Raw genomic sequence first — 271,821 nt, forward strand, 5'->3', positions numbered from 1 at the left:
AAGTCATCACAAACAATAGAATTAGGCTACATATGTCAGAACTCAAATTTTAACCGCTGAAAACACACTGTCACGAACGCGAGAGATATACAAATACTTTGTTCTGTTTCTCTGTTGTAAACATTCATTTCTAGGACTGGTGTTTTTTTTTTTTTTTTTTTTTTTTTGGGGGGGGGGGGTCAAATATGTGTTTTTAGGTAGATAAATGGCTAAAGGTCGTCTTTTAGGAAGACCTTGACTTTTGAAAGTAGACTCTTGAAGCTTGTCATAAAATATGTTAAATCATGAAACTTCTTTGTTTCCATGGCAATGTGTCTTTTCAGGAGGGAGGGGAGATTATGCCGCGAAACTTAAAACTGAGCTCGCCATCTAGAGTTGCAATGCTTAGTCTGTCAGTAACAAAGAAAGTATACAAAAACACTGGGTGATAAATGATATACCGGAAAACACCTGTCGGTTCTCGCTTGATGCGCTCTGTGACGTTTAACACGCACGCGCACAACAGAATCCATGTTTACTTAAAAACACACATGAGGTGAACTATACACTGCTCTCTTAAAACAAAGAGAAGATAAAATTCGTTGATTGTAAACTATATTGTGCTCTGCTGATTAATTTATTAATTTATTACCAGTTTTATGATACCGCCGAACGTGAAGCGACCATCTTGTCGGCTGAAATATGTCAAGTTACGTTGGTGAAGTCGATATTACATTTTATTCAGTGAAATGTCGCCTGATATTCACTTTTCAACTTTGTGAAAGGGTGTTTGTAGAATGAGGGATAGTTTTGGCGCGTAGACTTCCGACTGTTTTTGGAGAGACGAAATTCGAGATGACCGTGGGAAATATCATATAGTGTACCATCATACTTGATTGAATCGTCAATTTCCAGGGATATTAGTTAACAGAATTCATAAACGTACAATTAAATGACCCCATATTCCCTAGGGGGAAAACAAAAATTGTCAGACACATCTCACCCCTCAGATTCCAGCGAATACAAATGCGCATGCGTGCAGGTAGCTTTTGGCCATGTTGACAAGACAAGTGTGTGTTGTTGCAAGTGAAGTGCAGTGTGGTCATAATGCGGTCCAAAGGAAAAGCACGAAAACTCGCTCAAAGTAAGTTTGATTTTCTCTTTTAAACGTCCGTGTACTCGTTTGTGTGTGATTTGGTAGCTCCAAGTGTGCTGATGGTTTATTTGACTGGCATCGGACGATCTATGGATTCTCAGTTTGAAGATCGTCTTTGAGTCGCAGTGTTAGTGGTGAGCTCCACACATTATCATTTTTAGAGAAATCATTATTCATGTCACTGTGGTCGAACATGAAATTTTTCTGGCCTGACGTATCGTATTATACACTTCCTGCTCCACATCAGCCGCTGTTTATCAAACTACCAAGTACATTCACTCATCAAAATTCAACAGGCGAGGGCACACAATACTTTTTTAATCGACTTTCGGAAGTTCTTCCACGAGGTCAACTTGGGGATCTCCTGTAAAAAACGACACCGGTGACTTTGTTCTATGTAGTTTCACCTTCCACCGTCATTACCATCTGAAAAGACGTTACGCCGGTCATCCGAAGGGGCGTCTATACTCAATTAAATGAGTGTTTTTGAAAAAAGGGGTTCCCTTTGTGGCACAAGTTTCCTGGATGCCGTTATTTCAGTGATGTTTGATGAGTTTTTTTTTTTAAACCAGAGAGCGCTGTTCAGGTTTCGACAGTGATATGAGTGAAATGACCGTTTTCGTTTTCAGAGGTGGGCTTTCAGACCAGTCGGCTTTCGAAACACGATACTTTTTGGTGAAGCGTCTTTTCAAAATGTGGCATTCCTTTATTTGTGTGTATTTTGATCTCAACCAAAACTATAATGTGATATTTAGCTGAATGTCTCGGCTGAATGAAGGTCGGTAAAGGCGGCGGATCTAATAAAATAGGAGAAGATACTAACACCGCTGTGTTGTATAAATGTATCCAAACAACACCTTTATAATGTGTGATGGTTCATTTTCTCTGCACGTCTTTTGTATGCCGCTTCGTATCCTTTTACTACGAGCTAAATCAACAATGCTTCCTGTTTAAAACTCTGCGTTATTGGCAGTATAAACTAACGCACTGTTTTGACTTCGTGAGCTTATTTTGGGAGAATATTTTGACAAAAATATTACCATAAACACTACGGAAGTTGAGCGAGTGAAGCGTCTTCGTCCGAGTCTCACTCCGCAGCTGGATGAGCTCAAAGTCCATGCTATAGTGGCATCATTCACCGTCGATCATAACAGTAGACGGGCCGGGCAGACACATTTACAAGGCAAACTATACAAAGAGCCCTCGTACATTTCGTTGTGAATTAAAGGTACATCGGTTCTTTTGTGCTACGGATCCTCCCTTACGACTATCAGACCGCAAGTTTTCAATGTGGGAAGTTGTACCCCATGATTACCATAAAAAAGGGTGGTTTGTGTGCGTACTTTTCGTAGAGAAACTTCTTCACGCGCCAGTGAATTCACTGCAGGACTCGGACGGCCTGTCGAGTACCTCTCTGACACTTGTAAACTGTATTCCTACCGTCGGTATTATGAAGGTGTAATTCTAGATGGTGGATGTTGAGTTTGTTCCATTTCTTTTGGTATGAATGTAAAGTCAAAATAATACTAATGCTTAAGACTGACACAGACAGTGATAACACTCAACAAATAGTCCACAAAGGTTGATTGAAAACTAAAATTCTTAATTGATCAGTCAGTGGTTGAAAGAGATAACAGATCCACAATTAAAATCCAAGGAATGCCATCAAATTCACCTTATCAGTAAAATTGTCATGAAATTATCTGAATGTTACCAAAACAGTTGTGGATACAATGTTGTGGCAAGTGGCTAAACAGTAGATGTTGTCATGGTAACAAAAAGCATGCTGATAGAAGTGATGGGTGCAATATTTTTGTTGCATCCTCTGATAAAGATGGTTCTAATTACAGTGGTTGTGTGGTATGAGTATCTGTCTGCTGACCTTGTATGTGGCCTTATCAGGACAAACCACACTGTGTATATTGTAATCTCTCTCTACAGGCCTAGATTTCAGCCCAAAGCAGATCTTTTGCTATTTTAGAAAGTTATCTTGGGAGCATTCCATTGTCTAGTTTATAGACACAGTCCCGTCTATTAATGAAAGTAGAGATTACATGGCCTCAGTACAAGGCTCCCCCACCATCTGGTGTATAAACACTTCATCAATGTGCCAGGATTGTATCCTCAGGCCAGCCATACAGTAAGTTTTCAATTCACTGTGGCTGAGGTAACGTACATTTGTTTAATTTCTTAACCGTCAAAAACACATCTAATGCCATTTACATTGTACATATGTTTCTGTGGCAGGCATTTAGTTTCTCTTTCTAGTGAGTGCTAAAAAGTATTTGTTTATATAAATTCCAATATCTCAAATTTGTTTGTATATATGTATACATCTAATTGGAGGACCACTTCCTACACATTGTTATGGCCAATAGTATTGAACACATTGTTATGGCCAATAGTATTAGAACACGTCTGTTTTTTTGTAAGCATTTTTATTTGAAATCATTTTTCAGATGTTAAGACATTTTAACATGACTTCCCACGATTTCTGTGTTAGTTTGAATTTGAATGTGGTGTGTCTGTCTGTCTGTCTGTCTGTGTCTGTCTGTCTGTCTGTCTGTCTGTCTGTATGTATGTATGTATGTATGTATGTATGTGTGTGTGTGTGTGTGTGTATGTATGTATGTATGTATGTATGTATGTATGTATGTATGTATGTATGTGTGTATGTGTGTGTGTGTGTGTGTCTGTGTCTGTGTCTTTTCCTCTGTTGAGCTTAGATGTGGGTGAGAGCCTGTAAGGAGCTCAAAAGAGAGTTAATAACTAACTTCCTGTCTGAAGTGGAAATTCAACTGATCAAGTTTTTTAGCACTGCAATTTCAACAAGTTGTAATTATTAGAAAATATTGAATAATAGTAAAGAACATCAATCAAAAAAGATTTTTTTTTGTTTACTCAATCAGCAAAGTTTATATAGTGCCAAAATCCAAAAACATTGTTTTGCTCTATGACGCTCAATGGCTAAACCACACTGTATGCTTTGGAGAATAAGTGCGTTTTCAGTTTTCTTTTGAAAGTTTCCAAGTTTGGAGATTCTCTGATGTCGAGTGGTAGTATGTTCCATAGTTTAGGGGCAGCATATGAAAATGCACGGCCACCATATGTGATGGTTTTGTAGGTTGTAGATGTTAAAAGTTTCTTGGTGGATGAACGGAGTGTACGAGTTGGAATATAGGACTGGAGCAGATCACTGATGTACGCAGGAGTCTGGTTGTGAATAGCCTTGAAAGTTAACAGCAAAATTTTGTAGTCAATCCTGAGACGAACTGGTAACCAATGGAGATGGGTGAGAACTTTTGTGATCGGTGCAAATTTCCTGGTGCGTGTGTTTTGTTACCAGGTAGTCAAACTTTCCTAAGTTCTGCACTCATTATGTTGATCTCCATCAACTTTATAAAATAAAAGTTTTTCAGATTTTCCTCTCTTTCCTCTACTTAAAATAATTCTTTGGTTCTGAAAACTAAACAAGGCAATGTTGTTAGGTATTTGTTTGGAAAGGAATATGATCTAAGATAGACAAAGGAACAGGAATAATATTTCATTTTTGGAAATAAAAAAACCCCATGTCATTGAAGTTTATTGCTTGGAATATCAACAGGTAATGGTGTAATGACACATTTTTAGAAGCATTACAAAATTGAAGTCATGAGACTGCAAGGAGTGAGTATGAGTACACATATAAGACACACACACACACACACACATATATATACATATATAGACAGGATTATAAAATATATGATCCACATAAGATATATATAGATGGGATGGGATGTCCATAAGTTTTGTACAGTCAGCCAGGATTTAAGGTGGAAGTGTTGATATTTTTATGGATGGGCTTTTGTGAGAAAATGGTTGATTCCAACAAACTTAATGGCAAACAATTAAGCTGAAAAAGATCTTGTGTGAGGTAGACGCACATGAACATCATGTAATTCCAGTCAGTTAGATTTTTGGCAGAATGAAATGAGGAAGGAAGGAATGAGAAGTAGGATGTATGTAGTGGGGTAATAAGTTTAGACTTGGGAGGGGAAATGGTAGGCTTTGAAATTATCACAGGATTGGTAGATTTTGAAATTATTGCAGAAATGGTAGATTTTGAAATTATTACAGAAATGGTAGATTTTGAAATTATTGCAGAAATGGTAGATTTTGAAATTATTACAGAAATGGTAGATTTTGAAATTATTACAGAAATGGTAGATTTTGAAATTATTACAGAAATGGTAGATTTTGAAATTATTACAAAATGGTAGATTTTGAAATTATTACAGAAATGGTAGATTTTGAAATTATTACAGAAATGGTAGAGTTTGAAATTATTACAGAAATGGTAGAGTTTGAAATTATTACAGAAATGGTAGATTTTGAAATTATTACAGAAATGATGGATTTTGAAATTATCACAGGATTGGTAGGTTTTGAAATTATTACAGAAATTTTGAAATTATCACAGGATTGATAGATTTTGAAATTATTGCTGAAATTAATGGATTTTGAAATTATCACAAATTATGGATTTTGAAATTGTCAGATGTTATGAATTTTGAAATTGTCACAAAAATTATGGATTTTGAAATTACAGAAATAGATTTTGAAGAAAGGGAGATATTGGTGATCTAGAAATTTTTGCAGAAATTAAATGGTGGATTGAAGCTGCATCAAAATGAGTTAACTTTGAAACTATGTGCAGAGATGGTGGATATGGAATTTTATGAAGAATTTCATTTGAATTGCAGAAATTGTAGATTTTTGAAAAAATATAAAAATGTACATTTTGAGTTTTTGAATTCAATAATTTTTTCGTCAATATTGTCCTGTCTTGTGGGATTTGACAAAGTTCAGACAAGACCTACAATATATATCATTTGTGGTGACTAACCAGGTTGGAAAAGATGTTGTATGACAATATAGTTAAATACCACAAGTTGCTGTACTCTTGTATCCAAATTGCACTTTGTATATAATATCCCATGGTCTGATAATACTGATAGATGATTTAGTATGGTATACAAGAGAGAGAGCTTATTTACTATAAAATATGATGGGGTCCCCTAGGCAAATGGCTGTATGTCATTGTGGTAGGGCGAATTATCGTAATTAAATATCAGAGTGAGGTTGGCTGATATTCAAATGCCTGTCATAAATGATTCATCAACTACATATCTTTCTTCACTTTAATGATTAGTGAAAAATGAAGGAGCGAAAGCCCCTCTAGCTCAAAATGTCTTTGTTTGCAGAGAGATTGGTTCTAAATTGTCCGACACAAAAGACGCCACATTTGAGATCAACCATATTTCCATCAATCAATCTCCAACAGACAAGAGTCTCTTACTGCTAAAACCTACCATCTCTCGGCGGTAATTCATAGACAAAAGATCGTCCAAGACTTTATGTAGAGCCATGCTTGATTCACAGCCGTCATGCTTTGTTCATGAGATGTCTGTTGAGATTTTGTGGTGAATGCCTCAGTAAATGCAACATCAAATTAATCTCAGTAGTATCTCTCCCGAGACGCTACCTTATTTTTCAATGGACTTTGTTCTAAACTTAGAAAGAGTGTAAATGAAATGTAAGCATTGCTAGGTGGATCCACTTAAACAAAAAATGTATATGGCTTTAACAAATCTTCTGAAAAAAGTGACGTGTCAGCCATTGAATGAGTTTCATCTTTAAATAACAACCAGTGTTCTTACTTGGTGGCTAAGGTATGCACAAACATAGGGCTGTCATTCATCAAGAAAAAGTGACTTCTCTATTTCCAAAGACCTCAAGGTAGACAAAACTAAAAAAACCAAGGTGAATGTAACTGAATATGTCGTATGTCAATAATCGTCAACGATGCTTCATTAACAGAGAACTGTTAATGTTTGCGTGTCAGCCACCACAATGAGCAGACGATTGTATTTCCGTCATTGTCGTTTTTCAAAACTGCATGCAAATTACCAGGTAAATAGGTGTATTCACACAAAAACAAAGACTTTTACTAATCAGTAATCGTTTAGGGACATTTAGTAGTTCTTTATTTTGATAGAGTTCTTTTAACATTTACTTAATGACTTTATCTTTCTGAGTGGTCCCCCCCCCCCCCCCTATTGATTATACAGGTACAGTAATCAGTCTGTGAACCCCTCATAACACAGCGTAGTAGTGTCATGCCATGTTGTACTAGGTGATAGTGAGTGAATAGACTGTTTTAGTTCTGACCTATTGATTCATTTTAGTATTATTATCTCAGTGCCAGTTGTGGTCTCTGCATCTATGTTCAGTGTGGTTTCTGTCCTGTCATGTTCTCATTTTTCACATCCTATCTATTTTAGCCTGTTTCTATTTGTTTGCAAATTATTCTTCAACTTGGTTTCTTTCCTGAGATGTTTTATTTTTTTAAAAGTTCCTTTCTATTCTAGTTTATTTGTTTACAATTGATTTGGTTTCAATCATTTGATACTTTTATTTTCCAGCCATCTCTTACATTTTGTACATGTATTTTGGACCGTTTTGTTATTATTTGCTACATGTCCTGGGATGTTTTCACTTATTTTTAACTCTATTCCTTTTCTAGTTATTGTTCAACTTGGTTTCTGTTCTAGGATATTGTCATTTTAACTAGCTATTATTTTAATATGATTTGCTTTTATTTTTCTCATATTTATTATCCCGGCCAGCTAATACTTTCACTGTGTATTGTTTAACTTGGTTTCTTTTGAGGGATGCTGGTGGTTTTATTTTCAGTCTGTTAATTTCTGTTTTCACATTTTTCACATTTAAATATATTCTTGGATTTGTTTTTCATAGTTACAGTCCTCATTTCATCCTCACTTCCTTCTTCTTCTGGAATATTTTTAAATTTTTTGTCAATATTCACATTTTGGACTACTTTCATTTCATACCCATTCACTTATAATCTGTTGTTATTTTCACTCTCTTTCTATTAACCACTTCTGTTTTTTGTCTTTTATTTTATTCAAGATATTTTTCATTTCTAATCTCCTTGTAGTTAAAATTGTGGCCATTAGCATCCCCCCAATCCCTTTGTCTGTGTGATATTACCTGTTATATTTATTGTCTGTGTGATATTACCTGTTATATTTGTCTGTGTGATATTACCTGTTATATTTGTCTGTGTGATATTACCTGTTATATTTATTGTCTGTGTGATATTACCTGTTATATTTATTGTCTGTGTGATATTACCTGTTATATTTGTCTGTGTGATATTACCTGTTATATTTGTCTGTGTGATATTACCTGTTATATTTATTGTCTGTGTGATATTACCTGTTATATTTATTGTCTGTGTGATATTACCTGTTATATTTGTCTGTGTGATATTACCTGTTATATTTGTCTGTGTGATATTACCTGTTATATTTGTGCAAGAAAGTTTGAGTCAGTACATTATCTTGTATTTACAATCCCATTTAAATTGAAATATAGGCCGTTTCATTCCTTTCTGAACTTTTTCCCCCATGCAATTTGTTTTGTCACAAAAAAGTTGAAGCCAGTATAGATCTGAGTCAATTTCTGGATTACTTTAATCTGTGGAGGACATTAGTCCTACAAAGTACAAGAGATAGTTGTGCAACTCATTCAGGTCTAAAGAGTACAAGAGATAGTTGTCTAACTCATTCGGTTCTGAAAAAATGAAAAGCTGTTGTGTAGTGATAGAGATGATAGTGTTTGGTTGAAGACAAAGAATAGCTTTGTTAGGCTAATTCAGCTGTATAAATATGCCAAAACCAACCACACTGGGATGGGATTGGATTGTTAGGTGAATCATGTGAAAGGTCTTTGTTTAGAGAAGAGATTATAGTGACCCTCCTAGTTATCTAGTGTCTAAGTGTTTACCTAAGCGATCATCATTATACAAAGTTTGAGAATGTCCTTTAATTCTGCTAAAAAAACGACAAGGCAATGTGATAAAACCAAAGAGGATAATATCATGGTGATGGCGAGATTGTCTACATGAAGTCTGGTGAGCCGTGAGGATGTGCTGCGACTCCTAATGAAAAAATATCTGTGTTTGACAAGAGCATTGCGAAGATTAAAAATTCTGTCTCTATCTCAAAGCAAACTGACTATTATGTATATAATTGATTAAATTACTTCATCGCATATGTCTTGGTCAGCTTTTATTAAAATAAATGCTGTGATGATATTAGGGTAATCATGGCTTTCATCGTGGGACTATTGGGTCCACTCATATTTAGTTGTGACCTGTTATAGGAACTCAGAACACTATCAATCATAACATAAAGACTTCTGCTGATTTCATTTAAGTGCTTGTTCCATCAATAAAGCGACCAGCTAAGTCTTGATCAGTCGACAGGGGGATCCTTTTAGAGTATTATCTCCTATAAAAGCGTCACTTCAGTGAAAAAAGGACATTTCTATTTAGACCACTTTCAGTGGCTTTGTTCATTTCCCGTTGCCATGGATACGGTAAATTTTGATACTAAGTGAAGGATCGCGCCTAGCCAGCAATGAAATGGTAGCGAATTAAGAATTGAATACACAGGAAAACAGACCATGCGAGTCAGAAGATGCTATTTCTATGTATATTAGGATAGTGTTACGATGTTGCATTTAAAGTCGTTATCTGACGTTTAATGTAGAATTGTTACTTTGACCATGTGATGGTTTTGTTGATGTGAAGGTTAGCAGACTGAAACCAGTGTCATCCATAGAGTAGATAAGTAATACAATAAGAACGGAAACACATACCACAGATAAAATGTAGAGATACTAATAGCCTGGATGTGCATTTTAGTGCTGCTTGAGCAGGAAGGGGAAAAAACAGAGCTTGTTCAATGATTCGTGGACAATTGCAACTAGGTGAAAATCAACCCACTTTGCCCTGCCCGTCATCTGTGTAAACCAGAGTCTCTGTAGAAACCCCACACCACAAAGGAACTCATTCATAGTATAGATTGGAGAAATCACATCACCAATGTCATCTAACTTTATTTTAAGTGGTCTTCAGCAATGGAATTTTCATGTCAAATAAAAAATACCTGTTAGTGTTATTGCAAGGCATAATGTTTCTTGTATAATCCGTGGTTTTGAAAAGTACACAGTTGTGAATGTCATCAAGTGACAGAGACTCAGGAATCTCTTTTTTTTTTGACAGTGGCAAGAGGATTTAGTGTGAAGTAAAAAAAATTGAGATATCAAATGTTGGCATAGTTGAAAGGATTTCTGGTACATTGCAATGTAAACCTTAAAGTGCCACTGTCTGTAACTGAGGATTCATTCTCATCTAAAGTCAGTCTACAAAAAGCAAATACATGATATATATGTATTTTAAGAGAAAATCTAGGGGTTTAAGTTTAAGTAGATAGGTATGCATAAAAAGACTTGAAAACTTAAATTATGATGTTCCCCATGGCATTGATACCGCAAAGTTTATCTTGATACCACAAAGTTTATCTATAATAGACAAATGTCTGGTTAGAGTGCTGTTGGTTGTCTGTTAGTGGTTGAAATGACATGTTTCAATATCAAACAGAAGTAACCACCCACCCACCATGAATTTATTTATTTATTTATTTATTTATTTATTCAGCTTTGACATATAAAGTCAGGATGAGTCACACAGGTGACTAACACCTATAGAAATGACCTTCCTCAAAGTTCAGTGTTAATGCAGGAGGAAACCGGAGTACCCGGGGAAAACCTGCGTTGTTCGGTAGAGTCAAACTGAACGACACTCTTCTTACTTACAGCATGGTAAATTTAATCGAACCCTGAATGGGGTTCCAACCCTGACCGCAGTGGTAAGAGGCAAGTGGTTTAACCACTTGGCCACCAACAACCCCTTGACAGACTACGCACCTTTAATGTTAACAAACTTTCACTAAACTTGATTTGCCCCCCCCCCCCCCCCCACAATAAATTCATAGACTAGGCACCTTTAATGTTAACAAACTTTTACTAAACTAGTCTATTCAAATCAATTATCATGAAGGTCCTTTAAAAGTTGCCACTACGATTGAACGATCGGCTCTGATCACGCACCCACTTTGTTAACTTTCGTTGACAAAATGACATGGCGTTACCTACGTAGTGGCGTGCAGTGTTGTTTATATTTGGGTACGATGAATCTCCTCATGTCTAAACAGCTAACCCGTCTAGAATTTGGAATTAGGTAATCCTAAAATGTAAAGCTATGTCGGAACCGGACGTTTTAAAAACCGAGAGTTGCAGGTACAAGTATTAAATGCGGTAATGTCTACATACATGGCTTCCTTGGGCTGTGCGCTTATCATCCGTGTATAGTCGCAAGAAATTGGTTGACGTGTGTTCGTCACGTATCATCATTTATACTAGTTGTGATATGACCCAACAAACGGAAAAAAAGTCTCTTGAATTAAGGAACTTCTGTTTAGGTGTTGGTGAATAATAAAACCATGTTTTCGCAGCATTCAAGAGGTTGTTTTTGTGATTCATACATCACTCCCTGACTAGGTGGGTTACTTCAATACTTGGCCATACTGTTATATGGCATATATGTGCATATTCATTGTTGTCATGATACGATCCAATATGGCCACCTAGCAGCCATTTTGTTTGCGAATTTTCCATGTCCAAAGCCATAACTCAGACATGCTTGAACAGATCTCATTCAATGTTGGTATTAGGACAGTGTTCTATGACATACATGTGCATATTCATTGTTGTTGTGATACGATCCAATATGGCCACCTAGCAGCCATTTTGTTTGCGAATTTTCCATGTCCAAAGCCATAACTCAGACATGCTTGAACAGATCTCATTCAAAGTTGGTATTAGGACAGTGTTCTATGACATACATGTGCATATCCATTTTCGTCGTGATACTATCCCCCAAACCCGACCCATCCTTTATTGTTGTAGGCATGTTCCATGTCCAACAAGCAGACACAACATATCTAAGTCTGTTTGATTTAGGTTCACAAATGTTGTTGCGTGATCAGAGTAGTGATAATTCCTTAAAACCCAATCATAGCGGGGACTATGTCATTCTCAATGACTTGTTTCTCTGTCTTTTCTTGCCCGTTGTCTCTCACTGGCTTCCTTAGGAAGTCCTTCTTTCGAACTTTTGGTGAATCCAAACTTCAACAAACTTTTGATAATTCAACAGTGTAGGATCAACTCAGGTCACAGCAAGACATCGTTTAGATGGCTTTGCTGAATCACTTGAAGGCGTATTGATGTGCAAATTTGTCTGTTCGTTCTATCAATGTACACTTCCATATACAAAAAGTTGCACTGAGGTGAACGGGTCATCACATAACTAGCTACTCAATGAGGAAGTAAAGAGATCAGTGCGTTAGCATCTTTGATCGTGGTTACTTTTGAGTTAATGGGAAATAGTGAGTGTAGATTTTTTTATTTATCAAAGGATAATGATAATTGAGTATTTTAAGCTAGGTTATCAAAATGTTTCAGAAAAAAGTAGCTGCCCAACTGGGTCGATTGCAACAAAGTTCATCTGCCCAACAGCAACTTTAACTGGCCCTGGGCCACTAGGCTGGTGTTAATTTGTAGGCTTGATCTGGAGATGTGTAGATGAAACTGTATTCATAATACGATGACATCATCAGTGATATGCAAATTAGGTCTAAAAATCTCAAATTGTCAAAAACGTATATCTTGAAACTGCATGGTGAATGGAGTTGAAACATGGTGGGAATGTTTTTGGAGGTATTCTGCAGTTAATGTTGAAAACATTTTGACACAATTGGCCCTAGCAAACATGACCATTCCCTTAGCAACAGTGAAATGACGATACATGTTACAAAGATAACAGCAGGAAATGGTAGGTAAGTGCATAAAGATTTTAAAAAATGTATGCAAATATGCCCAGCAACAAGACCCATGCCCATAGCAACAGCTAAATGATGGTTTGTATTGCAATGATGAAAAGTGGGAACGGTAGGCAAGTTAATAAAGATTCCAAAACCGTGCAAATATCTCTAACAACAAGACCATGCCCATAGCAACAGCCTAGTGATCACATATATTGCAAAGATAACCATTCAGCAAATGAACACCAATTGTTAGCATAGATCATGATGTGAATAAACATTTTTTAAAACTGTACAGTTGTGTTACAAAGCTATTGGCGCTATTTTTAATAAACTACAGTTGTGTTACAAAGCTATTGGCGCTATTTTTAATAAACTACAGTTGTGTTACAAAGCTATTGGCGCTATTTTTAATAAACTACAGTTGTGTTACAAAGCTATTGGCGCTATTTTTAATAAACTACAGTTGTGCTACAAAGCCATTGGCACTAATTTTTTAGTAAACTGCAGTTGTGCTACAAAGCTATTGGCGCTATTTTTAATAAACTACAGTTGTGTTACAAAGCTATTGGCGCTATTTTTAATAAACTACAGTTGTGTTACAAAGCTATTGGCGCTATTTTTAATAAACTACAGTTGTGTTACAAAGCTATTGGCACTATTTTTAATAAACTACAGTTGTGCTACAAAGCCATTGGCACTAATTTTTTAGTAAACTACAGTTGTGCTACAAAGCTATTGGCGCTATTTTTAATAAACTACAGTTGTGTTACAAAGCTATTGGCACTATTTTTAATAAACTACAGTTGTGTTACAAAGCTATTGGCGCTATTTTTAATAAACTACAGTTGTGTTACAAAGCTATTGGCGCTATTTTTAATAAACTACAGTTGTGCTACAAAGCCATTGGCACTAATTTTTTAGTAAACTACAGTTGTGCTACAAAGCCATTGACACTATTTTTTAAATAAACTGTACAGTTGTGCTACAATGCCATTGGTGCTATTTTCATAAATTTTGACAAGAAAGTGTTCAGTTTATTTGTCAAGTTTGCGTGTAAACTTTTTCTGTCTGTGCAAAATCTCATTTTCCGTCCAAAATTGTAGAAGAAATTTTTTATTTTATGATAAATTTTGATCTTTGATATATTTGGCTGAAAAAAATAGTTTACGTTTTCATTTGTTAAGCTTATGTGTGAACTTTGGTTTTTTCCTGACAAGAGCACCAAGTTCTTGGTTTTTTAGTAAACTTTTGAACAACATTGACTTTAATTTTCATATGGCAAGGTTTGTATATATATAACTTCTAAAAAAAATGGACAAAAATAATGAATTTTGACCAAGATAGACTTTAGTTTTTATTTGTCGTGTTCATGTACTTACAAAAAAAGGACAAAAATCATGAAGCTAATCCAGATATCGAAATGTTTGAGTATGAAAAGGAGAGAAGTACTTATATCTATCTATCTATCTATCTATCAGATATCACTATCAAAATACTCATGATAATCCTATAACCATATGAGTGGACAGATGTTTTCTTTACATGGTGGTACTTTGTTTGGTAGTATTTAAGAGTCAAATGATAAGATGATCTGTGCATTCTCAAACACAGGACAATAACAGTGGGCAGATGCTTGCTAGCAGAACACAATATTCTATTTTCTATCTGATGATGTGATTACTATTTGTATTTCTGATCAAACTTTCTGGTATCACATGTCATTTCTATGAATGTTGTTATGCACAGTACCCTTATTTTTTCATCCCCTCGTCTATCAATCAGTCATTTGATCTATTTATACTATTGTGGTCTATATTTTCTGACCAATGGACTTTGAGATGGTGCAGTTGTCATGCATTGAATCTGAAATTGTTATGATTAGTTGATATGGATGTTATTACTCTTTGAGTTAGGTCATTATATATGTAGTCAGGTTACTGAGTTAGAATGCATGTCATGTGATACAGTTATCAGGCAATATACATGTAGGTATTATTACTCTTTGAGTTCTAGGTCACATAATCATTGAGTCAGATCATGTCATTATAATACATGTAATATTGAGATATTATTACCTAGCTAGTCATGTGATACATAAATGAATCTCCAAGGAGATATAGGTATTATTGCCCTTTGAATCAGGTGTACCATGTGCAAGGTGATATCGTTAATTTTCTTTTGTTCAGTAATATTGTTAGTGCAAGAGTGAGGTCAATAGTAGCTACTGTATCATGTTTGATATATCCATTATTGTCCTGTGTACATACTTAATGCATACACATGTGTGTATGTGTGTGTGTGTGTGTGTGTGTGTGTGTGTGTGTGTGTGTGTGTGTGTGTGTGTGTGAGTATGGCTACAGGTGTGTACACTTGTAAATATGTACATATTGTGTCTTCAAAACTGAAAACTTTTATGAAAATGTATAAATTCTCAAAACCATTTGGTTATATAATATTTATTATTATTTGGTTATACAATATATATTTGATGATATATATATATATATCATCAAATATATATATATATATCATCAAATATATATTATATAACCATATATATATATATATATATATATATATATATATATATATATATATATATATATATATATATATATATATATATATATATATATGACATCAAACTTCAAAGCAAGATAAAAACATTCATTTTTGATTAATTTTGTGAAATTATTGTTATAACATTAGAGGCAATCATACATGTAGAAAACCTGCGTGTATGTGACATATATTTGGTTGTTGTCATTTCCATGTCATGGTATGATTATGAAGTCAGTCAAGTGCTATATTGCCAATGAATTATGACTGGCAGGTAAACAGTGGACTGACCCCGCAAATTGATTATCCCTCCCCATGTCAACAACCCCTCTAATTTGATTAGAGTAACTTGACCCACATACAGTTGTTTACTTTCCCTGTTTGTAACAGGTTCCGTTTGTGCATGGTCTGATGTCAGAAGTTGTAGACCTATGGTGTGAAAAGTAGGGGGTGGTAGAGAGGATTAGAATCCAAATTTTCTGTGTATCACAGTGCCATCTTTATATCTGTATGTTTGTCAAAACACTTGTTATTTGTTTAGTGAATTGTCTGCTCTTTATATCTGTCTGAATATTATGAGATAGTGCAGATGTCACTACTTTGTTCCATAGTAAGTACACAAGGTGAATGACACATTGCAGTATATTGTCCTAAATATCTGTGAATATTGGTGATAGTTAACATTATAAAGTAGATACCAGTTTAAAGTAGTCTTGCTTTTTTAATCTTTCATTTTGAGTTTATTACATATTTTTTATTATTACAGAATTTGAATGATAACAAATGATAATAAATAAATAATGTTTGTATCATTCCCAGATTACGTAAGGTGATCTCAGATTTCTGTACTCAAACATTTTTGTGCATGTTGTTTATAAATATTAAAACCAGAAGAAAAAGTTGGTGGTAAAAGTGTAGCTGTGATGCTATAGTTAAGTAATATACATGTAGTATCAAATGTTTATAAGAATAAAAAATTTGAAGTGAATATTAGTGGCAAACTGAAAGATTACAGCAAATTTATTGTTTATTTGTTGGAAAAGTGTAGTTGTGTATATACAGTTTAGTAATTCAGAATTCTCAGTTTTGCAAATATCAAAATTGTAAGTAAAAGACGGTATTAAAATGAAAAAAAGTGATAGCAAACATTGTGGCTGGAAAAATATTTGTATGAAAAGTGTCATTTAGAACCTATGAGTCTTAAATTTAAAAAATGGACAAAAATATTGAGGAAAACCAAAACTATCGTTAAATGCTGTGGTGTGAAAATTTTGACATTGAAAATTTGATCAGAAAATAATGCAGAAAATGAAATATAGGAATGAATGAGATGTGAGTTCAGTGTAATTAAGTAGATGAAAACATTACCTTTGTCGGCCTATTGAAACAAAATCTAAATTTAATTCATAAATTGTGTAAAGAACAGGTATAGGATGATTGACAGACAATAATATCTCCTATCGTTTAGATAGCGTGTTACCGGATATTTTAAATCTACCATTTATATGAAGTTTCATTTTTTGTATCATATTTCTGTTGTATTTGTTATCTTGATGGATAGTTAACTATACTTGGTATATCTTATAACAGAAAAGAGTCATGAGTTGCTGTGAGATTCGTAATTGCACAATAATTGAATCAAGGAATTTATGCATAAAGTGTCACTTGTGTCTCTTGAGGAATTGGGCTCTGAGGATGGGCTGTTAGTGCCAAGTGTAGTTGTTATGTAAGAGATGGTATATGTGTATTTGTTCACATGTTTTTATGTGTTCTCTATGTGTGTGTTGTAGAGATAGCTGTCATGATACTGAACAAGTGGTAGTCACATTTATAAATATTGATAAAGAATTATATTTCAAATTGAAAGCATATTGAGATGACATGTTACTATTGTTAGGCCTATCATGGACATTACATCACTTTTATCGTTCTCTAAAATCATCTGGTTAAATTTGTATGTCGTTTTTTATTTCCTTGCCAAAATTTGGGACAAACAAAAACTGAAGAAAACAGATTTAATACAATGGAGTAAAAAGTCTGCAACTTATTTGTCTAAATTCTATATTTTCCTGCCAATAGTTTGAGACTAATTCTAAATTATTGGAGCCTGTCAAATATTTTGACATGAGTATGAAAATGGCTACCATCATATACCAGGAATTCTTTTTAAAATGAAATGGCTACTATCATTTGCCAGGAATTCCATTTAAATGAAAATGGCTACTATCATCTGCCAGGAATTCTTTTTAAATGAAAATGGCTGCTATCATTTGCCAGGAATTCTTTTTAAATGAAAATGGCTACTATCATTTGCCAGGAATTCTTTTTAAATGAAAATGGCTACTATCATTTGCCAGGAATTCTTTTTAAATGAAAATGGCTACTATCATCCACCAAGAATTTTTTTAAAATGAAAATGGCTACTATCATTTGCCAGGAATTCTTTTTAAATGAAAATGGCTACTATCATTTGCCAGGAATTCTTTTTAAATGAAAATGGCTACTATCATTTGCCAGGAATTCTTTTTAAATGAAAATGGCTACTATCATCCACCAAGAATTCTTTTTAAATGAAAATGGCTACTATCATTTGCCAGGAATTCTTTTTTAAAACAAATGACAGACTAGAATAAAAAATACTTCAAGAATGTTTTGATAAAAATATAAACATTCCATATGTAACAATTAATATGTGACATTTTCAGTAAAAAATACCCCAAATTTTGCTTGATAATTTACTGAAATACCTCTCTAGTAATTGTTGGTGGCACTATGTACATGTATACAGCCTTGTTGTCCATATGTAAACAATGTATTGACTTATCAATTACATGTATAACATGTTGGTGGTTAATTTGTAAATTTGGGGAAACCCCAGACTACCAATGTTTGGTAATCATGTTAAAATATAGTATCTTGGGTGCAGAGAAATTAAAATAGATATATTGTTTTGTGAATAACCCTTCTATCACAGCGACCACAGATTTTTTACCATTTTCTCTAAAAATTTGAGCTCTTGGTTATCGTACTGAATTGATAGCAATGTAATGAATTCAAAATATGAAACACAAATTATGAAAATATGAAACACAAGTTATGAATATATGAAACACAAATTATGAAACTATGAAAAACAAATTATGAAAATTTTTTTATGATACCAGTTACAGCTTCTTGGTCTTTTAGGAAGCAAGTAATATTTGTATGTGGAACTATGGTTGCATGTAGTAATATCATGGTATGTTTAGCTAGAACTCAGCATAGGATATCTGTTGTAATACTTTACAGTATGTCTGGGAATCGAGACATCAGTTGATAAAATTAATGAATTTGATGGATTAGTAAAATTGATAAAAGGATTAAGATGTGTACTTAGACATTGCTAATGGATAGGATTAAATGAAATTGTCATCGCTATGAGATGTCATTGTCTGTTTATTTCTGTTGAAAAATCATCCAGAATTTTGAAATTTTTGTAACAATATACATATTATGGAGGGTTGATTATTTCATTAAATTAAATTTGGAAAAAGGCAAAATGTGCAAACAAATTAGGTCAAAAATTATATGTGCTTTTAAATGAAAATACACATGTAGTGGTCTGTAGTTAGTCCCCGCCGGACGAAGTCCGGGACAGGGACTTATGGATTGGGTTCCGTCTGTCCGTGCGTCCGTCCGTCCGTCCGTCCGCAGCCGTTTCTTGGAGATGCCTGGACCGATTTTTTTCAAACTTGGTACAGGGGCAACATACAATGGCATACATATGCACGTCAATTTGTTTCTTGATACGATCCAATATGGCTGTCTGGCAGCCATTTTGTTTGCAAATTTTCCCTGTCTAAAGCCATAACTCAGACATGCTTGAACCGATCTCATTCAAAGTTGGTATCAGGACATTGTTCTATGACATACATGTGCATATTCATTTTAATTGTGATACGATCCAATATGGTTGCCTGGCAGCCATTTTGTTTGCGAATTTTCCATGTCCAAAGCCATAACTCAGACATGCTTGAACAGATCTCATTCAAAGTTGGTATTAGGACAGTGTTCTATAACATACATGTGCATATTCATTGTTGTTGTGATACGATCCAATATGGCCGCCTGGCAGCCATTTTGTTTGTGATTTTTCTATGTCCAAAGCCATAACTCAGACATGCTTGAACAGATCACATTCAAAGTTGGTATTAGGACAGTGTTCTATGACATACATGTGCATATTCATTTTAATTGTGATACGATCCAATATGGTTGCCTGGCAGCCATTTTGTTTGCGAATTTTCCATGTCCAAAGCCATAACTCAGACATGCTTGAACAGATCTCATTCAAAGTTGGTATTAGGACAGTGTTCTATAACATACATGTGCATATTCATTGTTGTTGTGATACGATCCAATATGGCCGCCTGGCAGCCATTTTGTTTGTGATTTTTCTATGTCCAAAGCCATAACTCAGACATGCTTGAACAGATCACATTCAAAGTTGGTATTAGGACAGTGTTCTATGACATAAATGTGCATATCCATTTTTATCGTGATATGATCCCCCATACCCGACCAATCCTTTATTGTTGTAGGCATGTTCCATGTCCAACAAGCAGACACAACATATCTAAGTCTGTTTGATTTAGGTTTACAAGTGTTGTTGCGTGATCAGAGTAGTGATAATTCCGTAAAAAACTATCATAGCGGGGACTATGTCATTCTCAATGACTTGTTAACTAGAAATATTAAAATACACATTTAGTGGTCTGTAGTTAACTAGAAATATTAAAATACACATTTAGTGGTCTGTAGTTAACTAGAAATATTAAAATACACATGTAGTGGTCTGTAGTTAACTAGAAATATTAAAATACACATGTAGTGGTCTGTAGTTAACTAGAAATATTAAAATACACATGTAGTGGTCTGTAGTTAACTAGAAATATTAAAATACACATGTAGTGGTCTGTAGTTAACTAGAAATATTAAAATACACATGTAGTGGTCTGTAGTTAACTAGAAATATTAAAATACACATGTAGTGGTCTGTAGTTAACTAGAAATATTAAAATACACATGTAGTGGTCTGTAGTTAACTAGAAATATTAAAATACACATGTAGTGGTCACAGTTAACTAGAAATATTAAAATACACATGTAGTGGTCTGTAGTTAACTAGAAATATTAAAATACACATGTAGTGGTCTGTAGTTAACTAGAAATATTAAAATACACATGTAGTGGTCTGTAGTTAACTAGAAATATTAAAATACACATGTAGTGGTCACAGTTAACTAGAAATATTGAGGTACATCCTTTCCTCCAAAATCCCTAAAAAAATTGTTTGTAATTTTTTAGGGAGAATTTAAGCATATTTTTGGAGGGAAAATTTGTCAAAAAGAATTAGTAGCAGGTTGTTGAGAGCAATGAATATTAAGAAGGCAACATAATCATTGACAGGTTGATATAAAGTAATGACATGCAGTAACAATACATTTTACAATTGTTGCCAATTTCATAATTCGACACACCTTACCATGCAATGTAATTTTGCGGTGGTTGGCAGCAGAGCTGTCAAATCATGTAGGCATTACGATGGTAATCTGACATCTTGGCGTTGGAGCTGATGAAATTGAAATGATGTCAGCGCAGTGTTTGTTTAATTGTCCATATTTTAAAGAAATATAATTAGGCTTTGTAATAACGGTACGCCATGGTCTCCATTGCCGAAATTAGAGGTTGCTTCTCGTTTCAAATTAGTAAGTATATTAGAACTGACAGCCCATCTATGAAACCAAATAACCTGCATTAGTTAAGACACCAAGGACTTCCATCTATGAAACCAAATAACCTGCATTAGTTAAGACACCAAGGACTTAACGTTGAGTCTTCGAATAGATGACTTCATTCAGACTACATTTTCCAAACAATTATTACCTACATATAAGTATTGTTTTTCTATTACTTTTCAGTACATCACAGTGGTATTTTGAGATCATAATGATAGAAAACCCTCATATTTGCCAAAATTGTTATACAAAATGATATTTATGAAACAAAAAAAGTTTTAAATAGTGAAATGAATGATTTTCAGAATTATTTTGGAAAAAAAGTGAATTATGACTTTTATATTTTATAGAGTAAATTTGATGTGTTTCCCAAGGATGAAAATGTCTGAATTTATTCTAGTATTTTAACTGCAATGGTAAAATAGAATAAACCTGAAAAAAATTGAAATTTCCATGTCTATTTTAGGAAGTTTTTCACTGATAGCTGATCATCACAGGAGATACAAAATGTAGAAAAGTAGTGGAAGATTCATAAGGGTATTTACATTAAGTCTGAAATGGACAGTTTGTATTGAAAATGAAATTGTAAATTACATGTATGTACATACGTAAAATATTCTGGTGTGTATCAGAACATACTTAAGTACACATAATGAAAAAAAGCAAATGAAACATTTTTTGTGAATGCAACAAATTAGGCATACTAATACTATGCCAGTGAAATATTTGCCTGAATTCTAGTGAACATGACAAAGGTGATAAATATTGTCAAGTTGACACACATTCATTCAGGATAGTGGAAAAAATTAGATATATAGGTGAAAATAGACTCAGATATATAGGTGAAAATAGACTCAGATACATACAAGGTGAAAATAGACTATCAGATATATAGATGAAAATAGACTAGCAGCTATATAGAAGATGAAAATAGACTATCAGATATATAGGTGAGAATAGACTATCAGATATATACAAGGTGAAAATAGACTCAGATATACAGAAGGTGAAAATAGACTCAGATATATATACAAGGTGAAAATAGACTCAGATATATACAAGGTGAAAATAGACTCAGATATATACAAGGTGAAAATAGACTCAGATATATACAAGGTGAAAATAGACTCAGATATATACAAGGTGAAAATAGACTCAGATATATATACAAGGTGAAAATAGACTCAGATATATATACAAGGTGAAAATAGACTCAGATATATATACAAGGTGAAAATAGACTATCAGATATATACAAGGTGAAAATAGACTCAGATATATATACAAGGTGAAAATAGACTCAGATATATATACAAGGTGAAAATAGACTCAGATATATATACAAGGTGAAAATAGACTCAGATATATACAGGGTGAAAATAGACTCAGATATATAGGTGAAAATAGACTCATATATAGGTGAAAATAGACTATCAGCTATATAGATGAAAATAGACTCAGCTATATAGAAGATGAAAATAGACTCAGATATATATAGAGATTGATTTAATATTGGATATTGTGCCTTAAGAAAGGTAATTTCCTGGCATTTATGAGAAAAAAGCCGATATTGTCTGTTGACAATGATGATTTTATACCTGCTGGCCATTATTACCAAGTGACATTTTAACATCAGTCTACCAGTTTCAGAACATTTGCCCCGAAGTCAAACTTGTACAACAAATGAAGCTTAAAATGTGGTTTTGGGAACAAAATGATGGCTGTTGGTAGTAGGAGTAGACGATGAGAACATCTTGAAAGAAGAGTTCTGGAGTGTCAGTATTGTAACCTCAGCATTGAGGTGGAAAATTTAAAGTGTACGAATCAGAGATTGCATTTTTTTTTCGTTATTTGTGTGCACATCGCGAGATGAGGCAAGGTATGACCTTAAGAAAAGTTTGTGAGATGGTGGAAATGTGGTCAACCTAGGGCTACGATTATATAGCGTCCTGATATGTAATTATCTCTATATTGTTACTTGGGGCCATGCCATTTTGTTTTCATGTTATGACATGCTGATGAAATAGAGTCAGGGAAAATTGTAAATTGGTGCTGTGAGGGGAGGATTGGATCACCTGCTCTGGTTGTCAATAAAATTATTGTGAATGCAGAGTGTGGCAGTAGAAAATGATTAGAGATTTGAAAGTAGTTTGTCATGCTGATGGGTTTCATCAATAGATAGTATGTAGAAATGGCTAGATTTGAATGTAAGTATTGAAATGTTAGATCATTGAATTGTTAGATCATTGCTAGAAATGGCTAGATTTGAATGTAAGTATTGAAATGTTAGATCATTGAATTGTTAGATCATTGCTAGAAATGGAGAGATTTGAATGTAAGTATTGAATTGTTAGATCATTGCTAGAAATGGCTAGATTTGAATGTAAGTATTGAAATGTTAGATCATTGAATTGTTAGATCATTGCTAGAAATGGCTAGATTTGAATGTAAGTATTGAAATGTTAGATCATTGAATTGTTAGATCATTGCTAGAAATGGCTAGATTTGAATGTAAGTATTGAATTGTTAGATCATTGCTAGAAATGGAGAGATTTGAATGTAAGTATTGAATTGTTAGATCATTGAATTGTTAGATCATTGCTAGAAATGGAGAGATTTGAATGTAAGTATTGAAATGTTAGATCATTGAATTGTTAGATCATTGCTAGAAATGGAGAGATTTGAATGTAAGTATTGAAATGTTAGATCATTGTATTGTTAGATCATTGCTAGAAATGGAGAGATTTGAATGTAAGTATTGAAATGTTAGATCATTGAATTGTTAGATCATTGCTAGAAATGGAGAGATTTGAATGTAAGTATTGAAATGTTACATGTAGATCATTGAATTGTTAGATCATTGCTAGAAATGGCTAGATTTGAATGTAAGTATTGAAATGTTAGATCATTGAATTGTTAGATCATTGCTAGAAATGGAGAGATTTGAATGTAAGTATTGAAATGTTAGATCATTGAATTGTTAGATCATTGCTAGAAATGGCTAGATTTGAATGTAAGTATTGAAATGTTAGATCATTGAATTGTTAGATCATTGCTAGAAATGGCTAGATTTGAATGTAAGTATTGAAATGTTAGATCATTGAATTGTTAGATCATTGCTAGAAATGGAGAGATTTGAATGTAAGTATTGAAATGTTAGATCATTGAATTGTTAGATCATTGCTAGAAATGGCTAGATTTGAATGTAAGTATTGAAATGTTAGATCATTGAATTGTTAGATCATTGCTAGAAATGGAGAGATTTGAATGTAAGTATTGAAATGTTAGATCATTGAATTGTTAGATCATTGCTAGAAATGGAGAGATTTGAATGTAAGTATTGAAATGTTAGATCATTGAATTGTTAGATCATTGCTAGAAATGGAGAGATTTGAATGTAAGTATTGAATTGTTAGATCATTGCTAGAAATGGCTAGATTTGAATGTAAGTATTGAAATGTTAGATCATTGAAATGTTAGATCATTGCTAGAAATGGAGAGATTTGAATGTAAGTATTGAATTGTTAGATCATTGCTAGAAATGGCTAGATTTGAATGTAAGTATTGAATTGTTAGATCATTGAATTGTTAGATCATTGCTAGAAATGGAGAGATTTGAATGTAAGTATTGAAATGTTAGATCATTGAATTGTTAGATCATTGCTAGAAATGGAGAGATTTGAATGTAAGTATTGAAATGTTAGATCATTGAAATGTTAGATCATTGCTAGAAATGGAGAGATTTGAATGTAAGTATTGAAATGTTAGATCATTGAATTGTTAGATCATTGAATTGTTAGATCATTGCTAGAAATGGAGAGATTTGAATGTAAGTATTGAAATGTTAGATCATTGAATTGTTAGATCATTGAATTGTTAGATCATTGCTAGAAATGGCGAGATTCGAATGTAAGTATTGAAATGTTATTTGATAGATCCATATGGGTAGGATCAGAATTGGACTGTTAAAGGCCCATAATTCAATCCCTAGTTCTTGTATGAAGCTATCGTATCTCATAGATCCATATGGGTGGGATCAGAATTTGACTGTTAAAGGCCCATAATTCAATCCCTAGTTCTTGTATGAAGCTATCGTATCTCATAGATCCATATGGGTGGGATCAGAATTGGACTGTTAAAGGCCCATAATTCAATCCCTGGTTCTCACATTAGTTCTGTCTTTTCAATAGATCCAGTCAGTAGACTACTTTTTTGTTCAGGACTAACTTTTTTCTCCAGCTTTGTCAGACACATGGTTTCATTTTATCTATATTGAAATACTAATCTAATATGGCCATTAAGTTGTATGCACTTATAATATAAAATAACAATGGATTTATAATAATGTATGACAAAATAGAAAGTATGCACAACAATAAAATAGACAGATATGAAGAGAATGTATCAAGTTGTATTCCACACAGAAGGAAATGAAAGACAAACCAGAAATAATGTAATGTCAGTGACAAAGACAAAGATTACCAGCTATGGTTGTGATAATGAAACAGCTGAATAAAGATCTCACATGTATTCCCGTCTATGTATCATCTTTCCAGATATATCTCTGACATAGATTTAGGGAATGAAAAAAAATATCCGGAAGAGGAAACAGTTGCACGAGATTGTGATTAAATGGATCTATTTACAGAAAAGAAGACAAACATGGTACCATCTGTAATGGATCCGATTTGACTATTCCATTTACCATGTCTTCATTCTTCCCTATTTATCTTTCTTTCTGCTGTTGGAATGTTACTCTTCAGGGATTCAATCCGATGAGTATTTCCGGCTGTTTAAAATTATAAGTCCCAGACAGTTGTAGGGGCTGGGAAATAACTGATTGCTTGAGAGGGAAGTATATGCTGTAAAGTTTTAAGTCAAGAATTGACTCAGTAATGCAAGACCCCTTTGTATGAAGACATACCTATACATTTAAAGGCCCATGGAACCATGCATTTATGTTATTGTTTTTTATTAACTTTTTCTATAGTTCTGTCAGCTATTTGTTTCTCATACCTAGATTTTAATTTAGTCCAAACCTGGCCTTAAAACATTTTAAAGAAAGTTGCCTTGCCAGTTTGAAATATCTGGTAAATTTATTTGCTGATAATATTTGCATAATGGGTAAGAAAACAAAAAACCATCATAATTGTACCACCTCCCCTCCACATGAAGTATCCCATCCCCTCCCCTCCCACATGAAGTATGTTGGTATTTCCCTCAGACATACCAGTTAAGAGACTGGAGATGACCATTGATATTTGATCTATACTAAGTATCTTGTCAATTAAGCAAATGTGGTGCTAGTTAAGACAGTAGGGAAACATCTTGTGTTTATCATCTAAAGCTTAGCTGACAGATCTGTCATTTGAGGACACCAACCTCCCCCCCACCCACCACAAACTTTATCAAATTCAAATAAATTTTCACCAGAGGACTAGATCAATGGGATTCAAGAGTTAACATTGTCATCTAACTTGAGGAATCTTATAACATTATGTAAAAAGTATACTTTTTTTTTTTTTGCTAAAATAGTGAAATTTTTTTAATGTAATTTTTTTTGGCGGGAAATGAGTTCTCAAGGGTAATGAGACTTAAACTTTGTGAGATACTGTTATCTGTTGGTGGAATTCCTGCCCCAACCTCTGTCACCTTTGCCTGAGGATTTTTGACTGCACAGAAGATAGGAAATTTGATATTCTGGGAAGAAAGCTTACAGTGAGGCAAAGTAGACACAAGGTCAGCAGAAGTTGAAGCGTATAAACAAAAAGCTTATTTAGTACGCATTTATTAGAAGGTGATTATCTTGATCTCAGCACTTTTCATCTCTTGGAACTTGCAGTCGACAGGCTTCCTTGGCTGTGGAGTTTGGTGAGTGAAGGAACTCCACCAAAACTAAGGGTTTGAGGGAGTGGTAGACAAGAGGAGGGAGTGTAGATTTTGAGGGATGGTGCCATAGGGTGGGGATGGGTGGTTGTGAGGTAGGGAGAACTTTTTATTTAATTAAATAGTAAGTGTCAATGTGAAAAGAAACTTTTAGGATATGTACACCTCTATTGATATCTGATGATATAACTTCAAATTTTGTGAACATTTTCATACTTTTGATCAATTGAATTGTAAATTTTTTCTTTCATTTATTAATAATTTATTAATAAGGATTATTTATGTGATTCTAAACTAACATTGAAACTTGACAAAGTTACAGAAAAACAAGAAGTTTTGTCAAATAATTTTGGCGAAAAAGTAACCCAAATTTAGTATTAATTCACTAACACAAATTTAGTATTAATTCACTAACACAAATTTAGTATTAATTCACTAACACAAATTTAGTATTAATTCACTAACACAAATTTAGTATTGATTTACTAAATAATTATTATTTGTAGTCTAAACTAGTTTACATGCATCAAATATGATAGAGAACAATAGAAAATTTATACATCTAGTTTTGGTAAGAAAAGTGATTGCTTTCAAAGAAGTTTAGATAATGGTGGATTTGACAGATAATTCTTTGTTTTGATAAGTAATCAGAGAAGTACTATGACTTTAGAGTCAAATAGTTTTGTGTTCATTCATAAAGTCAGTATTGAATGTGTGTCATATCCTGGTGGTATGACATGCTGGGCAAGTAAAGTTAACATTACATAGGTTCGACAGGTCAGCAAAGGTCATGGGTAGAAAGCATATAATTGCTGGTCCCATGAGAGGAACTTTATGATCATTGTGGCTTTGTTGAAGACACACGAACTGATGAATGACAAGTTACAGGTGGGCCGAGTAAATAATGGTTTCAAAAGTCTTTGTAAAGAGAAATGCTGGCCTTTGTGACCAATTTGGCATTTATGGTCATTTATAACATGGTGTCCAAAGCAGCTTTTACAATTGTTGTCACAAAGGAGTGAAGGCAAACTAATTAGGGCTTTTGTGCTATGATTATACAGAGACATGCATGGGCGTTACATACCATCTGATCCACTCTTGTGTTCACATAAGTTTCTGCCAATTATTGGTGATAATGCAGACATTTAGAAAAAATGATTGCAGTGAACTGATGTGGTCAAAAAAAAGCACATTGCATTATTTTGAACTACTCTAAGATTTTGCCTCTAGGTACAGTAAACATATGTAGTTTGGCTTATTTACCTGAAACAAGGTTTGTGCCAAAATAGATTCACTTGAAAATGGAATAATTCCTACCTGAAATTATGAATAAACATACTATAGGAAATAGATTACATGTTACATTTTTTAGCACAATTGAACTGATAAGGTTGAACTGGTGTGTTGTCTTTCCATCTGTCCGTCTGTCAGCCTGCCTCTGTGTGTGTGTGTGTGTGTGTGTGTGTGTGTGTGTGTGTGTGTGTGTGTGTGTGTGTGTGTGTGTGTGTGTGTGTGTGTGTGTGTGTGTGTGTGTGTGTGTGTGTGTGTGTGTGTGTGTGTGGTGTGTGTGGATGACTTAAACTCAAAAAACCACCAGACCAATTGCCTTGGTATTTGGTGGGGACATTACTTTTGGTATTTAGATAGGAAATTGTTCAAAGAAAAATGCATCACAGGTGCAAAAAACAAGGTAAAAGTACTTGGTCAATGCCAGTATATTTTGCTAAAATAACATAATCATCTTGTAGGCAAGTGAGTAAACATTCAAAAGTGTATACATGTTAATATCCATAGCATCCATGACCATGCCCATAGCAACATCCAAATGATGGTGAATTTCACAAAGATAACAGGGATTCCTCTAGACAAGTGAACAAATATTTAACCAGATTTAAACTGAATGCCTTCTGTAAGGGTAGTCTTGCAATTTCATGATTTATGCAAGAAATTTAGCTCTATGTCTGGGAGTTTTTCAAGTCTCAGTGAAAATAAGTTGTCAAAAACGTTGCTCAAATGCCAGGAAAGCTTGCCATCCTCAACTGCACTCGGCTTTCGTGATCCCCTGCATACCTGGGATATGTACACCCGTTTCCACGGCAAATAATAAATGAAATTGAAACGTGCGTAACATTGCTATTACGCATCAGAAAGTTTACATACTTCATGGTACGCATCGTAACAGTTGAACAACTTTAATACAGTGAAGTGTAAGGTATTATTGCCCTACTTCGTCCCTGGGTAAAGTGTATACATTCTTGTTTCGCTCGAGATTGACAGACTCACCATCTGCTCCAAATCGTATACATGCGTGAAAGGTGTGAAGTGAACAGACGATCGTGACTGTATATTTTTGCAATAAAGCTTACAGCTGATGTGTATTTTCAGTGCTCACCTCCTTGCTTTGATGTAATAATTTTCAGATTCAATGAAAATATCAAAACAAACACTTGAAACCCCTGAAAACAGTCTTTCTCAGTGTAAAACAACAGCTTGTATCCATTCCGTAGCTTCCTGGTTTACCTTACATAGACATTGGTGGTGCACTTTCGGAACAAAGTGCTTGTGCGACCAGATGATCGATGGATTAATTATGCAATTTGCCCATTTATATTTGTGGGATTTTTACCAAAACTTAATCAGTTCGTGCCATTACTCAGTGGAATTATTGTGCCAAATTTCGTTTGAATTGAGCCAGCCGATTTGAAGAAAACGATGACACACACTCACACACATGCACACACACCAGTCAAATTGACAGCTTTCCTCATTTGTCCAATCAAATTTCAGATCTGATTTTAAAGTGTAATTTAAATCATCATGAGTAACCAGTCAAATTGACAGCTTTCCTCATTTGTCCAATCAAATTTCAGATCTGATTTTTAAGTGTAATTTAAATCATCATGAGTAACCAGTCAAATTGACAGCTTTCCTCTTTCGTTAGATTTCAGAGCAGATTTTAAAGTGCAAAATATACTTCGGAAATAAGCCAAATTTAAACAAAAAAATCTACAAACAGAAATTATAATACAAAATTACTGGAAAGTTGACATAATTATAATAATAATAATGATAATACTTTATTTTTCTATAGTGACAAAACAATAACAAACCACTTCACAATAAAATATATAACAAATGATTTAAAAATACAATGATAAAAGTAAGACCAGCTTGAATACAATGATAAAAGTAAGACTAGTTCAAATACAATGATAAAAGTAAGACCAGCTCAAATACAATGATAAAAGTAAGACCAACTCAAATACAATGATAAAAGTAAGACCAGCTTGAATACAATGATAAAAGTAAGACTAGTTCAAATACAATGATAAAAGTAAGACCAGCTCAAATACAATGATAAAAGTAAGACCAACTCAAATACAATGATAAAAGTAAGACCAACTCAAATACTATGATAAAAGTAAGACCAGCTTGAATACAATGATAAAAGTAAGACCAGCTTGAATACAATGATAAAAGTAAGACCAGTTCGAATACAATGATAAAAGTAAGACCAGTTCAAATACAATGATAAAAGTAAGACCAACTCAAATACAATGATAAAAGTAAGACCAACTCAAATACTATGATAAAAGTAAGACCAGCTCAAATACAATGATAAAAGTAAGACCAGCTTGAATACAATGATAAAAGTAAGACCAACTCAAATACAATGATAAAAGTAAGACCAGTTCGAATACAATGATAAAAGTAAGACCGACTCAAATACAATGATAAAAGTAAGACCAGTTCAAATACAATGATAAAAGTAAGACCAACTCGAATACAATGATAAAAGTAAGACCAGCTTGAATACAATGATAAAAGTAAGACCAACTCAAATACAATGATAAAAGTAAGACCAACTCAAATACAATGATAAAAGTAAGACCAACTCGAATACAATGATAAAAGTAAGACCAGTTCAAATACAATGATAAAAGTAAGACCAACTCAAATACAATGATAAAAGTAAGACTAGTTCAAATACAATGATAAAAGTAAGACCAACTCAAATACAATGATAAAAGTAAGACCAGTTCAAATACAATGATAAAAGTAAGACCAACTCAAATACAATGATAAAAGTAAGACCAGTTCGAATACAATGATAAAAGTAAGACCAGCTTGAATACAATGATAAAAGTAAGACCAGCTTGAATACAATGATAAAAGTAAGACCAGTTCGAATACAATGATAAAAGTAAGACCAACTCAAATACAATGATAAAAGTAAGACCAGTTCGAATACAATGATAAAAGTAAGACCAGCTTGAATACAATGATAAAAGTAAGACCAGCTTGAATACAATGATAAAAGTAAGACCAGCTTGAATACAATGATAAAAGTAAGACCAGTTCGAATACAATGATAAAAGTAAGACCAGCTCGAATACAATGATAAAAGTAAGACCAACTCAAATACAATGATAAAAGTAAGACCAACTCAAATACAATGATAAAAGTAAGACCAGTTCGAATACAATGATAAAAGTAAGACCAGTTGGAATACAATGATAAAAGTAAGACCAGCTCGAATACAATGATAAAAGTAAGACCAGTTCAAATACAATGATAAAAGTAAGACCAGTTCGAATACAATGATAAAAGTAAGACCAACTCAAATACAATGATAAAAGTAAGACCAGTTCGAATACAATGATAAAAGTAAGACCAACTCAAATACAACGATAAAAGTATGACCAACTCAAATACAATGATAAAAGTAAGACCAACTCAAATACAATGATAAAAGTAAGACCAACTCAAATACAATGATAAAAGTAAGACCAACTCAAATACAATGATAAAAGTAAGACCAACTCAAATACAATGATAAAAGTAAGACCAGTTCGAATACAATGATAAAAGTAAGACCAGTTCAAATACAATGATTAAAGTAAGACCAGCTTGAATACAATGATAAAAGTAAGACCAGCTGGAATACATGTAGGGTTGAAATATGTTCTTAAAAAGTTAAATGGCATCATTATATACATGTAGTAAAGGTCAGCACATCTAATGATAGTATAATTGGTAGAGGAGATTTGGAGTTTAAAGCAATTTTAGACTTGGCCAAAATTTCACATCTTTAAAAGACAATATCATCTCAAATTAGAATTGGGTGAAAATATTTAAGAAAAGTTTAATACCATTATGACAGTAAAAAGGTTGTTGGTGCATCTGATTGTTGGTTGAATGTATGAGTGACCTCAGGGGGTGAGGGAGTCCTTGGAGTTTTCCCCATGGCAGATCTGCAGTTTTTTGCAATGTGTAGGTTATGCATAGCCTCCTACTGCCAGTTTCAAAAACAGGGTGACCCCCTCCCCACAAATCCCCCCCCCCCCCCCCCCCCGGCTGAAGAAACTGACCGATCCCTTAGCATGGATCAGCATGTGAATAAACAATTTTGAAAACTGTACAGTTGAGCTACAATGCCATTGGCGCTATTTTTATTATTTTGTATTTTAATTTATAATGTGTAAAGTAGTGAGATAAGACATAAACTAGTTCTTTCTCTATTGATAACACAAATAAAACACAAGAATGGAAATAGAACAGCAAGAATTGGAAAGGGAACTTTCTCTTCAGAAAAATAATATTGGTTATTTTGATAAAAATATTCAAAAATATATTATCTATTACATCTGTTTTTGTTTTGTCATCAGTTTTATGCTGGTACCTTGACAATTTTTGTTGCTATCCCCCATATCAGTAAAATTAGAACTTGATGATGGTTTGCTTATCTACAGTATCTTAAAGAGTCTTCAATAACTATAAAAATCATCAAGCTAAAGGGCATTACTAGTTTTGTAATAAGGAGTTTGGAAAAGTTGCTGAAAGGTAATCATTCCTACATTATGCAAATGATCTTTCTCAAGGTCCAAATATGGAAATTTACAAATGATAAACAATAACATGCAAATTTTAGTCTGTTATATAGTGACTGTGTAATCATTCTAAAGTTGAAGTTGACGATTTTTAGGACAACTAAACTGATTAGGTTCAGTAGTGCTATAGGCATGGCAAAGTGTCTGTCTGCAAAATAAAATAAACTATATTTTTAGCAGTGTTGAGTCTATAAAACAGGTATAATGGCAAGGCAGTTTTGTAAACATATGTTTCTTCAACAGGAAACAAAGTAACATCGCAAACATTGGATATATGAATTTGGTAGTTTCTTCAGTAAGAAACTTAAAATAACTTCACGTTGTCTGCCCCAAGTAAATAGTCCTGGGAGATGGTCATATGACACTCAATGTGAAATTTGAAAAACAGAAGATTTTTACTGAGAGACTGTTGTTTTCATGTGTCATGACCCCCAGATACCTTTGGGTAACAGCATTAGATTCTATTATATCATTGTTTTAGGCACTGTAGTTAAGGCGTCTAAAATGGTTGAAATGTCAGCTAGTGTAGTCAATCCCAAGTTCATCAAATGATTGATCTAAACCAGTTGTGTGTTGACATTTTTCAGCTTTTGTCTTGTTTCTTGTGTCATCATTTGTTTCATCTCACTTGCTTTTCTTGCCCATAATAATTTCATTCTAGACTTAACAAAGTAGCAAGTTCATTAATTTATTCATAGCCAAACTTGAGATTTGATTTTATTTGGCAAAAAATATTCACGAAACAAAAAAACAAAAACGGAAATAACACTACATCTTTCACAAACAAACAAATACAGCATGGAATACCTTTGCCGAGGATAACACAAAAAAGTTTTAACAACTTATTTCCATTGTGGTCCTCCAACATGAAACATTACATAGCATAAACAACGACGAAAAAAACCCAGTACATAGCAGACAGAATATACTAAAAAAACTGACTGACCCGGCTACTACATATGGAGCGATGCCAGCCTACAGTAAATAAACGAACTCACTTTCTTCCAATTCATACAATTTCTCGTACATAAAAGCTTTAACACTTTTCTTAAAAAGTTGCAAAGAGCTGACATTACGAATACACGAAGGTAGACTGTTCCAGATTTTTGCGCCAGATAAACGGAATGAATGTTGACTGAGTATTGAAGGTTGGAATATAAATAGAGGAAGAACTAGATCTGGTGTTGTATGAATGCCTACTACTGGTTAGACTGAAATGATCGGAAAGATAACTGGGTGCATTACCGTTCAGCACTTTATAAACATGATTTAGTTTTAGCTGTTCAACTCGTTGTTCAATAGGAAGCCATCCTAGTTGTTTGAAGTGTGTGTAGGATATATGAGTTCTTGGATGCAAGTTTAACACAAATCTGATCAGTTTGTTTTGAGAGATTTGTAGTTTAGATTTTGTACGTCGGGTTAGGCTTTTGTACCAGTAGGAGCATGCATAGTCATAATGGCATTGAATTAGGGCTGAAGCCAACAATTTCCTAATGTTAAAATCCAAAAATTTAGATTTTCGATATAGAAATTTCAGTCTGGCATAAACCTTTTTGAGAACCTTTTCAGCCATGCCCTCACCACCAAGCGATTGGTCTAATTCTGCTCCCAGGTAATTGACTGATGTTTTGTGAGTGATTTGGGTATTGTTACATACAACATTAAGTTTAGTGTTGGAATTAAGTTTACGTTTTGAGCCAAACAGAATTGATTCGGTTTTTCCTAGATGTAATGATAATTTGTTGTCAACTAACCATTCACTAACTGACATGAGTTCCTTACCTAAAAGCTTCTCGATCTCTACAAGCTTATTACCAGAAATTAACAAGGCGGAGTCATCAGCATACAGGAAAAGTTTACAGCTGACAGCAATTTCCATATCATTAACATAAATCAAAAACAACAGTGGCCCCAAAATGGAACCTTGTGGAACACCACAACAAATATTTTCAACATCAGACGAAACACCTGACACATCTACAAGTTGCTTTCTATCGGTCAAGTAAGATGAAAACCAATCTACAGCTGAGTCATCCATACCTATGGCTTGTAATTTACCTAACAAAATCTCATGGTTCACCGTGTCAAAAGCTTTCTGTAAGTCCAACATGACCATTCCTACAAATTTCCCCTTATCCATTTCCATACGTATGTGATCTGTTAAGACCATTAAACACGTATCGGTAGAATAAGACGAACGAAACCCAGATTGATACATATACAGAAGGTTCGAATCTTCAACATACTTAGACACCTGATCATGTACGACTTTTTCAAAGACTTTAGAAATTATGCTTAAAATAGACACGGGACGGTAATTACTGACATCAGTTTTATTGCCCTTTTTATGCAAAGGGACTACTCGTGCATTCTTCAAATCATTGGGCACTTTCCCCGACTTAAGTGACAAGTTAATTATATGTTGTAGATGAGGGGCAATAATTTCGGCTGCATCTTTTACGAATCTGGCCGGTATGCCATCTAGCCCAGTGGCTTTTGCAGATTTAATATTTTGGAGAACTTTGCAAACGATGTCCTCACTAACAAGAGATAAACTAAACGAGTTTGGAAGAACACCCCTTTTAGCATAGAATCATTCCACACTCGGTATGTTAAATCGACCTGTGCCAGTAGGGAGTTTCTGCACCAAACTTGTAGCCACAGTAGTGAAAAAATAGTTGAACTTTTGGGCAACCTTTGATTTATCAAATATGATTGACCCATTGTCTGAAAGGCCAAAGGATTTAGCTGACGTTTTAGATTTTAAAGAGGAGCCAAGCTCCTTTAACGTTTTCCAGATCTTCTTTGGACAATTTTTTCCCTCCTCAAGTTGAGCACTGAAATACATCCTTTTTGCATCGTCAATCAGCCTTTGAGTATTATTTCTTTCTTTTTTATATTCATTGTAGATATCAGTGTTATTAGACCTTTTAAATGTAGAGAAAAGTGTATCACGTTTTCTTATACTGTTTAAGATACTATCATCAAACCATGGTTCTGATTTTTGTTTCAGACGGATCTCCTTTAAAGGAGCTATTTGATCTAAAGTATTAATGAATAACGATTTAAAAGTATTCCAAGCAGAATCGACATCCTCACATTCAATAACGCTAATCCAGTCTGCTTCTCGCAGTTTTTCATGAAAACCCTCCTTGGAGTAAGATTTCAATGACCTTAGTTTTACATTGTTATGCTGATTAATTTTTTGACGAGTAATCTTTCTAGTACAGTAGACCATGCAGTGGTCACTTATCCCAATATCGATCACACCACTATAGGAAATTTTATCAGGATCTGAGGTTAAGATCAGATCGATCATAGACTTACTTCTATCTGTAACTCGAGTAAAGTCCTTTATTAACTGAGAAAGGTTCATCGCGTTACAAAAGTCCTTTAGAACTCTCACCAGTCCGGTTTGTTTATTCTTCCAATTGGTGACATCAGTGTTAAAGTCGCCAATCAAGATCACTTCTGAATCCGCGCAACGATCATTCGTGATACAACATTGCTCTAATTTATCATAGAAGTTGGTTTGATTTGGTGGACGATAGCATGTTCCGATGAGAATAGACTTTGTTTTTGGCAAAAGAATTTCAACCCAGATTGTTTCCAATTCGGCACTTGCAAGATCTTTCTTTTCATTAAACGCTATATCACTTCGAATGTACATGCAAACTCCCCCTCCTTCACGATTCCTATCCTTCCTTATTACTAGATAGTTTGGAATCTTGATTTCAGGGTCGACTACCGATTCATCGAGCCAGGTCTCAGTTATGCCAATCACTGCAGCTTTTGTTTCCAACGCAAGCATTCGGACCTCATCAATTTTACTCAATAGACTCCGAACATTCAGGTGCACGATATGCATACCTTTCCTTTTGAACACTCCGTACTGAGAGTCTTTCTCTGGTTCAGAATAATTGGAATCATTGTTATGTAGATTAGTGACAGCGATCTGATCATCATCCAATGACATGGTTGGGATAAAAAGTTGTAAATTCATTATAAAAATTGAAAATTATTTCAAAATATTGCATGTATATTTATTCGTATATTGGAAGGAAGGGGTTATGGAATATTGGGTAGAAGTTTACTAGTATTGTGATTCTATAGATTAACACTGTTCTGCTTTCTGTTCATGTAACAATCTAATTTAGTTCCTACACAATGCGAATTATGATTAACATCTACTCTCTTGTATAGTCAATATTGTTACTCTAGCACAGAAATCTGTGCTATACCCGACAGCGTTCATATAACGTGATGACATTATCGCATCCAGATGGGATTTAGTTTCAGACTGGAGGTAGATTTTGATTACATGTTAAATTCCCCCTCCCCCCCCTCCCCCCAGTCAAAACAGCTGTACTAATTGAACATTATTATTAATGAGCAAATGTCTGAAGGAAGTAACCAATTACAACTGTCTCAATTTGTTATGGATTACTACTAACATGCACCCTTTACCCTTTGCCCAGCATGGGGTTTAGCCAGATAATGGTACATTTTATAGCACAACTGAACTGAGGTTCAGTAGTGTTATAGGGCTGGTGTTAAATTCGAGTCCTGTGTAGTTGATTTCGCTTTGAACACACACACACACACACACACACACACACACACACTCACTCATACACACAGACAGACAGACAGATTTTGTTTCGATTCCTACATGTGTCACTTTTCTTTCCTCATTTATAACAGATTTTGTTGTTGATTTTAGATGTGTATTTAAGATTATAAGTGACACAACTATCACTGAATAAGAGTGAGTGTGTAGACTGTATTGATTTCTAGATAGGGATAGAATTTAAATACTATTTGATCATGTTCATCAGGATTCAACACATTGTCAGGTTAACCAGCTCAGTCTGGGTTTATTTATATGGCACACCTCCTGGCAGTTCACCACTTTTCAACCAGGTCATCATTTATAGATATTTTGAAATCAGAAAAGAACAAACAGGACACTGATAAAGGGTCTTTCTACATTCCTTGCTTTTTCAAGCAAAGAAAATCCGTTACGACCCTTGACCTTTAATTTTCTGAAAGTCAGGTATCCTATGTCTGTCATTTACCAACTTGTAAACTTACTGTCCATCACAGCAGTTCCCAGGGCCATTTTATTTTCAATTAACTGTCTTGCCACCATTATTCAGAAGTGTTTCTCCTCTTCAGGCTTAGGCTTAAAATGTAAACAAATTTTCTTTTTTAACATTTCTGAATATTTCAGTGTACATTTAGGTGAGGTTTATTGAAATGATGTAAGTTTTATAAGGTTCAGATGTGTGGATGACTTTGTTGGGACATTACTTTTGTTGTCTAGTTGGAAAATTGTTCAAATCAAAATGATAGCATCACAGGTACATGATTTGGGTAAAAAATGTCATTTTTAGTAAAAAAAACTCAAAAACTACCTAGTAGATTGGTCTAAAAATGGGTGGGAAAGTTCTTAGGGGTGTGTAAATTAAGATTTGTTTATGACATGATTCCATCAGTAATATGCAAATTAGGGCTACATGTATAAATGTGTCATTTTGTTCAAAAATCTTTAATTCAAAACTATTGAGCAGATACTCATTCAGAACTGTAAAGACATAGCGTTTGTCTATCGTTGTGCTAGTTTGTTTTATCCATAGATGGTACTACTACTAAGCCTGTATAAAACTGAACATGTCGCACAGTGTATTTTCATGAGTTTTATCGTACAGAGTAAACCATATGCCAATTTATAATTCTCCATGTGTCGTTACTATCATTAATTTGTCAATAACAATATTATATTGGTATTAATTGAGTCTAGTAATAACAATATTCTGTAATTTCAAACTAATTCTTTTCTTTCTGACCATATTTTATGAAATTCTAAAATTTCAATTGCTTATTTTTAGGGGGTATTTTTGCAACTTTTAATTTTGTTTCTTTTTCATTGCAAGCTGTTTGTCGTACGCTTCAATCTGGTTCTTTTGTTCAGGGGAATGAATAGAAATTCCTTCTTCTACAACAGTAAAGAGGAATTGTTTATTTATAATTTTGAAAAGATATGTCACAAAAACTTGTACATTCATTCATTCACCATATTTCATCAAAACTAGGATTGCAAGACAGTTATTTTACATCAAACTTATAAGCCACCAATCTTTGTTTGGTTTAATACTTTAAAACAAAACTTAAATTTTTACTTTATTAGCATATACTGATTTCCTTGACCAATCAGCAAAATAATATGCAAAAAAAAATTGTAAAAAATGTAAATTTGCTACAAGTTTTTTCTCTGAAGTATTTTATTTGTAAATTTGTGATATTGCTACTACTACACAAACATTGTTGTGCCATTTGATTTCTAAAATTGTGTGTATGCCATTTTGCCCCTAAAATTTTAGCACCAAAATATAAGTATGCATATTTCATACATTTTTTCCAATTCATATTTGAAACTTTCCTACAGAAAACATGAGTTTACATTCATTTATCTTATTTAGTAATGTTTTCGGAATGGGTGAACATTTTCATTGAACAGTACTAGTGAAGTATTTGATACTGACAGCCAAATTAAATATTAGAATTAACAAATATCCAGCACATATGATATGTGTCTGTACAATGTCGTTTGTAGAAATGACAAGAAAAAGTTAAATGGAGTGGAAGTAAAATGTCAAAAAATTGTCACTTAGAAAATTGAAGTAAAGTACATAGTCATTTTTGGGTTTATAGTTGACTGGTACAAAATCATGATGGCCATTCTCAGTTGCCATGACGATGGTAAATGATATTACTCCAAGCACAAAAATTAAAAAAAAGGCAATACAATTATATTGACTTTCATTAGGAAGTAATATCTCATCAATGAATATTTGTTTTTGTTTAGTAATCATTTGCATATGAAATTACATTGACCTATGTTGAGGCCTATCAATCCATAACATCAAAGTATTGTGTGTGTGGGATGAGATAAGGGTTATGTGATGGTGGTGTGGGATGGGATAAGGGGTATGTGATGGTGGTGTGGGATGGGAAAAAGGGTATGTGATGGTGGGATGGGATAAGGGGTATGTGATGGTGGTGTGGGATGGGATAAGGGGTATGTGATGGTGGTGTGGGATGGGATAAGGGGTATGTGATGGTGATGTGGAATGAGATAAGGGGTATGTGATGGTGGTGTTGGATGGGATAAGGGGTACATGTATGTGATGGTGGTGTGGGATGGGATAAGGGGTATGTGATGGTGGTATGGGATGGGATAAGGGGTATGTGATGGGGGAAAGGGCTGTTTGACTTTAGTTTTTGAAGAATTTGACCGTCATGATGATTTAATTTATGTGTAAAGAAATGAAATGTCAGGTGTAGATGGATATTTATAACCATGGTAACCTTGTAGACCAACCAGAAACTATGACAATTAAGTAAGGGATGACATCAAAATCAAACACATCGTAATTCCGCGTCGTAACGAGTAAAGACGAGTAGCTACGAGTAGTCACTATGTACTACGTGAAACAGGAGATAATGAGGTGTTCAAGTTCATGAATAACTGACAATAGATAATCAGTTCACTTTTCTTTGTTTCCCGTAAAGACGTCGTCTTTGAGCGTAGATACGCGTAATTTTTTATCGCCAACACACAATAGATAGTGATTCTCACCTTCCGTGTTTCCAATGATGACGGTCATCTTCCATCGTAGTTGATCGTAGTTTGTCATAATTTTCGATTGTCAAAGAAAACCATGTACTCCAGCCAGTAATGTGCTGATGAAACTAGTACTGTACATGTTTTTATGAGTGCAAGTTCATGGGCGATATTCATAAAAAAACAATAAGATACGCACAAAATCAAAGTTTCAATATTCAGAAAATCTTTTCACTAACATGACGGTATGTATTCGAAATTTATTGTGATGGACTCATGAACGTAATATTGTAACAGTCCTGGGTTAACAGTAAATCTTTGAGGAAGATTATCATACAATTGTGTGACTCTCAAAGCATCAATCGCGGTTACACTTTCTTTTTGTTTTTTGCACGGTCGACAAACTAACACTAACAGTACAACTTACAAGCTCATGCTTGGCGGCCATGGTAGGGCCAAGAAATGCTGTTGAATTTCCGGGTTGCGGAAGTGCAGTTTAGACTTTTATATCATCGAATAATAAGATTTGTTTTATATATTCTAAAACAACAACAAATTTTTTATGTTTCTCAGTACAGTAACATTCCTAAATGATGGGGTTGAGTTGAGAAATTGCAATGTTTGGCAACATGTGGCGTGATGTTGGTAGATAAACATAGAGATGCAAGTGATGAACGTATTCAGTTATTCGTAACCCGAAATTTTGTTATATAAATGACATTTTTCCTCAAAATTTTGAAGAAACAAAACGTTTTTCGGTGACTTCTAAATCAATCAAATCAAACGATATATTAATGCGAGACAAGCTTTAGTTTTTAGCTCCGCTGTCAGCGAAAGCTGAAAGCGTAGCTTTAGGTATAGGTTGTATTAAGGTATATGTATAGGTGGAATCAATGGTGTCCGTCAAACTTTTATATTTTCATCATCTTCTCCGAAAGTGACAGTCATAATTCTTCGATATTTGGTGTACATGTACCCTGGGGGGGGGGGGGGGGAGGCTATTCAGATTTGTTCATGCCAAGTTGATCTGTGCCATTTTCAATTTTTTATGATTTTTTTTCAAAAAATGACACTTTCATCATCTCCTCGATTACTACTTATCAGATTGCTTTGATATTTGGTGTGTTGATGCACAGAGGGTAGCTTACTTAGATTTGTTAATTTCAAGTCAGCACGTTTTCATTTTTACTTTTTATGATTTTTTTTTGTAATTTGAAAAAAAATGAATATGTTAATGAGCATTATGACCGCCGCCATATTGGAAATCAGTCGACGAGACTTTAAGTAAACTGCCACTTTTCAAAAGACACTATTGACGTCAAACAAGCAATGTAATATGTCCGCAACAAACCACATTTGCATACTACATGTATCTATCCTCATAATATGCTCCAGATAGCAACACTGTGAATGGCTGCTCACGGGCTTTATTAGTCCCCGCGGACGAAGTCCGGAACGGGGACTTATGGATTGGGTTCCGTCTGTCCGTCCGTCCGTCCGTCCGTCTGTCCGTAGCTGTTTCTTGGAGATGCCTGGACCGATTTTTTTCAAACTTGGTACAGGGGCAACATGCTATGGCATACATATGCACGTCAATTTGTTTTATGATACGATCCAATATGGCCGCCTAGCAACCATTTTGTTTGTGAATTTTCCCTGTCTAAAGCCATAACTCAGACATGCTTTAACAGATCTCATTCAGAGTTGGTATTAGGACAGTGTTCTATGACATACATGTGCATATTAATTGTTGTCATGATACGATCCAATATGGCCGCCTAGCAGCCATTTTGTTTGTGAATTTTCATGTCCAAAGCCATAACTCAGACATGCTTGAACAGATCTCATTCAAAGTTGGTATTAGGACAGTGTTCTATGACATGCATGTGCATATCCATTTTCATTGTGATATGATCCAATATGGCTGCCTGGTAGCCATTTTGTTTGTGAATTTTCATGTCCAAAGCCATAACTCAGACATGCTTGAACAGATCTCATTCAAAGTTGGTATTAGGACAGCGTTCTATGACATACATGTGCATATCCATTTTCGTCGTGATACGATCCAATATGGCTGCATGGCAGCCATTTTGTTTGTGAATTTTCCATGTCCAAAGCCATAACTCAGACTCCATTTTCATCATGATATGATCCCCTATACCCAACCAATCCTTTATTGTTGGAGGCATATTCCATGTCCAACAAGCACACACAACATATCTAAGTCTGTTTGTTTTAGGTTCACAAATGTTGTTGCGTGATCAGAGTAGTGATAATTCCTTAAAACCCAATTATAGCTGGGTCTATGTCATTATCAATGACTTGTTTTTTGGTATTTTCAACTCGCCACAACTTTCACTAGAGTTCCCCATTTTAGATACTGAAGATGCCTAAACCTCAACTGATATATCTTCTTTCGTGCCAGCAAAATAAATTTTGGCATTACATTTAGGAATACCGATTTTCCGACGAATTCGGGACGCATACTTGAGGCCCTGAAATTTCGACCCAGTTTTTCGCTCATAGCATGGAAGTATAACCCTCCATACTCAGTTTCCTCAATACGAACCGGAAAGTTTACAAATTTCACAAAAAGGTGGATTTTTATGTGTTTTAAATAAGCATGGCAAGTAAATTTAGTAGGATCCTTGTGTAACGGTCCTGACCGTTCAAGAATTTTAGGTAGAAAATGACTGATTTGACGCGGAAGCTGAAGATGACCTCGTTTGATGTCCGGGCGATTTTCCACAGCAAAAACACGAGAGTTCTTGGTACTCACTAAAATCACACTTCAGACCCACTATAAAAGTTTGATGTTTTCAGATAAACTGTATCTTGTGATTAACTCTATATTGTCGTGCAATTTGGAGTGACAGTGAACCAGAATGAAGACAACTCGCATAAGGAAGGCATGCCTAGGCATGTGGTTGAAGTTATGCAAGAGCAGTCTCACTGCCGACTGTGAATCGACCAAACTTTGTTTATTGGCAGACAGTTTACATGTAAAGTTAAACGACATGAACGTGTCTTGCCATTTCCAAAATGCAAATATTTGGCAGGTAAAAATAATTAAAATAATTACAACTTTAATTTGGCTTCAGACTTTGCATTATGTTTTTCGTATCTTTCCCCGTTTTACATGTAAATCTGAAAAGGTTCTCTCTGGTCATGCCAGTGGTTAGCCCTGCTTACATACGACAGGCGGTGCACAAGTCTATGTTGCTGACTAGTAGGGACAATTGTCAGAATCGAGTCCCGGATTACTCCGTATGCAAGCACGACTCGTCAGTGATAATACTGGGACTGCTTTGAGTACGAGCGAGGTGAGGCATGTTGAGGTAATTTGTTGAGAATTATAAATATTGCAAAATGTCAAGTACAAGGTTTAAATACAATGGAATGATGAAAAAAAATTGGCCGAGTCTGCTGACAGGCGCCGGTCACAAGGAACTCCGTAAATTAAAATATCAGACGATGTTATGTCTACTACAACTAGTACAAGTTGAATGTTGTTGACTTGGTAAATTTGTTAGAAAATTGAAATTCGAATTGCCTCAAAATTATTTTAGATCCCTAGTTTATTTCATTCATCATTAAAATTTTCCAGGGTTAAAGCTGTAAGACACTGGAATTATTTATAGCCAACCTCAAAATCCTCTTTTTTTTCTTTTTTCTTTGTGCATTTCCCAGTCATTATTTTTCTGAGATTTTGTGTAATTTTTCATAACAGTAGATTTTTTAAATAAAATGGTGACTATGGTATAAAAGTACAATACATTACCAACTTTCTGTGTAAAATGTGTTTTATAGTGAGACATCATATGAAACCACTAACCACTTTATTACATCGCTAAAACAAAACTGCATAGTGAAGAGCTGAAGAACTGAACCACTTCTACATGTTACCAAAATAAAAAATTAAATTAAAAACAACAGCGGAGCTATTCTGACCGATAGGTCGCTTGTTAATTTGTTTTTGTGGACAATGTTCGAATTCGACTGACGAATCTTGCGACTCAAATCTAACACGATCAATGCACCATTCACCAGCCAGATGAAAAAGGTCGACATGTTTGTTGACTAGAAGTGCATAAGGAACTTGTGAGGCAGTCCGAATAAATAGATGTAAAATCCGATGTTTCGAAAATGATCATAGTTTGGGCTCATGAATAACGGACAATAGGTGTTTACTTTTTATTGTCTACAACCTAAAGTACATGAATATGCGTTGAGACTTATATGAATATTCACCGTAGTACATCGTAACTACTAGTAGCTACTCGTCGTAACGAGTAAAGACGCGTAATTACGATGTTTTTGATTTTGATGTCGCCCCTAATTGGAAATGATGGGGTATGGAAGATACATTGTTATGTATGTCTCCAGGTTGTTGGCTAATTTAATATTAAAAATTTTATCAAAATATTAAAAGGTTTGTCAAACACCCATTGTCACTCAATAATTCCCCCATATCACACCACCCAACTGCTATTCCATCCACCACTTCCCACCCCCTCAACATTACCCAACACCTTCCCACCCCTTGTTTCCATATGCGCTGAATCCCCCTGCCCCCTTGTAATAACCCAAACCCCTTCTACCTTGCCCTACTAGATTAAAGTTTATTGTGTGAACTGACTTTCCATTACATTTAGTGACCTTTTCAAAGAACAGGTTACCTGTGATACATTGTAGATACATTTGATATAACTTGTAGCAAAAAAAAAAAAGAATTATATCACAGTCAAATATGGCTACATTTGATATACTTTGTAGCCAGTAAATATCATATAAGGACATCCATTGTTAATGTTGATCCTCATTCCTTGTATAGTGCTAGTGATATAGCTAGCTATAACTTTGTCACTGTGCATTTTCGAAGTATGACATAATTTTCCGGAAACCTGATAGTTCGGAGGTGTGTGTATTAAATGAAAATAGCAATATTGTATTAAGTTCTTTTAGTGAGAGAGTCCTTAGCTGGTAAGGGCATGCAGGTCCATCACTTCCTGTCCTGAAAAGCAACCATTAATGATAGATATCAGGTAAATAATTCCAAGGCTAGATATTGTACTTGAAGGGGTTGCTGTATATAGTGATTGTGTAAAGATGTCGGTGTTTGATTGTAACAACGTAAGTATTTAATGTCTATGACTGTCTAGATGTCGATTACTGTCCAACCGCTTTGTGCTTGTAAATCGCGGTGGGACCACGGCAACAGTGCAAGTGTAAATATCGGTTTATGAGACAATTGTATGAAATGATTATACTCTTAATAAATTTAGGTTGCCAATGATTGGTCTTGTCTGTCGTATATTCTATGATGTTAGCCGACACTTCTGTAAACTGTCTTACAGTTTGACCTCTACCTGTGTTTAGTGCTGACATTTCATCTATGATTTAAAGTTTTAGGGTCGACTTCATTTCATTGAGTATGTTTGAACATATGTTAGATCCATGTGTCAACAATGTCATTTACACCTTATCTGAGTAATTATGATAGAAACTTTGTGAAAGTCAAACAGGTGATTTTAATCTACAGCTGTCTAATTTGATGATCAAAGTGTCTGAAGTGACCATTCTTCAATCTTATAGAGTAGTTTAGATATTTGACAGGATTATTCTCCTAGCATTCCACATATAATTTATGCCAGCTTACTTAATGTTGTGTTTTTAGCACAACTGAACTGATAGGTGTTTTTGGACACATTGTAGGATTATTTTTATAATAGGAATGATATAAATCAAATATTTTATAATAGAATTTTACAAAGGAATTGAGTAATCCAAAGATTTCCAAGTTGTGACAAAAATCTAATTATTTGACACATTTTGTAAATGATGATTGCGGATTGGAACAATAGAAAAAATTGGAAGGAATTGTTTAAGGACAATAAAAGTCCAACAAATTTGAAAAAAAAAGGTTCCCAAATGTACAATTTATTATTTCAACCTGTAGTTTGGAGCATTGCGATTGGTCAGACTGTACCTGTGATATAATTATGGCAGCATATTTGCATAGCATGTAGAACAAACAGTTTGGAGCATTGCAATTGGTCACACTGTGCCTGTGATACCTAAATAGGGCATCATATTTGCATAGCATGTAGAACAAACAGTTTGGAGCATTGCGATTGGTCACACTGGGCCTGTGAAACCTAAATAGGGCATCATATTTGCATAGCATGTAGAACAAACAGTTTGGAGCATTGCGATTGGTCACACTGTGCCTGTGATACCTAAATAGGGCATCATATTTGCATAGCATGTAGAACAAACAGTTTGGAGCATTGCGATTGGTCACACTGTGCCTGTGATACCTAAATAGGGCAGCATATTTGGATCTCAAAGTGTCTTATCTCATCTCTTCTTATCTCAAACATGTTTGTAAGTTGAATTCAATTAGCTGATTGGCTTTGTTGTAACAATTAATTGTATGGGAAGAGGCTGCCACTTGATGTTGGTAGTTACTCCTTAGCTATGGTACCCATCCAACTGTGGTGATGTCTGCTAGCTGTGTCTGTGTTCTGTGTGCCAGAAATAAGGGTGACATTTTGTAAAATTAATTAAGTTTTGTTTAATTTTATTGTAAGTTTGAAAGAGATAGTAATCTCAGGTCAAATCCTCTTTGTTGCCTTTTACAAACTTTCTTCTTACTTAGTATTCAATTTGAACTTTTGTTCCAAACACAACTAGAAAATTTACCTGAAATTTTCAACTGTACACTTCAGTCTTTGTCAACAGATTGACCCACTATTTCTTCTTACTTCTTATTTTTTGTCAATTTTTTTTCTAAGCCAATTTTTGTGAATTTGGTGAACTGTTGTGTTGTTAAATATTTCTAAACCTTCAAATCAGGTCTTTACTGTCAATAGATGCATCAAATTTGATTAAACTGATCAGATATTAGTAGGTATGGTTGGAAACTGTTGTATAAGCTGTATTTATTAAAATGACTATGTAATCAAACACATTATCTGAAAGCATGTCATTGCAGTTTGCACTTGTAGATAAATTGTCCTCAAACTGCATTTTATTTAGAAATATAAAAAACCCCAACTTTTGTCCTTTGATTGGATTGATAGGTATGTAAGGGCTTTTGAAAGGGCTTCTGTTTAAAGTACATCATACCTACAGCAAAGTTTGTATGTAGTCAAAATCAATTTGGAAAAAAAAGTCAGTTGCCTTACAAAGATAGTGGCCTATGTGCAAAACTTTGCTGTGGTTATCATTTTTCTTTGAATGCACACCTTGAAAGTGACTTTGATGACATTGTATGGATGGCCTTCTTTTAAATCATTGAATTTGAATAGAACCTTTACTGTTCAGTGTTGTGTTAATAGCAGGAATGATGTGCACTTATTTTCATAAATTCCACTTCTATTAGAGAGTACATGAAACCCATGTAAATGTAACTAACAACACATGTTATGAAAACCATCCACATACCTCTACTATATACTGGCATTCTTATTTGTGCAGCAGATGAAGTAGAAGACGTTATCGGAGAGGAAGAGATGTATGAACATAGTGGGACCCCACTGCACATGGACCATGCCATGGCTAACGACACACAACCACACCATCAAGATCAACATGTAGAACAATCGCCTGTTTACATCCCAGAGGACGTTGTGCTTCCAGAACAGTTTGAACTCAGAGAATCTAGAATCCAAGGTGCAGGATTGGGAATTTTCACAAAAGTGAAGTTACAAGTCGGTGAAAAATTTGGTCCATTTCTTGGTGTGAACAATAACATGGTGAAAGACATGCAGTATGCATGGGAGGTAAGATGCTCTCTAATCTCATTTTAGTTTTAAATTGTGCTCACAAAGGCATTTTTTCTTCCAAAATTTTTGTGTTAATTTTGGAAAGAAAGGATCTGTGTATTTGCTTCTTCTGTAGCAGTTGAAAGTTGGTCACATTCAGAGATTTGAATTTTGGAAAGAAAGTGATCTCCATGTTTGTGTACTCAAGAAATTGCAGATGATGAAAGATTAATATTTAAAAAACTGATCTTTGTGTTTGTCAAGTCAGCAGATATTATGGAATTTAAATTGTTACTTTCAAAGGTCTGAATTTTCAAAAGAAAAAGGTCTTTATACACTCGCCAACTCAAAAAATGGCGGGATATTATGGGACTAACATAGGTTGCTTTCAAAGAATTTAATTTTTGAATGAAAATTACCTTTGTATTTGTCTACTTGTGAACTACCAGATGTTTTATGAGAATTGGTCATAAATTTTTGAAAGACAATGTGATCTTTGTGTTGATGAGAATTGGTTATAAATGTTTGAAAGACTGATCTTTGTGTTTGCCGATCCATGAACCAACAGATGCTATGAGATAAAGATTGGTTACTGTCTGAAACTGTGAGGAAGTAAGCAATGTCTGTGTACTTGTACAGTTTAAACTGAACAATTGTTAATTGTCTATAGTTAATTGGCTCCAATGAATAACTATGCTGTTTGTCTTTTGAATTCAATTTGCCTCTATTTATGTCTCTTGTGTTATTGTGCAGTGATAGCTTATTATCATCATCATCATCATCACCATCATCATCATCATCATCATCTTCTTCTTCTTCTCAATATTGTCTACTAATTGACTCTTTAAAAAGTAATTAACATACTCCTGAAAAGAAAGTCACCCTTTGTATCCCAATTTTCATTTTAATTAGTAGTGAAAACTTCTACTAGTGTTGACCACATCCCTAATTTGTAGAAATAATAAACACCAGCTGAGATGTGTCAAATACAAAGCAATGGACCTAATGTTTTCAGGTGACAATGTTAGTTGGCAGCTATGTAGTGATCATGCAACTATCATATAGCCATGTAGTGATCATGCAACTATCATATAGCTATGTAGTGATCATGCAACTATCATATAGCCATGTAGTGATCATGCAACTATCATATAGCCATGTAGTGATCATGCAACTATCATACAGCTATGTAGTGATCATGCAACTATCATATAGCTATGTAGTGATCATGCAACTATCATATAGCCATGTAGTGATCATGCAACTATCATATAGCCATGTAGTGATCATGCAACTATCATACAGCTATGTAGTGATCATGCAACTATCATATAGCTATGTAGTGATCATGCAACTATCATATAGCCATGTAGTGATCATGCAACTATCATACAGCTATGTAGTGATCATGCAACTATCATATAGCTATGTAGTGATCATGCAACTATCATATATCCATGTAGTGATCATGCAACTATCATATAGCCATGTAGTGATCATGCAACTATCATATAGCCATGTAGTGATCATGCAACTATCATATAGCTATGTAGTGATCATGCAACTATCATATAGCTATGTAGTGATCATGCAACTATCATATAGCCATGTAGTGATCATGCAACTATCATATAGCTATGTAGTGATCATGCAACTATCATATAGCCATGTAGTGATCATGCAACTATCATATAGCTATGTAGTGATCATGCAACTATCATATAGCTATGTAGTGATCATGCAACTATCATATAGCTATGTAGTGATCATGCAACTATCATATAGCTATGTAGTGATCATGCAACTATCATATAGCCATGTAGTGATCATGCAACTATCATATAGCTATGTAGTGATCATGCAACTATCATATAGCTATGTAGTGATCATGCAACTATCATATAGCTATGTAGTGATCATGCAACTATCATATATCCATGTAGTGATCATGCAACTATCATATAGCCATGTAGTGATCATGCAACTATCATATAGCCATGTAGTGATCATGCAACTATCATATAGCTATGTAGTGATCATGCAACTATCATATAGCTATGTAGTGATCATGCAACTATCATATAGCTATGTAGTGATCATGCAACTATCATATAGCCATGTAGTGATCATGCAACTATCATATAGCCATGTAGTGATCATGCAACTATCATATAGCTATGTAGTGATCATGCAACTATCATATAGCTATGTAGTGATCATGCAACTATCATATAGCTATGTAGTGATCATGCAACTATCATATATCCATGTAGTGATCATGCAACTATCATATAGCTATGTAGTGATCATGCAACTATCATATATCCATGTAGTGATCATGCAACTATCATATAGCTATGTAGTGATCATGCAACTATCATATAGCCATGTAGTGATCATGCAACTATCATATAGCTATGTAGTGATCATGCAACTATCATATAGCTATGTAGTGATCATGCAACTATCATATAGCTATGTAGTGATCATGCAACTATCATATAGCCATGTAGTGATCATGCAACTATCATATAGCTATGTAGTGATCATGCAACTATCATATAGCTATGTAGTGATCATGCATCTATCATATAGCCATGTAGTGATCATGCAACTATCATATAGCCATGTAGTGATCATGCAACTATCATATAGCCATGTAGTGATCATGCAACTATCATATAGCCATGTAGTGATCATGCAACTATCATATAGCTATGTAGTGATCATGCAACTATCATATAGCCATGTAGTGATCATGCAACTATCATATAGCTATGTAGTGATCATGCAACTATCATATAGCCATCAGGCTTATTTCATTGTAATGAAGTCAATCTCTTAAATCACTAGTGTTGACGGTAATGTTACAAGTTTGATAAAATTATTCTCTTGATATGCTTACTTGGTGAAACTTAGTTATCTGATATAGCTTTTTATTTAGAGAAAGGTAGCTGTTACTATCTGACAAAGGTATCCTTCTGTAGTAGTTGTTTAGAGGAAGTAACTTTTACAATATATATATAGCTTAATCCTCTTTCTCTGTAACTTGTACTTGTGTACAAACAAATACCCCTTGGGGAGAAAATGATTAAGAAAGATGTGATGAATTGATTGATCTAATGTAGGAAGGAATATTACCATGTAAATTCCTATTTTAGCATCTACATTAAAAATACACACAGTAAACTGGCAAAATTTAGTTTAGCATGATAGAGTCAAGATTAATGGAATAAGTAATTTAATAATACTAATAATAATAATTTTGTGTCTTGTAAACTTTTTTGGGGTAAATATTTGATCATAACTGTAGGGCCATTAAAATTCCTAAATGGCCCATTGAAATTCAAAACAGCCCATATATTTTTGCTGGAATGGGGCTATTTTCACATTGGTATGTTTTGACTTCCCAATCACTGCACACACACACACACACACACACACACACACACACACACACACACACACACACACACACACACACACACACACACACATACATACACACATACATACATACATACACACATACATACAAACATACAGAAAATTCTGATAAGGGGAGAACCATTTGATTTCTGGGGGGGGGGGGGGGGGGGTATGGAGGAAGTAGGTATGGGAGCAATTTTTTTTTCCAGTGAGAGTGACAGCAATTTATTTCTACTGTCAGTCCAGCATCAATTGTTATTTTTCAAAAGGAGTAGCAGTGCAAATTTTTTTTTAATTAGTCATTAAGTTTGTAATGTGTTGTTCATACCTATACACCTATACCATGTCACAATGGTTCACAACTGTACCTCTAAATAACTTGTTCTGTGCAAGTAGAAGAATTAGCAGTTAGTATGAAAGACGTCTGTCTACCAACCATACTTCTGATGACTGGTAAAATATCCCTGAGGAGCTGACTGATCTGGGGAGTGCCGTACTCCTGACCCCTGTGAATTGCTTTCCTTTAAGCCATCATAGTAGTACCAGGAACCAGAAGAAAATATCTTGCATGTGTAATGTGACCCATTCCAATATGTTGCAGCATGTAGAACAAACCTGTGTATTCAAAAACACTAGTTTATTGACTCCTGTCTTGTCGGCACGCTGCCAAAGAATACATGAGAATAAGGTTTCCAAATTTACTCATTTCTGGTGCATTGTGACAAATTTTTTTTTCACTTCGGTCCTGTTATGACAATTTTTTTTTTCTCAAGCCATTACAGGATCAAAATTTTTTTTTTCTGGTTCACCTGGAAACAATTTTTTTTCTCAAAATCCTTCATACAACACCACCCCCAGAAATCAAATGGTTCTCCCCTAAATCCGTTGATTTGTTGACCTTTCGATTTTCAAGTTCATTTTCAATGTGTAAATAATTAATTTCATTAATCCTCCATAAAACTGATTCTATTAAAAATAAAGTAATGATTTATTGTTTATTGTCCCTACAATGAAACTACAGTTGATCAAATGCTCAATTGAAAGTAACAAAAAACAATTGCTCATGTATCATGTAATTTGAGGAGAGTGAGTTTAGAATTGGGGTACATAACAAATTTAGTTAAAATTTAACCCCAAAAATGACTGTGCTGTGAAAGATAACAAAAATGAGAGCACGTCCTGAATGGTCATACTCTATTAATAGTAAAAGCGTAGGAAGATGTTGTTCTGTGGTGTTTTAGACAGTGTTTGTACAGGAAGGAATTGATAACAAGAGAGTATGGTGCCATAACAAGATAGTTTCTTATCTATGTCGTCTCTACTCTGATGACCTATAAGTTGGCCTAGTCAGGACAGCCGGTCTCAAAATACATGAAATGTAACCAACTCACTGATAGGGCAAAATTGCTGCTAGAAATATGAAACTAGTTCTAACAGTTTTTTGGCAAGGTGACAGCAAATGATGGCAGAGTTGGTTGTCTGCACCCCATCTGACTGAAAGTGAAATTGTCATTAGTTTGTATGAATCATTGCAAAGGATGTTTTACCCAATCATTGCCAGGGACTCCATAACATTGGCAGTTTACCGGATGTATGAGAGTGGCACAGCTTCTATAATAATTTGAAGTTGTTTGTGGTCTTTGATGGAATTGTAATGGGAGCTCTACAAGTCAACCACAGAAAGGTAAATGTTAGTCAGAGATCAATGCTATCTTAAAGGGCCACTGCAATTCTATTTCTTTCTTTACACTAATATGTTCATACTGCCCCCTAATGAAAGTAATGTATGATTAAATGTTGATTTACTGCATGAGTCATATAGAAATGGGAGGGAGAAAATCTGTACCTCCCAGCCTGCTTCCTTCGACTTTTTTCGTGTTTCCGGAATATGCCGAGCACTCACGTGTTAGCAAAGCCAAAGGTGTTGTTTACATTTGTAATATTACATCATCCTTGAGGCCAACCTGGTCTTGGTGTTGTTAGCCTAGTGGTTCACTATGGCAGTACCGTTAGTCGACAATGGTTCGATGTTATGTTTTTGGAGGCTGCAGTAACACAAAGAGTGATTCGATCACCTTACATTTGGCACACATAATGGATATAAACTGAAATTTTAGTCTTCAAAATTTTGTGTTGTTTCGAGCAATATGAACTGGGACTACATCAATTACTATAGACACTTCATATTCTAGGACTACATCCATTACTATAGACACATCATATTCTGGGACTACATCCATTACTATAGACACATCATATTCTGGGACAACATCCATTACTATAGACACTTCATATTCTGGGACTACATCCATTACTATAGACACATCATATTCTGGGACTACATCCATTACTATAGACACAATTACTATAGACACATCATATTCTGGGACTACATCCATTACTAGACACTTCATATTCTAGGACTACATCCATTACTATAGACACAATTACTATAGACACATCATATTCTGGGACTACATCCATTACTATAGACACAATTACTATAGACACTTCATATTCTGGGACTACATCCATTACTATAGACACTTCATATTCTGGGACTACATCCATTACTATAGACACTTCATATTCTGGGACTACATCCATTACTATAGACACAATTACTATAGACACTTCATATTCTGGGACTACATCCATTACTATAGACACTTCATATTCTGGGACTACATCCATTACTATAGACACTTCATATTCTGGGACTACATCCATTACTATAGACACAATTACTATAGACACATCATATTCTGGGACTACATCCATTACTAGACACTTCATATTCTAGGACTACATCCATTACTATAGACACAATTACTATAGACACTTCATATTCTGGGACTACATCCATTACTATAGACACTTCATATTCTGGGACTACATCCATTACTATAGACACAATTACTATAGACACTTCATATTCTGGGACTACACCCATTACTATAGACACAATTACTATAGACACTTCATATTCTGGGACTACATCCATTACTATAGACACTTCATATTCTGGGACTACACCCATTACTATAGACACAATTACTATAGACACTTCATATTCTGGGACTACATCCATTACTATAGACACATCATATTCTGGGACTACATCCATTACTATAGACACAATTACTATAGACACTTCATATTCTGGGACTACATCAATTACTATAGACACTTCATATTCTGGGACTACATCCATTACTATAGACACATCATATTCTGGGACTACATCCATTACTATAGACACAATTACTATAGACACTTCATATTCTGGGACTACATCCATTACTATAGACACAATTACTATAGACACATCATATTCTGGGACTACATCCATTACTATAGACACATCATATTCTGGGACTACATCCATTACTAGACACTTCATAGGAATGGGTAGCCACCATCGTTCTTTGAAAAAAAAGAAATTTGAAAAATGCTACAGAAATTAATGGTTTAATGGACAATGTATCTTTGTTTGCTCAGAAAGTTAGCAAGGTTTGGTTTGATTGAATTTAAAGCAGACAGATGTGATCGACATTTCTGTTGAGAATTGTAGACCTCAAATTACAAGTAACATTGATTGTACCATTTAGTAAAGTGAAGATGAATACCGTTTTTTTGTGTTAATGCTACTATAACTGAATTTATATGTATTATAGTGGTTACAAAAAAAAATGTAATTTGTGGATCCAATACAAAGCAGACTCTAATTGATAGAATGCAGCAAAGTGATTGGCCACTCACATGTAGACAAAGTGATCAGATTGTAATGCAAACACTTTGGAAGTCTAAATTGAATATTATTTACCTTGGGAGTGAGTTTTTTACTTTTACTCAAATATACCCTAGAAATATGAACCCAAGTACGGGTCACCCAAATATGACCTGTTCATTAATACAAAAATGTTGAGCAGTTATAAGTTTACAGGTGATTCCACACTGTTGCTAGAGATAAAATATGCATTCACATGAACAGACAGTAATTGATAGATTTTGGAATGCTGAATTGGTTATCTCATTAATTTGCATTTACATTTTCGGGATGTTAAACCACTTGATGGGAAAGTTTTCAGACATTTCCTCTATTTGAGTGAAGTTTGACAAGACTACTGGTGTACTTGAAACCACTGTGTTGTGGTAATAGGTGTAATTTGATACCAGAAGTACTGCTGGATGGATTGTCAGCCGCTTGGTTATTGCAAGGTTGGGATTGGGCTCCCTGTGTGTGCTCGGTTCATTTCACTTTATAATTTATATTTAGTGGTTCTTTGGATACATAAGCAGCCCCACATCAATCATAATAAAAACATACTGAAGTCAGTGTTTGAAACATTGTGTTGACTCACTGGCAGAGCTGATCAGCTTTCAGACTACACTCTCCAGTAGGAACCACTTTCCAACTATAATCACTTGGCAAAAATTCTTGTATTTCTATAGATTTTTGACATTCATTTGTGAATGAACGATAAAATTATTTAACTTTTCCACCAGAAACATTTGACAAAAATTCTTGTTTTTCTGTATTTTTTTTGACATGTCTCAACTTTATTTATTTATTTTAAATTAAAATCATACAAATAATACTTATTTGTGAACTGATAATAAAATTGTGTTACTTTATCACCAAAATTATTTGACAATAGTTACAGTTTTCCTATGACACCTTTTACACATTGCAACCTTATTGTGGATTGAAGTCGTGCAAATGATTCTTTTGAATAAACAGTTTTGGTTTTACATGACTACTGATTGGGATAGTTGATGGTTGTAGGTCTGTACTAACAGTACAATATAGCATTTATTGTCCATATTGAAATAAATTTGTCCATACTTCTCAAAATGTTCAATGACAGTTTCTTATCATTATCACCTTATCACCTAAATTCCCCAAAATCAACATTGGAATTTTTAGTCCCTGCTGGACAAAGTCCGGGACGGGGACTTATGGATTGGGTTCCGTTCGTCTGTCTGTTCGTCCGGAGCCATTTCTTGGAGATGCCTGGACTGAATTTTTTAGTTCCACTGTCAGCGAAAGCTGAAAGTGTAAGCTTTAGGTATATAGGTGGGTATAGGTATAGAGGTATTAGTGATCATGGTGTGTCCGTCAACTTTTTTTATTTTCATCATCTTCTCCGAAAGTGAGTCAGAATACTTTGATATTTGGTGTGCATGTTCCTTGGGGTAGGCTATTCAGATTTGTTCATGCCAAGTTGATGTGTCATTTTCAAATTTTTACAATTTCTTTTTCAAAAATGATATTTTCATCATCTCCTCAAATACTACTTATCAGATTGCTTTGATATATGGTGTGTCAATGCGCAGAGGGTAGCTTACTCAGATTTGTTAATTTCAAGTCAGCACATCTTCTTTTCTTTTTTTGATTTTTTTGTAATTAGTCCCCACCGGACGAAGTCTAGCAGCCATTTTGTTTGCAAATTTTCCCTGTCCAAAGCCATAACTCAGACATGCTTGAACAGATCTCATTCAAAGTTGGTATTAAGACTGTGTTCTATGACATACATGTGCATATTCATTGTTGTTGTGATACGATCCAATATGGCTGCCTGGTAGCCATTTTGTTTGCGAATGTCAACATAAACTGCCAGTTCCTTAAAACCAAATCATAGCGGGGACTATGTCATTCTCATTCTCAATGACTTGTTTTTTAGATTTTGGAGACAGACTGGTCAAAACTTTAGCAACTTTAGACAGAAATGAACTTCTGCATTACATTTGAACATTGAACAGGGACAGGTTGTTGTTGTTGGAATTTGAATTCCTATTGCAAGGTGATCTGTACAATCAGGATACATATAACACTTTCATTGTCATCATGGTGGAATGTTACCTCAAGATACCAATCACCTACATAGGACAATAAGGCTATTTTCTTGTATTAACTACACCATTATTTTCTGACCAGTAAATTCTTTACATAGATTGGAGATCCTATTTCAAGGTCTACCAAGTCATAAATGGATAATAACATACTCTCCATGATTCTCACTATAAAAGAGTCCTCAATAGTCTTTTATTTTCCCCGAAAAGTTGATCCTCTTGTCTCTGATAATGGGTCATGGGTCGTTTCCATAACTACAACAAGATACCTGTGCAGGCTGTTCTTGTTAACATTTCACATTATTTACTATGTAAGAATTCCCACTGTGCTACGTTGAAATGTTTTTGGTCTAAACAGCCATCATATTCTTTCCCAAAAGTTGAATCAGATACTCTTGTCTCTGATAATGGGTCATGGGTTGTTTCTATAACAACAAGATATCTGTGCTAACTGTTCTTGTTAGCGTTTCACACCATTTACTACCTGAGAACCTCCTGTTGTGCTACTTTGAAACTTTGTTGGTCCAAACATCCATTATAGTCAAAATGGTATCACATATGGTAATGGCATGTGGTAATTTTAGCTTTGATGTTATGATACCGCTTTCTATCCATGTATGCTCATTGTTATCTTGCCAGCAAAGATGATAAAAGTACCCTGTATGTCATCCATACATATAGAACGCTGCTGATAGTCTTACTGGAAAACTGTACCTATTACCATAGTACCATGTGTGGTTTACTTTTAGCCTTAAAAGATGACAATATAGATAATGTAGCAATATGGTGTAAGTACTTTACCACAGGTGAATTTACAAAAAAATTGTGGTTCTTTACTGTCAGTTTTAGTCTAGCATATAGATATGTAAAGAGAAGTGGTGACTAATAGGAATGGTTACCATAGGAATGGTTACCATAGGAATGGTTACCATAGGAATGGTTACCAATAGGAATGGTTACCAATAGGAATGGTTACCATAGGAATGGTTACTAATAGGAATGGTTACCAATATGAATGGTTACCAATAGGAATGGTTACCATAGGAATGGTTACTAATAGGAATGGTTACCAATAGGAATGGTTACCATAGGAATGGTTACCATAGGAATGGTTACCAATAGGAATGGTTACCAATAGGAATGGTTACCATAGGAATGGTTACCATAGGAATGGTTACCATAGGAATGGTTACCATAGGAATGGTTACCAATAGGAATGGTTACCATAGGAATGGTTACCATAGGAATGGTTACCATATGAATGGTTACCAATAGGTGGTAAAAAAATAGAACAAAGTAACAAAAGTATGTTTAACTTAATAATTTGTTTGTACTTAGTTTGAATTTTGTAGGATTTTAGTAACAGAGAAAATCTTTAAAAAAAATACACATTTATCTATATACCTTGTGCCTGCTTTTAGTACAAGAGCAACCAGAAGTAAATGTACAAACCATTGTTACCACTGACAGCAACTACCAGAAGTGGCTTTAACTTTCACTTAATTAAACCACTATCACAATCCCTACCACAAACTGACAAACATAAACCTAACGTCAATACTAACAAGCAAAAGGATCCTGTTACCCCTTACTGGATTTCTATTTTGGATTGTTCCAAATGCTTCCTAAGGAATAGAAGAATAGGTATGGTAGGCTTACTGTACATGGTAATCAGAATGTTTATACACTGTGTAACAGTCCAACAAACTCTCAAAACACTAGTCACACACATTTACATCCACATGCATACACCCATAGACATAAACATGCACATATACATATAATGACTCATACACATTGATATATATGCACACACACACACACACACATGCACACATACATGTACATACACACACATATACACACACATGCACACATACATTCACACACGTACATATAAACACACATTAATACACGCCCACCTATTTATATTTCCCCTACACATGATGCACGTACACATTATGTACAGTCATGTACATACATGCACCCTCATGCACACTATCATGTGCAAAACACAGATCATACATTCTGAGACACACCCTTGTTCCTTTATAGTCTTGAAACTGTATAATATAATCTATGTAGTTGAATTGCTATGCTGCCCATAGGCTTCATTCTATGCTGCCCATAGGCTTCATTCTTCTCATTTAACTTATAAAGTTGTCATTGTCACTTTATCAATAATACTTGTCTCTATTTTTACTCTTTTAGTTAGCTAAGGTCTTCAGGAATGTACAGCATCTGTCGCTGCTTTCTTTGTTTAGTCTCTCACTTTCTCTTTTATCAGTACTTGTCTGTTGACTTGACTGGCCTACAATAAAGTTGGCACCAACACATAGTCATCTATCTCTACATAGATAATTGGTTATGGAAATAGTCCCCATGGTTGATGGCATTGGAGTGTAAGCTTGTGATTAGAAATATTCATGTTTGAAAATGGAAGACAGTATAATGTACATTTTTAAAATGCCTGGTTTAGATAAGGGAAATAGGTGATTGAGAGTGATAACGATGTGGGGGTCGATGGGGTAGGGGTAATGTAGAGGATGATAATGATGTGGAGGTTGATGGGGTATGGGAAAGTAAAGGGTGATAGCGAAGTGGAGGTTGATGGGGTATGGGAAAGTAAAGGGTGATAGCGAAGTGGAGGTTGATGGGGTATGGGAAAGTAAAGGGTGATAGTGAAGTGGAGATTGATGGGGTATGGGAAAGTAAAGGGTGATAGCGAAGTGGAGGTTGACGGGGTACGGGAAAGTAAAGGGTGATAGCGAAGTGGAGGTTGATGGGGTATGGGAAAGTAAAGGGTGATAGCGAAGTGGAGGTTGATGGGGTATGGGAAAGTAAAGGGTGATAGCGAAGTGGAGGTTGATGGGGTACGGGAAAGTAAAGGGTGATAGCGAAGTGGAGGTTGATGGGGTATGGGAAAGTAAAGGGTGATAGCGAAGTGGAGGTTGACGGGGTATGGGAAAGTAAAGGGTGATAGCGAAGTGGAGATTGATGGGGTACGGGAAAGTAAAGGGTGATAGCGAAGTGGAGGTTGATGGGGTACAGGAAAGTAAAGGGTGATAGCGAAGTGGAGGTTGATGGGGTATGGGAAAGTAAAGGGTGATAGCGAAGTGGAGGTTGATGGGGTACGGGAAAGTAAAGGGTGATAGCGAAGTGGAGATTGATGGGGTACGGGAAAGTAAAGGGTGATAGCGAAGTGGAGGTTGATGGGGTACGGGAAAGTAAAGGGTGATAGCGAAGTGGAGGTTGATGGGGTACGGGAAAGTAAAGGGTGATAGCGAAGTGGAGGTTGATGGGGTATGGGAAAGTAAAGGGTGATAGCGAAGTGGAGGTTGATGGGGTACGGTTTGTCAGGCCTTTAAGTTAGCTGAAAAACTTTGTTATTTGGATCAACATGCTGTCTTTTCTAATAGCAATGGTCTCAAACCTAGAGTTCAGTGGGTGGCTGGTTGGCTGGCTGGTTTAAAATAAAATTTCAGTCAGAATGGATAGACATTATTTTATGACTGATATGTTCCTAAATGCATTTAGTGTATTACACTGCATTTTATAGACTTCAGCTGAAATTTGGGATTTCTGTTACAGTGTCAATTTATTAAAAATTCAACATTACAATTAGAATTGAAGGGCTATACATATGATGTAATATTGAATACTTTGCAGCTGTCATAATACAATATGAATAAACATAAAATCAAGTTTAAACTGATATGCGTTTGATTCTGTTTGAGTCACTGTTTATTGTAAATATATTTGCCTCAGTGAGTGAGTAGTTTTTGCTGCAAATGCTAAATGTCCTGAGAGATGTTTACTTTCAATGTGTGCTGTGTGAAATTGTACAAATTGTGAGAATGTGTTAAACAGAATAATACAGGCCAAAAGGACTTGTTTTGACACATTTTCTGTTAGGCAAACTTTTTTTTGTTTAAGAGGATTTTATGTGAGAGACATGTGTCACCTTTACTGGTAGTGTCAATAACGATATACAATATCTTAGTTGATAAATGAAAAGGGCTAGATTTATAGCAAGTATAAAAGTGAAATAAAATGTTAGCTTTATTAAGAGATGTATTGCATGTCTGAGCTTGTTTATAACTGGTGTTGTTTATCCATCATGTGAGTAAGTAGGCATAATTGCATCATGGTAAAAAATGATTTATTGTGAGATTTTGGAAACAGAAATTTATCTTTGTAGATTAGATAGTGGAAGTTGAATTTAAATTGAAAAGAGAAGTTATAAAAGTGTTATTCTTTTTGAAATATTTTGTATAAATCTGATAACAATGTAGAAAGTATAACTGGGGGATATAAAATATATGATGTTGCCATGGATACAGAGTTAACCCACTTTGAATTGACTCTCAGAATGACCACATTCAATTATCTTTTTTTCTTATTTAAAAAAAATTTCAGTGATCTTTCAAAATTACTTTTCAGAAAATATTGAAAACTTACGTTTTTGTGAAATATTGTGAAATGTACACTAGTTAATAGCATAAACTCTAGACATGTCTGTGATTTGGGTTATTGCCCACAACTCCTAGTCCAAATCAACTCTAGGCTATTTTATGTAAGTTTTACTAGATTTATCCCATATGGGTGGGTGGCATTTCTGTCTATAGTCATTTTGAAAATTAAATAACAGAAAAACTGTGTGAAAGTTATTAATTGGCATACAAGATATGCAAATGTATGCAAGTTTTTTTTACTAAGGCTGTCAAAATCTGGACAAAAACTGTCACCATTTCATTGAAAGTTTTGATGATTTAAACTATTATGAAAATCTAAACAAGTTTTATCTGTTACTAAGATGTCCTCAAATCTGAACAAAAAATGACACCATTAGTGTAAAACATCACTTCAACTCGATAACTGGTAAAATGTGAACATTTTGAAATTTTTGTTGAACTTTGTAAAAAAAATGGATAAGAATGAATGAGTGAGGGTGAAATGTCCATTTATATATTCAGCTGGTGGCAAGGTAATCAAATTGTCACTGTGTAAGAGGGATAAGAACCTCATTGGTAGACTTGGCATCTAATAACAAAGTGAATAAATACCAACAGTATAAAGATGACAGTTCTTCAAGGTAACTCCAATTAAAATGACAACTATTTAACTAACACCTCTCTTTCAATTTAGTTTTGTGAGTGATATATGAACGGAGAATGTGTCCTGTGTTCTCAGCAAATACTGAAGCAGAGACAGCTGAAAAAACAATGTGAAAGAACAGGTTGATTTCTTTCATTTGTTTTATACAAAAGACTAACTAAATACAGTGTTCAGAGCTGTCTGTGTCCCAAACCACACACACTGCAATGCACACGCACATGCTGACATATTTATTTAGGTTGTGTTTTAGCTGCAGGCCGTCTTGAGGACATCCCTCTTCTGTCTTCCATGGATTGTTGCCATATTGGATGGTTTAGCATTTAACCTCAGACGTGTGTGAAATGTCTACTTTATGTTTATGAAATTTGGTTAAAACACTTTTTAACCAAAATTTTGACACCAATGTATTCATAGTCATCATTTCTCAGGTTTCTGTCCAAAATGAACAGTTTGTTTGTTATCATTTTGGGAGCAGCTCACACCAAGTTCATGGTTATGTAATGTTTGTCACTGTTATGTCCAGTTTTGAATAAAAATTTTGACATCAATTTATACATCTGGATGCTTTCTCTGATTTTTGTACAAAATGAAGTTGAAAATCAATGAAAATTTATAGAGGACAAATTGTTTGTCTACTTTTACAGTTGTACAATACTGAAGATGTTGACAAGGTTTATTCATATGTAGAATTCTAAAATAAGATAAGATTAAGTAGTGCTAAAAAAGTCATACAGACATATAAAATATTATTGAAATAAGTTAAAGCTTTCTGTCTAACATTTTAGTGAATAGTTGTGAAGAAGTTACAAGGCGTCTTATCTCGCATGTGTTTTTTGTCTCCCGTTCATGTGAGCTGATGACAGATTGTGTAAAAGGCTCTCCCTCTTTTTGTATTCAAACCACACAAAGGATTGCAATGAAGATTGGAAGAATGGTCATCCTAGACTAGTAATACTCAATGCCCTGTCAGCGTTATGTATACCCTCAATGTTGTGTTTACCTACTAACTTAGACATACGATTCACCTGCAACGTATCTGATTCTAACACTAGGGGTGGTAGCTGTTTAGATTTCAAGCGGAAAATAAACAAAAATCAAATTCTTGCACAAATTTAAACTCTTAGTGTAAAACTACTCAAATGGGTGATAAGTATTTATTTCAGTTCATTTAAATATGAAGACAGGATCTTTTTGTGTGGTCGTTGAATATGAACACCCCTATTATGAATGGAATGTGCCAGAAACTAGCTGTGTGAAATATGGATTGAATACCATCGTTGTCTATTGTAAACCATCACTGGAGAGATTAAATTACAAATTCTCAAAGAATAAGATGTCTCAACTGTTTGCAAGTTGACAAAAGACTATACCCCCCCTCTAGGAAGCATTTCATCTTCCAGGTGTTAGTCTTCCACAGCCTTAGACTGAGACTGAGACTGAGACCAGTCCAACGGAACAAACAAAAGTAATTTGTATCAGTTGGCAGACAGTCCAGACATGTAATAAAAATATGAAAGAAATGCACTTATCTTGCTCCTCCATGCATGGAAGGAATTTCTTTTAATTATATATCCCACAACTTTAGGGCATGATACAGTTTGACTTCCCACGTCACCTGGTCCACATAACTGAGACATTTTTCATTGAGTGTACAGGACAGTCTGGTGTTACTGTTAATGGAAGAGGGATGCACTCATGTGAGAAAGTGTAAACAGTTTCAACTTAATCCACCATTTTATGGTAAACTTGAAAATCAGGGTCATCTTGCTATGGCCTTGCTAATCATATCTTAGAAAATGACAAAAGAAACTTGTTGCCTCAGTAACAGAGTGAAATATCTGGTCAAATGTACAAAGTTTTCCATATATTCAATTATAATTTAAGTCAGATAGATTGGTACTCTGTCACTGTTCGGTAAATATGGGCAAGTTTTCCATACTTTCAACTGTAATTTTAGTTGGATATCTGAACCAGAGATGAACTGAAAATGCTCCCGTATGAGGGGAAATGTTGTTAATGTGCTTGCTGTACTGTTGGCACCTTTGTGTAATCAATATTTGTATCAAGTTCACTAAGTTACAGTCCTGACTATATATCCCTTATTGCAAAAGTTCACCAAATATGCAAATTGGCAAGTTTCATCAAATGTGGCAGTCTTTCTTGGTATAGGCCGTAACTGTCAAAGTTTGTTAAGTATGCAAATGAGCAATTAATTGACACCATTAATTATGCAAATTAGCCCTAATTAACGACATAAGTTAATGACTTTGTGCTTTTATATCTTTGTATGATCTGTTGATGTAGCTAGTTTCATTGAATTTGATGCAGCTATTCTGCATATATAGCCCCATTTATAAAATCATTAATTATGCAAATTATCATTAATTATGCAAGCCGCTCCCACCAAAAACTAATCATCGCTAAGTTACAGGCTGACATAGTCTTGCTGCTAGATCGAAGTGAGGGCATTTCAGTGATGCGCCTAGTCTTGCTGCTAGACGTTCGGGCTTTCTTTCGATGCTATAACTATAAGCGAACGAAGTTCGCATGTGAGGGCCTGCCCGAACAGTCTAGCGAATGTCATTTTCAGAATGGACATTCCATTGAGATTACATTGAGCGGTGGGTTGGGCCATCTATGCATATATATACTTTAATATATTAAATAACCTATGACCTCGGGAATCTCTGCATGCAAGTGTTGACAAACACATTTACGTCATTACTATGGCTTATCGGTTTATGGTAATTGTGAGTTTGATGGGTGTGTAGACGTTGTCATTCACACATTTCAGTTAACGCATTGGTGGTTATTTATACAAGCCCCTCCTTAAGATGAATATGCATGAAAATTTAGCTATTGTCCTCTGTTTGTGCTTGTCGCTAATACGGTTCTCTGATTGGCAGTTATTTATATCCTGATGACATTCGCTAGACCTCGGATGTTCCATCCTCGATAGCGTTGTTCGGCTGTGTGTCGTATTTTATCGGAAGAACATCCGAGGGCTAGCTGATAGACTAAGGCTGACAGTGCCACATAGTAAATTGCAGAACATTTGTTTCACTGCTTTTTGAGATATCAATGGAACAAAATTTCTACACAGACACACACACACAGACAGACATCCAGACATCGCCACGACATCAGCTCCCATACGTGAGCTTATAATTGGTGAGGGAATTTGGGAAAAAGTGTGGTGGGGGATCTATGAATGTTGTTTTTAGTCCCCATCAGACGAAGTCCGGGACGGGGATGCCTGGATCGATATTTTTCAAACTTGGTACATGGGCAACATACTATGGCATACATATGCATGTCAATTTGTTTCATGATACGATCCAATATGGCTGCCTGGTAGCCATTTTGTTTGTGAATTTTCCATGTCCAAAGCCATAACTCAGACATGCTTAAACAGATCTCATTCAAAGTTGGTATTAGGACAGTGTTCTATGACACACATGTGCATATCTATTTTCGTTGTGATACAATCCGATATGGCTGCCTGGCAGCGATTTTGTTGGCACAGCACGAATTTTCCATGTCCAAAGCCATAACTCAGACATGCTTGTACAGGTCTTTCTATTCAGAGACCAAACCTCAAATAGCTAATCAACAAGTAGGTAACATTTGTGTTACGATTTCTGGAGAGGGAATGATTATGGCCATGGTTTATCTACTTTTTGTCCAAAATATTGTTTGATGAAGAACCTTGCAAAATGGATTGTATCGGTGAAAGTTGAACTGTAACAACAAGTTTGTTGTTGGGAATAATGTCTTGTGAAAGTGACAGTGACATCAAAACAAATAAGTAGTCAATCTTTGTCAAATGGTAAAAGATACCCAAATCAAGTGAAAAATAATAAACAAATTGAATAGGCATGGCAGACAAAGAGAAAGAAAAAAGAAACTGTGGACAAACAAGACCTTGGGAGGATAAAATGGACAGCTCCTTGAAGATAAAGTGACTGTGTTTTCTTAAGACATCAGTAATGGTGTTATTTTCTGAGAGTAATGGATACTAACTGAGTGATGGAACACTATATACACTTTTGGTGAAAACAAGTGAAGAGTTGAGCAGTTTACAGAGAGAGAGATGTACATACAGAAACTAAAATACAAATCATGGAGAGAGATGTACATACAGAAACTAAAATACAAATCTCAGAGAGAGATGTGTACATACAGAAACTAAAATACAAATCTCAGAGAGAGATGTGTACATACAGAAACTAAAATACAAATCATGGAGAGATGTGTACATACAGAAACTAAAATACAAATCATGGAGAGAGATGTACATACAGAAACTAAAATACAAATCTCAGAGAGAGATGTGTACATACAGAAACTAAAATACAAATCTCAGAGAGAGATGTGTACATACAGAAACTAAAATACAAATCATGGAGAGATGTGTACATACAGAAACTAAAATACAAATCATGGAGAGATGTGTACATACAGAAACTAAAATACAAATCATGGAGAGATGTGTACATACAGAAACTAAAATACAAATCATGGAGAGAGATGTACATACAGAAACTAAAATACAAATCACTGAGAGAGATGTGTACATACAGAAAATAAAATACAAATCATGGCGAGAGATGTACATACAGAAACTAAAATACAAATCATGGAGAGATGTGTACATACAGAAACTAAAATACAAATCTCGGAGAGAGATGTACATACAGAAACTAAAATACAAATCATGGAGAGATGTGTACATACAGAAACTAAAATACAAATCTCGGAGAGAGATGTGTACATACAGAAAATAAAATACAAATCATGGAGAGAGATGTGTACATACAGAAACTAAAATACAAATCACGGAGAGATGTGTACATACAGAAACTAAAATACAAATCTCGGAGAGAGATGTGTACATACAGAAACTAAAATACAAATCACTGAGAGAGATGTGTACATACAGAAACTAAAATACAAATCATGGAGAGAGATGTGTACATACAGAAACTAAAATACAAATCATGGAGAGTGATGTACATACAGAAACTAAAATACAAATCATGGAGAGAGATGTGTACATACAGAAACTAAAATACAAATCACGGAGAGATGTGTACATACAGAAACTAAAATACAAATCATGGAGAGAGATGTGTACATACAGAAACTAAAATACAAATCACTGAGAGAGATGTGTACATACAGAAACTAAAATACAAATCATGGAGAGTGATGTACATACAGAAACTAAAATACAAATCATGGAGAGAGATGTGTACATACAGAAACTAAAATACAAATCACGGAGAGATGTGTACATACAGAAACTAAAATACAAATCATGGAGAGAGATGTGTACATACAGAAACTAAAATACAAATCATGGAGAGATGTGTACATACAGAAACTAAAATACAAATCATGGAGAGATGTGTACATACAGAAACTAAAATACAAATCATGGAGAGATGTGTACATACAGAAACTAAAATACAAATCTCGGAGAGAGATGTGTACATACAGAAACTAAAATACAAATCATGGAGAGAGATGTGTACATACAGAAACTAAAATACAAATCTCGGAGAGAGATGTGTACATACAGAAACTAAAATACAAATCATGGAGAGAGATGTGTACATACAGAAACTAAAATACAAATCATGGAGAGAGATGTGTACATACAGAAACTAAAATACAAATCATGGAGAGAGATGTGTACATACAGAAACTAAAATACAAATCATGGAGAGAGATGTACATACAGAAACTAAAATACAAATCATGGCATCAATTCTTAGGGGAAAGATTTCATATTTTGGTACTTTTTTTTATCACAGATTCAACCTTGAATGTGTTTTTAGTCCCCGCGGACGAAGTCCGGAACGGGGACTTATGGATTGGGTTCCGTCTGTCCGTCCGTCCGTCCGTCCGTCCGCAGCCGTTTCTTGGAGATGCCTGGACCGATTTTTTTCAAACTTGGTACAGGGGCAACATACTATGGCATACATATGCACGTCAATTTGTTTTATGATACGATCCAATATGGCCACCTAGCAGCCATTTTGTTTGCGAATTTTCCCTGTCTAAAGCCATAACTCAGACATGCTTGAACAGATCTCATTCAAAGTTGGTATTAGGACAGTGTTCTATGACATACATGTGCATATCCATTTTCATTGTGATACGATCCAATATGGCTGCCTGGCAGCCATTTTGTTTGCGAATTTTCCATGTCCAAAGCCATAACTCAGACATGCTTGAACAGATCTCATTCAAAGTTGGTATTAGGACAGTGTTCTATGACATACATGTGCATATCCATTTTCGTCGTGATACGATCCCCCATACCCAACCCATCCTTTATTGTTGTAGGCAAGTCTCTTTGATTTAGGTTCACAAGTGTTGTTGCGTGATCAGAGTAGTGATAATTCCTTAAAACCCAATCATAGCGGGGACTATGTCATTCTCAATGACTTGTTTATGTATGAAGTTGCTATGTTACTATGCATCACGTAAAGTAACACGACTGCACTAATTGTATCATTTGATGTGATTTTGAGGACTTTTTGTATGTTTTTGTAATTTTTTCATTCCAAACGCTGTAATTCCCACGTAAATGCAAAAAGACGGAAGCCATTCAGATCTGAACTGCGAAGTTGGGTGGATTTTCCTGGTAAATTAAGCCTTGACTGCCAAAACTTCAGACATTTCCTAACTCCAACATTAATTACGGAGCCTTCAAGACACAAAAAGTGTTCAGAGGTACCTAAATGTCCGTCAAAATCGGCAACTGTAGCAACACATGCAACTGGCAGTTCACTGACATCTAACTCACATTTTCAGTGTGATCTCATCTATTTGGGTTAACATTACAGACTTTGTGATGTTTGCTTTCTGTTAAACAACAGTATGAAAAAAGCACAAAAACAGAAGAAAAAGCTCTCAAAATCACTGCAAATGCTACAATCAGCTAGGGCTAGAGATACATGTATGTACCAACCGGAGGTTGACAGCCTGTAAGCCATCTCACCCAAACGTGTCCTTGTATTCATACATGGGTACTTTTAGTTGTATCAGGATACGAAACACGTTTGTTGATATGGAATACAACAGTGAAATGATGACTGTGAATGAAATGAAATTATTTTAGGAACTGACTGTTATTACTCCAAGAATAAGGACGACCATATCGACATATGATCAAAGACGCAAGACCAATCAAGTGGCGAAGAAAAAAAAAACTAACCGACTACAAGCAATGATAATATTGTTGAAGTGTAGTTTATTCTAATCCCTGGCCTATAATAGTATCCATTTTTCAAAAGAACTTTCTGGAAAGAGTAGCATATGTACAACGGTATATAGCAATGGATGGTTCGATAATTCACATTCTGACTTACCCGAGGAAAAAGACCTATAAGCTCTCAATATTTGAATTCCAGTGTCAAAACCCTTCTAAAAATCACTTATTATATATTCATAGATAAAGGTTGCTAGGAACAAGCAACTTAAACAGAGCATAACTCATCTGAAACTGCAGTGATTTTGATTGCGACTGCGTAACGGTCTTCATTTCCGGTTATAGACTACCTAGTAACCTTTGACCTTTTCCGAGAGAAACTCTGAGTCATTTGCTAAAAACTGTACAGACCCGAAGTATCATTTTGTACAACGTTCAACAGTCTTCAGAGAGAGAGAGAGAGAGAGTTGAAAACAAAAGACATGCTTGAAGGGTGACAGTGACAGTAGGAAGAGGGATTAAGATCCCATTCACATCTAATACAATAGGTGTTTCTAGTCTGTCTTTTTAGTGGTCTGAGAGTAAACCAAGATGCTTGAAGTATAGACCACTTTTAATGCAGTGTTGTAATAGATGTATGGCAAAAATAACTAATTGTCATTTTCTGTAGCTTTTAAGAAATTTAGCTAGTGATGTACATTGTTGTATGGTTGCTTTGTTGAACTTCACCTTAGAATTGCCTTGACAACATTGAGTAAGCCCTTAGAATTGCCTTGACAACATTGAGTAAGCCCTTAGAATTGCCTTGACAACATTGAGTAAGCCCTGGGGTTTGTACTATAAAGCCAAGTACAAGAATTACTAGTGATTAATTAATTGTGTAAGAGTTCTATTAGTGTTGCTTGTGATTGTACACAATAGGGCTGTGTACGGAGTTGGTAAGAGGTTGTATATTTTCTCATGAATAGTATTGTATTTATGGTATGGTCTAAATGGACTGGGAGCCAAAGAAAAAAGGTTTGTACATTATTGTCTTTGTGGTTGAATAATTCATTAAATGCATTTAACCCAAATGATAAATTATATTTTCAGTGAGGTTTCTAATTTTGTGTAGGTAACAACTTTCAATTCAACCCTGAAGAGTTGGTGTTGTTGGTGTCACTCTCTGGTCACCGTGGTTACTGTCTGTCTGACAGTTGTTAATACCGGTTGAAATACTTTGAGAAGAGATGTTTGAAGCAAACAAATGCTAGACAAGGTTCGGGAGATGACTACCAGCTGGTGTTTTGTAGCAGTCTTGTCAATGCTTTCTTTTCACCACTTTGTATTTTACATCTTCTAAAACTCTACTGATGTGTTGAAGTCCTCTGGGAACATCTATGTCAAAAGGAGGATTTCAGTGCAAAGTGAAATCAAACTGTAGCCCTTGGGCAAGTTTTAAATATGTGAACATTTCAAACTGTAGCCCTTGGCCAAGTTTTAAATATGTGAACATTTCAAACTGTAGCCCTTGGCCAAGTTTAGGTGAACATTTCAAAGTGTAGCCCTTGGCCAAGTTTTAAATAGGTGAACATTTCACACTGTAGCCCTTGGCCAAGTTTTAAATAGGTGAACATTTCACACTGTAGCCCATGGCCAAGTTTAGGTGAACATTTCACACTGTAGCCCATGGCCAAGTTTAGGTGAACATTTCACACTGTAGCCCTTGGCCAAGTTTTAAATAGGTGAACATTTCAAACTGTAGCCCTTGGCCAAGTTTTAAATAGGTGAACATTTCAAACTGTAGCCCTTGGCCAAGTTTAGGTGAACATTTCAAGTGTAGCCCTTGGCCAAGTTTTAAATAGGTGAAAATTTCACACTGTAGCCCTTGGCCAAGTTTTAAATAGGTGAACATTTCACACTGTAGCCCATGGCCAAGTTTAGGTGAACATTTCAAAGTGTAGCCCTTGGCCAAGTTTTAAATATGTGAACATTTCAAACTGTAGCCCTTGGCCAAGTTTTAAATAGGTGAACATTTCAAACTGTAGCCCATGGCCAAGTTTTAAATAGGTGAACATTTCAAACTGTAGCCCTTGGCCAAGTTTAGGTGAACATTTCAAACTGTAGCCCATGGCCAAGTTTTAAATATGTGAACATTTCAAACTGTAGCCCTTGGCCAAGTTTAGGTGAACATTTCAAACTGTAGCCCATGGCCAAGTTTTAAATAGGTGAACATTTCAAACTGTTGCCCTTGGCCAAGTTTAGGTGAACATTTCAAACTGTAGCCCTTGGCCAAGTTTTAAATAGGTGAACATTTCAAAGTGTAGCCCATGGCCAAGTTTAGGTGAACATTTCAAACTGTAGCCCATGGCCAAGTTTAGGTGAACATTTCAAACTGTAGCCCTTGGCCAAGTTTTAAATAGGTGAACATTTCAAAGTGTAGCCCTTGGCCAAGTTTTAAATAGGTGAACATTTCACACTGTAGCCCTTGGCCAAGTTTTAAATAGGTGAACATTTCACACTGTAGCCCTTGGCCAAGTTTTAAATAGGTGAACATTTCACACTGTAGCCCATGGCCAAGTTTTAAATAGGTGAACATTTCAAACTGTAGCCCTTGGCCAAGTTTTAAATAGGTGAACATTTCAAAGTGTAGCCCTTGGCCAAGTTTAGGTGAACATTTCAAAGTGTAGCCCTTGGCCAAGTTTTAAATAGGTGAAAATTTCAAAGTGTTGCCCATGGCCAAGTTTAGGTGAACATTTCAAACTGTAGCCCTTGGCCAAGTTTAGGTGAACATTTCAAACTGTAGCCCTTGGCCAAGTTTTAAATAGGTGAACATTTCAAAGTGTAGCCCTTGGCCAAGTTTTAAATAGGTGAACATTTCAAAGTGTAGCCCTTGGCCAAGTTTAGGTGAACATTTCAAAGTGTAGCCCTTGGCCAAGTTTTAAATAGGTGAAAATTTCAAAGTGTTGCCCATGGCCAAGTTTAGGTGAACATTTCAAAGTGTAGCCCTTAATTTGCCAAGTTTTACATAGGTGAACATTTCCAAGATTAATATATCATAAATGTTTTTTATATTTAGCAAAATTCACAGAAAATATTTCATTTTCATAGGAAATTTGTATGAGTTTGAAACAGAATTACAAGAAAATACATAAAATACACTTATAACATAATAATAACATAATAATAATAATAATAATAATAATAATAATGTTGGTTTCTTATATAGCACTTTCCCACTCTGTGCTCAAAGCGCTTTACAATTATTACCCCTGGCTCGGATCAGAACAGCACAACGGCCCTTTAGTCTTCCTCAACTCCCCGGGGAGCATACAATCCATTGCAGCCATTTAAGCGCATAGGATTAAAGCCTTCACATTGCAACCTACATCCTACCAGGTCCCCAGTTATACAGCTGGGTTGACTGAGGCACAGTCGTGGTTCAAATCTTGCCCAAGGACTTTAGCCACTCAGAAACAAACAGCAGGCAGCGAAGGGGCTCGAACCTGCAACCTGTAGATTCCAAGCCGGTCACGCTAACCATTCACCCATCATGACTCCAACATATGTATGTCTGAGCTGTAAAATGTCATTACACTTATAATGTATGTATGTATGTATGTATGTATGTATGTATGTATGTATGTATGTATGTATGTATGTATGTATGTATGTATGTATGTATGTATGTATGTATGTATGTATGTATGTATGTATGTATGTATGTATGTATGTATGTATGAGCTGTAAAAAGTCACTACACTTATAATGTATGTATGTCTGAGCTGTAAAAAGTCATTACACTTAATAGTGTATGTGTGTCTGAGCTGTAAAAAGTCACTACACTTATAGTGTATGTATGTCTGAGCTGTAAAAAGTCACTACACTTATAGTGTATGTATGTCTGAGCTGTAAAAAGTCACTACACTTATAGTGTATGTATGTCTGAGCTGTAAAAAGTCACTACACTTATAATATATGTATGTCTGAGCTGTAAAAAGTCACTACACTTATAATGTATGTGTGTCTGAGCTGTAAAAAGTCACTACACTTAATAGTGTATGTATGTCTGAGCTGTAAAAAGTCACTACACTTATAGTGTATGTATGTCTGAGCTGTAAAAAGTCACTACACTTATAGTGTATGTATGTCTGAGCTGTAAAAAGTCACTACACTTATAATATATGTATGTCTGAGCTGTAAAAAGTCACTACACTTATAATGTATGTATGTCTGAGCTGTAAAAAGTCACTACACTTATAGTGTATGTATGTCTGAGCTGTAAAAAGTCACTACCCTTACACTTATAATGTATGTATGTCTGAGCTGTAAAAAGTCACTACACTTATAATATATGTATGTCTGAGCTGTAAAAAGTCACTACACTTATAATGTATGTATGTCTGAGCTGTAAAAAGTCATTACACTTATAGTGTATGTATGTCTGAGCTGTAAAAAGTCACTACACTTAATAGTGTATGTATGTCTGAGCTGTAAAAAGTCACTACACTTATAGTGTATGTATGTCTGAGCTGTAAAAAGTCACTACCCTTACACTTATAATGTATGTATGTCTGAGCTGTAAAAAGTCACTACACTTATAGTGTATGTATGTCTGAGCTGTAAAAAGTCACTACCCTTACACTTATAATGTATGTATGTCTGAGCTGTAAAAAGTCACTACACTTATAGTGTATGTATGTCTGAGCTGTAAAAAGTCATTACACTTATAGTGTATGTATGTCTGAGCTGTAAAAAGTCACTACACTTAATAGTGTATGTATGTCTGAGCTGTAAAAAGTCACTACACTTATAATGTATGTGTGTCTGAGCTGTAAAAAGTCACTACACTTATAATGTATGCGTGTCTGAGCTGTAAAAAGTCACTACACTTATAGTGTATGTATGTCTGAGCTGTAAAAAGTCACTACCCTTATAGTGTATGTATGTCTGAGCTGTAAAAAGTCACTACACTTATAATGTATGTGTGTCTGAGCTGTAAAAAGTCACTACACTTATAATGTATGTATGTCTGAGCTGTAAAAAGTCACTACACTTAATAGTGTATGTATGTCTGAGCTGTAAAAAGTCACTACACTTATAGTGTATGTATGTCTGAGCTGTAAAAAGTCACTACACTTATAGTGTATGTATGTCTGAGCTGTAAAAAGTCACTACACTTATAGTGTATGTATGTCTGAGCTGTAAAAAGTCACTACACTTATAATGTATGTATGTCTGAGCTGTAAAAAGTCACTACACTTATAGTGTATGTATGTCTGAGCTGTAAAAAGTCACTACACTTATAGTGTATGTATGTCTGAGCTGTAAAAAGTCACTACACTTAATAGTGTATGTATGTCTGAGCTGTAAAAAGTCACTACACTTATAATGTATGTATGTCTGAGCTGTAAAAAGTCACTACACTTATAATATATGTATGTCTGAGCTGTAAAAAGTCACTACACTTATAATGTATGCGTGTCTGAGCTGTAAAAAGTCACTACCCTTATAGTGTATGTATGTCTGAGCTGTAAAAAGTCACTACACTTAATAATGTATGTATGTCTGAGCTGTAAAAAGTCACTACACTTATAATATATGTATGTCTGAGCTGTAAAAAGTCACTACACTTAATAGTGTATGTATGTCTGAGCTGTAAAAAGTCACTACCCTTACACTTATAATGTATGTATGTCTGAGCTGTAAAAAGTCATTACACTTATAGTGTATGTATGTCTGAGCTGTAAAAAGTCACTACACTTATAATGTATGTATGTCTGAGCTGTAAAAAGTCACTACACTTATAATATATGTATGTCTGAGCTGTAAAAAGTCATTACACTTATAGTGTATGTATGTCTGAGCTGTAAAAAGTCACTACACTTAATAATGTATGTATGTCTGAGCTGTAAAAAGTCACTACACTTATAGTGTATGTATGTCTGAGCTGTAAAAAGTCACTACACTTATAATATATGCGTGTCTGAGCTGTAAAAAGTCACTACACTTAATAGTGTATGTATGTCTGAGCTGTAAAAAGTCACTACACTTATAGTGTATGTATGTCTGAGCTGTAAAAAGTCACTACACTTATAGTGTATGTATGTCTGAGCTGTAAAAAGTCACTACACTTATAGTGTATGTATGTCTGAGCTGTAAAAAGTCACTACACTTAATAATGTATGTATGTCTGAGCTGTAAAAAGTCACTACACTTATAATATATGTATGTCTGAGCTGTAAAAAGTCACTACACTTATAGTGTATGTATGTCTGAGCTGTAAAAAGTCACTACACTTAATAATGTATGTATGTCTGAGCTGTAAAAAGTCACTACACTTATAATATATGTATGTCTGAGCTGTAAAAAGTCACTACACTTAATAGTGTATGTATGTCTGAGCTGTAAAAAGTCACTACCCTTATAATATATGTATGTCTGAGCTGTAAAAAGTCACTACACTTAATAATGTATGTATGTCTGAGCTGTAAAAAGTCACTACACTTATAGTGTATGTATGTCTGAGCTGTAAAAAGTCACTACACTTTATAGTGTATGTATGTCTGAGCTGTAAAAAGTCACTACACTTAATAGTGTATGTGTGTCTGAGCTGTAAAAAGTCACTACACTTATAGTGTATGTATGTCTGAGCTGTAAAAAGTCACTACACTTAATAATGTATGTATGTCTGAGCTGTAAAAAGTCACTACACTTATAATGTATGCGTGTCTGAGCTGTAAAAAGTCACTACACTTATAATATATGTATGTCTGAGCTGTAAAAAGTCACTACACTTATAATGTATGCGTGTCTGAGCTGTAAAAAGTCACTACACTTATAGTGTATGTATGTCTGAGCTGTAAAAAGTCATTACACTTATAATGTATGTATGTCTGAGCTGTAAAAAGGTCACTTTATTGGACAGTCCTATATTACTGTATTTCAAACCACAACCTCAATTTTGAAAGTTTCAAACAGAATTTTGTATTGGAATGTAATATGATTATGTAAAAATTATAAAAGTGACCCCAAAATAAAATGTCATGTTCTTGGCCTGCAACAAAAAATCCACAAACCCAAAAAGTTAAATGTATTAATCAACCCCCTCACACTCTAAAACTCTATGAAAGTGAAGCTGTTAATGTCAGCCCCCCCCCCCCCCACACACACACACATTGTAAAAACTCTATAAAAATGAAGCTATTTTAATGTCAGCCAACCCTCCCCCACACACATTCTAAAAACTCTATAAAAATGAATCTGTTAATGTCAGCCACCCCCCCCCCCCCTAACACACACATTCTAGAAGCTCTATAAAAATGAAGTTGTTAATGTGAATGTCTCGTATAGTAGTATGATATATTTAAATTCTAAATGTGAGAACTGCTCAGTGTTTTGATGATGTGAAACTTACTTTTGTTCTGATTACATTAAGTTTGTATTAAGAAATAATCTACTTTTTACTGTTTATTCAGCCAAAAGAAGAAATAAGTGTCCAATTTCTCTGGGCAGACTAATTTACTTTCTTGTTTAATTACATAACCAGTATTGGGGTAGATTTGATGGATGCGTCCTGGAGCTGTAGCCCTGCCTGATTGCCAGGCAGTCTGTTTTTATGTTGTCATAAAGTCAAACAAGCTTTTGTGAGATAATTGAAAGATATGGCAGTCGTTAGTTTGTTAAAGAACAGGAAGAGAATGTATGATAGTGAAGTTTTTTATTAGGCATCTTGAAAGTATTTCCGATGTCAGTGTATTGTGGATTACTTTGGTAATAAAGGCAGAATTGTCTCGTTTATTTTCAATTGGTGAAATTCCTACATAAATTGTTCAATTAGTAAAGTCGTAAAAGATGATCTGTTATCTCAAGCATAAGGATTGTCTGGAGTAACATCACAAGACAGCTAGGTTTATGGTTGCTGCTACTAGCAAAATGTCTGCAGATTTGATCAATGATCTTAAATTTTACTTATCAATTCTATCTTTCTTGAGATTTCTGTACAGTAACTTTTCTACTAATACACTTAATATTTTTATTGGCAAGTTTTGCATGTAAAGTGATTTTTGTAGAATTTTTTTTTTCTTTTCACTTGAATTTGAGCTAATTTTGTACTGTATGCTTATCATACCATGACAAACATTTTTTATTTTCATATAAGAGCATCATTTTCCATTCAAAAACATTAACAGAAATTATCAATTGATTTTTCCCCACCAAAAGTAGAAAGTAGTCAGGATTTTCATTTTTGTTACCATACTAAAATGTTTGAAAGTATAAAGAATCCACCTTTTCATTTTCTTTTGATAATTCCATGAAAGATTGAACATACCATAAGACTATTTTCTGAAGATGAAATTTTAACAAAAATTGAAGTTACTCCAGAACAATAAAAAATTGTAGAAAGAGAACATAAAATGATCATCATCTATATACTGAAGGGGAAAAAGCCACTTACCAAAATGAAAACACTGAAACAGAATATCACATTGAAATGATTTAATATGGAAGTAATTAAATCTGTATAAAGAATTTGTCAGATGCTTTTTTGGAATGAGACTCTGGGACAGCGCAATGGGTGTCTATAAACAGACAAATATAATGTTTCTTAATGGAGTAAATGTCTTGCCCTGTGGTGAATTTGATTCTCTACAGCCATCCACCCTACACAATGAAATAGCTTATAGCAAAGTTTAACCCTGACACTACCAAATCCATTCCTTCCAAAAGCAACAGACAAAAATTGTCGTATCTTATTAATTTTGTTATAAAAATTCATTTAATTTGGAAAGAAATTATGTTAAATGTTTTTAAAGTCAAGGAAATGTGTCAAAATTTAGTAATTCAGAGTGATAACTTGAATGGAAATTTGATTTTTATGTTTCAAGAGATAATGTCTGTTTTTGTTTGGGTTAAGAAATGCACATGCAGGCTTGATAATTACAACTTAAATGTAGAATAGTTTCTGTAGGAGATTTGGAGTTGAATAGGGGTTTCAAGGATTCACCCAGAGGGGTGAGAGCAGTTCTTTTTAATGAAAAGGTAGGGAGTATTTAATGTGTAAGGCAGCTGGCTGGCTGTCTAGTTTGCCTTTTTTTATAGCGTGTCCTCCCTCTTTCAACAGAAGACAAAATGCTGTGTGTCTGGTGTTGTGTAGACACTAAGTACAGACAAAGAGATAGCTCACTGGTGTAAATTTCTTATCCTGACATTAGGGAGGGAAGATATTTTGTCCGTTCAAACTCTGTGTAGTCTATTTGGTTTGAATGGGTTGTGATGAGACTTGACTTCATTTATAACCAAAGTTAAACAAAACAGCTGCTTGGCAGTGATGGCAGAAATCCAACATGTGTGTCTTTGATTTGTTTGATTTGTAGTGTCATTTTTGTGATAGTAGCTGTTAAAATGTGACAAAGACACCATTATTATCTTGACAATTTCACTGCCATTATCAGTTCAAATAACATACACTTTTCACAATGATTTGTCTTTATAATACATATTAGAGTAGATTAAGATCTAAAATGAAGAAGAATGTGATGTCATTTTTTTAATGAGAATAAATGTGGCAAAATGAAGTTAGAAAAAGTGAAAGGGATGAAAATAATTTGTTTTAAAATGTGTGCAGACAGATTTATAGGTAAAGGAAAAGGTCGACCTAAAATAAATAAATTCCTAATCTCAGAAAAAACTATGAAAATTAAACAAAATCAAAGATATATAGATATATATTATACAGATAGATTTATTGGTGTTTTCAGTTAGAAATAGAAATTTTGGAATTTAATAAAAAGTATCAGATTAACCGAACTATAATTCTACTTATGTACGGTAGACAAGAAGATTGTGGATATTTTCCATTATGGTAATATAAGACATTTTTTATTTGAACAAAGTGAACTAGCAAGTTGTGAAAAATGTATTTGTACATGAGAAAGGAGATTTATTTGTCCTGTTGGGTATGCAAAAGTTTGAAATTTTGGTAAACCATCAAAAATATTTTTTTCAAAACTCTGTCAATGATGAATTCAAATACATTGACTTTTGGATATTTTAAAATAGTTTTGAGGGTATAGAAAAGATGTAAATTTTGGTTTTAAAAAGTTTTGTAGTGTATATGAAAAGACAGCTGACAGACTGAAATGCAGTGAAGTGTAAAGAAGTTAAACATTCCAGATGTGCAGTAGAGATAGCGGGTATAGGGTTTGGGAAGTGAAGCCATTGGCACCATGTGGTTGGTCAATTGCTGGAGGAATGTCATGTCCTTGTAAGGTCAGCATACAAACAGAAGACAGTCACTAATTTGGTGCAGTGATGGGAGCTTACATTGATGTTTTGCATAATGTTGCATAAGATATCACATTTCATAACATTGAGACAGGAAGTTGTCCTTAGAGTAAAGCCAAAGAGAACCAGAAATGCTATAACAACTTGTTAGATGTACTCCAGACAGAATTCACTTGTCTACTGTATGCACTTTCCCCATCACAAACTCTTTATGCGTAGGCATAAAAAAAAAAATCAGTAGTCGGCACTTACCCTTCCAAAGTAGTTCTTCCAAAAAAACCTAAAAAAGTAAAAATAAAACAGTAAAAACAAAAAACAACAACAAACAAACAAAATAGACTTAGTTAGGTAAATTAATAAAATTGAAAAAAAATGTATAGACAGTCAGATATCAGAGATCAAAGAGGAAGATCTCTTCCAAAACTGAATTCTAAACAAACAATCTAGTAGAACATTAAAGAAAGCTAGAAGCAAAAAAAAGAAAATTGAAGTTGTATTGGAAAAAGTCAAGGAAAACCAGAAGCCATTTGTTCAAGCTGTATAGATGGTTAAATTTCTAAACATTACAGTGTTTAACCTAAGGCTCTCCATTACAACATGTAAATGTTTCCCCCAAAATGTAGAGTTACGTACAGAAATGTAGAGTTTACATACAGAAATGTAGAGTTTACATACAGAAATGTAGAGTTTACATACAGAAATGTAGAGTTACGTACAGAAATGTAGAGTTACGTACAGAAATGTAGAGTTACGTACAGAAATGTAGAGTTTACAAACAGAAATGTAGAGTTACGTACAGAAAAGTAGAGTTACGTACAGAAATGTAGAGTTACGTACAGAAATGTAGAGTTACGTACAGAAATGTAGAGGTACATACAGAAATGTAGATGTAGTAGGAAAGAAAACTAGCCTTTGTTTCAACTGTGTTTATCTTTTGTTGAAATCACTTGTCATGGCCACTATTAAGGAATACTTTTAAAACAATGTGTTCTTGGACAGTGACCACCACTATCAAATCTCTGAAAAGTTCCACATATACTTGTAGCTATAAAAAATCATATTTCATTATTGGTTGTCAAATTGTGAAAATGAACTGTTATTAGTTTCCGATATTGATGAAATGGGAAGAATCACTCAGAACTGTATCTATAGAATGAGGAAAACATGGCACCATTTAATATGAATGGGAGGTATCACCCTCTATTTAGACCAAGGAAAACATGGCACCATTTAATATGAATGGGAGGTATCACCCTCTATTTAGACCAAGGAAAACATGGCACCATTTAATATGAATGGGAGGTATCACCCTCTATTTAGACCAAGGAAAACATGGCACCATTTAATATGAAGCTTTCAGTTTCAACAAAGAAAAAAAGACAACCTGGTACAAATGCACAACTTTGTACCTGCCTAATAGTGACATAAATCAATTACAAGTCAATGAAATCAGTAAAAAAATAAAAACACAGCAAATAATCAACATTGAACATCAGCAACAAGCAAGCTTCATCTCACAGTGGAAAAACAGCTTAAATAACAGAGAGGAAAATGGAAATAATAACTGCAAACTCAGAACATACAAACTCATTAAATTAGATTTTAAGCTAGAACCTTATCTAGAAAAATTAAATAACCCAGAATTGCGATCAATAATCTGTAAATTCAGACTAAGTGACCACAAACTTGAAATTGAAAAGGGTCGTCATCACAAAATACCAGCTAAAAGCAGATTATGTAAAATATGCAACTCAACCCTTGTAGAAGATGAAAAACACTTTATATTACAGTGTCCCCTGTATAATTTACTCAGGCATGACCTCTTTAGTGAAGCTGCTAAACATATTAATAATTACAGAAACTTGACAGAAGAACAAAAATTTAAAGAAATAATGAGCAACAAAACTCTAATTATCGCACTTGGAAAATATATCAAACTTAGTAATATAAAAAAGGAGCACCACCTACAAAATACTCACAATATATAATTTGAAATGTCTAATTACCCTTCATTATTATTTTTTCATTAATATTATGTTTCAACTCGTTGAATAGTTATTGTTGTTGTTTTGTTTTGTTTTGTAGTCTTTATTATGATGTGTAATGTTACTTTTGAAAAGCCTATAAGTGCTATTATTATGATTTTTTTTCCCCCAATTTTATTTTATTTGTACCTTTAACAAATCCCCAGGGTTTTGTTACGTGTAATCAATAAATAAATAAATAAAAATATGAATGGGAGGTATCACCCTCTATTTAGAATGAGGAAAACATGGCACCATTTAATATGAATGGGAGGTATCACCCTCTATTTAGACCAAGGAAAACATGGCACCATTTAATATGAATGGGAGGTATCACCCTCTATTTAGACCAAGGAAAACATGGCACCATTTAATATGAATGGGAGATATCACCCTCTATTTAGAATGAGGAAAACATGGCACCATTTAATATGAATGGGAGGTATCACCCTCTATTTAGACCAAGGAAAACATGGCACCATTTAATATGAATGGGAGGTATCACCCTCTATTTAGAATGAGGAAAACATGGCACCATTTAATATGAATGGGAGGTATCACCCTCTATTTAGACCAAGGAAAACATGGCACCATTTAATATGAATGGGAGGTATCACTCTCTATTTAGACCAAGGAAAACATGGCACCATTTAATATGAATGGGAGGTATCACCCTCTATTTAGACCAAGGAAAACATGGCGCCATTTAATATGAATGGGAGGTATCACCCTCTATTTAGACCAAGGAAAACATGGCGCCATTTAATATGAATGGGAGGTATCACCCTCTATTTAGACCAAGGAAAACATGGCACCATTTAATATGAAAATAAAGATGTGAAAAATAATCTCGGTCGTTTATCCATCATTGCGTTTGTTCAGATTTTAGACAATGGAGACATGATACCCAGTGAAAGCAAAAGCCTAGATGCATGAGAATTTGATCTGGAATAGTGTGCCCTCTAACTTCTAAGCCAGTTTAATGCCCCACTAACAGTCACAGATTTATTGTGACAATGTCCCTTATCCGACAATGTGTGATGAGTCATAGAAATACTCAGTTTATATTTAGTTTTCACAAACTGGTATCAAAATGATATATGATAGACTATTTTTTTTTATCAATAACATAAAAAAATGGACAGTCTTGGCTATCAAGTCTCTGTGTGCATATTTTGTCACCACTGCACTATTACACTGTGTTGATGCTGATTTACTTCTCAATAAATTTTTAGTATGTATTACTTGTATGTATTTTGTAAATCAACATTAGCTGATAATAGCATGCTTTCTTTATAGTGGGCAAAACACTATACAGTGTTTCACCTGTTTTCTGTGTATCGGTAGAAAGAGACAACAAATCTAACTTTATATTAAATCTAAAAATCTTGTCCTAATTATGATAATGATGATGACTGATATATTAATTTTATATGTACATTCATAACCAGTAATAATATAAAGTTATGATATTACTAAATGAGACAAAATTGATAAAAAAAATCATAAGATGTGAATTGAATTGAGTCCAATTAGTAATAATAAGTGAATGATAGGGTTAGCCTTAGATAAGAGATACAAATGTGAGATTACTAATCAATATAGATGATGCAATGCATTGTGGGATTAGAGGCTAACTGAGATTGAAGTGACTGGATTTACTGTGCTCTATAAAACTTACTGAATGACATTAATGCTATGAAAAGATCATTCCTAGTATAATCCAATCTGATAGCAGTGTTCCTCATTTCAGTTGTATTCTGGTAATAAATATGGAATATATTTGATAATGATAATATTAATATTAATGATAACTGTGTGATAGATATGGACTTTCAAGTCAAGTAAAAATGTTATACCAGTATAAGTTTATTGTGTAGGAGATTCCACTAGTGTTATTGTGTAGGGGACTGCACTAGTGTTATTGTGTAGGAGATTCCACTAGTGTTATTGTGTAGGAGATTCCACTAGTGTTATTGTGTAGGAGATTCCACTAGTGTTATTGTGTAGGAGATTCCAGTAGTGTTATTGTGTAGGGGACTCCACTAGTGTTATTGTGTAGGGGACTGCACTAGTGTTATTGTGTAGGGGACTGCACTAGTGTTATTGTGTAGGGGACTCCACTAGTGTTATTGTGTAGGAGACTGCACTAGTGTTATTGTGTAGGGAACTGCACTAGTGTTATTAGTCCGGGACGGGGACTTATGGATTGGGTTCCGTCCGTCCGTCCATCAGTCCGTCCAGAGCCGTTTCTTGGAGATGCCTGGACCAATTTTTTTCAAACTTGGTACAGGGGCAACATACATAGGCATACATATGCACGTCAATTTGTTTCATGATACGATCCAATATGACCGCCTAATTTTGCTGCAAATTTTCATTCAAAGTTGGTATTAGGACAGTGTTTTATGACATACATGTGCATATTCATTGTTGTTGTGATACGATCCAATATGGCCGCCTGGCAGCCATTTTGTTTGCAATTTTTCTATGTCCAAAACCATAACTCAGACATGCTTGAACAGATCTCATTCAAAGTTGGTATTTGGACAGTGTTCTATGACATACATGTGCATATCCATTTTCATCATGATACGATCCAATATGGCCGCCTGGCAGCCATTTTGTTTGCAAATTTTCCATATCCAAAGCCATAACTCAGACATGCTTGAACAGATCTCATTCAAAGTTGGTATTAGGACAGTGTTTTATGACATACATGTGCATATTCATTGTTGTTGTGATACGATCCAATATGGCCGCCTGGCAGCCATTTTGTTTGCAATTTTTCTATGTCCAAAGCCATAACTCAGACATGCTTGAACAGATCTCATTCACAGTTGGTATTAGGACAGTGTTCTATGACATACATGTGCATATCCATTTTCATCGTGATACGATCCAATATGGCTGCCTGGCAGCCATTTTGTTTGCCAATTTTCCATGTCCAAAGCCATAACTCAGACATGCTTGAACAGATCTCTTTCAAAGTTGGTATTAGGACAGTGTTCTATGACATACATGTGCATATCCATTTTCATCGTGATGCAATCCAATATGGCTGCCTGGCAGCCATTTTGTTTGTGAATTTTCCATGTCCAAAGCCATAACTCAGACATGCTTGAACAGATCTCATTCAAAGTTGGTATTAGGACAGTGTTCTATGACATACATGTGCATATCCATTTTCTTCGTGATACCATACATTTTCTTCGTGATACGATCCCCCATACCCGACCCATCCTTTATTGTTGTAGGCATGTTCCATGTCCAACAAGCAGACACAACATATCTAAGTTTGTTTGAATTAGGTTCACAAGTGTTGTTGCGTGATCAGAGTAGTGATAATTCCTTAAAACCCAATCATAGCGAGGACTATGTCATTCTCAATGACTTGTTTAAACATGAAGTTCAATCATATGCTACAAAGAGTCTTTTTTTGGGTTAAAAAGTGTGATTTTAAGTAAAGTAAACTTAATCTCAAAAATGAGTGGGCATATCGGTCTGAAATTTGGTGGGAACATTTTCAGGCGTATTTAGATTAAGAAATTTACCAGCCTTGATAATCCCATCAGTGATATGCAAATTAGGTGTAAAAATGTGAATTTTTGGTCAAAAACTTATATATCAAAAAGCACTCGGGTCAATGAGACTGAAACTTAATGAGATGTTTCGGAAAGTGTTATTCTGCAGATTTTCTTCAAAACAGTTTGTCAAAATTGCCCTAGCAACCATGTTCGCCCCCCCCCCCCCCCCCTCCTAGCAAAACTGAACAACAGTATATTTTGCTCATATAACATCATCATCTGGTAGGCAAGTGAGTAAACTTTCAAAAATTGTATGCAAATACCCTAGCAACAAGACCATGCCCATAGCAACAGCCAAATGATCACCTATATTGCAAAGATAAGTGGAGATTAATAGACAAATGAATACATATTCAAAAAATCAACAAGACCACCCCGATAGCAACTGCTAAATGATTACGTATATTGCAAAGATAACAAAAAATGTATGCAAATATGTTTAGCAACAATACCATTTTCATAGCAAAAGTGTATATTACAAAGATAATGACAGGGGTTGGATAGTCAAGTGGATAGTCATTCAGCAAATGAACACCTATAAAGTGTTCGCAAGCATTTAAAAAAACCAAACAGTTGTGCCTTACAAAAGTGGAAAATTATAGTATCACCCAAAACTTGTAAATTTTGAAGAATTTTGTATATGTCACAAAAGTATGTAAATGTGGGAGAATTTTATGTTATGTGACAAAAGCTTGCAAATTTGGGAGAATTTTGCATAGTATCACAAAAAAATATTTTTGAAGAACTTTGTACTCTGTCAATAAAAGTGACACATCTAACAAAATTTGCGGCACACTTTGTCAGTGACAGGCAGACTACGGATGATGGATGTCACTATTGCCTGTCTTAGCCATCTGAGACGGTGTTAAACGGATACTACATCCTTACATGATTCCCTGCATTTAAAGTGGATATGGACATCTTCAGCGCATCATCAATTTTGTTTAAACTTGGTTTATCACGTCGTATGTCATGCTTAGGATGGGCTTATCAAGGAGTCTGTAATTGAATACAGAGAATATCCGGTGAAAGGACATCCTACTTGTGAATTGTGTAAAGCCACAAAATAGACTCACTGTCTGTTATCTTTAAGGCTACATGTCAAAGTAAAGACAGAAAATGACAGACGACGTACACTGTGATTGAAGCTGTGTTTCTATCCTGACGAACGTCATGTTATTCTCTCCTACATGAATTACTTATAACACTTCAACTTGACCTATAGTTCTTTATCATTTTTTCTTCCATAAAGAAGAGATGTATTAGTGGGTATATGTCTGTGTGTGTGTGTGTGTGTGTGTGTGTGTGTCTGTCTGTCTCTCTGTCTGTCTGTCTGTCTGTCTGTCTGTCTGTCTGTCTGTCTGTCTGTCTGTCTGTCTGTCTGTCTGTCTGTCTGTCTGTCTGTGTCATCGTTTTCACCAAGACGGCTGGCTCAATTCAAAGGAAATTTTGAAGATGTATTCCGTAGTGACAAGAACTGATTAGGTTTTGGTGAACATTCCATGAATACTAATGAGCAATTTGTGTAATTAGTGGTTTTCGGTAATAAGGCTATATATCAAGAATGCAAGCTTCAAATTCAATATAATTTGGTACATACATTTGCAATACCTAAGCACATCTGTCCTGAAAATATTACTGAAAATATTAGCTTTTAGTTTTAATAAGTTATTGGCATATTTTGGTAATTAGACTCAGTGGCCACAAAAAAGAAAAGCATTGTATCTGGTCAGGATATGTTGTCTAAATGTGAATTAATTTTTTTTTCAATTGTTCATGATTAGTCCTGCAGTTGTCTTTACTGAAGTAGCAATTAATGTACATAGAGTTATTTTGTGTTTTCCCGTGGATCTGCAGACTGCATTGGCTGGAAAAACACAGGGAAAAAAAGATCGAAGTGAGGGCATTTCAGTGATGCGCCGTGACCAGTAACAATTCCTTCTCATTTGTTGGCCTTTATTAAAACTCCTACTACGGTGAGAGCTATGCTACAACGTTCTATAAAAGCTTCACATTACATGTTGTAGTTGGCCATAAGATCGCATCTGCAGGCAATCATACAATCTCTTCACTATTTCAAAATTTAAAACCTTGTTTTTACTTCATTCGATAGTCACACATGTTCCTGTTTCTGAAAGCATTCATCGGGAGATCGTCGGTCAAACCAGGTCAGCTTCAACTTCCGGGTGAGCCTATAATGGCAATACATATAATAAACTGACTGTATGAATTTGTAGTCAGAAAGTTTAGCAATACTTCCTAAATGAAGTATTTACAACACTTCAACTTGACCTTTCTTATCACACACCGTTTCTAGTTTTAATATTCCTGTTATTACTTTTGCAACACAGAAGGGTAGAAATGTCTAATTTGTAATTGTGCATATCTAGCACCATAATTTTGTCAGTTACAGGTTATAGCAATTCAATTGAAAATATAGTCCTTTAACCCTACCATAATAAAATGAAATAATGTAGATGTTATAGCCAGTTGGCAAAGTGGAATGAAAGAGATGAAGATGTGCATCATTACAGAACAGAACTACATTGTATTATCATTTTATTTTGGTAGTAGTTGAAAGAGAACAGAAAATGCACCTCTGACTAGAAGGTGATAGATAATTGAGGAAGTTGACTACATGTATACCATAGTCTCATTGTTAAAAATAGGATAAACTCCTACCACAGGTTCCTATATTAGTAGACCACCTAGCTTAATCTTTATGTGTAAACTTTCTAAACACTATAACCTCAAACACTCTTATTTTGGGCACTACTTTCCATTACAAATGTGCAATGTAGAATCGTTTAAAGTTTAAAGGTGAAAAGTGAATCTAAAAATAAATTGAAAGTTTCTGTGAAATGTTGATGTGTTTAGACATGCTTGTATGAAACAGTGATTGGCAGACCACCATCAAAGTATTTCGGTCATCAGTGATCAAGAAAATCTGTCTGTCAGGTTGTTATGGAAACCAACGTGCCTGGTCATGGATTAAATCACTTTGGGAAATCTGAAACTGTTAATTATGGTGTGTGAATTACTTTGGTTTTTGCTTTGTGAAAATAGATTTTGTGGAAGAAATGCATCCCACTTGACATCCCAGCTAGATACACATTAAGCAATAGGAGCCCCAATTCACAAAAATGGAAAAGTACTTCTCAGCCTACTTGGTGTCTGCTCTGTATTTTGCTGCCAAAATATTACTGCATAAATTTTCAATATTTCTTTCAAAAGTACATTTTTATGGGTCATAAATTGAACAAATCAATTTCTTTATACAAAGCACAAAAATGGAAACCACTTCTTGTACCTACTCACTGTCTGATCCATTTTCTCCTGCCTAAATATTACCGCAGAAGTTTTTTAGCTCCGCTGTCAGCATCAGCTGAAAGCGTAGCTTTAGGCATAGGTGGGTATTGAGGTATAGAGGTATAAGTGATCATTGGTGTCCGTCAATCTTTTTTATTTTCATCATCTTCTCCGAAAGAGACAGTCAAAATACTTTGGTGTGCATGTTCCCTGGGGGGGAGGCTATTCAGATTTGTTCATGCTAAGTTGATCTGTGCCATTTTCAATTTTTTATGATTTTTTTTTTCAAAAATGATATTTTCATCATCTCCTCAAATACTTCTTGTCAGATTGCTTTGATATCTGGTGTGTTGATGTGCAGAGGGTAGCTTACTCAGATTTGTTAATTTCAAGTCAGCACATCTTCTTTTTTATTTTTGATGATTTTTTTTTTTGTAATTTAAAAAAAAAATTAATATGTTAATGAGCATTGTGACCGACACCATATTGGAAATCAGTCCATGAGACTTTAAGTAAACAGCCACTTTTCAAAAGACACTATTGACGTCAAACAAGCAATGTAATATGTGCTATAGTCATAATTCTACGCATTGTGCACCCAAATGACAAGTGTTTGTTCGAAACAGGGTTGTAAACTTCAAATCCAAATTCTGCACCCCTTCTACATAATCAGCCAGTCCGCAACACCCTCATTTGCATACAATCTATCCTTCAGATCGTGACCGTTACACTTTGAATGGCTGCTCAGGGGCCTTATTTTTGGGGTATTTTCAACTCGCTGTAACTTTAACTAGTGTCCACTATTTTATATACTGTGAACGCCTAAACCTAAACTGACATCTCGTCTTTCGTGCTTGCAAAATAAATGTAAGAATTACATTTAGGAATACCGATTTTCCAATGAATTCGGGACGCATACTTGAGGCCCTGAAATTTCAACGCAGTTTTTTGCTCATAGTTTCCTTAATACAAATTTCACAAAAAAATGGATTTTTATTTATTTTAAATAACCATGGCAAGAAAATTTAGTAGGATCGTTGTGTAACTGTCCGTTCAAGAATTTTCGGTAGAAAGCGACTTATTTGACCCGGAAGTTGAAGCTGACCTTGTTTGACTGGGCGATTTTCAACAGCAAGCAGCAACGCAGGAGTTCTTGGTACTCACTGAAATCACACTTCAGACCCACTTATAAAAGTTTGATGTTTTCAGATAACATGTAACTTGTGTTTAATTGTGATATTGTCGTGCAATTTGGAGTGATATTGAACCAGAATGAAGAAAACTCATGCAAGCAAGGCATGCGGTTGAAGTTATGCATGAGCAGTCTCCAAGACTCTCTGTACACTGCGTACTATGAATCAACCAAACTTTGTTTATTGGCCGACAGTTTAAACGACATGTCTTGCCATTTCCAAAATGCAAATATTTGGCAACTAAAAATAATTACAATTTTAATTTGGCTTCAGACTTTGCATTATGTTTTGTGTATCTTTCCCCATTTCACATGTAAATCCGAAAAAGGTTCTCTCTGATCATATCAGTGATCGTACCGGGATTGCTTTGAGTGCGAGCGAAGTAAGGCATGTTGAGGTATTTTGTTGAGAATTATAAATATTGCAAAATGTCAAGTACAAGGTTTAAATACTAAATGGGCCCTGTAAGCACAGTGCTTGAATTGGGTCAAACTTTCCCCAATTTTCTGACGTTGATTGGCTTCGTTGCAGCCATATTGGATCGTATCACGACAACAATGAATATGCACATGTATGTCATTTAACACTGTCCTAATAGCAACTTTGAATGAGATCTGTTCAAGCATGTCTGAGTTATGGCTTTGGACATGAAAATTCACAAACAAAATGGCTGCTAGGCGGCCATATTGGATCGTATCATGACAACAATGAATATGCACATGTATGTCATAGAACACTGTCCTAATACCAACTTTGAATGAGATCTGTTCAAGCATGTCTGAGTTATGGCTTTGGACAGGGAAAATTCGCAAACAAAATGGCTGCTAGGCGGGCATATTGGATCGTATCATGAAACAAATTGACGTGCATATGTATGGCATAGTATGTTGCCCCTGTACCAAGTTCGGCGGGGACTAAAAAGAACAGCGGAGGTATTCTGACCGATAGGTCGCTTGTTGATTTTTTTCTATCAAAGGTACATCTTTTGGTCATAAAATGAAAAATAATTTTTAGCACAACTGAAATTCTTAGATTCAGTAGTGCTATAGGCATGGAAAAGTGTGTATCTGTCTGTCTGTCTGTCTGTCTGTCTGTCTGTCTGTCTGTCTGTCTGTCTCTGTGGATGTATTTGTGTATGTAAACAACTTAAAGTCAAAAACAGGTGGACCAATTGCTATGATATTTGGTGGATGTATTACCTTGTGTGTCTAGTTGGGAAATTGTTCAAATGAAAATGATCTTACCACCGGTGTGTAATTTGGGTAAAAAAATGTGATTTTTGGTCCAAAAACTTAAACTCAAAAACTACTGGGCAGATCAGTCTGAAATTTGGTGGAAATGTTCTCAGATGTGTTTAGATTAAGAATTGTTAATGACATGATGATCCCATCAGTGATATGTAAATTAGGTCTAAAATGTGTCTTTTTGGTGAAAAATCTATAATTCCAAAAGTACCAAACAGATTGGACTGAAATTTAATGAATGTATCTGGGGATGTGTAGGTGAAGCTGTGTTCACAATGTGATGATACCACTGAGGATATGCAAATTGGGTCTAAAAATGGCAATATTGGTCAAATACTTGTACCTTGAAACTACATGGTGAATGTTGAAACTTGGTGGGGATGTTTCTGGAGGTTTTATTGTGCAGTTATTATTGAAAATATTTTGACACAATTGGCCCTAGCAACTATGACCATGCCCTTAGCAACACTGAAATGACGAAGAATATAATAGGCATGGGTAGGTAGGTAAAGTGAATACAGATTCAAAAAAATATGTGCAAATATGCCTAGAAATAGAACCACATCCATAGCAACAGCTAAATGATGGTTTATATTGCAAAAGATGAAAAGTGGGAAGGGTAGGCAAGTTAGTAAAGATTTCTAAAATGTATGCAAATATGCCTAGCAACAAGACCACACCCTCAGCAACAGCCAAATACAGTTGTGCTACAATGCCATTGGTGCTATTTTTTTGTTTCATAGTGATTACTTTTTGTGACAAATATCAACGCTTTCTGAAATACCTATCTTCTTTAAACATATGATTTTGACTGAAATTGTACATTTCTTTTCTTTAAAAATTTCACCTAAAAGTTGATGGACCATTGAAAAGTAAACTTTGTATAACTTGCGTAACATTTTGATGAAAATTATAGGAGTATAGTAAGAAGAAAGATAATTTGACAGTACAAAATATTTATTGTATTACAGTTCAATTTTATTACAAGTTATCATGAATCTGCCGACCTGACCAAGAAATAAGTAATATGCTGACTGTGATATGTTTATGATCAATGGACAATGTGTCAAAATGATGTGTAGTATTGCTTGAATATTTAAACAAAATGATGCAATTTTTAGCAGATGACGCCAGACACCACAGGCAGGACCTGAAAGACATAGATGTGTGGACATTTGAATTCAGAATAGATTACAAGTCTGTGTTTTGCCTCCAACTCTTTTTTTCAGTGATGGAATCGTAACAAGAATTGTCAGGTGTGTTAATAATGGCTTCTGTCGAATGTCAGCAGAGAATGCATTCAATCCCAGATCTGAGGGTAGGAGTGAAAAGTGTCAAATCTAATTACGCCAACTGCAACTTAATAAAACTAAAGCTCCTGGTCAAATTCACAGAGAGAATCACTTGTATTAGATGCAAATCAGATTCTGTACTGAGGTAGTTGGTGGATTTATACAATGTAGCCCTAAGCATTCATGACGCCAGCGTTGGCATGAAGGTAGAGTTTTTTTTCACTAGGAGAGGTGGGAAAGGTGATCAGCTGAAGTAAATCTTGACTTGGTTGATGTTGATTGGTTTGATAAGCTAAGGGAAATAGAATTCCAACATAGTAATCAATGTTTTGGGAAAGTCAAAAAGTAAGCAATGAGTCATCACAACGGTACAGAAATGTCAGACTTCTTTGTGAAATTCACGAGTGACTTCTTCATTTGAGTCTATACTTACGATAATGTTGAGAAAATGGCCATATTAAGAAACATTGCAACAGGATAGAAATTTCACGTCATTGCAACTACAGAAATGTCAGACTTCTTTGTGTAATTCATGAGTGACATCTTCATTTGAATGTACACTTACAATGACGTTGATGTAACAAATATGGGATAGAAAAACTTTATGCCATCGTAACTACAGAAATATTGTTTTTCTGTGTTTCTTTGATGAGTGACATCTTCATTTGGGTGTATGTACTTGCAAAGACAAAAAATAGCTATACAATATAGAGAAACATAATAACAAGATACATACTTGTGCACCCCAATTTGATAAAGGAGTTATTTTGTAATATTGATATTTGTGATAATTGTGATGAATCACTATCTGACTTGAAAACAGGGTAGGGTGTTAAACAAAGATGACAAAAGTGTAATATTTGAATAGAAGCTAAATTTTTGTAGTGATTCTATCGAACATGTTAACTTAGGAGTGGAACTATAGGCAAAGTTTTGTAGATTCTATCGAAATTGTAAACTTAGGAGTGGAACTATAGGCAAAGTTTTGTAGATTCTATCGAAATTGTAAACTTAGGAGGGGAACTATAGGCAAAGTTTTGTAGTGATTCTATTGAAATTGTTAACTTAGGAGTGGAACTATAGGCAAAGTTTTGTAGTGATTCTATCGAATTTGTTAACTTAGGAGGGGAACTATAGGCAAAGTTTTGTAGATTCTATCGAATTTGTTAACTTAGGAGGGGAACTATAGGCAAAGTTTTGTAGTGATTCTATCGAATTTGTTAACTTAGGAGGGGAACTATAGGCAAAGTTTTGTAGTGATTCTATCGAAAATGTTAACTTAGGAGTGGAACTATAGGCAAAGTTTTGTAGTGATTCTATCGAAAATGTTAACTTAGGAGGGGAACTATAGGCAAAAATTCAAGTTACATTTACATTTATGCTCCTTTACTAAAGTAAGATACAGTCTTTCTAATTCCTATATTGACTCACTTTTTGGTAATAAATAATTTAATCAAAAGAAGGTATCACAATTTATGCTATTTATGTGATTTTTTATCAGTGAATTGTTTAGTGTGTCTTTTTAAAACTTGTAAGAAATACTGTGAATTTTATGGAAAATGGAGGATAATTGAAAACTGTGAAGTCAGTTCTGAGTTGTTAATTTTTGATGACAATTCAGAAAAAGGGTTAAGTTTTGACTGATTTCATAATTTCAACACCATTGAAGAGTATACTGCAAATACCATGATTCCTAATGATGTTAACCCTTTCATTTTGAGTTCAACTAGTTTACCTTTAGATATCTGATGGTTTCAATGTGTCGACACGATAATGGTTATATCATATCCACCCAATATGTGTAACAGTTTTGTCATCATTTTTGTGTTGTCATAGAAAATGAATAATAATGATAAATTTAATGAATTTATTTTGAGATGATTACACAAACAAGGAATATTCCTATGATTTCAGAGATGATTTAAATTGAAAATTGATGAGAAAATGAAAAATTTTTCCAATAATTTTTGGCAGGAATAGGAGCATTTGTTCTAATATTTTTTGATGGAAAAATGGAGAATTTGTTCTGATAAAAGTTTTGTTGTGAAAATGACAAATTGCTCTCAATGATTTTAAACCAAGAATAAGTTTTGGTATTTTTGGTTGGGAAACTTAGAATTTGTGATAATTTTTCACAGGGGAAAACAATAATTTGGTATATTTGGTTGGGAAAACAAGGATTGTTCCCACAAATTTTTTCAGGAAACCAAGAATTTGTTCAATAATTTTGGAGGGAAGTTGTTACTGACGAGATTGGTAGTCAACTAGCCACTGGTTTAATACAATCAACACATCTATTCTCTTTCATTATAAGCCTATAAAATATCAAAAACATGCTGTTATTACACGTTGACGTACAACATATTGATGGAGAAACCATAAATTTAAACACATTGCCTTCAATATGAGACATGTATCCACCCTTTCCAACTTTCCTCTATGCACATATAAAGAAATCAAAATTGATTACACCACAAAATTGACAAAAAACAAAGAAAGAAATTGAGAGAATCTTAAGTTTCTGTTACCAATTTTACTTCTTTACAAAGAAAATGAATCCATATGATCATTGTTAGCAGGAAAGAAATTCTAAACAAAATGGAGAAGTCAAAAAATAATAAAAATTAGAATAAACGCTTTCCCTGTTGTTTGCATACTTTGTTTATTTAAGAAAAAGAAAAGTGATTAAAAAATTGGATAGGCTTGTATGGACATGTCAAATATGGACATACATGTTCAGTCTTTTAGTTTGACTCATATTACAAAAAAACCCAATTTTTGCTTCTACATTTTAAAAGTGTGAGTTAGGAAATTTAAGTCATTGATAATCACAGTGAGTAAAGTAATGCTATGAATATTGCTAAAGGCTGCCTCTGTTTTTGAATGCTTTTCTATGTATTGATTCTTAATTCTTTTAGTTATGGATCTTTGGAATACAGATTTGAAAGAAAAGTTATATTCTATGACAGTCCTTTAGGTGAAAAAAACCTTAGTGTTTTGTGTGTGTGTGTGTGTGTGTGTGTGTGTGTGTGTGTGTGTGTGTGTGTGTGTGAGTGAGTGAGTGAGTATACTATTGAAAATAAAGGTAAAGATTGATGTTGCATTCTTAAAGGTATTTGTATCTACTGTCATTTAATAATGTATTAATTTGTCAATGTTATTGAGTAGTTACCTCATTATGGTCATAGCTTTTGATCCATACATGGTGTAACAAGTTGTGAAATCCCTAGACGATGGGGCCCAACAACATGCCAATACAACGGTTGTATCTAATACTTGGTATGAGACAATGCTCATTGGTTTGGTCAATTCTTGTGCGATACACAGCCAAGCATATCAAATGTTAAACAACAACAACTTTGATTTGGTTTAGAAGTCTTGTAGCCAAAATATTAGAGGCTATGAAGGGAACAAATATAGAAGCTGTAATAACAAAGATTTGTTGAGATTTCGAGAAAGAGAGAGAGAGAGAGAGAGATTTTGAGATTGTGAGATGGTGAGATTTTAGAGAGATTTTGAGAGAGATTGTGAGAGATTTTGAGAGAGAGAGAGAGAGAGTGTGTGTGTGTGTGTGTGTGTGTGTGTGTGTGTGTGTGTGTGTGTGTGTGAAAGAGAGAAAGAGAGAGAAGCAGACAGACAGACAAAGATAGAAGAGGTTTTTTTTGAGGGATAACCTTTACAACACTTACATATATGTAATATATCTATATATTACTTTTGATATCTCAAATAAATTGTATGCATTGCTGTATCAGTTGAATTGTACGAGGAGAATAGTTCAACTTTTTTAAGATTTCTGTATTCTAGAAATTTGTAGTATAATTGAAATTGTTATCGATAAATAGCTGAGATGATTGTAATGGAGAGAGCTAGATTGGGAAATACTGAAATTGTATCTATTACATTATTGTAAAGTTAATGTAGAAATGGGAAAGTATGCTGAGTTGAAATATACACAAATCATTGAGTACATTTACTTGAAGGATTGTAGAGTTTATGATTAACTAGATTCAAACACTTAACAAGATGTAAGTTAAAATCCAATGGGACTGCTTCTAGTTCAAGGTTTCAGAGATATTTGTATACTTTCCCCTGTCACTTGTACTTGATCATTGAGATGGAATTGCTGATAATGATGGCTGTAGGCAAAGAGAGGAAAAAACAAATTCTACATCATTTCGTCAATGACTTCTCCTACAACCAATGATTGATGACCAGAGTGGGAAATCGATTTCACATACATCTTATTCAATGATAGCATAGTTGTGGTCAAGCAAGTCTTGGGCAAATGTAATATACTTCATGATTGGCAAATGAAGAGGAACTTGGGATTCATCAGCTAATCAACACAGATCTTTTATTTGTAGTGAATCCTTTTGGGTAAATATTAACCTCTTGGTGATTGGCTGATGAAAGAATATTTCATTCTCTGCAACCAATCACATTCAGTGTTACATTTATGTACGATATTGGGATAGGAGTGGGATGATGAATTTAATTGGGTGAAATCAAAGGGAAGGAGGTTTCAATGGTAAATAATTTTAGCAGAAATCAATTAAAATGAAATGATAACTTAGAGGAAAAAGCTGTTGGAATTCTACAAAACTGTCATCAATAATGTAATTTTGGTCTGAATTCAATTGCTCAGTAGCCTTATTCACTTCTTCAGCAAGGTTGATTTAGGTGTGGTATTGCTATAAGTATTATTATACTAAATGAATAGTGGCACACAGAGAGACAGACACAGACAGACACACATACACAGACGCAGACAGACACAGACAGACACACATACATACACAGACACAGAGACACAGACGCAGAGACACTTTGACCTGAAATCAAATGTAAGAAATGTAATAGTTTTGATAAACACTATGTATGTTAAAAGACCGTAATGATAGTACATGTAAGTGACTGGTATTAAATGATTGTGGTGCTCTGTTTCAAAGCAAACAGACAACCATCCACAGAAAGACGAGGATTGTGAAAGCTCAAATATTAATTGTGTGTGATCAGTTGTGTAGCATTTAGATCAATGGTTCCAGCAGTGTTTTTAAATATTTGTTAGTGGTTTATCGGTTTCCATTAAATGATCTGAGTCAATTTTACGTTCACTTTTCCATTTTAATTGATTTTTATCCATTTCTGAAAGTTATCACATGTTGATGAAGATACAAGCTAAGTATTATACTGTGAAAGCATTTTTTCTGGAATTTCTAACAGACAATAAGCAAGTATATTTGAAAAAACATTTTTTTTCCATATTTGAAAGTTGAATTTGTAATATGTGATTAGGAAATGCCTTTTTCCTAAAAAGAACATTTTATTTTTATGTCAGAGAATTATCACCCATACATATGATTCACTACACTGAGTCTCGTAAATGTGAATTGGCGAAAATATTTTCGAAATCTTTCACCACGGTCGTCGATAAATGGGTGTTTGTTTTACATGTTCTAAAAGAATAAACTACTTTTTTATGTTTGTCAGTACAGTACAGTAACATTCCTAAATGGTCAAAATGAGTTGAGAAATTGTGATGTTCCGCACACGTGGCGTCCGTACATAAACATTGAAACGCAAGAGATGAACATATTCAGTTTTTTATAGCGCAAAATCTTGTTACGTAAATGACATTTTTCTTCAAAATTTTGAAGAAAAAAAATTATTTTAGGTGACTTCTAAATCTAGTCACATCAAACCGTACAATAACGAGGACAAACTCATGTTTTTAATTTGTTTTTCTGGATATGTCTGAATTAGACTGACAAATGCTGTGACTCAAATCTTACACGATCAATGCACCAGCTTGACGGAACAATTACTTAGGGGTACCCCTACAGTGAGTCTCGTAACAGAGGTTTCTCCATTAATCTTAGCATGCAAACGTGGTTTTGAAACCAATGTCTTGAATAGTGTCGATTGTCTTTAAAATGTTTTATGACATATTAGGAGAACCCTTGTTAATTTCTTCTCGTCCACATCAGACAATTAGATGTCATTCAAAAATATACTTTGGTGGTCAACACCCCTGGAAAATGGCCAAAATCAATATGAATACCCCTGGAAAACTGACGAAAAACTCCTGGAAAGTCCTGGAATTTTGTTTTGCTTTAATTGTATGAACCTTGAAGAAAAGAAAATTTGTTAAGTTGACTAACTGTTGAAGTTAATTTGTAGGAAAGACTGTGTGTGTGTTTTATAAAGAACTCTTTGTATACTGTGAATGTAAAGAACTTTGATGCAGGTCACTCACTAAGATAATATTGAAGAGTGGATATGAGCAACGTAGGTATTATTGTTTAAATATTGAAGGTTTGGTACTGATCAATTTTACCCACTCCTTGTCTCACTTTTGTTTGAAATGTATTCAATAAACTTTATTAAAGCGAGCTCCCTAGAAAAACAGTGCTTGTGTGTGTTTCCGGCGACTAGTACAAAGAGAAGCGCATATGTATCTTTTGTGTTTTCTTTGCTATCCTCTAGTCAAAATTGATCTCTTTCTGCGTGTGCTTTGACGAGCTGAGATGATCGATACCATCACTGCATTAAAATTTCATCCAAATAAACCCCTCATCCCACCCCCTTCGCGGCTCTCCCTTTATCTTATCAAAAATCAATGGCAGCCAACAGAAAGTGAATTATCCTTTTGTTGTGTATATTCTATTGAAAGACTATTTCTTTTTGTGGAGGCTTTCTTAAAAGATTGTAAACAGTGGTAAATACAGGAGGACTGTTTTTATAGTCATCACCTATGAGTGTTGTCCTTGGTAATTATACTTTATCGTTAATGTAAGATACTATGTTGGATTTAAGGGAGTAACAACTTCAAAGCGCTCCATCAATAGTCATTTGTGTTATATAAACAACTAGCAAGCATCATGTGACCAGTACCCTCCTGTGTATTGATTTTATAGGGCACATATCTTTTGAGAGGTAGAGTGGGTTTTCATTGTGCAGGAAATGAATATCATCTTGTTGTGAGAGAAATAGAATAAAAAACAGAACTAATCACATTTCAATATATGATATTTTATTAGGGTTCATGCATGTTGAATTGCTGTGGGAAAAGCTTGACGTTTGTAACAATAATGTTAAAGTGCTCCTGTTTCTGGCCTTTCATTTTGATTTCATTTAGCTGCTTTGGTTGTAAATCAGTCCATCTGAGTAGGGTTTTCTAATTAATGCTCTGTTACCAGTCATATGCCATTAATAAAGACAGATCTGCCCAAAATTTATTTTGATTTGTATGTCGCCATGGAATATTAGCATGGGAGACATGTTAGAAAAGAAGCTTTGCTGACAGTGAACGGTAATTGGACGAGCTGTGATTAGATTTGTGCGTCTACGAGTCCAAATTACATTAAGATATGACACCTTTATGATGACATTGTACAAAGTATTGTTAATTTCATTTTGGGCTGTCATGTTGGATTTTCCTCAATTTTAGACCTTAGATGCAATAGATACGCAACAATTGACTCTTGTTTGCATGCCACTAAAGCCATCCAAAATATGCAATTTGGTTTTTCAGAAACCGCAACAACATCGTTACCGTCACTCTTAACAGAGATCAGAACGTCTGGATTTTCTTGTTCCAATTTGCAGGCTGTAAATTGACACACGTCAACCATCACCTGCTGCAAACATTTTATTAATACCAGTTTATCCACATAATACACCGTCTGTGGATACAAATTTATCTACAATCTATTTGTGTGATACACATCATCTGAGGAACCGATCCCATGAATCTAAGTTAGTGAATTATTATCGGTCACTTTAATGTGAAAGTCAGTCTTCTTACTCAGTATTGAGAAACAAATGGTGAACATTAACTTATCTTAATGTGATATCAATCACTTAGATACCACTTCAATTTTGATCTCACCAAATATTGATATTAATATTTCCAATAAATACTCAAGACAACAGGATATTATTTATTTTTTGTCAAAATCAGACTGATGCATGTTAATTTTAATTTCTGATTTTTTGTAGGTGTTTGTCTGTATTTTTCAAATGTAAAATTTGGATTCCATCTTTGTTCATTTTAAATCAAAACTTTTACTTTCAGTGATGACGATTTTCAATATTGTCACAAAAAGTTTTGGACAAAAGAAGGAAACAAATAAAGCAATCAAGATTCATAAAAGAAAACCATAAATACACAACCCCCCCCCCCCACCAAACCATAAATACACAACACCCCCCCCCCCACCAAACCATAAATACACAACCCCCCCCCCACCAAACCATAAATACACAACCCCCCCCCCCCCACCAAACCATAAATACACAACCCCCCCCCACCAAACCATAAATACACAAACCCCCCCACCAAACCATAAATACACCCCCCCCCCCCACGCCAAACCATAAATACACAACCCCCCCCCCCCACCAAACCATAAATACACAAACCCCCCCCCACACCAAACCATAAATACACACCCCCCCCCACGCCAAACCATAAATACACAACCCCCCCCCCCCACCAAACCATAAATACACACCCCCCCCCACCAAACCATAAATACACAACCCCCCCCCCCCACCAAACCATAAATACACAACCCCCCCCCCACCAAACCATAAATACACAACCCCCCCCCCCCACCAAACCATAAATACACAACCCCCCCCCCCCACCAAACCATAAATACACACCCCCCCCCCCCACCAAACCATAAATACACACCCCCCCCCCCACCAAACCATAAATACACAACCCCCCCCCCCCACCAAACCATAAATACACAACCCCCCCCCCCCCACCAAACCATAAATACACACCCCCCCCCACACCAAACCATAAATACACAACCCCCCCCCCCCACCAAACCATAAATACACAAACCCCCCCCCACCAAACCATAAATACACAAACCCCCCCCCCACCAAACCATAAATACACAACACCCCCCCCCCCTCCCCCCACCAAACCATAAATACACAACACCCCCCCCCCCCCACCAAACCATAAATGCATACAACTCCCCCTTCTCACCAAACCATAAATGCACACAACCATAGCAACAGCCAAATGATCACATATGTTGCAAAGATAACAAGAGGATTAATAGACAAATGAAAAAAAAAAACATTTAAAAAATGTATGCAAATGTGCCTAGCAACAAGACCACACCCATAGCAACAGCCAAATGATCACCTATATTGCAATGATTATATCAGGAATTCATACACAAGTGAACTAAAACATTCAAAAATGTATGCAAATATGTCTAGCAATATGACCATGCCCATAGCAACAGCCAAATGATCGCGTATATCGCAAAGATAGCAACATGGTTTGATAGGCAACTGGATTCAGCAAATGAACAGCTCTTGTTAGCATGGACTAGCATATGGATAAACATTTTCAACTACTGTACAGTTGTGCTACAACGCCCTTGGCAGTATTCTTTTATTTCTTAATCAAAATTGACAGTGTAATGTTTTTGTTTTTGTTTTGTCTGGTATAGAGTGGTTGATCCATCACCTTAGCAATGGATAATGCATGCTTGTTGGATAACAAAATTTGAAGATCTTATTAGTGCAATGTGTTTAGTGAGAGAGGTAGTGTTGAAAGGACAATGGAATGTTTTAAAAGGTGTCACGACACTAGCTATATCATATGACATCTACTATTCATTTGTCATCCCTCAAATGTGTGTCTCTACCTCTTATAATAATAGTATTATTTCCACCGTATAAAGTGTTTTCATATCGTTGTATTGTGAGCGGAATTGTCTTTCATTCTGATTTCGAAAACTCAGCTTTAGTTGAACACACAGAGGAATAGTGAAACACATTTGCCTTGTTGCCTGCAGACACGACAGGCAATAAAGTGGCCATTGAATCACTTTGAACATTTGTAGCAAAAAGTATTTCAAGCGTAGATAAAGATTAATACAAAGAGATAGCTCGTGTGCTAATGTAGTTACTGATACAATCAAACGAGCAAAACCCCATTCCCAACAGACCTACTACTTCATTCCTACAGTGTCGTGGCTCTTAGGATTTTGGCTGCTGAATTTGTGAGCTGTCCCCCGAGACGAGATCTTACACAACAGGCGAAAGTGTTCGGCTTGTGATGAATTAAATGTGTATCTATACTGACAAATAAAGAAGCAAACTGGCATAGTCAGGAAACGGTGTAATTCAGTCGGATCGGCAACTTAAACCAAACTTAAGAATTCATCGATAGCAGTCTAGGTTGTGATCCTATCACCGATGAGGAAGCTTTTGGGGCAGTAGTTGAGTATGACTTAAATAGGATAGAAACAGTTGGTGTACAAAGCTAGCCGACATAAGGCTGAATTGTAGAGATCTGTACCATGATAGATAACTGAATGGTACATAGTTAACAAGCCACCAGGGGAGCTGCTGAAATGCGATAACAGATTTAGAAGGCAGACATTGGAAAGTGATAATATCATATGCTTCATTATCATCAGTGTACTGATAAAGAGTACTTGCTGTGAAAATTGATCAAATAAACTGAAGGTAGCATTTTAGATTTCTCTTTGATATTCAACATTTACTGGCTCAGCTTTAATATTTACAATGTATCAATGCTTTTTGATTTTGATTACTTCTCATAGTTTTCATGATATTATAGTGATAGCAGTTTTAGATTTCATGCTGATATTATAGTGATAGCAGTTTTAGATTTCATGCTGATATTATAGTGATAGCAGTTTTAGATTTCGTGCTGATATTCAAAATATATTGGCCATCATATTTGTGCTATATCTTTTAGTTTTGATTATTTCATAGTTTATTTCAACTTGAATATCTTTCACCAAAATTGATCAAATTTTCCACAAAATGAGTAAAAATATGAGTTGCATTAACGGTACTAATCTGAGATAAATTTGTATGTAATCAAAATCGTAACATTTTGCAAAATATGTTGTATGTTGTTGTAGATTTTGATAATGCAAGCAATGTTAGTAAATTTTAAAAAAAAATTTCTGGAAATGTTCTTATTTTGCTCAATGTCAGTATGAAAGATTGTTTTGTATATTTCTATGTTGTTATGCTACCTGTGATTGAGGTTAGAATTAGAAACCTTCAAGATAAGAAATGGAACCCCAAAAATAAATTAGATATGAAGTTTCTAAATTTAGTAACAGGTGTGTGGGATTCCAAGTTTGACAAGAACTATGTGTAAATAGTGGTTGAAAGCTTTATGAAAACAAGATGGATGAGGGGTAATCTTGAGATAGTGTTTATCATAGGAGTTATTGATCTACAAAATAAAAGTTCTTTTGGAGTGTCAAACATGTCGTCTAGGGAATGTGTAAAGTTTACATAGCCAGGGTATGGTTGTCAGCTGATGCAATGAGTAGACACATTTTAGAAGATCATGTGACTCTGTGGAGGAGGTGATGTTTCAAAAAAGTGATATGTGTGGTATTGCGTCCTCCATATGGTTCAACTTGCCTTGTGACACAAATTGTAGTCTGCCAAATATGTGATGATCTGAACATTTTGAGGCAGAACAAATTAGGATGAGATATAATTTCACTTCTATGTAGAATTTTTACATAATTTGGCCAAAAATGAGTAAATTGTCCTTTTTGGGATTTCGACCCTTGTAGATGAAAAATGACATAAATTATGAGAGTAAAATGACATGCAGACAGTAGTATGATGAGGTGGCCTTGAAATGACAATGATTAACTATCGTGTTTGCAAAGCTGCTACAAGAACTGTCTCACTGATTTTCACTGGTAGTCATCCCACAAAAAGAAAAAAACACTGAAGTAGATGGGAATGGGAGCATCCATCATTTGGTCCACTTGACTCCCAAGTAGGTGTACAACACTGTCAACTTTCCTAATATGAAAATTGATTTAGCCATCGTCAGATGAATTATGTGTTTTGTGAATGTGACATGAATGTGGACAGTCTGTCCTTGTTGTGAAGAATCTCAAAACAGTGTCATAAAAAAATAGTGAATTTATGGGAGAGTTGATGGAAGAGCAGTAACAGTGGTGTGTGCAAAACAAACATACACAGTTGAGAAACGTGGTTTGCAGACACCCTAGTTGTAAGGGCATGAATCATCTCAACAACCAGGTGATAAAAAAATACCAGTCTTCCTGCAAAAACAAACAAAATTATAACGAAGTTCTATTGTCTAGTTGAGATAGGAGACGAAGGTAGTTATACAGTATGTTATATTTAGTAGTATACCCACCTTAGTTTGACCTTGTAAAACACATTGACATACAAGACAATTTGGCCAGGTTTTCAAGTGCTTCTAGTCTGTCTGTGATGAATATCTGTGAAACATTAATCAAATTTGTCACCAAGAATCTGACCATTTGGCAAAGTCAAAGTTTTAACATATTTGAAATTCCCCAGGTCTAAAAAAAAATGGTGGCAGTAGACACCAAATGCTAAAGAACATTTTTTTTTAATGATAGTTGTATCATATAGTTGTCCAAAGGATGTGAATTTATGATGATTATCCAGTATTGTATACTTTAGTGTCATAGACTGCTTGGTGTGTGTCAACAAAGTAGACACCAACATGGACACTACCTGGTTTAATATTAACCACCCTGTTTTGCCAAACTATGCAAAGGAACCAAATTTCACTTGTGTTTTGCCTATCATGAGAAGGGAAATTTATGTCAGTGACTGTATCATCTACATGTTCCGGTTGTGTCAATATTCTTAAGTTGACATATATCAAACAATCTAGTGGTCGCAAGGTCATACTACCATACTACAATACAACACAACACAACACAACGCAACACAACACAACACATTAAAACATAGCATACAACAACAGTATACAACACAACACTATACAATACAACACAACACAACACAACACAACACAATAGCATGTATCATACCACAACACAACACAACACAACACAATACAACGCAACACAAGACAACACAATAGCATACAACACAACACAACACAACACAATAGCATACAACAACACAACACAACACAACACAACACAACATTATAGATAACAATCTATACATAACATGGCCTGAAATAAAAAGAGATTTTCAGCGGTTAAAACCAGATAAACAAAGGAGATATTTATCTAGACTTAATTGATGTCGGAATGGCAAATAAGAATGTTGTATGCCTGCAGGTACAAATACTTGATAGAATACTTCATTTCAAGTATTGCCAAATGATTCTATTCATTATAATCTTGTAATCTTGTCTCTGCTTAGTTCATTGTTTTTGTAAAGGTTAACTTAAGGTCAAGTTAAGTATAGTTTAACGACTCTCTTACTGTCTTATGAAGGGTTTAGACGCAGAGAAAATGTAAATTTATGTAAAAACAAAACTTCAACAAAAGAAGGAAAAACGAGAAAAAGTATGAAAATGAAGATATATGGTAGTCATGGCAATTTTACAAATTTATTTTTGAAAGTTTTAGTTATGGGAAATGTAAAAGTATGTAAAAAACAAAATGTCAAAAAAAAAAGTAAAAGGAACTGCAGTTTATCAAATTGAAGTAAAACGTGAGTTATGAAAATGAATTGTGTCCCAAACAGTTGTTATGACAATGAATATCCTTGTAAATGAAGTGTTTTTTGAAAGAAAAAGAAAAGTGCTATATCAACCTGTCTCCTTGTGAAAATTAAATTTTGTCAATAATAAAAACATGTGGATGATATACCATATAGTTATATATTTTGAACTATTCAAACCTATTTTTTTCTTTGAAACAGCGTCTTTTGATATATTGCCCATATGTATAAATTTACATTTGTTGTGGTCATGTATTCATCTCCATATGACTATACAGTGAATGATGCTAATCAGGTTTTGTACAGAGATGAAAAAAGAACACAGGTTTTGTCCTCTTTTATAAAAATGAAAGCAAGAGAAAAGGGATAATAACAGCTTCCACATGTCAAACAGGTTTTGTGTTCTTTTTAATCAAAAAGCGTGAGTGAGAGGACTGAGAGAAAACTATTTTGGAGCATACAGGCAGCACATGTGCAATATGCCATTGATCTAATTATACACAATATAGAATTTTGACCCATGTCAGACTTTGTATACACATACAGACTTCATTACTTAAAACACCATATTCTTGTATTAAAACCAACTTTCAGGAAACTGCTGGGTGTAATTAATACACAAATAACGCTGTATTCTATAGATGTTTAAAAGACCATAGTTCAAAGTAAAACTGAACATTTTGAAAAAAAAGTTGTGTTATTTAGGGTTTATGAGTTATTGGTGGCAGTACACAAAATCAAGGAATAGCAAAGTATCATATTATGTGTACAATTTGGTTATGTGTACAATTTGGTTATCTGTACATGATGTTTCAATATTTATACATTCCATTAGTTTCAGTTAGTGATTACCTGCAATTTAGTTATCTGAACAATGTCCTCAAAATATTTGGAAATGATGACATTTTCAATAGTTTAGGTGATTTGGTATCTGTATCATTTGGTTATCTGAAACAAAGGATTAGGTTTGGGCATTTAACCATGGTAACAGTCAATAATCATCCACATCGGAATTACGATTGTAATGTCCATCCCTTTAATTTAGTGTGACCAAAATGTTTGATAATCTGAAGACCATCCAGTGATCTTTACCCTCTGGATGTTTGCTTACCTGGATTAGAATTATATCTTTCAGTGAGTTTGGTTTATAATCAAATTGTTGTGTATCTATATTAGAAACTAATTACTTATAGCATAGTGATATGTATTACTGTTCAAATGTTGTATATTCTGGTATAGTGTATATTGTATATTCTGGTATAGTGTATGTTGTATATTCTGGTATAGTGTATGTTGTATATTCTGGTATAGTGTATGTTGTATATTCTGGTATAGTGTATGTTGTATATTCTGGTATAGTGTATGTTGTATATTCTGGTATAGTGTATATTGTATATTCTGGTATAGTGTATATTGTATATTCTGGTATAGTGTATGTTGTATATTCTGGTATAGTGTATGTTGTATATTCTGGTATAGTGTATGTTGTATATTCTGGTATAGTGTATGTTGTATATTCTGGTATAGTGTATGTTGTATATTCTGGTATAGTGTATATTGTATATTTAGTCCCCGCGGACGAAGTCCGGAACGGGGACTTATGGATTGGGTTCCGTCTGTCCGTCCGTCCGTCCGTCCGTGCGTCCGTGCATCCGTGCGTCCGTCCGTCCGCAGCCGTTTCTTGGAGATGCCTGTACCGATTTTTTTCAAACTTGGTACAGGGGCAACATGCTATGGCATACATATGCACGTCAATTTGTTTTATGATACGATCCAATATGGCCGCCTAGCAGCCATTTTGTTTGCGAATTTTCCCTGTCTAAAGCCATAACTCAGACATGCTCACACAGATCTCATTCAGAGTTGGTATTAGGACAGTGTTCTATGGCATATATGTGCATATTCATTGTTGTCATGATACGATCCAATATGGCCACCTGGCAGCCATTTTGTTTGTGAATTTTCATGTCCAAAGCCATAACTTAGACATGCTTGAACAGATCTCATTCAAAGTTGGTATTAGGACAGTGTTCTATGACATACATGTGCATATCCATTTTCATTGTGATACGATCCAATATGGCTGCCTGGCAGCCATTTTGTTTGCAAATTTTCCATGTCCAAAGCCATAACTCAGACATGCTTGAACAGATCTCATTCAAAGTTGGTATTAGGACAGTGTTCTATGACATACATGTGCATATCCATTTTCATTGTGATACGATCCAATATGGCTGCCTGGCAGCCATTTTGTTTGCAAATTTTCCATGTCCAAAGCCATAACTCAGACATGCTTGAACAGATCTCATTCGAAGTTGGTATTAGGACAGTGTTCTATGACATACATGTGCATATCCATTTTCGTCATGATACGATCCAATATGGCTGCCTGGCAGCCATTTTGTTTGTGAATTTTCCATGTCCAAAGCCATAACTCAGACATGCTTGAACAGATCTCATTCAGAGTTGGTATTAGGACAGTGTTCTATGACATACATTTGCATATCCATTTTCATATTGATATGATCCCCCATACCCGACCAATCCTTTATTGTTGTAGGCATGTTCCATGTCCGACAAGCAGACACAACATATCTAAGTCTGTTTGATTTAGGTTCACAAGTGTTGTTGCGTGATCAGAGTAGTGCTAATTCCTTAAAACCCAATCATAGCGGGGACTATGTCATTCTCAATGGCTTGTCTGGTATAGTGTATGTTGTATATTCTGGTATAGTGTATGTTGTATATTCTGGTATAGTGTATATTGTATATTCTGGTATAGTGTATGTTGTATATTCTGGTATAGTGTATGTTGTATATTCTGGTATAGTGTATGTTGTATATTCTGGTATAGTGTATGTTGTATATTCTGGTATAGTGTATGTTGTATATTCTGGTATAGTGTATGTTGTATATTCTGGTATAGTGTATGTTGTATATTCTGGTATAGTGTATGTTGTATATTCTGGTATAGTGTATGTTGTATATTCTGGTATAGTGTATGTTGTATATTCTGGTATAGTGTATGTTGTATATTCTGGTATAGTGTATGTTGTATATTCTGGTATAGTGTATGTTGTATATTCTGGTATAGTGTATGTTGTATATTCTGGTATAGTGTATGTTGTATATTCTGGTATAGTGTATGTTGTATATTCTGGTATAGTGTATGTTGTATATTCTGGTATAGTGTATGTTGTATATTCTGGTATAGTGTATGTTGTATATTCTGGTATAGTGTATGTTGTATATTCTGGTATAGTGTATGTTGTATATTCTGGTATAGTGTATGTTGTATATTCTGGTATAGTGTATGTTGTATATTCTGGTATAGTGTATGTTGTATATTCTGGTATAGTGTATGTTGTATATTCTGGTATAGTGTATGTTGTATATTCTGGTATAGTGTATGTTGTATATTCTGGTATAGTGTATGTTGTATATTCTGGTATAGTGTATGTTGTATATTCTGGTATAGTGTATGTTGTATATTCTGGTATAGTGTATGTTGTATATTCTGGTATAGTGTATATTGTATATTCTGGTATAGTGTATGTTGTATATTCTGGTATAGTGTATATTGTATATTCTGGTATAGTGTTTATTGTCTGTCCGGTATATACAGGTATATGTCGTAAATAATCACACTTTGCCCAAAAACTCTTGAAGATTAACAGATAGAGACCTCATTCAAGTGTCTTCACCCATGTTATCGATCATGAGCTTTTTAATGGCATGTTGACTTTTGACCTTGACCTCAATCTTCAAGGTCAAATAGCCATATTATTGTGAAAGTGTGCATGTATATCTCTTATAAGCATGGACTGATTTCAACCAAACCTTGTACAAATGTCGGATGCTATAGTCTGCATATACACAAACCTTACAATAATAGCAAAATGGCGGCCATATTTGTCATAAATATTCACATTTTGGCCAATAACTCTTGACGCTTCTATTCAAGTGCCTTCATCGTGGTTATCAATGATGAGCTTTTTAATGACACACTGACTTTTGACCTTGACCTTCATCTTCAGGGTCAAATAGCTATGTCTTCCTATGTTTAAATCATTAAGATAATATAAATATTAATGCTAATGTGCCTGAAATTGTCAAGGATCTACACATCTACACATAATAGATAAGAAATGAACAACCCTTTCAGGTGTTGTCAGTGTATCTTTTTGTTTGCCTTAAAGGCCATACCATAGTTGTTGTCCTTTTTGAACTGAAAGCCTGCGACATAATGTACAAACTAAAGAACTTGTTGTAGTCACTACAAGAAATACTTTTTTTGGGTCTATGTCTTCCACAAAGACTTGTTTCTTTGGCCTTGGGAAAGGGAATACAGTAGATTTATTGTGATGTGATGTGGGTAGAGGGATGGTGGGGGTCATCCTGTTTTGAAATTGAGAGTGAGGGTGGAGTTGTACTGTTTCTGAAATTGGAGGTGTTCATATTGTTTTCAAAGTGTTCAATGAGGGTGGGGGGGGGGGTGTGATTGCGTTTTTGGAGTATGATAAAAGAACATTTCACTTCTACAAATTAATGAAATCCCAGCACAAAAATGAATTTTGATGTAATTTCCCAAGTTTTAAAACATTTGGTATTAGTAGAATGGTGGCCAAGGTTTCCATGGAAATGAACCTCTCAAGTATTTTGAAATGAAAAATAGACCCAGACATACCCTAATCTTTTTCCCCTTCCCCTTTTCCTCCTGTTGATATATCAGTTGTGAGAATAGTATTGTTGACACAAACTAAAGTTGACATAGCCTAAAGCTAATGTAATTTGTAAATAAGTAGTCTGATTTCTACATAACTATACAATTCTATAAGTTCTATCAAATCAAATCAAATCAAATTATGTGATTTATTCCAAGATAAATATAATTAATAACCCCGATTTCTATATCTGGTGAAAACTTTCTATATCTGGTGAAAACTGTTTCTATATCTGGTGAAAACTCTATTCCTGGTGAAAACTGTTTCTATATCTGGTGAAAACTGTCTCTATATCTGGTGAAAACTCTATTCCTGGTGAAAACTGTTTCTATATCTGGTGAAAACTATTCCTGGTGAAAACTTTCTATATCTGGTGAAAACTATTCCTGGTGAAAACTGTTTCTATATCTGGTGAAAACTGTCTCTATATCTGGTGAAAACTCTATTCCTGGTGAAAACTGTCTCTACTCCTGGTGATAACCATTTCTATTCCTGGTGAAAGCTTCTCTATTCCTGGTGAAAACTGTCTCTACTCCTGGTGAAAACTGTTTGATGTTGACAATAAATAAATGTTATTTCTCTACAAGGTAAGCAGGGTCAATTTTGACCGAAAACGTTAGAATTACAGTCATAAATCTTGTGACAAACACTAGGCATTGAATGGGGTATTATGACCATCAAGTAGTGTAGCCCAAGGCAGTGAGGAACAGTAGTGCAGATAAGATAAATTAGTGTTGGTTTAGATCATTATAAAATAGCTCTTCCTAGAGTGGAGAGAGATCATCTGTCAATTGAACTCTGAGAGACAAATACATCATCCTTTGCTCAGCCGCTGGCGACAATTTAATAGATTGTGGCAATATTCGTAAAATGGCGCAGATTCAGCTCTTCTGTTGCAAGTGATATGTAAGTACCTATAAACGATTTGGTTGGCCATATTAAATGAAGTCTTTGTTTCACAGATCTGTGTGCACAAATTGTAGTGGACAATGTTTTACATTGTTGAAAGGTAATACCTGATTGGCTGATGGTACAAGGTCGAGGGTCACTGGTGACCATGGTTACAAAATGGTAACTCACATTTTAGTTTTGTTTCATCACTGTAATTCATCTTTATTTCAAAGTTTTTATGTAAAATTCAAAGACAAATTCAGTTGAAGCTAGTTTTGCATAGAATCATACAAGGTACCATCGTAGACTTGTAATGAACTGAACACAATACCAGTGTAAATAAACTCAAAAGACGTTAATTTTTGTCTGTGTTCTTTATAAAGTCTGTGTAGGATAGGATGTTATTTGATAGATTCTGATGTTATCTTGGTACAATGTGTATAAATGGTACAAATCTGTACTAGAAAAAGGGAAGATAAAAAATGACAATTACTTGGATGACATTTGCTTCAAAAATTTATGATGGAAGATACCTGAATTTCAAAAGAAATAATACTAAAAATCTTTGATTGATAGAATAATGAAAGAAAATTCTGAAAAATATAGCTGTGAAATATTTGCAGGAAAATGGAGGTTTTAGTATTATGTTCTTGTCTTTGTAAGCAAAGTGATATTAACCCTGTCCCCCACCTAAATTCTGAACCTGTTTCGATTTGAATCGAATTCAGTTCTCCTGTCCCCATATGCCCTTAAATCGGTTGTAAATTGATTTTAGTTGAACCGGTCCGAAACTACCTCGGGGATGGTTTTCGATTAGGTTTGAAGTAAATCGGTTCGGAACAGGTTTAACTTGTCGTAGTTAGGACAGGAAAAACCGACTTAGAACTGATTTAACTTGAATCGGTTCAATGTCCATTACCCACAGCTGCACACTTGAATCTTAACCTCCAGGTTAAATTTTGCAAGTTACATGTTTTATACGCCGACACCTTCACTTTGGAACACAACTGGATCTGAAGTATGTAAAGTATTATCCAGCACAAGATGGCATCGCCTGAGCATGGAATGTTCAACAGTAAATGAGTGACAAAAACAACCACTCGATTGCTATAAAAACCTTATTTTATTATGGATTCATGAACACCTAAAAAAAGAAGTCTTTTTGCTGATCACAAAATTTCTCAAATTGATATAGACTTCTTTCCCATTTGGCGGTAGTTGTCACAACCAGAAATGATCGTGTAGTATTTGACATCGATTAAGTTTAACCCCCATGGCCCGGGCACAACTTTCTACTTGTTACATTACTAAAATTACTTACATGTACATACAATGTCTCGGGTTTATAACATCAGATACAGTTTTTAGGATCATTTGATTCAAAAGTCAAGACTGGTTCATTCTTGGGACACATCAAACAGAGAAATAAACAACACTGTGTATATGACATGTCATGTGACTCTTATTAACGAAAGTTAATGGGAAGAGCCAATCGTTCGATCGTACTGGCCGCATTTTATATGGTCATCACCCTAATTGATTTTAACAGAATTTATGTGGAAAAGATGTTGTCAAAAAGGTTCAAAGCTAGGCCGCGCTGCATGTCACGTTGGGTCAATGCTCATCGCCGTCATTGTGCATGTCACGTTGGGAAAGGCTCTACATCGAGAAACTTTCACGAACGACAATCTGGAAATTACCAATGCAATGTCACGCATTTGAAGTCAACTCTCAAAGACAGCCTGGTTCAGCATGATTAGATCCGTTTATTGAGGTGAAAGCAAAAAGACCGATTGTCAAAAATAATTATTGAGCAATGGTTTTAGTTATTTTGGAGAGATTTGTACATTTTTTCATGTAATTCTTGAAACACGTGAAAGCCGTCAAGGTCAATGCTCATCGCTGTCATTGTGCAGTGCCTATTTTAAACTGAGTGTCGATATGCGGGAACGGGCGAATAAAACCACAAAAACAGCCTGAATTTTCTATAAAAAGCACAAGGACTGGTAAATTACAATTTCCCGTTGAAAGAATGTTTTGCAGAGATAATAAAATGTTTTAAACTTTGAATGAATTTTGCTAGTTTAGTTTGCATACCGATAAAGATGTAAATGGGTGCATGAAATAGTAAGCGTTGCAATAGGACAAATCGTTCATGTTCCCGTTTCCTATTACGAACTAAAACAAATGAATTACGTTTCTTGTGGGCAGTAAGAGGTGGTGAAGGTGTTGGCAAAGGTGTACAAGTATCGATCAAAGTCCATATACACTTGTCAGCTATTCTCAATCATCCTAAACTTCAATCATATTTACAGGTAAATAGGGGCACTATTACGTCGCTTGGTCCAAATCGATCATGGCATTGGTTCACCCATAATATAGCAGTCAACATCCAAATGTCCGTTCGTCAAGTGACAAATAAATGTTGAGCTCTGTTTTATCCGTAAAACCCTCGCTTTTACGGATAACTTTGACAACGAATCGATGAGGTTACTAGTATTTCCCGTGAAATCCTCCATGTTGATTGCGTGTCGTCATAGTAATGCAGCTATCAGCTAGCCCTCGGATGTTCTTCCGATAAAATACGACACACAGCCGAACAACGCTATCGAGGATGGAACATCCGAGGTCTAGCGAATGTCATCAGGATATAAATAACTGCCAATCAGAGAACCGTATTAGCGACAAGCACAAACAGAGGACAATAGCTAAATTTTCATGCATATTCATCTTAAGGAGGGGCTTGTAAAAATAACCACCAATGCGTTAATTAAAATGTATGAATGACAACATCTACACACTCATCAAACACAATTACCATAAACTGATAAGACATAGTAATGACATAAATGTGTTTGTCAACACCTGCATGCAGAGATTGAATATATTAAAGTATATATATGCATATATGGCCCAACCCACCGCTTATCGTAATCTCAATGGAATGTCCGGTCTGAAAATGACATTCGCTAGACTGTTCGGGCAAGCCCTCACATGCGAACTTCGTTCGCTTATTGTTATAGCATCGAAAGAAAGCCCGAACGTCTAGCAGCAAGACGAAGTAATGCACTGCGGCTACATCATCGAATCAAGTAAACGGAATCAAATTTTATGTGTTGGGACTGTACACCAAACTGAATCGATTCAAATCCATTTCTAACATTTCGTGTTCGGACATAAGCTGAATTCAAACCGGTTTAACTGAATCAATTCAATTTGATTCGGTTCGAAATCGATTCATCTGGGGACAGGGCTAATGGTCTAGACAAATGAATTAAAAGATGTTTGAAAATTTTGGTAATGTTAATTCTTGACAGGAAATACAATTTGGAATGACACATTGTCTTATCGTTTGAAGTGAAATCAATATCTTTGATGTATGGCAAAAATGATTGAACCGTTATGGTTTTCTGGAGAAAATGTGTAGATACAGGTTTTCTGGAGAAAATGTGTAGATACAGGTTTTCTGGAGAAAATGTGTAGATACAGGTTGTCTGGAGAAAATGTGTAGATACAGGTTGTCGTCAAAAATGATTGAACCATTATGGTTTTCTGGAGAAAATGTGTAGATACAGGTTTTCTGGAGAAAATGTGTAGATACAGGTTGTCGTCAGGAAATGTGTAGATACAGGTTGTCTGGAGAAAATGTGTAGATACAGGTTGTCGTCAAAAATGATTGAACCGTTATGGTTTTCTGGAAAAAATGTGTAGATACAGGTTGTCGTCAGAAAATGTGTAGATACAGGTTGTCGTCCTCAGTTTTGGGTGATAACATATCCAAATCATTGATTTGTGGCAAAAATGATAGAAAATGTTTAGAATGAAATGAAAGCAAACAAGTACAGGTTGTCATACCCAGATTTGCATGATACGTATTCAGATTTGTAATTTATGGTAAAAATAAAAGAAAAATGTATGTTTAAAGTCCAATCTGGTTAGAAGGTTGTCGTGTGCAGCTTGGAGTGATACACATTCATTTTAGTAAATGTGTCGTACACTACAATAAAAGATATGTTTTTTTTACACTGGTAAGCTGACAGTTCTATCCTTTGACTACATTTCATCAATTTTATGCACCACTTGTTTTCAAATCAACTTTGTATTTGGCTCAGAAAAGTAAAGGAAACGATGGGGAATAGAATTTACATAAGAGGAAAGCTTTATTTGCAGGACTAAGTAAGCAGTGCTGTTAAAATTACTGTATGTAGTTTGTAGTGGTTAGTACCACAAACGGTCAAATCAGAAAGCAACAACAGAAATGAAAAAAATTGTGACTTTGTTTTGATTGAAAACACATTTCAAAGTTTTAACAGAAATTATGAATAAATTTGTGTAAGTAAATACCACAAAAGAATGAAATAGAAAGTATGTATAAATAGATGACCTTAAAGTTTTGTTGAAAAATTGATTTAAAATTTTGATTTTAATAGTTGGTAGTTGTTGGTACCAAAAATTGATGTAACAAAAACACTGTCATAAAAAACAACATGCCCTGAAGTTTGTGATTGAAATAAACATCTCAAAATTTTGGCAGGAAAGTATTTCTTTTGACGGATATTCTGTCTTCAAAGTTTTGGCAAAAAAATGCATCTTGTCATATAATTTCTTTCTATTAGGAAATTAGTGCAACCATTAGTTCTGCATATGGTGCATCTTTGTTAGAAATTTTGGACAATTTCAGTTAAAATTTTGATTTGTTGATATAATGGAAATGAATTGTGTATGGAAAATATATTGTTGTAAAAAAATGGCTGCTATGAATAAATGTATGTTTTGTTCATGATAGAGTAATTTCTCAGGAAGTTGTTTGATGTATTTACTTTAGTGTAGATGTAAATAATTTAAAGCAGTCTTTGAAGATGATGCAGAAAAGGTGTCCAAGGAGGTGTGAACAAATCATTTTGTGAACTGGTGGTCCATGGACCAGTGCCTTAAAAAATCCAGTGGTCCTGCTGAAAGAATTAAATCTTACCTATGAATCTGTATATTCAGACGACTTTTTAACATAGTTATTAACAGTAAGGTACAGGTCCGACGGACCAGACAAGGTAAAGTTTGTGTGGTCCGCCCAAAAAAATCGCTAGTCATGGACCCAGGACCAGTGGATTTCTTTACCCCTGCCTAAAGTAGTACTTGAAGTTGTAAGATAAAAATAAGAGTACTTACAACAAACCATTTACCATCCTAATCTCTCTGTGTTCAACAACAAAACAGGGATTTATGAGCTGGAGTTACAAAGTAGTTACTATGGTGCCAAGTGATGGGTTGCCATAGCAACTGCTATATCATCCTCATCCTTCATCTCGTTTATAGTCATGTATCATGGCTTTAATCTGGCAGTAGGTAATGAAAGGTCAAGATAAATAAAATCAGATTTATCCGAGAGAAAGTGGAATTGTATAGAGAGAGAGACGTCGTCCCACCAGGGAATTCACAACTAAACTAACTTAATTATTTTTTATTATCTATTGTTATCATTAAGGGGTAGTAAGAAAATGATTGTGTTAAGTTTTATTAGTTTGAAGGGCTTGGGTGAATGATTGGCTCAATCAATAAATATATCAAGATAGGGACATTTTGTCTGCTGCCTTTCATAGACCACTTTATTTTGTATCTCTCCTGGGATCATGCAGAGCGCTTGATGATGAGTTAGTGCCGCAGTCGGAAATCTCTCATGAATTCTTGTAGGATGTTGAATGGAATGATGGTACTAAACACTGGGATTAAATCTCAGCTTAACAAAATAACAAAATTTAGTGAAATCTCTGTACGAAATTAAGATGAATTTCAGAAATGAATTGAAACAAAAATATAGATTTTTTAAAATGAAATTATGAAATATTAGGAGTAACAAAATATTTTTAGTAGTGTACTTGTTTTTCAAAGTGAGAAAGGGCAATCACTTGAAATGTACTTCAAAATGTACTTTTCTTTGAAATACCCAAAATGTGAGTTTATAGAAATGATAGAATATATAAATGAAAAAAGCAATAGTTTTCCAAATATAGCTACCAGGAAGTTGTCGATTTTCGATTCCCCATGAAGAATATAACCTATACAATCTAGTTTGTTTTAAAACTTTCTCACAAAACGGTATCAAAATTCTTACTTAATTAAAGTATTCACAAATTTTTGCCAATCTGCACACATATCCACAAATTTCAAGTCTTATCATAACCATAGACATTAAGATTATTTTCATTGTGACATTTTAATCTAAAAGTCACCATTTTGAATTTTTTTTTTGCTTTTTTGCTTAAACCATTTTCACAAATTTGACTCAACATTTCATTTAAATAACTTTTGAAGTTCTTTTAAAGATGGAACACTTTTACCACAAAGGGCCATGATTTGAACTTGTGTTAGTGTTGTTGTAAGGATTGTATGTGGAATCATGATGGGTGAATGGTTAGAGTGGCCAAATTTGAATCTGCAGTTTGCAGGTTGAGTCCTGCTGCTGCCATCTGTTTCTGAATGGCTAAAGTCTTTGGGCAAGATATGAACTATGATTGTGCCTTCACCCCCAGCTGTATAATTGGGGACCTGGTAGGATAGAGGTTGCATTGTGAATGCTTTAATCCTATGCACTTATAAAGGCTGCAATGGATTGTATGCTCCACAGGGAATTGAGGAAGTACAAAGGGCTGTTGTGCCCCTATAGATCTGAGTAAGTGGTAATAATTGTAAAGGGCTTTGAGCACAGAATGGGAAAGAACTATATAAAAGCTAACATTTTTTCTATCATTATTATTATTATTACATAGAATTATTCTTTTGTACAGAACCACCTTTCTCTATATCTGTAACTTACATTGAAATTCAAATCCTAAGCTAAACTGTATGTATGACAGTGTTTAATAATCTGTATGTATGACAGTGTTTAATAATCTCTATTTCTTTCTTGTCTTTTGGGCAATGCAATAAGAAAACTGTCATTTCAGGTTATTGAATCATATCATACATGTTGTCACCATTATGACTGACTCTTGTAATAGGCTTGGTATGGCTGAACACTTGAACTTCTCTTAATACCATCAATTGATCGCTTCCTTCAACACTAATTTTCATTCAATTTTATCTTGTCACTTTGTGTCATTTTTCAAATGAAGAAATTTTAATAAACTTCCATTCTCTAAGTATCACATTGACTTCTTAATTCCCTGATGTGGAAAACTATGACGAAATGAGTAAATCTCAAAGGTTTGCCCCCAAGTCATATAGATAACAAAGTCAGCTTCACTCTAGCATTTTCCTGGATTTAGGATAACATAATGTGAAAACATGAACAATGGGTTTGCAAACACTAATTTAAATTGTCACTAAGCAAATTGGCTAGGAATTACGGAAATGAATATGTTCGTTGAACACAGATAGTGGTTTATCTTAGATGTGAAACACTCCAAGTCAGTAGCTATTTCATTTTGTCTATAAGAGTCATCCATAGTTTAGCTTATATGAGATAGATGTAAAACACTCCAGTCAGCTCAATGGTCTTGTTTGTAAGAGTTGTTCGTTTGCAGTCGGAGCCATGCGACAAAGCCCTGCAGCCATAGTTATATAGCCTATGTTCATTTTTACTCCTGATAGACTCACAAGTATGTTCTTTTGTAAGTACCTGTAAATTGGTACTTTGAATGCTCACTGCTCTATTGTTTCCTCATACAAAATGTTCAGTTCACTCATACAGAACATACAGTTTTGTAGCCATGTTTGTAGACATATGTTTTATGTGTTAGTTATACGAGGTAAGTATAGTCTTAAAATAATCAACACAGATGCTATGTGTACCACGTCAAGATGGCTGCCATACTGTGCAATAAAACAAGTCTTCAGATTGCTGCCACCATTTACTAATCACAATTGACATTCATGCGTGAAAGTGTGTTGTCCTGCCAATTGGAAATGTAACATACAATCGTAGCTTTGTTTCTATCATGGTTTTGTTACCTAGCAACAAGTCTGTACATGGACAAGTTTGTTAAACAAGTTAATTTGTACTATTTGCTAACTTAAAGGTAATATTAAAGTTAAATATCTCTACCACCTGTTTAGTACTCAATGTAAATTAATGATATTGGTCAAAAATGACACCACCATACCATATCAATGTTGTACGATGTAGTTTGAAATAGTTAATAGTTTTTTATAGTGTTTTTGTACAGGGTGGTATAAAGTTGGTAAAATCTACCTGAGTTCCCCAGTCATTTTACCAGGGTTCTGGTAAGTTGGTAAAATCTACCTGAGTTCTCCTGTCATTTTACCAGGGTTCCCTACCAGTGTTTTTAGTCTACGTACGGCGGGGACTTATGGATTGGGTTCCGTCTGTCCGTGCGTACGTCTGTCCGTCTGTCTGCCCATCTGCCCGTCCATCCAGAGCCGTTTCTTAGAGATGCCTTGACCGATTTTTTTCAAACTTGGTACAGGGGCAACATACTATGGCAAACATATGCACGTCAATTTGTTTTATGATACGATCCAATATGGCCGCCTAGCAGCCATTTTGTTTGCAAATTTTCCCTGTCCAAAGCCATAACTCAGACATGCTTGAACAGATCTCATTCAAAGTTGGTATTAGGACAGTGTTCTATGACATACATGTGCATATCCATTTTCATCATGATACGATCCAATATGGCTGCCTGGCAGCCATTTTGTTTGTGAATTTTCCATGTCTAAAGCCATAACTCAGACATGCTTGAACAGATCTCATTCAAAGTTGGTATTAGGACAGTGTTCTATGACATACATGTGCATATTCATTGTTGTTGTGATATGATCCAATATGGCTGCCTGGCAGCCATTTTGTCTGCAGTTTTTCTATGTCCAAAGCCATAACTCAGACATGCTTGAACAGATCTCATTCAAAGTTGGTATTAGGACAGTGTTCTATGACATACATGTGCATATCCATTTTTGTCATGATACGATCCCCTATACCCGACCCATCCTTTATTGTTGTAGGCATGTTCCGTGTCCAACAAGCAGACACAACATATCTAAGTCTGTTTGATTTAGGTTCACAAGTGTTGTTGCGTGATCAGAGTAGTGATAATTCCTTAAAACCCAATCATAGTGGGGACTATGTCATTCTCAATGACTTGTTTGTTAAGGGTGGTTAGTAGGTAAACTTTACTATGTACCTGAATTAACACTAATGTGAGAACCTGAGATTGAAGCCCTGGCCTTTAACTGATACAGATAACACTAATAGAGAACCTGAGATTGAAACCCTGGCCTTTAACTGATAAGATAACACTAATGTGACAACCTGGGATTGTAACCATGGTAATGCAATATCACGTAACTATCATCAAATTGTGAGTAGAATTTGTCAACAAAATTTGACAGGTTGCATTTGGGATAAACTTTATGAAGTAAAACAGTGAATGTCATCAAATCATAGCCAGAATCAATTCCTCTCCCCCTCCCCCTTAAAATGATAAGTTTATGATAAACTTTAAGTAAATTTCTCCCCCTTAAAATGATAAGTTTATGATAAATTTTAAGTAAATCACTGTCAGTTATGAGGACTACAATGGGATCAAAAATAAGTGAAGTCTAGTAACAACAAACACATTGAAATCTGGTAACAGCAGACACATACAGCAGACACATTGAAATCTGGTAACAGCAGACGCATACAGCAGACACATTGAAATCTGGTAACAAGAGACACATTGAAATCTGGTAACAGCAGACACATTGAAATCTGGTAACAACAGACACATACAGCAGACACATTGAAATCTGGTAACAGCAGACACATACAGCAGACACATTGAAATCTGGTAACAGCAGACACATACAGCAGACACATTGAAATCTGGTAACAGCAGACACATATATACAGCAGACACATTGAAATCTGGTAACAGCAGACACATTGAAATCTGGTAACAGCAGACACATACAGCAGACACATTGAAATCTGGTAACAAGAGACACATTGAAATCTGGTAACAGCAGACACATTGAAATCTGGTAACAACAGACACATACAGCAGACACATTGAAATCTGGTAACAAGAGACACATACAGCAGACACATTGAAATCTGGTAACAGCAGACACATACAGCAGACACATTGAAATCTGGTAACAGCAGACACATACAGCAGACACATTGAAATCTGGTAACAGCAGACACATACAGCAGACACATTGAAATCTGGTAACAGCAGACACATACAGCAGACACATTGAAATCTGGTAACAGCAGACACATACAGCAGACACATTGAAATCTGGTAACAGCTAGCAGACACATTGGAATCTGGTAACAACAGACACATTGAAATCTGGTAACAGCAGACACATTGAAATCTGGTAACAGCAGACACATTGAAATCTGGTAACAGCAGACACATACAGCAGACACATTGAAATCTGGTAACAGCTAGCAGACACATTGAAATCTGGTAACAGCAGACACATACAGCAGACACATTGAAATCTGGTAACAAGAGACACATTGAAATCTGGTAACAGCAGACACATACAGCAGACACATTGAAATCTGGTAACAGCTAGCAGACACATTGAAATCTGGTAACAGCAGACACATTGAAATCTGGTAACAGCAGACACATTGAAATCTGGTAACAGCAGACACATTGAAATCTGGTAACAAGAGACACATTGAAATCTGGTAACAGCAGACACATACAGCAGACACATTGAAATCTGGTAACAGCAGACACATACAGCAGACACATTGAAATCTGGTAACAGCAGACACATACAGCAGACACATTGAAATCTGGTAACAGCAGACACATACAGCAGACACATTGAAATCTGGTAACAGCAGACACATTGAAATCTGGTAACAGCAGACACATTGAAATCTGGTAACAGCAGACACATTGAAATCTGGTAACAGCAGACACATACAGCAGACACATTGAAATCTGGTAACAGCAGACACATTGAAATCTGGTAACAGCAGACACATACAGCAGACACATTGAAATCTGGTAACAACAGACACATTGAAATCTGGTAACAGCAGACACATACAGCAGACACATTGAAATCTGGTAACAGCAGACACATACAGCAGACACATTGAAATCTGGTAACAGCAGACACATACAGCAGACACATTGAAATCTGGTAACAGCAGACACATACAGCAGACACATTGAAATCTGGTAACAGCAGACACATTGAAATCTGGTAACAGCAGACACATTGAAATCTGGTAACAGCAGACACATTGAAATCTGGTAACAGCAGACACATACAGCAGACACATTGAAATCTGGTAACAGCAGACACATACAGCAGACACATTGAAATCTGGTAACAGCAGACACATACAGCAGACACATTGAAATCTGGTAACAACAGACACATACAGCAGACACATTGAAATCTGGTAACAGCAGACACATACAGCAGACACATTGAAATCTGGTAACAGCAGACACATACAGCAGACACATTGAAATCTGGTAACAGCAGACACATACAGCAGACACATTGAAATCTGGTAACAACAGACACATACAGCAGACACATTGGAATCTGGTAACAGCAGACACATACAGCAGACACATTGAAATCTGGCAACAGCAGACACATTGAAATAACAGGAAGATACATAATGTGACATCATTTTTCACGGCATTATCCTCAGTTGAAACATTTACTGAGTAAAATAGCTCATTTAATTTGTAATAAGAACTGCATCACTTTTATCAACATATTTCATTCTGATGATTCTCTATTATTTCCTATTATTTGTGGTCTAGTATAGAAAGTCCAAGCCTCAAATGCCCCATTAGAGAATTTTTTAGGAGTAAAAGTTTTCACACATCACTACCCTTGTAAAAGAATACGTAGGTGTGGAGATAAGAGATGGGCCAATTAAATTAGGCATTGACAATAAAGATTGAACCCTCTAAGTTACTGAAAAGAATGCCCTGATGTGGAATCTCACATTTGTCACGGAGCGTTGATGGAATAGGAAAGTTTAACTGCAGTGTTTTCAGACATAACAAAGGAATTATTCAAGGTGTAATGGGAAAATGTGAGAATACCTATAAGTCTATTCTAAACGATGCAAATATGATCAAAAAAGTAATTTGAGAAAAGATTCTATTCTGTGTAAGAAGTTAAATCTGTGTATTTGTTTGTTCGGCATCCGTCTAAATTAAAGCATGCTTTTCTGCTTGAATGCTACATTGATCAAATCCATGATTTGAAGTGGGCTATTGGGATGAGACCAAACTTTATGTGTCAGTGATGAAATTAGTTAAATACCTTGGTCCCTTATCTGCTTTGAATCACCTTAGGGCCTCACCACCGCATTGCAGGGGAGGTAATTTGTCAGCTGGAGGGGGTGATGTTTGTTGCTATGACAACTGACCTCAAGAGGGCAGATTTTGGTAGCTCCTTAATGTTGCTTCAAGCGTAAACAACATCAGAATGGTATAGCCTTTGGATGATATTACAGATAGCTTTGCACATTCAAATAGCCCATCAATTAGTTGTCCCCTCTGGAACTAATGGAATATCCTAAAGTGTAAATTTTGAGGTAAAAAGTCTTAGAGAAGGTAATCCTTGTAATTACGGCGTTCCTTTGAAGTAATTTCAGAAGTTGTTTTGGCATAGATGATCTTTTCAGTCAGAGTAGAGTTTAGCTGGTGCCGAGGCATGGCCTTTACTGGCCACATTAGGATACCCATTATGCCTTGATTACACAGTGTCATAATGATTCAAATCATCAATGTTGTTGTGTCACCTGGAGGGACGTTTTCAGCCGAATTAATCTTCGGTGGACAACTTAAGCTGACAATAAGTTTGAGGATAGTATTAGGGCTGCTGGCATGGTTAATTGACAACGTATTCAATGAGTGTGTTTGATGAGTTGCAAATAGTCACTCGTTTTGAATGAGAATGATAATAGTATGAGTGGCTTTGTCATGGGGCAGATGTTACGTTAACAGACCCACACTCAGGTCACAGACACAGACACAGTCAGCTTTCCCCTTCCCACTCTCTGCATCCTCTCTTCACAACAGATGTCTGAGTTTTCTCCATGGTTACCATTTTCTGTCTAATGTACGACTGCTGAGCTTTCTAGCATCAGTTCTTCCACCATTCAGGTATGAAATTTGAAATGTTTTATTTCTATTTTGTAAGTTTGATACCAGCATTTCCTTGTTCTTTTCTGTTTGTTTTTCATTTTATACATTGCTTGTACAGATTTGTGAAATATTGGTAGTAGCATACCCCATTGCTCACTTAATAAGCAAGCCATGCTGTTTCAATCAAAGCTCTTTTTACTTGTTCTTGTTCAAAAACTTTTTGGGGGTTTGTAAAAAAATGTGCATGACATGAATAGTGTCAGCCTTGGTACGACACTTTTGATGGGTATTAACTATCAAACCGATGTGCATCGGTGATTGTAGAAATTTGCGGTAGGTGACAGAACTGTGGTGAGGTTTTGTGGTAGTTGAATGTGAATTTAAATCAAATGCATTTGGGAAACTGAGTCGTAATAGCAGAGCAATCCATGTACATCATTCAACCAATTCTCTGAGTGCTCAGCTCGTCCCTTTGTAACTAGTGTTAGCTAACAATACACGTCTCTCAGCCCAAATTATCTTTTTCAGTAACTTGTCACCATTTCAAATAACTTCACTTCAGTGGGCATTGTTCTAATAGTTTCTTGTGAAAAATGCAGCTTTGTTTGCCAATTACAGTAGTCACCGCATAAAACACATTTCGTCTAAAAGAAGATTTTAGGACAAATACATATGGCAAGACAGCTCAGCTTGGTGTATTAATTTACCATTGATAAAGGTATTAAGGAATTCACAAAGAAAATCTCACCAAATGTTGATCTGGCGAATATTGATTGAAAAAAGAACGATTAGGGGTTGTTTTGGGTATATAATAAGTCAAGTCAAAGCGTCTACAACTGGTTGGCTGCCTTCTAATGGTCTTGTATATAGAAATGATCATGGTCTGTGTTCATTCATAATAGTGTACTGTACACGGTCTTCTCTAAGTGTAACTGACGTGATGTGCACATTTTTTAAACACCTTTTATTTCTACTGTGAAATTTCAATTTTTCACTGTGACTCAAATTGTTGTCCACAGCTAATAATTTTTTTCTGTAGTTTTAATTTAATAGGTAACGTTTTTAAAAAAAATTTACTGGATAATTTTAACATTTATCTTTTCTTTCTGCCATCAACTTTCAATTTTAAATTTTTCTTCTTTTTATGAAAAACTAGTGATTTAATATATCACCTTTTTGTGTAAATCTCAAATATTCAAATATTGATGATTTGACCATTTTTGCAATGAATTTGATTCAGTATCTCATTTTTCTTCCATACTTTTAAAGTTAATAGTTTTGAAAACATGTTATGATACTGAACTAAAAACTATCACTGATTTGATGAAATGTAGGTGATATTCTTCATCAAATAACACTACTGGGATCTTTCTGATCTTAATTTGTCATTCTGTTGTTCAAATATTATATATGTGTTGCTAGGTATAAAGTAGGAGGTATGTAAACTAATGTAAACACAATATTTGTACCAGATTAGACTTGCTGTATTCTTAAAATTCAAGTTCTTTGGTTAGGACACCATACCTGTACTGATATGTATGTTTACTATAAACTTACAACTATTTTCACCATTTTAATAACTAGCTCTGATCCAAAACTTTAATGTTGCTGTATTTAATTTTTTCATCAGTTGAAGAACATCACTTATAGAAATATTCCACAAATACTAATTTGTTGTTGACTAAATTTTGATGATAAGCACTATGTGTTTATAAATTTGTCTATCATTTATCCAATTAGGTATTCTAGATCAGCTGACTGTTTTAATGTTGTCAAAGTAAAACTAGATTTCAGTGAAATGTCAAAATATTTAAGATAAATGACATTTCCAAGTTTAAGTTGAAAAAACCCCACTCTGTTGTAAAATGAAATATAAAGTATTATGATATTTGAGTTAAGTTACAGTTTTAAGTTCTAGTAAAAAAACACCTCTTTATTAAAATAAAGTATGATATGTGATAATGGTAAAATTTAAGTTTAAGTAAAAAAACAACAACAGAATAAAACACGCTGTTTTAAGATGAAGTGTGAATTATTAAAATATTTCAGCTACATGTATGGTTTAAGTGTCTACTGTAATAACAGCTATCTATTTAATGTGAACTGTAAAGACAGGATTGTCAATGTTAGATTTACATTGTCTATTAAAGGTTAAGACTTTAATCAGTAAATTTATGGCAGGATAATAGAATTAATGTTAATGATTAAAACTAATTCAAGGACTGTGTTTCAGTCAAACTTTGCCTTCTGCTATAACAGTATGGTGATTTCCTGTCATAAGTTAATTTGTCTAATACACAGTGATATTCTAGTCTAAAAATATTTCAAATTTTTCACAAATTGTGTCTGTGATTCATAAAAAATACCAATCATTAATTTTTAGAAATACAAATGAATAATGAGTTGACTTGTGGAAGGTAACCAGTTTGTAAATGTGTAGTAAAGTGTTTGAATAGAAATATAGAGAAAGGGGTATGGTATGAATGTGGAGGAAGGAGAGAGAGGGGTGAATTTCCTCTTTTCTCTTTCTTTCTTTGCATGAAATATTTGCTTGTGAATTGTTGACATTTTCAATAGGAACCATTAGATTGTCAACTGAAAAGAAAAATGTATTTTGTGTTTGTTCAGTTGTGTCAGAGGTGTCCATATCATGGTAAATATGGTTGTATGATTAATAGTAATAGGTGTCTGTACCCTAAGAAATGATGTGTTTGTTTAAATCAAGGGCGTGTATTAAGCACTGCAGTAAAAACTTGTGACTTCCTCTGCTATACTGATAGTATGCAACCAATGACAGAGGAATGGTATAGACATACTGAAACTGACTTCAAGCTAGAGAAGTGACTGCAAGCGACAGAAGTGATTACAAATAACAGAAAAGACTTCAAACAATATAAGTGAGTTTTGACAACAAGAGTGACTTTTTAATGCTAGAACTACTTGAAAGACAGGTAAGATTAACATAGTGTATGTGGTATGTGTCTTATCTATACTTGTCAACTGTTCTGTTTTGACAACTTCTACACCGATGTAAGATATTATGGTACAGCTATTACTGCAGAAATACAATATTTTCTAACCTGTGTTTGAATTTTGTATCCAGCCAAGTTTGTACCTGGTGAAAAGGTATATATTGTCAGGTTTGCCACATTTAAAAATTTGTCTATAGAGATACGATGTTTTGTAACTTTGATAGATTTGTGTGTGAATTAATTCTCTACCCAGCTGAGTTTAATGTAAGGTGAAACAAATACACACACTTTTCAAATTGAAAGATACGGTGGTTGCTAACTTGTCTAGATTGTAACTATTGTGTATCAACCTGAGTTTATCTCAGGATATACACAGATTATGGCTTCATGTCGTCACTGTGAAGTGATGTCTCTTTATGTGTCAGAGTTTTATTTGTTTTGGGGTGAATCAGTGAATATAATAAACTCTATTTGTATACTGTCTTGTGATACTGAAATAAGTCATTGTCACAGTATATCATACCTGTGCCAACTTAGACACCAACATCTGATTTTGTTCATGAAAATTGTAATGTTCAATTAGGAGTTTCTAACAAATTCTTTGCATTCTTGGTATCATACTAGTAAAATAAGAGCTAGGAGGTAAACATATAACCTGGAATATTTAATAGTTACTAGTTTCAAAGCTTTGTGTTTTTAGTGTTGTGGTATATTTGATGCGGTATTCTGTCATGTAGAAAATATATTCTAAACTGTTACATTTAGTAATATTTGGTGACGGAGTTTCCAACAATTCTTAGTGTTCTTAGTGTTGTCGATGTTTTTGGTGTACTGAAACAGGAGATAGGCTTCAAAAGGGAGATGGGCCATGACTAAGGCAGTCATGCAGAAAATATTTATCATAGAGACATCATCTTCATTCAGCTAGCCACAGGTATTACTATCTATTTGATCAGTGTGGATAAACTGGTTTTGTCTTGTTTGTATAGTTACAGACAATCACTTGATTTATCTATTATGTCTAGTGTCACTGTTTGTTGTGTTTTTTTTGGGGGGACAGTCAGTGAAGGTTTCACTCTGGGCTCAAAGGTCAGGTGGTATTATTTAGTTCAACATTTGTGAGTGTGTACCCTATATGTGTGACTTGAATAATATTCAAAATCAATCAATACAAATAGAAGTTGCCATTTTTATGATGACTTTGTACTAGGGTGTTAACTTCAAGGGAATGGAAATGAAAAGGGAGAGGAACAAAACAACCTGACTAAGACTAAAACTGTGTTTCAAACGTCTAATTTTGATATAGATTAAATACTTTGACAAACAATCTAAGTATCAAAATATATTTTAGTAAGGAACAGAACAGAATTAAATTTGGGTAATTAATAACATTTGATTCATAAATTACATTTATTACATTGCCATTTTACTTGTCTTTTAAGTTTTGGTTGATTGAAATGTTTGTGTATGTTAGTGTCATATGTATGCAATCATGCATGCATGCATGTGTCTGTCTGTCTGTCTGCCGGCCTGCCTGTCTGTCTGTCTGTCTGTCTGTCTGTCTGTCTGTCTGTCTGTCTGTCTGTCTTCTGTTTGTATGACTGTAGGTTTGTAGGTAGGATGGTTAGTAGGCAGGTAGTAGTTGTATGCATATGCATACTATGTGTACTTAGTAAGTGTTGATAGGCTGGTAGGTAGTAGTTGTATGCATACTATATCTACTTTATAGTAAGTTTTGACTTAAAACTAATCCTGATTTAGCTAGATTATAATTAAGATATGTGTGTGTATACTTAAATTGTTTAAATTGATCAAACCACAAATTTTTATGGTATGTGTTATTTTGAAATATAGTATACTTGTATAACTATAGATTAACAAATCTAGAAATATGACAGCCATAAATATGACAGCCATAAATGTTGATATATACAAAACATATTTTACTGAAATTTATGAAACACATGTTTTCTTCTTTGTATATTATGAAGTGTACAACAGTCTACTCTGATAGACGTAGAATATATAAATCTGTCTACAGTGATAGACAGAATATATAAATCTGTCTACAGTGATAGATGTAGAATATATAAATCTGTCTACAGTGGTAGACGTAGAATATATAAATCTGTCTACTCTGATAGACATAGAATATATAAATCTGTCTACAGTGATAGACAGAATATATAAATCTGTCTACAGTGATAGATGTAGAATATATAAATCTGTCTACAGTGATAGACGTAGAATATATACATGTCTACAGTGATAGACATAAAATATATAAATCTGTCTACAGTGATAGAATATATAAATCTGTCTACAGTGATAGACGTAGAATATATACATGTCTACAGTGATAGACATAGAATATATAAATCTGTCTACAGTGATAGACATATAATATATAAATCTGTCTACAGTGATAGACAGAATATATAAATCTGTCTACAGTGATAGATGTAGAATATATAAATCTGTCTACAGTGGTAGACGTAGAATATATACATCTGTCTACAGTGATAGACGTAGAATATATAAATCTGTCTACAGTGATAGACAGAATATATAAATCTGTCTACAGTGATAGATGTAGAATATATAAATCTGTCTACTCTGATAGACAGAATATATAAATCTGTCTACAGTGATAGACGTAGAATATATAAATCTGTCTACAGTGATAGACAGAATATATAAATCTGTCTACAGTGGTAGACGTAGAATATATAAATCTGTCTACTCTGATAGACATATAATATATAAATCTGTACAGTGATAGACATAAAATATATAAATCTGTCTACTCTGATAGATGTAGAATATATAAATGTCTACAGTGATAGATGTAGAATATATACATCTGTCTACAGTGATAGACATAAAATATATAAATCTGTCTACAGTGATAGACATAGAATATATACATCTGTCTACTCTGATAGATGTAGAATATATAAATCTGTCTACTCTGATAGACGTAGAATATATAAATCTGTCTACAGTGATAGACGTAGAATATATAAATCTGTCTACAGTGATAGACATAGAATATATAAATGTCTACAGTGATAGACGTAGAATATATAAATCTGTCTACTCTGATAGACATAATATATAAATCTGTACAGTGATAGACATAAAATATATAAATCTGTCTACTCTGATAGATGTAGAATATATAAATCTGTCTACAGTGATAGACGTAGAATATATACATGTCTACAGTGATAGACAAAATATATAAATCTGTCTACAGTGATAGAATATATAAATCTGTCTACAGTGGTAGATGTAGAATATATAAATCTGTCTACTCTGATAGACATAATATATAAATCTGTCTACTCTGATAGATGTAGAATATAAAATCTGTCTACAGTGATAGACGTAGAATATATACATGTCTACAGTGATAGACATAAAATATATAAATCTGTCTACAGTGATAGAATATATAAATCTGTCTACAGTGATAGACGTAGAATATATAAATCTGTCTACAGTGATAGACATAAAATATATAAATCTGTCTACTCTGATAGATTTAGAATATATAAATGTCTACAGTGATAGATGTAGAATATATACATCTGTCTACAGTGATAGACAGAATATATAAATCTGTCTACTCTGATAGACGTAGAATATATACATCTGTCTACAGTTTCTTATCACAAAAATTTAGTTGACCAAACTGATCACCAAACTGATCACCAAACCCAATCACCAAACCGATCACCAAACCGATCAACATCAACAAACTGATCACCAAACCAATCACCAAACTGATCACCAAACCGATCACCAAACCAATCACCAAACCGATCAACATCACCAAACTGATCACCAAACTGATCACCATCACAAAACCGAGCACCAAACTGAACACCAAACCAATCACCAAACCAATCACCAAAACTGATCACCAAACCAATCACCATCACCAAACCGATCACCAAACCAATCTCCAAACTGATCACCATCACAAAACCGAGCACCAAACTGAACACCATCACCAAACCGATCACAAACTGATCACCAAACTGATCACCAAACCGATCACCAAACCGATCACCAAACTGATCACCAAACCGATCACCAAACCGATCACCAAACTGATCACCATCACCAAACCGATCACCAAACTGATCACCAAACTGATCACCAACCTGATCATCAAACCGATCACCAAACTGATCACCATCATCAAACCGATCACCAAACTGAACACCAAGCCGATTACCAAACTGATCACCAAACTGATCACCAACCTGAACACCAAACCAATCACCAAACTGATCATCAAACTGATCACCATCACCAAACTGATCACCAAACCGATCACCAAACCAATCACCAAACCGATCACCAAACCAATCACCAAACCGATCACCAAACTGATCACCAAACCGATCACCATCACCAAACCGATCACCAAACTGATCTCCAAACCGATCATCAAACTGATCACCATCACCAAACCGATCACCAAACCAATCACCAAACCAATCACCAAACCGATCACCAAACCAATCACCAAACCAATCACCAAACCGATCACCAAACCGATCACCATCACCAAACTGATCACCAAACCAATCACCAAACGATCACCAAACTGATCACCAAATTGATCACCATCACCAAACTGATCACCAAACCAATCACCAAACCGATCAACATCACCAAACCAATCACCTAACAAACCGATCACCAAACTGATCACCAAACCAATCACCAAACTGATCACCAAACTGATCACCATACCGATCACCATCACCAAACCAATCACCAAACCAATCACCTAACAAACCAATCACCAAACTGATCACCAAACTGATCACCATCACAAAACCGGTCACCAAACTGATCACCAAACCAATCACCAAACTGATCAACATCACCAAACCAATCACCAAACCAGTCACCAAACTTATCAACATCACCAAACTGATCACCAAACCAATCACCAAACTGATCACCATCACAAAACCAATCACCAAACTGATCAACATCACCAAACTGATCACCAAACTGATCACCAAACTGATCACCAAACCGATCACCTAACAAACCGATCACCAAACTAATCACCAAGCCGATCACCAAACCAATCACCAAACTGATCACCATCACAAAACCGATCACCAAACTGAACACCATCACCAAACCGATCACCATCACCAAACCGATCACCTAACAAACCGATCACCAAACTAATCACCAAGCCGATCACCAAACCAATCACCAAACTGATCACCATCACAAAACCGATCACCAAACTGAACACCATCACCAAACCGATCCCCATCACCAAACCGATCACCAAACTGATCACCAAACTGATCATCAAACTGATCACCATCACCAAACTGATCACCAAACTGATCTCCAAACCGATCATCAAACTGATCACCATCACCAAACCGATCACCAAGCCGATCACCAAACTGATCACCAAACCAATCACCAAACCAATCACCAAACTGATCACCAAACCAATCACCAAACCGATCACCAAACTGATCAACAAACCGATCACCATCACCAAACCGATCACCAAACCAATCACCAAACTGATCACCAAACCAATCACCAAACCGATCACCAAACCAATCACCATCACCAAACTGATCACCATCACAAAACTGATCACCAAACCAATCACCAAACCAATCACCAAACTGATCACCAAACCAATCACCAAACCGATCACCAAACTGATCAACAAACCGATCACCATCACCAAACCGATCACCAAACCAATCACCAAACTGATCACCAAACCAATCACCAAACCGATCACCAAACCAATCACCATCACCAAACTGATCACCATCACAAAACTGATCACCAAACCAATCACCAAACCAATCACCAAACCAATCACCAAACCAATCACCATCACCAAACCGATCACCAAACCAATCACCAAACCAATCACCAAACCGATCACCAAACCAATCACCAAACTGATCACAGTGACTGTGAATAGAATTGGTGTGAAAACAAAATTTCAAGTTTGAGTCTATTTAACGACATTGGAAGGTATTCATTGGTTATGTGGCGAAAATGAAAGATTATGTGTCACTTGAGAGCCATCATTGCTTAGTGTACTCTGTACAAGAATACACAATTAACGACATTGAATTATACCTAGGAGACATTCCAAAGACGTCATTTGGCCATACAAAATTTGTGTCCAAGTATTAGTAGGGGAGATCTCCACTAAATGGTTAGGATATTTAAATCTTCCTAGAAAAGAGGACATTTAATGTTTAAGTGATTGCCCTATCAGATATAAATAGACTGTTCTTTTAAAGTGGTCTTCTACTTTATATTTCAAAGTACAATTCAAGAACTGCAGATTTTAAATAATGTTAATCTTATCTCCATATTTCAGTCAATTCTAATCTCATTTCAAAATTTTGTTTTAGTTATGTGAGAATTGAAATATGTAAAATTAAGGTTGAGATGCAGGTTTGACAGCTCATTTTTCCTCCGGATTTTTATTTTGTCTCTCATTGTCTTGTTATAATCATCCAAAGTTGTATTTTTGTGTTTTTTGCATAAATTACCGCTTTTCACACTTCTCAATGCAATATCTCTTGATTCCCTCAAAAACTAAACAATCCGGAGGAATGTATTTTCGACACACTGTCTCCGAGTATTGTCTCCAAATTTGACACAGCTGGGACGTTCTGACGCAAAGTTAAATAGCTTTGAACTTCACACACTATACAAAATAAAGAACACAGAAAAATGCTAATTTACACAATTGGACTCCTTCCAGTCGTCAAACGCTTTCAAAAGCTTTCAAATTCGACAGACATTGCAACAGCTTTTTTCTGTGACTTGCAAATATGTTACTCAATCCTTGCCATTTGGTTGTGTACGTTGCTTTGCTACAGACATGAAGAAAATCGGGTATTTTAGGAGGGTCATGAAATGCTACAGATAGAAACGTGTTTGTTTCCCGCGATAAAGGTGTCATGTCATCTATTATTCATCTACGAGTGGAGACTTTGGTTTAATCTTTTAATACGGTACGTATTATCTCGACATTACATAGTATACTTTCTGGTTTGGATTCGAAGCCCTTGCTCTACGCAGTTGGTGTTCGTGTTTTGACTCGAATATGGGCTACGTTCTGATTTGAAGCCATATTCCTGCTCATGTATTAGGCATTGCTACGCAATTGTTGTTGGTGTTTCGTTGAAGACACACAATAAAAAAAAGTTAACCTTTTCCCTGAAATTAAATTTCCACACCACGACACCGTACGACATCGGAATTTATACAAATTGCGAGTGACGTTTTATGATACTCGGAGTCGTAGTAGACATTACCTCATTTATTTAAACAACTTGTACCTTCAAAATTCCGTTTTATAACTTTACTTTTGTAATAGCCTTGAGGATCGCTCGGTGCCAAATTCTTGACGGGTTTCCGTTTACGTTTAGATAGCGTCATCGTACACACAAATAAACAACGCTACGCACGTATACTACTACAGTACATGTGACTCAGTGTCTCGAAAGTTCACGAAGGATCGAGCCCTGATAAGGCGATCGCTAGAGTGTGGTTGCCACAATTTATAGGACCTTAACCCTAATTAGTCCCCGCCGGACGAAGTCCGGGACGGGGACTTATGGATTGGGTTCCGTCTGTCCGTGCGTGCGTCCATCCGTCCAGACAGTGTTCTATGACATACATGTGTATATTCATTGTTGTCATGATACGATCCAATATGGCCGCCTCGCAGCCATTTTGTTTGTGAATTTTCCATGTCCAAAGCCATAACTCAGACATGCTTGAACAGATCTCATTCAAAGTTGGTATTAGGACAGTGTTCTATGACATACATGTGCATATCCATTTTCATCGTGATACGATCCAATATGGCTGCCTGGCAGCCATTTTGTTTGCGAATTTTCCATGTCCAAAGCCATAACTCAGACATGCTTGAACAGATCTCATTCAAAGTTGGTATTAGGACAGTGTTCTATGACATACATGTGCATATCCATTTGTTGTCATGATACGATCCAATATGGCCGCCTAGCAGCCATTTTGTTTGCAAATTTTCCATGTCCAAAGCCATAACTCAGACATGCTTGAACAGATCTCATTCAAAGTTGGTATTAGGAGTGTTTGGGGGGATATTGTAGATATACAAGGCAATATGGTGGATGAAGGGGGACATTGTAGATATACAAGGCAATATGGTGGTTAAAGGGGGATATTGTAGTTATACAAGGCAATATTGTGGATAAAGGGGGATATTGTAGGTATACAAGGCAATATGGTGGTTAAAGGGGGATATTGTAGTTATACAAGGCAATATTGTGGATAAAGGGGGTATTGTAGATATACAAGGCAATATTGTGGTTAAAGGGGGATATTGTAGGTATACAAGGCAATATGGTGGATAAAGGGGGATATTGTAGATATACAAGGCAATATGGTGGATAAAGAGGATATTGTAGATATACAAGGCAATATGGTGGATGAAGGGGGACATTGTAGATATACAAGGCAATATGGTGGTTAAAGGGGGATATTGTAGTTATACAAGGCAATATTGTGGATAAAGGGGGATATTGTAGGTATACAAGGCAATATGGTGGATAAAGGGGGATATTGTAGATATACAAGGCAATATTGTGGTTAAAGGGGGATATTGTAGGTATACAAGGCAATATGGTGGATAAAGGGGGATATTGTACATATACAAGGCAATATGGTGGATAAAGAGGATATTGTAGATATACAAGGCAATATGGTGGATAAAGGGGGATATTGTAGATATACAAGGCAATATGGTGGATAAAGAGGATATTGTAGATATACAAGGCAATATTAAGTTGACTAAACTGCTTTAGTTCCTAATTTTGATATCATTTCTAACTAAAGTTATCCAAATATCTCCAGGAAATTGTCAAAATTCTACCAGATTTGTACTTTATTGTTACTATAGCGACATCAAATCTTGGTAAATTTCAGTTCAACCAACTCTTATCATTATCATAAACTTGAATATTGTTTCTTTTCAAATTTGTCCAAATATGTTTTCAAAATTATCTAACTTTGACCAGATTTTGACGTTATCATTTAACTTTGACCAGATTTTAACGTTATCATTTAACTTTGACCAGATTTTGACGTTTCTGTTACTGAGGACTTAAACCATAGTAAAATTCTGACCATGTATATTTACTGAAATGTGATAGATATTATGTTACCAAGACAATCATATTTGACCAAGTTTTGAAACCTCAGTACAGGCAAATTAAGTCCTTGGTAATTTTTTGGGGAAAAGAAAATCGATCATTTGCATTTTTATTACAGTTGATCAGAAAACTTTGCCCCATTGAAATATTTTGATGAAATTAAAGAGGCATGATGAAATTCTATATTTATGGTGTGTTATAAATATTATCAATAATTGAAAAATGTAATAAAATTATTAGAAATAAAGTAGCATGAAATGTTGATTGACGTTACCAAGATATGAGATCACTTTTTATAAAAATCATAGTATTTCTTTCTATCATAATACAGCTATATTTGTATCTCCAAAAAAGAGGGAAAATGTTTTCGTAATTTTACATGCTGACAAAAGTGTCAGCATGTTTTTTATGAAAGTGGGTGGGGAGGGAGGGAGAGAAGGAGGGGGTTGTTCTAGTGAAATTTGCATAGATTTTGATATCTTAACCAGCATGGTGTTTATTAGATACTGATAGGGAACATAAAATAGCCAAGAAAATCAGGTAGATTTGACCAATATAACCATGCATTGGTTTAAAACATAAAATAGCCAAGAAAATCAGGTAGATTTGACCAATATAACCATGCATTGGTTTATAACATAAAATAGCCAAGAAAATCAGGTAGATTTGACCAATATAACCATGCATTGGTTTATAACATAAAATAGCCAAGAAAATCAGGTAGATTTGACCAATATAACCATGCATTGGTTTAAAAGTAATTTTAATGGATGCATTAGAAATTGGAAATTGTACACACAGTCTTTTATGGTGAAAACATAAATTTTGGTGTAAATATAATTATTATGTCAGATGGGCAAGTCAAATTTACTTTTATATGTTCATGCAAAATGGCAGTGATAATGTAGGTAGGGTTAGATAACTGGCAGTGATAATGTAGGTAGAGTTAGATAACTGGCAGTGATAATGTAGGTAGGGTTAGATAACTGGCAGTGATAATGTAGGTAGGGTTAGATAACTGGCAGTGATAATGTAGGTAGGGTTAGATAACTGGCAGTGATAATGTAGGTAGGGTTAGATAACTGGCAGTGATAATGTAAGTAGGGTTAGATAACTGGAACTATTCCATTTGTTAGCAATTACGATAATAATGAAAGTGTGCTTACAAAAAGGTGATGTATGAATATAAAATCTCACGACAGTTTTCTCAACCTTACTAAAAAACTGCATAGAACTTTGTAATTTTAATGACATTACTTATTTTGTTATCATGAAGAGTCAAATTGTTACAAACACTAGTATGATATGGCAGAGATCAACTTTAGTCAATTCAATATACTACATGTCATCAAAACTGGGGGATATATACAGATATACTACATGTCATCAAAACTGGGGGATATATACAGATATACTACATGTCATCAAAACTGGGGGATATAACTTTGTAATTTTAATGACATTACTTATTTTGTTATCATGAAGAGTCAAATTGTTACAAACACTAGTATGATATGGCAGAGATCAACTTTAGTCAATTCAATATACTACATGTCATCAAAACTGGGGGATATATACAGATATACTACATGTCATCAAAACTGGGGGATATATACATGTCTCATGAGATTGATGTAAACACTCTTTGAGTAGAGGGTTGTGCCAAGGTCAAGGTTAAAGATAATTAAAAGTGAGATGCATTATATACCAGTGAAAGACCAGTCTTTCAATTATTAGTAGTGTGGCATTGTATTCACTGAAAATAATTGTACTTAGGTAGGTTTTCTCATGAATTCTAAATCAGTGTCTGGCCAACAATACAGTTTATACTAAAATTGTAGAATTTATCAAAACGTTTCTCCAAGTTCATTTAATAATCGTGGCATTTTGGTGAAATCTTAAATTCTAAATCAGTCAAAAACAGTATGTTTGAGAATTTGAATCGACAGAAAACTGTTAGTTTCTATGAAACCAGTCCAAATAGCAAGACATTGCAACTAGTTTGTTAGAATACACACCTGGTTCATGGTACTGATCACAAAATTTGGAATTTGCTTCCAAATGATTTCTTTTGGCTTTTTGAGTTCAAATTTTCTTTTGCAAATATCACAAAGTACAATTATAAGAATTGTGGATTTTTGTAAAAAATTGAATCAACTGTAAAGTTTTTCAATCAAAACTGTCTATAGTAAAGAGCTGAAATGCAAACAGTACAAGTTTGTGTTATAATACAATGGAATCAGATTGAAACTTTTCTTCAGGAGAACAGTCAATGCAAACATGGCAAGTTTGGTGATTGTAATCTATGGCAGTGGAGGCGTCAGTGATCTTAGTGATATTTAATTCTATTTCACCTTGATATACTCATTGTTTTAGCTGCTTAGACTTGTTGTAGAGAAATGACCAATCTTGTAATTTCAAGATTTTAATACTCTAGAGAGACTACTCTCATTTCCTTGACTCCATCTTATCCAGTAATCTGTTGAAATTAGTGAGGTCTTGATTTTTATCAGAGACTTTAAACTGCCGCCAACTAGTTAACAGATTTATAGTGTGATATATTGATCTTATCAGTCAACAGTTTTACATCAAAATAAACACTAATTGTGGACTTTGCTATCAATTTATGGAAAGTATTTAATTTTTATGTATGCATATATCCCAGTGTGTGTCATTACTGTGTGATACTGTAGCTGAGATTGCCTTGGAAAATAATAGGGTTCACTTGATCGTTGTGTGCAGGTCATCTTTTTGTGTAACATGCCAAGGTTGAGCTGAAGGTAGAAAAACACATTATGAAAAATTGTTGGCGAAAGTCATAATGTTCTGTAAACATGTAAAAACTAAAACTAAGATGTGAGAGTCAACCCAAAGGCAAAAAACAACAAAACAATGAATTTTATGAACAGCTGTCTGTACAAATAAAAGATCTATTTTTGAGAAAGTAACAACAGTGGTGATTTGAAGTCAACTATAACACCCTCCCATAAAATATAAAAACCAACAGTATGAGAATTTTCATAAAAATGTATTTGAAGTCATACAAACTACTGTAAGATTGTTTTTAGAAAGAAAAAAATGAAAATTGATAACAATACAAGTAAATTGGAGCTGAAATGGAAGTAAAATAGGCCCCTTCCTTTTTTTTACCAGCATCTTAAAACCGTTATAGGATATTAATATTACATTGAGTCCCGAGTCTTGACTCATGCTTCATAGACAGTTGGAAAACTGAGACAGTGAGATTTCACATGAAGTTAAGGAGCTCTGCATTACGGAGACAGACAGAATTCACTCATGTCACAAAGACCAGTTTACTTCGCATATTGTACATCAGTGTCCACTTTAAAAGCTAAAATATGATATTATTATCAATAAAAGCCCTCAATATTTAATGAAGTCAGCGTATCTGTATTGTCCAGCAGTTAAGACCTCATAAAGACAAGTCTAAATGAGTAAGTAAAAGGGATGGGGAGTGTATTAACTTTGAAAGCAAGATAACAGGAAAGTCAAAGAAATCCAACAACGGATACAGCTGTCCACAACTCTACTTTTTGTCTCTTTTTTTTGGACCCAAATGGAAATTTGGAGAAGTAGGGGAGGCAGAGAGACAGGAAATAATTGTGGTTGAAATAAAAGCTTATAAAAGTCAAAGTAAAAACAGATGAGACAACATGAAGACCTGTTTGTGATCAACTCTGACAGGTTAGTTTTTGTGTTGTTATGGCAACCATGTCTATCGACTATTTAGCATAGCCCTGTGTGCTATATGCCTGAATAAAATTCTTTAGAAAGTGACTGTTTTCTGACTATGGCTTCTCTTTGGTACACTTGATTCATTAGATTTTTTATGCATACCTTATACACCAACTTTTAAGTATACAGTTTAGTTAATTTTATGAGTTTTCACAGAGTAGCGTACAGAAAGTTATCAGTTTATTATTATAACACATTACCCCCTCCTGTATAGATACACTCCAGGGTGACAAATAACCCCCTCCTGCATAGATACACTCCGGGGTGACAAATAACTCCCTCCTGTATAGATATAGTCTGGGTGACAAATAACCCCCTCCTGTATAGATACAGTACATTGTAGGGTGACAAATAACCCCTCCTGTATAGATACACTCTAGGATGACAAATAACTCCCTCCTGTATGTATACACTCCAGGGTGACAAATAACTCCCTCCTGTATATATACACTCTAGGGTGACAAATAACCCCCTCCTGCATAAATACACTCTAGCCTAGGGTGACAAGTAACCCCCTCCTGTATAGATACACTCTAGCCTAGGGTGACAAATAACCCCCTCCTGTATAGATACACTGTAGGGTGACAAATAACCCCCTCCTATATAGATACACTCTAGCCTAGGGTGACAAATAACCCCCTCCTGCTTAGAGTACAACATTAATTAATATAAAACTTGACATAAACAAAATATATTAGTCTGAGTAATTATTCCTAATACTCTATCCATCTATCATATTGTGTAACACAAATATTAATCTAACTATGGCTACTCATCAATATGATTATAGCTGTCATCATAATTTCTAATAATTTATAGTTTAATAAGTAAAAGTCAACTGTATGTATTCATCAAGGTATACACACACTGATAGGTAAATGAATCAAAGAATAATGTATTGTCACTCGTCTGGCTGTTGTACTGTACTTACAGTGGTTTAGGTTTCAGATAGAAACAAGATAGAGATAGACTGGCTTGAAAGTATATGAACTGACCGACAGACAGGCAGACAGAAAAAGTAGAGTATTGTCACCTTTTAATCTATAACCATTTGTTAATATAATCAATAATATAACAACTAACTTGACCAGGTGTTTAGAATTTGACTACTGTGGGAACACTAAGTCAAAGTTACAATATCCAGACTTGTTGTGAAACCATGAATGGGATTGCAGCAGATGTATGAGTAACTAAATAGAAGACAAAGCACACTTGACATATCACAGTATAATGTCAGACAAAAACATTTTTAGCACGACTGAACTGATAAGGTTACATATTAGTAGTACTAAGTGTGTGTGTGCGTATATGTGCGTGCGTGCGTGTGTGCGTGCGTGCGTGTGTGTGTGAACAACTTAAAGTCAAAATATGCTGGACTGATTGCCATGATATTTGGTGGGTGTATTACATTATTCAAATCAAAACAATATTTCCACCTGTGTGATTTGGGTAAAAAATGTGATTTTTGGTCAAAAAACTTAAACTCAAAAAGAACTGGGCAGATCGGTTTGAAATTTGGTGGGAACATTGTTAAGGGTGTTTAGTTTAATAGGTTTTCATGACATGATCCCCTCAGTAATATGCAAATTAGGTGTAAAAATGTGTCTTTTTGGTCAAAAATCCAAAACTACTGAGCAGATTAGGCTAAAATTTGATGGAAAGATTCTTAGGTGTGTTTGGTGTAAGAATTGTTCATGACATTTATATGCAAGTTAGGTGTGAAAATGTGTCTTTTTGGTAAAAAATCTATAATTCTGAAACTACCCAGCAGATTAGGCTGAAATTTAATGGAGATGTATCTGGGGATGTGTGGATGAAGCTGTATTCTGATATGTGATGATCCCCTCAGTAATATGCAAATTAGGTGTAAAAATGTGTCATTTTGGTCAAAAATCTGTAATTCCAAAACTCCTGAGCAGATTGGGCTGAAATTAAATGGAGATGCATCTGGAGATATGTAGATGAAGCTGTATTCACAACATGATAATCCCATCAGCAATATGCAAATTAGGTCTAAAATTCTAAATTTTGGTCAAAAACTTATATCCTGAAACTGCATGGTGAATGGGTTGAAACTTGGTGGGAATGTTTCTGGAGGTATTATTCTATAGTTATTGTTGAAAATATTGTGACACAATTGGTCCTAGCAACCATGACCTTGCCCTTAGCAACAGTGAAATGATAGTGCATATTACAAACAGGGATGAGTAGGCAAAATAATGAAGATTCCAAAAATGTATGCAATATGCCTAGCAACAACACCATGCCCATAGCAGCAGCCAACTACAGTTGTGCTACAGTGCCATTGGCGGTATTTTAAAAAAATTGAAATCCGGGGTTGAAATAACATGATCGATCCATAGATACATTGATGATTCACGGAAGAAAACAGAAGTTGGCAAATGTTTTATTGGCATTAAGATGTATGCTGCTGAGAAAGTTTTCCATGGTCTGTTTCTCCAGTGATTTAAGAAGGATGGATAATTCAGGAAAGAAAAAGAATTGACAACATTTTAGGTTATGAAATGTTTATAACACTCAAGTAAGGTGAGGTGGAGGTTGTCTACAATTTGATGAAACAAGGATAAATCAGTAAATAATAAGATGCTACAGGGAAAAGTTCATGATTGTTAAATCTGTTCCTGAGGGGGTCGTCTACATTTAGTTTCTCCATTGATTTAAGAAATAAAGATGAATCAGGAAAGATAGAGATGCTACTGGGAAATGTTCATGATTGTTGAAATCTGTTCCTGAGGAGGTCATCTATATGTAGTGTATTAAATAGACCAATTGTTCATGTGATTGGATTTTGTGAGATACTCAGGAATGGTTTGTATCAAAGTGGAGTTGTATAGGATACTTGGATAAGAAGACTGACAGCTTTACTGCATGTTGCCTGTTACATTGGAGAGTTGTTTTTCTGTCAATACTGAAAGAGTCTTGTTGGTTGATTCTCAATCTAGTCTGTTAAATTTCCCACGTGTATAGAGAAGCACTTACATGGCTCTCAATCATTCTGATTACATAGCAGATTTGTCAGTATAAAAAGCTTTGCTTAAAAGGAAGGATATCGTGGAAAGGAAATCGAAAGCATGCAATGACTTGATCTTAAGATGTTTTAATTTGTGAGTCTAAAGTTACAACTAGACAAAGATTACAGGTGATCTTGCACATCACAATTGCTACATGTGCCCCGAGAGTACCAAACACTCAGCTTCTTAATAGGTGTGGGATATAAATCCTAACTTTTAAAATAATATGGCGACACAGTCTAGACTAATCTCAGGGTGATAGGATTTGACATGAAAAAAAGTTGATAAAAAACAAGTACAGGGATGTTCTATAAAAAGGTGCTTTTTCTCGGCAAAATGCACAATATTTGCATTTTTTCAAAAAGTTAGCCTTTTGCTGTTCTTTCAAGGAATTGTCATGACTTGTCATGTAAAAAGTTGATAGAAAAAACAAGTACAGAGATGTTCATATAAAAGATGCATTTTCTTACCAAAATGTATCTGATATTTATGTTTTTCAATGTAATAGTTTTTCACCACTTTCTCAAGGAATTGTTGCAATAAGAAGATAAAGAAATTTCTACTTTCTCAAAGAATTTAACATTGTGATATAAAGATGTCTTTTCCTACCAAAGTGTAGAATTTTTTCTTGCAAAATGATAGCTTTCAGATAAAAAAAGAAGTTTAATGAAGATATTTGCATAGCAAATGTTTGAAACTGAGATTTGCACAAAGTCGATAGACATATTTATAATACCAATAAAACTGCAAAGTTGTGTTTACTCGATTTTGACCTAGAAGCACACCAAATTAATTCCATAGCCCCAATTTGTGATGCAGCATAATGGTAGTGTATAGAAGAGTTGAAAAGGCCATCTTTATAATGGTGAAAGATAACATTATCAATAATAGTTGCATTGTCTGTCTATTATACAGAAATACGATTTATATGAATGTGCAGCGACTGTGAAGAATTGTGAAATTTAAAATAATAAAAAGATAATGAAAATCTATGACTGCTGTCACACATTGAGGATTACTGAATTTACTTTCTATTCCTTCGTCTTTTGTCTGAGTATTTGCGTAGTTATCACACGCTCTGCATGAAATTTTCGATGTCGAAAAGTTCAACTTGAGTAAATGGTAGAATAAAGCCAACACACAATAGAAACGGTAGTGTCGTTGATACACATCCTAACCACGTTATCCAATGAAATGAACATCGCAATATCACAAGCGATCATCTAAGCATGAAGCTAGAATTTGACACTTTCAAAAACGAACTTTCCATCTTCAACCAATTTCCTGTTTTCAGATTTTGAATTCTGCATTGATATTAACAGTACACATGAGTGGAAATCAGGTTAATTTCTTACGCTTCTCAGCTGACTGACTTTAAAAGATAACTGCTATTAAAGGAACACTTGTACTGAAAGTCAGTATAATAAATGCAACAGTGATGTTTGAATGAAAAATTAAAAGTTGATACATAAACTTTTCTTTCGTCCTTACAACAATGACTGAATTTATTTAATACTACAAAACTAGATGTGTTTCAGAGAAGTTCAATATAATTCAGTATTTATCAAGGTGTCAATTCATTAAAAAAGTAGATATTTAGAAAACTTTTCAAATAAACTATAATTTCTGTGCATAGGGTAACAACCCCACTGATATCTCCAATATGTCCATATTAGAGAGGGAAGTCTATGTTTGACTACTTGACATTATGTATCTCAACTCTCTTATGTGTACATAGCAGACAGAATACATGTACTGCCCCATTATGAACAAACATTTCACTATAACAAACCCCAGTGATGTCCCAATAAGTCTGTATTAGAGATGTAACCATTGTAGAGAGGTAATGATGTATGGTGATATGGTAATGATGTCCCAGTAAGTCCGGACTAGAAAGGTGACCACAATAGAGAGATAACACTATATATTAACGACTTTTCGTTATATGTTTGTATTCTTTGAACTATTTATGTTATAGAGAGTGCATAATACTTTTCTGTAATGAACCCTTCTGATGTCCCCAAATAAGTCCGTATTAGAAATAAGTCTGTATTAGAAAGGTGGCCTTAGTACAGGTATCAGTATATAATGATGACTTAGCAATTCTATATTTTGTGGTTTTGTAAGAAAAAACATATAATACCTGTGGTTTTAGTGTATGTAGTGTTTTTTTTAGCAAAGACATAATTGTGTTTAGGTAAATGATTTATACTATAATTAACTAGATACATAGTGAATTGTCTACTTGTCACATGTTAATATTATAATTAACTAGATACATAGTGAATTGTCTACTTGTCACATGTTAATATTTATCCACAGTGATGCTGTCAATTTCAAAACAATTAGATATGCAAATATTGAAGGTTGTGCTGACTTTGCCACTTTGCTGATAAAGTTATTAGTCAAATGTAGATGAAATGTTTGTTACAATAATTCTTGTATTATGGACATTACGTACATTGTTATGAATAATTGGCTATTCCTCAATCAATTATTTAGTAAGTTTTTGTAAAAAATTATATTTTTAGCTTCTTCTCAAATACTACTCGTCAGAATGCTTTGATATCTGGCATGTCAATGCGCAGAGGGTGGCTTGCTCAGATTTGTTAATTTCAAGTCAGTGCATGCTCTTTTCTATTTTTTGCGAATTTTTGTTTATATTTATTAAATATGTAAATTAGATGCATGCACATTGCTTATTGCGCATTGTGACAAATGCTATATTGGAAATCAGCCCACTAGACTGAAGTAAACAGCCACGTTTCAAAAGACACCATTGACAGCAGACAAAAGGCAATGTAATATGCTATACAATTCTACGCATCGTGCACCCTCGGTGACAAGTGCCTGTGTTGCACACTTCAGCACAAATCCGAATCCTGCACTCTAGGCCCTTCTACAGAATAGTACATTCCAGGAAACAAGATGGCATGCAGATGGAATGTGCTGAGATCTAGGTGAACAAAAGGTTTTTGATCCTGATAAATGATAAAAGGAGACTTGAATGATCATAACTTAGGCTAGATAGGGTTTGTAACATTCTAGTTTATTTACAAATTGACTTTTAATATCGATTAGACCTCTAAATTTGGCTCAGGCAGTCCATGTGTGTTCCAGGCATCAGGGTTCTCCACAGCTAGCACAGGCCAAAATAGCCTTGCAGGCCACAACACCTTCATGGACTCCTACATCCACTGATCCTATTCTATGAGCACAAAATCAGAACTGCTTAAACAATAGCAGCAGCTTCACAGATGTAAAAATAAACAATGAACCATAAAAATCTCATGAGAGAACAATGTAGGTGATCTTTAATTACAAGAATGACAAATACTATTCACAAAGACGAAGTATGAACTGGCTACATCAAATCAATGCCTGCATGAAGACTATGTGTGAATAGAAATTCGATGTACATTCTTCAGTGTCGTGGAAGAGTTTAAAAGACTAATGTACCTTTCGATAAAGTGGCGATGTTATCAGTTTCATGTTCAATTTTACCCTGAAAACACTTTTAGTTTGCAGTTTGACATCGAACGGTAATATCGTATGACTGTGATGAAAGAGCATGGATTTTTCAATATGGCAGCCATGACATCACAAACTATCACAAGTTTTTGGAGTCCTTAATAGTAAAGTATAGTAAGTCTTACATTTCACAAGATTTTGAACAAACACAATGCCTGCATGTAGCATACACAAACTTTTAGTGTTTGAAAATCTACTTTATCTGTGGACATTTAGATTGAAATAATTTCAGCTTTCCTAAGGAAAATAATCAAAAACACTGGTTTCTTATTGGTGCTAATCGTTTGAAGTGAGTAATAAATTGGCCTTTAACTTTCCTTTAGCCATATACTACCTGTTTTTTATTATGATGTACTTTGATTTCATCATTAAGTTACTCATGAATATTAATTAGTTTGTTATGTAAATTTATGCTAATTTATTCTAATGAGCTACTAGAGCTACTAGAGAACGCTGTAATATATGTGGTAGCCTGCAAATTTGTGCAATGTCTGAAACAGGGCTAGAAAGTCTAAAACAAAACTGTATTGTGAGAGTTGAACAACAGAACCACTTCTACACATGGTACCAAAAAACAAACAAACAGCAGAGCTATTCTGACCGATAGGTCACTTGTTGAAAGTTTGGATGGAACGAAACTTCTAGTAAAATGTATGTATAACGTGTTTCTGTGTTCATTTTGTCATTACTGATGACAGTTAATGGGTGAAAGATAGCTTACATCCATTGATCACTTCATTCTCATACTCCCATCACAATTTTGAACTTACTTTCCATTTACATTCAATGATTATCCTTCTATAATTAAATTGTGATGTTCCTTTATTAGTTAGTCCCCGCCGGACGGGGACTTATGGATTGGGTTCCGTTTGACCGTCCGTCCGTCCCTCCGCAGCCGTTTGTTTCTTGGAGATGCCTAGACCGATTTTTTTCAAACTTGGTACAGGGGCAACATACTATGGCATGCATATGCACGTTGTTTTATGATAGGATCCAATATGGCTGCCTAGCAGCCATTTTGTTTGCGAATTTTCCCTGTCCAAAGCCATAACTCAGACATGCGTGAACAGATCTCATTCAAAGTTGCTATTAGGATAGTGTTATATGACATACATGTGCATATCCATTGTTGTCGTGATATGATCCAATATGGCTGCCTGGCAGCCATTTTGTTTGCGAATTTTCCATGTCCAAAGCCATAACTCAGACATGCTTGAACAGATCTCATTCAAAGTTGGTATTAGCACAGTGTTCTATGACATACATGTGCATATCCATTTTCGTCATGATACAATCCGATATGGCTGCCTGGCAGCCATTTTGTTGGCACAGTTTTCTTGTCCAACGTCATAACTCAGACATGCTTGAACAGAGTAGTGATATCAAAAACAACCATATGAGGCCAAACAACATTAACCAGGTTTGAAAATGACAACATAAACTGCCAGTTCCTTAAAACCCAATCATAGCGGGGAGTATGTCATTTTCAATGACTTGTTGTTATTGTATAATCTTCCTGTTACCATGGAAAATGGCTTAGTTTGGATAAAATACATTTACTTTTACTTCCACTTATGAATAGCCCATGAGTTCTAAATAACCCTGTTTAAATGTCAGAATTATAAAAAAAAATCCCCCACATTGTGGAATACTTGAGATGAAAGAACAACAACATAAATCAGTCTCATTTAAGTGATAGTGGTAAAATTGTCGAAAACTCAGCAAGCTTTAACTTGAGTCAAACTGATAATTAGTATTCAGGAAAGGCATAAATCATGCGTAATTACCTCTGAAAAGACAGCGCTTTCACGTGTCTATGCTAAGACAAACGAGATCTGGACAAAACTCGACACATCAGGAAGGATGTATAATAGGAAAGAGATAGCTGTTTTATGTACTGGCTGCTATAGGCCTCATCTCAAGTTTGATCCAGCTTCCATTATCTTGCCGTGAGTGATTACATGATCATATGATTAAAAAGCTAAGGTGATAAAAGAGGGGGGATGCGGTTATGTGCAGCTGCGCGTCCTCGGATAGTATTCTAATAGGGAGACAAGTGTTTGTTGATACGTATACAATAGTCAACCCATGAATAGTCACCACTATAATAGCTAGATTAAAGGGTTTGGAAGCCCAGCAGATGTTTCCCGGTGATGCTTTGCAAATAAAGTTGAAACTGTAACTGGTCTGGAGGAAGATCTTCAAATCGAAACTGAATAATATTCCTGAGTAAACATCCGGAATGGCAAATTTTAATTGAAATCGTCGACGCAGAAGACTTAAGATCATAAACTGGTAATTTTTGAAGTCGGATGCTGACTTATACTCATTTAAGAAATAGAGAGATTTATTTAAGGTTGTTTGGATTTATTATGAAATTGAAATTGGGGAATGAATTCGAATAAAATTCTGGAACTATGCTAATTCAGTGATTTTATTAATGTGTCTTAAATTGTGTGGTTTGCCAGGAGAACTCAGTATTTCTGCCACCACAATGGCTAGGTTGGTATTTCTATTACATCCTACTACCGTGTGGTGTGTACGTCCATCTTCCCTTACTATTCTGCCAGAAGGCAGATGGCCCTTTATGTACTACTGAAGCGTTGCTTTTCTAAGATAAATCGCCTCTCTTATCCTTTGGGGTCACTCTATTATACTCAGGATTAAGAGACAATAGGTTTTTTGTCTCTTCTGTCTTGAAACACAGAGAAGGTCTCACCATCTGCAGCCTGCCTGCAGTAATTGTCACTCTGTAGACAACAAGGCAGTTTTTTTTTTTTACTTGGGGGTTGATTGTTTGAGGGATTGTTTATGGCTTGTCGAACAATGCATACGTACTGGGAGGAGTAGTCAGTCAATAGGACAGTGTGTGTTGGAAGCTACGTCTTCTTTTTAACAGCTCAGCCGAGGTGTCCTTATGGGGACATGATTACAGTTGTGTTAGAGTATAATGAGTAAGCAGATGTAAATTTGGCTGCCCACTACTTTATTATTGTGCACTTAATGGCCATGTTTTGTTAGCCTGAGCAATGTGGCAGTCTTGTGTGCCTATCCTGAGTGGGAACAAAACAAAGTACATATAAGAGTCATGATTTTCAAAATGTTATGGATAGCCTTTTATTGGGCTAGCAGTACTAGTGGGGAACATTTTGAGTTTTAAGATAATATTCAAGTGAAAATTTTAGATAGTTACCAATAGATATGAAAAGCTGAGATGTATTCTATGTATACTAACTGGGAAAATATACTTTTTTTTTTTTATTTTTTTTTTTACAAAACTGAAAATTTAGGTGAAAATTTATTGAAACATTTCCAAAAGATAGGAAAAGCTAAGCATTACATTTTGTATGTACCAGTGAGAAAAAATATGCTCAACATTTTGAAACTTTTGAGAAGATTTTTTGTACAGAAGCTTGACAATTTTGGTGAAAATGTAAACATTTTCCAAAAGATATCAAACACTGTGATATAGATGCAGATTTTAAAACACTATCTAAAGTATTTTAAAATTTTACCAAATGAGACTTGTTAAACTACACCAAAATCAACATTCTTTCAAATGTTGCATGCTTTCTTCTTCAAAGACAACAGCCTTGCAAATTGATGTGAAGCTAGGGAGTCCAATTATGCAGGTGTTTATTCCATCCTTGGTATTTTTTAGACACTTGGAGATGATAAAATAGTGACTAAAGCTAACCACTTAGACTTTATAAAGTGTAAGAGATGTAGACTATAAAGCTCTCTGTAAGATTCACATATGTCCATGATCTATAGCTGTCAGTTCATAGTTAGCGTCACACTCTAGTCATGACAAAAAACATTTTATTCAAAAGCATTATTTAACCATTATTTTATTTAATAGCATTATTTAACCATTATTTTGAAAACTTCACTTGTACATTCATGTGATGTGATCAAACATTTTAAATATAAAGAAATTAAAATTAAACTCTTTTTGATTATTTTTGCATAATTCAGTTGTTTTGTTTTGTGTGATGTGATAGCTATTTGACAATTGTAAATAATCATAGTAAATCACAACTATTTTCAAGAATTCAGATCTTTACACATAAATATGTTTGATTAACGATTAACCATTATACCCTAAGAAGGGAAAATGAAAATTTATTATTTCACATAATTCAACTGTTTTTACCTTTCTGTTAGGTTCTTTGAGAAAGTAGCATGAAATGATAAACATCTATCTTAATTAAAACAATATGGTTGTCAAGAATTCAAAACTGAAAGCAAAAATGTGAATTCTCTTTAAAGTCAGTTTAAGTTGAATATTCAACATGTATACAAAATGTGTTTCTATCTCAACATGAGATTTGGTCAAAAATCAGTAATTCCAAAACTACAGAGCAGATTTGACTGAAATTTGGTAGGATGATTCTTAGGAGTATTTAGTTTAAGAATTGTTCATGATGTGGTTATCCCATCAGTGATATGCAAATTAGGACTAAAATTTGTCTTTTTGGTCAAAAATCTGTAATTCAAAACTATTGAGCAGATTGGGATGACATTTAATGGGGGAGGCCTATAGGGATGTGTATATGAAGATGTAGTCACAATATGATCATCCCATTAGCAATATGCAAATTTTGGTCAAAAACTTATATCTTGAAAACTACACGGTGAATGGGACTGAAATTTGGTAGGGATGTTTCTGGAGGTGTTATCTACAGTTTTTGTTTAAAACATTTTGACACAACCGGCCCAAGCAACCATGGCCACGACCTTAGCAACATTGTGATAATGCATATATATTACAAGTGATAATGCATATATATTACAAGGATAAGGAGAGATGGGTACCATCCTAGGAAAGTATTGACACTGATATGCTAGAATACTTTAGTCAAGGTTCTATTTTTATTTTTATTAGGTTTCCTTTTTATCTTAAAGAACAAGAAACATTATAGAAATATTAAATTAAAAGTGATGAAATTGTAAACGACAAATATGAAATAGGGAAGTATGTGATTGTAGAAGGCCAAGTATGTGCTTATTGATTTGTTAAATAATCGTACAGCAGCGAATCATATTCCATCCATAACGTTCAACTATGAAAAAGTGTAATTCATTCAAAAATTATAGGGTTCACAGGTATCCAATAGGAGCAAGTCAATTAATTGATCACCACTTTTACAAAGTTTGACTATAAAAAAACTTAAATAAAAAATTGTATTGTTCAACATTTCTCCCTCTTTAGGTGCCAAGGTGTACAAACCATAGACAATAAGTATTTAAAGTCAAATCCATTTACCAGCTATGTGTCATCACTTTCACTCTTATCAATCGCTTGGTAAATATTTAAACCATCCTTTAGTAATTCCATCAAGAGTTTAATTTAAACGTTGAGTCTAAGTATTATAGAATTACAGTGTCTGCTATCCGTCAACCATTAACACTTATCACTTGAACATTTCACCACTATCTCTTACTCAATCATCTTGTACTACCTAGCTCCCTAAGGAATCATAATTAATGGTGATAAATGTCAGGTTAGGGAGTCCCTTGGTGACCATTAAAGTGGTCTTGCTTTATCAGCTTATCCTCATCCTAAGTGTTTGAGTCACTGAAAGTGTTAAGATGAAAAGAGAAGAGATACATCTAGTAAAGTTGGTGTGTCTGGATCACTAACATGCGACTCAAGATTGACGCAATCAAATCTACTAGAGGCAAAGTAATGAAATTGAAGGAAATTGAAGGATTGACAAAACAGGTAGTTTTTTGTTGTAATTGAGTGTAATAGCTATGTGTATCTTGACTACCGAATTGTACCAATAAAGTTACCTTTTGTTACACACTCAATTTCTATTATTTCAAACCAAAAACGTTTCCTATCATTTCTGTTTCATAGAAACTTAGTAATTTGTTACACAAAAAACCCTGCTGAAATTGTTTTGCTTGCCTACAATGCAACTATGCTTTATAAAAAGGAATGTCAGTTAAAATATAGTTATGTATTGAGTTATTAGTTCTTGTTCAATGTGATTGGCTAGAGATGACTAACGTACTGAGTTATTAGTTCTTGTTCAATGTGATTGGCTAGAGATGACTAACGTACTGAGTTATTAGTTCTTGTTCAATGTGATTGGCTAGAGATGACTAACGTACTGAGTTATTAGTTCTTGTTCAATGTGATTGGCTAGAGATGTACCGGTAGTAAAAGTTGAATGATTAGACAAGTTTAAGGAAAGTTGGTGGTTATTTTAATGTATGCACAAAAAGCATACCTGTAGTGATAAAAACAATTGAAAACTGGATGGCCATATTGGGTGTGATGGGGTGAACTAGGATATGTGGAAAAGGGTGGGGATGGACTCTGGTGTTCTCCCTAAACATTTGAATAATAGTTCACCAATCCATGAATTGACTACATTATATTGTGATGTAAATGATTGATTAGCATAACAATACATTATATTGTGATACACATGATTGATAACATAACAATACATTATATATTGTGATATAAATGATCGATTAACATAACTACATTTTATTGTGATATAAATGGTTGATTAGCATAACATACATTCTATTGTGATATAAATGGTTGATTAGCATAACATACATTCTATTGTGATATAAATGGTTGATTAGCATAACAATACATTCTATTGTGATATAAATGATTGATTAGCATAACAATACATTCTATTGTGATGTGAATTGCCAGTGTCCTTGTCATTATTTTCTTGCCAGAATACTTCACCAATCAAATTTATTGTACTTTAAGATAAAATGAAAAATACGTTAAATATATTGTAAACATCTCAACAATTTGTTTGTCTTTACCTGTAAATCCCCCCTGAATTTTTATTGTTAAGCATTGTTTGAAGTTCTAGAAATTGCAGATTTTAATGCAGATAAAAATAATTAGTAACAGTAGCTGGTCGTTAGAAAATGTTGAATTTGAGGTGTATAGATTACCAAGGTTAACTAGGCCTATAGCTGTAAGCAATGCAAAGTTAATTTCTTTTCTAAATATTGGCTCTAATGTTACTCATGAAATATTAGCCATTAGTGTAGCAGGATACGAAGTGATAGCTAATGTAGCCAGAATTCTATTGACTTAGTCAACTACAGTAAAGGGAAGTAATTCACAAATGGACCAGTACGTCTTACACGACTAATTTATAAGTCAAAAACATGAAACTGCTAGTAAAGGAAATGTTTTTCATTCTACATATGTGCTTATTGTATTATTTTTAGTGGTTTTTTTTTTTTTACACAAATCTATTAACACCAAGATGGTTCATTTGGTAAAATGCAAATTATATGCTAATTACACATGGTAGAAAATTGCCCATGTATTATTTCATTGGCTGAATGTTATTATTTTGTTTATTTTTCTGCTATGTAAACCGATGCTTATAAACATGCATTGAACACATAGTAATTTGTGGTCTTTTTGAAAAAAAATAAGAATTATGTTTTTTGTTTTTTTTGTATTATTCAATTAAACATCTTTCATTGAAAGGAAAAGTCTTTCAAAAAAATAAAATAAAATAAAGTCTTGTGTTGCATATGATTGGCATAATGGGGTTCACGTTTGGAAGGTAAAATTATTACAGTATATATATATATAAATAGTGAGAATTTATGCGACTAATGTTTTTTATCACTATGTATAAAAATACAACAAAATACTAATAATAGTATAGAATTTAACTTAGTAAAATGAATGAATTGAAAGGCCAAGCCCAAACCCAGCAGTTACTTAAACAGAGTCTGATATTGTCTGAAATTAATAATTCTCTATTTTCATGCACACATTACATCTATGTAAGGCTTGCTAAAACACAGATGTTGAATAATACAGTCAATTTTCCGACATTTTGACAATGTGAGATCCTCCACCGATTGGGACGTATTATATTGTCAGAAATGAAGACAGATAGATCATCCATTAGCGTTGAAAACGTTCCTAGTACTCCAGTCGACAGAGATGATGAGGAGAACATAGGAACCTATAAGAGCTGTATATTGTTAAGTAGCAGTTTTAATAATTTAAGTGAAATGGACTGATGATGGAGACGGCTCAGTTTGCCAAGACTCAAAGTAATTTGAATGTGGAAGTACAACATATGGTAGTGACATATAGATGACATGATTATGGCTCAACTGTACTGTAATTTATCATTAGGAGTCATCGTTTATCACTGACTAACAAGAAACGTTTACCACTGTTTAGCAAGAAGTGTACCACTGACTAGCAAGAAGTGTACCACTGACTAGCAAGAAGTGTACCACTGACTAGCAATAAGTGTACCACTGACTAGCAAGAAGTGTACCACTGACTAGCAAGAAGTGTACCACTGACTAGCAATAAGTATACCACTGACTAGCAAGAAGGGTACCACTGACTAGCAAGAAGTGTACCACTGACTAGCAATAAGTATACCACTGACTAGCAAGAAGTGTACCACTGACTAGCAAGAAGTGTACCACTGACTAGCAATAAGTGTACCACTGACGACTAGCAAGAAGTGTACCACTGACTAGCAAGAAGTGTACCAATGACTAGCAAGAAGTGTACCACTGACTAGCAATAAGTGTACCACTGACTAGCAATAAGTATACCACTGACTAACAAGAAGTGTACCACTGACTAGCAATAAGTGTACCACTGACTAGCAAGAAGTGTACCACTGACTAGCAAGAAGTGTACCACTGACTAGCAAGAAGTGTACCACTGACTAGCAATAAGTGTACCACTGACTAGCAAGAAGTGTACCACTGACTAGCAAGAAGTGTACCACTGACTAGCAATAAGTATACCACTGACTAACAAGAAGTGTACCACTGACTAGCAATAAGTATACCACTGACTAGCAATAAGTGTACCACTGATTAGCAATAAGTGTACCACTGACTAGCAAGAAGTGTACCACTGACTAGCAATAAGTATACCACTGACTAGCAATAAGTGTACCACTGACTAGCAAGAAGTGTACCACTGACTAGCAAGAAGTGTACCACTGACTAGCAATAAGTGTACCACTGACTAGCAATAAGTGTACCACTGACTAGCAATAAGTGTACCACTGACTAGCAAGAAGTGTACCACTGACTAGCAAGAAGTGTACCACTGACTAGCAATAAGTGTACCACTGACTAGCAATAAGTGTACCACTGACTAGCAATAAGTGTACCACTGACTAGCAATAAGTATACCACTGACTAGCAATAAGTGTACCACTGACTAACAAGAGGTGTACCACTGACTAGCAAGAAGTGTACCACTGACTAGCAATAAGTGTACCACTGACTAGCAATAAGTGTACCACTGACTAGCAATAAGTATACCACTGACTAGCAATAAGTGTACCACTGACTAACAAGAGGTGTACCACTGACTAGCAAGAAGTGTACCACTGACTAGCAATAAGTGTACCACTGACTAGCAATAAGTGTACCACTGACTAACAAGAGGTGTACCACTGACTAGCAAGAAGTGTACCACTGACTAGCAAGAGGTGTACCACTGACTAGCAAGAAGTGTACCACTGACTAACAAGAAGTGTACCACTGACTAGCAATAAGTGTACCACTGACTAGCAAGAAGTGTACCACTGACTAGCAAGAAGTGTACCACTGACTAGCAATAAGTGTACCACTGACTAGCAAGAAGTGTACCACTGACTAGCAATAAGTGTACCACTGACTAGCAAGAAGTATACCACTGACTAGCAATAAGTGTACCAATGACTAGCAATAAGTGTACCACTGACTAGCAAGAAGTGTACCACTGACTAGCAAGAGGTGTACCACTGACTAGCAAGAAGTGTACCACTGACTAACAAGAAGTATACCACTGACTAGCAATAAGTGTACCACTGACTAGCAAGAAGTATACCACTGACTAGCAATAAGTGTACCAATGACTAGCAATAAGTATACCACTGACTAGCAAGAAGTGTACCACTGACTAACAAGAAGTATACCACTGACTAGCAATAAGTGTACCAATGACTAGCAATAAGTGTACCACTGACTAGCAATAAGTGTACAACTGACTAGCAAGAAGCATTTACCACTGATTAGCAAGAAGTGTACCACTGACTAGCAATAAGTGTACCACTGACTAGCAATAAGTGTACCACTGACTAGCAAGAAGTGTACCACTGACTAGCAATAAGTATACCACTGACAAGCAAGAAGTGTACCACTGACTAGCAAGAAGTGTACCACTGACTAGCAATAAGTGTACCACTGACTAGCAATAAGTGTACCACTGACTGGCAAGAAGTGTACCACTGACTGGCAATAAGTGTACCACTGACTGGCAAGAAGTGTACCACTGACTGGCAATAAGTGTACCACTGACTAGCAATAAGTGTACCACTGACTAGCAATAAGTGTACCACTGACTAGCAAGAAGTGTACCACTGACTAGCAATAAGTGTACCACTGACTAGCAATAAGTGTACCACTGACTAGCAATAAGTGTACCACTGACTAGCAATAAGTGTACCACTGACTAGCAATAAGTATACCACTGACTAGCAATAAGTGTACCACTGACTAGCAATAAGTGTACCACTGACTAGCAATAAGTGTACCACTGACTAGCAAGAAGTATACCACTGACTAGCAAGAAGTGTACCACTGACTAGCAATAAGTGTACCACTGACTAGCAAGAAGTGTACCACTGACTAGCAAGAAGTGTACCACTGACTAGCAATAAGTGTACCACTGACTAGCAAGAAGTGTACCACTGACTAGCAATAAGTGTACCACTGACTAGCAAGAAGTGTACCACTGACTAGCAATAAGTGTACAACTGACTAGCAATAAGTGTACCACTGACTAGCAATAAGTGTACCACTGACTAGCAAGAAGTGTACCACTGACTAGCAAGAAGTATACCACTGACTAGCAATAAGTGTACAACTGACTAGCAATAAGTGTACCACTGACTAGCAAGAAGGGTACCACTGACTAGCAAGAAGTGTACCGCTGACTAGCAATAAGTGTACCACTGACAAGCAAGAAGTGTACCACTGACTAGCAATAAGTGTACCACTGACTAGCAATAAGTGTACCACTGACTAGCAAGAAGTGTACCACTGACTAGCAAGAAGTGTACCACTGACTAGCAAGAAGTATACCACTGACTAGCAAGAAGTATACCACTGACTAGCAAGAAGTGTACCACTGACTAGCAATAAGTGTACCACTGACTAGCAAGAAGGGTACCACTGATAAGCAAGAAGTGTACCACTGACTAGCAATAAGTGTACCACTGACTAGCAATAAGTATACCACTGACTAGCAATAAGTGTACAACTGACTAGCAAGAAGCATTTACCACTGATTAGCAAGAAGTGTACCACTGACTAGCAATAAGTGTACCACTGACTAGCAATAAGTGTACCACTGACTAGCAATAAGTGTACCACTGACTAGATAAGTGTACCACTGACTAGCAAGAAGTGTACAACTGACTAGCAATAAGTATACCACTGATTAGCAAGAAGTGTACCACTGACTAGCAATAAGTGTACCACTGACTAGCAAGAAGTGTACCACTGACTAGCAATAAGTATAACACTGATTAGCAAGAAGCATTTTACCTACATATTGCCTAGTAAAATACCCAGGAATGCAGGTAGATTTTACCTACATATTGCCTAGTAAAATACCCAGGAATGCAGGTAGATTTTACCTATATATTGCCTTTCACAAAAACACTGCTATACAAGCAAATTCAGTACTTTTATACTGAAAGCTATGTCAAAATGTAAGTTTTTAGGCATGATTTAACATAATTTATTTGTTTTTAATATCATAAACACATTTCAATATATGAAATAAAAGTGACCACCGATGAACATAAAGTTATTGCCAGTGTTTCTTATCAATGTGATACAAAATGATTCATTGAACTACTTTACAAATAATCATTTGACATTTCTGCTCACAGAGTATTAAAAAAAGATATTTTTGAAGCCTCCAAAAATGTTTTGTCTGATTGTGAAATGAAATTTTCATTTGTAATTGTTTTGAATAATTTGACTATGGTAATGCATTACATGAGTGTATAGCACTGCCTGATACTCAAATTACATAATGTTGAACAGTCACTTTAAATCTGAAATCTATCCTAATATGTGAAGGATAATGCTTAGTGTAATTGATGGTTAAGAAAAAAGACAATTGAGAGAGAATATAAGAGGAAAAGCGATCACTGGTTTGAAAGTGAAAAAAGAGCGGATAAATGGACAGATTCTGATCCTGAGAGAGATAGATGAATGGTTGGTTTGGAGGACTTTATATTTCATCTGAAGTGGATATAGAAATGTGTAGAAAGACAAATGTTGAAAAATAACATTGTGGAAACAAAATCGGATTGCTCACTTTACGATTCTTTAGTAGGGAAAACAGTGGTAATTGGATGGAAATTGAATTGGACAGACTTTATATCTGGCATCTTGAAGTTGGAAAATGCAATCTATGTTTTGTAGATATCTATCGTTTCAAGTAGACTGATTGAGTCTGTGAACAGATTATAACATGTCTGATTTGGTGAATTCACTTGTGGCTGTAACCACAGCGGTAGTTTTGTCATGTTGTAATGCTGTCAGTGACATCAGGCGTTCTTTCACATTACCACAGGGTGGTTTTGTCATGTCGTAATGCTGTCAGCGACATCAGGCATTCTTTCACATAATCACAGCGCTAGTGTTGTCATGTCATAATGCTGACATCGACATCACGCATTCTTTCGCATAACCACAGTGGTAGTTTTGTCATGTTGTAGTACTGTCAGCGACATCAAGCGTTCTTTCGCATAATCACAGCTATATTGTTGTCATGTCGTAATGTTGACACTGATATCAGGCGTTCTTTTGCATAACCACAGCAGTAGTTTAGTTATGCTATTGGATGTCAACATTAGGTGTTCTCTCTCGTAATGTCAGTTGTTAGTGTTGTCATGGACACTATACTGTCAGTGACATCATTTGTTCAGCCAAAATGTGAAAAATGATTTTTCTGCTAAATTAGTTTGCCCCCATAATAAAATGAGTATGTGTATGGTATTGGCTATTCAGGTAGTTTTTATACTTTTGTATATTGTGAGAAGTAATCAGTGACTGACAGAAACAATGATGTAAACAGCTGTTGATTGATTGTTGTACAGGTATATACCAACCTTCAGGAACTAATCAATGTATAACTGATCTTCTATATCATATTAATAGTGCAGAGATTCAAAATCAAGTAAATTTGTTTACAAATGGGAATAGATTTTTCCTAGAAGAAATCGAAAACGTACCTGTCTGCTTGATTTGATACAATATTATCATGTTATCACACCATTCTCTGGTATATTATCATGTTATCACACCATTCTCTGGGATATTATCATGTTATCACATCATTCCCTGGGATATTATCATGTTATCACACCATTCTCTGGGATATTATCATGTTATCACATCATTCCCTGGGATATTATCATATTATCACATCATTCCCTGGGATATTATCATGTTATCATACCATTCTCTGGGATATTATCATGTTATCACATCATTCCCTGGGATATTATCATATTATCACATCATTCCCTGGGATATTATCATGTTATCATACCATTCTCTGGGATATTATCATGTTATCACACCATTCTCTGGGATATTACAAGAAAATTGAATTAAAAAAAGAAGAAGTTTTTTAGTGTGGTTTAATGTTGATATTGTATCATATATTTGAGACATACATTGAATTCAGTAAGTGATGTCTATCCCCTAGCCTCTATTTGCATAATTAATTCAGCCATTAGCAGAAACTGGCAACTTTGATAACTGCAATTTTATTGATGATTTAGTAGAAGAGAAAGGCTTGTGACACTTACTAATCACTGGCTTATGTGCAAAAGAAACATAAAATTCTAAAAATGGGTTAGTAGTGACATGAATTATTGTCTCTTTTGCCCTCATCTTTTTAACTTGCGATTCATTTTACCTCAGTCATTCTGAAGTGATGTGAGAGAAACCTTGTTATCAACTTATAATTGCTGTTGTTTAATAAAATGGAAGAGGTCAAGGGTCGCCATTAATCATCAATGGGATCAGACTCATCATTCATTGTCAGGAATGTGAAAATTTACTGATTTTAGATTTTGACAAGTATGAGTTTGACTTAAATATTGTCAATTTTGTAATCACAGTCTTCTCAGACAGAAAATTCCCTGAATTTATACATAGAGTCAGTAGATGGAACAACAAGTGAAGGTTGTGTGTCTGACGTTGAAGAAGTGTTGAAATTGGGAGGATGTCAGATTTGACTTACAATAAATTAAATGAGTTTTATTTCAGCTGATAACTGCTAAGATCATTTTTATTTCAGCTGACAACTGCTAAGATCGTTGTTTTAGATAGGAGGACTTTACTTTTCAATGGACATATACTGCTCATAAAATGTACTTTTTACACTGAACTGTACATGTGTCTATTCTAGACTGGGTAGTTATGCTTGTATTTCATACTTTTTCTTTCAACAGCTGATTATTACAAGATCAATCATCCCTTTGTATAATCAAGTGAACACAGACATTTTTAGTATAGTACTGAATCTGTAAATGACTATCAAAATGATTGCTGTGTGTTAGATTTAGGTAAATCTCCTCTTGTTTGTACCATCAAAGCAATGATTGCTGTGTGTTAGATTTAGGTAAATCTCCTCGTGTTTGTACCATCAAAGCATCCCATATGATGACAAAGACAAAGATGGACACTTTCATCTGAAATTCTTTCAAAGAATTTCTTTGAAAATGATTATTTTGATGCTGACAGAAAAGACAAAAGACCAGCTCAGATAGCCTCATATCAAATCAAATCTTGAACATTTATTCCTGCCAAAAAAATTTGACATTTTTAAAATTGAGTATAATTTTTGACATACTCACTTTTATTTTAGATTTCAATCATAGAAATAAACTTCATTATTGATTGACATAAAAACTATGATTTCAAATTGATCATATCAATAAAATATTCGGAAAAATAATGAAATCTGAAAATGTTGCCTATGACGTATGTCTAACAGACACACTGTTAAAACCTGCCAGTCACCTGTAGTTGACCAGAAATTCCTAGATGTGCAAAATTGTGTCTTCACCTGATTTGCTGCTCTGCATTATGTCAGCTAATTAAATCAAAAAGTTTTGAGTGAAAAATGTGACCCTAGTAGACATTGAGGTATAAGGTTAACTATGTTAGAAGTGTGAAGATTGCCTTTTCAGATAGCAAGGACCCCCTGATGACTAATATAATAAAAACAGAAGATGGCCTCATTTATTTCGCCACCAAAATCTACTTTCTTGATTAATGGATGACTAGGTTGTTAGTCTTGTTCAATAAGTCCAACCTTTTCTCTTCAAAAATGTCAGGACTCCTTCCCCTCCTTTATCATTTTGCTTGAATTGAGGGTTGCAGATGTCACTATAGCTACCTACAGTGATGCCTTCCCATAATTCATTGCTATGAATGAATTTGTCAGTTGACAGTGAGTTTGACTGAAATCAACATCACCTGTATGTTGCATTATGGGATAGGATGAAATAGACACATTACTGTACTGTTGGTTGCCACCACAAACCAAACTGCTGATTTTTGAGAGTAAGTAGAGAATTCTATATCATAGTATTGTTAAGAATTACATGTCTTTCCCTTTTAGTTTCACATCCATCAACATGCTATCTATTTCTTAATGATTTCTAAAGGCAAACAAGAATATAAATTGGTGTGGCCAATGATGGATGGTGCTGTTTATCAGTAAAAGTACTAAAACTGATATTTCACCTTGAGGAATAGACGTTTTGGCCATCAATATTTCTTATTTTGAAGTTACGAAAATGGACATATAGTTTTGATATATAAATTTTGTGATTGATTGATTGCACTGAACTGAACTGAACTAAGTGACTTTACTTCTAAAGAATGTATAAGATGGACATGTAGTATTGTTATAATTGTCAGATTATTCAAATCATTATAAAATTAAAACAACATAGTTTTCAAATTATTTAAATCATAAAAATAAAACAACTTTGAAAAGTTTTAATATGTATATGTTACACCCAGTCTGTGAAATTGCCCAATTCATGAAATAGGTAGGTAACTTTGCCCAGTTCATGAAGTAGTTAATTGTGTTGCCCAGGTTATGAAGTGGGTATGGTAAGATATGCCCAGTACATGAAATGAGCATCTTGTATAGGAAACATACAAAAAAGAATAAGAATCAAACAACTTTATTATCATGTATTTTACAAACTCATCATTTCACAGTTCTTATTTTATAATAATTCAGTATAGCTTGTGTTTTTAATAGAGTTCAATATTAAAGTTTAAAGTTTATTTATTTTCTAAAGCACCTTTTCTATTTATTAATATTCAAAAGTGCTGTACATAAAATAGATTTAAAAGCATGGTAAAACAATATAATAAAGCTAAGAACAAATTGTTTACAATAATTACAAAAAGGCTAATATGACTCCTTAGTAAAAGACACGTGGTAATAAATTAATACAGTTTATAATATTGTTTAAACAGATGTGTTTTAAGTTCACATTTAAAAAGTTCAATGTCAGTGATCAGCTTTAGTTCTCCAGGAATTGAGTTCCATAGCTTTGGTCCACAAATGGTAAGCGCTCTGTCATTTAGTGTATTATATGATCGAGGTACAACAAGATTTTGACTACAGTTGTTATGTAAATTGTAACGAGAATTGTTGGTACATGTGAACGAATCCTGGATATACAAAGGTGCTTTACCATTAAAAGCCTTTAAAAAACTAGTAAAATTACTTTAAAATCAACTCTTGCCTTGACAGGGAGCCAGTGAAGCTCAATAAGAGATTGTATTATTCCATCATACTTTCTCAAACCTTTTACAACTCGTGCGGCATTATTTTGTACTTGCTGCAATCTGTCAAACAAATACTGTGGCATTCCATACAATATGGAGTTTGCATAATCAAGATGATAACTGACTAGAGAATGGACCAATGTTTCACAAGCTTTCTGATTCAGATATTTATGGATACGACGGAGATTGTATAAGTTATGATTGACTTTCTTACAGAGTTGGTTAACATGACGAACCATCGATAGATTTGAATCTAACCAGCCTCTCAGATTGCGGACATGGTCAACTATTTTGATCTGATTATCTCCGACAGTAATATGCTTACTTGTTACTTTAGCTAATTGTTGTTTTGTCCCTAGTAGCATAACTTCAGTTTTGTTCTCATTTAACTTCAGTCTATATGTTGACATCCAGGCTTGTATGTCCACCAACACACCTCTCTATACACTTTGTAGCATCAGTTTCATCATCTAATCGAGGTTTAAACACTTTCAAAAGTTGTGTATCATCAGCATAGCCATATGATAATCAACATCCCAGTTCAAAACTCTTCCCCCAAAATTTAATTTCGCTCCTTTTAGATCATAATCTATACTCTCATTTGCATAAGGTTGACTATTTCATGAACTGGGCAAAGTTACATGCACATTTCATGAATTGGGCAATTTCACAGATTGGGTGTATTCACACAGAAATGATAAAATAAGTCACCAACTTTTTGAGAATAAAACAATTTGACTCTTTTTTTCTGCATTTTATTCACTTTCATAGAGTCAATTCAGACTTGTACTTACAATTTAATTTTGTTTTGAAATCCTGTCTAAAAGTAGTCATTCAGTAAACAAAAAGAAAAGTGTATTTTTTCACTTTTTTTTATTTCCACAATAATGTGAGAACATCTTCTTTGTTTGGCTTCATTTTGGGATCAAAAACCTTTTGAAAGTAAGTCAGATAATGGTTTGTTGTAACATGGTTTATAAAAGACATGAATGATAGCAATTCTAACGTGGTTTATAAAAGACATGAATGTTAGCAATTTTGAATTTGGTACAGACATGATTACTTGTTTGTCAACAAAATTGTAATACTGTAGGAAGCTGACAGAGTTAGATATGTGTAGGTGATTAATCAGACATGCTTTGGTGAGTATAACACCATTTATCCAAATATGTCGTCAGTTCAGCAAGATTTGCATTCCAAACTTTATTGAACTGTTTTATTTGGATTTATTCTCAAATTAGCATAGATCTATTGAGTTGAGTTTATTTGAAATGTTACTTTGAAATGATAAATAAATTTGAAATTAGAGTTGAGGCTTTTTGAATAGAATTCCTGTAAAGAAAGAAGGATGTCAATGTTCAGACTAACAATACTTTATCAGATAGGATATGTTTTATGAACCAACTTACATCCTATCACTTGGTCTGATTTAATCTAACGTCATGGATGCCCACACCAAATTACAATGTAGCAGCATCACATTTCCCATTCTTAGGAGGAGAGTATTGATCATATCTTTGCTGCTTAAGAGAGCGTGAAAGTAATAAGGAAAATGATTGTCAGGGATGTCAAGTGAAAAGCATAACTGTAATAGAAAACAGATCATGTTTCTAAACCAGATAGATTTTATATAATCAACTCGGCAAAATGAAAACAGTTATTGATTAGATTAATAATAACGCAAATTGCCATTTCTGTTGGATGAACCGTTCACGCGATTGGCAGAAGCTGATATAATGAATATATTTCCCAGACATTCTACATTACAATGTCTGGCCCCTCATTTCAGCTAAGATTCATCACAGTTTAATTTTCATGGTTTACAATTTCTAATCTATGAAGCTCTTTCATGGAAAATAAAAGTTTGATTTTTATGAATCATCACAGAACTAGGGTGTTTTCTATTGTGTAGTAGCATCTCCTATTCATACAGAGATGTGTGAAAGTTTATTTTAGATCCAGTAATGTACAAAAAATCACACAACTTTACAAGAGATGTATTGTAAAGCTGAGACACTCCTGGTGTGTCTCCAAATAAATTCTATCAGATGTTTATTTGCTTTACAACTAGGCTAATTAGATATCATACTCCCCAATGGCTAAACCATGCTCTGATAGATCTATCTTGTATAGAACTGTGAGGCTTGTATTGTGTGGTCTGTTTGTATAACAGACACTGAGATGCAAGCCCTCAGTGTCTTGTGTCCCATAGATTGTGTGTGGACTAGTGTACAAAGTAAACAGAACTAAGAAACCAGCATTCTTCCCTACTTGTACATCAATAGTTCCGTCCTTAGCAACAGGAAGATAAAATGAAATTATTTCATTTACTGTCACCATAGAAATCAAGGTATGATTAAAACCCTTTGACTAATATCCGGTAGTGAATTATGAAATACTGCCATAAATTGTGCCAAAGAAAGAAAAGAGAGTCATAAAAGTAGGCCATGGGAGGTGAAGGTAGTCATAAAAGAAGACATGTAGATAACAAATGTTAGACTTGAGTCAATATTGTCATGTCCTGGCATGTCCTTGTAACTATGATAGAAGCTGTATTTTGACTTGATGAATGACTTGTATAAGATGATAGTAAAAAACGTGACACTCCTTCAGACTGTCACAAAGGCATCCAAACTAGTGAGACAGACCAATATGACCTGTTTTAACATCAAAACAGTTTTAGTCTCAGCTGAAAATTGAGAAAAGAAAGTGTTCCATCTCAACTTTGCATGTGCAAAAATGAGTAGAACACAAGACTTTTTAAGAATGAAATGACACTACATATTCAAGGCTCCAAGCCATTATGTTATTGTTTAATGTGAACTTTATCTAAAAGATCTTATGTGTTGTATTAGGTCAGGTTCTTGAAGTGTCTGTCATATTACTAGGACAGTCTGTTGAACCAAAAAACTGATGAAAGATAAATCTATTGTCACCACAATGAACAATGATACTTGATTTAGTTAGGATGTATTAAAGAGACAGAATTTGGTGTGAAAATCTGACATACATTTTGGATGCAACATTTAAACCCCCCCCCCAAAAAAAACTTTAAGTTTAACCTGAGTGGATTCACTACTGTTGATAAAATCACTGTAATGTCTGCATTTGATGTGTCTGCTATATTATCAAATTTAACTAGTCAATTTTCTCATGACAAACCCTTTCATGACATTCGCCAAATGCTTCAAATTCACTGAGAAAATGATCGTGATTTTCATTATTAAGATTTTGTGAGCTGTAATTTCTGTTTCTAAATTGGAAAATCTGTGAAGAGTGTCTGGTGTAGTTGACTCACTTACTCCTAAATATATTAGAGTAAAATGGGAGTACAAAGGTGACAGTATTAGGATAAATTGATGTATCACCAATAAAAACTTTATTGTAGTGAAGAAAGCATCTCTATACTCATTAAACTCTGTTGGTACATTTTCACTTTACAAGGTGCGGTTGTCATCAAGGGAGAATACGACCGACAGAGTTGTGCTGTGTTGTCATTCGCTGACGACGAGCACACCCTAAGTTATGATTCATTAGTCTTTAGTGGTATTGTCAAATGTCACCTCACAGAAAATTTATTTAAGTGAAATTGAGCAATAAAATGCAAGTGTTCAATCTTCAATTGCAAGTCCCTCGACGCAAGCTTTACTGTATTTACAACAAAATGTAGGTGTCGGCATCATGAAATATTGCCTATCTTAATAGAAAGCGTTATGGTCTTAATTTACTGATGTCAGCGCTTTTTCAATGCTGACAAACAGCGCTCTAAGCATGGTAATTTTATTATCTTTCCATCAATAATTTCTGAAGTAATGACAGTTTTGGTAGGATGAGTTATATGTGTTGTCAGACGCTATGATGACCCAATTTGCCTATTTATGGTTTGCTTGATTGTTCCGTGGTTGAGCCATCCTCCCATCTGACATGACTGCAAGCGAAAGCTGAATCACCTTTTGGTCTCACATTTTTCGCTTCATAAACCATGTTATGACAGGCTTTGTGTATCATAGTATACTTACATTGTAACAGAAGTATGGGATCAATTTTCCGTTTCATACTTGGAGGGTATTTTGAATCAGTATTATTACATGTATTAATATTACCTGTGACTGCCGCTGGGCAAGATCGCAGTGATTTCGACACACTCATACTTTATTGTCTGCTATGATATTAAAACGATACATCTACTTATTACTCCACATGCAAATCATTGCTTTTTTCTCCCAACAGCTCATCATCATCAATATCATAGAACTTCTATGTCAGAACATTAATTGCTATTCTGTTAATCAAACTCCTTCCCCACTCTGATGCTGTTCTGTCACAACTAATCCCTCCCTCCCTGAAAAAATTATTTGGTATTCCTCTTGATCCAATTCAGTCATTTTTCATTTCCATTACAATTTGAGAAGTAGATGTTTTGTGGTTGCTATGGTGAACCAGCATCATATTAATGACTTGATGAGTGCCTTAAAAATCAAATAAAAAGAAAACCAATTTTGGTTAATTTTCATTCATTCTGCTCATTTGTATATACTTCAGTGCACACTTTGTGAAGTATCGCAAAACGGAAAATTTTCACTTGTGCTAACTGCCAGTGTGGTGCAATTATCAAACAACAAGTATGAAAAGTATGTCATTTAACATCCATCAGTCAGTTTAAAAAAATGGATTCAATCAGTCGAATGAAATAACTGCTAACTTCTAAGTTCTTCATATATTACTAGAGATATGGACAAATCTGAAATCACTTTAGTATGAGCAATTTTGAGACATCACTTAGTTTTGTTCACCACTAGATAATTTCCTGCTAGAATTGGAATATCAAGATTTGGCCCATTTCCTCATTTTGTATTATAACTTTCTAACCAATTTGTTCATTTAGTCTTTTCTTCTCATTTACATGTTGCTTCTATTCATTAATAAAGTATGATTTTAGTTGAAAGCACTGATTTAGTGGACATTGATGACTTTGTGAAATAATTCCAACAGTTTGTTTTGTGGAGTAATCCTACTTTCTGAAACTTAGTCCTTTGGGGGACCACACATTTTCACAAATGTGGCTTCCCAATATGTCTTTGGTTGAATCTGATTCTTGGATTCACAATCCAAGACTGGCCTCTAGAGGGCACACTCGCATATGGCGGTATCAGGTAACCAGTTTGATTGACAAGATGAGGTGACTTCACAATTCCAAAAGAAAACATTAGCCATTGGTGTAACTTAAATAAGCTTTGAAAGGTTTGTTTGTTCTTTGTTGTGAGAAGATGAGTCTGTTTGTCCATTTAAACCAAAGATCACCTCTATCTAAGCTCCTTGTTGTTGTCTAAATAAAGCTAACTGGCTTCCTTTGTCTTAATGTTATTCATACTGACAAGACCACCCTGTACAAGTCAACATGTCCACTTTTCCCCCTAAAATTCAGGACAGTAACATTACAGATAATGTTTGTAATAGTTTCTACATCATATATCTGTAAAGGTTCACAGACTTGGCTGTCTATCTTGGCAATGTTGTTTGAGCCAGAATGCCAAACCAGATAATCAAGTCTGTGAACTATTATATGTAACCATAGACCCTGTTGGTGTAGGGTCTATGATGTAACTGTGCTTTTTAGAGTTCACTCTGTGCAAGTAAAGTTGTTCAATTTCTTTGAAAGTTTAGAAAAGTCATAGAAATCTGAAATGTAACTTTTGTAATAGTTTGTACATCATATAAATAACTTGACTGAGATTCAAGTATTTTGCTAGTGAGGTTGGAAATTTATCTTGTTTTGCATCTATCTCTGACTTCTTGAAAACAACTAAAGGTATCAAACAGTATCTTAAAAATTCTACATATTTAGATAGTCACCTTTGATGAAGTCTTGAAAATCATATAAATTTAGAAATGTTGTTTTGAGTGGTTGATGTTAGGGTTATCTGACTATAAGGTATTCAAAGGGTTTCTGTGTGGTGGGAATTGAGCCTTCAATTTAGTGTCGGCCTTTTGTCTGTGTTGTGTTGTGAAAATACTACTTGAATAGGTAGATTCATGTTAAACAGATACCTGTAGGCCAGTGAGGATTTAACCATAGAGACATGTCTAACATCCTAAGCATTTGTGTGTTCTATTCACTTCTTATTAATCTTTTGAAATCTATTGTCATTCTCCTAAAGAGCCCTTTTTGTTGGTTGGGCTGACAAAATTGTTCTTACTTGTAACCATTTTGGATAGGGAATATTGTAGATGACCTTGTCAGGTCACTTTGCTACAATTTAACATGTAGCTGGTGTAAATTTGTGTCATTTTCAAAACATTCAATTTGGAACAGGCCAAAGTGAATAGAAGTGTGTAAATATTGACTTAGAAGTACATGTTGTACATTGTTGACAATTTTGTACCACAGTTCTTTTGTTGCTTCGTCTGTGGATGCACTCAGCTATTTTCAAAGGGTGGAGATGCAGCCAGAGATTGCAGACAAAAGGATGTTTACACAGAATAAATAGGATAGTCATAGATTTTACCCTAATGATGTCATGTGTTGACAAATAAACAAATGAAGGCAAACATGAAGGGGTCTCTTTTCTTCTGTTGTTCAACTGAAACGAGTTGGTATCCATTTCCTGAGGCATGTGTTGTTCATTTCTCATATGGTTCACCTTGTGTCAGTCACGTATTTGCCTTTATTCTGTCCATCAGCTATTTTCATTACGATTGGGAGAGTTCTCAAAGTAAGTTCTGATTCTGCTGCTCAGCTAGCTTGTCATGTCTACAAGAGAAGATTAACTGCCGATGGTGTTCCCATCACCTGTTTTCGTGAAAGGTCACTATCTCCCCTTTAGCTTTCAAAACTTTGTTCTTCACTTCAGTTTTTTATCTTTTAGGGAGACATCACAATTTGAAACCAGTGATTCCAATGTGACCATGTAGGTTTTTCTGTTAGAAAACTACTGTGTTAGGCTGTTCAAGTTAGTATGTAACATGATGTACTTCAAGTTTGTTAGTCTATACATGTCTAATGTTTTTTTATCTGATTTTGTTACTTCCATTTCTCAGGGAGACATTATGTGTCTACACCAATGACCTGAACATGCACATGCAGGTCTCCTTGTGAAAAACTACTGTTCAAAGTTGTCAAAGCTAACATAGATCAAATTTGTTTGTCTGTACATCTCTAGTGACTTGTTATCTGTCATCTTTGACTTTCTAGATTGTAGACGAGTTTGGTAAAGTCAAGTGTTGGGTTGATGCCAGTGAACCTGGTACTGGTAATTGGATGAAGTACGTACGAAGTGCACCAGTTCTAGATGAGCAAAATATGATTGCAGTACAGATTAATGAACAGGTAAGATTTAATGTTGAATTTTGAAATACATTTTGTGTTATGGACTACTGCAAATTTGGTAGTCTAGATACAATGTTTAGTAGTCTATGTGTCCTGGACTACTACTAATTTGGTAGTCTAGATACAATGTTTAGTAGTCTATGTGTCCTCGACTACTGCTAATTTGGTAGTCTAGATACAGTGTTTAGTAGTCTATGTGTCCTGGACTACTGCTAATTTGGTAGTCTAGATACAAATTACAATGTTCTGGACTACTGCTAATTCTACCTCATAATGATGTCATCAGGGACTACAAAGTATTCGAAATTTATCTGGAAGGAACAGTTATATCAATTTACCTGCCTTCCAAATGGCTTGGCCTGTGCACCTAGAATATTTACCAAGCTACTGAAACCAGTGTATTCCCATTTAAGATATACTGGGTATTTATCAGCGCCATATATTGATGACTCGTACTTACAGGGAGATACCCTTGATGAATGTTATAATAATGTTGAATATACATATCAACTGTTGTCTAAGTTGGGTTTTACTCCAAATGATGAGAAATCGGTCATGATACCTACACAAAGACTGGTATTTTTGGGGTTTCTGCTAGATTCACATTTAATGGAAATTTACCTAACAGGATGTATGCATTCCTTATAGATTGTGTCAATGGTGGGAGTGAGGGTGTATGCACTCCTTATAGATTGTGTCAGTGGTGGGGATGAGGGTGTATGCATTCCTTATAGATTGTGTCAGTGGTGGGGGTGAGGGTATATGCATTCCTTATAGATTGTGTCAATGGTGGGGGTGAGGGTGTATGCACTCCTTATAGATTGTGTCAATGGTGGGGGTGAGGGTATATGCATTCCTTATATTGTGTCAATGGTGGGGATGAGGGTGTATGCACTCCTTATAGATTGTGTCAATGGTGGGGGTGAGGGTATATGCATTCCTTATAGATTGTGTCAATGGTGGGGGTGAGGGTGTATGCACTCCTTATAGATTGTGTCAATGGTGGGGGTGAGGGTATATGCATTCCTTATATTGTGTCAATGGTGGGGGTGAGGGTGTATGCATTCCTTATAGATTGTGTCAATGGTGGGGGTGAGGGTGTATGCATTCCTTATAGATTGTGTCAATGGTGGGGGTGAGGGTGTATGCATTCCTTATAGATTGTGTCAATGGTGGGGATGAGGGTGTATGCATTCCTTATAGATTGTGTCAATGGTGGGGATGAGGGTGTATGCATTCCTTATAGATTGTGTCAATGGTGGGGGTGAGGGTGTATGCATTCCTTATAGATTGTGTCAATGGTGGGGGTGAGGGTGTATGCACTCCTTATAGATTGTGTCAATGGTGGGGATGAGGGTGTATGCATTCCTTATAGATTGTGTCAATGGTGGGGGTGAGGGTGTATGCATTCCTTATAGATTGTGTCAATGGTGGGGGTGACGGTGTATGCATTCCTTATAGATTGTGTTGTGGTGGGAGTGAGGGTGTATGCACTCCTTATAGATTGTGTCAATGGTGGGGGTGACGGTGTATGTATTCCTTATAGATTGTGTCAATGGTGGGGGTGACGGTGTATGCATTCCTTATAGATTGTGTTGTGGTGGGGGTGAGGGTGTATGCATTCCTTATAGATTGTGTCATGGTAGGGGTGAGGGTGTATGCACTCCTTATAGATTGTGTTGTGGTGGGAGTGAGGGTGTATGCACTCCTTATAGATTGTGTCAATGGTGGGGGTGACGGTGTATGCATTCCTTATAGATTGTGTCAATGGTGGGGGTGACGGTGTATGCATTCCTTATAGATTGTGTCAATGGTGGGGGTGACGGTGTATGCATTCCTTATAGATTGTGTCAATGGTGGGGGTGACGGTGTATGCATTCCTTATAGATTGTGTTGTGGTGGGAGTGAGGGTGTATGCACTCCTTATAGATTGTGTCAATGGTGGGGGTGAGGGTATATGCATTCCTTATAGATTGTGTCAATGGTGGGGGTGACGTTGTATGCATTCCTTATAGATTGTGTTGTGGTGGGGGTGAGGGTGTATGCATTCCTTATAGATTGTGTCATGGTAGGGGTGAGGGTGTATGCACTCCTTATAGATTGTGTCAGTGGTGGGGGTGAGGGTGTATGCACTCTTTATAGATTGTGTCAATGGTGGGGGTGAGGGTGTATGCACTCCTTATAGATTGTGTTTTGGTGGGGGTGAGGATGTATGCACTCCTTATAGATTGTGTCAATGGTGGGAGTGAGGGTGTATGCACTCCTTATAGATTGTGTTTTGGTGAGGATGAGGGTGTATGCATTCCTTATAGATTGTGTCAATGGTGGGGGTGAGGGTGTATGCACTCCTTATAGATTGTGTTGTGGTGGGGGTGAGGGTGTATGCACTCCTTATAGATTGTGTCATGGTGGGGATGAGGGTGTATGCACTCTTTATAGATTGTGTCAATGGTGGGGGTGAGGGTGTATGCACTCCTTATAGATTGTGTCGTGGTGGGGGTGAGGGTGTATGCACTCCTTATAGATTGTGTCAATGGTGGGGGTGAGGGTGTATGCACTCCTTATAGTGTCGTGGTGGGGGTGAGGGTGTATGCACTCCTTATAGATTGTGTCGTGGTGGGGATGAGGGTGTATGCACTCCTTATAGATTGTGTCAATGGTGGGGGTGAGGGTGTATGCACTCCTTGTCGTGGTGGGGGTGAGGATGTATGCACTCCTTATAGATTGTGTCAATGGTGGGAGTGAGGGTGTATGCACTCCTTATAGATTGTGTTTTGGTGGGGATGAGGGTGTATGCATTCCTTATAGATTGTGTCAATGGTGGGGGTGAGGGTGTATGCACTCCTTATAGATTGTGTTGTGGTGGGGGTGAGGGTATATGCACTCCTTATAGATTGTGTTTTGGTGGGGATGAGGGTGTATGCACTCCTTATAGATTGTGTCGTGGTGGGGGTGAGGGTGTATGCACTCCTTATAAATTGTGTCAATGGTGGGGGTGAGGGTATATGCACTCCTTATAGATTGTGTCAATGGTGGGGGTGAGGGTGTATGCACTCCTTATAGACTGGTTGTGGTGAGGGTGAGGATGTATGCACTCCTTATAGATTGTGTCAATGGTGGGGGTGAGGGTGTATGCACTCCTTATAAATTGTGTTGTGGTGGGGGTGAGGGTATATGCACTCCTTATAGATATGTGTCATTGGTACTGTAATGATGTGTGAAGTAAACACTTGTATTTGGTCTTCCACACAGGTACACTATAAAGTTATTAAATCCATTGAACCAATGGAGGAATTGATGGTAATAAAGGATGCTGCTTTTCCTGACCAAGAAGGCATGCCATTACAAATGATTGGTAAGAACACAGTCATGATTGTATGTCACTTTAATATGTGATTGTCATTGAAATATAAGTTGAATTTCTCATTAATTGTTGAGTAGAATTCCTTGCCATTGACTCACATTGTGTTATTGGAGTTAGCAGATATGTTAGATATGTAATACCGAGACATCAGTACTTATGAAGGTAATATTCACGCCAGAATCATTTAATAATAATTAAATAAATATTATATAATAATCATAATTTTAATAGTAATCGCTTTTATTTGAAAATTAACCACCCTACCTGGGGTAGTTCGTTATGCTGAGTTCAAAAAAGGGGGTCATTTTATGATCATATGTTGCCATTGTAACCAAAATCACCATAATATGTTAATCATTTTTCTAAAATTTGACATAAAACATTTAAAAAATCAAATATAGTGAAAAAATGTCCTTCTTTTTGGCACGTATGAGTTAGTGCTACCTGGTGTAACATAAATTGTATAAACTTGGATAGCTGTTTCCATGGAAATGTGTGGTAGATGCAAAAATTATGTTTTCGTTATATACACATACATCTCACAAATAAGTCCATTGCAACCTCTATCCTACCAGGTCCCTAATTACACAGCTGGGTTAACTAAGGCACAGATGTGGTTCAATTCTTGCCCAACGACTTAGTTGTATAGAGTTTTCCCATTACAGTTTGGTGTATTCAAATCTATACTGGTGTCATCATATTTGAGTTTTTCTTTTTTATACCAGAGTTCCCAAATCCTAGCAATAAACACTATAACTGCATGGTGATTATACTTTTCTAACGATCATGCAATAGGAATCAATCAAATCAAATCAAATCTAATCTAATCTAATCTAATTAAATCAACCAGGCAGTCAGTTTGTGAATTAATTTATATCTAGAATGATGTAAAAGTTTAGAGATGTTGTAGAGTATAAGACTCCAGAGAGAAGCTTTAGAACTACATGTCTCCTACTATAAATGCCTTGAGAAATGATAAATAAATGTATTTTTTGTTTTCTTAAATTTTCCCCACAGAGGAAAAACAGTTTTCGTGCGGAGAATGTGACGAACTATTCCGATCCAAAGTGGCTCTGAGAAGACATCAGAAATATGCATGTAATAACAGCAATGCTATATTTAGTACTATTAATGATGACTTCAAGCAAGGTGAGAATATACACCCCTCTGTTATAACGGAATATCCATGACTATTTTGCAAGTTAATAGTATGGTGTATAGTATAATTATATTTGTACTTATTGAAAACTACAGATATTTGATAAAAGTTATTATAATGTAATTTATATATCTAAATATTGGCTAAGGTTACTTCAACATTTAAAGGCCCATAAATCACTACAAAGTCCTATTATCAGTGGAGCCGTAAGGATGAAATAGAATCATTCTTTTGTTCAGGACAAACTTTTCTATATTTCTGCTAGAATGCAAATTTTAATTGGAACTGTGCCTTTAAAATAAGGTATATTTTGTTTGTTTGATTAACAGCAAAAGAAGCAGAAGTGGCCAGATTTACTGAAAATCCTGAAACATCTGATGAAGACGACTTATCAGATGACAGAGAATATAAATGTGACACTTGCCCAAAGTCCTTCAATTGGAAATCCAATTTGACACGTCACCAAGTCACTCATGATGCTGAAAAACGCTTCAATTGTGAAAACTGTGACAAAGTATTCACTGATCCAAGTAACCTTCAGCGTCATATTCGTACACAGCATGTCGGTGCCCGATGTCACGCATGTCCAGAATGTGGGAAAACGTTTGCTACATCAAGCGGTCTAAAACAGCATACACATATTCATAGTAGTGTCAAGCCATTCACATGTGAAGTTTGCTACAAGTCATACACTCAGTTCTCAAATCTGTGTCGTCATAAACGGATGCATGCTGACTGTCGTACACAGATCAAATGCTCTGGCTGTAATCAGGTATTTTCAACCGTCACCTCTTTGAACAAGCATCGCCGATTCTGCCATGGTCATCAATTCCTGAATGGTCAGCTAGGTGTTGCCATTCCTCTACAACCACACATACGTCCAAATCGTCTCATGCCAGGGATCGAAAAAGGCATTCCAAGCCCTGTTTCACCACTTGCAGCAACAATACGAGGTTCTCCAGCCCACTTCAGCCAACTGATGAGAATGATGCCAGCTCATCAACAAGCCTTGCTACAGAGTCAAATGATGCGTGCTCATAAAGTATCGTTTCATAACAGCCCAGACCCAAACACTGATGATGACTCTGCCCTTCATAGTCCCGGCAGTGATTCAATCTCCATCAATTCAGACAAACAAAGTGCTGATGAATGGTTAAAACATTACACTGGCCTCAAAATGTCAAATGTAAAAAAATGCCACACTGCCAACCAGGAAGGAGCTGAAGAAGACGAGAAAGGTCAGGAGTTAAAGGTTAAAGAAGAGGTCAAAGTTGAAGTCAAAGAGGAAGCCAAAAGTGGTGAGCTGAGTGATGATTCTGAAGGCAGTGATTTATCAAATGTTAGCACTCCACATGGAAGTGAGCTGGAAAGTACATCTGGAAGTGACATAGAGAGTGAGAGTGATGCAGAGAACAAAGGGGTACACCACAAGTCATCAAAACATGGCAGTCCAGCAAAGAGTGATGGTGAAACAGAAAAATCAGAAAAGAAAGAAGACAAGAAACCAGAAGCAAATGGTTGTCTTCCATCTCCCAAAGTAACCGATAACAGTATCAAAGCAATGGCATCAATTGCAGAAAAATACTTTGGACCAGCCATGTCTATTACCACCAGTGCCATTTTACCAACTGATACATGTACATTTCCAGGACTCTATTATCCCGCACCATTCCCTATCAAAGTTGAAAAACCATACCGGATATCAGATTACCACAGACATCTTAACCACTTTGGAGAGAAACAAGAACTACCATTTGATCTGTCAAGAAAGTCCATATCACCACGACAAGGCAGTGGTGGTAACGTTCCTGGAGAAGAACCATTGGATTTGAGCGTACCTACTAAGAAAAAAGAACCAACTGAAAAAACATCACCAAAGAAAACACACATATATGGCCAGGTACCAAAAATGCCACCTTTGACATCACCTCCAGACCGCTTTCTTGGCTTTGCGTATCCTCGACCACTACCTGTTCACATGGATCCAATCTATCGTGTTGAGAAACGAAAACATCCCCACGAGTTCCCTGTCAGTCCATCCAAGTACATGCGTATGGATTATCCATACCTCCCTCCACCACCACCACAGTTTGCACCAATGCGTAAATTTGAACACTATCGTGGACTAGCAGAGATGGCACCGGGCTTGATGAAGTTTGGCAGTCCACCATCTCAGAATATGAAGAATCTTATGTTTGAACACACTATTGATAGATCAAAGGGCAAAGATCGTTACACCTGCAAGTTCTGTGGCAAAATCTTTCCTAGGTCTGCCAACTTGACACGCCATCTGAGAACTCATACAGGGGAACAGCCATACAGCTGCAAATATTGTGACCGGTCCTTCAGTATTTCATCGAATCTTCAACGCCATGTCCGTAACATCCACAACAAAGAGAAGCCTTTCAAATGTCCCATGTGTGATCGCTGCTTTGGTCAACAAACAAATCTCGACCGTCATCTGAAGAAGCATGAAAATGAAAAGCAAGATCTACTCGCTGCACAAGATCTTAACAACAAAGATGAATCATATTTTGAACAAATCCATAACTTCATTGGAGAAGTCAACAAAGCTGAAGCCAGAAACCAAGAAAATGCTGAAAACTTTGATGCCAACTTCTCTATTACGGATCAAATTGGCAAGTGCCAAAGAAAAGACAAAGATGTCGATGATCATGATGATGATGAAGAAGAGGAAGGATATGTCAGTGCGCGGAAATCAGATGAAAATGGTATCTCCATAGCAACCAAAGATGGAGATTCTGAGATGGAAGATTGCATGCTGTCTCCTAAGAAAGCCTTCAAGGAAGATGTAGTGAAAGAGTTGGTCAAGATGAAGAAAATGAATGGCTATGCAGATAGAAGTGATAGTGACGTTGATGGAAAGTGCAACGATGGTGATGATGAAGAAGAGGAGGATGACGAAGATGATGATGATAATGATGAAACTGTCCTGTCACCTAGCAACCGCAAAATGACAAATGGAGAAACAAACTCAGCATTTGCAGAACAGAATTCAGGTAAAGAATCAGAAGGCAGTCCAGGATTGTTGAGAGCACCAAACAGTATGCAAGATGTAGATATACATCCACAAGATTTTTACAGCAGCTCAGTTGCCATGGGCTATGACGACAGTGAAGCATACAAACTCAATATCAAACGACGCTCCAAGTTACAAGCATATTCACTCATGATGTCGTTATCTGATGATGAAGAGATGGCTGCCAGGAAGAACAACAAGCGGCACTAAATCCAACTCTGTAATTCTTATAATGTAAGAAAGCTTATCTTATAATGTAGGAAATCTGGGGAAAAATGTAGGAAATTACCATGTGTCTGTTTTTCTGTACCCAGAGCTTTAGCCACAAAGATTTTTTCATTTCAGTACTTAGAAAGATGATATTGTAAAGTGTTGGAAATAGAATTTCTAAGCTTCATTAGCCAAAGAGGTCGACTTCAGTTCATACACAAAAATATAAATCTGTTGATGTTGATTTTAAAAAAAGAAGAAGAAAAACTTGATATTTGAGATTGAGAATCCTGAGAAATCAATTGAATGGTTAGAGTGCATGAAATATGTAGAAGTGATGACTGCATGAATTAGTGTACTAATTAGCATAATGTGAGGGTATCTATGCAGACATGAGAAATCAATTGAATGGTTAGAGTGCATGAAATGTGTAGAAGTGATGACTGCATGAATTAGTGTACTAATTAGCATAATGTGAGGGTATCTATGCAGACATAAAGAAAGATGTACTCTCAGACTCTATTTTGGTGACCTGTTGCTGTTTATAAATCTGCATAGTGTAATGTAAATAGTAGAACATAGAATTACACAAGTATTCCTGTTGGTGTGTGTATACTTTGAAATCAAATTTGACTTTTAAGATTTCTAAGGGGAACACATTTGGTTGAGGTACACATTTTAAAAGAACACTTGGTCCTTTAAGTGTTATATATGTAATAGACAATGCTTGAAAACAAAATGTCATAACACTGTTACTCTCCTGGACCATCACAATGTCATAACATGATGTGTTACTCTCCATCACAATGTCATAACATGATGTGTTACTCTCCATCAGAATATGGAGCATGGCTATGTTTTACAGCACCCATTGTATGACAATATTAAACCAATTTACTTGTTACCACACAGATGAGGCTAAAAGTCTATTTCTGGAAATTAACTATCTAATGTAGAATTGTAATACTAAATTATCAATTTTAAGATCAACTTTATAACTCCTGATTTTCAAGACAAATGACACCTGGAAGGACAGTATACTTCTATGAATTTGAGTAACTCTTAAATGATGACAATTGTGTTCTCATTTCACATTCAGACAGGTATGTGTAGATTTCATCAACAAACACTCCAGTCAGTTCTGTTGAGACAGCAAACTATGAAATGAACACGATACTAACAATTCTATGATGTGGTAAAAAATGAACCACAGTGGAACTGACTTTGCAAAATTGAGACTTAGTACTTGCAATGTGTGATAGTTCCTTGCAATGCATGACAGTTCTTGCAGTGCGTTAGTTCTTGCAGTGCGTGATAGTTCTTGCTGTGCGTGACAGTTCCTTCAGTGTTTGTTATAAATGGGTGCAGCAGATAGGTTTATAAGTTGATTTAGTAGTCAAACCATTGATATATATCCTAGTTTGAAATTCAGATACTTTATATTACTTATACAAACTATGTTTAATAGATAAACTTGTGATACTAAAAGGCTGAAAAGAGGACCACACAGTGTTTAGTTTATAGGTGTCAACATTATCTTCCAACTTATTTATTCAAGTCAATCTCAAAGGTTGTATACAATAGTTATTACTAGTAATTTCAAAGTACATGGTTTATCTCTTGAACTTCTACCATGAACTCTCTCAAAATTACAAATAATTCATGAATTCCAGTCAATTACAAATAATTCATGTCAAATCCAGTCAATTTGTTCTTCAGATTTTGACAAACAAGAAAATATAAGTCATTCTGGCTAAAGTGATCAAAACTGTGAAAGTATGGAAATTTTCATGTTGACAATTTTGACGGGAAACTTGTGTGTTAAACGGAACAAAGTTTTTATAGTGTGTGTATGTATAGGTACACTTTATATATGTGTTTAGTCTACATAAGAGTGCTGAAAATAATGTATTTTAAAAACTTCATCAACAATTGATGAAATGTATAGAGAAAAACTTTTGTAACAGGAAGGAAGTATTCCTGAAATGAAACTACATGTATGTGTTTTGTAGTTTTAGACAGTCTCAATGTTCAGTGGAATCTATTTCTGTGTTACACTTTAAAAGTCAAACATAAAATTTTAAGGGAAGTGACAATTGTTGAAGTCTCTTCCATGCATTCCTTGTTCCTGAATTAAGAATGTCATTTTTAAGTAAACAAATTTTGAATTGAATTTTTGTGAACAAACCAAAGAATTCTTCTGTGAACACATTATTCCAGAGGTATCTATTTCAGTATTTTGTCTTGGAAGTTTCAACAAAGTTTAAAATTATAAAAGAAATCAAAAAGATTGGCACAAGACAACTCTAAGTTAGCTTTATATTGGTTTTGTGGAATATTGATATTGTACATAATTGGATAAAATGCAAAGTATTCCAATCATTCTCTTGCTATGCTAATTTGATTGATATGCAAATTTTTGATGAACCCATGAAGATTTTGTACTAGACCTTTGATACTAGTACTGTTGGTACTAGAGCTTTTGTACTATTTGGTACTAGAGCTTTAGTACTATTGCCAAGAATGTTATGTATACATCTGTAATGTGTGCTGTAGATTGTTGTTTATAGTTTAGTAGTTCCCTCGATATTAATGCCTTTGTCTCAAACTGTTTGAACTTTAGAAGAGTGTGTATGGTGTGAGAAATTTACCCAGAAAGAGCATGTGTAGAAAGTTCAAAGTCATTTGCTGGACCTTTTCAACAGAGATCAAGGTCACTTGCTTAACTGATGACACAGTTCAAGGTCATTTGTATGAACTTTGACAAAGTTCAAAGTTTAAATTCATAGACAGTATGTTGACTAATAAAGGCCTGATGTCAAAAAAAACTTTGGAGAATTTTAGAGGCTGAGAACAAACAATAATGTAGATATAATGAGGCTGTGCACCTTTGACGTAGTGCTGAAACAAAGAAAGTGCCGTTTATTTGCTGCAATGAATTATGGGATGTGTTAATGGTACACTAGAGTCCACTGCCCTAGATTTGTATCGATCCCTATGTTACTATGGTAACAATGTAAGGCAGGCTGAATAGTTTTCTTTTTTGTCTTTCATTTTATTTTCTTTTATTTTGAACAATATTTATAACAGTATTGTATTATTTTATCCAAGCATGTGTTTGTGTGTTATGTTATAGTTTTTTTAAAGTAGTACTTCAAACATTATAATACAATTTTTTGTTTAATTTGCATGATGATGTATTGACCTTTGACCCATTTGTGTGCTGTATTTGATTGTTTGCATTTTGATTCCTAGTGTTATTCTTGAATTACCGGATAGCAGATTGTTATATACATTAATATATATCAAAACCAAACAATTCCATTTTGTATTGGTACATAACTTCAGTTGACAAAATTCTGATATTCTGCTTTGAATGTATAAAATTAGTGTTATGAATCTTCCACACATTTTGTACTTCTTGTCACCAGAAAGGGGAATTATTCAATTATTTATCCATACATGGAAATACAATGATGAGCAAATCACATTCACTAAGAAACTAAAACAATATAAAAATTGGTAGTTGTCTTGAAGTAAGTGCTGCAAACTGAAATGACAACAAAATCCAGTGACAAAATCACTTTCACAATATCGCTCAGACAAAAAATTTTAGTAGTTGAACGGAAGACAAGGTTGCAAAACTAAATTGTTTACTTTTGTGTGGAGGTCAGTACTGTTAAATTTACCTTTATTTTCAATTTTCAACTCAAAATGACAATCAATACATCTCATAGTTTGATATCGAAATTCTGACTATATTGCCAGACTCACTATATAAATTGAGTGTTCAACTGATACACCAGCTATATAAATTGAGTGTTCAACTGATACACCAGCTATATAAATTAACCATCACAGTGTTCAACTAATACACCAGCTATGGTACTGGAGCCCTCATGTGGGCAGGAGTCCAGTTCTTTTTTCTTTTCTTTTGTCAAAAGGTGGTGGTTGTTTTTTATCGTCTCAAAACTAAATGAATTGTTGGTTTTTGATCTGTATTATTGCATACCATTCAGGAAGAGAAAGAGGCTTCATGGTGTGTCTGTATGACACCATTTACTAGGTTTGTGTCTGTTGATGTGCCATTTTAGCAGTTTTGTATTTTAATCTTCAAGTATTTACCATCAGAAAATTTTAAACTAGACACTTGTTGATAGATTTGTCATGACAGAAAATTGGACTTGTAAACCATTCCTCTCAGATTAGAGACATTAACTTAGCTTTGGGGACCAATTCCTTATATTTGGCCTGAATTTTATGATTTCATGATGCAGGTTATGGCTGCGAATTTACACTGATACATGGAGGCATTGTTAATTATTGACTGAGGCTGATGTCATGTATTGTGCAGCATGATTGTCATTGGGTAATACATGTCACATGATACCCTAGCTACCATATTAGGCAGTAGTGAATTTAAAATGAAATGAGATGATTGGCTGGCATTTGGCTTTGAAAGAAAGTGCCGTTAAATATTTTATGGGCTGATAATCATCACATGACCCAACAGACTACCATATATGGAATGATATAAGTCTTGGTACAAGATGATCATCACATGACCCAACAGACTACCATATATGGAATGATATAAGTCTTGGTACAAGATGATCATCACATGACCCAACAGACTACCATATATGGAATGATATAAGTCTTGGTACAAGATGATCATCACATGACCCAACAGACTACCATATATGGAATGATATAAGTCTTGGTACAAGATGATCATCACATGACCCAACAGACTACCATATATGGAATGATATAAGTCTTGGTACAAGATGATCATCACATGACCCAACAGACTACCATATATGGAATGATATAAGTCTTGGTACAAGATGATCATCACATGACCCAACAGACTACCATATATGGAATGATATAAGTCTTGGTACAAGATGATCATCACATGACCCAACAGACTACCATATATGGAATGATATAAGTCTTGGTACAAGATAATCATCACATGACCCAACAGACTACCATATATGGAATGATATAAGTCTTGGTACAAGATGATCATCACATGACCCAACAGACTACCATATATGGAATGATATAAGTCTTGGTACAAGATGATCATCACATGACCCAACAGACTACCATATATGGAATGATATAATTCTTGGTACAAGATGATCATCACATGACCCAACAGACTACCATATATGGAATGATATAATTCTTGGTACAAGATGATCATCCAATACAATATTCTGTCTCTAGTTTATTATCTTCTGATGAGTAAGCTGCGCATGTTATTGTGTCATGTTTGCAATCATATTTGTAAGTGTTGTAATTGAAATGATTTGAATTTTAAAAAAAAGAAAGATTTGTTTATGAATAGCAATTAATTCTATTATTATTATTATTATTATTATTATTATTATTGTTAATATTATTGAGATATTTCTTGAAAGTTTTTTTTTGAGATCTCTGATCATATGCTGCCCAGTGAATGTTATCTAAAAAGTATCTATAAAAATATTTATATGCATAGAAAGTACTTCAGTGAATTGATACAGTTTCAAGTGCCATATATTAGTATATATATTGATGACTTTCATTTTTGATCAAACACTTCAGCATTCCACTCTATTCAAGTTGCCATGGAAACAGATACCTTCACAGCGTTCTCATCACCATTATCATTACAGTCCATGTATATTAATGCTATCTATAAATCAAGAATGTCTTTATTCAATGTTTGAAAACTTCAAAGAATGTTTAGACTCTTGCTTCCTTACAAATGTTCATTATATGATTGTGTTAAAATAGGCAATCTTTCACTGACAGTCGTCATAGCAATTGTATTATTGAAATATTGATTTTTCGGATATTTCTTACCAAAAATGAAAACTATTTGTCCAGATTTATTGTTAACTCGTACTCAGTTCAGTAAAAAAAAAAAAGGATGGAAAAATATATTATTGATATTGTTAGATGGTTTATTGTCTACTATATCTTGGCTATGTTCTATATATATATATTGGGCTTTATCGTTGTCATGGACATGTTAGCCTCTGCTTTCTCTGTCAAGTATATTAGCTATAAGCTGTAGAATTGTATTCAAAGTCAGCAGAGAAAGTGCCTTATTGGGTATTAAAGCGAGTTTAATCAGTACTTTTTAGCCAATAGGCTAGTTTCTAATCTAACACTTGGTGGCGCTGTTCAATTTCCTGTGAGAAATCTGAAGAAAAAAACAGACGAACAGTGAGCTGCGTAAATAGCACCCTCTATAGTTAGAAACTTGTCTATTGATTCAGGTTCCTAGTAAGATTAGATATTCTATCGATATTTTTGCTAATGATGAAAATTTTATAATTGTAGAGTTCAAAAAAATTTCCTGATAAACTTGAGTCTGTCTGTCAATCTGTCTATAGAGTTGAATTTATGAAGTTCTTGAAGATTTTTTGGTGGATTTGATGACTGTATGACTATGTGATAGAAACTATGTTGACTGTCATAGAAACTGTGTTGACTATGTCATAGAAACTATGTTGACTATGTCATAGAAACTATGTTGACTATGTCATAGAAACTATGTTGACTATGTGATAGAAACTATGTTGACTATGTCATAGAAACTATGTTGACTGTCATAGAAACTATGTTGACTATGTCATAGAAACTATGTTGACTGTCATAGAAACTGTGTTAACTATGTCATAGAACTATGTTGACTATGTCATAGAAACTATGTTGATTATGTTTTATGATTTGAATGATCTATGGATGTGGATTTCAATAAACATATTTGCTTTGACATTTGTTGCTCCTGTTTGGCTTTTGAAGTTGTTGAGTAATGAAGATGTGTGTTTATGAGAATGATACCTTACACATTATAATGTGCCATCTCCATCTACTAGTTACATAGTATGGTAACAGTATACCATCATGTCTGGTCTGTTTGTAAAATATCACTAAATTCTGTTTTCCATTTTCTACAATATGGCCCTCAGTCAATTTCCTTTTTTAGCACAGCTGAACTGATAAGTTTGAGTAGTGCTATAGGCATGGAAAAGTGTCTGTCTGTCTGTCTGCGTGCGTGCGTGCGTGTGTGTGTGTGTGTGTGTAAACAACTTAAAGTAAAAAATCACTGGACTGATTGCCATGATATTTGGTGGGTCTATTACCTTGGGTGTCTAGTAGGGAAATTGTTCAAATCAAAATGATCTTACCACCGCTGTGTGATTTCTTGCCAAAAAGCTTAAATTCAAAAAGTACTTGGCAGATCATTCTGAAATTTGATGGGAACATTCTTAGGGGTGTTCAGATTAAGAGTATTCATGACATGATGGTCCCATATGCAAATTAGGGCTAAAATGTGTCTTTTTGGTCAAAAATCAATAATTCCAAAACTACTTAGCAGATTGGGCTGAAATTTAATGGGAATGCATCTAGGGGTGTATGGATGAAGAAATATTAAGCATACAATGATGTTATGAATGATATGCAAATTAGGTGAAAAATGTGAATTTTTAGTCAAAAACATATCTCACAAAGTACTTGGTCAATGAGACTGAATCTTGAGTTGTTTCTTAAAGTGTTACTTTGCAGATTTTCTTCAAAATACTCTGACACAATTGGCCCTAGCATCTATGACCATGCCCATAGCAACAACCAAATGGCAGTATATTTTAGTTAAATAAGAACATCACCTGGTAGGCAAGTGAGTAAACATTCAAAAAATGTATGCAAACATCCCTAGCAACCATGGCCACGCCCATGGCAACAGCCAAACCGTCATGTATTTCACAGAAGAAATTAATAAACAATTGAATAAACATTCAAAAAATATATGCAAATGTGCCTAGCAACAAGAGCACACCCATAGCAACAGCCAAATCATCACATATCTTGCGAAGGTAACGGGGATTAATAGACAATTGAATAAACATTCCAAAAATTATGCAAATGTACCTAGCAACAAGACCACGTCCATAGCAACAGCCAAATGATCACATATATTGCGAAGATAAGAGGATTACTCAACAAATAAATAACATTAAAAAATGTATGCAAATGTGCCTAGCAACAGGACCACACTCATAGCAACGGCCAAATGATCACATATATTGCAAAGATAATATCAGAAATTCATACACAAGTGAACAAAAACATTCACCAGATTTAAACTGAATGCCTTCCATAAGGGTAGACTTACAATTTCATGATTTATGCAAGAAATTTAGCTCTACATCTGTGATTAGTCCCCGCGGACGAAGTCCGGAACAGGGACTTATGGATTGGGTTCCGTCTGTCCGTGCGTCTGTCCGTCCGTGCGTCCATCCGTCCGTCCGCAGCCGTTTCTTGGAGATGCCTGGACCGATTTTTTTCAAACTTGGTACAGGGGCAACATGCTATGGCATACATATGCACGTCAATTTGTTTTATGATACGATCCAATATGGCCGCCTAGCAACCATTTTGTTTGTGAATTTTCCCTGTCTAAAGCCATAACTCAGACATGCTTTAACAGATCTCATTCAAAGTTGGTATTAGGACAGTGTTCTATGACATACATGTGCATATTCATTGTTGTCATGATACGATCCAATATGGCTGCCTAGCAGCCATTTTGTTTATGAATTTTCATGTCCAAAGCCATAACTCAGACATGCTTGAACAGATCTCATTCAAAGTTGGTATTAGGACAGTGTTCTATGACATACATGTCCATATTCATTGTTGTCATGATACGATCCAATATGGCTGCCTGGTAGCCATTTTGTTTATGAATTTTCCATGTCCAAAGCCATAACTCAGTCATGCTTAAACAGATCTCATTCAAAGTTGGTATTAGGACAGCGTTCTATGACATACATGTGCATATCCATTTTCGTCGTGATACGATCCAATATGGCTGCCTGGCAGCCATTTTGTTTGTGAATTTTCCATGTCCAAAGCCATTACTAAGACATGCTTGAACAGATCTCATTCAAAGTTGGTATTAGGACAGCGTTCTATGACATACATGTGCATATCCATTTTCGTCGTGATACGATCCAATATGGCTGCCTGGCAGCCATTTTGTTTGTGAATTTTCCATGTCCAAAGCCATTACTAAGACATGCTTGAACAGATCTCATTCAAAGTTGGTATTAGGACAGCGTTCTATGACATACATGTGCATATCCATTTTCGTCGTGATACGATCCAATATGGCTGCCTGGCAGCCATTTTGTTTGTGAATTTTCCATGTCCAAAGCCATAACTCAGACTCCATTTTCATTGTGATATGATCCCCCATACCCAACCAATCCTTTATTGTTGGAGGCATATTCCATGTCCACCAAGCATTCACAACATATCTAAGTCTGTTTGTTTTAGGTTCAAAAATGTTGTTGCATGATCACAGTAGTGATAATTCCTTAAAACCCAATTATAGCGGGGTCTATGTCATTCTCAATGACTTGTTTTTTCAAGTCCCAGTGAAGTTAGTTGTCAAAAACGTTTAAATGCCAGGAAAGCTTGCCATCCTCAACTGCACTCGGCTTTTGTGATCCCCTACATACCCAGGGTAGGTACACCCATTTCCACGGCAAATAATAAACAAAATTGAAACCCGTGTAACATTGCTATTACGCATCAGAAAGTTTACATACTTCATGGTATGCCTTGTAACAGTTGAATCAACTTCAATACAATGAAGTGATACAGTATTATTGCTCTACTTCGTCCCTGGGTAAAGTGGTATACATTCTTGTTTCGATCGAGATTGACAGACGCACCATCTGCTCCAAGTCGTATACATGTGTGAAAGGTGTGAAGTGAGCAGACGATCGTGACTGTACATTTTTGCAATAAAGCTTACAAATGATGTGTGTTTTCAGTGCTCACCTCCTTGGTTTGATGTAATAATCTTCAGATTCAATGAAAATATCAATACAAACACTTGAAACGCCTGAAAACATATTCTTTCTCAGTTTAGAACAACAATGTGTATATCCGTACCTTAACTTCCTGGTTTATCTTACATCAACGTTGGTGGTGCACTTTCGAAACGAAGCGCATGTGTGACCAGACGTTAATTACGCAAATTTTTACCAAAACCAAATCAAGTCTTGCCATTACCCTACGGGATACGTCTTCAAAATTTCGTTTGAATTGAGCCAATCGTTATGGAGAAAACAGTGACACAGACAGACAGACACACACACACACACACACACACACACACACAGACAGACACTTCCACCCACTAAATACATCTCTTCCTTACGGAAGAAAAAGATATGCAAATATATCTAGCAACATGGCTACGCCCATAGCAACATCCAAATAATCAGATACATCGCAAAGATAGCAACTTGGTTGGATAGGCTACTGGATAGTCATTCAGCAAATGAACACCTATTGTTAGCATGGACTAGTATGTGGATAAACATTTTTAAAAACTGCACAGTTGTGCTACAATGCCATTCATTGGTGGTATTTTTTTTTATATACTTTCAGTCTGTTTGAACAATTTGTTTTTCTCGAGCTATTATGGCATCAAATTATTAGTTTTCCTCCTTCACCTGCCGACAGATTTTATGTCTCAAAATCCTCCTTCCCCCCCCCCACCCGAAATCAAATGGTTCTCCCCTTAGCACAATTATAACTTCTTAGGTTCATTAGTGCTAGGCATAGCAAAGTGTGTGTGTGTGTGTGTGTGTGTGTGTGTCTCTCTCTCTCTCTCTCTCTCTCCCACCCTCCCTCTCTCTCCCACCCTCCCCCTCTCTCCCACCCCCCTCCCTCTCTCCCACCCTCCCCTCTCTCCCCCCTCCCTCCCCTCCCCCCCCCCCTCTCTCTCTCTCTCTCTCTCTCTCTCTCTCTCTCTCTCTCTCTCTCTCTCTCTCTCTCTCTCTCTCTCTCTCTCTCTCTCTCTCTCTCTCTCTCTCTCTCTCTCTCTCTCTCTTGTGTTGGTATTTGGTGAGGACATTACTTGTGTGTAGTTGTGAAATTCTTCAAAGCAAAATACAACAATACAACCCATTCACCATGCAGTTTCAAGATATAAGTTTTTGACCAAAATTGACATTTTTAGACCCAATTTGCATACCACTAATGGTATCATCATGTTGTGAATACAGCTTCATCTACACATGCCAAGATGCATCCCCATTGAATTACAGAAAAATCTGCTTGGTAGTTTTGGAATTATAGATTTTTGACAAACAAGACACATTTTTACCTCCTGTAAGGGTACGGGAGGTATTAAAAGGGGATGTCTGTCTGTGTGTGTCTGTCTGTCTATCTGTCTGTATGTCCATCTGTGTGTGTGTGTGTGTGTGTGTCTGTCTGTCTGTCTGTCTGTCTGTGTCATCATTTTCTTAAAAACAGCTGGTTCAATTATAATAAAATTTGGTACAAATAATGTTTGGGGTAATGGCTAGACCTGATTAGTTTTTGAGCGAGATCTGTTCATATTTATTAGGGAAATTTGCATATCAGTGAAATCAACTAATTAAGCATTATCTTAAGACTGCATTCTTCAATTTCAATACAATTCAGTACATACGTTAACCATAAAAAAATTGAATATGTCCTACAAACTTTGTTGCTATAGATTACAGTTTTAATGAATAATTTGCATAATTAATTTTCGGTAATTAGGCTATATCTTAAAAATGCAAGCTTCAAATTTCATGTAATATGGTACATATATCAACTATAGTAATATGCACCTGTGCTAAGCTGTTGTTGATACAACCTTTACCTTTAATGAGTAGTTTGAATGACGAACGATATTCAGCAATGAAGCAGTATCATGCACTCTTCAAATTCCATATAATTTGGCAAAGCACACTTGTCCGAAAAAAAGCATGTTACCATAGTTTTTTAGCACAACTGAACTGAGGTTCAGTAGTGCTATAGGGATCGCCCGGCGTCTGTCTGTCTGTCTGTCTGTGTGTGTGTGTGTGTGGATGTGTGTGTGTGTGTAAACAACTTAAAGTAAAAAACTACTAAACCGATTGCCATGATATTTGGTGGGTCCATTACCTTGATTTGGGTGTCTAGTTGGGAAATTGTTCAAATCAAAATGATCGCATCACAGGTGTGTGATTTGGGTCAAAAAATGTGGCAGATTGGTGCAGAATTTGGTGGGAACATTGTTAAGGGGTGTAAAGTAAGATTTGTTCATGACATGATGATTCCATCAGTGATATGCAAATTAGGGCTAAAAATGTGTCTTTTTGGTTAAAAATCTATAATTCCAAAACTACTGAGCAGATTGGGCTGAAATTTAATGGGAAAGCATCTAGGGATGTATGGATGAAGAAATATTAAGCATACAATGATTCCATGACTGATATGCAAATTAGGTGTAAAAATGTTCATTTTTGGTCAAAAACTTAGTTCTCAAAAAGTACTTGGTCACCGAGTCTGAAACTTGGTGAGAAGTTTCTGAAAGTGTTATTCTGTAGATTTTCTTCAAAACATTTTGAGAAAATTGGCCCTAGCGACCATGACCACGCCCTTAGCAACAAACAAATGGCAGTATATTTTGGTCAAATAACAACATCATCTAGTAGGCAAATGAGTAAACATTCAAAAAATGTATGCAAATACCCTAGCAACCATGACCACGCCCACAGCAACAGCCAAACGGTCGTGTATTTCACAAAGATAACAACAGGGATTAATAGACAATTGAATAAACATTCAAAAAATGTATGTAAATTTGCCTAGCAACAAGACCACGCCCATAGCAACAGCCAAATAATCACGTATATTGCAATGATAACAACAGGAATAGAAAGACAAATGAATAAACATTAAAAAAATGTATGCAAATGTGCCTAGCAACAAGACCACGCCTATAGCAACGGCCAAATTATCACATATATTACAAAGATAACGGGGATTAATAGACAATTGAATAAACATTCAAAAAATGTATGTAAATATGCCTAGCAACAAGACCACGCCCATAGCAACAGCCAAATGATCACATATATTGCAAAGATAATATCAGGAATTCATACACAAGTGAACAAAAACATACAAAAATGTATGCAAATATATCTAACAACATGACCACGCCCATAGCAACAGCCAAATGATAGCATATATCGTAAAGATAGCTACATGGTTGGATAGGCAACTGGATAGTCATTCAACAAATGAACACTTCTTGTTAGCATGGACTACCATATGGATAAACATTTTTTAAAAACTGTACAGTTGTGCTACAACGCCATTGGTGGTATTTTTTTAGTTTTAATGAACAATTTGCATAATTAGTGATTCCCTTACGAGAATCATTCAGTTTAAATATGGTGTTACCATTTTTTCATGTCCATAGCCATTATTTCGATGTGTCTGAACCGATTGCCTTCAAACTGGGTACAGGGATATTTACTGTACCATATTCTTCATATGCATGTCAACTTGTGTGACGATACGATCCAATATAACCACTGGGTGAACATGAACAATTTCATAACTTTACACTAAGACAAATTTATTGTACCATATTCTTCATATGCATGTCAACTTGTGTGACGATACGATCCAATATAACCACTGGGTGAACATGAACAATTTCATAACTTTACACTAAGACAAATTTATTGTACCATATTCTTCATATGCATGTCAACTTGTGTCACGATACGATCCAATATAACCACTGGGTGAACATGAACAATTTCATAACTTTACACTAAGACAAATTGATTGTACTATGATGTATATATGTATGTCAACTTATGTCACAATATGATCCAACATGACCGCTGGGTGGCCATTCTGTTTTAACCGATTCCATTTAAACTGGGTACAAGGATATATGTTGTACCATAATCTTCACATGTATATCAACTTGTGTCACGATACAATCCAATATGGCCACTGGGCAAAAATTTGACATTGTCCTTATACCAACATTGAATGAGATCTGTTCAAGCATGTCTGCATAATGGCTTTTAACATTTTGTTATGATTTTTCCATGTTTGGGACCATTACACAGACATGCATGAACAATTTCCATTAAAACTTTATTTAAAGACTATGTACTATGATGTATATAATTATGTATGTCAACTTGTGTCACAATATGATCCAACAGGACTGCTAGGCAGCCATTCTGTTATGATTTGTTCATCTCTGTAGCCATTTGGGAGACATGTCTGAGCCGATCAATTTCAGTCAATCTTGGTATAAGGGCAGTGTACTAATAGGTACATATGCATGTCAATTTGTGATTGCACCTATCACAGACAAGAAGTGTTACAATAAAAACAGGGATCAATAACTCCCAAACAGTGGGAACTATGTCATCTATGATCGCTTGTTATCCCTAATTTGCATGTCACTGATAGGATCATCATGTCATGAATAATTCTTATTATAATATACCTAGTGATAACGCTGTGCCATGATTCGCTAGAATCAGTCACGTGATAGGAAAATAGAATGATTATTTCCCTTGGGAAATAGTTCCATCAACCGCGAGTTCACAGCAGGTCAAAATGGCAGCTACTGAGGATGTCGTCTGCCACCGTGAGTTCACAGCATGAGGTATATTATAAAACACATATTGCCTGGCCTATATTCGGGCTATAGCATCCGTTCATTACCCCCTCGTGACTGTGAGTTACCAGAATCACATGCTATTTCCCTCAGCCTTCAGCCTCGTGAAATAGCATGTGATTCTGGTAACTCACAGTTCCTCGGGTGTAATAAACGGATGCTATAGCCCTCATGGCCAGGCAATATGTGTTCAATATAAACATCCCCAAGAATGTTCACACCAAATTTCAGACTGACCTGACCTGCCCAGTAGTTTTTAGCACAACTGAACTTGTTCAGTAGTGCTATAGGGATCGCCCGGCGTCTGTCTCTCTGTGTGTGTGTGTGTGTGTGTGTGTGTGTGTGTGTGTGTGTGTGTGTGTGTGTGTGTGTGTGTGTGTGTGTGTGTGTGTGTGTGTGTGTGTGTGTGTTTAAACAACTTAAAGTCAAAAACCGCTGAACCAATTGCCATGATATTTGATCGGTCTATTACCTTGGGTGTCTAGTTGGGAAATTGTTCAAATCAAAATGATCGCATCACAGGTGTTTGATTTGAGTCAAAAAATGTGATTTTTGGTCAAAAAACTTAAACTCAGAAACTACTGAGCAGATTGGTGCGAAATTTGGTGGGAACATTCTTAAGGGGGTGTAAAGTAAGATTTGTTCATGACATGATGATTCAATCAGTAATATGCAAATTAGGGCTAAAATATGTCTTTTTGGTTAAAAATCTATAATTCCAAAACTACTGAGCAGATTGGGCTGAAATTTAATGGGAATGCATCTAGGGATGTATGGACGAAGAAATATTAAGCATACAATGATTCCATGACTGATATGCAAATTAGGTGTAAAAATGTTCAATTTTGGTCAAAAACTTATATCTCAAAAAGTACTTGGTCACCGAGTCTGAAACTTGGTGAGATGTTTCTGAAAGTGTTATTCTGCAGATTTTCTTCAAAACATTTTGAGAAAATTGGCCCTAGCGACCATGACCACGCCCTTAGCAACAAACAAATGGCAGTATATTTTGGTAAAATAACACCATCATCTGGTAGGCAAATGAGTAAACATTCAAAAAAAATGTATGCAAATACCCTAGCAACCATGACCACGCCCATAGCAACAGCCAAACGGTCATGTATTTCACAAAGATAACAGGGATTAATAGACAATTGAATACACATTTAAAAAATGTATGTAATTTCGCCTAGCAACAAGACCACGCCCATAGCAACAGCCCAATAATCATGTGTATTGCAAAGATAACAACAGGAATAGAAAGACAAATGAATGAACATTAAAAAAATGTATGCAAATGTGCCCAGCAACAAGACCACGCCCATAGCAACAGCCAAATGATCATGTATATTGCAAAGGTAACAACGGGGATTAATAGACAATTGAATAAACATTCAAAAAATGTATGTAAATATGCCTAGCAACAAGACCACGCCCATAGCAACAGCCAAATGATCATGTGTATTGCAAAGATAATATCAGGAATTCATACACAAGTGAACAAAAACATACAAAAATGTATGCAAATATATCTAACAACATGACCACGCCCATAGCACCAGCCAAATGATAGCATATATCGTAAAGATAGCAACATGGTTGGATAGGCAACTGGATAGTCATTCAGCATTCACTTATTGTTAGCATGGACTACCATATGGATAAACATTTTTAAAAACTTGTGCTACAACGCCATTGGTGGTATTTTTTAGTTAGTTTTTTGACCAAAAAAATCACATTTTAATAGCTCTGCTGAAAGCGTCAGGTTGATTCTTTGTTGGCGTCTGTCATCCGTCATCTGTCTGTCCGTCAACTGTTTAGCTCTGCTGTCAGTAACAGCTGAGAGTTAAGTTGATTATCAGTCCCCATCAGTCATCCGACTATCAACTTTTTCTATGAAAATGACTGTCAGAATATTTTGATATTTGGTCTGCATGGCCTTTGGAGGGAGGTTATTCAGATTTGTTCATCCCAAGTTGATCTGTGCCATTTTCAGGTTTTTTCAGCATTTTTGTCAAAAATGATATTTTCAACTTCTTCTCAAATACTACTTGTCAGATTGCTTTGATAACTGATAACTGGCATGCAGATACCCAGAGGGTAGCTTTCACAGATTTGTTAATTTCAACTCAGCACATGTTCTCTATTTTCAGTGATTTTTTTTTATTTTTTGAATGATAGAATTCAATGATGCATGCGCATTGTGACCATTGCCATATTGGATTTCAGCACACTAGAAGCTGAAGTAAGTAGCCACATTGCCATATTGGATTTCAGCACACTAGAAGCTGAAGTAAGTAGCCACTTTTCAAAAGACATCATTAAAGGCAGCTGGAAAAAAGCAAGAAAAAAAGCTACTTTTTGAATATATAGCGATGCTATTAAAATCGTCATTTACGTCACGATTCCTAGCATGCGCGATTTAAATGGATAGTTAACTAAAGTGACTGTACACTGACTCCTGGCTAATATGTATCTTATATTGCTATTGTACGCTGGCTTAACTTTGAATAAAAATGTGTCCAGTTCAAAATTGTAACTTTTTGCAGCAAATTAAAAATTCTTTGTGCGGGAAAGTACACAAGAAGTGCGCACATGCACTGTGCATTTTCCGCGAGTAACAGTAGTCTTGAAAGTCTCCTTCATTTGAAGATAGCACGTCGCAATTATAATGTCAGCGAGTGAAACTCAAAAAAAAGACGGAAAAAGTCGTTCAACGTGAGGTCGCCTGCTATGCTGCATGCAGTGACTCCGAAGATGCGCTCGATCTCATTTACATCTTGTTCCTTATATTAAAACATTTCATACTGATAAATCGGCAGATCTCTTTTTGGAATATTTGGTGGCCCTGAAAAACTATTAAACTAGGTACGCAGTTTAAGATCCACTATTTGAAGATATTTCTTTTCAATAATTGTGTTCGACGTTGTCTTTGGCTAAAATGTTGTTTGATATAATTATCTCATTGCACACTGACACTAGCGTTATTCCGCAATTCATGACAATTTGCTATGGAAAGAATATCCCTGAATTTGTAAACAGAGCTGTACATCAAAATCCAAACTTCAATTTCCATTATAATGATAATGGCAAGGAGAGTTCACCTTGGGTTCCGACATAAACAAGGCCATACCAGTTTTGGAAGTTGGGTAAAGAAAATGATTATTTTGTTGCGTTACTTATTTGAGAAAGCACCATCCATTTTTAGTTGATACCTAGTTGACCCTTCTTTTAAGACGTTTCGGACCGGCTGTTGGAGTCCTTCATCAATCGCAGTCATGTCTAACAAGACAGCATTCTTTGTTTGGCTTAAAATTTAATATTGTTCATCAAGCAGAGATGCTAGTATTTCAATCACATTATGATCAGCAAGGCTATTTTCAGCCTTGCTTTTAGAGGCAGAGTACTTCAGTTTAGTTGTGACAAGTATGTCTTTAAGATTTTTGTTTCGTTCTTTTCTGTGCTATGATTGGTTTGGTCGGGTAGAGTTGGTTCAAGGTTACATTATTTTCTAGCAGTTTCCAATGTTTTGTTAATGCGTCTTTTAGTTTAGACGTTTTTAATGTTGGGACTATATAATGTTGTTTTGAAGACTAGAGGAATCTCTTGAGTTGGTGTCCGATTTTGGAGATAAGTCTCCCTATTCTTATAACGGACCTAACGAGCGAATCACTTCTGATTTGTTGTATCCTCTTTGTGTCAATTTGTTTATGAAGAATTTCAATTTGTGGAAATCTTCTTCGTTACTACACATTCATACCTCATTGTTTCGCCTTTAATAAAAACCCATTAAAAGACGGAATTTGGGTGACAAGATTGTCTATGGAGGTACAGAAAAGTGTAAGTCGATTTGGTGTAGTCTGGATAACCAGAATGTGGTTTCTATAACCACACATTGTATTAATCGTAACGATCAATACTGTATAGGAACTAGACTAGTTTGGTGTGAGTCTTGATATCCAACCTTTTTGTTTGTTCGAACCTATGACCTTTGTAAATCACCAAATCAAGGCATACCACTTCCATTTCTGAGCTGACTAATGAAAATTTTAATGTTGGGTGCATTTCATTTATCTTTTCACTCGGAATATTGAGTTCAGTTTGTGTGCCACGGAATAGCATGAATATCATGACATCTCTGAAACGTGTCTAAAGTGATATTTTATCCATATATGTTTCAATAATGCGACACTCAAGTTTGTGGAATGCGACATCAGCTATCTCTAGAGAAGCTGGTGAGCCCATACTACAACCACGTGTTTGTTTGTAGACATCTACAAACAGAGGCTACTAGATGAAAACCACCGTTTGTATTTTCTCTTGGATTTATTTATAATTTACCAAGGTGTTTAAGGTGTGTTTCATGTTTTTGTCTTGAAAATTTTCTTCTATCCATATCGGGGGATTATTCTCAAGACTTTATTTGTTGAAACTAATAGTTTAGTGGTTTGGTAGTTCTCTTTTTGGATGTGGTGGCCCTGAAAAGGGCCGTTAGTAATAAAGGGAAGGGGATTCCTAACACCATCAATATTAAATAAGTGTATGACATTGCGCTTACCATATAACCAACTGTGGGTTGTTAGATCAAGTTTGTTAATAAGTGGAAGTATTTTCCAAGGTTGGTTCAAACTTGATTATTTTGTTTGGTAATAATAAATTGGTTTAAAGGTCAGATAGCCAAGAGATCAGTTAGCTCCTCATGGATTTTTTTTACCAGCTATCTATCTTAAATAGAAGCATGGATTGTTAACTACTACTTATTGCTACTTACACAGAACAAGTTAGTTGTGAACCAGTGACATGTAGGTATATTGTGAAGTGCACATTACAAAATTGGTAACTGAGAAAAAATTTTTTGCATTGCTTCTGCATATGGAAAAAATAATTTGATGCAGGACTGATGATAGAAAAAAAAATTGCTGTCACAGTGATGGGGAAAAAAAATTGCTGCCATACCCACTTCCTCCTGCCCCCCCCCCCCCCAAATCAAATGGTTCTCCCCTAACAATCCTACTAGTATTTTGATCAACTTTAGATGCAAGTTACTGCTGTTGGCGGCGCTGTCTATATCTCGAGGTCGTATTACCAGTGCCCTCAATAACAGTATCACTATCTTTAGCTAAAACACACAGTGTTTGAATATACAAGAAATTTGGCTGTTGTTATAAATAGATACCTGTACGTGGAAAAGCATCTTACAGGATTAGCTTTGTACAACTCAAATTTTCATCAAAGACATATTTTGCTCACTTCAAACGGAACTTGACAAAAATGTGCAAATATATTACAGTCCTTTGTGTATAAAGGAACATTACACATTCAAATCAAAATTGCACAAAATGTGGTCTTTAGAGAACACATTGCACACAATGTAGTCTTTAGAGAACACATTGCACAAAATGTAGTCTTTAGAGAACACATTGCACAAAATGTAGTCTTCAGAGAAAACATTGCACAAAATGTAGTCTTCAGAGAAAACATTGCACAAAATGTAGTCTTCAGAGAAAACATTGCACAAAATGTAGTCTTCAGAGAAAACATTGCACAAAATGTAGTCTTCAGAGAAAACATTGCACAAAATGTAGTCTTCAGAGAAAACATTGCACAAAATGTAGTCTTCAGAGAACACATTGCACAAAATGTAGTCTTTAGAGAAAACATTGCACAAAATGTAGTCTTTAGAGAACACATTGCTGCTAAAATAAATAACAGAATAGTTTGGAAAACATGAAGTGTTGAAGTTTAGTCACCCAATTAACCTGTCCCCATCTAAATTCTGAATGAATTGAATTCAGTTCTCTTGTCCCGGTTCAACTAAATCGGTTTACAACCAATTTAAGGGCATATTATGCATATTATGCCCTTAAATTGGTTGTAAACCGCTTTAGTTGAACCGGTTCGAAACCCCCTCAGGGGGTGGTTTCGATTCAGTTCAAAGTAAATCAGTTCGGAACAGGTTTAACTTGTCGTAGTTAGGACAGGAAAAAACCGACTTAGAATCGATTTAACTTGAATCATTCAAATGCCCAGCTGCGCACTTGAATCCTGATCTCGAGGTTAAATTCTGCAAGTTACATGATTTGTTACTTTGAGTACTGACACCTTCATTTTGGAACACAACTGAAGTATTTATTTATAGTACAAGTGTGCTTCCCAATGTGGAGAATGAGGAAATATTTGGCTGTTCAGTAGTAACTTGTGATAGATTTTGACAATGTTTCCCCAAAAGGACGACAACAACAAAAACAACAAATTGCGTTCTCAATATCAAGGTATCGTGCAATTTCTGAAAATCAAATGTCCTTTATTCATCAAATTTCAATCCTTTGAATTCATAGTTTTTAAAAACAACCTGATACCATATTCCATTACATATTTCATTTCTGAACTATTTATTAAAGTACAATGTATGTACTGAAAGTTTGGGCATGCACTGATATTTTACTCAACAATTTAACCCCCCCCCCCCCTCCACCCACCAGACACACACAAAGTAAAATAATGTGAAATAAAATAAAACGTGTGTTTTCAATATCGAGATAACATAGATGTATACGTAATTTATTTATCCACATACAAACCCGATACATTCTCCAAGCCATCCTACAGAACTATCGATGTGTACTGTGCATATTGCACTACAGAATAAACAACTTAGATTGTGTTAGAAAATGTATTACATGAAACACATGAGTAAGATTTTAAAGATTGAGATAATATATTCATATCTAAGAATTATTAATATATTCATATCTAAGAATTATCAATATATTTATATCTAAGATTATTAATATACTCATATCTAGGAATTATTAAGTTATATCTAAAAATGATTAATATATTCATATGAAAGAATGATTAATATATTCATATCTAAGAATTATTAATGTATTTGTATCTAAGAATTATTAATATAGTCATATCTAAGAATTAATATATTCATATCTAAGAATGATTAACATATTCATATCTCAGAATTATTAATATACTCATATCTAACAATTATTAATGTATTCATATCTAAGAATTATTAATATATTCATATCTAAGAATTATTAATCTGCGTTAAGCACAAATTTGGCTTGAGGAAGGTTCTACTATGGGTGCATTTCTGCCCGTGTTGTACAGACTAGTCGACTATGGTGAACTTATTGTTATTAGCGATAGTGATTGAACATGAGGGTAGGGTATCATCATTACCATTTTCCAGCTTTTAGTTTAGTTCTTTAATATCATAATTTTGGTAGTTTTTATTTAATTTAGTAAATCAAAGCGAGAATAGCTAAAAATACCCAGTTCTGGACCACTGAAAATTAAAAAAGAAAAAATTCTAGTCCCCCAAAACACCTCTAATATACAACTTTTTGAAATTAGATATGTCATCGATTGCTAGATTATGTGGTTTGGGATGACCACTGACAAGATAAGAGCATGTTTTGGTGACTGCATCACACAGTTCGTTTTGCTATCAGTTGAGCTAGCTAACTGGCCCGTAGGCTATACAAATTTGTGAGTGGGACCAGAATGTAATCTCATTCCTTGGTGTACGCCTGCGCAGATTTCAAGTTCACGGGGTCATTTCAACTGTGACTGTGCAGTTTATCAACATTGTATACTTCCGTTTTGGAGAGGTGCAGGACTGAAGTTGCTACAAAAGTTGTTACATGCCATGCATGAGATCTCACTCTACACGAGACCATGAGACTTATAAAACTGCTTTTTACATCAAAATCTATTGTTTTTTCCGCAGAGTAATGGCAAGAACTGATTAGGTTTAGGTAAACATCCCATGAATATTAATGAGCAATTAACGTAATTAATGGTCTTCAGTAATTAGACTATATCTCAAGAATGCACGCTTCAAATTCACTATAACTTGGTACATACATTTGCAATACCAAAGCGCATCTGTCCTGAAAATATTATAGATTTAGCTTTTAGTTTTAATAAGTTATTGGCATATTTTCAGTAATTAGATGCCATGGCCACACAAAAGAAAGTTGTTGTTTCTGGTCAGGAAACGTTGCCTAAAATGGTGTGATGATGCGAAATCTTTTGTTAATGGTTCATGATTAGTTCTGCAGTTGTCTTCCCTGAAGTAGCAATTAATATAGGGAGAGTTATTTTGTGTTTCCCTTGGATCTGCAGTCTGTATTGGCTGGACAAACACGAGTAAAAAGAAGATCAAGGCGGGGTTATTTAAGTGATGCAAACTCACCAGAAAACAATTCTTTTTTTTCTTGGCCTTCAAATAGGTTTACAATGAGCGCGGAGTTCACAAACAGGTGAAATATTTATCATCGTTTCAATTTCGTCAAATATGGACTTATCATTTTCAAATTTCACACACTAATGCGCAGATGAATAAAGAGAAATCACATCTTTTTAGATTTTTGATTAGAAGTTTAGGAAGTATTATATTGACCTCCAACTGTCTCCTTTTTACCGTGTTCTTTTCTGATTTCTCCTGATAACAAACTACCGCTGTTTGTTGCAAGGCTTGTAATCATTTATCTAGCTAGGTATCTCAGGATATAAATACACTCTCACATATTTATCAAGTGTAATAATTTATACCAAAATGTATATGGTCAAAATATGAAAAATAGACCAAGCCTACGAGGAAAACTGCCTTCAACACTTGTTAACTGCCTACGTAAAATTTTCTATTTCTATTCAGCAGTCAATTGTGCATGGGTGTGCATGGGTTTGCAACAATGTATCCATACTGGTGACCTATACATTGACCTCTATATAATTAGTGTACAGTGAGGGCATGCCACTCAACAAAATCTTGACAAAAACTATAAGTGACAAAGTTGATTAAAGTTGGAAGCAGAAACTTATAGGATTTGTAGCAGATGGTACGTCTGTCGGTCGAAACAGGAATGTATACATTTTACCCAGTGACGAAGTAGGGCAATAATACTGTATCACTTCACTGTATTAAAGTTGTTAAACTGTTACGATGCTTACCATGAAGTATGTAAACTTTCTGATGCGGGTTTTGGGACCTGTTCAAACATGTCTGAGTTATGGCTTTGGACATGGAAATTTCGCAAACAAAATGGCTGCTAGGCGGCCATATTGGATTGTATCTTGACAACAATAAATATGCACATGTATGTCATAGAACACTGTCCTACTACCAACTTTGAATGAGATCTATTCAAGTATGTCTGAGTTATGCTTTGGACATGGAAAATTCACGAACAAAATGGCTGTCAGGCAGCCATATTGGATTGTATCACGACCACAATGAATATGCACATGTATGTCATAGAACACTGTGCTGATACCAACTTTGAATGAGATCTGTTCAAGCATGTCTGAGTTATGGCTTTGGACATGGAAAATTCGGAAACAAAATGGCTGCCAGGCAGCCATATTGGATCGTATCATGATGAAAATGGATATGCACATGTATGTCATAGAACACTGTCCCAATACCAACTTTGAATGAGATCTGTTCAAGCATGTCTGAGTAATGGCTTTGGACATGGAAAATTCAGAAACAAAATGGCTGCCAGGCAGCCATATTGGATCATTTCATGACGAAAATAGATATTCACATGTATGTCATAGAACACTGTGCTGATACCAACTTTGAATGAGATCTGTTCAAGCATGTCTGAGTTATGGCTTTGGACATGGAAAATTCGCAAACAAAATGGCTGCTAGGCAACCATATTGGATCGTATCATGAAACAAATTGACGTGCATATGTATGCCATCATATGCTGCCCCTGTGCCAAGTTTGAAAAAAATTGGTCCAGGCATCTCCAAGAAACAGCTCTAGACGGACGGACAGACGGACAGATGGAACCCATAAGTCCCCGCCCTGGACTTCGTCCAGCGGGGACTAACAACCACTTGAATGCTACAAAAAGCATGGAGTGTTACACAGTATAAAAAACAACCACTCGAATGCTACAAAAACAATCACTTGAATGATACAAAAACCTGATTCTATTAATGGATTCATCAACACCTAAAAAAAGTCTTTTTGCCAGTCACAAACTTTCTGAAATTGATAGACTTCTTTCCCATTTGACGGTAACAACCACAAATGATTGTGTAGTATTTGACGATCATGCATTGATTAAGTTTAAGCCCACAGCCTGGCACGACTTTCTACTTGTTACATTACTAAAATTACTTACATTCATATGGGACAGTGCTATAATATCCTCAGTGTTCTCCCCAGGATTTTGTCACAAGAGGGGAGAATACTTGCTGAGTGGAGCGAAGGGGTGGTCAGGAGGGGGACACCTAGGAGCTTTTGAAATTCGCATCTTGAAATGGTGGCTTTTGGTGGCACTTTTTTTTTTAGCCATTTTAACCCATTTTAATAATGTGAATTTCAACACAACTGCAGTGTCACTGTCACTGCGAAAGTGAACCTGCGCGATCACAGAAACAAGTGTAATTTTATCCCTTTCGTATATAGTTGGTTATGTACGTCAATATTAACGATATCGACATTTTATTGTATTCTGATAGAAATATTCTGAGACATAACTCGGGAAACAAATGCCTGTGTTCCTGTTACTTTGTACGTGGTAATGAAGTCAATAAAAAGAAAATGAAATAAAACGAATCGGATTTCAGGAGGGACAGGTATCTGACAAAACTTTCTGCGAGAGTTTTGTCACGGCCCACCTATCTATGAACAGTGGACTCGCCCACAATGACACCACATGTTTATCTGTGTTGTCTTCAAGTGAAGCCTTCTGGTTGCCAGACACTCGGCCGAAAATAAACTCATCCCATCGCCAGCTCGTCCCAAAATGCTACGCGTTCAGAACACAAAACACAAACGTGAAATGACGCAACTTTGGCAGATTCTGTCGAGAAGGCAACACGACTTTTCATCTGTCGAAAGTTTTGTTCATTAGTGACATTTTATTTAGTATCATCTAAGTAGTGTCGGTGAACAACACGAGCCTTTCAAAGTTTCACATTTCATTTTGTTTTTGTACCATAACACCAATCTGATTAAAATCCGATGTAGATGTAGACAATCTCGCTACCATTGCAGTTGTTCAGCCTACAGTCAGTACAGCCTCAGTTGCAGTTACTCAATACATGGACAATGTCGCAGCCAGTCAATCTATGAACAGTACCACTACCGACACGGTCACAGAGACAATAACAGTCACGCAGTCTACAAATAGTATTCCTGACACGTCCACTACACAATGTGCAGATGTGGAATCATTATCAACTACCCATGAATTGACAATTACTTTGACCCTACATCCTGGTATGTAGACAACGAGAGTAAACACATACCTGACACTTGCACTCCATCCATGGTCGACTACTACAAGTTCCAGTACCAATCGTACAAGGAGGGTACAGACAACAGCAACCACAGTAATAGCGAAATTTACCCTGACTCAAACATGTTTCGGTCAAGCCCACTAGATGCAAAAGTTCTTATCGACACCCACAAGAAAGACATCCAGTCAACCTATCCAAATTTTAGTCAATTACAAATACCAGTTCTGTCCACGTTGAACATACCACAGTCTAATAGGGTATCATGACAGTATTGTAGTGGACTTTTTGCAGTATGGTTGGCCCATAAACTACACGGCAGCCTCCTTACGACGCACTCACATCAGGAATCACTCGTCGGCTTTAAACTTTGCATTGCACATTGACACTAATACATCCGGAAAGAAATTGATAATGGTGCACTCGTAGGTCCATTTACATGCAATCCGTTCGACATGCCACTTGCAACATCACCCCTCTCAACAGTACCAAAAAAGGACTCTGTGGAGAGGAGAACAATTATGGATATGTCGTTCCCTTTCAATCACTGTGAATGATGGCATTCCACTAGATACATACCTTAACATCCCTTACAAGCTACGCTACCCATCTACAGACAACCTTATCACCATGATAAACAAACATGGACCAGGCTGCCTACTTTTTAAGTGTGATATACGATGCTGTTACCGTTGGATTCCAGTTGACCCTCATGACTATCACTTATTAGGTTTCCATTGGAGAGATCAACTCTACTTTGACACCAAACTGCCATTTGGTCTTCGTTCGTCAGCCATGGCATGTCAACGATGCACGAATGCACTGGTATATATCTATCAGAAATCAGGCTTTGACGCTATTAATTACATTGATGACTTTGCAAGTGCCGAGACCACACCTAGGGCAGCACAGGCCTTCAGCACACTCAAAAATGTCATCACCACACATGGTTTCACATTAGCTCAGGAGAAGTCAACCCCTCCAACAACTAACCTCATTTTCCTTGGAAAGCAGTTTGACACTACTACAATGACAATTAGCATACCATTTGCCAAACTTCGAGAAGTAAGAGACCTGTTAAATCTCTTCTCTAGCAAGAAAAAATGTACTAAGAGGCAGCTTCAGTCATGCACTCATTGGGAAATTAGTGTTCGTAGCTGAATGTGTTCGGTCAGCACGACTCTTCATTGTACGCATGCTACCACTTCTTCGCACAGTCAAGAGGATGCATTACAGAGTATACCTCAATGCAGAATTTCTTAAAGACATTAAGTGGTGGCAGCTATTCATGGACACTTACAATGGAATCACCATAATTCCAAGCAGTGTTTGGGCACATACCGACCTTTTATCCACAGATGCATGTGCCACTGGTTGTGATGGTTGGTTACAAGTAAAACTCACAGCAGGCACAGTTCTTCCACACAGTTTTCTCAGACCACTGGTCAAACTCCAACATTGCAACACTGGAAATGCTCACAATACTTGTCGCCCTTTGCACCTGGGCGGTTACACTCCAAGGATCAAGACTTCAACTGTACTGTGACAATGCTGCATCAGTCCCAATACTCTGCACGGGCAAAGGCAGACATTACACCCTTCTTTCCATCGCTCGTAACATATGGTTGATCTGTGCGCAACATAACATCCAGATAAGAGCATCTCACATTGCAGGTAAAAACAATGTCATTGCGGATCACCTGTCTCGCTGGCACTTGCACGACTCACATCAAGCAGACTTCTCTCGCCTGACTGTTGCTGTTTGTCTACAGGAGAACATCATTGCACCTACAGACTTTGTTATAAACGAAAATATCTAATTCCCTTTCAGGTCACAGCAAGGCTTGGATCTCCCTTCAAAAGGATGTTAAAACAATCCAGAAGGCTGCCTTCCGTCCAGGCACGCACAAGAATTTAAAGACTCAGCTGGACTCCTACGTATTTTTTTGTTGCATAATGCACCGTAACCCATTTCCCACATGTGCAGAAACTCTAGCGGCATTTGCATGTTTTTTATCACGATCTTTTCAGAGTTCTAGATCAGTGCGCAACTATGTATCAGGTATTTGCACTTGGTCAAAATTATTAGGGTATCAGTCTCAGGACCTTTACAGTATCGAATTACGTTTAACTCTGCAAGGACTAGATAAGTCTATGACAGATTTACCACATCCTAGACTACCACTTTTGACTAAGCATTTAATCAGTATGCACAAACATTTGAACTTGAGTAATAGTAAAGATGCCACTTTTTGGGCTTGTCTTAGCATTGCCTTTTTCTCCCTTTTGCGCAAATCTAACTTAGTACCTTTGTCTACTAACAAGTTTTCTACTTGTGAACACCTCACCAGGGCAGTTTTCATTTTACTACTCAGGGTTTACTGTTGTCAACATCATGGTCCAAGGCTAGGCAAAACCATGATTTCACCCATACTATTCCGTTGGCTTCACTTGGGGGGGGGGGGGGGGTCTCTCCCTTTTGCTCCTGTTCCACCACACACACGTCTTGTTTGGTAGCATTGCTTTGGTGGGGTGCTTTACCACTGAATACCTGTAAACCTGTTTTTTAGGAGATTATTAAAGCACCTCCTTTTTCAAGCCAAACTGGATGTGTGTGTGTGTGCCAATTCTTTGTATGTTGTATGCATGCCTTTTGTGACTTTCTCTGTAAACAGCAATTGTGTTAAATTTGAAGCTGTAGAACTACTAGCAGTAAATTTGGTTAATTGCTGGGTAACTGTAGGGAGCCCTCTAGTGGTTGGGGTCAGCTTTTCTTTGTTTGGTCATTCGTTACCCACAATACATCTTTTCCGCCATCTTGGATAGCTAGTTTTTTCTCCCACCCATTGTTAACCCACCCCTTTTTCAGGATTACTTAAACCTTTCATTATTCCCCTGTTCTAGAGTTCCACAACATGTTGGTTCAGCTTAACCTTTCTGCTCCTTTCACATTGCAACAGAAAGGTGGGGTGCTTTACCACTGAATACCTGTAAACCTGTTTTTTAAATTTTAGGAGATTATTAAAGCACCTCCTTTTTCAAGCCAAACTGGACGTGTGTGTGTGTGCCAATTCTTTGTATGTTGTATGCATGCCTTTTGTGACTTTCTCTGTAAACAGCAAGTTCTGTCTACAGCGTAGATGTCGCGCGTTCCCTCCTGACAGTACAGGACGAAGTCAGGAGGGTTTTAGGAAACCTCTCGACGAAGGTGTCTTATCAGGATGGAGGACAGGTTCAGGACGCGTTTGCGTCTACACAGGCTTCAAACTATCCTGAATCCTACCTCAGGTAGGATTTTTAGTGCCGTGTAGTGTGTGTTCACATGCGCATGTGTCACAGATGACATTCACATTTTCAGTAAAATTAATATTTTAACAACATCGCATGTCCCAGTTTGACTGAAAGGTCAACAGACTGTCTCAAGGATATGGGATTCAGACCACACAAGATTCCAAGCATACTCGAGTACATGAGATGACAGTCTGCATTTCATAAATAGCTAGGATTCATAGTGATCATTCATCAATGTTTTGAGAGTACTTTTAGGGCATGATAACGCCCCTTAAAAGTGTAATATGGATTGCATTAATTATTTGGCCATTGACCATGCGTTATGTAAATTTAGACTTTAAGGACGTCACAATAAAGAACACTTGGGACTGACAGGCACTTCACTACTTCGCAGGGGCACTTGGCTTCGGGGGAAGTCAATGAACGAGGCACTTGCTGGGTGCTTGCCTTGGTTTCGAGTGTAGACTTTTAAACACAAACTGTGTATAGTCTGAGCTAATTCCCTAAAAGTCCAAGTCGATCCCATGTACAGAGTGGAGAGAGAGATAGTAACATGAAGGAGGGTTACCTTAACATTAGAGGTTACCCCCCAATTTGTTACACATGCAAACCGTGGCAATCAAGCGATCTGAGTCAGCTTCAAGTTCGCCCTGAAAAGGGCCGATGTGGAAAATATTCCGTGTACCTCCTGATCTTCGTTGAGCTAAATGACGGAGGAAAGACATTTTAAGACTGTTTGACAGCTATAGAATGAATGTCAAGTTTGAAAAAAGTATGCATGAATGTGATTCACACGAAGTTTGACATTAGTAGCCTCTTTACCGAGAGGAAGCAGGACACCTGGACCCTTTGCCATCTTGACCCCCGTCATTTCGACCCTCACACCCTGGTCATTTTGACCCCACTCAAAATATCAAACTAACGTATCTTTATCCTATTTACTTCGAATGTCTATAGTGTACCATAAACCTCACATGGCACCAGGGAACATTTATTCGTTTCATCCTTGACATTGCATGTATGTATGTATGTACCAGTATGACCCATCGATTTTAGTTAAGTATAGGCCTACATTTAGTGAAGACCTCATTTTTGCACTCTCTAGTGCATTCGGTTCGGTGTCACGGGTGTGTTCATAAGTTTTAGGTTCATAACGATTCCATCATTCTGAATTCCAAAGATATTTTCTTCAAACTCGACTGCTTTCTATACCGTTACTTAATATATATGTGTTTAAATTATTTTGTGAAAGCTTCTATCAAAGGGGTCGAAATGACCAGGGTGTGAGGGTCGAGATGTCCAGTACCATTCCAATATAGGGTCGAGATGACGGGCGTCAAGATGGTAAAGGGTCCAGGTGTCTAGAAACCTTTACCGAGATATTTGACTTTCCTAAATGGCGACTATGAGATCGTAGCGAAATTTAAACACACACACACACACACATATATATATATATATATTTATGCACTGGGATTTGGGATTTGATTTCTAAAAAAAATAATGACTGTGATTTGAAAATTTAATTCTTTATAAATTTGGCTGATACAAGTAGTGGTGACATTACAGAATAAAAGCGCCAATAGCATTGTAGCACAACTGTTGACAGTAAAATTAAAATTTCTGTTTTTGTTGCTTGGCATATTTACATTTTTGGAAGATATATTCCCATGCCTACCCATCCATGGTATTATATCTGCAATATACACCACAATTTAATGTTACTATGGGCATGGTCTTGTTGCTAGGCATATCTACTCACAATTTTGCAGTGTTTACTCATTTACCTTCCTGTCACTAGTGTTATTTTGGCATTATACGTCATTGTTTACCTGTTGCTAAGGGCACGGTCATGGTTGCTAGGGCAAATTATGTAAGTATGACACACTCACAATTTGCAGACTAACACTTTTAGAATCATAACCAAATTTCATCCCCAGTAGTTTGAGAGGTAAGGCTCAATACCAAAATCACTTGCATCATCTACAAACTGGGATCATCATGTAATTAATATCCCTTGATCTGTACACCCCCAGAAACGCCCCTGTGAAATTTCAGCCAAATCAGTCTAGTATTTTTGGAATTATAGGTTTTTGACAACACAACAGATTTTTATCCCTAATTTGCATATCACTGATGTGATCATCATGTCATGTTCCCACCAAATTTCAGACTGATAGGCCCAGCAGTTTTTGAGTTTTGTGCTAATAATAATACATAACACAAAAATTACACATTAAAATAGTAGTTTGTTTACAGAAAAACATACATTCCACATTTAAGTCTTCATTCTACCAAAGTTCATAAATTTGAAATTCATCCCAAAGGAAATTGTTATTTCAAGAGAACTTGAACAAGCGACCTATCGGTCAGAATAGCTCCGCTGTTTTTTTGTTTTGTTTTTTGTTTATTTTGGTGACAGTTTTGTTTTAGCGATGTAATAAAGTGGTTACTGGTTTCATATGATGTCTCACTATAAAACACATTTTACACAGAAGTTGGTAATGTATTGTACTTTAATTTTATACCATAGTCACCATTTTATAACAAAAATCTACTGTTATGAAAAATTGCACAAAATCTCTGAAAAAAAATGACTGGGAAATGCACACAAGAAAAAGAAAAAAAAGAGGATTTTGAGGTTGGCTATAAATAATTCCAGTGTCTTACAGCTTTAAACCTGGAAAATGTTAATGATGAATGAAATAAACTAGGGATCTAAAATAATTTTGAGGCAATTTGAATTTCAATTTTCTAACAAATTTACCAAGTCAACAACATTCAACTTGTACTAGTTGTAGTAGATATATATAGGGAAGAAATGTATTAATCGCCATCTTAGTTTCCGTACGGCGACAATCCCAAGTACTCGGAAGAGAGTCATTCTCAGCCATATGTTACAGTGGTAACACTCGTTCATGTTCGATTACCTTTCATAAAGAAAACACAACGAAATGGTTGAAGTGATCTTTTTTTTTAAATTTCTTTTCATCACAAAAACAAAATCTGTGTGATCAAAAGTGTTGTAAACTAAACCAGAAAGAATTATCGGACTGGCTAGACTTCCCGCTGAACTGGAGTAAGGTCCAAGCCTTGATAATACGTGAGGAAATCGTCTCAAACTAGCGATACAACTTTCAAAATATAACTTGACATGTCTTCATTTGTTAGAGTTATACAATTCAAGACGCGTTTTCACTCGAAAAAAACAATTCTGTGAATAATGACACTCTGAACGCAGCGATTTCTCGGACAATGTTACCACTGTAACGTATGGCTGGCAACGACTTGCTTCCGGGTTAGTCCCTCATGCATCCGGGTACTTGGGATTGTCGCCGTACGGAAACTTGGCATTACCACATCAGTAATTTTGACGCTGTAATTTTGCCACCAATATTGATCGTACAAAAACAAAACTCCATAAATGAACCACAAAGTACTTTCCCTTTCAAAATGTGATAATTTTAGAAAGAGTATTATCGTTTTTATTGACGACTGACTCTGTCAAAAATCGTCCCATACACTTCAGTTCAGGCATGCACGACTTCTCACTTGATCGTGAGGTGCGTATACTAGAATGAACCATTCTGTAGGAGGGGTGGAGAATTTGGATTTGAAGTTTACAACCCTGTTTCGAACAAATATTTGTCATTTGGGCGCACAATGCGTAGAATTAAGACTACAGTACATATTACATTGTTTGTTTGACGTCAATAGTGTCTTTTGAAAAGTTGCAGTTTACCTAAAGTCTCGCGGACTGATTTCCAATATGGCGTCGGTCATTATGCTCATTAACATATTCATTTTTTTTTAAATTACAAAAAAAAATCATAAAAAATAGAAAAGAAGACGTGCTGACTTGAAATTAACAAATCTAAGTAAGCTACCCCCTGCGCATCAACACACCAGATATCAAAGCAAGCTGACAAGAAGTACGTGAGGAGATGATGAAAATGTCATTTTATGAAAAAAATCATAAAAAATTGAAAATGGCACAGATCAACTTGGCATGAACAAATCTGAATAGCCTCCCCCCAGGGAACATGCACACCAAATATCGAAGAATTCTGACTGTCACTTTTGGAGAAGATAATGAAAATATAAAGGTTTGACGGACACCTATGATTCACTCTACTCTCTATACTCTATACAACCTATACCTAAAGCTACGCTTTCAGCTTTCGCTGACAGCGAAGCTAATAAAAAATGCATTGTGTTTATGATGAGAGTAGATGTTGTTAGTAATATGTACCTGAGTTTCCTTTTGAAATGCATTGGGTAAAGTGACAGAAGTTGGTGGTAGCCGTATGTCTAAGGAGATAAGGAGGATTAGTTAGTTAATGAGTTTTATCAATTGCTGTGACTCTGTATTTGGAGTTCTTAATCCACAGTCCAAAACATAGTTTTGCCTTGAATTAATTGAAGAAGTTGTCAAGCCCAGAGACTTGCCTCTTTGATTCATATACTGGTTTGTTCTGATGAACGTGTCTAGTGATAGAGTCACATCATCTCTACTACAACTCAGTTGCTGTCAAATTTTGTCATATTACAGTGTCCTCACATTGTTACATAAAATGTTATCCTATTCTCCCCCCCCCTTAATATCTACAACCTAAAGAATACCCTGTTTGATAGACCAGAATACTATTACTTTTTGGAAATAATACACAAATATATCTAAAATCCCCCCCTCCCCTTACAACCTAAAGGATACCCTGTTTGATAGACCAGAATACTATTACTTTTTGGAAATAATACACAAATATATCTAAAATCCCCCCTCCCCTTACAACCTAAAGAATACCCTGTTTGATAGACCAGAATACTATTACTTTTTGGAAATAATACACAAATATATCTAAAATCCCCCCCTCCCCTTACAACCTAAAGAATACCCTGTTTGATAGACCAGAATACTATTACTTTTTGGAAATAATACACAAATATTTCTAAAATCCCCCCCTCCCCTTACAACCTAAAGAATACCCTGTTTGATAGACCAGAATACTATTACTTTTTGGAAATAATACACAAATATATCTAAAATCCCCCCCTCCCCTTACAACCTAAAGAATACCCTGTTTGATAGACCAGAATACTATTACTTTTTGGAAATAATACACAAATATATCTAAAATCCCCCCCTCCCCTTACAACCTAAAGAATACCCTGTTTGATAGACCAGAATACTATTACTTTTTGGAAATAATACACAAATATATCTAAAATCCCCCCCTCCCCTTACAACCTAAAGAATACCCTGTTTGATAGACCAGAATACTATTACTTTTTGGAAATAATACACAAATATATCTAAAATCCCCCCCTCCCCTTACAACCTAAAGAATACCCTGTTTGATAGACCAGAATACTATTACTTTTTGGAAATAATACACAAATATATCTAAAATCCCCCCTCCCCTTACAACCTAAAGAATACCCTGTTTGATAGACCAGAATACTATTACTTTTTGGAAATAATACACAAATATATCTAAAATCCCCCCCTCCCCTTACAACCTAAAGAATACCCTGTTTGATAGACCAGAATACTATTACTTTTTGGAAATAATACACAAATATATCTAAAATCCCCCCCTCCCCTTACAACCTAAAGAATACCCTGTTTGATAGACCAGAATACTATTACTTTTTGGAAATAATACACAAATATATCTAAAATCCCCCCTCCCCTTACAACCTAAAGAATACCCTGTTTGATAGACCAGAATACTATTACTTTTTGGAAATAATACACAAATATATCTAAAATCCCCCCCTCCCCTTACAACCTAAAGAATACCCTGTTTGATAGACCAGAATACTATTACTTTTTGGAAATAATACACAAATATATCTAAAATCCCCCCTCCCCTTACAACCTAAAGAATACCCTGTTTGATAGACCAGAATACTATTACTTTTTGGAAATAATACACAAATATATCTAAAATCCCCTCCCCTCCCCTTACAACCTAAAGAATACCCTGTTTGATAGACCAGAATACTATTACTTTTTGGAAATAATACACAAATATTTCTAAAATCCCCCCCTCCCCTTACAACCTAAAGGATACCCTGTTTGATAGACCAGAATACTATTACTTTTTGGAAATAATACACAAATATTTCTAAAATCCCCCCTCCCCTTACAACCTAAAGAATACCCTGTTTGATAGACCAGAATACTATTACCTTTTGGAAATAATACACAAATATATCTAAAATCCCCCCCTCCCCTTACAACCTAAAGGATACCCTGTTTGATAGACCAGAATACTATTACCTTTTGGAAATAATACACAAATATTTCTAAAATCCCCCCCTCCCCTTACAACCTAAAGGATACCCTGTTTGATAGACCAGAATACTATTACCTTTTGGAAATAATACACAAATATATCTAAAATCCCCCCTCCCCTTACAACCTAAAGAATACCCTGTTTGATAGACCAGAATACTATTACTTTTTGGAAATAATACACAAATATATCTAAAATCCCCCCTCCCCTTACAACCTAAAGGAATTGTACGTACAATAACAAACTTTTTACACTTTTTGCATCTTTTTGTAATGTATTGAGTTATGAACATTGACTTGGTATAGGTTATTTCACATTATTTTTTCAAGTAGAAAAACATAGTGAAGCTGTTTTATCAAATAAAAATCCAAAATAAATACCAAATTCTCATCCATATGGCCACTTTAATACCAACAGATAGTGTATCTGTATAAAAGTGTTCTGTGTTTTGATAGGATGCCAATACCAAACATGTTTGTTATCATTTCACAATGTAAATATTATACATTCCAAATATTAGTTATCGCCATTCAGTACATAACCCTGATATTACAAATCACTATATGTACTTGATAAGGTTTCCAAGTACATGTAACTATACCATTCTACATACAACCTAGTATTTAAAGTTGTAATAGCTGCAACTGGAACATTTTTTTGGACATGTTTTGTAAATTGTAAGGTACAACAACTTACTTGTACATTGAACAGTAGTATCAAATGACATGTTTTGTAAGGTACAACACTACTATCTGGCGCAACACTACTATAATCACATAATGATATAGAGGGCTGAAGGCGCGAGAGATCAAGGGTCGAAGGCCCGAGCGTTGGCCCTCGATATCAGTATGCGATTATAGTAGTATTGCGGTGGATCGGCGGACGGCAACGACTTAAGTTTACGTAAAACGTAGGGGAAAAAAGGTGCGAGCGACTGTTGACAGTCTACTAGTGCAGGTTAAACAAAGTATGTGAAGTTCAATATGTTCAGAAAATACAGACACTTTCACTTCATATAGGTTTTCAATAGTGTAGTATTCCAACAAAAAAGATCCTTGAGCATCCAAGCCCCTCTCACCCTACCCCATCCCTCCCAACAACCTATACTGGTATTGTTTTACTTGTTCATACAAGAGTAAAACTACAGGAATTATGTATTATTATTGTGATGTTCAACATCTATTAACTTTGAAGGAAATTTTGGACAGAAGAACAGATTTTAACTGATACAAAATCATTGACAACATTTAGGATCTAAAATAACAAGTGACCTATTGGTCTGTTGTTCAGCTCTTCCACTATGCAGTTTTGTTTTAGCAATGTAATGGTTTGTGGCTTCATATGATGAAAATGGGGTCCTCTTATTTACTATACATTTTTAAAAAAAATACCACCAATGGCATTGTAGCACAACTGTACAGTTTTTAAAAATGTTTATCCATATGCTAGTCCACGCTAAAAATAGGTGTTCATTTGCTGAACGATTATCCAGTTGCCTATCCAACCATGTTGCTATTTTTGCGATATACACTATCATTTGGCTGTTACTATGGGCGTGGTCATGTTGTTAGATATATTTGCATACATTTTTGTATGTTTTTGTTCACTTGTGTATGAATTCCTGATATTATCTCTGCAATATACGTGATCATTTGCCTGTTGCTATGGGTGTGGTGTTGTTGCTAGGCATATTTACATACATTTTTGAATGTTCATTCAATTGTCTATTAATCCCCGTTGTTATCTTCGCAATATATGTGGTCATTTGGCTGTTGCTATGGGCGTGGTCTTGTTGCTATGCACATTTGCATACATTTTTTAATGTTTATTTATTTGTCTTTCTATTCCTGTTATCTTTGCAATATACATGATTATTTAGCTGTTGCCATGGGCGTGGTCTTGTTGCTAGGCAAATTTACATACATTTTTTGAATGTTTATGTAAAATACACGACCGTTTGGCTGTTGCTATGGGCGTGGTCATGGTTGCTAGGGTATTTGTGTACATTTTTTGAATGTTTACTCACTTGCCTACCAGATGTTTTTTTTTTTTTTTTTTTTTTTTTGTATATGTAGTGCAATTGCGAACAATAGCCACTTCAGGAATAAATGACAAAGAGATCTCCTAATTGGCCAAGCAAATTGGTTCGCTGCTGCTCAGAATAACAAAAAAAAAATAATAAAAATGTAAGACGGCAACACTTTACGAAAGGTGTACATTGTACTTTAACGTGCATTGGGTATTGCACTCCAATACACGGGACCTCTATTTTACGTCCTGTCCGAGGGACAAAAGTAAAGTATAAAAAGGAATCAAAAATACATGAGACATACAAGTGTACAAATATCCATACGTTCTACAGAGGAGGCAAAATGCATTACTGGAAACCCAAGTGACCAATAAAAGAACAAGACCCTACTAGAGAATTACAGCACCAGGTCTTACTGCACTGTTTTCTGGCAGTTTAAGGAACAGGTCCAGCCAGCTCATAAATCACAAGTACTCTAGTAAGCCAGGTGAATTGCCTACATCTCTCGAATCACCCAGTCACGCATTCTACCCCTCACCAAGTGTATCATACCTTGCCAAAGATAACATGATGCATGATTACATGAATTACACAGGATTAAAGTCTGCCTGTCAATGGTGCTATATTAAGTGTTTGTGCACTCGGCATTTGAAAGACTGGATACCATCACTGTTAATTTTTCCTACGACTACATCTGGAAGGTTGTTCCACATTCTTATTGCAGAGTGAAGGAAACTTCTATCCAGTGTAGATGTTTTTGCCATTGGCATAGTCAGGGCATGATCAGGCATAGATGTGCTGGCGCGAGTAGTTCTGCGAGTTGTGTACATATTTGGTAGCATTGCCTGGAGGTCTCTGGGACAGTGGCTGGTGTGCATTTTGTAAAGCACTGTAGCTGCAGCAACCTCCCGTCTATGTTGAAGACTAGTGATGGCCAATTCCTTGCATGCAGTTACTTTGTCTACTCCAATGATTCTGAGAGCTTTCTGCTGAATAGAGTCAAGTTGGCTTAGGACAGTTGGTTAATCTTAATTATGATATTCAGCTTTCTGCTGAATAGAGTCAAGTTGGCTTAGGACAGTTAACCAAATGTTGTTATTTGACCAAAATATACTGCCATTTGGTTGTTGCTAAGGGTGTGGTCATGGTTGCTAGGGCCAATTTTGTCAAAATGTTTTCAAGAAAATCTGCAGAATAACACTTTCGGAAACATCTCACCACGTTTCAGGCTCATTGACCAAGTATTTTTTGAGATATAAGTTTTTGACCAAAAATGAACATTTGTACACGTAATTTGCATATTACTCATGGAATCATTGTATGCTTAATATTTCTTCGTCCATACATCCCTAGATGCATTCCCATTAAATTTCAGCCCAATCTGCTCAGTACTTTTGGAATTATTGACTTTTGACCAAAAAGACAAATTTTTAGCCCTAATTTGCATATTACTGATGGAATAATCATGTCATGAACAAATCTTACTTTACACCCCCTTTAGATCGTTTCCACCAAATTCCACACCAATCTGCCCAGTAGTTTCTGAGTTTAAGTTTTTTGACCAAAAATCACATTTTTTGACCCAAATCACACACCTGTGATGCGATCATTTTGATTTGAACAATTTCCTAACTAGACATCCAAGGTAATGGACCCACCAAATATCATGGCAATCGGTTCAGTGGTTTTTGACTTTAAGTTGTTTACACACACACACACACACATCCACACACACAGACAGACAGACAGACAGACAGATGCCGGGCGATCCCTATAGCACTACTGAACCTCAGTTCAGTTGTGCTAAAAATCATACAGATTGATACGAGTGCCTGTGGTCCGTACCATAATGAACTTTCAGTGTAACAATTTCTTAGTACAGTGATGCCTTGATACTTGTTACAATGTTACAATAATCATGTTAACAGACCTACTCTTACATTATTGCAATGCATGGCTGTTATGTCGCTGATATGACAACCTGCATGCGAGTCAACCAACTAACAGAATTAGCTCAGATAAATGGTTTCAATATTTTAGTAACTTGTTTGTTCAGAACTCTGATCCAGTAGCATTTGTAATGTCTGACGAACTGTCTGATCTTATTAATTCAGTAGATAATGAAATACTTGATACAGATGTTAATTATGATATTCTTAATGGTCCAATCACCAACGATGAAATTTCAGCGGCACTTAACAAACTCAAAAATGGCAAATCTCCTGGACTGGATGGTCTTTTAGGGGAATTTTTTAAACATAACCCAGATTTTCTGACACCATATCTATGTGTAATTTTTAATAAGTTATTTCACTCAGGGACGTTCCCTGATGATTGGGCAAAAGCCATTATAATTCCGTTACATAAAAAAAGGGTCATCCTCTCTACCTGACAATTATAGAAAGTATATCACTGTTCAGCATTTTTAGTAAAATTTTCACTTCAATTTTAAACATTTTTATCCTGCAATCTGTTAATCAAAAATATATGACCAGAAAACGTGGTAAATTTTATTGTGCATTCGACTTTTCAAAGGCATTTGACACTGTTGAACGTCAACGGCTCTGGTATCTCCTTTTGAAAGGGGGTATCAGGGGAAAAATGTTTAAAATGTTATTTGCTATGTATCAGGTCGTTAAATCTTGTGTAAGGGGTAGTGAAGGTCTGACAGATTATTTTGAATGCCCATTAGGGGTTCGTCAAGGATGCATGCTCAGTCCTTTCTTATTTTCATTTTTTATAAACGAAATACCAAGGGAATTGCAAAGAAGCTGTAAGCGAGGTATTCAACTTTGTCCTGATCTGACTGAATTGTTTTGTCTTCTGTACGATAATAGGGTTACAGTGCCAACTTAATACTCTTAGTGACTATTGTGATATGTGGAAGTTATGTGTTAATCTTTCCAAGACTAAGGTGGTAACTTTTCAAGCAGGTGGGCGTTTGTCGAAAAAAGTAAAATGGACGTACAGAGGTGAACCAATTGAAGTAGTTTCATACTACAAATATTTAGGTGTCTTACTTTCTTGCCGTCTCCAGTGGTCTATGGCTACCACAACCCTGGCGCAACAAGCTAGAAAAGTTTTCTTTAATATTCAAAGAGTAATTAAAAAGACAGGGATGTTATCATTTCACGTTCACTTTAAATTATTTGATACTGTTATCGTGCCAATTTTTGACTTATGGTTCAGAAATTTGGGGTTATGATTATTATGAATCTTTAGAAAGAATACACTATCTTGCTTGCCGTTCTTTTCTCGGAGTATCTAGTAATGCTCCAAACGTTACAGTGTTAGGTGAGTGTGGTAGATACCCTATATATTTGCATACTGCTAAGCGTTGTGTAAAATATTGGGCAAAATTACTAAATTTGTCAAAGAAAAGGTATTCCCGTAATTGTTATGACATGCTTTATTCTATCGAATATTCTGGTGTAAGAACAAAACCAACTTGGGTTAATAAGGTCAAAAATTTGCTGTATCTCGCCAACCTTCGTGACGTTTGGGAAAGACTGTCTGGGTTAGTGGAATTTCGATTCACCAGCGTTGCAAAAGACTTTGAAAATAGTTTCGCCATTTCACATTTAGGAGTGTTCTGAATCAAATGAATGGGTAGCTACAGCACAGACAGAAATGTTAAGAATGGGTAGCTAGAGCATAGACAGAATTTCAGTCAATCATACTCATTTTCCATGGGTTTCCAGTGCACTATGTAAATTTGCCATTCACTGCATGCTCCGAGATGACTACATGGTTCACAGGCATCGTTCAAGAATAAACAGGTCTCTCTGGCCACATAACATTTGTATCAAACACTTTTGCAATTGTGTCTCTGTCAAGTTAAAAGTTGACACTGTCGTTCATGTCAGGGAACCTAACTTGTGGAATGCATTACTGTACCATACACATAGTGCAGGGCTTTAATAGTCTGGATGCCAACATGGTTTCTAACGTACTCTGTACTCTGAAAATCGCCAGAACAGAGATTCATTGGAGTGCTAAAAGGCACTTATGAAGTTGTTAGATCATAGAGAAGTAGGACAATGGTGAACTACAATAGTGAGGCTGTCAGTATTCTGACTGTCGGTTTTGGAAAAGAATAATAAAAGTTGACAGATGGACGACAGACGACGTCAGAGAATCAACCTAACCATTAAGCTCTGCTCAGCTGTCGCTGACAGTGGAGCTAAATGTTAATATTTTGCATATTTAATTGATTTAATATGTTGATATGTTGTTAAATAAAAAAACTGCAATATTTCAACATTTTTGTATGATTTATTCCACCTCTACCTCTCTGCCACTCATCACAACTAAAAATACAGTTCACAAGTCATGATGGAACAAATCTTATTTTGGTCTAGAAAACCACAATTTATTGTTGAATCATCTTGCCATCCACTATCTGTATAGGTTTACCAAGTCTGCAAGATTGTTGACATGCTTCAGCTATGAGACTGGCTTGTATAGTGTCCTTACAGTTGACCTCACAAGTACTCACCACACCTGCAACAAAACCCAGACAACAAACAAGATCAAAACAAGTCTTCATCAAAGACATAATTCTAACCAACAAATGTACCAGGTAGGCACTTAAAGGCCAAGTTCGGGTTTGGATTGAAATTTAGGTGTGAACAAGTCATAACCCCGGCGGGGACTAATAAAATTACCCATTGAAACATTAAATGACGACATAGCTAGCTAGTTACCTGTTGTAACATCAATGAAATGGTCCAGTTCTTGCTGGTAGCTCTGATCATATCTCTGTGCAAATGAATGATGGATTGGTTCCCCCACTGCACCATTAGCCCCATGGAAAGTCACCCCTTTTGGGCTGGCATTACTGGACACCAACATACCTTCACTTCCAAATACCTAGTATGGTACATGAAGAAAAAGATTTTAAAATCTCTCTTTTGGCTGAAGGATAAATGCTGTGGCAAGTACTTTACTATTTTACATTTAATACATTTTTTACATTCTATAGTTGCATGAAATACATTCTTAGATCGAGTGACAGTGTGGGAAGGTTGCATGAAATACAGTAAAAACTGTAAATACATTTACAGTGTTCACGCTAACATTTGCCAAAATCGCAAATGCGAATTCAGTTTCAATTTGACGCAAATATTTTATACTTTGTTCGCCACAGTGGCAAACAGAAATTCTCACGCGATCTTGATGGTAAAATGATCGTTCACAACATATACTTTAATTCTGGCAGTCACCATCAGGGGTTTTAGCAGGACTCGAGACACCCTGGTATCGATGGCCAGCACCCTGCTTTAATGTTTTGTGCCCTGCTTCAAATGTTGTGACACCGTTGTTGTCCCATGTGCGATAACATGTTTCCCCTCTGCTGTCTTCGATCACTTGCATTACATAGCAAACATGATGCTATAGACTTTCAACTTGTATTCTTCAACGTTGTCAAAAAAGTTTAACAGACTCATATACCTTTTGATAAAGTGGGGACACTGTGTCCGATCATTGGGTTTTTGTTCAAATTTACTCTGAAAATACTTTTAGGTTAATAGTTGGACATCGTATATCGCGAAGTTCAACCAGGGCGACTGCTTACAAAATTCCAATATGGCAGGTACATGTAATGACATCACAAAATCTTGTGAGTTTTTGAAGTCCTCCATAGTAAAGTATAGTACATGTAAGTCTCGCGTATCACGAGATTTCGGCCAGATGCGACACCATACATGATATCCCTGGTGAACGCAAACTTTTTAATGTTTTTTTTTTTAAATCTACTTGTCTCTGGACATTTAGTTTGAAATAATTGTAGCTTCCCTGACAAAACTAATCATATATATTGTTTGAAATAATTTGAAAATTTTTTAGCTTTCCTGACAAAACTAAGCACAACTGGTGTGGAGATCACTGATAGTGATCTGATCACATGTATCAATGTCAAAGTATAAGTAGTTACCACAAACATATTATGTACTGTTGTAAAAGCTTTATTTACAGGGAGTTGTTGCGATAAACAAAACATTGAACATACCTTTGTTGTAGTAGTATTTATCAAAATTTTGAATATTCATGGCAAAGAATGAAATTGTAAACTTGAAGTATGAAATAAATGCACCAAATACTGATCTACTGTGTAAACTTGAAGTATGAAATAAATGCACCAAATACTGATCTACTGTGTAAACTTGAAGTATGAAATAAATGCACCAACTACTGATCTACTGTGTAAACTTGAAGTATGAAATAAATGCACCAAATACTGATCTACTTTGTAAAAAAAAGATCAACTCATGACAATATCTGAGATAGGTTTCAAATAAAAATTGCTTCCTCAGTACAATTGAGTATGTAGAACCAGTAAAGGTACACCATTTCTTGTACTAGGTCTCTGTCTGGAACAGTTTTGCTTTGTAATTGGTGGTAAAAAGTGGCAATGGTATTTAGCTACCAGTAGTGTTATTCAGCCTCAAGAGTATGCAAAAAAAGAAAAGACATTATGAAAAATTGTATCTTTATTCCTTTATCAAAGTTAACAAATGATACCCACAAAATGGTTGTATTTGAAAGGCCCTCTCTCTACATACAGCACTACAGTGTTCATTTTTTTTGTAATATGCAAAATATTGCTTTTGTGATGAATTTTTTTTTTTTTGAATCTTTATTTACATTTTTTTGCAAGTGGTTTTTTTTTCAGCTAAAGCAGAAATTTGCCTTTTAATGACATGATATCTTCAGCATTAAGAGTGCAGTAAATTAATGTTGCTTTTCCCTTAAACTGTGGAAGTAAATATAAAAGAATACCACCAATGGTGTTAAGCACAACTGTACAGTTTTTAAAAATGTTTATCCATATGCTAGTCCATGCTGTCAATAGGTGTCCATTTGCTGAATGACTATCCAGTTGCCTATCCAACCATGTTGCTATCTTTACGATACATGCTATCATTTGGCTGTTGCTATGGGCGTGGTCATGTTGTTAGATATATTTGCACACATTTTTGTATGTTTATTCAATTGTCTATTAATCAGAACACTTTGGTGTGTTTAGTTATAACCCTACTATAGCAGAGACTGTACTGTAGGTAAGGCAATAGAACACTTGGTGTGTTTAGTTATAACCCTACTATAGCAGAGATTGTACTGTAGGTAAGGCAATAGAACACTTGGTGTGTTTAGTTATAACCCTACTATAGCAGAGACTGTACTGTAGGTAAGGCAATAGAACACTTTGGTGTGTTTAGTTATAACCCTACTATAGCAGAGACTGTAGGTAAGGCAATAGAACACTTGGTGTGTTTACTTATAACCTTACTATAGCAGAGACTGGAGGTAAGGCAATAGAACACTTGGTGTGTTTAGTTATAACCCTACTATAGCAGAGACTGTACTGTAGGTAAGGCAATAGAACACTTGGTGTGTTTAGTTATAACCTTACTATAGCAGAGACTGTAGGTAAGGCAATAGAACACTTGGTGTGTTTAGTTATAACCCTACTATAGCAGAGACTGTATGGTTTATAAGCTATAACTTAATACCCGATTTTTGTTCAGTCAATTGCAAGTGGTAGTTAAATATACTTCAGTAAATACAATACTGTGAGTAACTTTTACATATTCAGCAAAAGCAAGACCCAAATACATATAGCTTGTGCCACTTTAAAATCAGACTAATGTCTTATTCTATGCACTAACTCACATGTATGGCAATGTCATGGCAATTGAGTCATTAGTTGGCATAGTAACAATTGTCAACACCAAGGATCTTACCTCCAGCCTTTGGTCATAGCCAAATGCAGCTAACCGACTCAAAAATATACTTGCTACAACACCACTTGGAAATTTCATTGTAATGTTGACAGAGTCGTAGTCGTTTAAGGCAGCAATATCTTTGTCAAAGGTGTGACCTAGTGCAAACACTGTCTGCGGTGCCTCCCCTACTATCCAACAAATTGCATCTATATCATGTATACCACAATCATGAAATATACCACCTGTAATAAAACAAGACCATTGGATTTAATGTTAACGGAATGTCTGAAAGATTATAATAATTCTGTTATAATCAAATTAGCAATATTTGTATGCAAAGCATTTAAAATAAATTTTTCATCATCATCATCATCATCATCATCATCATCTGGTGGTTCTCCCAGGGATGCATTGACTACGCATGCGCCTTCCATATAGTATGTGCATTCTCCACGTGCTACTGTACTCCGGTAATCATATAGGCAACACAACATCGTCATACATTGCAATATTGTAACCTTTGGCCTGTTGGCACGATTATCGTAACATTGTAACGAGTATCGAGGCATCACTGTACCCCTAGAAATTGTTACACTATTTGAAAGTTTGACGCGATATGAACCACTGATGACATAGCACAGTTGATTTTACGGGTTGTGGAAGTGTTGTTTTGACATTTATATTGTCGATAATTGATTTTTTTTACATGTTCTAAAAAGAATAACTACTTTCCTATGTTTGTTGGTACAGTAACATTCCTAAGTTGAATTGAGAAATCGCGATTTTCGGCAAAACATTTGTCTAAAGACCAACGTTGTTGTGTTGGTGGAGGGTCTATGATAAGTTGGCTGATTGAAAATGAACAATATTAATCTAATGGCTATGATGTTTTTTTGAAACCAACAACTGCATAGAGTGTTGACTTTCTTTAAAATGTTTTGTGACATATTGTGAGAGCTGTTGTTAATTACTTCTTGTCCATGTCAGAGAATACGCCGTATTCCGGTTATCGAAAAAGCCCCGAAAAGATAAAAGATATGATTGTTTGGCCACTAGGGGCGCTGTTTTAGAACCGGAAGTGAGGGCCAGAAATTGTAGAGCATTGTTGCAAAGCATAGAGTCTATAGGCATCGTAACCACTGACTAAAGATTGTCTGTCATTCCCCGTAACTTTACGCTATAATATTGCATTATCGCCCATCAAATAACGAAATAGCAAATTAACCTCTCGTTCTCCTAATATTTCGCGTAAGTTTGGCTCTGCAATTCGAACGTGAGGAAAACCCAAAAGTAGCAACATTTTGAAACGGGTAGTACACTGACATCTCATTCACGTTTTCAGTGTGACCTCGTCCATTTGCATTACCGTTGGAGAAATTGTAGTGATTGCTTCCAGTCAAACATCGGAACGGAAAAAGGTACAAAAACAGAGGAAAGAACCTTCAAAATCACAATATACGCTACAGTTATTGCAGCTTGTATAAAACCAATCTGATTAAAATCCGATGTAGATGTCGGCTAATCGTTCATTGCTATTTTACTTTCGTTATTGTGCGTGAATTGACCTGCGTGGTACATGTTTGATCGCCTCCTCTACCGATCAGGACAAAAACGTAAACATGTACCACGAAGGTCAATTCAGGCAAAATAACGAAGGTAAAATAGCAATGAACGATTAGCCGACATCTACATCGGATTTTAATCAGATCGGTATAAGACATGGTATGATGAGTGAACCACGTAAACGTTACATGGAAGGCCAATTCATTGAAGGGGTGGGCGGTGTGGTACATCAATCACAATAACAATATTTATGATTCGTTGCCGACTTCAATGTTTTTTTTTTTATACACTGATGGTCCTGAATGAAGAATAGCAAGCTAACCAAAGTGTGATAGTAAAGTTGAGTATATCAATACACATATGTTTATGCCAACTTATAACCAGTACATGAAATGGTTTTTTCCGGACAAAGTTTTATGATTTCACCCGTGGTGCTACACCACTGTTCTAATAAACAAGAAAGGCCTAAGTATGCGGCGACATCAGTTACAATATAAACATGTGGCTTGGTAATTGTCGACCGAACTCTCAATATTGCAATGACTGTAGCTGGAAGCTGTTCAATCTGATTAAAATCCGATGTAGATGTCGGCTAATCGTTCATTGCTATTTTACCTTCGTTATTTTGCCTGATATTATTTTTCTTGGTACATGTTTACATTTTTCAGCCTGATCGTAGAGGAGGCGATCAGGCAGGCTAAAAAATGTAAACATGTACCAAGAAGGTCAATTCAGGCAAAATAACGAAGGTAAAATAGCAATGAACGATCAGCCAACATCTACATCGGATTTTAATCAGATTGGAAGCTGTTGTCAGATTTGTAATTTTCTAATCGTTCTTTTGTCCAGCAACAGACACCAGTAAGGTAAAGAAATATGTTTATCATGTCTACATCAGGTACATTTCGAAGGTCATCCGTCCAACTTTCAATGTTTCCGCTGTCGATTAGTAATCTTTTGATGCCCGACATCCACTATTCGTCTCATCTTCCGTTCTCTCAGAAAATTATCATTTTCTAGTGTTTCAAGACCAAGGTTGACAGCATTTCTGGCGATATCTAGTAGATTTAGAAGTAGTAATTTTCCACTCTTTTATGAATGCACGGGGTTCTTTTACACCCATTTTGTTGACAGCTTCATACATCGCCATACTATTAGATGCCATGACGAAAATTCTGGCCCTCACTTTGTCAGATATGGTGCGCCCTCTCGCGATACTTTCCTGCGAAACAACCGGAAGTTCGATAACTGGAATACGCCGTATTAGATGTCATTCAATAAAATAAATTTTGATGGTCAACACCCCTGGAAAATGACCCAAATCAAGTGTACGAACCCGGGCCGATGCAGCCGGTCACAAATGAATCTACCCTGCACAAACTTATGGGCTTTGCCTAGTTATGATATGATTTTCATTTTTATATAGTGGGTGCTCTGAAATTGCAAGCATCCTTGTTCAGGTAGAATAAAGCAAAAGAGCTTGACACTGAAACTAACCTGATATTTTCAGATATTCTGGTGATGGTTTAAGGCTTGACACTGAAACTAACGTGATATTTTCAGATATTCTGGTGATGGTTTAAGGCTTGGTGCTGAAACTAACCTGATATTTTCAGATATTCTGGTGATGGTTTAAGGCTTGACGCTGAAACTAACCTGATATTTTCAGATATTCTGGTGATGGTTTAAGGCTTGACGCTGAAACTAACCTGATATTTTCAGATATTCTGGTGATGGTTTAAGGCTTGACGCTGAAACTAACCTGATATTTTCAGATATTCTGGTGATGGTTTAAGGCTTGATGCTGAAACTAACCTGATATTTTCAGATATTCTGGTGATGGTTTAAGGCTTGACGCTGAAACTAACCTGATATTTTCAGATATTCAAGTGATGGCTTGGGACTATCTCTGCTGATCATCTTGATTTGCTGTATCTGTCCAATGTCACCAGCTCTTGCTCTCTTTCTTACATTCCGTACAGCTGGGTCAAAACGTCTGTGGATAAATAAAGAATTCACAGTGCTCATTATTCAAGGGGGGTGCCACTCAAGAAAATTGATGTATTTTCATAAAGTTTGGGTTCTGGACAGTTGTTTCAGGATTTCACATCACATGGATTTCACTTAGTTACCAAAAAACACCAAAGTGAAACCATTTTTCAGTAGCATTGTTCTTTCTGAATATTTATTAGATGGACACTGAATATTCATGACTTCCAAGAGCTTATTTCCTTGAGATAAATAGAATGTATACTACACCAACTAGACAAATTAAAATATTTTCTAAAACAATTATTGTATGCAACTTGAACTTTGTTGTGTTTTCAACTTAACATTAGACCACACTGAGATGACAACAGTATAAATTAGATCACACTGAGATGACAACAGTATAAATTAGACCACACTGAGATGACAAAAGTATAAATTAGACCACACTGAGATGACAACAGTATAAATTAGATCACACTGAGATGACAACAGTATAAATTAGAACACACTGAGATGACAACAGTATAAATTAGAACAAAAAGACTTAAATAACCTAACCTTAACTTGACTAGAGCAAATGACAACATTCCTGCATAGAAAGTTACCATGTATGTAGTAATCACATTTGTCTAGTAATATCATCATCATCCATGAAGCTACTGAGAACAAATACACCCAGATAGCTTATTATCATTCAAAGAAATAACAGTGGTGTTTAAAAGTTTTTGGGTATGACAACCATACAAACTGTTTTTCTTTAATAAGCTTTTGTAAGCCCTTGCTAGAAGGGCTGAAGACAATTAATTTATCAGCATATGAAATGTGATTCAAAAGTCTATACTAAGCAGACATCCAATCCTATAAGAAGACAAACGATGGCTCAGCTCATCAATGTAAACATTAAAAAAATGTGGAGATAAAATCCCCTCTTGGCGAAAGTCATTAAGAACAGTGAAGGTAGAGGAGACGACAGCTCCCCATTTAACTCTTTCACCACCACTGGCCTCATGGGATTGTTTGTTCTCCACAAGCCCCCTCACCAACATAAGGTGAGTATGAGTGGTATGCAATCAAATTGATATAAAAATACTTAGAATATGGTGTATTCCAGTTATTGAATGTCCGGTCACTTAGCAGGTAAGTGTCGTAAGAGGGCACCCCATATTTGACAAAGTGAGGGCCAGAATTTTCGTCATGATATAGTATGGCGATGCACGAAACTGTGAACACAATGTGCGTAAAAGAACTCTGTGCGTTCTTAAAGCAGAGGAAAATTACCTCATCGAAAATGAGAAAAGCCAATCTACTTGAACTTGCAAAAAATGCTGTCAATCTTGGCTCGGAAATGCTGGAAAATTTTTTGCATTTGTCTACGTGCATGGTACGAATACATTAATTTGATATTAAACGGAAAGGGTGATTTGCATGGTCTTTATTTCCACAACGTAATTTATAATGTAATGTTCTCATACAACATAATTACTTTTAAACAAGTCATTGAGAATGACATAGTCCCCGCTATGATTGGGTTTTAAGGAATTATCACTACTCTGATCACGCAACAACACTTGTGAACCTAAATCAAACAGACTTAGATATGTTGTGTCTGCTTGTTGGACATAGAACATGCCTACAACAATAAAGGATGGGTCAGGTATGGGGGATCGTATCACGACGAAAATGGATATGCACATGTATGTCATAGAACACTGTCCTAATACCAACTTTGAATGAGATCTGTTCAGGCATGTCTGAGTTGTGGCTTTGGACATAGACAAATCGCAAACAAAATGGCTGCCAGGCGGCCATATTGGATCGTATCACAACAACAATGAATATGCACATGTATGTCATAGAACACTGTCCTAATGCCAACTTTGAATGAGATCTGTTCAACCAAGTCCGAGTTATGGTTTTAGACATGGAAAATTCACAAATAAAATAGCTGCTAGGCGGCCATATTGGCTTGTATCATGACAACAAATGGATATGCACATGTATGTCATAGAAAACTGTCTTAATACCAACTTTGAATGAGATCTGTTCAAGCATGTCTGAATTATGGATTTGGACATAGAAAAATCGCAAACAAAATGGCTGCCAGGCGGCCATATTGGATCGTATCACAACAACAATGAATATGCACATGTATGTCAGAGAACACTGTCCTAATACCAACTTTGAATGAGATCTGTTCAAGCATGTCCGAGTTGTGGCTTTGGACATAGAAAAATCGCAAACAAAATGGCTGCCAGGCGGCCATATTGGATCGTATCACAACAACAATGAATATGCACATGTATGTCATAGAACACTGTCCTAATGCCAACTTTGAATGAGATCTGTTCAACCAAGTCCGAGTTATGGCTTTGGACATGGAAAATTCACAAATAAAATAGCTGCTAGGCGGCCATATTGGCTCGTATCATGACAACAAATGGATATGCACATGTATGTCATAGAAAACTGTCTTAATACCAACTTTGAATGAGATCTGTTCAAGCATGTCTGAATTATGGGTTTGGACATAGAAAAATCGCAAACAAAATGGCTGCCAGGCAGCCATATTGGATCGTATCAGGACAACAATGAATGTGCACATGTATGTCATAGAACACTGTCCTAATACCAACTTTGAATGAGATCTGTTCAAGTATGTATGAGTTATGGCTTTAGACAGGGAAAATTTGCAAACAAAATGGCTGCCAGGTGGCCATATTGGATCATATCATGAAACAAATTGACGTGCATATGTATGTCATTGTATGTTGCCCCTGTACCAAGTTTGAAAAAAATCGGTCCAGGCATCTCCAAGAAACGGCTGCGGACGGACGGATGGACGGACGCACGGACAGACGGAACCCAATCCATAAGTCCCCATCCCGGACTTTGTCCGGCGGGGACTAATTAACATACTAAGGGGTGGTCCATTTGATATCCTGGGGGGGGGGGCCTTGGAAGATTTCGGGGACAAACTGGAGTTGCTTGAAAAAAAAAATCCAGATATGAGTGGGTGATGAAAAAAAAAGATGGACCACTGCTGCTAGAAAAAAAATATCTTGGCAGGGAAATTATGCACAAGTTCGAGTGTCCTGTTTAACTTGCTCATACATGTACCTCTCCAACCAGGACACTTGTCAGTTGTCAGATCATGACAAATATTTTAAAACACATGTCAGGGACCAGTCAGTTTTGTTGGCCTGTGGTACATATATATAAATATATTTGCTTCACTTATCTTGCACTTTGGGGCAAAACTGAACTGAAGGTTTTGTAATCGCAATCTTCATACTATTATAAATTGTTCTAATCTCTTCAGTATGAATTTGTCAGAAGGGATGAATATACTTCCTATTTCAGACACTACATGTATCGACACCACAACTCAAATTCAAGTTTCTATTGTACACTAGGTATGACCACCTAAAGTGCTCAAACACATCAGTGACTTTACTGTACATGCAATATCAATGCCCCTATACCAATGTTACAGGCCCACTTTTATAACATGGAAAACTTATCTAAAAAGTTATATTTACTTTAGCTTTTCGAAGCTTGGCAATATTGCCTCAGAGGCTATGAATAACCTAAAAATTGCCTAAATAGAAACAAAAAACTGCAGATCTGCCAGGGGGAAACCCCCTGGACTCCATCACCCCAGAGGCCACTCATTCGTTAAACCAACAATAAGATTCACCACCAGATGTAAACTGAATGTCTTCCGTATTAGGGCAAAGTTTTGAGATTGTCGTTCCTACAGACAATTGTCGGAATAGAACATATGTAATAAGTTATTTTTTCTCATTGATTGCTATTTGCTCATTGCTGTTAGTGATCTCCTGGCCAACCACAACATGTACTATGACATTTGTTGAGAAAGTAAGAAAAAAAAAATAAGCGCATCGTCGTACCACTTTAGACAACATTTCCTGATGAGAAACTATTTTTTCCTTTTTAGTGGCCTACAAATATATGCCAAAAATTTATTAAAACTAAACGCTACATCAATAATATTTTCAGGACAAGTGCACTTTGGTATCGCAAATGCATGTATCAAATTACATTGAATTTGAAGTGTGCATTCTTGAGATATAGCCTAATTACCGAAACCATTAATTATGTAAATTTCTCGTTAATATTCTTGAAATGTTTACCTTAACCTAATCAGTTCTTGCCACTACCCTACAGAACACATGCAATAAATTTCGTTTGAATTGAGCCAGTCATGTTTAGAAAAATGGTGATAAAGTCGCACCACTTTAGATCACATTTCCTGACGAGAAACTATTTTTTTCTTTTTTGTGGCCAATCGAAAATATGCCAATAACTTATTAAAACTAAAAGCTACATTAGTAATATTTTCAGGACAGGTGCGCTTTGGTAGTGTACCAAGTTATAATGAATTTGAAGCGTGCATTCTTGAGATATAGCCTAATTATCAAAAATCATTAATTACGTAAATTGCTCATTAATATTCACAGGATTTTTACCAAAACCTAATCAAGTCTTGCCATTACCCTACGGAATAGGTCTTCAAAATTTCGTTTGAATTGAGCAAGCCGTTATGGAGAAAACGATGACGCAGATTCTTTAATGTCCACGACGATCGTGTGCACAATCTACCGAAAATATGCCAATATCTTATTAAAACTAAAAGCTACATTAGTAATATTTTCAGGACAGGTGCGCTTTCGTATCTCAAATGTGTGTACCAAGTTATAATGAATTTGAAGCATGCATTCCTGAGATATAGCCTAATTACCGAAAATCATTATGTAAATTGCTCATTAATATTCACGAGATTTTTACCAAAACCTAATCAAGTCTTGCCATTACCCTATGGAATACGTCTACAAAATTTCATTTGAATTGAGCAAGCCGTTATGGAGAAAACAATGACACAGACAGACAGAGACAGACACACAGACATAGAGACACACAGACACACAGACTTCCACCCATAAATATATCTCTTCCTTACGTAAGAAAAAACCAAAATAATCCATTTTATAGCCAAAAATGACAACCAAGACGTGAGTATGGGTGTCGGTACCTGTCACAAGATTGCGTAAATTTGCCGACATTCAAAAATTCAACTCTAAACTACCGCCGACAGCTCTGAGTCATACGGACTTAGCGCGAATTGATGCTTACACACAAGTACAATGTGTTCCTACAGCTAAATACTTGTATTCAATCATGTATTTCAAGTCAAATTCAGTCGAAATATCCAAAGACAGTGACATAAATTTATATCGTAGACCATGTTATGAGAGCCGTTATTACATCCGCCATGTTTAATTTCGATCTTGTGGGCGAAAAAACGCACACAAAAATTATGATCGCTCGTCATTTGGATCGTAGCTCTAGATACCGTTCACTATCACACATTCAAAATAGCAGGCTAGATAAACAAGGCCAATACGTATGGTTGGAACTAGTTAGGCTGCTTTCACAAAAACTTGTTAGGGGGGGGGGGATTTTAGGAGGGGACTTGAAAATATATGGATAGTGTGTGGGGGAGGGGGGTACCTGAAAATATGTTATGGGTTGTAGGGGGGTACCTGAAAATAAATTGACATCATGACTTTTCAAACATGGGAAAATAAGCTTTTAAAATGTTGGTCTTCCTTTTTCAACAACAACAACAACAACAACAACAACAACAACAACAACAACAACAACAACAACAACAACAACAGCAGCAGCAGCTACAAACAACAGTTGCTCATAAGTTAGTAAAATGAAAAACAAAAACAGTCAAATTTTAATTTTCTTTTAATAAACTGTTAATGTAATGATAAATTGAAATGGGCGAATTGAGTGGTACAGATTGGTTTTTGTCTGAAAATACCAGTGTCTTTCATGTACACTACTATCTACTGGAATTTGGTTCATATAATGTGTGAAATTACCTTTACACTGTACTGAAAATATTCTTTGTGACATGACTGTGTTTTGGTTTGTGGTTATCACAATGATATGTAACTTCTTCATGTAACTTCTTACTAGTATTAAATGACAGACAAATATGACAGACAACATTTTACATTTGCAGCTCTTGGAAGTTAAAAAAAAAGAGTTGGAAAAGGTTCATCTCAGCCTGCCATCAAAATGTAAAAGATGCACCTGCACTAAACATACTTGAAAAGTATCAAAAACTTCTGTGCAAGGTATTTTTTCATCCTATAGATATGACTATAATTTTCAACATAAACTTTTAATAACACATTCTAAATATTTCCTAAAATTAGCATATTGGCAACATCTGCTACATGTAAAACAGAAGACAATATCTCACAAGCTGAGTTAACAGAGAAAAAGTAAAATAAGTTTTTTGCACATACTTTTCAACTTTGCATGAATATACTATTACTTGTAAATATAAAGATAAATAAATAAACTTTGACATAACTCTCAATATAAAGTTACCCTAAAGATATATGGCAGGAATGAGGTAGTGAACCTGTATAGTAAAGGGTTAGTGTCAAGTAAAAATGTTGAGAAACTTGACAAATTGAGCAAGAAACTGTGTGTCAAGAAAGAGATATTAAAGGGAGCAATCCTTCATTTAGAACAACAGAGAACACTTGCCTCTATGAGGGAAAGAAAAAGAATGAAAGAAAGGGAGCAACATGCTGAAAAAAAATTTGATGAATATGACTGGGATGCGCTTTTCAGAAACGGTGACATTTCCAAATTGAAAGTGAAAGAACTTGATAAGTACCTTTCCAACTATGAAATTCCAGCTGTGGCAGGAATGCACAAAATAGACAAAGTTGTGGCTGTAAGATGCCACTATTATCAATCTAAAGAAAGTGAGAGTGATTTGTCATCTGATGACAGTGACAGTGAGAATGATGATACAGCTAGTTCCAACTCTGATGAAGTTGAAGGAGAAATTGGGTCGGATGATGATGATGATGACAATGCCATGTTTATATACACAAGATCTGGAAGGTGAGCTACCACTTGGAAATCAAAAATTTAAATAAACACATTCTGAGACTTTGTTTAAAATCCTGCATTGACCTTTGTAATCTAACGTCAAAACCAGTCCAATAATCAGGCTCTTACAAGGTAAATGTATTACCAGGTTCATTAAGATATACAATTACTATGATAATAGGGCCATCTTAATTATCATTACCACTAATATATATCACTTGATTCCTATTCTGATAGATGAAATGTGGCTGGCATTTTTGAGTCATACATTTATTTTCTTTTAACATTATATTGAACTAATTTACATCAAACAAGAACGGGAGACATGGCAATGCATTTTATTAAGAGTTTTTTTCAGTGTTATTTAGACCAATTTGATTTCTTTTAGCATACATTTAGGAAACTGAACTGGAACAGTACAGTCTAAAACTCTCTTTAGATAACATGTGCATCACAATATTTGCAAATACAACTAAAATGACATTCAACTGTAACACTACTAGAATAATGTACTAATACAATATTGAACAGAAAACAAAGACTCAGTTGGTCTGCTGATCATTTTATAAGAGTTATTCAAAGTGTAATTCATTTACATGTATAGGTTGTTTTTTGGAAAGGCAATGCACTGGTATTTTGTTTTAACTGGTGTTTGTGTATATATATACACACAATATACAAATTGATTATATATAAAATGGACAAACTTGGTATTAAGTGTACATTTGTATTATGTACAGTTTTGTACTTAGTATGGAAATGTTAATGCACAGGAAGAGTATTCCCAAAAAAATTTATTCAGGTAGGGGGTACTTGAAAATTTATTCATGGGGGGGGGGGGGGGGGGTACTTGAAATATTTGGGGCTATGGCAGTGGGGTACTTGAAAAATTTTGGAATATGGCAGGGGGTACTTGAAAAAAAAAAGGTTTTACAAAAAATCTCCCGACCCCCCCCCCCCCCCACCCACCCCCCCCCCCCCAACAAGTTTTTGTGAAAGCAGCCTTATGGCAGCAAATTTTGCAGCAATAGCTGCCGTTGAATGGTTTTCCAGCAAGATAGGAGAATGAACTTTGGCGTCCCAGTATACCAGGTTCTGGTGGGCGCCTTGGCACGTCCCAGTATACCGGGTACTGGTGGTGAAAGGATTGACACCCACTTGCTGAGATCTACACCAAAATACTATCAAACAAACAAAAATTACAGGAACTTTTCTCAGTAAAACCTTTTTCAAAAGTGACAAGTGATTAACCCAATCGAATGCTTTAGAAACATCCATAAAACATAAAAACATTGGACTCTTATGAGACTTATAAAATTGAATAACTTCCTTCAGGAGATAGATACATTGGTCAGTAGAGTGTTTAGCCTAAAAACCAAATTGATTGTCAGAAGTATACAAATGTGACTCGATATAGTTAAGTAAATTGATTGTCAGAAGTATACAAATGTGACCTGATATAGTTAAGTAGATGTGATGAAATGTGATGTAGATGTGATGAAAACTTTTATAAACAGTTATACATTTTAAAGTTAGTGGACTCACCTGTTGAAAGCACAGTACAATGTTTTATTGTAAGTCTCAGCATCATCATAGCAACTTTGCGTACTCTCTATAGTGGTAGCAATAGGCTTTTCACAAAAGACAGATTTGCCTGTGGATTCCAAAAGAAACAGCAAATATGATTCACAACACTGTATATAGTGTGACCTTAGATATTAACCACACCATCACTACATACATTACAGTGTGTCTTCTATATTATCAACTACGCCATCACTACATACATTACAGTGTGTCTTCTATATCAACCACACCATCACTATATACATCACAGTGTGTCTTCTATATCAACCACACCATCACTATATACATCACAGTGTCTTCTATATCAACCACACCATCACTATATACATCACAGTGTGTCTTCTATATCAACCACACCATCACTATATACATCACAGTGTGTCTTCTATATCAACCACACCACTACATACATCACAGTGTGTCTTCTATGATATCAACAAGTCATTCAGAATGACATAGTCCCTGCTATGATTGGGTTTTAAGGAACTGTCAGTTTATGTTGTCATTTTCTTGATATCACTACTCTGATCACACAACAACATTTGTGAACCTAAATGAAACAGATTTAGATATGTTGTGTCTGCTTGTTAGTTCCCGCCGGACGAAGTCCGGGACGGGGACTTATGGATTGGGTTCCGTCTGTCCGTGTCTCCGTCCGCAGCCGTTTCTTGGAGATGCCTGGACCGATTTTTTTCAAACTTGGTAAAGGGGCAACATACAATGGCATACATATACACGTCAATTTGTTTCATGATACGATCCAATTTTGTTTGCAAATTTTCCCTGTCTAAAGCCATAACTCACATGCTTGAACAAATCTCATTCAAAGTTGGTATTAGGACAGTGTTCTATGACATACATATGCATATTATCCATTTTCATTGTGATACGATCCAATATGGTTGCCTGGCAGCCATTTTGTTTGCGAATTTTCCATGTCCAAAGCCATAACTCAGACATGCTTGAACAGATCTCATTCAAAGTTGGTATTAGGACAGTGTTCTATGACATACATGTGCATATTCATTGTTGTTGTGATACAATCTAATATGGCCGCCTGGCAGCCATTTTGTTTGCGATTTTTCCATGTCCAAAGCCATAACTCAGACATGCTTGAACAGATCTCATTCAAAGTTGGTATTAGGACAGTGTTCTATGACATACATGTGCATATCCATTTTCGTCGTGATACGATCCAATATGGCTGCCTGGCAGCCATTTTGTTTGTGATTTTTCCATGTCCAAAGCCATAACTCAGACATGCTTGAACAGATCACATTCAAAGTTGGTATTAGGACAGTGTTCTATGACAGACATGTGCATATCCATTTTCATTGTGATATGATCCCCCATACCCGACCAATCCTTTATTGTTGTAGGCATGTCCAACAAGCAGACACAACATATCTAAGTCTGTTTGATTTAGGTTCACAAGTGTTGTTGTGTGATCAGAGTAGTGATAATTCCTTAAAACCCAATCATAGCGGGGACTATGTCATTCTCAATGACTTGTTGGACATGGAACATGCCTACTCATGTCGTGTCTCCTCGTTGGACATGGGACCTACTCTTCAAGATGACGTGATGGAATAAACCATTCAACAACAAGCCATTGAGAATGACATAGTCCCCGCTATGATTGGGTTTTAAGGAATTAGCACTACTCTGATCAGGCAACAACACTTGTGAACCTAAATCAAACAGACTTAGATATGTTGTGTCTGCTTGTCGGACATGGAACATGCCTACAACAAGAAAGGATTGTTCGGGTATGGGGGATCATATCAATATGAAAATGGATATGCAAATGTATGTCATAGAACACTGTCCTAATACCAACTCTGAATGAGATCTGTTCAAGCATGTCTGAGTTATGGCTTTGGACATGGAAAATTCACAAACAAAATGGCTGCCAGGCAGCCATATTGGATCGTATCATGACGAAAATGGATATGCACATGTATGTCATAGAACACTGTCCTAATACCAACTTCGAATGAGATCTGTTCAAGCATGTCTGAGTTATGGCTTTGGACATGGAAAATTGCAAACAAAATGGCTGCCAGGCAGCCATATTGGATTGTATCACAATGAAAATGGATATGCACATGTATGTCATAGAACACTGTCCTAATACCAACTTTAAATGAGATCTGTTCAAGCATGTCTAAGTTATGGCTTTGGACATGAAAATTCACAAACAAAATGGCTGCCAGGCGGCCATATTGGATCGTATCATAAAACAAATTGACGTGCATATGTATGCCATAGCATGTTGCCCCTGTACCAAGTTTGAAAAAAATCGGTACAGGCATCTCCAAGAAACGGCTGCGGACGGACGGACGGACGGACGGACAGACGGAACCCAATCCATAAGTCCCCGTTCCGGACTTCGTCCGCGGGGACTAATAAAAGATGGGTCGGGTATGGGGAGGGGACCTGTTCAAGCATGTCTGAGTTATGGCTTTGGACATGGGAAATTCACAAACAAAATGGCTGCCAGGCAGCCATATTGGATCAGTTCACGATGAAAATGTATGTCATAGAACACTGTCCTAATACCAACTTTGAATGAGATCTGTCCAAGCATGTCTGAGTTATGGCTTTAGACAGGGAAAATTTGCAAACAAAATTTAGGTTAGGGCGGCCATATTGGATCGTATCGTGAAACAAATTGACGTGCATATGTATGCCATTGTATATTGCCCCTGTACCAAGTTTGAAAAAAAACGGTCCAGGCATCTCCAAGAAACAGCTCTGGACGGATGGACGAACAGACGGACGGACGGACACACGGACAGACGGAACCCAATCCATAAGTCCCTATCCCGGACTTCGTCTGTTTGCTGAGAACAGCACTTCATTTTGTCTGTAACAAATTACTGCTGAGTTATGATGATAAAACTGATAAAATATGTTTTACTTGTACCACACACACTGGCACACTCCCGTTGGTACAAGTGGCCCATTTGACTTTGCTTTTGTACCTGCTTTGAGTGCAGCTCGTACGATCTGCTCATGCGTATGGGTGGGAGTGCAAACAATAACTGCATCGACACTGTAATTTAAGAAGAACACATTGCTCATCAAATAAGGCCTTCCCCCATCCCTAGTTTCCATTTTTTGACGTTCAAAAATATTTTCCACCACCCTTATCATGGATGAATTTTAAGTACTGAGATTGCTGACTTCATAAACTTTGGAAAATAATCAAAAAAAGTTATAAATGAAATGAAAGATAAATAAATAATGTCCAAAACAATTTAAATTTAAACATGGATAAGGAATATGGGCCCTGTAATGATAACACCAGATTTAAACTGAATGTCTCCCATAAGGGAATCACTAATTATGCACATTACTCAATAAACTAAAAAAAAAATGCGATTTGTTATGGTTAACGTATGGATGGAATTGTATTGAAATTGAAGAATGTATTCTTAAGATACAGCCTAATTACTGAAAATCATTACTTATGCAAATTATTCATTAACACTGCAAGATACATCAACAAACTTTATAGGACATATGTAGGACATATGCGCTTTCTAATGGTTAACATATGTTCTAAATTATATTGAAATTGAAGTATGCACTCTTAAGATATAGCCTAATTACCAAAAATAATTAATTATTCAAAATTATTCATTAACAATGTAAGGTACATTATCAAATTTTATAGGACAAATGCGTTTTCTAATGGTTAATGTATGTACTACATTATATTGAAATTGAAGTATGCAGTCTTAAGATATTGCTTAATTAGTTGATTTCATTGATATGCAAATTTCTCTAATTAACATGAACAGATCTAGCTCAAAAACTAATCAGGTCTAGCCATTACCCCAAACATCATATATACTAAATTTCATTATAATTGAGCCAGCTGTTTTTAAGAAAATGATGACACAGACCGACAGAGACAGACAGACAGACAGACAGACAGACAGACAGACACACACACACACACACACACACACACACACACACACACACACACACACAGACATTCCCCTTTTAATACCTCCCGTACCCTTACAGGAGGTAAAAATTCAAATGAATATGAAGCTACCATGAGACATATGTAGAAACAATATTTCATATTAAACATGGGGTAAAACTACAGATATATTTAAGGATGAGATGCAGGTTCGTTGGCTCACTTTTCCTTCATAATATTTCACAATAAAGACAAGATAAATACACTATGAGTTTCTTGTATAAAGTTGTGGTTTCTGTAGTGATTTTTTACAGTTTCAAGCATATTACTGATTTTCACTTAAAATTATTTAACTTTAACAAACTGTCAGATATAGTCATTTAACTAAATGAAACTTGAGTACATAAACTAAAAAAGATTCCCTGGGTTTGCTTAGTTTTTTTCTCTCAATGTAATAATCATTGAAAGTTGTATTTCTGTATTTTTTGCATAAATTAACGTCCTTCACAACTGTCAACGCGATATCTCTCCGTTTCCTCAAAATTTGTACTATCCGGAGGAACCTTTTTTCAGTATAGTGTCTCCGAGTATTATCTACAAATTTGAGACACTTGGGATGATCCGATGCCAAGTTAAATAGTTTTGAACTTCATAACATGTACTAAACAAGCGACCTATCGGTCAGAATAGCTCCGCTGTTCTTTTTATTTTTTATTTTGGTAACATGTAGAAGTGGTTCAGTTGTTCAGCTCTTCAATATGCAGTTTTGTTTTAGCGATGTAATAAAGTGGTTAGTGGTTTCATATGATTTCTCATTTCACACAGAAGTTGGTAAAATATTGTACTTTTATACCATAGTCACCATTTTATAAAAAAATCTACTGTTATGAAAATTACACAAAAGGTTGGCTATAAATAATTCCAGTGTCTTACAGCTTTGGAAAATTTTAATGATGAATGAAATAAACTAGGGATCTAAAATAATTTTGAGGCAATTCGAATTTCAATTTTCTAACAAATTTACCAAAATCCATGATTGTCAACAACATTCAACTTGTAGCAGACATAACATTGTCTGATATTTTAATTTACGAGTGTCTCGTGACTGGCGCCTGTCAGCAGACTCGGCCAATTTTTTTTCATCATTCCATTGTATTTAAACCTTGTACTTGACATATCGCAATATTTATAATTCTCAACAAAATACCTCAACATGCCTCACTTCGCTCGTACTCAAAGTAGCCCGGTATGATCACTGATGACATGACGAGAGAGAACCTTTTCGGATTTACATGTAAAATGGGGAAAGATACGCAAAACATAATGCAAAGTCTGAAGCCAAATTAAAGTTGTAATTATTTTAATTATTTATACTTGCCAAATATTTGCATTTTGGAAATGGCAAGACATGTTCATGTCGTTTACATGTAAACTGTTGGCCAATAAACAAAGTTTGGTCGATTCACAGTAAGCAGTGTACACTGAATCTAGGAGACTGCTCTTGCATAACTTCAACCGCATGCCTAGGCATGCCTTGTTTATGCGAGTTGTCTTCATTCTGGTTCACTGTCACTCCAAATTGCACGACAATATAGAATTAATCACAAGTAACATGTTATCTGAAAACATCAAACTTTTATAGTGTGTCTGAAGTGTGATTTTAGTGAGTACCAAGATCTCCCGCGTTACTGCTTGCTGTGGAAAATCACCCGGTCAAACGAGGTCAGCTTCAACTTCCGGGTCAAATTAGTCGTTTTCTACCGAAAATCTTGAACAGACCGTTACACAAGGATCCTACTAAATTTACTTGCCATGGTTATTTAAAACACATAAAAATCCACCTTTTTGTGAAATTTTTAAACTTTCCGGTCCGTATTAAGGAAACTATGAGTGAAAAACCGGGTCAAAATTTCAGGGCCTCAAGTATGCGTCCCGAATTCATCGGAAAATCGGTATTCCTAAATGTAATCCCAAAATTTATTTTGCTGGCACGAAAGAAGAGATGTCAGTTGAGGTTTAGGCATTTTCAGTATCTAAAATGGGGAACTCTAGTGAAAGTTATGGCGAGTTGAAAATACCAAAAAATAAAGCCTGTGAGCAGCCATTCAAAGTGTAACAGTCGCTACCCTGAGTCGCTACATGGAGGATGTATGCAAATGAGGATGTTGCGGACTGGCTGATTATGTAGAAGGGGTGCCGAATTTGGATTTGAAGTTTACAACCCTGTTTCGAACAAACATTTGTCATTTGGGCGCCCAATGCGTAGAATTATGAGTATAGCACATATTACATTGCTTGTTTGACGTCAATAGTGTCTTTTGAAAAGTGGCAGTTTACTTAAAGTCTCGTCGACTGATTTCCAATATGGCGTTGGCCATAATGCTCATTAACATATTAATTTTTTCTTTAAATTACAGAAAAAAAAATCATAAAAAAATAAAAATGAAGATGTGCTGACCTGAAATTAACAAATCTGAGTAAGCTACCCCCTGCGCATCAACACACCAGATATCAAAGCAATCTGACAAGAATAGAACTTTTAGATGTATTGCAAGAAATCTGGTATTCTATGTACATATACCAACTACTAAAGTTTGAAGATAGTGTTGTTACAGAACTGGCCTACATTTAAGTTGTGGGGATTTTGGCCACTGCCTGTTCCCATCATGCCTAACATAACCCTAATGCTTGTGTATTAAAATATATAATCATTGAATATGGTAATCATGTTTACATTGTACTGGTCCACTCTCCTTGGTTCTAATTGCACAGTGACACTACCGATACCATTTCAGAGAGGGTACACATACACTCTGACCAATGCTTCTTTAAAATAACAAAATGTTAGCTATTAGCCTTGTGCTTAGACTCGGTTACCCAGACTCTCACCACTGGGCGCTCTACTTCAAGACCATCCAGACAAGAGTCTGGGAATGCCAACTGCCCACACTGGATCTCTCACCCAGAGCAGTGCATACATTTTGTACTTCACATCAAACATTGCAGACTGAATGATCCTGGTACCTTTGCAACAAGTTATTACATCTCAAGTGACTGATACATCTTAATTACAATGAACACGCCTTGCAGGCCCATTTTTCATGACTTGGAAGAAATGTATGTGTGACTTCCAGTTTGGGGGACTTTAGATAACGGTCTTGTAGTAGAATCCCCAGCAGTGAGAGTATGGGTAACTGAGACTACTTATGCTCTACCTAGGCATGATGAGGAGAGGTGGCTGTCAAAATATTACAGAACTACATGTTGGTGTTTCATAGTAGGACCAAATTATAATTATGTCACACTTCACTGACAGACCAGGATGTGTCCATCTATCTGAAGAACAATTTTTTCACTAAAACTGTTTTACGATATTGCATTTTCAAATTTTTATTGCAGAGTATGTTTTGATGAATTTTTTTTTCACTTGGTAATTACAAATGTAAGTTGAAGAGTAGATAAGTGGAAATATTTACAATTGCTATTTAACAAAAACAACATACCGGTATACCTCTGTTGAGTTGTACTGAGGCTATAGTCTACTACATTATGGTAATACAAATTTATGCACATAAAAGTGGGAAATTGGAGAACCCGTAGAATTTGATTAGCTTATTTCATCAAACTGATATTGACCTTTGACCCCATTATCTAATTGCTATCAATCTGTTGTCTCACAGGTAGCATCCACAACTTGATTGTCCAAACTTTGTATGTGATATTGCCTTTAAGTCTGTCAACTTTTTATGTGATATTGCCTTTAAGTCTGTCAACTTTGTATGTGATATTGCCTTTAAGTCTGTCAACTTTGTATGTGATATTGCCTCTAAGTCTGTCAACTTTTTATGTGATATTGCCTCTAAGTCTGTCAACTTTTTATGTGATATTGCCTTTAAGTCTGTCAACTTTTTATGTGATATTGCCTTTAAGTCTGTCAACTTTTTATGTGATATTGCCTTTAAGTCTGTCAACTTTTTATGTGATATTGCCTTTAAGTCTGTCAACTTTTTATGTGATATTGCCTTTAAGTCTGTCAACTTTTTATGTGATATTGCCTTTAAGTCTGTCAACTTTTTATGTGATATTGCCTTTAAGTCTGTCAACTTTTTATGTGATATTGCCTTTAAGTCTGTCAACTTTTTATGTGATATTGCCTTTAAGTCTGTCAACTTTTTATGTGATATTGCCTTTAAGTCTGTCAACTTTGTATGTGATATTGCCTTTAAGTCTGTCAACTTTTTATGTGATATTGCCTTTAAGTCTGTCAACTTTTTATGTGATATTGCCTTTAAGTCTGTCAACTTTTTATGTGATATTGCCTTTAAGTCTGTCAACTTTTTATGTGATATTGCCTTTAAGTCTGTCAACTTTTTATGTGATATTGCCTCTAAGTCAGTCAACTTTTTATGTGATATTGCCTTTAAGTCTGTCAACTTTTTATGTGATATTGCCTCTAAGTCAGTCAACTTTTTATGTGATATTGCCTTTAAGTCTGTCAACTTTTTATGTGATATTGCCTCTAAGTCTGTCAACTTTGTATGTGATATTGCCTCTAAGTCTGTCAACTTTGTATGTGATATTGCCTCTAAGTCTGTCAACTTTTTATGTGATATTGCCTTTAAGTCTGTCAACTTTTTATGTGATATTGCCTTTAAGTCTGTCAACTTTGTATGTGATATTGCCTTTAAATCTGTCAACTTTTTATGTGATATTGCCTTTAAGTCTGTCAACTTTTTATGTGATATTGCCTTTAAGTCTGTCAACTTTGTATGTGATATTGCCTTTAAGTCTGTCAACTTTTTATGTGATATTGCCTTTTGTCAACTTTTTATGTGATATTGCCTTTAAGTCTGTCAACTTTTTATGTGATATTGCCTTTAAGTCTGTCAACTTTGTATGTGATATTGCCTCTAAGTCTGTCAACTTTGTATGTGATATTGCCTTTAAGTCTGTCAACTTTGTATGTGATATTGCCTCTAAGTCTGTCAACTTTTTATGTGATATTGCCTTTAAGTCTGTCAACTTTTTATGTGATATTGCCTTTAAGTCTGTCAACTTTTTATGTGATATTGCCTCTAAGTCTGTCAACTTTGTATGTGATATTGCCTCTAAGTCTGTCAACTTTGTATGTGATATTGCCTCTAAGTCTGTCAACTTTGTATGTGATATTGCCTCTAAGTCTGTCAACTTTGTATGTGATATTGCCTCTAAGTCTGTCAACTTTGTATGTGATATTGCCTCTAAGTCTGTCAACTTTTTATGTGATATTGCCTTTAAGTCTGTCAACTTTTTATGTGATATTGCCTTTAAGTCTGTCAACTTTGTATGTGATATTGCCTTTAAGTCTGTCAACTTTGTATGTGATATTGCCTTTAAGTCTGTCAACTTTTTATGTGATATTGCCTTTAAGTCTGTCAACTTTTTATGTGATATTGCCTTTAAGTCTGTCAACTTTTTATGTGATATTGCCTTTAAGTCTGTCAACTTTTTATGTGATATTGCCTTTAAGTCTGTCAACTTTTTATGTGATATTGCCTCTAAGTCTGTCAACTTTTTATGTGATATTGCCTTTAAGTCTGTCAACTTTGTATGTGATATTGCCTTTAAGTCTGTCAACTTTTTATGTGATATTGCCTCTAAGTCTGTCAACTTTTTATGTGATATTGCCTTTAAGTCTGTCAACTTTTTATGTGATATTGCCTCTAAGTCTGTCAACTTTTTATGTGATATTGCCTCTAAGTCTGTCAACTTTTTATGTGATATTGCCTTTAAGTCTGTCAACTTTTTATGTGATATTGCCTTTAAGTCTGTCAACTTTTTATGTGATATTGCCTCTAAGTCTGTCAACTTTTTATGTGATATTGCCTTTAAGTCTGTCAACTTTTTATGTGATATTGCCTTTAAGTCTGTCAACTTTTTATGTGATATTGCCTTTAAGTCTGTCAACTTTTTATGTGATATTGCCTCTAAGTCTGTCAACTTTTTATGTGATATTGCCTTTAAGTCTGTCAACTTTTTATGTGATATTGCCTTTAAGTCTGTCAACTTTTTATGTGATATTGCCTTTAAGTCTGTCAACTTTGTATGTGATATTGCCTTTAAGTCTGTCAACTTTTTATGTGATATTGCCTCTACATAATGTAAGTCTGTCAACTTTTTATGTGATATTGCCTCTACATAATGTAAGTCTGTCAACTTTTTATGTGATATTGCCTCTACATAATGTAAGTCTGTCAACTTTTTATGTGATATTGCCTCTACATAATGTAAGTCTGTCAACTTTTTATGTGATATTGCCTCTACATAATGTAAGTCTGTCAACTTTTTATGTGATATTGCCTCTACATAATGTAAGTCTGTCAACTTTTTATGTGATATTGCCTCTACATAATGTAAGTCTGTCAACTTTTTATGTGATATTGCCTCTACATAATGTAAGTCTGTCAACTTTTTATGTGATATTGCCTCTACATAATGTAAGTCTGTCAACTTTTTATGTGATATTGCCTCTACATAATGTAAGTCTGTCAACTTTTTATGTGATATTGCCTCTAAGTCTGTCAACTTTTTATGTGATATTGCCTCTACATAATGTAAGTCTGTCAACTTTGTATGTGATATTGCCTCTACATAATGTAAGTCTGTCAACTTTTTATGTGATATTGCCTTTAAGTCTGTCAACTTTTTATGTGATATTGCCTCTACATAATGTAAGTCTGTCAACTTTTTATGTGATATTGCCTTTAAGTCTGTCAACTTTTTATGTGATATTGCCTCTACATAATGTAAGTCTGTCAACTTTTTATGTGATATTGCCTCTACATAATGTAAGTCTGTCAACTTTTTATGTGATATTGCCTCTACATAATGTAAGTCTGTCAACTTTTTATGTGATATTGCCTCTACATAATGTAAGTCTGTCAACTTTTTATGTGATATTGCCTCTACATAATGTAAGTCTGTCAACTTTTTATGTGATATTGCCTCTACATAATTTAAGTCTGTCAACTTTTTATGTGATATTGCCTCTACATAATGTAAGTCTGTCAACTTTTTATGTGATATTGCCTCTACATAATGTAAGTCTGTCAACTTTTTATGTGATATTGCCTCTACATAATGTAAGTCTGTCAACTTTTTATGTGATATTGCCTCTACATAATGTAAGTCTGTCAACTTTTTATGTGATATTGCCTCTACATAATGTAAGTCTGTCAACTTTTTATGTGATATTGCCTCTACATAATGTAAGTCTGTCAACTTTGTATGTGATATTGCCTTTAAGTCTGTCAACTTTTTATGTGATATTGCCTCTAAGTCTGTCAACTTTTTATGTGATATTGCCTCTACATAATGTAAGTCTGTCAACTTTTTATGTGATATTGCCTCTACATAATGTAAGTCTGTCAACTTTTTATGTGATATTGCCTCTACATAATGTAAGTCTGTCAACTTTTTATGTGATATTGCCTCTACATAATGTAAGTCTGTCAACTTTTTATGTGATATTGCCTCTACATAATGTAAGTCTGTCAACTTTTTATGTGATATTGCCTCTACATAATGTAAGTCTGTCAACTTTTTATGTGATATTGCCTCTACATAATGTAAGTCTGTCAACTTTTTATGTGATATTGCCTCTACATAATGTAAGTCTGTCAACTTTTTATGTGATATTGCCTCTAAGTCTGTCAACTTTTTATGTGATATTGCCTCTACATAATGTAAGTCTGTCAACTTTTTATGTGATATTGCCTCTACATAATGTAAGTCTGTCAACTTTTTATGTGATATTGCCTCTACATAATGTAAGTCTGTCAACTTTTTATGTGATATTGCCTCTAAGTCTGTCAACTTTTTATGTGATATTGCCTCTACATAATGTAAGTCTGTCAACTTTTTATGTGATATTGCCTCTACATAATGTAAGTCTGTATGGTTTAAGAGTTACTGCAATTATTTTCAATTAAATGTCACTTTTTGATGCAAGAAATACTTCTTTTGATTCCTGACGACACTTTGACATGTATGTCTTTTACATGTAAACTAAATACAAAATAACAAGGTACTGTATCATGAGAACAGTGTGACCTTGAACAATTATTTCAATGTTTAAACATAAAAAAACCTTAAAATAACCGGGTTATTTTAAGTACCCCTCCCCTAAAAAAATGAAAAAAGATAGTGTTAAAATTGGGACTGTACCTTCTATAACATGTGTACAAAATGTATATAAATGAGTATTTTTGACCTGATTCAAAAGATAACACTGTTTACTAACTTGCAACATCCCAATATTATACAGAAGAAAATGAAAGAAGAGAAATAAATATAACATTTAAACTTACCTATTGTCTTCTAAAACCTGACATATAGTCTGAGTAGATGCAACTTGTGTGTCATCTAGGTAGTATTTTTTAACAAATTCCTGAGCTTTATCAAGGTCCTCTTCTACCACCCATTTAAGACATGTCCTGTAATTAGCTATTATATTCTGTGTATGAATTGTCCCAGCTCTTCCAAGTCCAAACAATGCAAAGCCTAATTTCTTTTGGTAATTCTTAGTCTCTGTCATGATGTGATCTAAAATTGGAAAGAAATGGCAGAGTGAGGAGGAAATAAAGAAAGACAATTCTTGCAGGGTTTACTAAATGTCTGACCTGTGACCTCATGAAAATCTAGTCTGAAAGATCCAGTCATTAGTCCACTATGTACAGACCCAGTCTATGACTTACAAGTTACATGTATGTAATTGAAATACTGGATCTAATGGAAATCAATGCTGGAGCAGAAAGATAATTAATAGTACCTAACTACTAGGAATGTTTTGTTGGCTCTCTCAGTAATTTAATTGTTTTCCTGTCAAAGGTCAATATGCTACAATGTACATTGTACGGAAATTATAAGCCAGTGACCTTTGCCCTTTAGGGAGCTTCCACTATACATTGTATTGTATGCAAATGTTGACATGATCAGAACCTCCCACTTGCATGTATGATTGTATACATGTACATTTGTACATATCATTATTTCATAAACATAGTGTTCAAAGATTTTATTCATCAGCATACTTTTGCATATACTTGATTGATAAGAAATGTTGGTATAATTACAGTAAGGTTCTATTACGTCATCACACTCCAGGAATCACGAGACTGCACTGCGCATGTGTAGCTTCAGTGCGCTGCAAGATTTTGAAGACGCAACACGTGCGTGTTCTTCTCTTAACAATAGTGTATTGTTTTCTGTGTAGCTAAATTTACTGTTGACGTGGTCGATAGGCATGGCGACTAAGCCAAGAGACAATGTTTCTATAGACTTGAGTGGTGCAATCACTCCCGAGAAAGGCAAGAAACGTAAACATGACAGTAGTAAGGTGAGTGTTGTTGACGCTCCACAGGCGTCCATGAGTACTGGTGGACTCACATGTAGTAAAGGTCAAGGCAGCGACATGGCGGCCATTTTGAACTTGTTGACAGCGATAAAAGACAGTCAAGGTAAGCTAACTGCTCGAATGGATAGACTAGAAACTGACTGTTACTATGAAGGTGGCGACATGGAAGGTAATAATAGTAATGGAAAGGGCATTGACGAGCCTGTTGTCAAACGTCACGTTTCGGACACGTCCGAAGCTACTGTTTCAGCCACCGACGACACTGTGAGTGACTTCAATACAAACGTCAAGTATCTTCAAAGATATCGCTAGCAAGTTTCTTGTGAAGGAACAGTGTGACGAGCCAACAGATGATGATCCGATGTTATTTAACCAATCAAGTCATAGAGAATGACATAGTCCCCGCAATGATTGGGTTTTAAGGAACTGGCAGTTTATGTTGTCATTTTCAAACCTGGTTAATGTTATTTGGCCTCATACATTGTATGGTTGTTTTTAGGGTGAGGATTGGTATGGATTAAACCATTCAACAATAAAGGATGGGTCGGGTATGGGGGGGGGGACCTGTTCGATCATGTCTGAGTTATGGCTTTGGACATGGAAAATTCGCAAACAAAATGGCTGCTAGGTGGCCATATTGGATCGTATCACAACAACAATGAATATGCACATGTATGTCATAGAACACTGTCCTAATACCAACTTTGAATGAGATCTGTTCAAGCATGTCTGAGTTATGGCTTTGGACATGGAAAATTCGCAAACAAAATGGCTGCCAGGCAGCCATATTGGATCGTATCAAGACAACAATGAATGTGCACATGTATGTCATAGAACACTGTGAAGACTCTGTCTGAGTGAGCATCCAAGAAAAGTAAGGAAAAGTCATCGAGGACTCTGATACCTTCGTCAGAGAGAAACAACTACATACATGTACAACACCAACAAGCTTGAGATGGAACTTGAAGTGAAAAAGAGAAACTCTAACACCCAGTATGTGTTACATCAAACTCAGTTTAATAAACGTACATGTAGTAAAATCATGATTTTGATTTGGCAGTTTTGTACAAATAAACGTGTCTTCTGACAAATTAGTTTTTGGTTGTCGTGTCTTTGCTGACATGACGTACGTGCCCCTGTCCACATACATGTATACATACATGTACATTGTATCTGTAAATTGCTGTTGTTGACATTCATTTCACTTAGAATAACAAAATAAAAACGTCTTGACAGAATTTTTCATGAATGTGATTCAATGTTTGCTATTACTATGAGACAATAGTTTAAATAATATTGATATCGACAGACGCCATTGACAAAAAATTTACCACGAGACAAAAACTTGACTCGATTGGTATATCACTACCACGTAGTAGTACGCATGACTTCGGAGCAACTCACTCATGGGTGAAAATAATGAAAAAATTTCGCTTGTCCACTGGGCAAGTAGAAAACAAAAAGTACTTGCCTAAATCAAAAAGTGCTTGCCCATTCCAAATAGTGGGGTATATTTTTTTGTGGCTTACAAATGCACTGTTGTGATTAATAGGTCTTTCTTTTGTTTATTGTCAAAAAATGTCACTTTGAAAGTTTCTGTGGGTACTGAAAAGTTCTCTCCACAATAAACAGGAGTCCTAGATGATGTTAATTTTCATGCATAGCGTACAATTTTTTGTTCACCTGTAAAAAGTAGTTGTTAAAATAATCATAAGTTTTTCAGCACTTTCATAAGCTATCATGACATAAAATCTTTCTAAGTATTTCCTTTTGCACCATGTCAATATATTTTCTTTCCTTCCTCATCCACACCAACTATTTTTCTCCCAGTGGGATATTTTCCTAGTAGTATGTTCAAATAAACTCACTGTTGCAAAATTTGCAGTTGATTCAAACACCCAAAACCTGAAAAATCATTCTGGAATTTACTGTTGATGAACAATATTCAATGAGTCACTGGTCATTCCAGGTATGTTTTCTTGATAGAGTAAACAAAGTACATTGAGGACAGCTGGTCCAGATTGTTTTGAAAAGTGGTCAGTCAAGAAAGACATTTTCTCAACAATATTGCTACAATGTTACAATTTTCCAGACTTGTTGGCACCGTTGTTATACAATGTATCCAAAGTCCTATCAGCCATGTGCAGTGTGTAATAGAGTACAGCATGAACACAGGCAAAAACATGATGATGTGATTATTCTTTTTACATTCTCAACAAATGTTAATCAATCTACTTATTGCAGTTACTGTTCTTTTTATTTAATACTTTACAGCAAGTGTGTATATGTGAGGCAGATGTCATAGGCTAGGTCATGATTAGTTTTGCAGTTGTCTTCACTGGTGGCAATTAATGTAGGGAGAGTTACTTTTGTGTTTTCCCTTTCATCTGCAGACTGAATTGGCTTACGGAAGAAAAGATTAACACCGGGAAGGGGGGTACTTAAGTGATGGACGCTGACCAGAAACAATTTTTTTTTGGCTTTTAAAACTCTTTCTACGGTGAGTGCTATGCTACAACATTCTGTAAAGTTTCACATTACATGTTGTGATTGGCCAGGAGATCACTTACAGCAATGGGCAAATAGCAATCAATGAGAAAAAATAACTTATTGCATATGTTCTGGTGTGCTTTGGTATCGCAAATGTATGTACCAAGTTATAATGAATTTGAAGTGTGCATTCTTGAGATATAGCCTAATTACTGAAAACCATTAATTACATAACTTGCTCATTAATATTCACGGATTTTTACCAAAGCATAATCAATACGGAATACATCTTCAAAATTTCATTTGAATTGAGCAAGCCGTTATGGAGAATGATGATGACACAGACAGACAGACAGACAGACATACACACACACACACACAGACTTCCACCCACTAAATACATTTCTTCCTTATAGAAGAAAAAACGGCTGGCTGTTATACTGAAATTTGGTACATATAATGTTTGGGGTAATTAGTTTTTGAGCGAGATCTGTTCATGTTAATTAGGGAATTTGCATATCAAGGAAATCAACTAATTAAGCAATATCTTAAGACTGCAATATTATTTAGTACATACATTAACCATTAGAAAACACATACATTGTATGTCCTATAAAGTTTGTTGATGTACCTTACACAGTGTTAATGAATAATTTGCATAATTAATTATTTTCGATAATTAGACTATCTTTAGAATACCGGTACATATTTCAATTTCAATATAATTCAGTAGATATGTTAACCATAACAAATCGCATATGTCCTATAAAGTGTATTAATGTACCTTACTTGTTAATGAATAATTTGCATAATTAATGATTTTCAGTAATTAGGCTATATCTTAAGACTGCATACTTCAATTTCAATACAATTTAGTACATATGTTAAACATAACAGAGTACATATGTCCTAAAAACTTTGAATCTGTGGATTACAGTTTTAATGAAAAATTTGCATAATTAATGATTTTAGGTAACTACGCTATATTTTAAAAAAGCTTCAAATTTCATATAATATGGTACATATATCAACTATAATAATACACACCTGTGCTAAGACATTGTTGATACAACTTTTACCTTTAATGAATAACGAACGATATTCAGCAATGAAGCAGTATCATGCACTCTTCAAATTCCATATAATTTGGCATATACAGTAACCTAAGAAAGCACACTTGTCCAAAAAAAGCCTGTTACCATAGTTTTTTAAATTTTTAATGACCAATTTGCATAATTAGTGATTCCCTTACGAGAGGCATTCAGTTTAAATCTGGTGTTTCCATTTACATTTTGTATCTAGCCCATGGACAAATGAAAATCATACTTGACATGCAGTCATGTAATACATTTTTATTCATTATGGAGTATTTGTAATGCTGAGTATACATGTACTATACATGTAGGCTAGATAGGCTATTGTACACAGTGTACAATGTATGTACTATACATGTAGGCTAGATAGGCTATTGTACACAGTGTACAATGTACATTCAGAAGTCACATAGAACACACCACATTCTTACGACACACAACATGGCATACATACTTAGAAACATTAGATATTTAGTTTGTAAACTTAGCATCACTTTATTCAATATCCATTTATTCATAGATCTCGAGTCGAGTGCCTGTGATCATGTGTATGTTTGGAAAGTACAAGATTCAAACTTTCTGTTAAACTAAAAGTCATTGAGGTGTCTTGCCTTTCATTCAGGTACACTACAAGGGTCTCTAGCACTTTCAACGTTACACCGAAAGCTACCGAAGTCTCTCTTTGGGTACTATATCAGTGTTTTGTTGTTTAAACAGCACCACCTCATTGGTACATTTGTATGGGTCAAAGGGTCGATAGTGTTATTTTCAACCAGATGTCGACAATTTCTGCAGAAACAGCTTGAAAATTGAGCGAGATTTAGCCGAGTTATTGCCTTGTAAAACTTGCTTCTTTGGGACGGTCAAAATTATGAATATATAATGAACATATTTGATTTAAAAATGCACAAATATGGAATTTGTTACACACTGTACGACAAATTCTGACTCTATAGTAAGTTACACTCTGGAATTTTCGTCCTACCCACTGGGATTTTTGTCAGAAAAGTACATATTTTATTCAATAGTCGTAACATTTCCGACGTTTACATGAGGGTCTATGCATTCATCACCCATGTCAAAATGAACACACAAGCTGTTAACGTGTTCCCCGATCAATTACCGGATCAGAGTTCCCACCGACCCCACAGTGGTACAAGTGTGGCCATGATCAAAGTGAAACTGTACAACGGAAAACATACTAAGTGCTTTGAAAATGATGTTTTAACTAATAAAGAAGGCAGGCTAGCTTCATATCATAAAATATCTTCAGTATGATTGTAATTTATCTTGGAAAACAATGAGTCGTCTTATTGTATGTTTTGCTTTCCAGCATGGTACTGAGAGTCGATTATTTTGATTTTGATTCATAACATGCATGTTGTCTCAATGAGTCACCTTGAACATACTTAAGTCATGCAAATTTATTACATATGCGAATTATATTCATTGTTTATATATTCAATGACTAAATAACTCTAAATTCATTGTTTATATATTCAATTACTATATAACTCTAAATTCATTGTTTATATATTCAATGACTAAATAACTCTAAATTATATTCATTGTTTATATATTCAATGACTAAATAACTCTAAATTCATTGTTTATATATTCAATGACTAAATAACTCTAAATTCATTGCGATTCATCAACAAAGAGACTTCGATATTGTTTGGAATAATGTTATCAATCATTATCAAAAGGATCACCAATATCGCAACTTTATTTGGAAGTAAATTATTATTAGACAATTAAAGAAAGAATGAACTCATATAAACTGTACATTAAGTTTGTGTGCATTTCATTTACTTTGCCATGTAATTTCAAATGAAGTCAGATTCGACTACACACATTGATTTAGTGCTGAGATTAAAAGGAGATCTCAGTATCAACATATGGATGTGACTGATTGACTGGATGTGAGCGACCACATTAGGTGCCGAAACCTGGAAGTTTGAAGATACCAAGAGGAGGAAGAAGTTCATCCTGAAGAAGTTCCCTAGCTGTGCACCTGGCAAACATTATATCATTAGAAAGTAAATTTCTTAAGCTTTCCAAATATATAATGGATAATAAAGTCCGTGCTTGCATGTGTCATATGGAAGACAATGTGTTACCCCTACCCTCAACCTTTTGACGCCATTCCGGGACGCACATGTAATTTGAAATCGAGGCCAAACAGGTAGTGCATCTCAAAATTTTCACTGTTAACATTTTGTTTCTCATTCAGTAGACTCCAATGAACAAAAAATACCTATGTTGGAGGTTTGTGGAGGGGGGGAGGGGGGTGAACGGTAACCCTCTCTGGCCCATGGACTATTGTCTGTGTAAAACTAAAAGAGTAGATACTGTTCATAGAAGACACCAAACATAAGAGGATGACAATCCCATGACACAATATACACCCACGTTGGATTCATTTCACTCAAAAATGATCAAGAAAGCTGTCAACTTGATTATTTCACAAGACAATGAGGCATACATATATACATATGTATATGGCATGGGGGCACTAGGAACTAGAAACTATAGACTGGGTACATCATCAGCAAGGCCCACTAGACCAAAACGGAGACTTACGCCCGATCGGGAGAAAAAATGGTCACCTGATTCGGGGAAGATTTATGACAACGTAGTTCCGCGCATTACTTGACAGGTTTGTGCAACTCGGCAATGTTGTTGATGAACTCTATGTAGAAATCGAAGGTAAGTTTGCCATTGTTCAAAAAAAGTTTACCATTGCCCCTGGTTTCTACAGGCATTTTGCGAGCTAATATCATTTGTACTTCTGCCCGTCCATGCAGTAACAACACGTTTTAGATCCAATACTGTCCTCACTGAGCAACATGAAGTCTACAGGAAGTGTCACCATCTTCAACATGACTTCCTGTGATGTCATGGGGATACACCAAGTTTACTATTTGTTTGTCGAACAGAATATTTCGGGGTTTTTTTTTTGCAAAACCTCCATTATCTAGCAATAGCTATGTGTTCTCTTTCTCAATAGATTAATTTTAAATGAATACATTCTTATCCTTTAAGATTCATGGATTCTAATTTATATAATTATAATGAACAGAAAGCAGTAAGATAGATTTAAGTCTGTAAATCATACCTTTAGGCCAGAAAAAAAAAGAAGATGTTCAACGGGCAACATAACCTGACACATTCGGTAGGTACATTGTAGGTAGGTCGAATATTTTTTTTACAAAGGATGTAAAAACAAACCACATGTAATGATGGAAAACATTTGAAATTGAGTTTACATTGTACTTATTCATTCATTTTGATTTTATCTCTTGCAATTTGTCTGTATGGCAATTGATTTCCATCAGCTCTAGTTAGGAAATGTGCACAATTTACGGTTAAACAAATTTTGTAGCTCCTCTCAAAATATGTTAAGACCCGCTAAATGAAACTCCAGAATTATTTTAGCCACTCCTTCTGTCACCTACACTATAGAGGAGATATAAAATTATATATGGTAGCACAGGTACAATGATGCATTAAAAATAAGTGATAATCAACTACAATAACAGTCCAAATGATATTACTTGACAAAGGATGTGCATTTCACATGGATACTTGTAAGGTGATGTCTCATAATTAGCTCTGACCTATGAAGGGAGGTACTTAGTCAGCCACCTTCCATCTTGTTTTGGGAGAAAGACAATTATTACCGTGACTGCTACTGATTGGAAGGATACATCCTCAAAAATGCAAACTTTTTTGAAAATAAGACAATATAGGAGGCCATTAAAGGCATAAAATATCAAACAAAAAACATAATTATAAAGTCTTACAACGCTTGAATGTGGTTTTAAAATACCAGAATTGAGAGACAATTATGACATGCAGTACATTTTATCTGGCTATGAAGTGTATTTTGTTGTGGCAAAGCTGAAAGATATTTTGCAGATGTGGTAAATGACTTCTCCTGAACTTTAATTTGATTCCAAAAAAATCATGAATAAAGAAAGAGTACAACATTTGAAGACTTTCAGACTATCAGACTTTTGATGGCCCAATGACTGCCCTTCCCATGGTCATAAAGTTTTGCTCATTTCGTTTAGTGAATATTGGATATGCAACAGTTTAATTTTATCTCAATTCATGCTTGTATGCATCATCAGAGCCAAGTAAACCACTGATAGTACATAATTTGGAATTGACTCAAATGTATATTGTTGCATGTACTATTCAGAAAATACAAAGAAATTCCCTTAATTTTGAAACAAAGTGTGCATTTCACTGACATGCAAAGCCAGCATGAGGATAATTTGCCCATCACCAATAAAAAAAAAAAAAAATTGAAATGCCAAAAATATGGGTACGTTGAACAGCTTTTTTTTTTCTGGCCTTAGGCCAAATAAAAAAAATTGTGTGGTTCCGATTACGCTCAATTTTAGAATAGGTGGGGTAGGTAGGTTTTTTAAATATTTTTCTTACATATTTTTTTCATGTACATGTTACGAGTGTCCTGTTCAGGTTTTCCATTGTTTTCCAATTGGTCTCTGTGTTATTATTTCTTCCTATCAGAAATACAGCCATTACAGATTGGAAGAACAGTTTTATAGTCTTTTTAAGTAGATGTCAGTTTCCACATCCACTATTTCTCCTGAGACTTCACAATTTTTGTAATTTTTTTTTTTCAGTCTAGTCAATCTCGTTCCTTTCATACACATTCCTGTGCTTTACCCCTGCAGTGTTCATATAAACATGATACTGGCGCTGTGTCCCCACATGATTTTACTGGAGGTGGGGTAACGACAACATGAACTTGTTATTACCTGCTAAATTCCTGTGATAGTCAAAACAGCTGTACCAAATGAATATTAAAGAGGGATGACGAGGGCTTGTCAATTTGTATACTTGTTTATGTACTGACATGTGGCGTTTGCAATTTGCTCACTATGGGGTCGAACCACAATTAACACCTTTAGGAACGAGATTGTCGAAACTGGATCTCAAACACTATTTTTAGTTGTCTGAGACTGGATATGTGTTCATTCAGTCCGCTGATACAATCCAGTCGAGATGCTAGACTACGTAACAATAGATTATGAAAAAGACAAGAGGAAAAGACAACAATCATTCTTGAAAAGGAGAAAAAACTTGTTTGAGCAGGTATGTAATTAGGATTTGATTTCAACAAAACAATCTTTATTAGAAGTACATACAATGTATGAGAAATGTGCAACATATGAATGTTATACATTGTATCACATGATAAGTGACACAATAAAATGATTTCATTGTCACTTAATTAAGTCAGCTTGATTATTATCTATTCTTTGATAGCTTTGTGCAGTTGATCACTCACTTCATAATAAAACTGATTTGATTCCTGTATTCATTGTGCTACTTTTATCTGATCAAGATGTTACAATTAACCCACTTTTGTGAGTGGTTTGTTCCACACTGTGATTGACAATTTTAATTCATCATCGTACAGATTAGCTTCACAAGATACTCAGAAACATGAACAAAAATTGAAAATGTCTGTCATTCCTTAGCATACCATTTTCCTATTTTTCAGGTACATCATTTGGGTATAAAAAAAGAGGAAATTTCGAGAAACTATGGGTGTTTGAAGATAATGTAACACCTGAAGATCTAGAGAGATTCAGTTGTTGATGTTTCACCTTTTCACATGTTGTGAATATTTAATTTTCAATTCACAAAATTAAATAAATGAGTATAGAGAAAGAGTGGTGTGAGTGTCAATGTCTAATTTTCATTACTGTTATCAAGAAAGTGGCAAGTCAAAGCCTTATTGTACACTTTAGAAGTAAGAAAAACTGATTAGCATTTTCAAGTCAGCCAAGGTACATGTACCAGATTTCATTATGGCGTGTTCATCAAAAAATGCTATTTTCCATTGGTGTAAAACTTCATATGCCTACAGTAATCAGTAGCAAAACATTACATTTCATTTACGCTATTTGTTATTGGTAATTGTCTTTCTAAAAATTCTTGGAAAACAATGAATAAGAAATCATAATAATGTATTTTATCGGAGATTTGGAACATATTATGTTGATCATCAAGACATCATCATCAGTAGTGTCTTTATGAACATAGTGTCTACTATATAACTAGGATATCTCATAGGAGTCATCTGATCGGGAAACGTCTCCCACGGTGGAGAAAATCTCCTAATCAGGGACAGAACTCTCGGAATCATGGATAGGTGATCATTTTGAACCCCAATCAGGAGAATTCTCCTGATACGGAGAAAGTCTCCGTTTTGGTCTACCAGTGCTGATCATGTACCCATACCAGGGGGTGTAGCCCCAGGTTGTAGTGGGGCACTACAAACTGTGTTACAAAAAATGTCAATATAGTCACTGCATGGAATATACAAACTCACCCATCCTTTATCACAGAAAGATTAACAAATGCTCTTGGATAACCCTCGATGGTGCTGGCGTAACTGAAAGTGTGTTTAGAATGCTTTCGTTCACATTGCCGTGGAGTCGAGTACGTTTGAAGGATTGGGTTAATACATGGTATAACCCAGACTCTCACCGCTGGGGGCTCTTCTACGAGACCACCCACATGTCAGTAGCCAATCGCTAATCGACAAATCACTAACCACTTTTATCTTTCCAGCCTGTTGTTCGATTTTCTATTTTATAACCTTTTTGATATTTTTTTCTGAAAAGTATATTTTTAAAATAATTTTATAAATTTTTTGGAATAATGGATATCTTATAGAATTATTAAAATCTATTATATGAGTAAATCAACAAATATTCTGTTTTTTGTACCATTATTGCGTGCTGAAAATATCGCAGCCACTTACAGGTTATGCCATCCATAATCGAAATGTCAAAATGGACAGGTGTTGTTCTGTCGTTTCAGATTTATAAGAAAGATGGAGAAAAGAGACACATCATGGTACCTAGATGCACATTTGCACTTGTGTTTTTCAGTGGTGTAGCGTTCACTCTGTTTGTTTCAATAATTCCCGTCGAATGGATTCCACAACTTGGATTCGCAAGTCGATGGCATTCTCGGCAGCTAGAACAGCTTTCGGGAAGCGACCGAAGTTATGGATTGCACAATTTCCCGATGACAGTCAAAGAAAAACCTTTGGTCAGACCAGGTTAGTTTAATACATATGTGAAACGTGACGTATGATTCGATGTTTTCTAGAGTGTAATTAGTCCCCGCGGACGAAGTCCGGAACGGGGACTTATGGATTGGGTTCCGTCTGTCCGTCCGTCCGTCCGTGCGTGCGTGCGTCCGTCCGTCCGTCCGCAGCTGTTTCTTGGAGATGCCTGGACCGATTTTTTTCAAACTTGGTACAGGGGCAACATACTATGGCATACATATGCACGTCAATTTGTTTTATGATACGATCCAATATGGCCGCCTAGCAACCATTTTGTTTGCGAATTTTCCCTGTCAAAAGCCATAACTCAGACATGCTTTAACAGATCTCATTCAAAGTTGGTATTAGGACAGTGTTCTATGACATACATGTGCATATACATTGTTGTCATGATACGATCCAATATGGCCGCCTAGCAGCCATTTTGTTTGTGAATTTTCATGTAAAAAGCCGTAACTCAGACATGCTTGAACAGATCTCATTCAAAGTTGGTATTAGGACAGTGTTCTATGACATACATGTGTATATCCATTTTCGTCGTTATACGATCCAATATGGCTGCCTGGCAGCCATTTTGTTTGTGAATTTTCCATGTCCAAAGCCATAACTCAGACATGCTTAAACAGATCTCATTCAAAGTTGGCATTAGGACAGTGTTCTATGACATACATGTGCATAATCCATTTTCGTTGTGATACGATCTAATATGGCTGCCTGGCAGCCATTTTGTTTGCGAATGTTCATGTCAAAAGCCATAACTCAGACATACTTGAACAGATCTCATTTAACCCTTTCACCACCAATGGCCTCATGGGATTGTGTGTTGTCCACCAGCCCCCTCACTGACATAATGTGAGAGTGAGTGTGGTGTAATCAAACTGATATAAAAATACTTAGAGTTGCTTATTTTTAAAAAATAAAGTATCATTTGAATGGAAAATAAATTTTCTACATCATAGTAGCAAATACATAAATTCAAATATCACACACATAACCGAAATATGGATTAATGTAATAAAATATTAATAAAACAAGCATAGGTTGTTTATTTATTGACATATCACAAATAAACCAAATTTTTATATTACAAACAAAATTCAAATTACCAACATTTATGTTCCTACAAAACTTCTGTATACTGGTTAAATGGTCAAAATCGGCGAAAATTTGTCAGAAAATGTTATTTTTAGTCGTAATAAATTTGAACGAAAATAATTAACGGCTCACTAAGGCCAAAAAAAAATAAAAATCTGGTTCTGGTCAGGGTAAACTTTCTAAAGTGGTGCGACGACGCGCGTTTTTTTTTTTTTTCCTAATTTTTTTTTTTTTTGGCAAATTAGTAAATACACATTTTTGACACTTTACATGCTCTCGGAAGATGTCATACAACTCTGGAAGTTGACACTGTTGTATGGCAAGTTTTGTACGATGCGGATCAATCATCCATCAGGGCATCACTAGTCACATTTACAAATTTATCTTATCGCCCAGTGATTTGCAGTTATAATCCCGATTTGCAGTTATAATCCCATCCAAGATAATGAGTCTTGCCTTGCAACCACTGTATAATGTCATTGTGCAACTTGCAACGTTAAATAACGAGAAATAGGTCTGTCCAACGGACGTAGAGGAGGCAGTGTTTTCTTTCGAGCACCGTCCATCATCAGTCTGATACGCAGTCTGTATACGGTACGATGTTTGACACGTCTTTCCAACTCATCGCAGATGGAAAGACGTGTCGAACATCGTAGCGCATACATCCAGAGCTAACTGCTTACGCTACAGGAAAATCTTTGTATTCAGAAGGCAGAACGAAACGATCACCAGAACTAAGAACACCTCGAAAGTCAGCTGAATTGATATCAACATTTCGATTGCTCACGACGTACTCAAACTTCTGACATTTTCGAAACATGTGAGCGGTTTACCACCTAGCACAGTGAACACACTATTTCCCGTGATTCCCATCAACCACGCTCATCGTACATATTACGTACACATATCGTACGGGGGATTATGGGTATGCAACAGTACTAGAAGAAAAGGGTACCCGTTACCAAATAGAAGTGCGCCATCACACGAGTTAAATTTTTTCCGCTAGCCTTGCATACAGTGTTGATCGACGGGGAATTGTAAATAAGGAACGGGAAAGCAAAAATTATCGGAAAAAAAAAGGATCGACGCGGGGGTATTCAGGGCACGCGCGCGCTGACCAGAACCAGACATATTTTTTTTTTTGGCCTAATCCGATTACGACACAATAGTCAGCCCCACACCGGCAATCAAAGGGACAAAAATATCTGAAGTCGTCGCCCCAATACCTTCTGAAAAATCAGTTTGTGTAATTATATATCATTATTTGACGGAACAACAAAAAATTATCACCAAATTTATCCTCAAAATCAGTAAAAAATGCCCCCAAGTTGGTAGTTTACGAGTCCGAATCGGGACGCCAACGTGACGCTTTTCGCCGACATGTTTACCCACAAAAGCAAATCTGCAGTCGGGACTTTGAAGTTACGTTGCGATAATCTGATCCTTCCATATACTGCATCGAGTTCACGCAGCCATCTCCTTGTATAAAACATCGTATTCATAGTCAAAATTGAGTGGAAATTTCTACGAACAGCACCTTTAATTACATTGCAAACGATGTTAGGGGAGACAGATTTTGCCTCAGCGATGTTGAAATTTGAATTTTACATTGAAAAACTCGCGTAAAAAATCCGATCGGAAAATCGCCCATATCACGAGTAAGTTTCCCTCCACTGACCTCTACACACTGAGCTAATACAAATACAAGTCATTATTGAGCCGTAACAAAAAGAAATAAAACCAAAATAATCCACTATAAAGCCCAAAATTACCCCCAGAACGTTAGCATGGGCGTCGGCACGGTCACAAGATTGCGTAAATTTGAACGACATTCAAAAATTCAACCGTAAACTGCCGTCGGCAGCTCACACGGCCTTAGCGGGAATTTGATGCTTCCATACAAGTACAATGTGTTCCCATAGCTAAACACTTGTATTCAACGATGTATTTCAAGTCAAATTCTGTCGAAATATCCAAAGATAGTGACATAATTTATATCGTAGGCCATGTTATGAGAGCCGTTAATTACTTCCGCCATGTTGAAATTCGATTTCGTGAGCGAAAAACGCACAAAAAATTACGATCGCTCGTCATTTGGATCGTACTCGAGATACCGTTCACTGTCATGCTTTCAAAATGGCTGTGTAGATAAACAAGGCTAATACGCATGTGTGGAACTAGTTATGGCAGCAATTTTTGCAGCAATAGCTGCCGTTAAACGGCTTAACGGCGAGGTAGGTGAATGAACTTTGGCGTTCCCGCAATAGCGGGAATTGGTGGGCGCCCTAGAGCGTTCCCGCAATAGCGGGAATTGGTGGTGAAAGGGTTAAAGTTGGTATTAGGACAGTGTTCTATGACATACATGTGCATATCCATTTTCGTCGTAATACGATCCAATATGGCTGCCTGGCAGCCATTTTGTTTGTGAATTTTCCATGTCCAAAGCCATAACTCAGACTCCATTTTCATCGTGATATGATTACCCCATACCCAACCAATCCTTTATTGTTGGAGGCATATTCCATGTCCAACAAGCACACACAACATATCTAAGTCTGTTTGTTTTAGGTTCACAAATGTTGTTGCGTGATCAGAGTAGTGATAATTCCTTAAAACCCAATTATAGCGGGGACTATGTCATTCTCAATGAATTGTTCTAGATTATTTTATGTAGATTATCCTGCTAATCAAGTCTATAGTGTGACATTACATGTGTCTTGACTCAGAAACCATGTCTATCTATTTTTAGTTTCAACTTTGTGTACACGTAATGTGCATTTTATTATAGTGTAGATTTCTAGATTTATTTCAGTATTTTTTATCCATTTTACTTAGGAACCCATTACAATATTAGAAATACAAATGAATGAATGGAGAGATTTGATGAAAATACAGATTTCTTCATTCAGTGTTCTGACAATGTTTCCAACTAGTGGGGCAAAGGCCCCCTGGTGTGGTACCAGTGGCCAGCTCTGGAAGGGGTGTGTGGCCACCATTTTAGACCATTACAGGTTTTTAAAAGATAAAAGTTTAGCCCTAAATACATTTTCCTTATGAGGCAACATTTTTGGGCAGTTAATGGCACTTATGATTTGGTTTTAGACCGAGCAAAGTATAAAAAAAATGCAAAGGAACCCCCATTTTAGACTCTTCAGCTCGAAAAAAACACCCCATTTTAGACCAAAGGGCTAAAAAACACACCCAAAGGGCTAAAAAACACACCCAAAGGGCTAAAAAACACACCCAAAGGGCTAAAAAACACACCCAAAGGGCTAAAAAACACACCCAAAGGGCTAAAAAACACACCCAAAGGGCTAAAAAACACACCCAAAGGGCTAAAAAACACACCCAAAGGGCTAAAAAACACACCCAAAGGGCGGCACATATACAAATAATAATATAATAATAATAGAAATTTACATAGCACCTAATATCCACAGAGACAGTGATCAGAGCTGCTTAAAATACAAAACACTCATAAAAAATACAAAAACTAAAACGGTGACATTTAAAAGAAGACACGGTTAAAAAGATGCGTTTTCAGCATACGTTTAAAATATTAAAATTATTATAATGATGGATTTGGAGAGGGAGAGCATTCCATAAAACTGGTGAAGCAACACTGAAGCCCTGTCACCATGTTTTTTTTTGTCCAAGTTGTAACGTTACTATTAAAGTTTAAAATGGTCAGTAGAACGTAGACTATGCCCCGGGACATATAGTCTATCAGCTAGCTCTGGGATGTTCTTCCGATAAAATACGACACACAGCCGAACAACGCTATCAAGGATGGAACATTCGAGGTCTAGCGAATGTCATCAGGATATAAATAACTGCCAATCAGAGAACTGTATTAGCGACAAGCACAAACAGAGGACAATAGCTAAATTTTCATGCATATTCATTTTAAGGAGGGGCTTGTAAAAATAACCACCAATGCGTTAACTAAAATGTATGAATGATAATGTCTACACACTCATCAAACACAATTACCATAAACTGATAAGACATAGTAATGACATAAATGTGTTTGTCAACACCTGCATGCAGAGATTGAATATATTAAAGTATATATATGCATATATGGCCCAACCCACCGCTTATCGTAATCTCAATGGAATGTCCGGTCTGAAAATGACATTCGCTAGACTGTTCGGGCAAGCCCTCACATGCGAACTTCATTCGCTTATAGTTATAGCATCGAAAGAAAGCCTGAACGTCTAGCAGCAAGACTACGGGACATAGAGACTGACTAACTCACTAAGATATGGAGGACCTGAATCACGAAGACATTTAAAAGTGATGACTAAGATCTTATAAATAATACGTTGACATACTGGCAACCAATGTAATTCCTGTAGAAGTGGTGTGATATGAACATGACGTTTCGAACGTGTAATAATTCTGGCTGCAACATTTTGTACATGTTGAATGCGATTTATAGAGTACTAAGGTATACCCTGTAACAATGAATTGCACGAATCAATGTGAGAGGAAACAAGAGAACTGTGCTTGCATCTTCAAAGCATTATGCTGGAAAAATTCATGAACAATGTTCTTGGGGATTAGTGTATGTAAACAGCATTCAATTTGCACCTTTGAGGTGTCCACAGAGCATCTCATTAATGATGCATCAAGTTAACAATGCATCAGCATACATTGTATCATTATAAACATTGAATCTTGATAGCAGAGTACATGTACATGATTATTACTAAGTCACATTAGCATGTGCGCATAAAGTGCTGTTTATTCTGTATGAGAGATGCGAGCATTGTTCCATGCAGATCAGAGGTCGCGGTAGCTTTTTTTCTGATGCGTCCCCTGGGACGCGTTCCTGCCAAAATTAGCGTCAAAATCCTATTACGGTGCGTCTTTTCCAAATTTGCATGCACACAGTCACTACATGTCTTTCAGATGTACACTAAATACCTTACAAATGTAAATACATGAACACATCAGTGTCATTCTACCGCACATCGTATACAAGTACATAGTTTGTACTTCCAAAAAGAAAACATTTATATGCAAGAATACGCTATACAGAGGTTTAACTTCATCTTTCTCGACTTTCGATTTTCTATGGTAATCACTCTCTATAAATATGTGCTCCGAGAAAGAACTCCGGATGAATATACAGCGGAGTGGGAGAAGATGTGTCGAAACCCCATAGCGTATAAATCCAGAGCTAATGTTAGGGCGGTTCTTGGAGTACGGAGTACATAAAACTACCCCATGATACAAAACCGCAATGAATAAACTAAGTTCCATGACATGAATGATAAAGTATGAACGACAGCGTGAACTTCAATTTGACAGAAACACAGTTGTAAAAGTTCGATACAAATTTTGTGTCGCTACGTTGCAATCGTTTATTCTTGAACGACGCCTTACGTGTGCCATGTTCACTGTAAATTCACGTAATGCGTTCGATCCCGTAACGAAGCTCAAAATAAGTTTCAGTTTTAGTGAGAATGAAATGGCGACTTGGCAGTATGAATTTATCAACGTGAAGGCTTCAGCATAGATTACTGTCCACCGATGTGGTCTATTTAATCATCGGTTCGCCCGTGAGGGAAGATGCTTCACCGCAGCGTAAGGCCGTGCTATCGATGGAAACTCTGCCAAACCATGTCTGTTAATAAGTAACTAATCACGTGGATAAGTAATTATAATATCACGTAGTTTCTAAACTACCCAAGACGTGCTCGGCACGTTAGGAAATGGTCATGGGGCACATGAAACTGTTGGAACGTTTTTTATACGATGGGTCATATTCAAATTTCACAGGTCACACTGCACATATAAATAGTTACAATCAGAACTGACTAATTCCACGATGTCTGTTCTACAACTTCGAAGCAAAGATGATAACCGTACGTTTGCCAACAGTAAGCCCCATTTGTCCCCTGTTTATGACGCGTCCTCAGTGACGCATACATCCAAAAAAAGGCGTCCCAAGTGTCAAATAGTGCGTCAAATACGCACAAATAACGCGTTAACGCGACCTCTGCAGATGCTTTGATGATGCAACAACAGTGCATCGATGCATAGTTAGCACCCCAATAGACCATTATCCGCCTCGCGGGAGACACCATTGAGTGCATAGCAACCATGTTCGGGTGGTCAAGCTGAAGTGTCAACCATTTAACAACACCATTGTTCTCGACGTCATCGTACGTACAGTGCAGTATGTATAATCATGGAAGTATACTTCCATGGTATGATAGATCAAGGGAAGCAAACTTTTAAAGTATGGTTGTAAAAACGATGTGCATATGTAAAATTCGCCAGCAGGGGTTTCATAACTAGCCGTCAGACGTGACGGTGATTTTTGGCCATCTGGAAGAAGAAGAGCGTTTGAGATTGACAGTGTTACCTTTGAAATCAGTTTCAACATGAACTTGAAAATATTAGAGTTGGATCCACTCGAGGATCGCAGGCCCTATGATATTGGCCCTATTGCATGTTACATGTAATAAAATCTGTATCTGGTATATACATTGCATGTTACATGTAATAAACTCTGTATCTGGTATATATATTGCATGTTACATGTAATAAACTCTGTATCTGGTGTATATATTGCATGTTACATGTAATAAACTCTGTATCTGGTATGTACATTGCATGTTACATGTAATAAACTCTGTATCTGGTATATATATTGCATGTTACATGTAATAAACTCTGTATCTGGTATATAATATATTGCATGTTACATGTAATAAACTCTGTATCTGGTATGTACATTGCATGTTACATGTAATAAACTCTGTATCTGGTATGTACATTGCATGTTACATGTAATAAACTCTGTATCTGGTATATAATATATTGCATGTTACATGTAATAAACTCTGTATCTGGTATATACATTGCATGTTACATGTAATAAACTCTGTATCTGGTATATACAATTGCATGTTACATGTAATAAGCTCTGTATCTGGTATATACATTACATGTTACATGTAATAAACTCTGTATCTGGTATATACATTACATGTTACATGTAATAAACTCTGTATCTGGTATATATATTGCATGTTACATGTAATAAACTCTGTATCTGGTATATAATATATTGCATGTTACATGTAATAAACTCTATCTGGTATATACAATTGCATGTTACATGTAATAAGCTCTGTATCTGGTATATACATTGCATGTTACATGTAATAAACTCTGTATCTGGTATATACATTGCATGTTACATGTAATAAACTATCTGGTATATACATTGCATGTTACATGTAATAAACTCTGTATCTGGTATATAATATATTGCATGTTACATGTAATAAACTCTGTATCTGGTATATACATTGCATGTTACATGTAATAAACTCTGTATCTGGTATATACAATTGCATGTTACATGTAATAAGCTCTGTATCTGGTATATACATTGCATGTTACATGTAATAAACTCTGTATCTGGTATATACATTGCATGTTACATGTAATAAACTCTGTATCTGGTATATACATTGCATGTTACATGTAATAAACTCTGTATCTGGTATATACAATTGCATGTTACATGTAATAAGCTCTGTATCTGGTATATACATTACATGTTACATGTAATAAGCTCTGTATCTGGTATATACATTGCATGTTACATGTAATAAACTCTGTATCTGGTATATACATTGCATGTTACATGTAATAAACTCTGTATCTGGTATATACATTGCATGTTACATGTAATAAAATTCTCTCTTTTTCTACACAGACATAAAAGGTGAAGCCCTTGCTGCTCTTCATCAAGCATTGGATGCTAAGATTGATGGAAAGAGAGCTAAAGCACATAAACTATTTGAACATGCATTAGCATTGGATCCAAATCATGCTGATGCTCTCAATGAATATGGTGAATTTATTGAATTGGAGGGAAAGGATATTGTGAAGGCTGAACACTTCTATACATGTGCTCTAATGGTTGAACCAACTCATGGCAAAGCACTGATTAACCGCAAAAGAACACAACCGCTTGTAGAGGAAATAGACCAGAGGAATTTCAATCATATTGATATGAAACGAGACGAGCTTTTCCGAATTCCAGAGCACAATGCAGCTTTACAGAGGGCTAAATTAGAGATGTATTACCAACACATTTACCACAGCAATGCTATAGAAGGAAATACACTATCTCTTGCACAGACTAGAGCTATTCTTGAAACAGGAATGGCTGTAACAGGCAAAAGTATTATTGAACATAATGAAGTCTTAGGTTTAGATGCAGCATTGAAATATATTAATAATAGTTTAGTGTCTAGAATGGGTTCATTTACTGTCAAAGATATATTAGATATACATAAACGTGTTTTAGGTAATGCTGAACCATTAGATGCTGGTAAAGTTAGGAACACACAGGTGTTTGTTGGTAGTCATGTACCACCACCACCAGACCAACTAGAAGAATTATTAAATGACTTCACAATGTGGTTAAATTCAGAGGAAGTTTTAGAACTACATCCCATAGAGTTTGCAGCATTAGCTCATTATAAACTAGTATATATACATCCTTTCTTTGACGGCAATGGAAGAACTTCACGTCTCTTGATGAATCTGATTCTAATGAGAGCAGGCTTTCCACCAGTAACCATCAAGTATGGTGACAGACATGAGTACTATGACCATCTTGAGAAAGCTAATAGAGGAGACGTTAGACCATTCATTCGCTTTATTGCAAAGTGTACTGAGAGGACTCTGGATGAATATTTATGGTCAACAAATCCTAAATATATTAGAACACTTTCTAAAGTAAATGGTTATGATGATGGTAAAACAATTATTGTCAACAAAGATGACATGGATAGATAACAACAGACATGATATACAGTGCCCTCTAACAACAATGATGACATGAATGGATAACAATGGACATATACAAAATACAACAATGATGACATGGAAACAATGGATATATACAAAATACAGCGCCCTCTAACAGCAATGATGACATGGATGGATAACAATGGACCTATGTAAAATACAGCGCCCTCTAACAGCAATGATGACATGAATGGGTAACAATGAACACATACAAAATACAGCACCCTGTAACAGCAATGATGACATGAATGGGTAACAATGAACACATACAAAATACAGCGCCCTTTAATACAGCGCCCTCTAACAGTAATGATGGCATGAATGGATAATAATGGACATACATGTCTATAGCCTTGTATGAACTTTTACTAACTGAGGATACTACACTAGTTGACTAGTTCAAGTAGTTGATCCAAACACAATACAAGTTTAGTCTCTACTAATAGGGTTGTATCAATAAGAAGCTAGGCAAGGCAAGAGTATATTCTAATCCATGGTACTAAATATCAACATTTTGTTTTTTAAAAATGTGGTAATATTTGTCAAATTCTTCAATTCAAAATATTCATTGCAGATTTTGTCAGGGTAGTTGGATGAAGAGGATTTAAAGCCAAGATTATGCCATACCCTATGCACACTATTATACATGTAGGTCTGAAAATGTATGTATGTGTGTGTGTGTGTGGGGGGGGGGGGGGAAAGATTTTAACCAACAAATGGATGAACAAATTTGTGTTATATTTGATGGGGCTCTACTTGGAATACATTAAATACCATTAATACTAACTACTAACATTAATGCAATGTAATTAATGTCAATTTGACAAGTCATT

The 271,821-nt window shown here is 35.4% G+C and overlaps 4 protein-coding genes across 5 annotated transcripts; 3 read left to right on the forward strand and 1 right to left on the reverse strand.

Annotated features, from left to right (window-relative positions):
• The first annotated feature begins 1,053 nt into the window (after positions 1–1,053).
• On the forward strand, positions 1,054–181,909 carry LOC144451314 (histone-lysine N-methyltransferase MECOM-like). The gene is given in 7 exon segments (XM_078142118.1): positions 1,054–1,123; positions 48,156–48,460; positions 171,831–171,965; positions 175,218–175,320; positions 176,347–176,498; positions 176,818–176,877; positions 176,880–181,909. Coding segments are annotated over 7 exon segments (3,651 nt in total). The 5' UTR covers positions 1,054–1,086; the 3' UTR covers positions 179,739–181,909.
• A 24,281-nt stretch (positions 181,910–206,190) lies between these two features.
• On the forward strand, positions 206,191–206,721 carry LOC144451315 (uncharacterized). Its single transcript, XM_078142119.1, has one exon. The coding sequence runs from the start codon at positions 206,191–206,193 to the stop codon at positions 206,719–206,721; it is 531 nt and encodes a 176-aa protein (XP_077998245.1).
• Positions 206,722–221,466: 14,745 nt separating this feature from the next.
• LOC144451522 (inositol 2-dehydrogenase-like) lies at positions 221,467–260,452 on the reverse strand. Of its 2 annotated transcripts, none has more exons than XM_078142395.1 (8): positions 260,300–260,452; positions 249,291–249,525; positions 239,990–240,060; positions 236,961–237,069; positions 228,344–228,471; positions 224,931–225,154; positions 221,889–222,054; positions 221,467–221,685 (listed from the first exon to the last, which is right to left on the reverse strand). In XM_078142395.1, exons 1-8 carry the CDS (start codon positions 260,301–260,303, stop codon positions 221,555–221,557), a joined length of 1,068 nt encoding a protein of 355 aa, XP_077998521.1. In that variant the 5' UTR covers positions 260,304–260,452; the 3' UTR covers positions 221,467–221,554. The 2 variants fall into 2 exon arrangements, with proteins under 2 accessions (XP_077998521.1, XP_077998520.1); XM_078142394.1 differs by having other exon boundaries at positions 239,939–240,060.
• Positions 260,453–260,760: 308 nt separating this feature from the next.
• On the forward strand, positions 260,761–271,634 carry LOC144451531 (protein adenylyltransferase Fic-like). The gene is made up of 2 exons (XM_078142406.1): positions 260,761–261,037; positions 269,886–271,634. Exons 1-2 carry the CDS (start codon positions 260,827–260,829, stop codon positions 270,974–270,976), a joined length of 1,302 nt encoding a protein of 433 aa, XP_077998532.1. The 5' UTR covers positions 260,761–260,826; the 3' UTR covers positions 270,977–271,634.
• The last annotated feature ends 187 nt before the right edge of the window (positions 271,635–271,821 follow it).

The sequence above is a fragment of the Glandiceps talaboti genome, chromosome 21, assembly GCF_964340395.1.
Source record: "Glandiceps talaboti chromosome 21, keGlaTala1.1, whole genome shotgun sequence".
Classification (NCBI taxonomy): Eukaryota; Metazoa; Hemichordata; class Enteropneusta; family Spengelidae; genus Glandiceps; species Glandiceps talaboti.

What these genes read in the sequence shown, in the direction of transcription:
- LOC144451315 (XM_078142119.1), top strand. Translation starts at nt 206,191, where the DNA reads ATGATAAACAAACATGGACCAGGCTGCCTACTTTTTAAGTGTGATATA.
- LOC144451522 (XM_078142394.1), bottom strand. An exon ending in CAGGTTTTAGAAGACAATAG is followed by an intron (nt 240,061 to 249,290) that starts GTAAGTTTAAAT and finishes CTTAAATTACAG; the next exon opens with TGTCGATGCAGTTATTGTTT. An exon ending in ACCAACGGGAGTGTGCCAGT is followed by an intron (nt 237,070 to 239,938) that starts GTGTGTGGTACA and finishes TGGAATCCACAG; the next exon opens with GCAAATCTGTCTTTTGTGAA.
- LOC144451531 (XM_078142406.1), top strand. Translation starts at nt 260,827, where the DNA reads ATGGTACCTAGATGCACATTTGCACTTGTGTTTTTCAGTGGTGTAGCG. An exon ending in AAAACCTTTGGTCAGACCAG is followed by an intron (nt 261,038 to 269,885) that starts GTTAGTTTAATA and finishes TTTTCTACACAG; the next exon opens with ACATAAAAGGTGAAGCCCTT.